General features: G+C 36.8%; 2 protein-coding genes, 1 long non-coding RNA gene and 2 other non-coding genes across 9 annotated transcripts; 2 read left to right on the top strand and 3 right to left on the bottom strand.

Annotated features, from left to right (window-relative positions):
- Nucleotides 1-67,742: 67,742 nt before the first annotated feature.
- LOC131424696 (uncharacterized) lies at nt 67,743-75,777 on the bottom strand. The gene is made up of 2 exons (XR_009228124.1): nt 75,172-75,777; nt 67,743-74,404 (listed from the first exon to the last, which is right to left on the bottom strand). It is a non-coding gene; the product is annotated as an uncharacterized LOC131424696 (long non-coding RNA).
- A 47-nt stretch (nt 75,778-75,824) lies between these two features.
- Hey2 (hes related family bHLH transcription factor with YRPW motif 2) lies at nt 75,825-86,618 on the top strand. The gene is made up of 5 exons (XM_046458678.2): nt 75,825-76,099; nt 77,888-77,966; nt 78,099-78,182; nt 80,631-80,712; nt 84,525-86,618. The coding sequence occupies exons 1-5, from the start codon at nt 76,017-76,019 to the stop codon at nt 85,208-85,210; spliced, it is 1,014 nt and encodes a 337-aa protein (XP_046314634.1). The 5' UTR covers nt 75,825-76,016; the 3' UTR covers nt 85,211-86,618.
- A 14,482-nt stretch (nt 86,619-101,100) lies between these two features.
- Trnae-cuc (transfer RNA glutamic acid (anticodon CUC)) lies at nt 101,101-101,172 on the bottom strand. Its single transcript has one exon. It is a non-coding gene; the product is annotated as a tRNA-Glu (tRNA).
- Nucleotides 101,173-111,300: 10,128 nt separating this feature from the next.
- On the top strand, nt 111,301-249,121 carry Ncoa7 (nuclear receptor coactivator 7). Of its 5 annotated transcripts, none has more exons than XM_058583720.1 (16): nt 111,301-111,320; nt 130,320-130,431; nt 174,684-174,904; nt 192,311-192,390; nt 196,235-196,342; nt 200,438-200,551; nt 201,061-201,186; nt 202,606-202,790; nt 206,929-207,965; nt 208,626-208,794; nt 234,663-234,810; nt 240,776-240,901; nt 242,413-242,565; nt 245,937-246,032; nt 246,406-246,479; nt 246,864-249,121. In XM_058583720.1, the coding sequence occupies exons 2-16, from the start codon at nt 130,382-130,384 to the stop codon at nt 246,997-246,999; spliced, it is 2,823 nt and encodes a 940-aa protein (XP_058439703.1). In that variant the 5' UTR covers nt 111,301-111,320; nt 130,320-130,381; the 3' UTR covers nt 247,000-249,121. The 5 variants fall into 5 exon arrangements, with proteins under 5 accessions (XP_058439703.1, XP_046314616.1, XP_046314615.1 ...); XM_046458660.2 differs by lacking the exon at nt 111,301-111,320 and adding an exon at nt 111,727-111,996; XM_046458659.2 differs by lacking the exon at nt 111,301-111,320 and adding an exon at nt 111,727-112,000.
- Nucleotides 149,565-149,637, bottom strand: Trnaa-agc (transfer RNA alanine (anticodon AGC)). The gene has a single exon. It is a non-coding gene; the product is annotated as a tRNA-Ala (tRNA).
- Nucleotides 249,122-266,824: the final 17,703 nt, after the last annotated feature.

The following is a 266,824-nucleotide window of genomic DNA, read 5'->3' as shown; positions in this document are numbered from 1 at the left end:
TGTGTGTGTGTACATATATATATATATATATATATATATATATATATATATACAGAAATACACATGCATACATATTTACATTTTGGAATTTGGAGGGAAGACTAGTGTGAGAATTCCATCTTTGAGTTAACTGAACTTTTCCTTCCTAGGGCAATGTGAACAGTAGGATCTGGTATTATAATAAAAGTATCTACAAATTTTTTATAATAAAACTGGATATTAAATCTATTTAATATAAATGTCATCAAAGCAAGAAGCAGTTATAAGAAAAAGAAATATACTATATTTACCTATTTAAAATAGAAAGTGCTGCCAGGCACTCTGGGGCATACTTGTAATCCCAGCGACTCGGAGGCTGAGGTAGGAGGATCACAAGTTCAAGGCTAATCTCAGCAAATTAGCAAGAGACTGTCATAAAATTAAAAAGCTAAAGATGAAGCTCAGTGGCAGAATGACTCTGGGTTCAAACCCCAGCACCAAAAATATCAAATAGACAATAAATATCAGCTACATAGAATCCATTTTATTATCTTTCAAAACTGTAAATTTATTTATTGCCACTACAAAATAGTAAGGAAAAATAAGCAAATAAAACAGAGAATAAAAATCATCTATAATTACTCTGTCTTGGCATAATCACTGTAAAAGCCTTGGGATATCTATTTTTCCATGCCTTGCCTATTATGTGTTCAGTATTCTTTTTTAATATAATTGAGATCCCTGCAGTTCACAATTTTCTCTTTATACTCAATGAAGTATAAACATCTTTATATGCTGATAAATGCCTATCTATAGTTCAAAATATCATGTCTTTTAATTACAAAGGTTAAACTATATTAATTATTCTGCAAAGCTTGGCTTTGCAGTAATCAATGGCTTGATCCTGTATGTGTCCTGAAGTGATGTACTGAGAGGTCCTATGTCACCTCTACAGTGTTCTTGCCTGAAGGGATTAATCTGATCTAATCATAAAGAAACAGATTATTCTGAAATGTAGGGCATTCTTCAGGACAACTGAGTAGGACTTTTCAAAGGATTTAAAGTCATCAAAGGACAAAGCAGACAGTGTTCAAAGACTGAGAACATAATAGTCAATGCAACCAATGAGACTTCATAAGAATTTGGACCAGAAAAAAAAATGAGCCACAAAAAATACTTTAGGGCAATTTGAGTGTGTTGGCAAATGATGTTATTGAACCAATTACTGTTTTCTAAGGTGTGGTAATGTTATAGTTAAAGCTTTGTCCCAGGGTTTCATGAACTGACTTCCAGACCACTCACGTATAATCGAATCAAGCCTTTATTGAAGCACACCGGTGGCGGCTGACCAGAACATAAAGCTGTTCCCCTGATCAGCCCCGAACAATTGCAAGGGCACTCCTTATAAGCCTGAAAACCGCAAAAGGGATGTTCGGGGGTCTAGCCAATGCAAGCAAGCCAGGTTACACAAGCGGGACAGTGCAGTCAAGCGGAGGGAAGCCTAACCAATCACAGTTAGCCCAGTCACCCCAGTTACAGAAACAGAGCCCCGTTACCTTAGTTACAGAAACAATACCCCATTAGGTAGTTCCGTGTTCTTAAAGGTTTCTATAGCAAAAGGAAAAGAACATCTTGCTCCAGTCATGACTCTTCTACTTGGCATGGTTGTTTTACAGGATGAAGTCATAAAACAAAATGGAGTCACATTTGCTCCTACTACCACAGTTGTGAAAGGCAATACTCTTATTCTTGGGAGAGGAAATAAGAGGTGAAATATCATGGCATGAGTAGTTCACGCTGGGAAGGAGTAACAAAAGGAAAGAAGGGACAGACACACCCACAAACAAAGGTCGGGGGCAAGTCATTAACAGATATTCATACACCAATTTCTCAACTTTTCCATGCATCCTAATGTTTAAAAGTTATCATAAATATTTGCATATGTGTGTGTGTATATATATATATACCCACTTCTATCCTACATTAATAATTGTGATTCTGTGATATGGATCTTCCATAATCTATTTATTTAATAAATTCCTAACTTTCTTTTTTTTTTTATTTTTTATTGTTGGCTGTTCAAAACATTACATAGTTCTTGATATATCATATTTCACACTTTGATTCAAGTGGGTTATGAACTCCCATTTTTACCCCATATACAGATTGCAGAATCACATCAGTTACACATCCATTGATTTACATATTGCCATACTAGTGTCTGTTGTGTCCTGCTGCCTTTCCTATCCTCTACTATCCCCCCTCCCCTCCCCTCCCCTCCCCTCCCCTCTTCTCTCTCTGCCCCCTCTACTGACATTCGTTTGTCCCCCTTATATTATTTTTCCCCTTCCCCTCACTTCCTCTTGTATGTACTTTTGTATAACTCTGAGGGTCTCCTTCCATTTCCATGCATTTTCCCTTCTCTCTCCCTTTCCCTCCCACCTCTCATCCCTGTTTAATGTTAATCTTCTTCTCATGCTCTTCAACCCTACTCTGTTCTTAGTTACTCTCCTTATATCAAAGAAGACATTTGGCATTTGTTTTTTAGGGATTGGCTAGCTTCACTTAGCATAATCTGCTCTAATGCCATCCATTTCCCTGTAAATTCTATGATTTTGTCATTTTTTAATGCAGAGTAATATTCCATTGTGTATAAATGCCACATTTTTTTTATCCATTCATCCATTGAAGGGCATCTAGGTTAGTTCCACAGTCTAGCTATTGTGAATTGTGCTGCTATGAACATCGATGTAGCAGTGTCCCTGTAGCATGCTCTTTTTAGGTCTTTAGGGAATAGACCGAGAAGGGGAATAGCTGGGTCAAATGGTGGCTCCATTCCCAGCTTTCCAAGAAATCTCCATACTGCTTTCCAAATTGGCTGCACCAATCTGCAGTCCCACCAGCAATGTACAAGTGTACACTTTTCCCCACATCCTCGCCAGCACTTGTTGTTGTTTGACTTCATAATGGCTGCCAATCTAACTGGAGTGAGATGGTATCTTAGGGTGGTTTTGATTTGCATTTCTCTGACTGCTAGAGATGGTGAGCATTTTTTCATGTACTTGTTGATTGATTGTATGTCCTCCTCTGAGAAGTGTCTGTTCAGGTCCTTGGCCCATTTGTTGATTGGGTTGTTTGTTCTCTTATTGTCTAATTTTTTGAGTTCTTTGTATACTCTGGATATTAGGGCTCTATCTGAAGTGTGAGGAGTAAAGATTTGTTCCCAGGATGTAGGCTCTCTATTTACCTCTCTTATTGTATCTTTTGCTGAGAAGAAACTTTTTAGTTTGAGTAAGTCCCATTTGTTGATTCTAGTTATTAACTTTTGTGCTATGGGTGTCCTATTGAGGAATTTGGAGCCCGACCCCACAGTATGTAGATCGTAGCCAACTTTTTCTTCTATCAGACGGCGTGTCTCTGATTTGATATCAAGCTCCTTGATCCATTTTGAATTCACTTTTGTGCATGGCGAGAGAAAGGGATTCAGTTTCATTTTGTTGCATATGGATTTCCAGTTTTCCCAGCACCATTTGCTGAAGATGCTATCCTTCCTCCATTGCATGCTTTTAGCCCCTTTATCAAATATAAGGTAGTTGTAGTTTTGTGGATTGGTTTCTGTGTCCTCTATTCTGTACCATTGGTCCACCCGCCTGTTTTGGTACCAGTACCATGCTGTTTTTGTTACTATTGCTCTGTAGTATAGTTTGAAGTCTGGTATCGCTATACCGCCTGATTCACACTTCCTGCTTAGCATTGTTTTTGCTATTCTGGGTCTTTTATTTTTCCATATGAATTTCATGATTGCTTTCTCTATTTCTACAAGAAATGCCGTTGGGATTTTGATTGGCATTGCATTAAACCTATAGAGAACTTTTGGTAATATCGCCATTTTGATGATGTTAGTTCTTCCTATCCATGAACAGGGTATATTTTTCCATCTTCTAAGATCTTCTTCTATTTCTCTCTTTAGGGTTCTGTAGTTTTCATTGTATAGGTCTTTCACCTCTTTTGTTAGGTTGATTCCCAAGTATTTTATTTTTTTTGAAGATATTGTGAATGGAGTGGTTGTCCTCATTTCCATTTCAGAGGATTTGTCGCTGATATACAGGAATGCCTTTGATTTATGCGTGTTGATTTTATATCCTGCCACTTTGCTGAATTCATTTATTAGCTCTAATAGTTTCTTTGTAGACCCTTTTGGGTCTGCTAGGTATAGAATCATATCATCTGCAAATAGTGATAATTTAAGTTCTTCTTTTCCTATTTTGATGCCTTTAATTTCTTTCGTCTGTCTAATTGCTCTGGCCAGTGTTTCGAGAACTATGTTGAACAGAAGTGGTGAGAGAGGGCATCCCTGTCTTGTTCCAGATTTTAGAGGGAATGCCTTCAATTTTTCTCCATTCGGAATGATGCTAGCCTGAGGCTTAGCATAGATTGCTTTTACAATATTGAGGTATGTTCCTGTTATCCCTAGTTTTTCTAGAGTTTTGAACATAAAGGGATGCTGTACTTTGTCGAATGCTTTTTCCGCATCTATCGAGATGATCATATGGTTCTTATTTTTAAGTCTATTGATGTGGTGAATAACATTTATTGATTTCCGTATATTGAACCAGCCTTGCATCCCAGGGATGAATCCTACTTGATCATCGTGCACAATTTTTTTGATATGTTTTTGTATCCGAGTGGCCAGAATTTTATTGAGGATTTTTGCATCTAGGTTCATTAGAGATATTGGTCTGTAGTTTTCTTTCTTTGAAGTGTCTTTGTCTGGTTTAGGTATCAGGGTGATGTTGGCCTCTTAGAATGAATTTGGAAGTTCTCCCTCCTTTTCTATTTCCTGAAGTAGCTTGAAAAGTATTGGTATTAGTTCCTCTTTAAAGGTTTTGTAAAACTCTGCTGTATACCCATCCGGTCCTGGGCTTTTCTTAGTTGGTAGTCTTTTGATGGTTTCTTCTATTTCCTCAATTGATATTGGTCTGTTTAGGTTGTCTATATCCTCCTGACTCAATCTGGGCAGATCATATGACTTAAGAAATTTATCTATGCCTTCACTATCTTCTAATTTATTGGAGTATAAGGATTCAAAATAATTTTTGATTATCTTCTGTATTTCTGAAGTGTCTGTTGTGATATTGCCTCTTTCATCCCGTATGTTAGTAATTTGAGTTCTCTCTCTTCTTCTCTTCGCTAGCATGGCTAAGGGTCTGTCGATTTTGTTTATTTTTTCAAAGAACCAACTTTTAGTTTTGTCAATTTTTTCAATTGTTTCTTTTGTTTCGATTTCATTAATTTCAGCTCTGATTTTAATTATTTCTTGCCTTCTACTTCTTTTGCTGTTGTTTTGCTCTTCTTTTTCTAGGATTTTGAGATGAAGTATGAGATCATTTATTTCTTGGTTTTTTCTTTTTTTAAGGAATGAACTCCAAGCAATGAATTTTCCTCTTAGAACTGCTTTCAATGTGTCCCATAGATTCCAATATGTTGTGTCTGTGTTTTCATTTATCTCTAAGAATTTTTTAATTTCCTCCTTGATGTCTTCTATAACCCATTGATCATTCAGTAACCTATTGTTCATTCTCCAAGTGATGTATGCTTTTTCCTTCCTTCTTTTATCGTTGATTTTCAGTTCCATTCCATTATGATCAGATAGGATGCATGGTATTATCTCTACTCCTTTATATTGTCTAAGAGTTTCCCTGTGACATAATATATGATCTATTTTTGAGAAGGATCCATGTGCTGCTGAGAAAAAAGTGTAACTGCTTGATGTTGGGTGGTATATTCTATATATGTCAATTAAGTCTAGGTTTTTAATTGTGTTATTGAGTTCTATAGTTTCCTTATTCAACTTTTGTTTGGAAGATCTGTCCAGTGGTGATAGAGGTGTGTTGAAGTCTCCCATGATTATTGTATGGTGGTCTATTAGACTCTTGAACTTGAGAAGAGTTTGTTTGATGAACATAGCTGCACCATTGTTTGGGGCATATATATTTATGATTGTTATGTCTTGTTGGTGTATGGTTCCCTTGAGCAGTATGTAGTGTCCCTCTTTATCCCTTTTGATTAACTTTGGCTTGAAATCTATTTTATTTGATATGAGTATGGATACTCCTGCTTGTTTCCGAAGTCCATATGAGTGATATGATTTTTCCCAACCTTTCACCTTCAGCCTATGTATGTCTTTTCCTATCAAATGCGTCTCCTGTAGGCAGCATATTGTTGGGTCTTGTTTTGTGATCCATTCTACTAGCCTGTGTCTCTTGATTGCTGAGTTTAAGCCATTAACATTTAGGGTTATTATTGAGATATGGGTTGTTCTTCCAGCCATATTTGTTTATTTCTGTTACTAAACATTGTTTGTTTTCCTCTTTGATTGTTTCCCCCCCACTTTACTGTCCTACCTCCCACTGTTGGTTTTCATTGTTATTTTCCATTTCCTCTTCCTGTAATGTTTTGCCAAGGATGTTTTGAAGAGATGGTTTTCTAGCTGCAAATTCTTTTAACTTTTGTTTATCGTGGAAGGTTTTAATTTCATCTTCCATCCTGAAGCTTAATTTCGCTGGAAACACAATTCTTGGTTGGAACCCATTTTCTTTCAGTGTTTGAAATATGTTATTCCAGGATCTTCTAGCTTTCAGAGTCTGTGTTGAAAGATCAGCTGTTATCCTGATTGGCTTACCCCTAAATGTGATCTGCTTCCTTTCTCTTGTAGCTTTTAAAATTCTCTCCTTATTCTGTATGTTGGGCATCTTCATTATAATGTGTCTAGGTGTGGGTCTCTTATGATTTTGCACATTCGGCGTCCTGTAGGCTTCTAGGATTTGGGGTTCTGTCTCATTCTTCAAGTCTGGGAAGTTTTCTGGTATTATTTCATTGAATAGATTGCTCATTCCTTTGGTTTGAAACTCTGTCCCTTCCTGTATCCCAATGACTCTTAAATTTGGTCTCTTGATGTTATCCCATATTTCTTGGATGTTCTGCTCATGGTTTCTTAACAGTCTTGCTGAGCTGTCTATGTTCTTTTCAAGTTGAAATACTTTATCTTCATTGTCTGATGTTCTATCTTCTAAGTGTTCTACTCTGCTGGTAGTATTCTCAATTGAGTTTTTAAGTTGGCTTATTGCTTCCTGCATTTCTAGGATTTCTGTTTGTTTGTTTTTTATAACCTCTATTTCCCTGTATAGTTGATCTTTTGCTTCTTGGATTTGTTTATGTAATTCATTGTTGAAGTGATCTCTCATTGTCTGATTTTGGTGTCTGATGTCTTCCTTGAGACTCCAGATCATCTGAAGCATGTATATCCTGAATTCTTTATCTGACATTCCATCTGCTGTAGCTATTACCTCTTCTAACGTTGAGTTGACCTGCAATGCTTGTGGTCCTTTCTTTCCTTGTCTCTTCATACTGTTCGCGTTCCTTTCTACTTGGTGAAACTGTTGTGTTTTTGAAAATTTTTCCCCCTATATATTTATATTGGTCTTGTATAGTTGCAAAGTCTCCCTCGCGGGCGCGGGCGGCGGCTCTGCCCCTCCTCCAATTGGGGCAATGTGCCTACCACGCCGGCAGGCCGCTGGGCCTGCTCTGCCGGTCGGTAGCAGGTCCGCCGACCTTGAAGGCGCGGGCGGCGGCTCTGTCCCTCTGCGGGCCGCTAGGCTTGTTCTGTCGGTGGTCACAGTTCTGTCTACTTTGCAGGCGCAGGCAGCGGCACTGCCCGTCTGCAGGCCTCTGGGGCTGTACTGCCAGTGGGTCGCAGGTCCGCCTACCTTGCAGGCGCGGGGGGGGGGGCGGCTCTACCCTTCCTCAGGCCACTGGGCCTGTTCTGTCTCTCAGTTGCAGGTCTGGCCTGTTCTGATGGTGGTCACAGTTCCGTCTACCTTGCAGGGGCAGGGGGGAGGGGGCGGCTCTGCCTCTCAGCAGGCCGCTGCTCCTCTTCTGCCGGTGGGACGCAGGCCCGCCTACCTTGCAGGAGTGATTGGAAGCTCTGCCCCTCCGCGGGCCACTGGGCCTTTTCTGTCAGTGGTCACAGTTCCACCTACCTGGGAGGCGCGGGGGGTGGGGGGCGGCTCTGCCCCTCAGCAGGCCGCTGGGCCTGCTCTGTGCGTGGTCACAGTTCCCTCTACCTTGCCGGCGCAGGGGGAGGGGGCGGCTCAGCCTCTCAGCAGGCCGCTGCTCCTCTTCTGCCGGTGGGTCGCAGGCCCGCCTACCTTGCAGGAGTGATTGGAAGCTCTGTCCCGCCGCGGGCCACTGGGCCTTTTCTGTCGGTGGTCACCGTTCCACCTACCTGGCAGGCGCGGGGGGGGGGGGGCGGCTCTGCCCCTCAGCAGGCCGCTGGGCCTGCTCTGTGCGTGGTCACAGTTCCCTCTACCTTGCCGGCACAGGGGGAGGGGGCGGCTCAGCCTCTCAGCAGGCCGCTGCTCCTCCAAATTCCTAACTTTCAACAATTTATTTATTCCAACTTTTAACTAACATGAACAAGTTCCAAAGGTAATTATTTTTTTTTAAATTGTTTTAGTTGTCAATAGACTTTACTTATATGTCGTGCTGAGAATCAAACCCAGTGCCTCACACGTGCTAGGCAAACGCTTTACCTCTGAGCCACAGCCCCAGTCCTCAAAGGTCATTCTTATAGTAATTATTAGCATATATTCTTATTTATTTAGGATAAATTCCTAAAAGCAATGGCTCCATTTGATGATTTTTCAATAAAAATCTTTAAACTGATAATTTTTAAGGTTTTTGGCATTACTAACCTGCAACACAATTATTTGATTCTATCTTGAATATTTTCTGTGGTCCTTAAATCCCAAGACCTAAAAATTCTTTTTAAAATTATTATAATTATCAAATTATAAGGCTTCTAATACTGGCATTTTATTTCAGTAGGTTATTTTTTTAAAACCAGTGCCTTCTGTTCCTGATAATACCCTGTAAACACTTTTTGCATTCTATATACCCTACTCAAAACTACTATAATTGTAACCTCACATCACCATACAGAAAGCTGTCAGTTGTCATTTCTGTCCTGACCCTCTGCTCTACTGATGTGTATGTTTATTATTGGCAGTGACACACCTTTGGTCATTGTCTCCAATAAATGTGGACCCTACCTAGCAGTGTACCGCAGTCCTGTGGCTCTTTGTGAGATACCATTTTGGGGGATAGAGTCTAAGTCCTGCCACAGAGATACCATAGCTTTACCAGTGTCTCCAAGGATTCCCTTCCCAACAATCACCATATGATACCCACGTCAAATAACACTTATTAAGGACCTCAAGCCAAACCTTACCCAAAGTCTCAAAGCTCTTCCTAGTAGGTTTGGTCTATTTAACAAGCCACATTTAGTTATTTAACACATTTGGATAAAGCTCTCTCAAAATCAATCTGTCTCTCTCTCTCTCTCTCCTTCTCCACACACTTAAGCATGTGGAGAATATTTTCCAGGACCTCACTCTGGCCTAGTGACCAAAAAGGAAAGGAAAGTTAAGAAAAATAGACATAGCCCTTTTATATGGTTTATTTTTTGCCACCAGAAGTAAAACAGTTGACCCAAGAATCCAAGCAGATTCTGTTTTAGCTGGATCCACTTCAAATAATAATAATAATCAAGAAAGCTTCCAATAACTAGAATAAAAGTCACCATTTATAGAAGTGTCGAGATAAACTCATGCCCCTTTCAAGCTTCTCACAAGTCGTAGGATCAATATTTTCTGTGACTGGTCCTAATGTGGTACCCAAGCCCACATCACGTTGACTAATAAGAGAGTACATCCAAAGAAAACAGATAATGAGTTCCATGGAAACCCTTAATCCTTTTCCAGAAGTCATTATTTTTCCTAAGAGCTCTGGGAGATCAGAGTTCCAATCCCTCTTTGCAGTGATTTTAGCTGTTCCTCTTGCACTGAAAACCCTCTGGCTCTGATTCCTCCATCCTTGCATGAGGTACAATATGCCACTTCCCAGACACAGAGCCAGAGTGGACTGTACCTTGGGGTACAGCAGCATATGAAGGAGCATGCAGGAAATGCAGATTCAGGTAAGTTGTACAGAAGACCTGGGTCATCTGCATTTACTGTAACCATAAACAAATCTCAGAACTTACCAGAGCCACAGACTGCACATTTATGTTCTGGATACATTGACTCAAACTCACAAAGCTTCTGTGTGAATTAGGTGGCGAACACTCTAAACCTCAGAAGTTATATCGCATTAATTATTTTGGCATAAATTAAATCAAAGGAGAGTGTTCAGTACATAGAAATGGTTTTCTGATCATAATTTAAGAAAAGTCTAGCTAACATAAGACCCAAGAAGGATATTCTAAGATTACCATTATGCCATAAGTAAAAAGAGAAATACTGAATACTGAACTTTTGTTTGAAATTTTTATCAATAAAAATAATATTAATAAAGTATGTACTATTATCAGTAGTCCCACAAAATCAAAAGCTATGCATGTCTTAGTTTTTAGGACCCTCAGAGGCATACTTATTTGATCTACTAGGTCAGTCAGTATTCAATGGGAGACTACCTTTTGCACCTTTCTGCCTGAGGTGCTGCAGGACCAGGATCAGGAGCCCACATAGCAGGGATGGCCTCCAGCTATTCCATTTAGAAACTGCCTGACATTAGGTGGTTACCTTACTACCCTAAGCGTGCTTCTCTATCTGCCCAAGGGAGATTTTAAAAAAAAAAAAATCTTTTATTTGTGTATCTAGTGACTGATTTTGAAGAACAGACAGCCTCGCTATAATTTGCAACAACTCTCAAGGACTACCCTAACTCCAAAACTCCCAGTATGAGTACCTAAAACTTTTCCTACAAAAATATTATAATTCAGTTTTTTCTCTGTAGAAGTCTACTTTCTTTACCCCTCAAGGTTGTTGTTTCCAAAAGCATGTCCAAACACTCTTATTGTACCTAAGTGTCAGAGTCTATTTTCTAGAAACTTAAGAGTATGACAACCCTCTTTCTTGAGTGTAAAATTGGAGGGCATGTCTCTGTCATGGAAGTTTGTGATGCTAAGCATGCCTTCCAGAGGCCAATAAAGCCAGGATAAATACCAAAAAGCCTTGATGGCTTCTTCCCATGTCATTAATTCTGGCTGCTTCTTCCAAATATGCAAACTATCTTTAAATGGGATTTTGATGTTTCTTCACCTCCAAGTATAGATTACATGCCTGACTCCAGCAATACATATTCTGACTCTTTCTTATTCAGCCTCAGTATACCATAGTCAAACCTATTTCAAACTGCCTCTATCCCTGACTAAAGTTTGGATGGAGAATTACATAACACAGACAATGAGAAAATTTCAAGGTTGACTTTATTTGGCTCAAACACTGAGCATGAGTTCATTTTTTCAAAAACAATGTCAAAAAACTGAGTGACATATAAAATTCTCTATCTAGAAATGGGGTCTTTGGGGCTGTGTTTATCCTAGGACATTATCTCCTCCCATTGTACTACTAGTTCATGTCTGATGTGTCTGGAATCTGGTCCTGTCAGTTGTCCAGGAAAACCATGTGTGTGTCTCAAAGCTGTTAATAATGTCCTCCTTCCTTCACTAATGGGTCTACGTTCCTAGGATTTCAAGTGTCTCCATCAATTAGAGAATAGTGGATAATGACAATCTGGACACCCTGTGCCAGAGCTTCCCTGGCCATCCAGATAAAGGTGAAGAAGGCCAAGAGTAAAAATAAGAGAGTGCTCTCTCCAACCGCTCACCTTGGCAGAAAAGACCACAAGATGCCCACATGTCACAAGCTGAGCTCACCACTTGTGGATTTCAGAAACAGCACAGAAAAAATGTTAGGAGATTGATCTTATTTTTTAAAGGGCTTAGGATGTACAGACTTATAAATAACCCCACTATGGGGTGACCCTCATTCTGAAGGGCTTTAAGAGCACTGGCTTATTTGTTCTGTGTTCTTGTCACATGGGAGGAGATTGTCCTGCTGAATTCACTTCATAGCTGAGTCGGATCCATCTAAGGAGCATTACTTTGAACAAAGTAGTGAGGGTTATAAATATCTTCTTGCTCATCTTTTCTCATACTTTAAACAAAGAAGTCCCATATTTCTAGTTTGATGGCCTTTGTCTTGTCCTCCTGTTCTAAATTTCTCTTTCTCTGTTTCACTCTCAGTCTCCCTCCCTTCCTCCCTCCAAATTTCTTAGAAGATCAAGGTTTTTGTTATTATTATTATTATTTCTAGTCAGGAACAAAAGAAACCTAATTGTACTTAAATGACTAAGGTATTAATTGTCATGTTGTGTACATATTACAACACTTTTCAGTTAAGATAAATAGTGTCTCATTATATGATATTATTCCCATTTTCTAGTGATATATTAGTCATGAAGGGAAAAAGTTGCTTGAGTATAGTTTTGAATAGGACTATTGTTACTGTTTCTATAATCATCTCAAAATCAACAAAGATGGTGTATGATAAGGTGAGCTGAGGAAATTTAAATAGATGAATTTTATCAGTGATAAGCTTAAACTATAATGTTCTCTTAAATGTAGAATGAACCTAACTTAAAATGAACATTCCTGCAAGTTTCAATTACATTTGATTTCTTGTTTGGCCAGAAATGAGTATAAAACTTTTGTTTAATTCCTTTCCAAATATTCTGTATATAATTCATAAAATATTGAAAATTTCAGAAATGTTATATGGTCCTAACTCCACTGAATGTGAAATGATTGTGTTTACAAGTTTTACATTTTGAATTCCTGTTAATATCTTCTAATTTTCTTTCAATATGTTAAAATAATAAACATTGCATTATTGATAGGATTTTGTACCTATAGCTATTTTAAATTAGAAAAAAAAACTAGAGGAAAAAATTTAAAATGATATTTATCTCCCCAATTATACCTATAATTACATTTATAATTTTAGGAAAATATTTTTTAAACTATAAGAAAATATTCTAAGAAACCAACTCAGGTGAATATTGGGGCATGTTAGGAACTTTTCTCAAATTACTGAAATGGGAGCAATTAATTTACAGATAATATTTGTTTCTTCATGTTTGTGTTTTAATGTATTTCTCTGTAAGTAGAGCTATAATAAAAATAGATGAAGAGAGTTTAAAATAGATCATGGAGGTGATTTTTAAACCACTATCTGTAGCTAGAATTCAGTCTTTGTTTAATTTTGCATCTAGGAGAGAAGTTACTATGGAGAGCTCAAGAGAAGCAATGAGATATATCAGGAAAAACAACAGCACAGGAGTCAGGGACTCAAGGACATGACAGAGGACCTTGCCATGAACACATAATGATAGACAGCTAAGCCATTTACCTGATCTGAGCCTCAGTTTCTTAACCTGTAAAATTTTGCTCTCTAATTCTACAATTCTTTATTCCTCTGACAAACCTTACCTAAAGCCTATGAAATATGAATTTGTTTTGTATGGTGACAAGGCCAAATATTACATATGTATATGTCACTTAGTTTCTCACATTAGTTACTTTAATCCTAAAAATAATTCTGTCCATATACAGATCCTTTTTAATGAGTAAACCAAGTCACAGAACAACTAAAAAACTTGTCCAGCACCAGTTCAAGAATTTGGGTCTCCAGCCTCCAACAGAATGAGCTCTCTCCTTGAGCACCCAGCACAAATAGAAGCACCTGGCCATATTACTGTCCTTTTCATTTTTTACTGTAAGACTATCTTGCATCAGTGGTTCATGTGTTTTAGGAAGTCTGTGACAGTTATTTGCACAGTACTTGAAAGCAGAGCTGACTTTCAGCCTTTCTTCCAAAACATCTAGTGACGGGGCTAATGATCCATCCATGAAATAAAGTTCTACAACCCTGAGGATACTCCTGGCATCAGGCCTGGGAATACTGTGAGGGAAAATGTCTACGGAGTTCTTAAACTCATGGAGAAAGGAGGAATAAAGACAATAAACTTTATAAATAGGCTCCTACCAAAGTGTTTTCAAAAGAAAAAATGAAGTTTTCAATCCTTGCTTTCTCACAGCCATTTTTGACTAACATCTCTTGGTTGTCAAGGATACAATAAAGTCATTAAGACTATTATCATGCTCATCTCCAGATTATATTCCCAAATGACCTTGGGAGCTAGTGTCCAATTCCTAGAGGTGTTGTGGTTGGTGAATAATAGATTTGCAAATGCTTGTAGAGATACTAAAATATTCTGGTCAGTTTTCATACTCTGAATATTACAAAAAAGACACACTTTTTCTGTGACAAAAGATTTCAATACATAAATTCTCTAGAAGCTAAATTCAAGTTTAGGATTTATCCCCCAGAACTTGACTAGTCCTTCCAACCTATTTCAACCAGATTCTTTTTATGCCCCTTTCTTCGACCCTAAGTGGGGAAACTGATCAAACGCATTCTGCACATTCCTTCAAGCCCACAGACTCAGCCTCCCAGCTGCAGTACTAACCTCACAAATGCACAGACCATCTCCAGTTTCCAAAAGTGCAGCAGCTTTCTCCACTAGAAGAATACCCCAAACACACCCACTGTCCTCAACTTGCCTGACTCTTGCAGCTGCATGATTATAATCACTGAAGCCACTGTCTAACTGGACAGTCTTGGATAAAAAGGATTCCTCTTTAATGTTAATAAAAAGAACTTCCTCTTGGTACTGTTCTACCTCCCTCTCATACATCACAATTTTATTTTTATTTTTATATTCAATGCTACTTTGCAGCAGTTGCTTGATTTTTCTGTCAAAATTCTGACAGTGATGAGGTGCCAGGCCATAGTTATGTTTTCAGTTGGAAAAAAAATTACTTTATGCAGTCTGTATGTGAAGGGTTTGGCATATGAAAATTGAGAAATGCTGCCAACGAGGCAAATGTTTAATCTTGGAGAAAGTCCTTCACACGAATGCAGTTGATTTGGGGGAAAGAAAACCACAAAAACAACAGAGTAATAACACTACAGTCTGGGTTTACACACACCAAAGAGAAGGAAATTCAGAGCTGACTTCGATATCCCATAATTCATCACAACAGGATGAAATATGCAGATGTTGTTTCCTTTATTAGACTGGGAAAAGAGTACAAATTTCCAAATCAGATTTACACAAATAAGTAAAATGTTTGGTTATTCTTTGACCTTTGATAGGTGTCTTCCATTTCTGGTTCTTGAAATACTTTGCAACAATTAGTCTCCCCATTTCATAGATGGGGAAAATAAGATCCAGTCCTTTAAAGTAACTCTTGCAAAAACACAGAAAATCTGAGCCACAAATTGAATTTCAACTGCTTTCTACAACCTGTTTTAAAAGTCATTTTCTTGATAGAATGATTTTCTCAGAAATGAATTTTCTTTTAAAAAAAACAATAAGTTCAATATATCTACTTTAAGATGACTATTTTAATGTGACTCTGAACCTCATATATTTAAGATGTTTTAAAATTTTATTTATAATAATGTGAAAATTATTCAATAGTATTTCTTTTCTTTTACCAACTTACCTTGTAGATCCAATGATACAATACATTTGCAAGGTCTAATTACATCTTATTAGCTGAGATTAACTTTTTTACCTCTTTTTTGTGAGATCTCAAAATCATAAAACATTTTGTTAAATCCCCAAATATAAGGAACATGCTTAAATTGTTGAAATAAAATTCACATCTATTTAAAGGAGGTTTTGTGTGTATATATTGGGACTTTCATCTGGTTTCTTTAAGTAATGTATTAGTTTCTACCTTGGAAAATCATGAGGGAGCTACCCCCGTCCTTCCCAAAGCCCTCTCTACTCCTTTTTCTATTCAATCTGTCATCATCAAAGTCTAAACTTTTTGAACCAACCTACAAAAAGTGGTAGCCAGAGAATTTATTCTGAAGTCAGAGTTTCCAGGAGTCAGCTCAAGCTTGGAGAAAGAGAATTTTGGTAGCAAAAACCTAGCCAAGATAATCATTCCAACCAAGGTCAAAAGGGGTAAAGCAAGGCCACTAGAGAGAAGAATGTGACATGATGTAAGGAGGCAAGAGGAAAAGAAGGCAAGAAACCTGAAAGGTCAGGAGGCTGATCGTTTATATGGAACTGGACAAGCCACTGAAGAAAGGGGATGGAGGGTGGAAATAACAAGAAGATACTGAAGCTGCCACTTTCAGTGAAGCCAGTTGGCCAAGTGTGAATAGGCTGAGATGCACAAAAGAGCACTCACCCTCGAACCCAACAGGTCCAAGCAAATAACACTAAAGGAGAGAAAGAAGTTTATACATTTTCAAGTGAATTTTTTTCTAAATTACTATTGATTCTTAATTTTGAATAAAGATAAAATAAATACATGTAAAAAGTAAGAAGAAACCCAAAAGAATTTACCACAAGCAGACACGTGCCAAAGGAATTGTGAAGAGAGTTCTTCAAGCAGAAAGAAAATGGTCCAGATGAACATCCAAGAAGAAATAGAAATCATTAAAAGTACAAAGATATGGGTTGAACCAAATGATTATTGACTCTATAAAGGTATTAAAATGATACATTAAGGCCCAAACTTCAAAAAATGTGGAGTGTAAAGAATAGGATAAAATTGATGGGCCAGGGTTGTAGTTCAGTGGCAGAGCACTTGCCTAGCACAGGTAAGGCACTGGGTTCCATCTTTGTCACCACATAAAAATAAATAAATAAAATCAAGGCTTTGTGTCCATCCAGAACTAAAAATATTTTTTAAACAAATTGAAGGAATACCTAGGGTGGCTAGAAAAGGAAGAACTCAGAAAGATGTCTGTGTTGAAACCAGAAAGCAATTAGCTTATATTGAATTATGACTCAAGAAACAAGACTTACTGAGGACTTTATCTGAAGATATCTTGGCTGTCATTATATTTCCTTTTTATCCTGAGTTGAGAATGCCCAGGTGAGCCAGTGTAGACTGTATCAGTACTTGACTTTCCTTTGCTACCTGTTGAGTAACTTCTTGTTCCCCACTATGTCCTGCAGCCAGGAACAGCAGAAGACATGCCTTCACTCCACAGAAGTATTCTGCTTTGACCTACTCCAGAGATGTGGTGGACGTTTAGGAGGTTAGTGGCAGTGATGAACTTAAAAATAGACAATAAGTAGCAATTTGCTCCTGTACCATTTCCTGATGGAAATTTGTACCTAGTGCACATCCTAAGCTGCTAAATTTGTACTTGCTAGAGTTTTCCAAAACTAAGCACTATATTAGGAATGCATAATCACTCTTACGTTTATTTATTTATTTATTTATATTTATTGGCTATATTGGGGATTGAAATCGGTGTGTTTTCCCACTAAGATACACCCCTTGCCCTTTGACAATGTCTCAGTAAGTTGCTGAGGCTGACCTTAAACTTGTGATCCTCCTGCCTTTGTCTCTTGAGCCTCTGTAGGTGTATGTGGGTGCCACTGGGACTGGTTTACTCTTACATTATAAGACACTAGAGAATAATCAAAACAAAGTGGGATAATGGTTATATCTGGAAAGTAGGAAAAGAACATAATTGGGGAGATGATCACAAAAGGCTTTTAAGGTACTAGGAATATATTTTTTCTTAATCTTGGTAAGTTCTTTTCAGTTCAAATCTTTGCATTGTTCCCATGATATATCAATTCTATTCTATTCACTTTGCTGCTCCATTTCCATCTGCTCCATCTCACCAACCCAAACTTAAGGTGTTTGGTATTCCCCTTCCCCTTTCTGGAATCTTGCTACTACCATGGTTCAAACAAGCAACATAACTTGCTAGAAATATTAGTCACTGTTTCTATCCTATCCACCTATGTTGTGTTTGCCACAAGAAAACCCAAATGATCCTTTCAAAGTCTAAACTGATTTTGTCACTGCTCTGCTCAAAACCTCCAAAGATTTCTACCCAACTCAGAAAAAAGTGAAAGTTTTTACCATGAGCTACGTGACTCCTAGTGACAAGGTCCTATTAGCCCTCTGCTCTTGCCTGCACGTTTCTCAGTTCCTTCTCCACTTATGTAGGCCTCCTCATTGCTTCCTGAACCCATTCAGCCTCAGAGACTCACAGTTTCACCCCAAGCTGTCCATACAGCTCACTGTTTACTTTATTCACCGTTCAGATTAATGACTTTTTATCAGAAAGGCCTTCCCTGACCTATTTAAATATTATTCCCCTAGACTTTTTTTTTTCCTTAGAATTTCACACATATATTTACTAGTTTACTTATTTTATTTTTCCACTAGGATGTGAGTTCCATGAAGCCAGAGACTATCAGTTTTTCATTGCTGAATAGCATCTGGCCATGTGTTGAAAGGTAATCCATTTTTTGTTTAGGTCCTAATCTCAACCAAATCTCCCAAGAAGTTCTAATTTTACTGGATTTTTTTCCCCCAACTCAGGCTCTTACAAATGGTCAATGGGAGCAGGATGATAGCAGGTTAAGCCACATGGGCAAAAACTATGGGTTCAAAAAAGTAAAGAAATGTAAAGACATTGACAAACTTTGAAAAAGGTAAATCTGGTTTATGCTACTAAAAATAATAATAATCAGAGTATAATGAAAAAATGCAATTATAGGGGAAAAAACAACTATGAACCATGTGTGAAGTATGTGACTGATTTAAATCCATACTTCTTGAGAAAGGGACTGGACTGTTATGGACTGAATATTTGTGTCCCCCTTCCCCAGATCCATATGTTGAAGCTCACCCCCCCATGTGATGGTATTTGGAGATGGGGGTCTTTAGAGAGTAATTACATTTAGATAAGGTCATGAGAGTGGTGCTCTCGTGATGAAATTAGTATCCCTATAAAAGGAGGAAGAGACCAGAGCTCTTTCTCCACCAAATGAGGTCACAGTGAGAGTCTTCAAGTCAGGAAGTGGGTTCCCACCAGGAACTAAATCTGCCAGCATTTGATCTCAGACTTGCTAGCTTCCTGAAGTGTGAGAAATAAATGTCTGTTGTTTAAGACACCATCTACGGTATTTTATTAAAGCAGATGAGCTATAACAACAACAAAAAAACACACCCTCAAGTACCTCTAGTTAATAAGTATGTTTAAGTGAATATGAAAATAGATAGTAATGTGGTGTTTGAGATTAAAATCACTATGAATTTTATGCATTTAATTGAAGTCATAGATTTAAAAAAAAAACAAAATGAATTTTAAGAAAGGGGAGGAGGGGCTGGGGATGTGGCTCAAGCGGTAGCGCGCTCGCCTGGCATGCGTGCGGCCCGGGTTCGATCCTCAGCACCACATACAAACAAAGATGTTGTGTCCGCCAAATACTAAAAAATAAATATTAAAAAATTCTCTCTCTCTCTACCTCTATCTCTCTCACTCTCTCTTTAAAAAAAAAAAAAAAAAAAAAAAGAAAGGGGAGGAATCAGCAGCCATGCTAGTCAAAATCAAAATTAATGCTACTTCAAAAAGTATATCTTCACATGTTTTTTTTTTACCCAGTAAAAAAAAGTCCATCCCTAAGTTTGAATTAGTTGACTTTTGCTAGCCCACATTCTAAAGATCTTATTTCTTAAGTTTTGTTGAAAATAAGCAATCAACTACAAAAAGAAACCATTAACTCAGATCAACAGATTATAGTAATTGAAAAAAAAAGTTGGGTAAAATACATAATACATAATATAGCCAGATTGCAAGAGCTAGCTAATATAATTGAATCATTTATCTTTCATTTAATGCTTTAAAAATTCAGATTTTCCAAGGAACATACAGTATTTTGTTATCACTTAGTAATTTTTTTCCTCGTAATTTTGGTTTAAGAATTGTTAACATTTACTGCATGAAATTTTCCATTTCAGAAAAGCCAGGGAAATATTTTTTACCTGTCTATTTAAATGAAAAAGATGATTTTGTAAAGTCAATAGTAAGGTAGTATATGCATATTGTTCAAAAAAAAACAGTTCCTGGTTGCTACTGGGTCCTAGTACAGATGTGTCTCTAATATGAGTCAGGAGGTTTCAATTTTATTCCTCACAATAAATAGTAACTTCAGCACTTTGTAAAGTCATTTCATGTTTGTATATCTCAGTTTTTTTCTCTTCTGTAAAAGGACAACATAAGTACAAAGGTGGAATAAGTATCTAGTACATAGCTACTAATGATATGTGCATTTTAAAAATATATAATTCCTTTGGTATATACCCAAAAGTGGGATAGTAGCTCATATGTTTATTCTATTTTTAGTTTTCTGAGGAATTTCCATATGTTTTCTATACTGGTTATATTAGTTTACATTTGCACTAATAGTATACATAGGTTCCCTTTTCTTCATACCATTGTCAACACTTATCTTTTATCATGGCTGTTCTAGCAGGTGTGATATAATATCTCATCATAGTTTTAATTTGTATTTCCCTAGTGGTGAGATACTGAGCATTTTTTCTTATATCATTTGGCCATTCATGTCTTATTTCAAAAAAATATCTATTCAGGTCCTCTGTACATTTTTAAATCAGGTTATTTATTTTCTTTTTATTAAATAATTTGAGTTCCTTATTTATTTTGGAAATTAGCACTATGGATGGCTGGATTAAAAAATGTGATACAAACATACACACATATACACAATAGAATACTAAATGGTCTTTTAAAAGATGGAAATTTTTGTCATCTACAAAAACATGCATGAACATTGAGGTCATTATGCTAAGTGAAATAAGCCAAGCACAAAAAAAGCAAATATTACATAATCTCACTTATACATGGAAATTACAATAATCTACTCATAGAAGCAGAGAGCAGAGCAGTGGTCATCAGTGGCTGGGGAATAAGGGCTTAGAATAGAAAAAAAAAGAAAGGCTGGTCAAAGGGTACAAAGTTTCAGTTAAATAGGAAGAATAAGTTTTAGGAATCTATTTCACAGCATAGTGACCATAGTTAATAATTATGTATTGCAAATTTCAAAAATACTAAAAGAGTAGATTTTCAACATTCTCATCACAGGCAAAAACAGTTGGTGAGGTGATAGGTATGTTAATTAACTTGATTTAATCTATCTATCTATCTATATCTATCTATATCTATATATATAACACATCACATTCTAACCCATAAATATATACAATTATTATTCATTAATTAAAAAAGAAACCCCTAACAAGTTAACAATAGAAAAACGCTTCTTCAGCCTGAAAAAAGGCATCTATGAAAAATTCAATTAACATCATACTAATGGTGAAAGACAACTGAAAACATATTTGTACATTAATATTCATAACAGCATTATTTGTAGTAGTCAAGAATGGAAATGGCACAAACGCCCATCAACTGATAAAAATTTTAACAAAATGCAGTATAGCCATACAATGAAATATTACTCAGTTATAAAAAAAAAGAATGAATTACTGACACATTACAACACAGATGAAGTTTGAAAACATTACACTAAGTGAAAGAAGCCAGACTCAAAAGGCCACATATTGTATGAGTCATCCTATATGAAATGTCCCGAATAGGCAAATTCATAGAAAGAGAAAGCAGATCAGCAATTGCCTAGGGCTGATAGAGGGAAACCAAGAGTGGCTGAGAGTAAGTCCAGAATTTCCTTTTGGGATAATTAAAATGTTCGGGAATTAACGGTGATAGTTGCGAAATCCTATAAATAAACCCAAATTCACTGAATTATACACTTTAAAAGGGTGAGTTTCATAATGTGTGAATTTGACATCAATTTTTAAAACCCTGAATCTGGGGAGCATCAAGTTATGCAACATGAACTATATCCTGGGGTGATCTCTGCTGTCTTTCAGGCACAAAATGAGGGGAAAGTGAAAAGGACAATGGAGGTACATTGCTAGGAAAATGAACAAAATCTATATTTTTTTTCAGGCAGAAAAATTTTTACTCACTCATGACAAGGTTAGTGACTATTTCCAGAACTTATGCAGAATAGGAAAAATAAAGTGCCTAGTGCTTAGATATCCCGTTTGTGGTTTAAAGACCAAGAAATGCAAGGTGTTTCCATTCCCAGCTCAAACTTTTTTTTTTTTTAGTTAAGCAAACAAAAGTCATGAGGTAGCTATGTTTAAAATCTTCATTCCTCCCCAACAAGGCCCTCTAGCCAAAGATGTACTGTGACATTTTCCCCTGTCCTTGTTAGCATGGTCTTTGGGTCAAGAAAAAAAGAATATGGTACCAAAAAAGCCTCTACTTTGATTTTTTTAAGTAAAATTCTGATAGTCATTAGAGAAAATATACACCATTTCAGGATAATAGTTATGTCCATAGAGAAAGTGAGGGAAGGAGAAGTTAGGGGGAGAGAGGAAAAAGCAAGGGGTGGCGGTAACACCACCATCTTTCACATTATAATTTTATGAGGACAGAGAAAGGGCTAAAGCAAAATATATTTGTTTAGTTTTAGTGGTAGATATGTGGGAATCTGAGTAATTTTCTGAGCTTTTCAATGCATTTGAAATATTTCAAAATTTAGAATTATTTTAAAATATTTGATACTGAAGTATATTTGTCATAATAATAATATTTTCTCAACATGAACACATTGATTTTTTAAAAATTTTCCTGTTGTAATTAATAATAGCTAAAGTAATACAATAAGCTGGGAAAAAGACCTTAAAAATACATTTGGTCAGTCATGAAGCATTTATTCAGAGGGTGCCATAGGTATTACATGCCATGTGCTAGGAAAAGTGCTCATGTTACAAAGATAAGTAAGACAGTCTCTGGCCTCAAAAAGTTCTTGTCCCCGTGGATGGTTCACACAGGTAAATGGGTAATCTTAACACAACTTAGTAAGTGCTATGAGAAATATAGGCACAGGAGTCACGGACTTGGAGAAAGTAATGAAAAAAAGTTAGTCACATGTACTCTCTGATTTTCCCTTATGAATGTAACACTAGATATATTACATCAAGCCCAGGTGTGAAGAAAAAGTGTTTTTTATCTAGCATAGTGACACAATTCATTTTGAAGGCCACAAAAATATAATTTTTCATGTTGCAGTTTTTTTTTTTTTTTTTTTTTTTTTTTAATTTTTTATTGTTGGCTGTTCAAAACATTACATAGTTCTTGATATATCATATTTCACAATTTGATTCAAGTGGGTTATGAGCTCCCATTTTTACCCCATATACAGATTGCAGAATCACATCAGTTACACATCCATTGATTTACATATTGCCATACTAGTGTCTGTTGTATTCTGCTGCCTTTCCTATCCTCTACTATCCCCCCTCCCCTCCCCTCCCCTCCCCTCCCCTCCCCTCTTCTCTCTCTGCTCCCTCTACTGACATTCGTTTGTCCCCCTTATATTATTTTTCCCCTTCCCCTCACTTCCTCTTGTATGTACTTTTGTATAACTCTGAGGGTCTCCTTCCATTTCCATGCATTTTCCCTTCTCTCTCCCTTTCCCTCCCACCTCTCATCCCTGTTTAATGTTAATCTTCTTCTCATGCTCTTCGACCCTACTCTGTTCTTAGTTACTCTCCTTATATCAAAGAAGACATTTGGCATTTGTTTTTTAGGGATTGGCTAGCTTCACTTAGCATAATCTGCTCTAATGCCATCCATTTCCCTGTAAATTCTATGATTTTGTCATTTTTTAATGCAGAGTAATACTCCATTGTGTATAAATGCCACATTTTTTTTATCCATTCATCCATTGAAGGGCATCTAGGTTGGTTCCACAGTCTAGCTATTGTGAATTGTGCTGCTATGAACATCGATGTAGCAGTGTCCCTGTAGCATGCTCTTTTTAGGTCTTTAGGGAATAGACCGAGAAGGGGAATAGCTGGGTCAAATGGTGGCTCCATTCCCAGCTTTCCAAGAAATCTCCATACTGCTTTCCAAATTGGCTGCACCAATTTGCAGTCCCACCAGCAATGTACAAGTGTACCCTTTTCCCCACATCCTCTCCAGCACTTGTTGTTGTTTGACTTCATAATGGCTGCCAATCTAACTGGAGTGAGATGGTATCTTAGGGTGGTTTTGATTTGCATTTCTCTGACTGCTAGAGATGGTGAGCATTTTTTCATGTACTTGTTGATTGATTGTATGTCCTCCTCTGAGAAGTGTCTGTTCAGGTCCTTGGCCCATTTGTTGATTGGGTTGTTTGTTCTCTTATTGTCTAATTTTTTGAGTTCTTTGTATACTCTGGATATTAGGGCTCTATCTGAAGTGTGAGGAGTAAAGATTTGTTCCCAGGATGTAGGCTCTCTATTTACCTCTCTTATTGTATCTTTTGCTGAGAAGAAACTTTTTAGTTTGAGTAAGTCCCATTTGTTGATTCTAGTTATTAACTTTTGTGCTATGGGTGTCCTATTGAGGAATTTGGAGCCCGACCCCACAGTATGTAGATCGTAGCCAACTTTTTCTTCTATCAGACGGCGTGTCTCTGATTTGATATCAAGCTCCTTGATCCATTTTGAATTCACTTTTGTGCATGGCGAGAGAAAGGGATTCAGTTTCATTTTGTTGCATATGGATTTCCAGTTTTCCCAGCACCATTTGTTGAAGATGCTATCCTTCCTCCATTGCATGCTTTTAGCCCCTTTATCAAATATAAGGTAGTTGTAGTTTTGTGGATTGGTTTCTGTGTCCTCTATTCTGTACCATTGGTCCACCCGCCTGTTTTGGTACCAGTACCATGCTGTTTTTGTTACTATTGCTCTGTAGTATAGTTTGAAGTCTGGTATCGCTGTACCGCCTGATTCACACTTCCTGCTTAGCATTGTTTTTGCTATTCTGGGTCTTTTGTTTTTCCATATGAATTTCATGATTGCTTTCTCTATTTCTACAAGAAATGCCGTTGGGATTTTGATTGGCATTGCATTAAACCTATAGAGAACTTTTGGTAATATCGCCATTTTGATGATGTTAGTTCTGCCTATCCATGAACAGGGTATATTTTTCCATCTTCTAAGATCTTCTTCTATTTCTCTCTTTAGGGTTCTGTAGTTTTCATTGTATAAGTCTTTCACCTCTTTTGTTAGGTTTATTCCCAAGTATTTTATTTTTTTTGAAGATATTGTGAATGGAGTGGTTGTCCTCATTTCCATTTCAGAGGATTTGTCGCTGATATACAGGAATGCCTTTGATTTATGCGTGTTGATTTTATATCCTGCCACTTTGCTGAATTCATTTATTAGCTCTAATAGTTTCTTTGTAGACCCTTTTGGGTCTGCTAGGTATAGAATCATGTCATCCGCAAATAGTGATAATTTAAGTTCTTCTTTTCCTATTTTGATGCCTTTAATTTCTTTCGTCTGTCTAATTGCTCTGGCCAGTGTTTCGAGAACTATGTTGAACAGAAGTGGTGAGAGAGGGCATCCCTGTCTTGTTCCAGATTTTAGAGGGAATGCCTTCAATTTTTCTCCATTGAGAATGATGCTAGCCTGAGGCTTAGCATAGATTGCTTTTACAATATTGAGGAATGTTCCTGTTATCCCTAGTTTTTCTAGAGTTTTGAACATAAAGGGATGCTGTACTTTGTCGAATGCTTTTTCTGCATCTATCGAGATGATCATATGATTCTTATTTTTAAGTCTATTGATGTGGTGAATAACATTTATTGATTTCCTTATATTGAACCAGCCTTGCATCCCAGGGATGAATCCTACTTGATCATGGTGCACAATTTTTTTGATAAGTTTTTGTATCCGAGTGGCCAGAATTTTATTGAGGATTTTTGCATCTAGGTTCATTAGAGATATTGGTCTGTAGTTTTCTTTCTTTGAAGTGTCTTTGTCTGGTTTAGGTATCAGGGTGATGTTGGCCTCGTAGAATGAATTTGGAAGTTCTCCATCTTTTTCTATTTCCCGAAGTAGCTTGAAAAGTATTGGTATTAGTTCCTCTTTAAAGGTTTTGTAAAACTCTGCTGTATACCCATCCGGTCCTGGGCTTTTCTTAGTTGGTAGTCTTTTTATGGTTTCTTCTATTTCCTCAATTGATATTGGTCTGTTTAGGTTGTCTATATCCTCCTGACTCAATCTGGGCAGATCATATGACTTAAGAAATTTATCTATGCCATGTTGCAGTTTTAAAAGCTTTAATTTTATATAGTTTTTTTAGGTTTTTGTTTCATTTTGTAGTACTGGGGATTGAACCCAGGGCCAAATACTCTACCACTGGGTTACATCTCCAACTATTATAAAGCTATTTCTGCATTTAGCCTACTCTGAAATTTCTTGGCACCAAAGAGATTTTGGGCTTAGTTTTTATTACATAATGGTAAGAATTTCTTCATTAAATGTCTCTAAGAGATAGGTGATATGACCCCCATTTTACAGATAAAAAGATTGAGTCTTCTGAGTAGTTCAAAATTTTGTTTAAGTGTACAAATTCAGTTAAACAGAGCCCTTAGCCATTTGCCCATGTTTGGTCGATGTCAAAGGGAAAAATAAAAGATCCCTAGAACTTTCTGTTGGAACATATTTTCATCATTATGTCTGAACTTCCATCCCATGTTTAAGAGTAAGAAAGCCCTTGAAATTACTTGACATATTACATTTTAGTAACACAGTGCTTGTGTGTTTAATCTTTAAGTCTGCAAAGTGTGCAAAGGAAAATCAATCTAATAGCATTCATTTTCCATGATCGAACAAGTGGATTTGGTTCTGGTCAATTAAAATGGTCTGCCCAGGACTCTCAACAGGATGGTGATTAATGTCGAGAAAGAGCCCTTATTGAGACCTACTGGCTTCTTTATAAAGAAAATTCACAAGGATCCCATTCCTTAGTGGTATTTGGACAAGGGAGATACAGTGCCATTGGCAATGACTGGGATGTTAGAAGAAACAAAAAGAAAAGGCATGTATTGTTTAATTGAGATCAGCTGCTGGATAGACACTTATCAGAACCCCCTTTGTTCCCAAGGCAGGGAGGACTTACTGTAGACTCACCAGACAAGAGCACTAGCAGGCTCGCACAGATGAAAAACACATGAGAAACTACTGGAACCCAGGAGGCCAGGATGATAGCCACCTCCCCATGAGAGTGCAGAAGAATGATCGTCCCAGAGGCCCTCCAACTTCCTGAGATGCCAGACTTCTGTGACAACAGGGGCCCGAAGCTTCGGGGTTGCCAAGAGACACAGAACCGTTGCCATTTAAATGAAGCCTGAAGAAAAGTGCCTTGCTGCTGTGATTTTATTGTTTTAAAGGTTTTTAGTCGAGGTCTGTGCTGAGCCGGAGCCTGTGTTTCTCAGTGACGCAGCCACCTGATAGAGGGCAGGTTCATGGGGACCATTCCCATCTCACCAAGTATGAGAACGAATTTGGCTGATTCTTCCCCCAGAGAGAACTTGGCAATTACACTGCAGGTTGTGTCTTCACACAAAGGCCCTTCCTTATATTCCAGTGACCTTTACTGGGACCCCTTGCTTCCACCTCGAAGTGCCCTCCTCCGACAATGTTACATAACATGGCTTTGTGAACTCCGGGACTTCCTCCATTCTTTATTATATGACTGAGGCTATGGGTCACAGTAGTGACAGTGACCGTCCCCCAAAGAGTCCAGGCCAAGGCCAAGGGGGCAGACAGCTCCCTGATAATTCCCTCTGCTAGAAACTGCACGTTGCAAAGGAATTCCAACCGGCTGTCCTGTTTCAAAGCATTCTGGCTTCTTTCTTTTCCCTTTTTAAAGAACATCAAGTAAGCACAAAGTTAATTTTGCTAGGCATTCATAAAGTAACACTTAAATGGTAGTTAATTTGAACAAAGAGCCTATTTATTCATAGGGACTACTATTTGAACTCTAAAAAGAATAAAACATTCTGAATGTATGAAAATGCATAAAGTAGTGCAGTTAAAACTTGAACTTTATACTCAGCTTACACTTTCTATTTAAAATGGCAAAACTGATCAGGGATAACTAAGAATTTTAGATTTTTAGTTTGTAGGGTAAGGCATGTTCAATAGTCTCAAAAGAAAATGGGGCCCCCACACTTTGGGTTTCTGACAAAAGCAGCTCTTCTGTGATTGCTTAGGTTTCCATGTGGTTGTGATATTTCCAGAATGAAGGACTAAGTCAATCCTGATGAAATGTTGAAAGATGCCACCAAGTCTAAAGTGTTTCAAAGCCAACACTTCAACTGCTAAAGCATTCCCTCTGTTTTAAAGGAGTGATTGTTTGATTGGCAATGGGGGTGGAGAGAAATCCTTCACCAATAATGCATACAGGCACATCATCTCCATGATTACATATGAAAGAGGATGGGATCTGGGGCAAACCTTCTGATTCATTCAGACACACAAATCATCTGAAGGAGGGGGTTACCCCATTTTCTCTTGAACTCTAGTAGGAAATTTCCCATGCCATAATTGTATTTGTTATAGTGCAATGATCAAAGTCAATAAATCCCTCCATCTATCCCCGTTCAGGGAAACCATATGGCATTACTAGGAGAATCACATGTAATGCTGGTTTGTCGTATACATGATTAAATACCCATGGGGGAAGGGAACACTGGGGAGAGCAAAAACATTTTAATAAAAAGAGACTAACTGCATGAACTCCAAGAGTCACATGGATATATCCTACTTCTGTAAGATTTGAAGTGGTGGAGTCATACACAAAACACAGCAAAATGATCATGAAAGGAAAAGAAGATGGACTCCTAAAAAAGAAAAAAAAAAGTGATTTCTCTCCATAACTGAGCATTAGAAGTCATTCAGGTCTTCATCAGAAGTTAGGTATTCTAGAAGGCAGACATGTCCACTCTAAAGCATACTGATTATCACAGCTCTTATAGTGCTCTCTTTGGTTGTAAGGACAATTTCACAATTTGGTTAAAAAAAAAACAAGGACCTAGAGTAATCCATTAAATAAAAATATGTAGCAATAAGAAGAAAAAAATAAACCTACTGAGTTTATGCCCAAGATATTTTTAAAAGTCACAGATCATGAGTACACTTGCATTATGAAGAAAAAAAGACAAAGAAAACTTTTAAAGAGGATGCATACTTATTAATGCTGTTTATGCATAAAAAACTTAAGAGATTTACGTAAAAAATGATTTCAGTAATATGCCACCAAAAGTAGAAATTGGAAGAAAGGACTTTTATCTTTAATTTATATCCTTTTATTTCTGTTTTGACTTTTTTCTTTTGAGATAAGCATGCAGACTTATGTAATTTTTAAAAGCTAACCTCTGAAATAGCATTTGCTGCTCAAAGCTTTCTCTTTCTTCTAATCAATCTTTATTGAAGTACGATTTGTATACAATAAGATTCACCATTTTTAGCAATAATTCAATGAGTCATGACATGTACATACAGTCACATAACCTCCATCATAATAATGACATAGAATATTTCCATCACCTCTAGAATTTATCTACCCTTTGCCACCAGTCCCCTACCCTATCTCCCAGACCCTGGAAACCACTGATCTACCCCCTGTCAGTAGTTTTGTTTTTTCTTGAATTTCATATGATAAAAAATGTAATTTTGCATTTGGTGTTTTCACTTCCATAATATTGTTAAGATTAATCTGTTGTTGCATGTATCCATCCTTTTGATTGCCAAGTAGGTAGTTCATTGTGTGGAAAAATCATAATTTATTAATCCATTTACCAGCTGATAGACATTTTGCTTCATTCTAGTTGTTGACTATTATAAATCAATCAGCTCTGAGTTTGAATACAAGTCTTTCTGTGCACCCATGTTTTAATTTTTCTTGGATAAATACCTAGGAGTAGAATTGCCGTTAAAATATTACATCTCCTTGATTTTTCTCTACTTTTTTCTTTCATTAATTTCTGCCCTAGTCTGTATTATTTCCTTCCTCTGCTTCCTTTGTGGTTAATTTGTCCTTTTTTTCCTAGTTTCTCAAGGTGGAAATAAAAATTAATGCTTTAGGGCTGGGGTTGTGGCTCTGTGGTAGAGCGCTGGTCTAGCATCTATGAGACACTACGTTTGATCCTCAGCACCAAATAAATGAATAAATAAACTTTTAAAAAGTAATGTTTTAAATTTCCACCTGAGAGCTGCTTTTTCTGCATCCCACGTGTTTTGATATGCTGTTCTTTCATTTTTCATTTCAGTTCAAAGTAACTTCTAATTTTCTTTTTAAGTTTTTCCTTTGGCCCATTTTTTTTCCCAGTATTTTGTTTAATTTCCAAATATTACAAGATTTTCCCACATAAAATATTCTCCTGTCATAGGCTTCTAATGTAAAGCTATTGTGGTTAAAAACATATTTTGTATGACTTTAATCTTTAAAACACTTATTGAGATTTATTTATGGCCCAGAATATGGTCTATTTTAGTGAATATTCCATATGTTCTTGAAAAAAATATTTATTCTGTTGTCATTCAGTGAATTGTTCTATAAATGTCAGTTAGGTCAATTGAGCTGATAGAGTTGTTTGGTCTTCTTTCTCTTACTGATGTTTCTGTCTACTTATTCTATCAAAAAAAGAGGACTCTTAAAATTTTCTACCTATAATTATTGTTTTGTCTGGTTCTTTCATCTCTATTAGGTTTCATTTCATCTACTTTGGAGCTCTTTTATTAAGTGCATTAATTTTTAGGCTTATTAATTTCCCATAATGAACTTACCACTTCATTATGAAATGTCTTTTTTGTTTCTCATATATTCCTTATTCTAAAATTTACTTGGATATTATTACAGCAACTCTAATTTTCTTTAGATGAAAGGATACATAGAACATTTTTTATATCATGTTACTTTTATCCTAGCATATTGTATTTTAGTGGGTTTCTTTACTTTTTTAAAAAAAATCTAACATAACAATCTCTAATTTTTAATTGGAACATTTAAACCAAAAGTGTACCATATTATAGTCTCTAGCCACACATGGCTGTTGAGCACTTAGAATATAACTAGTATAAATTACAATTTTCTTTAAATATAAAATATCCATAAAATTTTGAAGACTTAGCCTTGAATGAAAAAAGAGAAAATATTATGCTTTTATTCATTAAATATTGAAATGGTAACATTTTAGATATTTTGGATTAAAAGAAATAAATTAAAATTAAATTTTGCATTCTTTTACTCTTTATGTGACTACTAGAAAAAATAAAATATATATGTGGCTCATATTATATTTCTATTTAACATCCATAGTTTATATCATTTACATTTAATATCATTGTCATGTGGTTGGGTTTAAATCCACTATATTAATGTTTCTTGCCCCATCAGATATTTTTTATTTGCCTTGTTTTGGATTCATTGAAGATTATTTCATTTCATTTTATCTTTGGTACTGGTTTATTAACTATAACCAATTTTTAATTTTTTTTTAGTGGTTACTATAGGATTTGCAATAAAGATCTTTCATCCTTCACAATCTATTTCCAAATAATATGAATCACTTTATGCATACTGTAAGAACCTTACAATAATATACATCTATTATTCCCCCTTGTTCCCTGTACCTTCGTCGTCATAACTTTTACTTCATGTCATAAGCCCCGAAATAAACTGTTAAATACTTTTGCTTTAAATAGTTCATTGTCCATTTTGATATTCATATTATTTTACTCGTATCCAGTATTAATCCACTTTATAAATCTATCAGATTTAATCAAATATGCATTCAAAAGATGTTCAATAAAATGGTATTTATTAGAATTTAAATATGGCAACAATCTAAATTATGTATAACAGAGGAATTGTTAAATTCTTGTCATTCTTACAGTGGAATATTAAACTGCTCTTTAAAGGATATGTTCCAAAGACATTAGACATAGAAAATGCTCATAATCTAATGACAAGTGGAAAAAAAGCAGAAACATGGAGATTCTCTGCAGTGTCCTTGAATTATTTATATTTCAGAGACACAGAACGTCGGGGAAGAAGGGAGAGAGAGATGCAGGGATAATAGGAGATTAGGTAATTGTTCATTCCTCCCCCAACTCATGTGTTTACAAAATTTTCTAGTTCAGTATGTACTATTGCTTTCAGGAAATACCTTTTTTCATTGAAGATGCAGATTATATGTTCAAAAACACACCTGAATTTTAATTTCATTGTGGGATGTTTGGTACAATGTTTAATTTCTATGTTGTTGCATTTGCAGTTTCTGAGTTCTTACAAACCTATTTGCCTATTTATCCCTCCAGTCATATAAAATTTCATTATATTTTTAAGAGATTTAAATCAAATAAAAGGAGTCACTTTTTTTCATATAAGTACTGTTTTCCAGAGCTTTTTTTTGGCGGGGGGTGGGGGGGGATGGGGGTTACAACCAGATTTCTCTCTGTATCGTTTTTCTTGTGAGTAAAATATTTCTCTTAGCATTTCTTGTAATGAAGATCTGTTATTGAATTCTTTTAGCTTTTGTGTGTCAGGGAAAAAATTGAAAGCACTTTTACCTTTGTTTCAAATAATCTTTTCACAGGGTTGACAGTAAAATAATATTTTCCTGGTTGACAGATTTTTTAATCAATTTGAAGATGTCATTCTACTGTCTCTAGGTTTGTATTATTTCCTATAACAACTTGATTATCAAGCTTACCTATGTTCCTCTGTATTCAATAGGTATTTTCCCCCATTTACTACTTTGCATAATTTCTTTTTATTAGTGTTTTTAAGGAACTTTAATGTTATTATAATGTACCTTATTGTGATGTTCTGCTACTTGAGATTCACTAAGCTTCTTAAATTTATGGATTTATAGTGGTCACCAAATTTAGAAAAATTTCAGCAATTATCACCTTAAATATTTTTCTGGCATTTTTTTTTCTTTTTTAAAGTCCAATTATGCCTAGATTAGATGGTATTATCTTGTACTATGTCCCACAAATGACTGAAGTTTTGTTTACTTTTTTAAGTCATTTCTTTTTCTGCATGTGTTTTGGGTAGATTTTTTAGTTCATTAATTTTTTCTTCTGCAGTGTCTAATATGGTCTTATTTATTTCCATTGCACTTTTCATTTAATTGTATTTATGTTGTCCTTTATCCTTTTAATTATACAGAGAGTATAATCATTGTTTTATTATCTTTATCTGCTAAGTCTAGTGTCTGAGGCATTTCTAAGGTTTATATTTTTGTTTGTTTGTTTGTTTGGGGGGGGTTCATTTTTCTTCTCCTTTTGGGTCTCCTCCTATTTTTGAATTTCTGATCATTTTTTGTTTGTATAGCAGACCTAGCAAATATGATTATTTTGGCAGCTGGATTTTGTTGTTTATCATTTTTATATTGTGAAACCTTTCCTGGGGCAATTTAGTTATTATGAAATGATTTGATTCTATCAATGTTTGCCTTTGTAGGCATTAGAACAAGTGCAGAGCAGGTTTTAGTCTACAGCTAATTTGGCCCTTTCTAAGAGTCTCTCCACTCTGGCTGACAGGAACATGAACTATTCCTAGCCTGCCTAAGCTCCAGGTGTTGTTGGATTGTTATATCCAGATCTTACAGTGGTTCTTTTCCCAGCCTGGAATAGTTTTCTCATGTGCATGCTCAGAAAAGTAGTCAAACTCTTGAGGGAATCTTCCTGTAAGTCTCTGGAATTCTTTCATATCTGCATCTCCTTTTCAGTAATTTTGCTCTGCAAATGCTAGCCATTGGACCTCTCTGACGTGTAAACTCTGTCTTCTTAATTCAGCAAAACATCCAGTCACCCTTCAGGTTTACTTCCCTAGAATTCAGCCTAGAAACTCCCAAGCAGTAAACTGGAAATCATTCCCCCTTTCCCACATTGTGCCTTTCTTTCAGGGATCACTCTCCTGAGCTTCCTGTTGATAGTCTGAAATCTTTGGCTTCAAATATTTTATCTGGTTTTCTGGTTGTTTGAGATAGAGCGTACATCTAGTCTGTTATTCTGTAATGCCCCCAAATTTATAATTTGTAAAATATAAGTATATAAAATGCAGATATTACCAAATCTATTACTTTTTATGGGAATTTAGAATCTTATGTTGCTTCCTAGTCATTTTTATAGAATTAGTTATCATTTTTCATAGTTCCTCAAGATAACAATTAATATATATAAATTTCTTAGAAATTATATCTTTCTTTCATCCCATAACTCACTATATTCCTGGAAAAAAGCCAGTATCTATAGACTATAATCCTGAAAAAGAGTCAATAACTACAGACAAATGGTATAACTCTCTATTTCCACAATTCTTCAAAGTGCTAATTATTTTCTGCTTGCCTTGTCAGATCAACCCTCTGTATTTCTGGGGTTTTGTTTTGTTTCTTTCCTGTCTTCCAGTTAGGTTTAACAAATATAAGGTCTTGGCAGGACCAGTTGGTGATCCCATTCCCACATATTCTTTCCCAGTCAAGGGAAATCACTGCATCCATCCAGTTATGGGCGGAACTCCTCAAAGCAGGTTCTGATGACACCACCCCCTCTCCATTTTGTTCTTCAGATCTAGGGATGAAAATGCCTTGGATTTCCATCACTGCTATTTCCTGGCTGTAGTACCATGTTGTCCTTTTGGTTTTTGTTGTATCCTACCCACATCTCTGCAAACAGTCACTTTATTAAACTGTTCAGTTAATCCTCTAATGGGTCCATCTTTTTGTCTAGGGAACTCTACCATCCCAGGTCACACTACAAATGAGACACCTCTGAAATTATAAACTCAGCATCCCACATCTGACCACATCTTCCTCTCCTTTCAGTTCTCTACTTCCATGACTCTTAATCTGCCTATTTTTTTCTCTAATCCCTCACTCAGTCCTTTCCTCTCCTCCTCCTCCCAGTCTTTCAGTCACTTTATGGTTTCATTTTCTTCCTAATTCAGCCTTGATTTAATGAATCCTTCATGTCACCTATTGTTATGTGACCAATTGTTAATGTTTCTTTCCACTTCAAGAGTTCTGACTTCTCTGCTTGGAGATCAAGATTTTAAAACATGCTGGGTTTCTTGATCTTTATAGTGAAGCACTGGATAATAGGCTGGTATGACAGCTATTGCCCTTCAGGGTCACTTGAGAGTCAAGAGAGGAATGAACTATTAACTTTAATGCCAGGACCACAGGACAGTCCTGAGGAAACTAGGCCTATGAACACCTGGTCTAAAGTGTCTCCCAGCTCTAGAGTGCTCTGACTGTATTATACATATTAACACAAGGAAATCCGCCTTGGTTTTTTCTAGAGTTATGACCTTGAACCTTACAATATATTCCTCTTAGAAACACAACAAACTATTTGAAAAAAATAAAAGAATAGGACATCAAAGATGTAGAGGTGGGGGCTATGAAGTATGGGGACGATGCAAGAAGAAAAGATTCTCACAAACGAAAGCTTTCCTTCCATATATCAGGCTCATCAGACAATTGACCACAAGGGAAGGCCCTGTTCTTTTTCTAACAATTCAGTGAAAAGAACCCAGAGAACAATCTACCCATCTGGGTGTAAATGGAAAATCTAGTGCCCTCCTGCCTTCCTGCCCCTTCACTTCCACATTCAGTTTTCAATTTCAAGCCACACAGAAGCTGACACTCTGCCTGTGTGCTGCCTCCTGCCCCACAACAGAAAGCCTTCTCTGACTGAATAGGCATGGTCGCCATGGTAGCTGGGGGTCATAAACTCCTGAGCTGTGGGCCTTGGCACAATTCCATGCATTATCTGCATCCTGGTGCAAATCAGTCCCTTTATCTAATTAGTAGCCTTACAAATAGCCACCTGCCCCAGAGCTTAACCATTAAAGATGCAATATTGGCTGAATAGCTTGAGACAAGGGGTGAGGATAACAGAAAACTGAAAGCTGATCTTGGTGAGGCCTGGTCTCTCCTGGCTACAGACACCTGCAAGCCCTGGCCCACCCACAGAGCAGGAGTTCAAAAGGAGGCAGAGAACAAATCACTTCTGTCTTCTTTTGGTGACTCACCTTGGGTGTCTCCTGATACACTGGCCTACCAGAAGCAGCTGGGCCTGCTGTCCTCTGCTGAAAAGACCTGCTTGAGTATTCCCGCTTAGGTGCCCAGCTGCTCCCTGCCTCAGAGCTTCCTACCTAAAAGCCAGAAAAAGAGAGTCTGTCTGCCCACCACCACCACCACTTTTCTCTTGCTCTCTCTCCTTCCTCTTCACTTCCCCCAACTGCCCGTGCTTGCTATAGTCCACATCCTGATCTTAATACTTCAGAAACATCTCCTGATACACTAGAAAGATTGGATTCTTCCTGACTTGTTTAAATACTAAAATTTTCTCTTGCTAATTACCAATACTCCAAACTCATAGTATCCATTTTGTTTGTCAAGTTCATCTCTTTTCCTTCCAGTCAACAACAAAAAACAGTGTTGGGTTTTTTTAATTCAATATTCACTACAAAGAAGCAAATATCTTTCTACATTCATTTCCAGAAAATGATGACTCTGAAGTTTTAAAGTGTTGAAGCCAATGCATTCTGGAAGTGTATAATGTGGTTATTTTGCCTTTACATCATAACCTGAATCGAAGAAATGACACCAAATGCTGGCAATGTAGAGGACACAGGAAGAACTCAATGCCATTGTTACAATTGATTTTATGATGTCATCTTTGACACCTTCTATTTGTTGTGAGAACAAAAGAGGACATTAGTACAGTATAATCTACCAATAACTTCCGGAATTAAAACACTGAAAACTCACCCAATTTTCTCCTTTATGCTGAGGAATATTTGCTCCATATGTATAGACTAAGTTCATGTCTCACAGTAATTTTATTGTCATGCAATGACTGAAACTCCTTGCTTCTCATTATTGTTCTATAGTTTATGGAAACACGTCCAAAAGAAATCAATTAAGTTGGGAAATGATAATCCTTACTGTGTTGATAATGCTCTAGCACAAAAACTATAGGAAAAAAGAGATAGAAAATCTTTGCTAAATGCATTACAATTCTCATTACACATATAAAGCACAATTTTTCATATCTCTGGCATGTCGCTGTCTTATACAAATTTTTTTAAAATGCCAAAAAAAGTAGAAAAAAAAGAGAAAATCTTTGCGAAGTTTTTTTCTTCTATTCCTTTGGTAGTACAAACTATGATTTATTTTGCTTACTTTTATATTAGTAATTCCAGTTTGAAATGCTTTTAAACATCAGGGCTGCTCCTAGCCCCTTAGATATGCTATTTCAGAGACTAGCAGATCTAACTGATACAGGTTTCTTGATATTCAGATAGGGCTTCTTTTCTTGGCATTTTTGTTGTTCTTATTTGTTAATTTATATATTTAAATAAAATATCTTTAAGATCTCTGAAAAGAAGTCAGTGTTTTGAATCTATGCAAGCAGAAATGAGCTGAGCCAACATTCTCTCCCTGCCCACTATAACTCCAGGCTATTCCAGGAGCAACCAGATCAAATAGCTGTGCTCTGAACCAAAGCCCAAAAGCCATTGTTCAGGTCTATTTTGAGAAAAGAAGGAACTACAAACAAAATACAAGAGCTATCTTTGTGAAATTTTCCACTTTTATTTTCCAACCCCCTTAAGCAAAAGTTGCCCACCATTGTGTTTGACCCAGATTGACATATCCCTCTGTGCATTTGTCTCTTGGGCCACTTCTAACAATTCTGGCATTAAATTATGATCATATTAAACAATATTTTCCAGCAACTTAAAGAGGTGGTATTTTTCTGGTATGTAATTACCTGCTCAGATTCTGATTTTTCTCAGGACCTAAAGCCTCCACAAGGACAGGGATAGTTCATTCTTAATTGCCACTCCTGATGAACAGATATGTATGGAAAGGGTAAAGTGTGCAATGACATCCTCATTATTAGGAACTGTGAATAATAGTTATATCCTATGGCTTTGAGAATTAAAAATAGGGTTTATACTCCCAGTAACCTCTTACTAATATATCCAACAATACTGTCAGTTAATGAGTGAAGATGGTATTTGGGCTTCATACAACAAGGAAAAGAATATGCTTGCTGATCCTGTGACTCTAAACATTTAGGAAAACAAAAATCTCCCCAACAAAAATTATGTAGAAAAGACTCCTGATTTGAAACGTGTTGAGTTATTCAGAGTAAGTTGGGCAAACCCAAACTGTGTCACTCAGAAACACCTAAAGTAATCTGTGATCTCTTACTTAGGTGGTCTGTGGGATATAACTTTTGACTTGAAGATACCTTTCCCAACATAACTAATTTATCATTATGGTTAATAACTAGAATTTTTTCCCTCCAGATTATCTTGTCCTCCTCTGCAAATCCCACAAAGGTCATAGTAGAGGGGTCAGGAATGCAAAGGAAATCTGCAATTTGGAACTGGCCCAAGCTAAACTGAATTTTTCTGCACATACATTAAGCTGTCAGCAAAGAGCACCATGAACCAGAGCTTGAGTAAAGGGAAACTTCACAACTCTCTGAAGTCACTGATTCTGAGAGTAGTTTCAGGGAGAGGGCAGAAACCAGGGATTCCTCACATTACTAAACAGTGTCCATCCAAACTCAGATAACACTTCCTGATAAGCAGAAACCTGCACTTATTCCCTTTTTTCATTCAGGATTGATTGTGAATTCCCTTGAGCAACTTGGCTTTGAGAACACCAGCTGGATCTATAGGGTCCTTCACCACACTGGCTCTGAGACTTGCAAGGTAGGGTCCTGCCCTCATCTCAAAAGAACAGATATCTAAGATCTAGGATTGCAAGATGATGAGAACCTGAGATGGACTCTTTTGCCCCAATTCTTCCTGAAGCATTGCCTAACACAGATAGCTTAGCTGTGGTACTATCCCTGGCAGAAGCATAGAAAGAGAGAGACAGGAGGATGGAGATGAAGATAGCTTACTGCTCAAGACTGGCCCATCTTCCCCATTCTGGAGTGTTTATAATTGAGGAAGCAGAAAGTCTCATCACCTCACTTTCATTTGTTCCCAAGTGCTTAACCATCTACCCTCATATGTTTATTAAGCTTTTAAAAATAAATTCCTCTGGTAACCACATTGACTCATTTATCAATGCTCTAAGAACATGAAACAAGACAGCATGATTGACACAGAAAATAAGGGATAGACAAAGGGCATCCAGAAGCAGCTTCAATTACTGAGGTTCTGTGTCTGCTTAGCTTAGTATGTGAATGTGAACTGAACTAGTTTCTCTAGGATCAATTTCCCCCTCTTCTAAATAAGAGATATGAGGCCAAAGTATTCTAAGATCACTTCTGCCCCTAGTAATAAAATTCCCATGAATAGTATATACAAGTCAAGTAGAAAACACAATAGATACTCAATAACAACAAAGGAGGGATTATGAGTGATGAATATCAGTAAGAACTAGTTGCTCCTTTTCAGTCATCCTGGAGGAATTTATGAAAAAAAAAAAAAAAAGGATGTGTCAGAATATCTGCTGAGGGCTGGAGCTCAGAGGTAAAGCACTTGCTTCACATGTGTGAGGCACTGGGTTCGATCCTTAGCACCACATAAAAACAAATAAAGATACTGTGTATTCATCTGCAACTAAATTTTTTTTTTTTTAAATTTTTTATTGTGGGTTGTTCAAAACATTACAAATTTCTTGACATATCATATTCCACACTTTGATTCTAGTGGGTTATGAACTCCCACCTTCACCCCATACACAGATTGCAGATTCACATCAGTTACACATCCATTGATTTACAAATTGCCATACTAGTGTCTGTTGTGCTCCGCTGCCTTTCCCATCATCCACCCTCCCCCCTCCCCACCTCTCCCCTCCCCTCCCCTCCTCTCTCTCTACCCCCTCCACTGTATAACCCTGAGGGTCTCCTTCCATTACCGTGCAATTTACCTTCTCTCTCCCTTTCCCTCCCACCTCTCATCCCTGTTAAATGTTAATCTTCTTCTCCTGTTCTTCGTCCCTACTCTGTTCTTAGTTACTTTCCTTATATCAAAGAAGACATTTGGCATTTGTTTTTTAGGGATTGGCTAGCTTCACTTAGCATAATCTGCTCTAATGCCATCCATTTCCCTGTAAATTCTATGATTTTGTCATTTTTTAATGCAGAGTAATACTCCATTGTGTATAAATGCCACATTTTTTTTATCCATTCGTCTATTGAAGGGCATCTAGGTTGGTTCCACAGTCTTGCTATTGTGAACTGTGCTGCTATGAACATCGATGTAGCAGTGTCCCTGTAGCATGCTCTTTTTAGGTCTTTAGGGAATAGACCAAGAAGGGGAATAGCTGGGTCAAATGGTGGCTCCATTCCCAGCTTTCCAAGAAATCTCCATACTGCTTTCCAAATTGGCTGCACCAATCTGCAGTCCCACCAGCAATGTACAAGTGTACCCTTTTCCCCACATCCTCGCCAGCACTTGTTGTTGTTTGACTTCCTAATGGCTGCCAATCTTACTGGAGTGAGATGGTATCTTAGGGTGGTTTTGATTTGCATTTCTCTGACAGCTAGAGATGTTGAGCATTTTTTCATGTACTTGTTGATTGACTGTATGTCCTCCTCTGTGAAGTGTCTGTTCAGGTCCTTGGCCCATTTGTTGATTGGGTTGTTTGTTCTCTTATTGTCTAATTTTTTGAGTTCTTTGTATACTCTGGATATTAGGGCTCTATCTGAAGTGTGAGGAGTAAAGATTTGTTCCCAGGATGTAGGCTCCCTATTTACCTCTCTTATTGTTTCTTTTGCTGAGAAAAAACTTCTTAGTTTGAGTAAGTCCCATTTGTTGATTCTAGTTATTAACTTTTGTGCTATGGGTGTCCTATTGAGGAATTTGGAGCCCGACCCCACCGACTGTAGATCGTAGCCAACTTTTTCTTCTATCAGACGGCGCGTCTCTGATTTGATATCAAGTTCCTTGATCCATTTTGAATTCACTTTTGTGCATGGCGAGAGAAAGGGATTCAGTTTCATTTTGTTGCATATGGATTTCCAGTTTTCCCAGCACCATTTGTTGAAGATGCTATCCTTCCTCCATTGCATGCTTTTAGCCCCTTTATCAAATATAAGATAGTTGTAGTTTTGTGGATTGGTTTCTGTGTCCTCTATTCTGTACCATTGGTCCACACGCCTGTTTTGGTACCAGTACCATGCTGTTTTTGTTACTATTGCTCTGTAGTATAGTTTGAAGTCTGGTATCGCTATACCGCCTGATTCACACTTCTTGCTTAGCATTGTTTTTGCTATTCTGGGTCTTTTATTTTTCCATATGAATTTCATGATTGCTTTCTCTATTTCTACAAGAAATGCCATTGGGATTTTGATTGGCATTGCATTAAACCTATAGAGAACTTTTGGTAATATCGCCATTTTGATGATGTTAGTTCTGCCTATCCATGAACAGGGTATATTTTTCCATCTTCTAAGATCTTCTTCTATTTCTCTCTTTAGGGTTCTGTAGTTTTCATTGTATAAGTCTTTCACCTCTTTTGTTAGGTTGATTCCCAAGTATTTTATTTTTTTTGAAGATATTTTGAATGGAGTGGTTGTCCTCATTTCCATTTCAGAGGATTTGTCGCTGATATACAGGAATGCCTTTGATTTATGCGTGTTGATTTTAAATCCTGCCACTTTGCTGAATTCATTTATTAGCTCTAATAGTTTCTTTGTAGAGCCTTTTGGGTCTGCTAGATATAGAATCATATCATCTGCAAATAGTGATAATTTAATTTCTTCTTTTCCTATTTTTATGCCTTTAATTTCTTTCGTCTGTCTAATTGCTCTGGCCAGTGTTTCGAGAACTATGTTGAAGAGAAGTGGAGAGAGAGGGCATCCCTGTCTTGTTCCAGATTTTAGAGGGAATGCCTTCAATTTTTCTCCATTCAGAATAATGCTAGCCTGAGGCTTAGCATAGATTGCTTTTACAATATTGAGGTATGTTCCTGTTATCCCTAGTTTTTCTAGAGTTTTGAACATAAAGGGATGCTGTACTTTGTCGAATGCTTTTTCCGCATCTATCGAGATGATCATATGGTTCTTATTTTTAAGTCTATTGATGTGGTGAATAACATTTATTGATTTCCGTATATTGAACCAGCCTTGCATCCCAGGGATGAATCCTACTTGATCATGGTGTACAATTTTTTTGATATGTTTTTGTATCCGATTCGCCAGAATTTTATTGAGGATTTTTGCATCTAGGTTCATTAGAGATATTGGTCTGTAGTTTTCTTTCTTTGAAGTGTCTTTGTCTGGTTTAGGTATCAGGGTGATGTTGGCCTCATAGAATGAATTTGGAAGTTCTCCCTCCTTTTCTATTTCCTGAAGTAGCTTGAAAAGTATTGGTATTAGTTCTTCTTTAAAGGTTTTGTAAAATTCTGCTGTATACCCATCGGGACCTGGGCTTTTCTTAGTTGGTAGTCTTTTGATGGTTTCTTCTATCTCCTCAATTGATATTGGTCTGTTTAGGTTTTCTATATCCTCCTGACTCAATCTGGGCAGATCATATGACTTAAGAAATTTATCTATGCCTTCACTATCTTCTAATTTATTGGAGTATAAGGATTCAAAATAGTTTTTGATTATCTTCTGTATTTCTGAAGTGTCTGTTGTGATATTGCCTTTTTCATCCCGTATGCTAGTAATTTGAGTTCTCTCTCTTCTTCTCTTCACTAGCATCGCTAAGGGTCTGTCGATTTTGTTTATTTTTTCAAAGAACCAACTTTTAGTTTTGTCAATTTTTTCAATTGTTTCTTTTGTTTCGATTTCATTAATTTCAGCTCTGATTTTAATTATTTCTTGCCTTCTACTTCTTTTGCTGTTGTTTTGCTCTTCTTTTTCAAGGATTTTGAGATGAAGTATGAGATCATTTATTTGTTGGTTTTTTCTTTTTTTAAGGAATGAACTCCAAGCAATGAATTTTCCTCTTAGAAAAGAGGAAAATTCGATCCTTAGCACCACATAAAAACAAATAAAGATACTGTGTATTCATCTGCAACTAAAATTTTTTTAAAAAAAGAATATCTGCTTGGGCTGGGGATGTGGCTCAAGCAGTAGCGCGCTTGCCTGGCATGCATGCGGCCCGGGTTTGATCCTCAGCACCACATACAAACAAAGATGTTGTGTCCGCCGAAAACTAAAAAAATAAATAAATATTAAAATTCTCTCTCTCTCTCTCTCTCTCTCTCTCTCTCTTTAAAAAAAAAAAAAAGAATATCTGCTGAGCTGAAGGGTGTGGGCTTCCTAGACATGAGTTTGTAGTCAAGAAAATAAAGCTAAAGAATGAAGTAGAAGCTTTAAAGAAAGTTGTCCTAGAAAAGAACAAATACAGGCAGCAAGGTGAAAAAGACAGAAGTAAGCTTATAGGAAGCAGAGAGCTAAAGAGCTTTGGAATTAAAACTGAAACATATCTGAGGAGAGAAGATGACAGAGCCCTTCAAAAGTTTGTAGCCAATGGTGAAGGTCAGTGGTGGTGGCCAGTAAGGGTGAGGATGGTAGCAATAATTTACTGTTACTAATTACTGCTATTTGTCAAGCACTTACTAAGTACTTGAACTCTTTAATTGGTAAATACCTTGTCTACTTTTCACAAGTCTCTCCAGAGAATATTGTCATGTTCATCATAAGAACTAAGCTTCAGGAAAAATGACTTCTCTGAGGGCAAACATATGTATTTCTGTGCCATTTTCAATGCATCACTATTGTTTATCCATGGACAAGAAAGCCCCTCAACTAGGGTCATGGGGAATCTAGAAGTTTTAAGAAAGAAAAAGTCATAAGTAACCATTGATAGATCAGATGGAACAATTTCTCCTTGAACAAAGGGATTGTGTCGTCTTCTTTTTTTCCCCCACATAGCTTTATTGAGGTAAAACTGAAGTACAATAAAGTGCACATACTTGAAGTATGAAATTTGACAGTTTTGACATGTATATAACCAATACAAGCAATATATAAAGCATTTCCATTACTTTTTTTTTAAATCCAAAATTATGCAGACTGTTTTCCTGCATGATTTATTACATTAGAAATCAATCACATGGACCTGTGGCTCAGCAGTAAAATGCCCACCTAGCATGTGCAAGGCTCTGGGTTTGATCCTCAGCACCACATTTAAAAAATAAATATAATAAAGGTATTGTGTCCAACTACAACTAAAAAAAAATTTAAAATAAATAAATAAAAATAAATCAATCACATGTATTGGCATACAATTGTAATATTACCTTAATGTTTTTTTTAGCATCTGTAGGGTTATTTTGATAGTTTCCTTTTCACTAACATTAATTTTTGTGTTCTTGCTTCTTGATTACACTTGTTTGTTTTTATAAAATTTTAGCTGTATTATTTCTTCTCTATTTCACATATTACTGCTTCTACTCTTATTTTTTCCTTCCTACTACATAATTTGAAAATAATCTGATTGCTATTCTAGCTTCTTTCTGATATAAATGTTCATCTGAGTACTGTTTCATCTCACAAACATTTTAAGCTTTCATTATCACTTAGTTTAAAGTACTTTTATTTACTTTTCTTGAGCTTTCTTCCTTGATCTTTGAGATATTTATAAGTTTGCCATTTAATTTTGAAACAGTGGACATGTGGGAGTAGGGGATCTATACATCTTAAGGTATTTGATTTTCCATTTCATTCTTTACATTTGTGAAATTTTCTGATATTATTTCATTGAAAAGATGGGCATGCCTTTGGTTTGTATCTCTGCATCTTTATCTATCCCAATAAATTTGGTCTTTTCATATTATCCCAAAGTTCTTGGAAGTTCTGTTGGTTTTTTTTAACATCTTCTCTCTGTGGTCAACTCTATTTTCAAGATCATCTATTTTCTCTTCATTGCCTGAGATTCTGTCTTCTAAGTACTTTAGTCTGTTGGTGATGCTTTCTATTGAATTTTTAATTTGGTTTTTTTGTTTCCTTCATTTTGAGGATTTCTGCTTGTTTTTTTTTTTTTTTTCAGAATCTCTGCCTCTTTATTAAGGTGATTTTTCACTTCCTGTATTTTCTCTCTGATTTCATTTCTTATACCACCCTTTACTTCACAGATCAGTTTAACTATGTACATTCTAAACTCCTTTTCTGACATTTCTTCCACCGTGGTGTGGATGGATTCTGTTACTGAAGTATCTTAGTTTGTTTGGGGTGATTTGTTCCCTCGCTTTCTCATGTAGTTTGTGTGTCTACCCATCTAATAGGATGGAGATGAGGCAAGAGAGTTTCTACCTTGTGGACTTACAGTGTCCCTGAAGGTCTCCAGTACCTCACTTGCTAAGAAGCTGCCTGTCTGCTTTCTTAGTTTCACTCTACAGAGCAGCCAGGAGTGCGACCTCCTGTATTCTGCCATCTTGAAGACTCTGGAAAGTCCAATACAAACTGGCAAAAAGAAGGATGTGTTGGCCCACATAATGGAAAACTTAAGGGTCATCTGGATTCAGACACTGCTGAATCTACTATCATCAGGATTCTCTTTTAATCAGTAACTGTGCCCACAAGAATCTAGAATATTTAACTGTCAGATTATGTCTTCTTTATCTACTTACTCCCTTCACTGAGCCCACAGCCTGGTACCCCGTGACAAACAGAGATGTGCCAGATTCCCCTTCACAGAAGGACGTGCTACCTTGCTACAGATTGTGTGGTCAACCTCGAACCTCCATTAACTCCATAGAGGCTGGCCTCAGCTGTAGACCATCTCGCCTGAGGTGATCTGTATTCACCAAGTGAGCAAGAATCAAGAGCAGTGGAAAATAACCGTGGAGGGCAATGGAGACCCGAAGCTGATCTGGGACACTATGATGAACAGTTCTGACTCCAGAGCTCCTACCAAGTGGGACAGGTCTCCTCTTTGGTGTGCTTTGCAATTTGACTTCTCCCTTAGTCCAATTCTGCTTTCACCCACTTCTTTTCAAAAGAGTTGATTCGTAATAAACACTTTGTACACCATATTCCACCTCAGTGACTGTGTACAGAGACCGCTGTGACATACCCATACGTCTGTAATTTGTTTGACAAATCAGTAGATGGATACAGTGGTGCAAATTGAGCATTGTTAAAGATTCCTTTCACCTCTTCCCCAAATGTGCCCACTGGCTGGTGACTTAAATTCTACAATTAGAGGTTTATTCTTTTATCTCAATATTCTAATCTTAGAAATAGTCTTAAGGGAAATGTTGAATTTATTGAACACATATGCTCCAGTGTAAAGAAAGTCCTGAAAGCACATTATGATAGAAGAATCCCAATATACTGATCAAAGAGCACTGAGAACAAAGTGCCTGGAATCAGTCCTGGTCTCATCACTGGCTAACTGTATGTCATGGATGAATCAGTTGACCTCTTTGTGCCTCAGTTTCTGCACCCATAAAATGGGAATGATGATTGTAACTACTTCAGAGGGTCTTATGAGTATTAAATGAGTTCAAAAATAAAAATGTTTGGATTAATGCTATGAAGTTGAGCTTTCAATAACTATTTCTATTACTAGACTCATGATTTTGCTCACTGGCCTATCCATGTTCAGATGCCAAATATTAAGATGGCCAATATGGTAAAAAATAAAACATGACTAAAATAGGATTATACAAGTACTACTAATAATATAGTCAGATTTATATAATATTTTTCCACCACAGTCACCAAATCCAAGCTGGGAAATGGTTCTTAGAATCTTATACCTGTACATCCATCACTTGAGTGAGCACATTAACTTATAATTACCTATCTTCCTGTCTATTTCCACCTATACACATCACTGTGAGATTTTCAGGAGTGAAATATTCTATTTTATTCATCCCTGGATCACTTTCCATCTATTATTCATTTATTTATTCATTAGACAAATATTAAGTGCACATCATGTACCAGGCCGTGTTTTGGCACTGGAATAAAACAGTAACCAAAGTTCCTCATCTGTTGGAGCTTATGTGCTAGTTATTTATATGGATAATAATAAAATATATAAATAGTCACTATATTGACCACTGGAAAGTACTATATTTTATTTTTAGACTGTGCTGAGGATTGAACCCAGGGCTTCATGCATGCTAGGCAAGCACTCTATCACAGCTACACCTTAGCCCCAGAAGTACTATAGAAAGAATTATTCCTGTGCTGGGTTCTGAGGAGGTTTTCAAAAAATGTTTTTTAAATTAATACATTTACGAAAAGGGCTAATAAAAGATACTGTATTGTTCTCCCTGTACAATTCAGAATGAAAGAGCTACATAGGGTGCAGAAGGATGAGTCAGGGGCTACTTATCTTTTGCAGCTCAATCATTCAGAAATTGAGCAAAGCAGAGCTGAGTTTGCAAAACAAAGAGGGGCAGGAGACCATGGAGCCATTTATGAGTAGACATTATTTTTTTATTTTCTTATTCATGGTGTAGCTCGCTCAGGAATTTTCACTCTTAGATTTGTTTCACCCCGTGATGATAGGAAGACCCCCTCACAGCAGTAATAGAGCTCAAATTTTGCAGCATGCCTTTCTATTAATCATGATTATTATTATCATTGACATGACAGGCAAACATGATATAAATCACCACAGTGCCTCTCTCATTCTCACTCACCAGCTCTTCTTTTCCTTCTGTATCGTAGTTTTGAGTATTGCTTTAAGACAAAATGAAAATGACATATGCACTTTCCACTGCAAGGATTCACAAACTGCCTCTCCTCTGTCACCTAATTTTTTTTTTTTTTTGTACCAAGGATTGAACTCAGGGGCACTCAACCACTGAGCCACATCCCCAGCCCTATTTTGTATTTTATTTAGAGATAAGGTCTCACTGAGTTGCTTAGCACCTCACTTTTGCTGAGGCTGGCTTTGAACTCACAATCCTTCTGCCTCAGCCTCCCAAGCTGCGTTGTTTTATTATTATTATTATTATTATTATTATTATTATTATTATTATTATTATTTTGAGACAGAGTCTGGCTAATTGCCCAGGAACCCGTGATCTTCCTGCGTCAGCCTCCTTAGTTGCTGGGATTACAAGCACATGCCACCTCACCTGGCCTCATATTAACATTCTGACATTGAAAACTTTCTTACTTCTACTTTAATGTTTTTCTAAGTCTGGCCTTAAAATCTGAAGACCATTTCAAAAATGTAGCACATTTGCTTCCATTCAGAAAACTTCACAGCTTTACATTACACTGTCTTATCCAAGGTAGTTTTTCTTTTTTATGCATGCACGCAGAGCAGATGAACTGAAGGTAAAATCATTCTAAGGACATTGTCACACGTGCAACACACTGTCCTCACCATGGAACCGGGCAGGCGAATTTGCTGTCATCTTATTCATTCTCAAAATTCTGTCCAATCACTTGAAATCCTTTCCCACCATAACTGCAACACAGCCCCATGCCATTACCTATCCATCCAACGTTTCTTTCCACCAATGCACATCTTTGCTCTCCCTGCTATGATTTTAGATTTTGAAAGGGAAAAAATTCATTTCTTAACTCTGTACTTTGTCATTTAAAATCTCTTCTCTCTTACCCTTGTTCTCACCTCTGACCCCCATACCTCCCAGAGTCATTTCATCACTAAGTTGTCCTGAGTCAGAGGAATGATTCATGGAACCATAAAACTCAGTGGAGGAGACCTTAAAGGTCAGCTAATTCAACTACCCAACTAAGTGGAAAAACCAGGTCTTATTTCCATTCTTCTTTGCCTCCCCAAGCTCAACCACAAACATGAAAACAGTGTCTCTAGCTGTTTTGGAACTTCCTGCTTTTAATATCTTTTTAACCAAAGTGGACTTCTCTTTCTCTGAGGTGGCTTAGGTAGAGTCTTGTCAAAAGTGGGTGCTGGATTACAGATATGGAGACTTCTGAGGAGAGAATTGATGATTCTAAATCTACCATCTTCTTCTCAATGTAGAGTTGGCCACTCCTTCAAGTGTTCAAAGGTAAGCATATTTATTTCATTCATTCCATTTATTCCATGGGAAACAAAGTCATGGTCTACTAAACAGTATTGTCAGAATAGAAAGTAGACTCAAAAAATAGTATATGGTAAAGGTGTTTCTCAAATATCTGTGGCAAATTTAGAATTAAATAAATGGGACAACTGGGTAGCCATTTAAAAAGTGATAAAATCAAATCTACACTTGGCACAATAAGAATAAATTCCAAATTAAATAGGCATCCCAATTTAAAAATATGAAGACTTGAAAGTTCTCAAAGGAAACATAAATGGGTTTCTTTTAACCTTTGTGGAGGCAAAGGCTTCCTAAGTATATTTCAAATCCAGACACAACAAAATATGGATGTTCATGTTACTTTACAAATAAAATAGCATGGAAAAAATCAAGATCAAGAAAGACAAGATCAAGAGACAACGAAAGAATTAGAAGAAAATATTTGCAACATATATTTTTTCTATATACATATCATAATCTAAGGCAAAAAATAATATGATGAAAATATAATCAACCTCTTTCATAATAAGATAAATATGTGTCTGTTAAGATTATGAGATAATATTTCTCATCTGTCAAATGGCAACAATTTAAAACAGTCACTCTCATTAGTTGCTGATGGGTATGCATGGGACCTTTATGGACAGGAATTTATATTGCCTTACAAAACTACATGTGTATTTACCTTTTGATCCAGCAATCCCACTTCAAGGATTTTATCCTGAAAATATATTTCAAGTAGTAGAAAACTACATCTTTACTTGACTATTAAAATTATTCACTGTGGTACTGGTACATGGTTTCCAGGATATACTGTTAAATGGAAAAAACAAAGTATATGTATAGTAAGCTATTTTTATATAAGAAGAGGAATTTAGAAAATATATGCAATGTCTACTCATTTTTGCATGGAGAAACATGCAGATAAAAACTGAAACTACTGAGGTTGGAATAAAAGGAATGTTGGGAAATGACAGCTCTTTTATAAAATCCTGGCTTGTGGTATCATGATAACATTCCATATAATCAAGGAAACAAGGATTTTGGTACCTCAAAAATGGAATACAAATGAAAAAAAGCAAAGAACAAAATTATTGCAGCTAACCCAAGAAAATTCTGAATAGGATATTTGGATCATGTACCTTTAGTCGAAAGATAAAAAGAATTGACTAATGATTGAAGTTTAATCAGTAAGGTTTTTCTCATAGGTAAATAGGTTAGTAATTCTGAAACTACTTCTTGTGTATTCTAGGATCAAGGGAATAAGTAAATATATTGTGGCCAATGGGAATTATGTGTTTCACTGTTACGGTTGAGATCTGGAATGTTCCCAAAATGCTCAGGTGTTGAAGGCTTGGTCCCCAATGCAGCAATGTTCAGAGATCAGGCTTTTAGAAAATGAATGGATCATGATAAATCTAACCTCATCAATGGATTTATCTATTGAGTTACTGGTGAATGGAAGACCAGGACATGGTGGAAACTACAGGAGGTGGGACCTAGTTGAAAGGATGGGATCCTGGGGGAAATGCCCTTGGGAACAGTATCTTACTCCCAGCCCATTTCCCTCTCTGTGTTCTCTTTTTTTCTCTCTCCGCTTTCAGACCACCATGAGGTAAACAAGCTTGGCTCCACCATGTCCGCTCCACCATGTCCTCTCCACCATGATGCTTTGCCTCACTACAAGCCCATAGCAATGAAGCCAGAGACTACAGACTGAAGCCTAGGAAACGGTGAGCTAAACAAAAGCTTTCTTCCTTTATGTTAATTTTTCTAAGTAATTTGTAAACAATGAAAAGCTGACTAACATACTCACTGATTAAAATGAGTGTTACAAATATGGAAAAGGAGATGATATTGAACTGTGAGGCTTTGAGTAGAAATTGGAGATATTAGCCTGAACTCCAGGTTATACACTGTATGTGTTCATGTAGAAGCATAGTTCTATTTCCCAAATCTCTGCTTAGAAGGCCTGGAAGGAATGATATCTATTCTCTGCTTAAAAAAAAACAATACTAGAGCAGGGCAGGGAAAGTACAAGTTAAGCTTGGAATGTCTTTTGATGCCAGAAGGTTAGAAAGTACTTAAGAATGATTGGGAAAAAAGCAAAGAACAAATTTTTCAAAGACAAAAAAGTCAATTTGTATCGCTTCCCAGTAGTCCCACTAGTCAAATCTTAGAAATTTGAGCATCAATATAAATAGTAACTGATTGTAATTCATTATATAAAATAAGAACTTGTGAGATGCATACATATACATATGCATACATATCTATAAGAGAAAACTCTTTCAAATAACATAAAGCCAACTAATAAATATAAAAAGAATGATATGTCAAAATGCATTCTACTGTCATATATAACTAATTAGAACAAATAAAAAAAGATTCCATAAAAAAAGAATGATAAGACTTGGAAAATCATCATTTACCTGCCATCATAAAATAACTGATTTAGTCAAGAATCATTAGAGTACACTAAACCAGCATTTACCGTTTTGATGAGCAACAGGATATCTACATAGTCTCAAAATTTTATCCCACAAAATATTTATTAATTACAGTCGAAAATAATAAGTCAGTGGAGAATCCTGGCACATTCCAGCTAACCAAATGGTCAGACATCATCAGTAATGGTACATGTTGTTCTCATGTACCTTATGAAATGATGCTCTGAGAAGGGCACATTACCACTCCTGTGGAATTTCTGCCCAAAGTGCATAACCTGAACCTAATTATGAGAAAACTTCAGACCAATTCAAACTGGGGAATATTCCACAGTACCATATGCCATACACTTTCCAATTGTCAGTGCCATAAAACAAACAAACAAACAAACAGAGAAAGGCTGAGGAATTGTTCCAATTTTGAATGCAATGTGTGATCTGGAAGGGTTCTGTTGTTGTTTATTTTTTATAAAGACTATTATAGGGACAAGTTGAAAATGTTTATATATTAAACAATAGTTATGTATCAGTGTAGTTGATACTTACATGTGGTTATGTAAAATAAGGTCCTTGATCTCTGGATATACATTGAAAATATTTAGGGGTAAGTGGCATCAGATCTTCAACTTTCCATTTTTATCCTTTTGGGAACCTTGGTGAAGAGTATATGGGAATTCTTTGAATTCTTCTTGCAACTTTAAGTCTGATATTAGCCAAAATAAAATCTTTAAAGAGAAAAAATACATTATCCTTATATACTTGATCCCCAATCACTAACTGGAAGTTACCACATTATCACCACTCTACTTCATTTTGTGTTTTCTTCTATAGGGTCTTGCTCCCACTTCTTCTGCTAATAAAATTGAGAGTTTGGGTGGAGTGTTCAGATTTTTGATTTTCCTAATTCACAGAAATAAAAAGCCAATATATTTCCACTTTACCCCCCCACACACACACACACACATGAAGCAGCTGTTATTGGTACATATGTTGCTTTGACTGTGTCATCCACCCAGAGTGATTGCAGGAATATTCTATGGAACATTTGGGTCAATTTAACCCTTTTCTAAAGTCACATAAAGTGAACTGGCCATTCTACACCAGGAACACTTAGAGAACCTATTCACAAAAAGCTAGAGGAGACCAAAATAAATAAAGTTGTACATTTTTAAGTCTCTATATACTTGAAGATGAGCTTGTGCCCACTATATTGAAGTTGTACAGATGTGTATGATTCATTCAATTAGAAAGCCTTATGGAAGAACCAGTACTCGCCAATATCTGTGGGTAAGTTCGGTATATTTGAAAGCTAAACAAGGAAATGTTCCTCTTCTGGAACAGTATTTTCAGTACAGAACACTGCAATATGTACTCTAATTAGAATTATATATTATGTAATATGGAAACAAAATGAAAAAAACAAAAATGAAAACCTTCCAATAGTTAGCATTAAATTACAGAAGAAAGAGACACAAAAGCCATAAAGCACACTAAGCCAACGGCCTCTGTTCAGACCCAAACCTTAAATCTCAACTGTGTTTTCCTGACTAGTCCTGGGACTTGGAGTCATCTCAGGTTAAAAATGAGGCACACAGGTGGAGACAAAACTGACCACAGCAATAGATCTCCTGGCCTTCTACCTCCACCCCTCCAGACTATCTCTACTTTATTTGTTTAAAATAAAGACTTGTCACATATTTCACTTGACAAAAATATATGCTAAAAAAGTTGACAACTGAACATGAATCTTAGCACAAGATCTCCTAGATCGTGTCTATCTGTCTGCCTGCCTGAAATGTATACATCTCTTAATACGTGGTGCTTAGGTATAAAGAGACTGCTAATAATGGCTGATTTAATAAAAAGATATTTATTACTGCAACATTCATAAGAATGAAGCATTAACACAACCTGAATGTCCAGCCATAGAATGACTGGATGAATGCTGCGCTGTGTCTTGCTCGGAGGTGTTCTTCAGGTTTTTATGTCCTAACATGGGAAACTTTTCAAGATACATTGTTAAGTGTACACTTGATTTTATTAGCATTACAATGATAATGAATGAACCTCAGTTTATAAACTCAGATAGATAAGCAATTTGTGTACCTTTTTTTTAAAAGGGGAAACTTATTTTCTGTTTAAATCTTATTTTTCTATGGTGATAGAAACTTAATTCTTAATGTTTCATTTAAGTTCCAGGAAGGTTTAAAAGGCCAATATGTGGACAAGAGGACAGTTCATCCTCGGTCATGTCATGTATCAGGGCTGGTGTCCTAAAATCCATTCTCACCCTGTCTAGTCACCCATTTTAGGATCACACAAGTCATTATACCACTAGCACTTCTTCTCCTGGGACCTTGTCAATATCCCTAACCAAGTATCTACCAGGAAAGCAGGCACAAACTCTCTGCCTTCAAACTCCCAAAGCCTCTTGAGTCTTGTCTCTCCACTATCAGGTTCACTTAAGTTGGGAAGATAGGGTAGGGAACCTCATTTTTCAGGAATGCACAAGGAAGCATACCTCACACAGTTGTGTGGTTTGAACGCTGCTCAAAGATGTTTACTTGGCTATGAGTAGGGCTGAAATTTATTAAATCAAGATCCTTGGCAGGGGTCTAAGACTGCTGAAAGAAGGAAAGATCTTTGTCTTTGCACAAAAGGGTTGTCAACCATCTAAGCCACTGACCCTGGGAAAGATTCACTTACCAGGGCACCTTATTGTAATTCTTCCACCAAAATCAGGTCTTCTACTGATTTTCAGAGAGAGGCAGTATAAGCTGCCAGAAGTCCTTCTTTCTCTCTGACTCTCGCTTCCTAAGAATTGAAATCGTTTTTATCCAATCTTGAAAGACCTAAGACTTATTCTGACTTATTACATATTCTTCCAAATCTCTTTTCATATCTTGGGTCTTTTTCTATTCTCACAAGGACTAGAAACTAAAAACTTTGACTTTGAAAAGTCATTTTTAAATTGCATTCAGTTAGGCCATCTTTTCTCTGCGGCAATGAATGCAGAATGTGCTAGTTGATGGAATAGGTAACAGGCCAGGACCACTAGGAAACAAAGAGGGAAAAAACACCTCAGTTAATACCTCAAAATGTCACACTGCCATTGCAGAGTATCCCTCTAGAAGGCCACAAACTTGTCCAAGATGTTAGCAGTTATTCCCCTCAAGAATGAAATTTGAAGATCTCTATTTTTTGCTATATAAATTTCTGCATTTGAATTGTTTTTTACAAAGAGTTGGTGTGCCTTGCAATTTGTTTTTGAAAAACAACATTTTTAAAAACTGGAACAAAAAAATGCTCCAGTATTCATTCATTCTTTCTTATTTTGGTACTCGGGATTGAACCCGGGGCACTTTGCCACTGAGCTACACCCTCAGTCCTCTTTTTATTTTTGACACAGGGTCTCACTAAGTTGCTTAGGGCCTTGCTTAGTTGCTGAGGCTGGTTTTGAACTTGCGATTCTCATACCTCAGCCTCCTGGGATTACAGGCCTGCACCACTACACCCAGCTCTGATATACTTTCAATGACAGCATTCAGAATGATAACTCATTTGATCTACTCTCATTACTATTTTATTATACACTTCTTTATTGTAGAGTTCAACTATTTTTAAGTTCTTGCTCATTGGTTATATGATGATATTAGCATGAGTCAAGAAAAGACAGGATTAACTGACTGATGGAATCAGTATGGATTAAAATACACATAATTTGCATAATTTAATATAACTTACCTCCCAAGTGGAGTCACAAAGGACTGTATAAGTGGAATGCCATTTCCCACTTCTTTTGAAGACGAAAAAAAGGTAACAAATCCAAAGGATCAGAGCTGGGAGAACTGGGTTAAAATCTCCAATTCTCTCCATTCCAGTTGAGTGTTCTTTCTCTTGCAGAACATTCTTATTGGGCTCTTCTCTGTTTTACTGAATATAGAATTGTGAGCAAAGGGTCATAGAAGTGAAAAAAACCTTAAGCTTCTAGTGTTTAATTTGCTTGGGCTTCTCTCAAAACAACAGGTTCATGTGGACACAGGATTTTTGTAGATTCACAAAAGTTGGTTTTTGTTTGTTTGTTTGTTTGTTTGTTTGTTTTTTAACTGTAATTAGTTAAGGCCATTGTCTCTTTCCACTTCAGCTTCTGCTCATACCAGATGAGAATGGCTAGGCATGTGCTTTTAAGGGATATGACTAAGGAGCAGTTGTTTAAGTAGTGGATGCATATGTTTCAATATAGTCTCTTTTTTTCTGGGTTCACAGTTATTTTTATGAAAGGTATTGCCAGGTACCCCAGTGTAAGAAGAGATACCAAAATACCCTATGCCCACTCACCAACTCTTTGGCCTCTTGACACAAAGGTGCAGGGCCAGTGGTTGATTCCCTACAACATGCTCAGCTCTGACAGCAGGTGGTAATGGAAGTTGAAATTGTTTGGAGGCAGAAGCTAATCTTAGAAAATTCTTCTAATCATCAAGTGTGTAGAATTTTAACAGAAGATTTGGGTCTCATCAAGATCTAATCAAAACAGATTTATTTTTCTCATCAGGAATATATTTGACAATGCAGTATGTACCATATAAAATCTCCATATTCCTCAAAATTTTATAGTAATTGTAAGAAATATAACATAGTAGAAATATTAGGTTTGAAGAGAATAAACCTGCATTTATACTAAAAGTAAAAAGGAGGTTTTAGCAATTTAACAAGAGGTTTTCCCAATTTTATAGCAATTGTAAAATTTCACGTGATAATACTAATAATGATAGGGTGCAAATTGTGTGAATTATCAATCATTTTTAAAATACAAAATTATCTGTTCTCTATGAAGAAAACAAAACTGATATTAAAAGGCAATATAATGATGTATGATTAGTTTAAAAACATATTTTTCTTGGTTTTTTTTTTTTTTGGTATTTGTGGCTTGGTGAGTTTTTATATTTTGTAAATAATTTTTTTTTGTACTTTAGTATTTTTTTAAATACAGCCTCTCAGTAAGTGTTCAGAAAGACTTTAAACCAAGATGCACTCATGGTGAGCATTATTTAAATTTTCTGCCTTTATTAGTTTTATTCACTGTAGTTTACTGATTTCTCATCCCATTTCCTACTTCTTTTCCCCTCAACTTTGAATGCAATATATCTAGTCAAGACCCCTAGTCAGAATCAACGGTTCTTTTTTCAGTTTCCATAGCAGCAGTACTTCTATCATAATGATCAGAATCTGCCCTGTTGTGGTTTGTACATGAGGTGTCCCCCTCAAAACTCCTGTGTTAATGAAAGAATAGTCAGAGGTGAAATGACTGTATTATGAGAGATGTAATCTAATCATTCCATCCTAGTTTGAAGGAACTAACTGGGTGGAAACCGTAGGCAGGTAAGACAAGACTGAAGGAGGTGGGTCACTGCCAGCATGCCCTGAAAGGGGTCACTTTTCCTTGACCCCTTGAGTGCTTGTGTGTGTATGCACGTATTCTCTTTCTCTCTCTCCCTTTCCCTTCCTCCCACCACACCTCTCCTTCCTGACAGCCATGAGCAAAGGACCTTTCCTCTGCCACAGCTTCTACCATGATGTTCTGCCTCACATGGGGTCCAGAGCAATTGAGTCAGCCCACCATAGACTAAATCCCTGGAATTATGAGCTCAAATAAACTTTTCCTCCTCTAAGTTGTTCTTGTCAGGTATTTTGGTCACAGTAATGAAAAACTAATACATATCCTCAATTAATTTATTCATCAAATATGTGTTAAGGATCAGTTATATGTTGGGTTCTGTGCTGGATTTCACAACCACCTTTAGACCAGGCCTTGCTCAGACATTTATATTTTAAAAGTCCCTCCAACCACATTTCTACTAATAGGCTAAAGGTCTGTAGCACCAAGAGCACATGCATACTCAGAGAGTGCTGTTCTCTTTCTGGGACAAAGAAATGCTTAGCTGTTCTGTCATTCTGTCCAAACAAATTAATAGAAATAATTTGTATAAATTTCAACTGATGTCACTTTGTTTCCATCGAAAAAGTAAAACATCTTACAGTTGCTTTGTTAGTTTGCTGTAGAGTTTTGGGGTGATTCAATGTACACTTCTAGAATCAGGGGTATTTTTTGTTTGCTGTGGTACCAGGGCACATAGGCATTTAGCTATGAGCCACATCCCCAGCTCTTTTTATTTATTTATTTATTTTTAAATTTGAGACAGGGTCTCTCTTAGTTGCTGAGAATCTCACTAAGTTGCTGAGGCTGGTCTTGAACTCATGATCTTCCTGCCTCAGCCTGTCAAATTGCTGTGATTATACACATGCACACTGTGTCCAGCAGAATCAAGATTTTTTATACTAGATTGTGAACTTATTTGGAAAAGATATTGCATTTCATTCATCATGGCAAATTGTATTTTCAAAAGATGACCACATTTCTAGTACTTTATAGAACTTGTCATTCCCTCAATAAGATGCACAGTCTACTTAACCTCCCCCTGAATTGTGCAGGGTGGAGGACTCATTCATAGCCAATAGAATGCAGCAGCAATGATATTCCATGACTTTTAAGGCACAGAAAGATCTTAAAAGTGATATAGGGATTTGGGGAGGAACACTTGTCTACCATGTGCAAGGCCCCAGGTTCAGTCCCCAGGATTAGAAAGAAAGAAAAGCTTTCTGCTACATAGAGGTGATAAAACTTCCATGTGTTTAGCCTGACACTTATTCTGAGTTGCCACGTAAACAGTCTAATTGACCAGAAGCCACCAAGAAGTCACTCAGAAAGACCATACTGTGGGGTCCCTGAAGCTACCTAAAGGAGTCCAACTTCTCAAGTCTCCTGCTGTCAGAGCACAATGGTGTGAGATACCTGAAGTCATATGCACTCACTGAAGCCCTTCCTGTATTCCTGTCCCACTGAATATGTGACCATAACAAAGTGTCTACTGTTATTTTAAGCAATCAATTTTGGGGTAGTTTGTTAGGCAACAATAGCGACTGGAAAACTCTTTTTTTAAATTGTCTTGATAGCACAGTATTTTGAACACATTGGAAGGCCAAGAAGAGCTCATCAAGTTGAATTGGAAAAAAAAATGAAAATTACTTCAGACTTCAGTGATGATTATAAATAATAAAATTACAGATGTATATGTTGAAAACATAGAAACTTAGGTTAAATGTATACTGTTCCTAAAGAAAATTCTCAATATTAAAGTTTGAGTCTCTAGGAGTTTAAATAAATCCCTCAGATGAGTCTATTTCCTTGCCTTTTGCTTTTGTCCCCTCACAACAAAGGACAGGAGAAAAGTCTCCGTATATACTCATTTGCAAACTCACATATCAGAAAGTCATTTGTAAGAATCACATAGCCAATAGAATGCTGAATTATCCATACCACTTAATTGAGGATGTTAATGAGCTGACTCAGATCAAGCAAGGTACTACTATAATTAATTCCAAAGGCCATCTGTTCCCTTTGTGAGTACTAGTACTATATCATACAGAATCCAGCAGGAAGAAGAATCTGTCATGTTAAGAATCTTAACATGTGCAAAAGGTAGATCTTTTAGAAATAAATGACAAGACTAGAAGAACAAACAGACTCAAGATTGGGGGGAAAAAAGAAAAAGGTTGTGAAGAAAGGAGACAGTCAAATTATTTGCTCTGTAAAGAGAATCAAACTGAAATTAACCTTTGACATTTGTTTGTCCCCAGTGTTGCTTTTCACTGGAGTGGAGGGAAGTAATTAAAATGCCATGTAGCTGCTTGCCTTGTCTGCATTTCTAATCATAATTCAAACTCTTATGAATCTGCCCTCTCAAAGAAATAGCTGATTATAGGAACAGAACAAAACCCCTTTGATCCCTCTTGTGATACAACTAGGTCATGAGAAGCAGAATTCCCAGTGTATTCTCAGTTTTGGATGGCTCTTCATGGAAAGTTTGACTTGGGAGGTTTTGAAAGGAACAATGATGGAAACCAAGGCAGAATACAAAGCAAAATACTTATTGGCATGAAAAAAAACACCAACTCTGCAGAGGTTAACTAAATGGACTTTTGTTATTGTGATTATTTATTCTTAACCTTCATTGTAATAGGGTTTTTTCCCTTACAAATAGTACCTAAGAAGGGTGATGATAAGTATCAGGTGTGTGTAAAGATAGATTAAATTGAGTGTGCCATGCAAAAGCCCATAATAATATCATGGATACTCTTGAAAATCAAAACATGATGTCATTTATGAATTTGTCATAAACATCTACAAATTTTTCTAGTGGTTTTGTTATCTAAAGCGCATAATGTATTCTTATCTTCTAGTCTGAAAAATGTAATGCTTTTGGAATTAGTTGTGCCTCTTTATAGAAGCTAAAACTTAATCAAAAAGTTACCAAAGAATCTAGTATTCTCTAACATTTATATGTAAAATAATATAAAAATATCTCCCCTTATGAAAATAGGCAATCAAGTACAAACTAGCTTAAACAGCAAACAGGACTTAATGGTTCCACATAACAGTAAAGTTCCAAGGTCAGACAGCTTCAATGCAGAGACCTTGCTCATGCAGTTTTCTTGGTTTTGCCCTTCATTTATTATCCTTAGACTTCCCTTGTGGTTCCAAAATGAGTCTCCTAAGAAGGTGGGGTTCATATGTTCTGACTCAGAGTTCTGCATCTGCTCACTGACTGAATCCCCCTGAACCCATGTGAACAAGGAACTGCTACACACACTTATGTAAGACTACAAGAAGCAGGAGGGGACTATTCTGATTGGTTGGTTAATGCCAGTTCAGCATCCTGGATTATAGTCAGTTCAATCCCACCCAAAGTAATGGATACCATACAATGGGGTGGGGGACTAGGGATATAGCTCAGTGGCAGGGTATTTGCCTCCAATACATGAAGTTCTGGGTTTGGTCCCAAGCACTGCAAGAAAACAAACAAAAATCAAACAAAAGAAAATGTGAGTTCTGTAAGAAAGGAGGGAAAAGGAATGATGGACACTAGGAAGAAAATGTCCACTCCAGGTGGATTTGTTCAATTATCACCACAGTTTGTATGCTTTATAGGCAAATAAACTATGAAATAGGACTTCAGACAGAAAGAATCATTCCATTCTAAAAAAAAAAAAAAACTAATGTAGAAATAATCTATGAGTTTATCAGAAACAAGTCAAGAATCAAACAAGCAGGAATTTCAAACAAGAAAAAATGGTAATGGTAGTGGTTCTGATTCAGCAAATAACTGAGCACTTGGATGAACCAGAAGCAGTGCTGGACACAAAAAGATCTTTTTGTTATTTTTATACACTAATTGTATCTTGCCAGAAAGAAAGAAAGAAAGAAAGAAAGAAAGAAAGAAAGAAAGAAAGAAAGCCAGCCAATCAAACAATAAAAAAATTAACTTGTTTTCCCACTATATTAAAGATAAATCAAAGACATAAATAATAAGAAATCCTAAAATGTAAAAAAATTATCAGTGCTGAAACATTGAATATCAAAGTATTCAATATCATTATAATGCAAATAAATAGATGAATATTATGATAGTCCAAAAAGCATCAATAAAGATTTAAATAAATAATAATATGTATGTAATTTCTCTTAGACTTTTAGAAATAATGACATTTTCTCAATCACTAGAAATGCAAGCACTGCAGGTTATAACTTCAGGTTAAAATAAAATGAAATAAAAAAATTTAGACATACACATAATATATATTAGCAACAGTGTCATATAATCCCATATACTATGCTTTTACTTTGGGGCTCAATTCTCTACTAAATCATTCTTCAGTGATAGGATCTCCCAAGTCTCCTCAGTCATTATTTAATATAGGCATCAGATTGAGCTCAATTTGGGATTGTTTTTTCAGTTATATAATACAGAGCAACTCAACCCCAGACCTCAGGGTGGCACTGAATATACAGCATGTAGAACTCATCATAACAATTATTGTCTTCAGAATGTAAGTAGCTCATATCATAGATTTCTAAGAAAGAATAACATGTATTTTATTTATAAGGATAAAAACTAGCAGAAGCATACACGGGGCCAGCCAGCCACACAGCTGACTCTGTATCAGCACTGAATACATGCTGGGCTCCCACTTTCCACTTTTTGTATTTCCATACTGCCCTCACACAGCAACACTCTTCTCAGATGATCATTTTGATTAAACACTTCACCTCCCACAAAGCAATGGTGTGCAAGATTTATATAATTAATGTTTGTCAGGGGCTATTAGAGCCTTGTTTGAAAGATGTCTTTGAAGAAGAAAAGATTGTTGATACTATGATGTCCTGGATTTTTTATCTTTATCAGACTCCTTCCATGAGGACAAGCTACATAAATGATAGATGGGACAACTTTTATTCAGCACAGTTACAGGTGCAAAACACTGCTGCAGGACTCAGGCAAGAATGTGTCCCTGGGCAACATCTGGGCAACACACTGTATAAACATGTATACTGTCAGTCATTAAGAATGCACCTATAGAACTTCAGAGACCACAGACAATGTTAATTCCATCTTGCTTACAGTGTACTTTGTGCTAGCAAAGTTCAAGGCACTTTGCAAGCACCATAATTTAGCAAAGTATGAAATGAAAGCTACACAGGAAAATTGAGGTATTATGAAAAATTAAGACATTATCTTTATTAAGCTATTAATCCAGGCAAAGTTGCCATTCAGTGGTACAAACTTTTCCTATAAACAGTCTACTTTTTGTTGTTGCAATTTGTGAAGAAAAGGAAAAGGAAATTGGCCTTTATTGAGTATATACAACCAACCATTTTCTGCTAGGAGTTTTGTATTTAACTTATTTATATTTAAACAACTCCGTGAGGTATATTTTTCAGTTGAGGAAATCAAGAGAGAAAAATTAATAACACTTCCATAACATAAGCTTCTAAATGACACCACCAAGAATTAAGCCCAGGTCCACATGATTACAAAGTTAATATTCATTCCATTATAAATACAAAGGAAAAGAATAAATAACACCAATATAATAGTTTTTTCTAGTATTTTATGCAAAGAAGCATAATTGACTTTTCCAGATGAGCTATTCTTGGAATAGCCATGAAGTTGTCTCATACTATAACAATCTTCATTTCTCTTTTCCAGTCCTGAATTGTAGAGAACACCATTCAATTCAGCATTTGTTTTTTCTTTCTTTTTTAAAATTAATCATTTTTTATTTATATATAACAACTGAATGCATTACAATTCTTGTTACACATATAGAATACAATTTTTCATATCTCTGGTTGTATACAAATGTATTCACACCAATTCATGTCTTCATACACATACTTTGGGCAATAATGTCCATCACATTCCACCATCAATTAATAACCCCATGCACCCTCTCTTCCCCTCCAACCCCTCTGCCCTAAATAGAGTTCCTCTATTCCTCCCATGCTCCCTCTCCCTACCCCACTATGAATCAGCCTCATTATATAAAAACAAACAACAACAAAAAAAAAAACATTTGGCATTAGGTTTTTTGGGATTGGCTAACTTCACTTAGCATTATCTTCTCTAACTCCACCCATTTACCTGCAAATGCCATGATTTTATTCTCTTTTATTGCTGAGTAATATTTCATTGTGTATATATGTCACATGTTTTTTATTCATTCATCTATTGAAGGGCAACTAGTTTGGTTCCAGAGTTTAGCTATTGTGAATTGTGCTGCAATAAACATTGATGTGGCTGTGTCCCTGTAGTATGCTTTTTTTTTAAAGTCCTTTGTGTATACACCAAGGAGAGGGATAGCTGGGTCAAATAGTGGTTCCATTCCCAATTTTCTAAGAAATCTCCATACTGCTTTCCATATTGGTTGCACCAATTTGAAGTCCTACCAGCAATATATGAGTGTACCTTTTCCCCCACATCCTCACCAACATTTATTGTTGTTTGTATTCTTAATAGCTGCCATTCTGACTGGAGTGAGATGAAATCTTGGAGTAGTTTTGTTTTGTGTTTCTCTAATTCCTAGCGATGATGAAGCAATCCTTAGCAGGAAGAGTGAAGCAGGTGGCATCACTATACCAGAGGTTGAACAATACTACAGAGCAATAGTAACAAAAACAGAATGATACTGGCACCAAAAAAGACTGGTAGACTAATGGTACAGATTAGAGGAAACAGAGACTAACCCACAAAATTACAATTATCTTATATTAGACAAAGTTGCCAAAAACATGCATTGGAGAAAAGATGGCCTCTTCAACAAATGGTGCTAGGAAAACTGGAAATCCATATGCAACAAAATGAAATTAAACCCCTATCTCTCACCATGCACAAAACCCAACTCAAAATGGATCAAGACCTAGGAATAAAACCAGAGACCCTGTGTCTAATAGAAGAAAAAGTAGGCTCTAATCTCCATCACATGGGATTAGGCTCCAACTTCCTTAATACGACTCCTTTGGTGCAAGAATTAAAATCAAGAGTCAATAAATGGGATGGACTCAAACTAAAAAGTTTCTTCTCAGAAAAAGAAACAATCTGTGAGGTGAATATAGAGTCTACATCTTGGGAGCAAATCTTTACCCCTCACACATCAGATAGAGCACTAATCTCTAGGATATATAAAGAACTCAAAAAGCTAAGCTCCAAAAAATCAAATAACCCAATCAAAAAATGGGCCAATGACCTGAAAAGACACTTCTCAGATGATATACAATCAATCAATAAATACATGAAAAAATGTTAAGCATTTGGTTTTTCACAGGAAAAATCTATTTTAAAATAGTACCTGTTTACATCTACCCACTGCCAATCCCCCCACACACACCACCTCCCCTTTCCACCATCATTGGGGCCACTAATGTCATTACCACAGTAGGAATTCCATAAAGAAATAAAACCAATGGATTTATGAATAAAACCAGCAAAAACAGGAAAAACAAAAAAACAGCAGAAATGCCTTACAACAGCTTGTATTGGTAACTAACACAAGAAGCTGGCCCTTAATTAAAAAATACATTGCCCCTGTGCAGACTAAAATATTCTGTAGAAGTCCAATGTGCCTTAAAACATAAGTAATGAAATTCACTTTTACCTTACTATTCATTAAAATACATCATTTAAAAAAAATTTAACAATTAAAATAGTGACATACTGACATAGTATAGAGGTATTAACAAAAAAATGGAATCCAGTAAAAAGTCTATAAATAGACCAAATTATGCTAGTAAATTTGGTATGTAATGAAGTAGGCATGGAAGTTAGTGAAAAAGTAATTGCTATTCATCAACAGTTTCTTCTGAGACCACTTAATGAAACCTGTGAAGGAGCAGCAGCTTCCTGAGGACGGGAATTCTCTACGAAAAAGCATGCTACCTAGTACATTGTAGGCATCTATTTAATGTTTTGTTAAATAAATATACTAAAATTTACTCCTACACACAAAATAGACCAAAAAATTCTAGATAAAGTTTTTTAAATGGAAAAAAATTAAAAACTGACGAAGAAAAATATTGCATATGCACATCAAAAAGTACATACATAAGATTTAAAAGAAAATGGCCAAATAAAACAAATATTTGCATATATTTGTAATATAACACAAACATTAAATGCTTTGATTTAAAATAAGCACTTTTAATTCAATAATAAAAATACAACTACTTCAAGGGAAAATTAAATATTTCAGTAGTGCAAAAACTACAAATAACCAGTAAGACTAATTTTTTTCTCTAATAATGCAAGTAATAAAAATTAAAATTAAAATAATGGATGCTGTTTCATTTATAAAGTTGGCAATTATCATACTGTCTACCATTCATGATGATTCAGAAGAATATTATCATGCATTGCTGGAAGGGATATAAATTGATCTATTGAAGGTAATTTGACAGGAAATATCAAAAGTTTTTAAACTGTGTAAATCATCTGGTCACCAAATTCCACTTCTAAACATTTAGACTAAAAATTATTTAAAGCATGCACTTTTTTAATCTACAAGATTATTTCAGCATAAAAAATCAAATAAACATTTAAATGCCCAGTAATAAGAAACAGTTAAGGAAATTTATAGTACAGTCATATCAAGAATTACCACTTCATCAGAAAAAAAAAAAATGATGTTACAGGAGAACATACAATAAAATGGAGGGATATCCAGGTTGTATATTTAGGCTTAAAAATCAAGTTAAAAAGAGTATTTGGCAAAATGATTTCATGGCTTATAAAATGGGGGGAAAAAAAAAAACTAAACTAAAAGCCAGAAGGAAAATTGTCAAGGTATTAAAGGTGACTGTCTTTGTCAGGTTTAAATAAAAAGATAGGTGCTCTTATTATTGCTAATGGAATTTACTTTTATTTTGCAATGAACGGGTATTGTTATAGTAAAATAAAAGTAATTTTAAAAGCATTTAAATTTGGGTTGGAGTTATGGCTCAGTGGTAGAGCACTTGCCTAGCATGTGTGAGGCACTTGGTTCAAACCTCAGCACCACATAAAAATAAATAAACAAAATGAAGGTATTCTGTCCATGTGCAACCAAAAAAAATTTTTAAAAAAACTTTTAATTTTAATTTAAAAAAATTAAGGAACTTGGTTACCTGCTTTCAGGAGCCAGGTTTGGTTAATCAGCTATCTCTGTGACTTTCCATGTTTCAAAAGTTACTAAGCACTTGACATACATTATTTGATCCGTTCTCTTACCTATTGTTAGCTATCAATAACTCCGTTGGATGAGGTCCCACTTCAGAAAAAGTGGCATGCTCAAGGTCATGCAGCTAGTGGCAGAACTGGGTATGACTGACCCTTTTGCTATTTATTCCAAAGTTTATGTTCACAATCATAAATTGGAGCCTGTTGTGAGAAGAAGGGCTTTTTGAGAATAAATCCAAAAAACAAATTTCCAGATAACACATACTTTTTAAGAATATGTTTTGATTTTCCAAACAGCACACTTATAAATAGCCTTTGTGTATCACTTCTACCTGTTTGCCCTGTTTTTTTCTGTGCCACATGTATTATTCCTAAAAGCCATGTCCAGTCTGGTAGAAGCAATGGCTCAGAACTAGATTCCTTGGATAGAATCTGACTTTGCTTCTTAAGATCCATAGAACTTTGGACCCTTAAATTTCACTGGGTCATATTCCCTACCAGTAAAATAAAGCTATGATTATACCTACCTCAAGGAGTTCCGGGGAGGATTAAATAAACTAATCCACATAGTGTTTTTTGGATTAAACAAATGCTAAACACATAACAACCATGGGTTTAATAGTATCTACTATTATCATTATTAACATATTCTCTGAATAGTAAATTCCCCAAGGGCAAGAATCACAGATTCCATTGCTTTTGAGTTTTCCAAAGAGCTCACTAAATGATTGATCAGTAGATTAGAGTCGGAAATATAGTAATTTCTAAGGAAAGATTTCAGTGCTGCAAATTAATCTCTCTGATTTGACAAGAATCCTACCTTGTTAACCTTTACTGACTAATAGGAGTTTTGTCTTTATCTATCTGCTCTGCAATGGACTACTGGAACAAGTCACACCTTCAAGTCTGTCTTGCACTTCTCTAGTAAGCATTAATGCTGCTTATTTATTGAATATTCAATATTTAAATGCAAGTAACTTTCATTTCAACAAAGCCTTGGGGGAGGGATGTGACCTTCTTTTTTTATCTAAAAAAAGTTAAATGACACAGGAGTGCTAAAATCCTTGAATGTTTATTTATGACCTTTCAAAGAAAGGTAATTGTAACCTCTTTTGTCTATTTCAGCAAGAGAGTAGCAGGACAACATCATGGCTCAATATTTCACTGAAGGTATTTACTCTGGATAAATCCAGACATAGCTCCCAGAGTTCCTGTACTATATGTTACTTTGAAGTCAATGAGCTGAAAATATCACTTTAGAAAGCTCTATTAATCATTGAGAGTATAAGTGTATTCTGATTTTAAAAACAACTTGACAATCTCACAAAAAGAATCCATAAATACTGATATGCAAGTCGTGGCATAATTACGTGAGTACTCCATAGAGCAGGAAGTGAACTTTTTTTTCATACAAATTGGGTCATATTAGACAAACCCAAAGAATCTAATTAAAAGCAATGAGCTTCCCAAGGGCTCAGTCCACAGTCCCACCTGACAGTATTTCTGTATTAGTCCACTTTCCATCGCTATAAAAAATACCTGACATAACTTACAACAGGAAAAGGTTTATTTGGCTCATAATTTTAAAGGTTTTATTCCGTGGTCTCTGTTGTTTTGGGTCTGAGGCTACGGAGTATTATCATGGCAGAACCACATGGTGGAGTTTGTGTCATAGTAACCAGTAAGCAAAAGATAGCAAAGGGTTTGGCTTCCAATATCCCCTTCAAGAGCATGATCCCAATGATCTAATTTTTTCCCCTAGGCCACACCTCTTATGGGTACCTCTACCTTCCAGTACACCAAAGGCTAGGGACCAACCAATCCTTTAACACCAGATCCTTAGGGGACATACAATACCCAAAGTATAGCATCTTCTAATGACGAAATATCTTGCATTGAGAAACAAAGAATATAAAAATCTCATTTCTCAAGACAATTATCCTGAAATTTTTCTTCTACTATAATGTTTTGATTTGAGTTATTGACATCCAGAACAAGAAAGAAACTTGACTAAAATAAATGAATGCATCTAATGAATTATGTTCTAAAGCCTCCTGTGAATCCCTTTTCTTTTTAATTTTTTTTTTTTTAGTTGTAGATGGACACAATACCCCTATCTATTTTATTCATTTTTATGTGGTGCTGAGGATGGAAACCACTGCCCCACACACATGAGGCAAGTGCTCTACCAATGAGCCACAACCCCAGGTCTTCCAGTGAATCTTAATTTTTCTTTAGGTGATTACCCAGATCCTCCACAATTTGCCTGCAGCCTGACTCATTTCCCAAGGCAACTCTCTTCCCTCCACTCACTTTCCTTCCATTTCCCTGATTCAAACTAAGCACCACCCATCTTTGCCTAATGATCATTTGCACTCTTCAGTCTGTGAGTGCAAATGATGATCCCTATGTCTTTGCAAATGCTGATCCTGCTCTAAAAAGGTCTATTTAAAGTTGTAGCTATTTTGTGCATCTTTCAAGGACCTGCTCAAATGCCACATTTCCTCTTTACCCCATGATAGCACTAAAGGATAAATAGGTATAGATGCTCACCTCCCATAGTGTTTAAGAGCACAATAGATATAATATCTAAGTAAAAATAGTGTGCTTGTTACATAAATGGAGCTTGAAAATACAAATCCATGGGCCACCCTCCTCCTTCCCACAAGATTACTGTCTCTAACCCTACACAAACATTTTAGAGCTGCCACTACTGAAATCTCCCTTTAAAAATGAATCTTTTCTTTCTTTGGGTCCATAACATGTACTTTTCTGCTTACTTTGGCCTTCAGTACATCCCATTTTATATACCAGTTGTTTGTTTAGACTCCCGTATTATTTTCCTTGCTATTTCCAGAGAGCAGGAATTGAATCCTGTTCATCATATCTCGCCCACACTACTTAGCAGGAAACATTGCTCAAAGTAGGTGGTCAGTATCTTAATGGCCTGGAAATGAGAATGAAAAAATTATGAGAAAAATCAAGCAATGACTAATGGAAGTTAGTCTTATTACTTTCAAGTATACACACTAACAGTTCTGTCAATGATCTCTGCTTATAACCTCTTTGGTTCATTTTTAGATCATTCCCACCCTGCCACATACTACACAGAGTTATATCTATTTAATCTCCACTATAATGTTCTCAAACTCCATTTTTAAATAAGAACAAAGTGTTTCATTGTTAAAATTAAAGTATGGACATTCTTCTCCAAAGTCACACTCCAAAAAACATGAATATATGGTTAACATCTAAATTTTTTTTCAAATATTTTTATCTCATCTAGAATCTCTACAAACAAGTATATAACTAATTATGCAATATGTCATGGTTTCATGCAAAGAGGACATGATTTTTCAAGTGTTCCATCTGAGCAGGAAGAATTACTCTTCCAACTCTCTGTCATAACAATTTTATTGCCATTATCCTAAGAGGTACAAAATACTAATGTGTGGCTTTAAGGGTATAGTTTTTAAAACTTCATAAAGAAACTTCTCTAAAATGTAGACAATAGAATAGACAAAAGATAAGGTATTATTTTATTTTACAGTTTTTTAAGTAAATTAAACTAAAATATAATGAATACAATTCTCAAAAATTAATACCACCCAAATATATTAAAATCAATAAATGCCATTTGCAAATGGTTTTAACTCCAAAATGCAGCAATTTTCCTGAGTTAAGTTATAGGCCTGGCCTTTTATATACCAAAAACCAAGTCATGTCAATTATAAAACCTTTAATTATTTTGTGCTTTTTAAAAAAAACCTATAGTTACTTCTATTTGTAGACAGAAGTATACATACATGCCTACGTCTGTAATTTCTTTGTACTCTATTTTATAATCACATTTTGTCTTTCAAATTTTCTTTAATGTTCCCATTGAGACTGTTATTCTAGGAAAATCCTGATAGCTAGGCTTAACAACAACAACAAAATCCTCCAGCACTGTGAGTGCTGATTCATAATTCAATAATCAGATTAAAAGTGCTATGGAAACAAATGTCTACTTTTCTTACATATTCAAGGCATATCGCGCTGTCCTTCTTTCTCCATGCTGCAGTTGAGCTTAGTTGCTCTCTGTTAAGGAGCATTACATTCTGTTTTCAAAGAGTGCACTGCAGTAGTGAATATTGAAATCCTTCAATAAACTGCTATTTTCTTTAAAGTATTTATTTCTTAGAAAAGACATGAGCTATGACTTTAGACCCAAATCTACCTCTAAAAAAAAATTTAGTTCAATATTCCCAACATATTATTATATTATTAAATCATTTTGAAAGCTAGCACAACAACAACAACAAAAAAAACAGCTGTGCTTTTAACCTTTTAATCAATATATATTAAGAATTAGTTAAATTCTTACCTGGTAGAATAAATTTAGCCCTGTCAAGTGGGGGAAGGGAGCTTGTTATTTTTCTATGATTCTTGGACAGTATATATTTCAATAAATTGACAAATCACAAAGGTCCAAAAATAGCCTGTATTTTTTTCCACAGTAAATCTAAAATTAGAAAGTTCTTACTTCTAATCTATTCTGGTTTTCTTTTTTTCCAGATAGTTGCCTAACAATTTTAAAATAAGAGGGTATAAAACTGCACATATCTAATAAAAATGTTCCAATAAATGTATTAAGAAAATATAGGGCTGGGATTGTGGCTTAGAGATAGAGCCCTCGCCTAGCACGTATGAGGCACTGGGTTTGATCCTCAGCATCACATAAAAATAAAATAAAGATATTGTGTCCACCTATAACTAAAAAATAAATATTTTTTTAAAAAGAAAATATAGATGTTCATTTGCATTCTATGGGCAAATATGTTTAGTCTTAAAACTTTCCATAGTACTTTATATTTCAAAAATATCAAGAGTCTCTCTGTAATGCCAGATTGAGAAATCTCTCATTGAAATTTCTTTTTCTGTTTGAAACTGAAAGCAGACACTTTCTTACTGAGAATTAACATTTTTTTTGGAACACTGTGAGACACTGGTCCTATTAATGTCGATTAATTAATTTTGACAGTTTAGTGGATGGTTTTTTCCAGCTATTAGGAGAAAAACTATTGTTTTCATTTATGCATCAAGTCAATTTTATTTTTCATGTTGTAATTAATAGAGATATTTTCAAGATAATTTTTGACAAAGAAAATAATTATCTTAAATAATTTTAAAAATCTGTGACCAAGACAATCATGTAGTTCTTTTAGTATTCAGTAACTAGATAAAGTTTTTCTTTTGTGAGAAACTATGTGCTTCTAATTATATGAATATAGAAATTAGAAAATTCACTATTTTTCTTCTGATTTGGCTTTCAGCAAGCTCAGGGCTGAACTAAGGCCCCATTCTCAATATATGCTTTCCTCTTCATATTTAAGTATATTCTCCTCATCTTTTCATGCCCTTTAATTCATGGTTATTTATATTTTATATCAATATATCTAAACTCTATAGTAAAAAGCAGAGGGTTCATTAATTTTAACAAAAATATTATTCCAAACCATTTATTATACCCACTATATGCCACTCATTATTCCAGAGGATGAGGATACCATTAGTTAAAAGATCATTTTCATGATAGAAGAGAATGTGTTTTTCTATATCCTTAAAAGGGGGGAAAATCTGCCAATCAAACAATTTCAAGAATATGGACATTTAAAGCTTTCCTTAAAAGAAAACCCTGCCAACATAAATTTAATCCTCATGAAGAGTTCAGTTAATACAGTGTGTTGATATCTTCTGGCTGCTATTTACTGGAATATGGAAAAATTTACTTGCTACACAACCTCCTTTTCAGGGTCCTACAATAAAACAGTCTTCATCCTTGAACATGTGCTAAGCACTAATAACAGCACTAATAACACCATGAAATAAAAGCTTTTAAATAAATTTTCCCTTAAAGCAGAGATCAATTTAAACATTGTAACTTCCAGGAAAAGAGTATTTGGGATCTTAGACATCCTTTCTCAGAATATTGGATATAACAAATAAATAGCTCCTAATGGGGAAGAAATAATGCAGGAGTGTAGCGACTTAGACATGAATATTGTTAAAACTGGTAAATCAGCTCCTTAGAGATGACCAACCTTGAAAATTTGGTGGGCCAAAATTTATCCTTGGTTTTGAGCTTTGTTTTGCTTTACTGGCTTGCAAATTTGTGTCCCACAGTGACCCTAGACTGGCCTGCCTCCTACCAGCCTGATGTTAGGAAAGGTATTGAAATTCACAAGGATCTTACCCTTGGCTTCCACTTCCCTGGCTCAGCATTCTCACTCATTTTAAGGCGTTGCCAGCTCAGCATAGCCATGTATTCAAGGAAGACCTCCCAGCCAGGCCGCCCACAGATACACTTGTGCTTATCACCTGCCCCAGCAATTGCAAATAGACTAGCACTTACCAGAGGAACCTATTTATCCTCCCTATGTAGGAGAGAGCCCTGTAAATTATTACATTTCAAAAGGTGTAAAATATTGGACTTCTCTGCTTGAACTATGTGCATTTAGGTTATAGAAAGCTCTCTAAATAACAGAATTGCCCTGACTTCACTTCTCTCAAAACTACCTTCAAACATTTTTAAAGTGATATGCCTTTGATGGCTTTCTGAGCCAAATGCTGGGATACATGGCATTTTATAAATAATTTTAAATAGTCTCAAGGATTCAGAAAAGCCTCAAATAACAAAGTGTGAACACGGATCTTAAAAAAATCAGAGGGCTTTAATGAAGAGAAAAGCAGATCAAAAATAATAAAAAGAGAACCCAATTCATTCCCAAAATGCCAGAAGAGAATTTTTAGAATTACAGTAAAGCAATCACTTCCTTAGTTTGTACAACAAAACACAAACTTTGTGGGACAAGATAAGACTTGGTCAAGATTGTCAAATGTATCAATATAGATGCGAAAACTAACTTCATAATAAATGAGTAGGGGGAAAGTCGTCCGAGAGGAATACCCAAACCATTGAATTGGATATCTTCTGATCAAATTTCACTGGACATACCATTCTCAGGCCACTAAGACAGTTGAATCACATAAGCACAAAACACGGGCAAAGGACCAATTTCGCGAAGGCGACAGTCTCCCTTCCTCCATTCCCTTTAGATCTGTCGTCCTGGCCTTTCATTCTCAAGAGCATTTTGTTTCTAGGACAGTCCTCCCCCCATCACTACCACCTTATCCATCAGTCTAATTATCTCGTTATTCAAATCTTTCAAAAAGAAAGAGAGTAACTGCAGGTTACTTTCTCTACTCGCGGGCATCTTTTTTTTTTCTAGTCTTAGTAAGCCTTCAACAAACTTTCCCTGAAAAGGATGTCACCGAAGGGCAATGAAGCTTAAAATCCCGCCATTCTCTCATTTTCTCTCTCTTTTCTTTCTGCCTACCCCACCCAAAACTCCTTACTCCGCCCCCCACCTCCAATCCGCGATTTTTTTTAAGCATGCTGGAGGCTGGGGTCTTTAAGAGAACTTCCTCTGTTTCTCCCTCTAACCCAAGACTAGAGGGACAGGAGAAGGACAAGGCACCTAAGGGGACAGGCAAATGAGTTATTTGAGGGGAATAAAAGATCTAATGGAAAAGTCGCCCTAATTCTGTATTAAGTATTTTAAAAATAAATGAGCGTACCCTTTCCATAGAGTTCAAAATGCTGTCTTTTGCTCTAAGCATTCTTCTTTACCAGATACAACGCCTACTATATACTGTTCTAAACATTTTAAAAATATGATCTTCTTTGCTTTTATTTACACACACACACACACACACACACACACACACACACACACTAAATCCGTGTGTGCTTTCGTCCCTGCTGTGTTTTTCTTTATGACACGGTACAGCGGGTAAGTCTTCAAAGACAAATATGGAAATACTTTAACCAGTTGCTACTTTATTGCAAGCAAACCATTTCCTTCTGCAATTTTTCGCAATCATTATAATTAAATACACTAGTGGGGGGGGGACGTAGGGGTTTTTTTTTTTTCCAATTATGATTTTAGGTTTTCCTTCAGGCGTTTGGAAGCGCCCGCTAATTTGCTCGCGTGGCAAACGTTAATTGAACTTGTAGGCATTCTGAAAAACGTGCAGCCCTCACCCAGAGTTGTGAAGGCTGAGCTCGCGAAGACCAGCAGCCAAGTGTTCACCTGTGGCTGGGGAGCAATAACCACTCGCGCGCTCAGTCTGGAGAGCTGGGGCCGGGATCCTGTGTGCACTGGGCTCACCCTCAAAAGGATTTCGGGGACCTGGAGCGGGGATGGCGTCGGGTTGCTGGCCTACTCTGTTCTGAGCAACCGCTCTCAAGCAGCCTGCGCTACCGCGGACAGAGGCCAGAAGTCCCACGCAGGCAGGGCGCACGCTTGAGGTTGATAGCCGAGATGGAGAGTGACGGCCACCCGGGGACTCGGGGCCAGGCACTGACCCGGGTCTAACCCTACCAGGCCCCACCCGCTCCACGCTGATTGTGTTATTAGCCCGGGGTTACGTTTCAGAAGGCAGAATGGGACGTTTCGGATTTCTGTTCACACGGTTATTGAAGGCACCGCTGTAGGGACCGCACAAAAGAAACCGAGGCAAGTGGGGAAGGAGTTTTATGTTTTAATCAGAGTTTAACACCCACATTGCGGGTCCTCTGCGTTGATCCGGCTCCTTCCCGCACTCCCTGAGAGCAATTCTTGCCCGGGTTTCAGTCTTTTCCTGTCCACATCTTTTCCTCTACTCCTTCCCGACCCTACAGGTCTTGTATTAGGAAAGAATGGACTGTTAAACAGATGCACTAGGCAGAGCCCCAGAAAAATATAAATCCGTAAGTGGCGCAGGCACGTGGTGAGTGCAAAATGACCTTTCTCAAACGCTTTTTTTTTTTTTTTTAACCACCAAGCTCAGAACTGTCCCGACGCTAAGCGTGGAGTCTCGGGCTGGACCCCAAACCACACTCCGCCCTCCATCTGGTACCTAAGCGCCACGGAGGGTGAACGGACCCCGGTGTCCCAGGTTCGGTCCCTCACTTCCTGCCCTCGCGGAGATACTTCGGCATAACCGGTTCAAAAATTCCACTAAACGCAGAAATAGTAGCTTAAAAACATAATTTGAAAGAAGAAGTGGAGTCCTAGACAACCCACGTTGCCCGTGCACTAAGAACTATTGGACATGAACTGGGAATTTAGAAAAGAAATTGAATTTCCAAGCACGAATCTTCACGTCTTGAATCTAATTAATTCGGCGGCTGCGATTGCACACGCCAGGGAGATTGAGGAAGAAATTATGCACTTATTTGGATTACCCAAGCCCAAGAAACTCGAATTGGAAATCCTAAAGTGTGTCCTGAAATCCCCTCTTCATTACTCGAGTCCTTCCTACCATCTGAGTAGACAAAACTCCAGCCCACGGCTGGAGGTCTGCTAAACAGTCCTTGTGGCCAAAGACAACATGGAAATAACAGACGGATAGCAAATCCGACTTCAGTCGGGCCCTCTCAAACCCTCCGACTGCCAGCTGTTAAGTACCTGGTCGGGGAAACTTGCGTCTTTATCTGTCCACAGCTCAGAGGCCGCGGAAGTAGCCTCAGGAGTTGTCAGAGAGAAAAGCAACATTGATTTAAGGTTTTCAAAAACCCCACAGGGCAAATGTGACCGCTGGGGTCAGCCAGTCAGCAGTTTTGGTCCAGACAAGGGACAGCCGAGCGGGGCGGTTCGGTTAAGTCACGGCGCCTCCCGACATCACACACGCTTGTTCACACTCAGCCACGCGCTTGGGGTTATTCTTTAAACACAGAACTAAGACTCCCTGGGCGAGACCGCCGGGAGCTGAGGAGGGCCGAAACCCCAGATCCAGAGCCCGCCCCTCGCCGGCTCGCCTCCGCCTCCGCCGCGCTGGCGTCTGAGACCGCGCGCTCACTAGCTGGAATTAAGCAGCCCGCGCTTACGCTCTCCGCGGCCTCTCCCAGCCCGCGCGCAGCTCAGGGTCCCAGGTGCGCGGCGGCCGCATTCCCACGCCTTTGCCAGAGCATTGAGGCGGGCATTGGCGAACGCAGCCACGCCCTCCTACCCCAGCCAATAGCGGGCCACGCCGGCCCCCGAGGAGGCGGTGCCCGGCAGGCGGAGGGGTGGGCAAGCCGGGGGTGGGAGAGGTGACCCCGCCCGCGCGGGGGGGCGTGGCCGGCGCCGGCTCTTGCTGCGGAGAAGGGTTGCGGCGTGGGAAAGAGCCGCGAGGAGCCGACCGCGCCGCCGCTGAAGCCTCGCCTGCAGAAGTCCCGGGAGGGAGAGAAGGAGGAGGTAGGCGGGGAGGGTGTTGCACCCCGCTCAGCGTCGGTGATTCCGGCAGGGCTGCGCCCGGAACGGTCTTTGCCGAGATGAAGCGCCCTTGCGAGGAGACGACCTCCGAGAGCGACATGGACGAGACCATCGACGTGGGGAGCGAGAACAATTACTCCGGGTGAGCGCGCGCTGGGCGCGAGCTGCCAGGGCCAAAGGGTGTCAGGGAGCTTTGGGCACGAGGGTTTCTTGGAAATCCCGAGGCTTCTGTCTGCAGCGTCCTGCTAGAGAGAATAAAGTTTTGCCGGAGAAACTTCAAGTGGTGGGCGCTCATTTAGCGTAAGTTGGGGTGGGGCGAGAGTTGTGGGTTTTCTCTCCAGGGGTGGGGCAGAAGACTGAGGACTCGACTGAACCGGAGAGTGCAGGCGTTGGCGAGGGAGGGTCCCAGGCTGTCAGCTTTGGGCGCGCGGATAGGCACGTCCGGGCAACTGGAGATGCCCCCGCCGCTGAAGCTGTATTTGGAGGCAGTTCCAAAATAGCTCAGGAGAAGAGAAGTAATTTAACTTTTTATTTTTAGAGAGGTTTAGGTTTTGGAGCAATTAAAACAATCTAGGATGTCAAGCCTAAGTAGCTTGAATTGTGCAGGTTAACCGTGAGTGATTGGTCTATCAGGCGAGTGAGTGACAGATGTAAGGTTCCAATCTGGCATTTCTTTGACTGATAGTTCTTAAGCCTGGAAAAGATCGGCATTCTGATCACAGAAGCCAGACCTCTACTTTCCTCTGACAGAGGGAGATTACCAAGGCATTTTAGAGCCAAGGCAGGTCAAATGATAATTGCTTCTAATTGCCATCCCCAGAAGCACCTTAATTATTTATCTGCAGCTGTCACTCAAAGAATGAAATTCTTCCTGCCTTTGGAAAACTGTTTTTTTTTTTTTTTCCCCACATTCTTATTCTAAACAAATCAGAGTCAGGAATCAGCAAAAGCAACCATACTTACATGAAACATTTACAAAGTGTCTTCTTATTAAAGTGTTGTGTCATCTTTAAAAATGAGGTCTGAAAAAACGGAAGATGTCACGTGAAAGGTGAAACCAGTAGAGAAGGAGTGAGAATGAAGGGGTTAGTTAATTCAGAAATAAGATCCAGAAGTGAGAAGGTGAGGTAATAGGAACCTGGTGTGTGCAGTATTTCTGAAATGAAAGAGAACAAATAACAGGACCTGGGGAATTTGAGCCATAAGGAAGCATAGTATTCATGAATTATGAAGAGAAAGAGATACAAACTAGAAAGGAGTGTAAAAGTTATGAGACCAAATAATAATTTTAATTTTTAACATAAAAATGGCTTTTCATTAGTAAACTCAAGGTGGATTGCAGCTTCTGGAGATTTAAGCTTAGTTTGAAAGCTGAGTGACACCTATGGTTTCGTTTTCAAAGTAAAACCTTTACCTAGTACTAAGCCTAACTTTAATTTCGCTGTCATTACATGTGTAATTTAGGTTATTCTTTGGGAATGTTAATGTGCAGAACATCAAATTTGTGGGGTTTTTTCCCCCCTGTGTAAGATACTCCTAATTGAAGTTTTGAAATAATAATAACTTCTCTACATTTTAAAGTTTGCATCTAGGGGCAACAGTTTGATGTGTGATAACTATTTGATAGTGCTGTTTCATATGATCCTTATTTTTGAAAGTGATATTACTTTGTTCAGTGTATCTGACAGGAGGGAGGACCAATAGAATTGGCATCTGGATTACCAATTAAATATCTTTCAAAGGCCATAATTCCTGCCTGAAAAGAGACAGAAGGGCCCAAAGCAAGGCTATTAGAAGGGAAGTAAAAACTAAGAATAAAATAACACAGGCATGAATTGTACACTTTGAATATTTAATGGGTGCCACAAGTACCCAGTAGAAACCATTGTTATGTTAATGCAGCACCTGACATACTCTTCCTATTTCATAGGCAAAGTACTAGTTCTGTGATTAGATCGAATTCTCCAACAACAACATCTCAAATTATGGCAAGAAAGAAAAGGAGAGGGGTATGTGATTTTTTTTTTCTTTTTATTTCATGTAATCCAGCCTAATATGTAACAGTTGTGTTTTTTCCATTATGAGTAATTTTATCATTTATGTATTCATAAACTTCTGTTGTTTTGCTTTCTTTGAGATAGATTATAGAGAAAAGGCGCCGGGATCGGATAAATAACAGTTTATCTGAGTTGAGACGACTGGTGCCAACTGCTTTTGAAAAACAAGTAAGCTACCCCCCTCACCCCCAAAGCCCAAAGAATCTGATTCTCTCATCTGGGAATGTGAGTTTCTTGTTAAAGCTCATTAAAATAATGGTGTATGTGCCCTGATCTGGCACAGAGCAGCTATTTCAATAAAATGCTTTGTTGTGGCAAAACTATTAAAAACATAATCCATCATGAAGTTGAAAAACATTTCCATTCTTTAGCTTATTTTCCCCTTTAGGGTAACAGTGTTCATGCTTTCTTCTGTTCTTTCTATGAACACCAGTAGTGGTTTTGTTTAAAACTGTGCTGTATGTAATATTCTTCAAAACATATATGTGAAATATCATTTTTTCTCAAACTACTAAAAAATCTTTTAAATTAAAAAAAAAATAAATAAAGCCCAGGAAGTAACTTTCTAGTTCTACTTCCTAAATAATACTACTAATACAATTTCTTTACCAAGCCTCTTGCTTTCATTTTTAATCGCTGGGTTAATAGAATGATGTTTGATTTGGGGCACATTTTGGAAAGTTGGCAAAAATCAAATTAGTCATAAATGCCTCTTTTCAGGGTTCAAATATTCTTTTACAAAAACCAATTTTACTCAGTTAGAAAAGCAGAAAGCCAAATGTTTAAATCTTTCTTTGTGGTTTAGAAAAGCGACGTTTCTCTGGCTGTAGTGGCTAATGGCACGGATTTCTAAGAGCATCTTTCAAAGGATGTGGCATATGTCCTTGTTGAAAATATTTTCAATTGAATTCCAAGTAGGGTACCAGAAAGCAGTTGTTTGTTTATTCCATTTTTTGTTTGTTTGTTTACTTCATGAATCCACAAACATTCTAAAGCAAGGCCAGCAAAGTCCTTGGAGACTTTCCAGAAACTACAGTTTTTAGTTATTGGTCACTTTCACAGAAACTCCTTGTACATCTTCATGGAAAAGTTGAACACTGACAGAAGTACAGGATATGATATGCTATTGATTATGGATCTTTAAGAGAAAGACACCCAATTTATATGCTGAGACTGTTTTTGTTTTAAATACAAAAATTATATGTTTGATTAGTAGCATTTTCAATGACAAGGGCTGCAAATTAAAATGTCAATAATGAATGTTTTTAAAATTTTGAATATTGAAATGTCTATAGTTATGAGGAACAGTCAGTTTGGTGTGCCCCTCCACTCCCTTGATTGGTTGGATTTTTTTTTTTCTCCTTAAAAGTTGACTTAAAACAAACCTTAAGAACAAACCTCAGTTGTTTGGCAGCTAGTTACCATAAACATAAGCTTTCCCATTAGCAGGGTTTGGCTACCAACCCTAGAGAGCTGGCCCTGTCACAATATGATTAGAAGAGTTTTTAAACTTTAGAGTTAAATAATTCTAACACTCTTGCCATGTCCTGGGTGCTGATAATTTTCACAAAACAAATAAAGCATAGAAACCTGGAATAAACTTTAGAATGCTTTAAAAGAGAGAGGGGGGGGGGGAGAGAGAGAGAAACACATTGGTTTAATTATTTAGCTCTTCCAGGAAATTAGAAGCCACCCACAGCCCCCTGAGACAGTTTGAGGTGGTATATTTGTATTTCAATTGATTTCCAGGGGTTGCCTTATTTTAAAAAGGGGAACATAAAAATACATTTGCAAGACAAGTTTTAGTAAGAACTATTTTAAAAGGTTTAAAAATCCTTAAACATTTATTATGCTTCTTAAATAAGTTGTAAATATTCCTTTTTGTTTGTGATCATGAAATTCACAGTGACACCTGCTGGTAACTATTAAGGGATTAAAAAAAACTAATTTTTTTTTTTTCTTGGTTCTGCTTACTGGTGGTCTTTATGAATCACCTTAAGGCTTTATCAGAATTTTCTGTTTTCTTTTTTTTGTTTTTTTTTTAATTTTGTAGTTGTAGATGGACAGAATGCCTTTATTTTATTTGTTTATTATTATGTGGTACTGAGGATCGAATCTAGTGCCTCATGTATGCTGGGCAAACACTCCTCCACTGAGCTATTTTCTATTTTTGACTCATCTACTTTTAACAATAATTTGCTAAAATCCTGTCCCCTTATATTCCAGAGTTGGTATTCAACTGATCTATATTCCATCATTATATGAATATTGAATGCTTTCTAATAAAATATAATATTAACCAAGTTAGAAATGAAACACAAAGTTTGACATTTTTGCAATTTTAATACATTTTTGGAGTGATCTTAGGAATATAATTATGATTAAAAATCATTTATTTGATGTCTTCTTTTGGTCTTTAAAAGTTAAAATGACAAGTGCCTATTATTAGGTGTTTCCCTGTAAAGTTTGGAAAGAACTCAGATTTCCCTATGAAGATAATATATTTAGAATTTTCTAGTGAGAGGGAAAATTGAAACTATAAAACTAAATCCATCTATAATGTTCCAAGTTAATTTCTGAAAGACTTAGGAGACTTTTTTTTTTTTTTTAATGAAGGGATCTGCAAAGTTAGAAAAAGCTGAAATATTGCAAATGACTGTGGATCATTTGAAGATGCTTCAGGCAACAGGGGGTAAAGGTAAGTTGGTGGCTTTGTTTTTTATTCCCTTTTTACCTTTCTCTTTTCATCTTTCCCCTCTAATATTGTAAGGAAGTCATAGTTGAACAGTTCTTTAACAAGCTGAGATAGGCGGCCCCAGATTAAAGCCATGGAAATCAATGCTAATGGCAGGATTGAACTCGTGGGAAAGAACTTCTGTAACAAAAGAAGCACTTGACCCTGGGCTTGTGTTTGCTTTCATAATACTGTGGGAGTAAAGCTTCATTCACAGCAGCCTGGTCAGAGATTTGTTTGGGATTTAAGAAGCGCATGCTGGAATCTGTACAGAAAGACAAAACAAACACACAAACATCCAAATATAAACAGGAGGTTAGAAGCAATCCTTCTTTCTTGTTCTTCTTCCTCTTCCTAATTCTTCCTTCTTCTTTTTACTTCATTAAATCAAGGCCAGAACTCAAAATCATGTAAGAATTGTAAAAGAAGTAACTAGAATTATTTTTATTATTGTTTTCAGAGTTAGTTGGTCTTGGCTTTAAACTAAACAAAACATTTGAAGTGCAGTTAGGAAATGTCTATATTAGAAATTATGAACCAAGTCGACTCATTCTTGAGCAGACAGGAGTCTCCTCTGGGCCCAGTTCCCTAGAGAGAGATTCTCTGTACTAGACAGTACCTTAGGAAGGAATTTTCAAGGGATCAGAGAAGGATCAGTAGTATCTCAGGCTAAAAATAGTAAAAGCTACAATATCATTCAGATTTCATTATCCCCTTCCCCAAATATCACTTGATGGATGACAGCTTTGATTTTGCTTGTTTGTAGCTTTTTCATTCTTTGGAAGCCTTTGTTATTCATCTCATCCAAGAGTGTTATTCAATATATTTAACCACTGAATAGAGAGAGGGTACTATAAGGAGTTAAGTGTTAAACTAAATACTGGAGGCCTCCTGTGCTCAGCATTAGCCTTCTACTAATAGCTATTATTTCTCAATCAGGGCAGAGCAAGTCATTGGAGGGAAATGACTTTTTACCAGTCGGAGAACTAGTAGATTATCTACCCTGCCTTTAACCATCTTTTACCTGTGTGAAGTACAGAGTGATTAAGTGATTAAGTTCACACATTATGGCTTATCCAGGTTATACCTTCCCAAGAAGCCATCCCAAATGAAAATAGAGTAATGTTGGATACAAACGTTACTTGTAATATAAAGAAGAGAAGTGAGTTAAATCATAGAAAGCTAGTGATCCAGCCTAGCTTGGCCACTGCCTTGCCTTTGACTTCCACAGAAGTAATCTGCTGCTCTTTGAGGCTTCCGTTAGCAAGATGAACTCCAAAGACCTCTCCAGCATCATGGATGTTTCCACACCTAAGGTCTCAGAATGTTGAGACTGATTGAGCTAGTGATGGTACAGAAGAAGTGTGTGATTGCTCTCCTTCCCTTGGCATTGAAATGTTATCAGGGTTTCAAATATTTGGCATGAGTTGTACTTCTAAAGAGTAATATTGTTCTTTGGCTTCATAATAAAAACTGAGTTCCATCTTGGTTGCTATTCTTGGCTACCTGAACAGTCCTAAAATTCATCCTGGAATAGTTTATGAGCAGATATTTCCAAGTAGGCATCATGCAAATCTCCTGACTGCTGGGTCATTAGAAAGGTCATAGAACAGGAGAATATGTGGGTCTTAAAGAAGGGGGACTGGCAGTTTGGTCTTGCATAATTAAAGACTCCCAGCTATCTCAGAATGTCAGGGTAAAGAGCATAGACTCTAACTTGGTTGTCTCTTCCTAACTCCTGGCTTGACCGTTTGTTAGCTCTGTGACCTGGGATAAATTACTAACCCTTGCTTAATCTCAATTTCATCATCTGTAAAATGAAGATGGTTGTCCATGTTACAGGGTTGTTGTGAGTAAATGCACTTCAAGACTTAAAGTCCATAGAATCATGCTGGCACAGAGCATGGTTATGGACACGTGTGCTATGTTGGCCCGAGATCCATTCACAAGAGACAGCTACTCATCATCGTTTCTCTCTTGCATTCAACAACAGGATAGGAATTAAATAGTTTGTATTTTGTAGGATGCAACAAAAGACTCAGCCATATACAGCAATTTAGCTGGCAAACCACAAACGTCACTTACTTCGTGACCACAAATAAAATTTCTCAGAAGCTCCTGGAGTTTCAAATCTGTTAGTTCATTCTTTATAGACCATCTTGATAATGTGGTAGTTCTAGAGAAGATTTGGTAGAGTCACTTAAATTTCTAAATCTTTTTGGGTTTCTAGACTCTAATCATTACCTTCCTCCTCCTCCTCATGGAAATCAAAAGACTGCAAAGCCCTGCAGAGAACCCTCAGAACTGAAATGTGAAATCTTTTCATGGACACATTAGGAGCTTCTCCTCTAACCCCAGAGGCTTTGTTGATTAGCTGTGCCAAGGTCTTGGGATGATAGCTAGTTTTGCTGCCCATCTTCCACATTCCATGATATTCTCTTGTATAAGCATTGTGCTATTGTTTCTGTTTTAATGGTGAATACATTTGCCCCAAACATCTTTTTTAAGACTTCCAGGTTTCTATTGGAATTCTAGCTTTACAATTTTGACTCTATGTGACTACTCTTTTCCAAAATACTTAGGTTCTAATTTAAGTTAGTCTAATTTTTAGTAGATGATAAACAGGTAATACTTTGAGCTGAAAAGCATAAAAAGATAATATAGTAAATGCCTTAGATGAAATTGATCTTATTTCTCATTCATGTATACATACATCCAAAATGTGAGTACAGTAAACTTCTAATTAGAAAATTACTTAAGAAGAAATTGCAAATTAGAAAGAATCAGAAAAGGATATATTTGGACAGACTGGTGATCAAAGAAGGTGCCATTCCCCCCCCCCCAAAAGTATCTATTATCATGCCCTTAATTGGCACTATAACAATTAGAAATCACCATTTCCTATAATGAATTATCTCTGGATAAAAGAAGACTTATAAAAGGCCCAACTTTAGCTATTTTTATGGTAATAACCTACAGATGTGGGCTGTTGGGGCATATACACAGATACAATTAATACACATTTTTCCCTTGGGCAGATGCCACATAAAAGTCAAATAACCAACAAAGGAGATACATATTTGAACTTCAGAAAAACAAAGATTATACAATAGTAATCTCATTTTACTAGAACACCCTTGCATTATCTGACAGAAAAATCAGATCTTCAAATTAGCAACCAATTAAAAAAAAACCACCTCATTTTGTTTTCATTCAATTCATACAAAATAATGATGTATTCACTTTGTTGATTAAAAAAAGTGTGAGTCAAAAAGTACTTATGAATTAGTGAAATTGTAGCACATATCTACAGAAAGTCCTCAAACTGCTAATTTGCATTTTACAGATGTTTCAGATAAGCCCTGTAATTTCTAACACTTGGGACAGAGGAGAGAAGCCTTTTAGAAGCCTTTTCTATTTCCATGAAAAAGTTTACTGGGGAATGTCCTTATCTCACAATGCTAAAGAAGAGACACCTTTTTTCTTTTTTTTTCCTGGAAGATTTGAAACAGGGACATTATTAATCCCCCCCCCCCCTAATATTTACTTGCAAGAACAACTGTGACACATTACCAGTGCTGTCACACATGCAAGTTTGAAAGCATACTTTCTTCTACAGAAATTAAAACTATAAATAACTGGCAATATTTTCAGAAAAGATTATCTTTCTACTTAAATATCCTAAGGGCACAGTAGGACTCATGTAATCTCATTTTGCTCCTCGTTATCTTTCCATCTCCCCACCCCCACCCCACTCTCCTCAAACCGGTTTTTAGGCTACTTTGACGCCCATGCCCTTGCCATGGACTTCATGAGTATTGGATTCCGAGAGTGCCTGACAGAAGTGGCCAGATACCTAAGCTCTGTAGAAGGCCTGGACTCCTCAGATCCACTACGCGTGCGCCTCGTATCTCATCTCAGCACTTGCGCCTCCCAGCGGGAGGCAGCCGCAATGACATCCTCAATGGCCCATCACCATCACTCCCTTCATCCACATCACTGGGCAGCAGCCTTCCACCATCTTCCTGCGGCCTTGCTCCAACCCAACGGACTCCATGCCTCGGAGTCAACACCTTGTCGCCTCTCTACAACTTCAGAAGTGCCTCCTGCCCATGGCTCTGCCCTCCTCACGGCCACATTTGCCCATGCAGATTCTGCCCTTCGAATGCCATCAACTGGCAGCGTTGCCCCTTGTGTGCCACCTCTCTCCACCTCTCTCTTGTCCCTCTCAGCTACCGTCCATGCCGCAGCTGCAGCAGCCACTGCAGCTGCACACAGCTTCCCTCTGTCCTTCGCGGGAGCATTTCCCATGCTCCCCCCAAATGCAGCTGCAGCAGTGGCAGCAGCAACAGCAATCAGCCCACCCTTATCAGTGTCAGCCACATCCAGTCCCCAGCAGACAAGCAGCGGAACAAACAGTAAACCTTACCGACCCTGGGGGACAGAAGTTGGAGCTTTTTAAGTTATGCTTGAACTTCTTGCAATTGTAATTGAATGTTCTTCATTTCAGAGTCGGCTTAAAACCTCTGCACCATGAAGGTAGCCATACAGATACCTACAGATCCACAAAGGAACAATAAAGCTATTTGAGACACAAACCTCACTAGTGGAAATGTGGTATTATCTTTTTTTCTTTTTTTGTTTAAGGCAGCTTGGTAACCGAACCGACATCAGCAACTTTTGAAAACTCAACACTTGTTTCCATTAAAAGTTTCCTGAAAAATACATGGACTGTAACATTCAGTTACATGTGCATCTGCACAACCGAATTGGGGAAGAAAAATGTCATGACTGAATTCTCTGGAACCTAGATGGGGAAAAGAAATCCATCTTTCATAAGTGCCTGAGCTAAGGAAGGTTTTCTTCTGAACATGCAACATTGCACAAGAAGAGTGTAGGCATTAGGTTAAGAAAGGAAAGGAACAGAAGTCTTGCATTAGGCTGCAGACAATGCCAGAATATTCTGTTGAAACCAACAGTTTTTATTGGTCAAAAAGATTGCTGAAAATTATTTTCAAGTTGAAAGACCTAGTTTGATCTTAGTTTGCTTTCTTTGTACAGACTTGCCAAGCAGTAACATTTAGCATTGAATTGGTAGAAACAATTATTCCATCAGAACCCAGATTAACAAGCATTTCTGCTCTGCCTGCAAGCCCCCAGGCATTTTTTTAGATGGTTCAAAATACGGTGCTTCTTTATATAAACCTTACATTTATATAGTGCATCTAGAAGCAATTGCCTACTGTGTGCCTACCAGAGGCCAATTCATGCCAACTTGGAAACACTCCAATTTGAAAGACTTTGGATTAATTTATTCAGTTTCATTTGGACTATTTTTATATATTTATCCTCTTCATTTTCTCCACATAACATGTAACATCTGATCTTGTCACCTTTTGGGGAGGTGTATTTCTGGAGGTGATGAGAAAAGGAGAGAACATTGGGAAGAGAAAAACCACAGTTTTAAAATATTCTTGCTCAAGTTAGTGATCACATTTGATCCCAAATCAAGATGAATGTATGCAATGGGATGTACATAAATTATTTTTGCCCATGCCTAGACTAGTACTACATAATGCTGTTTTGTTTTTTAGATTTTTGCTTAATGGCAAAATAATCTCTTAATACATTGAAATTGAGCACGTGAGATTTTTATATTTGAAAGATAAAAACACAGCATGTATTATGCACTTCATTTCTCTGCTGTGTGGAGAAAGCAATAAACATTATGAAAATGTTAAACATTATGCAAAAATACTTTTAAATATTTGTTTTAAAATTACTGTACCTAGTCTTTTTCGCATTACTTTGTAACCTCTTTCTATGCAAAAGTCTACATTTCACTAATTAAATGAAGTTCTTTTTGACTATTTTTATGTGGATGATTTGATTTTCAGATGGAAAGTTGATGTGAATTTCAAGTGAGGCCTTCCTTTACATGGCTTTTCTATATATATTTCAAAATCATTTGGTATAATTCACAGCTCACTTGAAATAGCATTTATATGAGTTTATAAGTCAATTAAACATAGGCAGAGGAGACATTTGGAGGCAAGAAGTGTTTATTTTCCTTTGCCATTTAGTATTAACCATAATTCTTGGTAAAGTGCAAATTCAATACTTCCAAATGTGAGAATACCTCATATGGATAATGATCTAGAATGTGTAATGCATTTTGTAACTCAAAAATATTTGTAAAGTGTCTGTAAACATCACCTAACTGCATAATAGGCATATGCATGCATCCAGAACATTTATTTTGTTGATATGGATGTGTTGTGGGCATTGTCCCCTCTGGTGAAGAGATATAAAATAAGATCTTTATATCTAAAATAAGATATAAAGTTCCTGAAGCCATTGGACCAAAAAGATGAAAAGAAAGAAAAAAAAATTCTTCTTATGTATATCAATATGCTCAAAGTAAAAAGAAGGAGAGTTATTTTTCTGTCCATAAGTGGTTAAAAAGAGATAGTTGCAAATCATCTTATTCCTCCTGTCTATAACCCTGTAGTTCTGATGCCTTCAGATAGTTTTGATGAAAGTAGGTAGTTTGGGGCTATTTTTCTTTTTTGTGATACCTAGGGCCTCGTGCATGCTAGGCAAGCACTCTACCACTGAGCTACATTCCCAGCTCTGAAGTTTGTTTTTTAATCATGATGTATGAATAATAGTCATATTAAGTAATTTTTATTTTAAGATCTTAAAATCAGTTCTGTGCTTGGAGTAATGACAGCATTTAGAGAACAGTTTTTCCTTTTTTCAAACGCAAACTGCTTTAAAGATCAAGAACTTTTTAAAATTGGAAATAAATATTTTAAGATAAATCCCCTTTCTTACTCCTTCCCTCATTTATCCTGCTACATTATTTCCTCCCCAGTTATAAAATATGGTTTATTATTTTTCAGTTTAATGGATTAAATGTTTGCAAACCAACTTGCCTCATAGTTGATAAGTCAGTGTTCCTTAAAATAATCTGTCAGTAATTTCAGTAGCTTCAAATTAATTGGTCCATGATGAGTGTTTCATGTCATTAGCTTTTAAATCACATTTCATTATTTATATTAACCAGATCATTGAGTTTACCATCTTTCATTCAAGTGTGCTGTGAAGAGGTGTACTACTTTTAAGTATGGTAATTTTCATGTATGTAACCAAAATTAAAAAGGGATTATGCCCTATCAACTGGTTTCAGGGGAAAAAAAGAACTTTTATGGTTTGATTTATTGGTGACCTTTATTTGTGTAAAAGTGGATCTCAAAATTAACTCATAGAGATTTTAGTTAGATAAAAAGAAAAGGCAGCAGTTTGGGGAATTTGAGTTCTCCTTCCTTTAATAGCTTTATGTATGCCCAACTAGAACACAGTTCTGGATTTCACATCAGTAAGTCAGAAGGTATTTATTGAGTAACTGTTGTTTACCCAGCACTGCGCAGTATGTGTCAGGTTTTGAGTAGTGTGTAGTCAGTGTACCTTAAGATAATCTTTGAGCATATGAAAGTACAATCCTACATTTAACAGTGACAGGTAGGTATGTTGCTGCCCTAGATATTTGCAGGGACACTGAAAAGAAGGAGGCATGGTTGAGAGGGAAAACGGGGTTTCTGGGAACTGGTGGGGAGGGCTTTTTGTTTTTCTTGAGAACTTTTGCTAAAACAAATAAGATATTTCCTAGCATATTTGAAGAAATATGAGGGATTTAAAAAGTAATATTAACAACAAAAATCCAAGTATTAACTAAATCTATGGCTCTCATTTCCACGTGTGCAAAGGTATTAGCAATAATGAATGTTTTTTTATCTTATGTATTTGACTTGTTCTTTTTATTCATCATAAAGTTATCATAAAGTACAAGTAATCATCTTAGATGACATCATCACAGAGCAATATGATGTTAGAATTCCATATTCTTGTATGTTTAAGATGTTATCAGTTGCAAGATATCCTACTGGCCTAACTTCAAGTTTTAAGGAAAAAGAGCTGCAACATAACTTTATACATTGATCATAAAATAGTCTAATTAGCAGCATGTAAAAATGAAAAAGAATGCACCTTAGATTTGAAGCAATATATTAACATACTGATGATGAATGAATGCAATTTTAGAAATCCATGGCTAGAGGTATTCATGGATTAAAATTTGGCTAGTTTAGCTTACCTTTAAAATATGTCATTAGGACAGGGTCCTGGTGAAGTTAAAGAATCTACATGGACTTTGTATGCTTAGTAATCTAAGGGTAGTTTTGTTTGTTTGTTTGTTTTGTTTTAGTTTTTCAGGTTTTAGATGCCCAGTGGGACCACTTTTATTCTGAGTTTTACTGGAGTGGGGTTTGGCTTCCTTTTATAATTCTTTTAAGATCTAAGCAATGACTAGGGTGGTGAATATTTTAGCAACTACAACAAAGCATTGCAGCAAACATGACCTCATAAACTGTGAATATAGCTGATATTCTTTGGAAAGACAAGTCTTTGAACTTCGATGGCAGATATTAAAAAGAAGAAAAGCCCCTGAGCTTACACAATCTGGTGCGAGGGGCCAGAGCATATGGGAAGTGGTTGTGTAGGCACCAAGGTCCCCTCACTTCTTACTTCAAAGGAAAAGAAAAGAATAAGGCTGGTCAGATCCTCTGCTGTGGGAACCAGCACCCTCTGTAAGACATGGCTAAGAAAGAAAATCAGCTGTGGTACTACTGCCAAAATTATGTGGTGGTTTTCTATGTTAAGCCTCATGCTGAGTGTTTGAAATCTATTTCCTCATTTAAACTCATGACTTTCCTATAAAGTAGGTAATAATATACTTATTTGTATATTAGGAATTGGAAAACAAGACGTTAATTACCCATCCTATCTAGCAGGTGGAACTATGACTGAACTTAGGCCTGTTTGACTCTTCAGCCCATACTTTTGGCCTGTAGGCTGTGGCTTTTGACCCAAGGTTTTGGAACCCTAGGATTCCAACCTGTGTGCAATCCCTTTGGACTGATGGCAAGGGTGAATGTATCTGTAATATTAACATAAACACCAGCATCTCACCTCTTCAGTATGTGAAAGGATGGAAAAGTAAGAAATTCCACTTTATTCTATAATACAACACAAAAGGAAGATTCTTTGGGCAGTTCTCTAGTTTAAACTCCAAGCAGGTTATACCTATCTTATCTTCATCAGTGAATTTACCAGAGCTCTGTAAAGTCTACCAGATAATATTCTATAGTCTCACTCAATGTGGTTGACAAAGGTGAGGCAAAATGTTGAGGAACTAAGACAAAGCAGGAAGAAAAATGAGTTGGTGGGCTGCGGCGGGGGGGGGGGGGGGGGGTTAGTCCCTATTCTTCCATTGAACATAAAAGAATTTTTTGGTTGGGTTTTTTGTTGTTGTTCTTGTTTTTAATGATGGATTATTCTGAATTTTAAACATTTCAGGTCTATCATGTCATCAAACAACATTTTTTTATTTGATCTATACTGAGCTGCCCAGTAACCTCACTTTTAAGCAATTCTCATTATTAGGGTTTAAATTAACCTAAACTCTTTAGCCTATAATTAAAAATGTTTTCTATAGCCATTAAGAATATATATTATATTATATTATATTATATTATATTATATTATATTATATTATATTATATTATATTTATATTTTAATCTTAGTCCCAGAGACATTTTTACATGCTTCTCAGATATCAGCCTTCTATAAACTAAATTTTGGGTTTGTTTGACCTCCGTTGTCAGTCTGTCAGTTTGTGAGAGCAACGAGATTATTTCATATCAAATGATACTTGTGAGTAATAAAATATATTATGGGCTTTTTAAAGAATGTAAAGAGGTTGAATAAGTTGAGCAGGGGGATTCTTAAAATTTTTTCCATCATGTTTGCATGTAATGGCTTTGTGTTTTCCTTATTATGAAAACAAATTCATTTTTTTCTCATGGGAAAGAAAATGTATTTTGGAAAGAATGACTATTATTCTGAATGTTTCACTTGTATAAAGGTGATAAATTTATAATTACTCATACACTCCTATGAACAACCGAGTGTCTTGAGTTAACCCCTTTTTTCCTGATTATAAATTATCAAGCAGGATATTATTTACCATATAATAATCCTAGATCTTTCAGCACTTTTTAAAAACTCTTTTCCCTAATTACAGAGAACCTTAAGAGGTTTGTTTGTTTCTTTCTTTTTAACCAAGCAATGTGTCTCATGGGGTCTTTCTGTAGACTTTGTCCTGACCAGGTTGTTAAAGAAGGCCTTTATCCTGGCCAGTCTGTCCTGGCCAGCTACTTTTTTTTTTAAAGGTGATTATGGGATTAGAATCCAGGGCCTTGTGCATGCTAGGCAAGCGTTCTACCAACTGAGGTATATCCCTAGCCCCTGGCCAGCTACTTTTAGTAGACTTCTTTGAGAATCTGGCAGATGACAGAGATGTATTTACAGTCATGGTAGCAAAACATAGAAGCATGCAGACCATGTTTTACTCTCACCAAAATGTGTTTCTCTGTCACAACCACAAACCACCCCTAAATGGGAACTAAGTCAATTAATACTTTTGTCTGACAAGCAACCACTATTAGATTTATTTTATGATGTTGACATCTTTCTGCCAGTCAAAATATAAACAGAATAGTTCAAATGGTCAGGTTTGGTAATATTATCAGAACCTCAGTGCAGCATGGTAATAAAGTTCATGGGCATGATAGCCTACGGTGACACACATCCTTTACTGTTACTGAAAGAAGGATTGATGGGCCACACAGCCCAGCAAAAGATATCGTGAGTCCATCAGTGCTGAATCATTGAACAGAATAAAGCCTTGTGTGCTGCCCCAAGAAGACAGACTTGAAACACAATGTGCCATCTCTCCATGACTGTCATGGGAACAATTCTTAGCACTAAAACCATGACTTATCTGGCCCATGTTGACCAGTTCTCACCCCAGAGCTACTCCTTTGATGTGGCTCTCAAAACCACAAATATTCCCAAGAGGAATCAAAACAACACAGCACCAAAAATTCAGTATAAATGCTTTTAGCCACTCTCAAATGCCAATATTCAGTAGGAAGCCTTGTTGCTCTGGGTGTGGATAGTTTGAGAAGAAAGGTGGAAAAAAAAATCACAAATTGCCTTCAAGATATGACATGATGACACAAGTGGTGAAAGTTAATTTTTAACTGTTCTTTATAAATATATAGATGTGGAGTCGAAATTCTGTACATGTAATCTCTTCTGGTAAGACACATTATGGCAAAGATGTGGTGAATTCATGGCCATATTGAGGGAAATGCATGTTTAGTTACTTAAATCAAGTCTATTGAGCAGTTTTTTTTTAATATTGAGAGCTTATCAAAATTCTTGGCATTTGAATTCAACAGATTGATGTGAAAAAAAATGTGAAATCCATATTCTAATTCTAGTAAACTTGTCTCTATTCAGTATTTATGTCATTAAAAAAACACTTCTCAAAGAGTGTAGTAACTAGTAAAAAAATTAAAAGATCCTGAAATCAGACAGATCTGAAAACATCTGTAGATACATTAACTGTGTGACTTTGAACAAATTACTGAATGTGTGCATGTAGGCTTTGTTTTACTTTTTAGTAAAATGTATTTTTTAAATCATCTATCTCATAGGGATTTTCTGAGCATTAAGTGAGATAGGTTCATAAGACCTGGCACATAGTATACTACCAATAAGTAGGATTACAACTTATTCAAATTAAGTTTATTAAATGTCTTAAGATCCAAAGTAAGTCTCATTAGGTCTTACATACAACCTCTACTTCTCCACTCACAAATATTTATTTAAATACATACCAAGACAGTCATCCAACATCTATTCTCTTGACATGAAATATACATATTTTCCATGAAAAAAATTGAGATTCACAGAACTCCAGAGTTAACATAAACTACTAGTGCTTCATCTTGCAGATTCAAAAAACTGAAGTCCCCCAAATAGATAATCTTTCCCACAGTCACATGAACCAGTTCTCCTAAATTCCAACTTATGGTTCTTTCTGAGACAGTGTGAGCATAAAATAAACATCTTCTTTCTTATCTTTTATAGTTTATGTTTCCTGTTTTCAAAAGTAATGGTTGTTAGTCTGATTCAAATAAATGCTACCAGGATCATGTTTGTTAAAAAAAAATCTTTAATGAATATTGCTGATAGTGAAATTATACTGCTATTTTTAAATAATGTACTATCAAAAACTAATCACACACAGGTTAATGCAATGGTACTACTATCCATCACTTAGGGCAGAATTGATAGAAACTATTGGCTTCCCTGTGCTTCTATGTAGCTTTGGGCTGCTCTGCATCCTTCTTTCTGTGGCTGCCCAAGTGCTCTTGGTATAAAGACAAAATTCTCAACCTCATATTACAAAGCCATGAAAGATGGGTTCCTTGCGTCTTCCTCTCTCTGCTATCTCTGACTTGCTATCTAGCCCTCTTTCTATGACATTCCTCATAGAAATAGAAAAAGCAATCATGAAATTCATCTGGAAAAATAAGAGACCCAGAATAGCTAAAGCAATCCTTAGAGAAAGAGTGAAGCAGGTGGCATCACTATATCAGACCTTAAACTATACTACAGAGCAATAGTAACAAAAACAGCATAGTATTGGCACCAAAACAGACTGGTAGACCAATGGTACAGATTAGAGGACATAGAGGCTAACCCACAAAATTACAATTATCTTATATTAGACAAAGGTGCCAAAAACATGCATTGAAGAAAAGATGGCCTCTTCAACAAATGTTGCTGAGAAAACTGGAAATCCATATGCAACAAAATGAAATTAAATGCCTGTCTCTCACCATGCACAAACTCAACTCAAAATGGATCAAGGACCTAGGAATAAAACCAGAGACCCTGTGTCTAATAGAAGAAAAAGTAGGCTCTAATCTTCATCACATGGGATTAGGCCCAACTTCCTTAATAAGACTCCTTTGGCACAAGAAATAAAATCAAGAATCAATAAATGGGATGGACCCAAACTAAAAAGTTTCTTCTCAGCAAAAGAAACAATCTGTAAGTTGAATAGAGAGCCTACATCTTGGGAGCAAATCTTTACACCTCACACATCAGATAAAGCACTCTAATGTATATAAAGAACTCAAAAAGTTAAACACCAAAAAACAAATAACCTAATCAATAAATGGGCCAAGGACCTGAACAGACACTTCTCAGAAGATGATATACAATCAATCAACAAATATATGAAAAATTTTTCATCACTGCTAGCAATTAGAGAAACACAAATCAAAACCACTCTAAGACTTCATCTCACTCCAGTCAGAATGGCAGCTATTATGAAGACAAACAACAATAACTGTTGGCAAGGATGTGGTCGAAAAGGCACACTCATACACTGCTGGTGGGACTGCAAAATGGTGCAGCCAATGTGGAAAGCTGTATGGAGATTTCTTGGAAAATTGGGAATGGAATCATCATTTGACCCAGTTATCCCTCTCCTTGGTCTATACACAAAGGACTTAAAAACAGCATACTACAGGGACACAGCCACATCAATGTTTATAGCAGCACAATTCACAATAGTTAAACTCTGGAACCAACCTAGATGCCCTTCAGCAGATGAATGGATTAAAAATGTGGCATGTATATACAATGGAATATTACTCAGCAATAAAAGAGAATAAAATCATGGCATTTGCAGGTAAATGGATGGAGTTAGAGAAGATAATGCTAAGCAAAGTTAGCCAATCCCAAAAAACCAAATGTTGAATGTTTTCTTTGATATAAGGAGGCTGATTCATAGTGGAGTAGGGAGAGGGAGCATGGGAGGAATAGACGAACTCTAGTTAGGGCAGAGGAGTTGGAAGGGAAGAGAGGGGCCATGGGCTTAGAAATGATAGTGGAATGTGATAATCATTATTACCCAACATACATGTATGAAGACACGAATTGGTGTGAATGTACTTTGTATACAACCAGAGATATGAACAATTGTGCTCTATGTGTGTAATAAAAATTGTAATGCATTCCGCTGTCATATATAAATTTTAAAAAAGAGGGAGAATGAAAAAAAAAATGTCAGTTGCAGTTTGAATTTGTGATTCTATGATGACTGTCTCTACCACTACACTGAAAGCAAATGATAATGACAATGTTTTTGTTCACCATCGAGTCTCAGGACCTCTGTGCTCTTTGTCTGCTACAGGAAAGAAACTCAACAAATGTGTGTGAACATTGGCTAAATGAATAAATACATGAATGCATGACTTACTGAGAGAAAATTGAGGGAATGTCACATACTGGACTAACATACTCATTGCACTGAATTTATTTCAATGGCTTCCCCCAAACCTTAATTTGATAGCACAGTATATCCAAATAAAATAAAGCACAATTAATGAAATGAGAAGAAAAAAAACTAAAAGAAAAAAATCTGCTATTTCCTATGGACACAATAAACTCCAGATTGTAACCATAACCAACATATCCCAGGTTACTTAGATTAAGGAATCAGGACAAGACATATGAGACGAGGTTGCCACCTTGTGGTTTACTTTCACACTTGCCATTTTCAACCTCCCTGGAACTTTCTGCAGAAAAAGCCTCATTATAAACGATTGTTATATAGGGGAGTGGAACTTTGCTCAATTAAGTATTTCTTATATGATGTTATTCCAAAAAGTTAGCTCAAACATTATAATTTATTCCTTTTTATTTTTTATCTTAATTAAATATCAGTTGATCAGAAGATTAACATATATATAAGGTATAAATACTTAAATGAAAATGGACACATGTGCCTACCACCCAATTTAGCACTGCCAGTACTTTCAAATATCCCTCTGTGCTTTTTCTCAAATCTTTTCTCCATCTTCTCTATTCTTTAGGAATAACCACTGACCTGCTTCTATTTAGTGTATATCTACGTATATACCAATAAACAACATTTGCCATTTGGCATTCTAAAACTTCATATAAATAGGATCATACTTTATTTGACTTGCTTTTTAAGTTAAATATTATTTCCCTGAGATTCAGGAGGAATCCATACATTATTTTCTACTTTGCTGTATTTCATTGTATGACTGTATGCAATATATTTAGCCACACTACTCTTGATGGACATTTAGATTGTTTCCATTTGGGACCCTTTATGGATGGAGCTACTGTGAACAATATTGACCACACATCCTGGTGCACACATGTAGGTATTTCCTAAGGACTGAGCTGCGGGTATGGGAACATTTAACTTTATTAGATAATACCAAGTGTTCTCTAAATTTATTTTATTACACCAATTTATACTCCCACCCTTAGTGTATATGATTTTTAATCGTTCTACATTCTTGCCAACCCCTGATATTTTCAGATTCTTCCATTTTTGCCACTTTGAAGGGTATAAACAGAATCTCTTTTGTTATCTTCATCTGTATTTCCTTGGTCAGGAAAGATTGATCCTGTTTTCAAAGATTCTATCAATCACTCTTGTTTTTTTTTTTTTTGGACAAGTTCAAGTTCAAGCTTTTTGCCTCATTCTCTCATTTATTTACTCAGGAGTCATTTGACTCACTCCCATATGCCAAGTACAAACGTAGCCTGAAGGACATAAAGATGAATACAACATAGACAGAGCTCTCTGCTGATGAGCTCTTGCCTTTTCTGTCGTTTTATCACTTTGGGGGAATCATAATAATTATCAAGACAAAAAAATGTGACCACCAATTGTAGGATCATCACTTTGCAACACATGAGTATAAATATGAACTCTAGCCTCAGGAAGCATACAAAAGCACAACTTATACAAAACAGAAGCAGATTATATAAATACTATATAGTATACATATTATAAAAATTCAGAGAATATGATAATCAGGATAAAAGCTAATTGATCATTTAGGTCCATGGTTTAAAATAAAATTGGTTTCCTAATGTAGAAATATTTTTCTTTCTTTTTTTTTTTTTTGATACTGGGGATTGAACTCAAGGGCACTCCAGACTGAGCCACATCCCCAGCCCTATCTATTTTGTATTTTATTTATAGATAGGGTCTCACTGAGTTGCTTAGCACCTCACCAAATTGCTGAGGCTGGTTTTGAACTCGTGATCCTCCTGCCTCAGCCTCCCAACCCTCTAGGATTATAGGGGTACACCACCATGCCTGGCTAGAAATATTTTTCTATAGCCTTCTCATTATAGTAGGAAGACAAAAATAACAATTTAATTCAAAATAATAATTAACTAGAGATATGGAAATGATATTTTAAAATTAATTAAAAATATGCAAAAGGGATGGAAACATTTTTACAGATCATCATGTCTTCATCATGGATAAAGCATTTAATGGAATGTTCAGCAAATAAAGGAGTTCAATAAGTGTCAGACATCTTTCAGAATGACTAAGTTTAACTCTATTTTCACTTGCTCTTTTCTCGGTGAAAATACAGAGCTGTTATTCACATAAAATAGCATTATGTGGTACTCAAACTAAATACGATTGTTTTCAAAAACAGCCCTAATCTTATTTTTTTTTTTTTTGGTTTCTTATTTCATTATTAAAAGTCCATGAAAATTACCCACCCCTCAGTATTCTCAGTCATCCTTCAAATTTTTAGTATTTCTCAGCTCAAATCATCATCTAGTTTAGTAAGCCAATCCTGGGTGAATGATGATTTTATATTTAAAATAAAGTAATTGGACAAATCCAGGAAAGTACTTTTGCTATACAGCAAATATTTTAGTGCATATTAAATAATTCCTGGGTTTGTTGTTGTTGTTGTTTGTTTTTTGCTTTTAAAGAACCTCTTCATACCCGGAATATTTCTGCAAACAGTTCTTCAGAATTTCCCCCTTATTTGTAAACACAAAATTGAATGTAATATTCTAGACAATGAGAAAGATACTAACTAAAACCTAAAAACAAAAAATAAAAACAAACAACAACAAAAACCCTGGAAACCCCTAATTAAATATTTCCAAGGCAAGAAGCTTCTTTGACTCTGTCTTTTCCTGACTTTCCTCCTTCAGAATCTTCTCCTTTGTCCTCCTTCAGCCAAAGTCAACCCTGCAAACCTTGGCTCTTCTTTTTGCTGCACTCTATCTCTTGCCAAGTATTTTCACTCTTCAATCTCAAGTTCTCACCCCAGACCTGAATTTCCTCCAAATCCATCACCATTAATCACAAACATCAACCCATGTACGGGGCAGCTTCACTGGAATGACCTCAGTCCAAATCTAAATGCAACATGACTTCCTTCTTTGCCTCCCTCCCAAGCAGCTCCCTTTTGAAATTAGTAGATGATAATAAAAACCTTAATTATTTTCTCCTTTGATTCCCCTTCAACTCAAGTAGAGACAGACTTGTTCATTTTCGTGCACCTGAGCCCACAGTGGTGTCAAGCATGGAGTAAGAATTCCTTAAACAATTGCTAAATTGATAAATGAATGAACAATGAATAAATAAAAATACCTGTGAAGTGTACACCTCCACTGTACAGGTAAGAAGGGATCCAGAAGCTCAGAGAGGTTGGATCATTTACTCCAGATAACTCAGCTAATATTGGCATAGTGAGGACTAATTCACAGTCTCTGACTTTTCAGCAAGAATGTTTTCATTGCCTTCATGAGACTTTTTTTTCATCTCCATATTTGCTCTTCTTTAACATCTAGTTTGTGTATGTTTGTTGTCTCTTTCTTAACATTAGTCCAGACCCTTAGCTCTTTGAATTATGTATATAGCAATGAACTTCTAGACAGATTCCCTTACTCTCATCTGGCTTCCACCAGTCTTCTCTGTACCCATCAGCATTGTCTCACCACCTGTCTTTTCTCCTTCACCTTCTCCTTGGCCTCCTTATAATAACCCATTCTCTTCACAGCTGCCTCCTTTTAGAATCTCTCTTATCCTTTTATCATCTCTCTGAACTTCTGCTGCTTCCTTTGCTAGTGATTCTGCTTCTTGTCATTTTCCTATATCATACTGCCCTGGGTTTAATCCATGGTCTTCTGTTGGGTCTTCTCCCAAGATTCTCCTTGGGAGAGCTAGAATCTTCTTAAACTTCTAAGCTAATAGCTCAAAATCTATTTCTTCAACCTGAATTTAGAATCAAAGTCTACTCCTGTATTTCCAGCCACTTTGGCTATGCTGACTCTATAAGGGATCAAACTGCATTTACATTCTCTTCCCATTGTTTCCCACATCAGCCTCTCTGTTACCATTTATGGCCCTTAACTTCACTAACCACACAGACCACAAATCATGGAGTCATTAATGACTGTTCCCTATTCTTGACCCTGTAGGTAGGTCCTATCAGTCACCAAATCCTCTTGGATTCCCTTTGTGACATTTTAGCTTGCCTTCGAGTCTTCCATAATCTGGCTGCATCTGCCTATCTGACTCATCCTGCACTTTGTCCCAGCAAAGGTCCATTGGTATATATAGGCCACCTGATATAGCTGCCTTTATTGCAGATGCCAGGCCTTGGTCACAGTAATGGTTCATTTTAGTTATCCACTTGGTTAGATTAAGGATTGCCTGGAGAATTGTAAAGCATTATTTTCTGGTATGTCTGTGAGGGTATTTCCAGAGGAGATGGGTAGTGAGTGTGGATTTGATTGGGAAAAATCTTCCCTCAATGTGGACAGGCACCACCCAACTCCCCCCACCCCACCTCATTACTCTCCTCCTGCTGCCCTTGGACATCAGAACTCTAGGATCTTGGATGTTGGGACTCCAGGACTTATACCAGTGCCTCTGCACCCCATAGCCCACTGAGAGTCTCAACCTTCAGCCTCCAACTGAGAATTCCACCGTTGGCTTAACCTGGCTCTAGGACTGTCAGATTTGGACTGAGCCACATATAGGCAGCCCATGGTTTCCAGCTTACAGACAACCTGTTGTGGAACTTCTCAGTCTCCATAATCACATGAGCCAATTCCCATAATAAATCCCTGAACGATCCTTCCTTCCTTCCTTCCTTCCTTCCTTCCTTCCTTCCTTCCTTCCTTCCTTCCTTCTCTCTTTCTCTCTTTCTTTCTCCTATTGGTTCTATCTATCTCTCTGGAGAATCCTGACTAATATAGTCTTCCTGGATTCCCTAGATGAAATGCCCATTTTTTTTCCTTCTATTCCATTCCAGATACTAATAGCCTTTATGTCCAACTTGGGAATGAGTTTTCAAGTTCTGTTCTCATCTAGTGTCCACTTATTTGTCTCCCCCGCAACCTGCTCTCCCTCTGCCTTTCCCTCTCCCTCTCTCCAACCGCTTGAAGTACCTGACACATAGCATAGCACATAGCAAATAATCGATAGATGATGCCTATCACCTTTGTTAATGACAATGATACCAAGTACATTTCTGCCTTAATTCCCCCCAGAGAAGTGAAAGTTCCTAAAGCACCAAGGTCACATCTTTTCTGGCTATGCACTTCCCGGACTATTAACAAATACTCAGCTTGGGTAAAAGGAAAGCAAAACATAATCAAGCTCTCAGTCTATGTTTATACCGTTGTGAAATTTCAGATTTAAAAACAAAATGGAAACAAAACAAAACATTCGCAAGAGCTCAAAAACAAAAGATTAGAATAATTCTGAAATTTTAGGATTAAAAAAATGCCTATATAGCACCATTTTTCCTTCTATAATACTCCAACATTTCCATATTTTCTTTTGGGGAACTCTCAGAGTTCCCCTTTGTCCTGAAAGTAAGAATTCCCAATCACAGATGCCTTTTGGGGGGAGGTCTGGGAGTTATATGATTTACATACTTGACACCTGCATGTAAGAAATTTGCCATATTCATGTGAATTTCTTGTACAAAAAATAAAACTTAGATAAAATAAAAAAAGTAAATATATAATTAAAAGAAAAGAAGCCAGATATTACCCAACCACATATCTCAAACAGATATTCTTGGATTTATAAAGGAGAACAATGTAGGAATCACTCCACTTCACACAAATAATACATAATCTGAATATATACTAAAATAGAAATTAAATCTAAGCATGATGCAAAATAGGATATAATTCTTCCTACAGGTATTCAATCATACTCAAGATTAAATAAAAGATTAAATAACAAGGATTAAATATACAAATTATTTTTAAAGGCTGGAAACTGCGATTTTGGAATATGTTGAACAAATTTATGAGTAATACATTCCAAATCTTTATGTTCAATCAATTGTAAATAATATCTATAATTATATAACGTCTTTAAAATTTTAGTGTAACATTTTTTAAGAAATTGAATTTTAAAAATTGTGTCTCCAAAAACACAACACTAAGTATTAAAAATAAATAATCAGTAAATATCAAATCAAAAGCAGATAAAAAGTCCTTTCTGGTTTTAAAGTTGAGGAGAAAGCAAAAAGCACTACTTCCCTGACCGGGAATCGAACCCGGGCCGCGGCGGTGAGAGCGCCGAATCCTAACCACTAGACCACCAGGGAGCTTGATCAGTGGCTTCTTTCACTTTAGTTGTTTCCTATCACAACTGTGTTTGTGGCTCTCACCAGTAGAGGGCAGATTGTGGGCCCTAAGCCATGCTTACTTGGTTTTTGCTGAGTCTCAGACCTCAACACCGAGGCCAATTTTCAAAGCTAGGGCGGAGCTCTGATATAATTCTTAAGGAAAAATACTTGGACCCATAAATCCAATCTTCTTCTGATTACTATGTGGGAAAAGACGTCCTGAAACTCTCATTCTGATCACATCTAAATCTTTCTGTATGCCCAGATAAGTGTCAAGCTGCTGTGCAGATGTTGTAATTTGCTTTATTTCCTTTATCCAAATCCAACCTCGGCCTCTCACTGTCTCTCTCTCTCTTGCCTTTTTCTGTCACAGGGCTCTTGAGTACTAATCTAACCACAGACTGCAACTGACAGTGCACACACACAGAAGCTCGTGCTCTGTAAATGCTGAGTGAGGAAGGGCCGAGTGTGTGTGTGTGTGTGTGTGTGTATGTGTGTAATTACTTATAAACGAGAGCTATCACGTGATATATGTGATCTATTGCTGAATAACTAGTAATCACGTGGAATATATTACTAAATAAAATGTGTGGTGTGTCACATATGTATCACGTGAGCGGTGGGTGGCATGCCCAGCAGAACCAGTGTGTCCTCACGTTTTTCAGACAGTTAGGACCCGGGCAATGGCTTCACTTCACACTAGACACTAGACACGGCCGCGAACTGATGCAATTAGCAAAGGAGTTCAAGAAAGCCCAACTTCAGGTCAAAAACTAGGAAACAGGAGCAGACGACCATAGGTTATAACTCAGGTTGGAAAGTGGCAGCAGCTACAGTTGAGGAAATGTAACCCTCGAGATCCCGCTGTGCTGCAAGATGGAAGGAGGCTTGAGTGAGACATCAATCTGTAATGAATTTGCTCACATCAACATCGGCGCCACTGAGGGTTACAGCCATCATCCATCACCACAGAATTAGGTGAGCTGTGCTGAAATACTGTTTGTTGTTTTCTGCATCTCAGAGGTGGAGTTTAAACAACTGATATGATTTACCTAGAATTAAGAGATCTCTGAACTTCCTTACATCTTAGGCGGCCACCCCTTTTGAGCACCCAGGGATTTTAGGAGCTCAAGACCAGCAGGTGGAGCTCTTCTCTGTCTGGGGTAACCAAACCTAAGCATTAGAGTATCTGGTTTTGAACAAAACGAGAAAGCAGATACCACCTTCAGATTTGTAGCTTAAAATTTAATAGGTTTAATCACAATATTGTCACAAGGTACAAAAGGGTACAATGGTACAGTGAAAACCACCCTCCTGCTCCTTTCCCTCAATCACTCATTTTTGCTTCCCAGAGTAAACGCTGTTAGTAATTTCTTATGTATGCTCCCAGAAAGTCTATACATATACAAATATCTAGTTATTTCTTCCTCTTTCTATTTTGAGGTAAAGAAAACCTACAGAAAAATTGTAATGTAGGACAATGAGCATGCACCTCCCCTTTCTCTGGATCTTCGGTGTCTAATTAATGAATCTAGCAGCATATGGCTATTGTGCATTGAAATGTGGCTAGTACTAATTTAGGTGTTCTTTTAGCATTGAATACATATTGGATTTTAAGCCTTAATAGGCAAATAAAGTGTAAAATATCTCAAAACATTTTTGCATTGATTAAATTTTAAAATGGTAATAATTGCATTTATTAAAATAATTCTACTTTCATTTTTTTAAAAAATGTAGCTACTAGAATATGTTAATTATACATGTAACTTGCATTATATTTTTATTTCGCAGTACTGATCTAGAGTCACAATTGTTAATATTTTGCCATGTTTGCTTTCTCTCATTCTATTTTTTTTTCCATGAGCCATTTGAGGTTAGTTGCAGATATTGTTTCACTTCTAAATACATTGCCATACATCTCCAATGAAGAAGCAATACAATTATCACACTCTGGAGGTTTAAGTTTAATATAATATTGTTATTTATTATATGGCCAATAATCCAAATTTCCAATTATCCTAGTCGCATATTTTATAGTTCTTTTTTTCTTTTTATCCAGGATTCAATGAATGATTATGTCTTGCATTTAGTTGTTAGGACGCTAGTTTCCTTTCTGTAATCTGGAACAGTTCCTCCCAATCGTCTTTCTTTTACAACATTGACCCTTTTGAATAGTGGAGGGTAGTTGTTTAAGAACATCTCTCGACTTAGTTAAATATTTATTTTGGTAGAAAAACTGTCGTAAGTGATATATCCTTCTCAGTACATCGTATCAGAATACACATAAATCATATCTCATTATCTGTAATGGTGTATAGTCAAATAATGCTCCCCTCACCCCCCAGAAATGTCCCCAGAACATGTCACCTAAAATGACAAAAGGAACTTTGCTGATGTAAATAATTCAGGAAACATGAGATGGATGAAATTATCCTAGACTACTTGGATGGGACCGAAATCATCACAAGGGTCTTTGTAAGTGAAAGAGGCACAAGAGTCAGTTTCAAAGTGATGGGATATACAAAAGATTCAACTAGCCATTGCTAACTTGGAAAGTGGAAGAAGGGGATCATTCAGGTAGTTTTGAGAAGCTGAAAAGAGAGGAGACAGATTCTCCTCTAGAGTCTCCAGAAAGAAAACAGCCCTACCAAATCTCCATTGAGAACTGTAATATAATAAATTTGTTGCTGTCGAAACTATTTTGTAGAAGTTTTTTCTTTTAATAGTGGGGATTGAACCCAGGGGTGCTTTACTACTAAGCCACATCTCTACTCCTTTTTATTTTTTGAGACAGGGGTCTCACTGAGTTGCTCAGGGGCTCATTGAATTACTGAGGCTGGCCTTGAGCTTTTGACCCTCCTGCCTCTGCCTCCTGGGTCACTGGAATTTCAGCTTACCATCAGGCCTGGAATGTGGTATTTTTTATAGCACTAGCAGGAAACTAATATGGTAAGTTTGATTATTTGGTTAAGGTATCTGCCATACATGAATTTCCAGAACATACAAAGATCTCCAACAAAAACAAACAACAACAACAAAAAAACGAATAACCCAATCAATAAATGGACAAAGAAACTAAACAGGCACTTTTCAAAAGAAAAAAATACAGTCAACAAATATATTTTAAAAAATCTTCATCATCTCTAGCAATCAGAGAAATGCAAATTACACCTACACTGAGAATTTACCTCACTCCAACCAGAATGGCAAGTATTAGGAATACAAATAATGATAAATGTTCGCAAGGATATAGGGAAAGGGGCACACTCATATATTATTGGTGGGACTGCAAATGAGTACAACCACTCTGGAAAGCAATATGGAGACTCCTCAAGAAAGTAGGAGTAGAACCACCATTTGACCCTGTTGTCCCACTACCTGGTATATATCCAAAGGAATATATCCAAAGGTATATATCCAACACATGAATAGATAAAGTAATTGTGAGATATTATATATATAATATATATATATATATTATATATAATATTCCATTATATATAATGGAATATTATTCAGCCATAAAGAAGAACAACTTTATGACATTTGCCAGTAAATGGATGGATCTGGAGACTATCATGGTAAGTAAAAGAAGCCAATCCCCAAAACTAAAGGTTGAATGTTCTGATATGTAGATGCTAACCCACAACAAGGAGGGGGATAAAAGCAGATTAGACAAAGGGGAATGAAGAAAAGGGAGGCAGGATAGAAATAGAAAAGACAGTGAAATGAATCTGACATAACTTTTGTATGTACATATATGAATACACCACAGTGAATCTCAACTTTATGTACATCTAAAAGACTGGGATCCTAATTAAAATAAGATATATTCCATGCTTGTATAAATATATCAAAATAGATATCTACCATTATGTAAAACTAATAAGAATAAATTTTAGGGGCTGGGGTTGTATTTCAGTGGTGGAATGCTTATCTAGCATGTGTGAGGCCCTGGGTTCGCATCTCAGCACCACATATAAATAAAAATAAAGTTCTATCAACAACTAAAAAAAGTTTTACAATAATAAATTTTTTAAGAATAAATTTTTAAAAATAAAATGTCTGCCATACTTCTCCACCATAAAGGTGCCTTTTACACTTGAAATTAAAACTATTGGAAAATCAACTATCACTTCAAGTAACATTTTTGAGACTGTAGTATGGTTCTGTTCTTCAGTTTTCACCTAATGATTTTCACCTCCACTGATGATCATTGTGTGAATCAATGATTGCTGTAACGTTTGCAAATGATGATATTTTTAATTTTGTCATTCTTCTGTAAAGAACTTTCCACTTTTAATTTACTTTTATGCATCTGTTTGAAGTCATACATTCTTTCTCTGTTTTATTAGTTCTTTTTCAAGGTATAATAATCTATTGCTGGCATTATTCATTTAATGCTCAAATTGCCTCAAATTTTGCCAGATGACAGTCCCTCCAAACTAGTTCCTGTATTCTTTTGGTGTCTCCCTCTAAGTTTTTGAGCACCTCTTAACTTTCTGGCACAATATGGTTCAGATATCCTCTGTACTTTATAACTTAGGGAGAATTAACATGTTCATGCAGATATCTATTCTTTTTAATTTCCATTTTATTTTACACAAGTAAAAGCATAATCTACCTACTCTAACCTTTTTCACAATATCTTTTGAAAGATACCCATTATTTTCATGGTATTTCCACATTATTTTTGATGGCTGCCTGGTATTCTGTGGTGTAGATTTTGAAGCAGATCCATATCATTGGGCGCATAGATTGTTTCCAATCTTTTGCTGTCACCAAACTACAACAACAAATAAACTTGGATCAACATAATTAAGCACTTAGTTTTTATTAATTTTCCCATAAGTGATTCACCTTTATAGAGTGCCAATTTCTGATTTGAAAATGTTGTTATATACTAGAAGAAAACTGATATTTAGTTCAAATTCAGTTATCATTTATTACAAGTTTATTTTTCAATTTGATGTCCATCTGACTCAGCTATTCTTTTGCTCATTAATTTGTTCATCCATTCGACAATGTTTATTGATTCTAATAAATGCCAGGCAATGGGTAAGGGTCCCCAAATTCACCAAGGTGAACAAAACAGGATCCTGACTTTAGAGTTTAATCTGGTGGGACTCAAGTCACCAAGCAATTACAGCATAGAAAAAAAAATACATCACTTACACTTTAGTAAACTTACTTAATAGGTTAAAATACGACTTTCAGCATGCATGAATACCAATAGAACTATGAAATGGTACAGCAAACCTGGAAAATAGTAGGACCGTTTCTTATTAAAAAAAAAAAATTCTCTTACCATATGATCCAGCAAATAAACTCTTGGGCTCTTGTCCCAGTGAAATGAAAACTTATATTTGCACAAAACCTGCACATGAATGTTCATAGCAATTGCTTTATTCATAATGCCCCAAACTGGAAACAACAGAAAGGTCCTTTAATGGGTGAATTATTAAACAAAGAACAGTACATCATACCATGGATGCTTACCAATAAAAGGAAGCAACTATTGATACACATAAAAATTTGGATGGATATCAAAGGAATCATGTTGAGTTTTTTAATAAAAAAAAGCCAATCCATGCAGTTATGTACTGTGCGATTCCATTTATATAGCATTCTTGAAATCATAGAGACAGAAACAGATGGTTGCCAGGAATTAGGGATGTGATGAAGAGGAGGTTTGATATGACTGTAAAGGGGTGGTTCATGGGAGTCTTGCAGTGATAGAACAGTCCTGTATCTTATTGTGTTGGTACAAGATTCAATATGCACAATAAAATTGCACATGATACAAACACACATGCACACACACACACACACACAAAGAATTTATGTAAAACTGGTGAAATCTAAACAAGCTCTGTGGATTGTACCATTGTCAAATTTCTAGTTTTGATACTGTAATGCAGTTATGTAAGATATTACCATGGGCAGGCGCAGGCAGGTGGGGGGACCTCAGGTGAAATGTGCAACTTCTGTGTGTGTGTGTGTGTGTTTGCTGTTGCTGTTTTCTGGTACTGGGGATGGAACCTTAAAGACACTTTACCACTGAGCTACTTCCCTATCACTTTTTTCCTTTTTATTTGTATTTATTTATTTAATTTTGAGACAGAATCTTCCTAATTTGCCATCCTTCTGCCTCAGTAATGGTAGTCACTGGGATTACAGGCATGTGCCAACACACCCAACCCTCCCCTACCTTTTCTGCATAATTTTGTGAATCTAGAATTATTTCCTTTAAAAATTTTACTTTTTAGAATATTCACCATAAATTCCTCTCACTCAGTAAATCCAAATAACCATCATTTTTGTCATATTAAATTTAGGGGGAAAAAAAGAGAAGATAAATAAATAAATTTAGGGATTCATTTCAGAATTATAAACTATGTCTTAGCACCAATGACTTGGTGCCGGCTTATCTGAATGTTTTTCAGTGTGTAAAAAAAACATATGATGAATTCTCAAGCTATCAAGCAGATTATTTTTAGCAGAAATAAGACAGTAGAAATCTGTTCAAAAGCAGATATTTTAAACAATAGCTGTGAATAAAAGAAAAACTAAATTTATTAGGCTTATGGTAAAAAGTTAGCCCTAAATTCAATGATAGCAATCCACTTGTATATGTATCAAAATTTTTTTCAATACAAAATTCTTTCTCGGATTCCTTTCAAGTGATAAAATGATTTCCATCTCCTCTTCAGACTTATAAGACATTGAGAAAAGTATTGAACAGTGGTCCATCCACAGAAGGATCCTTCTACATTCTTCTCAAACCCCAAGATGGTATTTTAATGAATCAATGAACCAGAGATCCCAGTTTGTGAAACTGAGCCACTGCCTTCAACACTATAACATCATGAACTCTTTTCTACCTCCTCAGAGGTGGGTGGCCACTCACATGCCCACACAGATGTCATCAGTGTTTGTGGCCTAATGTCTCAACCAGCCCCAGTCAAGCATATGAAAGGAGGTGTTTCTCTCTGTTCTAGAAAAAGCGGAGATGTCCAATAGCCTAAACTCTTTACCCAATGCACAAATCTCCACTCCTTTATAGGGAAAACTTAAGAAGTTTCAATACTTCCAGTGGTTGCAAGTTCACTACTTATCCAGGGAACCTTTTGTTTGGCAAAATGTCGGAGAGGTATTTGTCAATATTCTTGGAATTCCAGTTCTGTGAGAGGTTACCAGTGATGTGTTTGAAAACAACAAAGGAGCTGGGCATGGTGGTGCATGCCTGAAACCCCAGCAGCTCAGGAGGCTGAAGCAGGAAGATTACAGGTTTGAAGCCAGCTTCAGCAACTTACTGAGGCTGCAAGCTACCTAGTGAGACCCTGTTTCAAAATAAAAAAATAAAAAAGACTGGGGATGTGGCTCAGTGGTTAAGTGCCCCTATATTCAATCCTGATACCAAAACAAACAAACAAACAAAGGTCAGGGCAGATGAAGTGACTTCTTTCATTTTTTTTTCCCTTTAAGAACTAAAAATATCTCTGCTTCTCTGTATCTATCCTAAAGTCTCATCAAACAAGTGTTGTTTATCACAGAAAAAGTAAGATGACTGTTCAATCTAAATTGTCTTACAATGGTTTCTGTCTTTTATCAAATAAAGAAAGGTCAGTTTTAAATTTAAAAGAGGCCCTCTTATCCATGAAACTAACATAGCATTACATTTCTTTATTAGCTCAGCTTTTACCAAGCATATTTCATTAGCCAGGTACAGAGGTGCTAGAGATATACTTTTAAAAACCTTTATCATAATATCATATATTGTTATAGCAATAACTAACTTTTATTGATGCCACATTCTAGACTTTAGTCTAAGCACCTTTCATGAATTATCTTATTTAGTCCTTGTATATACCCTATGAATTCAGTATTCTTATATCTCCCTTTTAAGGAAAAGGCAACTGAGATTAAGTAATTCACCCAAGGTCAGCACTCCATGGAGGTGTAGTCTGAAAACTTAAGATTACTATGTTCTTAAGAAACAGATTGTCTAATGAGGTTCAATTTGAAGTGAACTATTTAGTGAACTATCATTTCCCATTATTTTATGCATATCTTATCTACCAACTAAAATTTGACCTTCTATTCTAAAATTTTCTGTAATAATCAAAATGTAACATTCTGTACTGTCCAAATGGGTAGTCATGAGTTTTGTGTGGCTCTTTAGAACCTGAAATATGACTAGTGGGCTGATGATTCAAAATTTAAATTGTATATAATTTAAATGTAAATGACCCCTCATGTCTAGTGGGTACAATATTGAATAACACAGATGTAGATGATATGGAAACAGTCATATCTTGTCTAATTTCTCTATAAAGACAAGGCTTAGATAAGTCAGCAAATGCTCAGTTAATAGAATGAGTGAAGAATCCTTTAGGAGAAAGATTTTCCCCAAGCTGGGGAGCAGAAATTTTTATTATCAGGACCTTCACTGTAATAGAATGTTATAATTAGCATTGACACAGCATGTAATCATAGAGGAGCTCATGAAGATAGTGAAGATAGTAACATTACTTGTAGTGCTTTTGAAAGGCTGACAAATGTTTTATAAGTGACAATCACTACTTTTAATATAGTTATATATCTTTGTTGGGTTAAAAACACACACACACACAAAACAGGATTACCGCTTGCATCTTGACAAAACATGAGGTCCATAGAGAGAAATAGAAGGGTGCTGCTCTTGGTGATGAAAGAATGGAAAACAGTAAAAAGAAATTGTAACTCAATGGACATTTTCTGCAGAGACATCTGGAACTTATAATTTTCTTTAAAAAAAAAAGAGTAACTGCCAAATTTTTCTTCCAAGTGACTTCATCCTGTACTTATACATTGCTATATATGCATACATTCTGAATTAGGACACAAAAACATGAGTATCATTTGACAATAATTCAGGGCTTTAGATCAGCCAAAGATTCTTAGGAAGTAGCCTAGTCATGGGCCAGTCTTTCCTGACCCAGCGCAGTGCAGCTCTCACACTGCTCCACACCCAACCTCCAATTTGCTTAAAAGAACTCAGCTAAAATAATATCAAAACTATTGTATCACAATTTGAACTTGATCTGCAACATGGTGGGTGGCAGGGGGTTGTTTGGTCCCATTTTAATTACACTTAGATTTCAAAATCATAAAAGTATTCATCAAAGAATTGTGGAAGCAGCTCCAACTTTTTGGAGATATCATGCCACGTTTTTGTGTATTTACTTATTTTCTGATACATTAAATTAGCTTTGATGTTTTAGAAACCTAATTTTCTCTCCTTGATAAACACTAAATTATTTACAAAAATAAAACCCACAATGCCTTTAAAAAGAGAAAGCAAAATTTCATTCTTCACACTCAGACCAGAAAGATGCAAACCCTATGTCCACATTTATACATGCTCACTGCAGAACTGGGTTATGATTCCATATTTGCAAGACGGTGTAACATCACCACCTGCCACTGAAATCCCAAAGCCCACGACTATTAAATGCTTTGCTCCGCCTTCCGGAGAGGCTATTACCGCCTAAGCAGCATCAACAAGGCAAGGAGGAGGCCCATATCTACTTTGTGTAGATGGCCTCTAACACACCAACTTATCAGAACAGCTGCAGGATCTTCAGGGAGGGTCCGCCCCCCTTCCCCCAATGCCCAGGCCTAAGGGTGAACTTCACCGCCAGATCTCCCTAGTCATTTTGCAGTGCTAGTCATGGGACTGTGGAGGGAACAACATCTAATGCGGATGCGAAACCCCATGGGCATAGGCCCTGCTGCTGATGTAAACCTTCTCACAAAGATTCTCTAGGGTCTCTGCCAAGAGCTGGCTGGACAGCCCAATTGCTACATTCCTATTGCCGTAATGATTGCAATTTGGCAGCATCCAGGATGTTGTACTGGGGACGGGAGGGGGAGGAGATGGTGGGCCCCTTTGCTAAGCGCAACGCCGGAAAAGACAGAAGGATGAATTTATTGTGGCCAGTCGTCCCTGAACTGGAAGGAAAAGTCAAGGGGCTTTAAGGCTCGAGGAGACGCTCTAACTCCAGCTTGCTCTCAAAGCTTTACATCCCACGAAGAGTGGGACCCAAGGCCGGCCAGCTGTAGAGGCTGCCGCCAGGGGCGAGGTAAGCAAACCCCCCCAGGTTCCGCGGTCAGCTGCCTGGCCAACAACGCGCTTTCGCTCAGGAGGCGTCACAAAAGGCCAAGGCCTGCTGGAGGCCGCGCGCGCAGTTCTCCGGGGCGGAGTCGCCAGGTCTGGGCTGTGGCAGTCAGGCTGCAGCAGCCGGGGGTGACCCGGCTACCTAGCCTTCAGCTCTGAGGTCGCGGTCGCAAGGAGGATGCTGCAGCTACAGCCTGACCCTCCAATCCTGGCCACCGAACTCCCCGGCCCCCGCCGCAGCGGAGGGGCGCCAAGCGTGCCGCGGGCCGGGCGGAGCTAAAGGCTGGCGTCTGCACCGCGTTGCGCCACCCGCAGCTCCCCGCCTTCGGCCGGGCCCGCAAGCTTGTCGCGGCGGATGTCCTGACGGTGGGCGCAGCTGCAGGGGCGGCGAAGCGCCGCGCGTGGGCGAGGCCTCGCTGCTGCTCGCACCAGCTCCGAAATCGGAGCACCGCGGGCGCGCGCTCTGGGCGCTCCTTCCTTCGGCCTTTGCTCCTCCTCTGCTCCGGGTCCTCCCCTGACCCCTCCTTCCACCCTCCCCAGAGGATGCGCTCCCCCGCGCCCAGCCGCAGAGGCCACCGCTCCCAGAAATGCGTGCGCCCGAGCCCCTTCTCCCGGACCCGAGGAGCCGGCGCCCCCGCCCTGTAGGTAGGTGGGTGAGGCGGGGCCCAGCTTTCGCGGCCACCCGCAGCTTATGCAGCTACCGGGGAGAAGCCAGGGCAGGGGCCAGGACCCGCCAAACTTGCCTCCCGCTAGGGCTCGGCGGAGCACTGGGAGGTGTGCTAATGGCGCTCGGCGCAGCCCCCTGTTAACCTGAAACACTCTTTTTCAGCTCGGGAGGCCGATTGGGGGCGAAGGAGAGTTTAACCCTTCCCGCCCACCCCCTGGGGACCGGTGGAGTGTGGGCTGGGCGGAGGTGGGGAGGACAGGTTGGCATGTGGTTTATCTGGGGAGAAGACCGTTGGATTTTCAGCAGTTCAGGTAGAAATATGTCATTTTTTTTTCAATTGGGTTGGCAGATGCGTTCTTCCTGTCTTTTTTCACCAAACGTGCAGAAGAGCAAAGCGTTATTTTAGCGGCTTATGAAAGTGGCTGTGGATTTTTGTGTATTTCACAGTTGGCCGGATGGTATATGAAATTGATGGCGCAAACCCTTATCGTCAACATTTTAGGGCCAGCTTAGAGGTCTTTCTAAAAGTCAGATTATTCAAGAGATGGATGAGGCAGAGATATTCCGGGTTTATCCTTAGATAAAGCCTCCTGCTTACAGGAAGGATGGGTTTAAGAGTAGCAAGTTTGATACAGGTGTCGGGAGTTGAGGTTCTGCTGGAAGGATGCGCCAGCTCAGCCAGCAGAGGCAGCCTTGTGCGGAGCCCAACTTGCAACTATGTGTTATGGTTAGCATTTCTGAAAAACTGGTTATGAAGTCTTATTTCCTCGCTAGGTGTAGAGTTCATATAGTAGAATTTTTAGTAAGATTCTTTGTTCACAGGCTGTCGTTTTTTATTACATGTAAAACAACAAGGTTTAGAGTTTAAGTGATCATTGTAAACTCAATTATATATCCACGTTTTTAAATTTAGCTATTTACAAAACTTAATCATTATAAATAGAAAAAGGACAAAAATCTTCGTGTTTTTTTTCCAACCCTGCGTCTGATGAGTAGTAGATGCTCATTAGTTATTTGCTGAGTGTACTGTTTTGAACTTCATCAGAAACCCACAATGTAGTTTTTCTGTGGTCAGGAAAATTTAACTGGATTTTGTATAAATAGGCAGAATTGGTTATTTCAACATTTATATTTGAATCCTGGCATTTTTAGGACCACGTGCTGTTGTTCTATGTTTTATTAACTGAGGCAATTCTCCCTCTTATTTCATGTCTGGGGCTGTAAACTTTCCAGCCTCATTAGTGATCAAACTTGTGATTTGGTTAATAAGTGATATATTAACTTCATTTTAGAGGTGGGGTGTGGTTTAAAGGTAAAAACCAAACATTTAGATGTGTCTGTGATTCCCAAGTGATTCAAAATATGTGATTTAGATACAATTTACCCCCCACCCCCTAGTGGTTGGGGTTTGAACAAGTCCTCAGGCATGCTAGACAAGTGCTCTACCACTGAGCTACACTTCCAGCTCTAGATACAAATTTCTAGATTCTTTTCTCATTATGGAAGCATATCAGTCTTGAGGATTGCCAACCAGGGAATTGAGGAGTTTGAGAGATCCAATGCCTTCCTCCTTTCAAAGGCTGTTATTTGGGGGCAAAAAGAAAAAAAAAATCAAGGATTACTGCGTTACATTTCGTTTGCTTTGCTCTTGCCCTATGATATTTTGTGTTATGATTTTATTTTTGTTTTCATGTTGCATAAATATATGAGTCAGTAGAAACTTCTTTTTGGTCTCTACTTAACAAAATTATCTGGGTCTCATTTTCTTTTCTTCCTTTGTCATCTTAGTACATCATTACTCCTCTGGCTACATATTAAAATTTAAAAAAAAAAAAAAACTTATTTTCACCCAATATGGTAAACCATGTTTTCTTATTATTATATCTCAAACCAACTTGAGATAGGTGAAGGAAAAATACTTTTAGGTAAAAGGTGGAAAGACTTGGGAAACAAAGTGGAAGGGAACTTATGAAAAAACCTAATTTGTTATCATTTATTAAAACAAAGTAGATGCCCCCATGCAATAAAGATAATTACATTTTACACAATTTATAATCAAGTGTTTTGAGCAGTTAATTTACATTGTTCCTCCTTGCTCACTTTATACATTTCAGAAGAGCCCTCCTCTATGGTTACAATATACTCTTTACTTTGTTACTTATAAACATTTGTTCATTTGACATCTGGAAACTGAGCACTTAATGTGGTATAACTCTGGGCCTTGGAATCATAAATAATTGCAGAATGAAAGAGGCATTTCTTTTCTTTGTGTTTGTCCTGAATCCAAATGTGCAATGTTTCTGGGATTGGGTGACTCACTTCTTGGGTCCTGCCTCTAGAGACCCCTGTAGCCCTGACTCCACAAGCACCCAAGGAATGCAATCCTAGAACCTGATTTATTGTCTTACATCTTTCTGAGTCTTCCTCAAAGTTTTATTTTAGAAAACCTCTCCTTTCCTTGCTAAATGTCATTTGCTGTCCTTTTAAAATCAGCCTATAATTCGCTTTTTGTGTAAATTAAACAGAATCCACTCAATTCACAAATATTAGAATGACAAGGTTACAATTGCAGTAAAATATACAGGAATACATTTGTATAACTTTGAATTTCAAAGGAAGGAAATATAGATGGTTGAGGAATAATTTTTGTGTGCTTGTCTCCCCTCAACAGGAATAGAAAATGCCTTTGTTTCTGCACATGCCAGAGAATATGTATTGTCTATTTGTAAATTTGATCAGAAGCTTATTTAAGAAAAACGAAGTTTATAGAGGTTCAGCTTAACAAAGTTCATAATATCCACCAATTCCCTTCTAATCTTAATTGTTAGGCCAGGAGTCTAGTCAGATCTTCAGAAACTGTGAACGTGGTTACTGTGTTTTACATCCTTCAAACCTCTGCCCCCATCCTCTATCATGTCCACATTGAGGGATTTTTATCATAAAGACAAGTGAAAAGAGACCCACTGTTGTATCACTATATAAGTGGTTATGATCATGGTCCCTTCTACTGTTCTTGTATGAATACTCTTGCAAGAAATTCCATTTAGCTGTAGATGCCAAAGAAAAACTGTTCTTTCCTAAACAATTAATGTGTTGTCTTTGTTTTTTACATTTTGCAAAATGAGAATCATATAATTGATTGTTTTCATTTCTTACTTGGCAATTAGAAATAGTAAAATTTGGAACTCAATCCTAATAAAACCACCTGAAAACCTATAACCAAATAGCAATGTTCTAACTTTCCCCTTTGATCTTGAGTATATCTGTTTTACCTTGTCTCTTTTGATTCTGATTTTTATCTAATTATATTTTCACAAATTATTGAATTATATTAAGCTGACTCACATCCTTTGTGAACAAGGTACAATATAAAACATAAAACCAAATAAATGAAAACATTTGAGAGTTGATCCCTGGATGCACTGTGTTTTTAATCAACAAGCTTAATCAATAAGTTACTTTAAATATGTTTTCAATAAGTGTTATAAATTTAGTGTTTGAGTTATATATAGCCAAACAACATTACATGGTTTTGTAAAAATGAATTTCACTTATTTTTTTAGCTGTTAAGTTTATGTCCATTCAATTTAAGTCATCCGGTTTAAGTCAAATACATCTGAAGCCACCTGCCTTATACGTTATATGAAACTGGGAGATTCCATATGATTTTTAAAAAGTCATTTTTAGCCAAAGGGCTGGCCCAAACTAGCTCAAAACTCACCAAACCAAATTGGAATCTGACGTTTACATTGGTGATTCATAGGCATGTTGATAAATCAGATATTCTTCTCTGAGTTTCTTTTATTTACCATGAAATTTAAAAGATTGTGTTTCCTGGGCCAAGTGACCAGACTTTCTTTATTCTGTGTTTTTAAACAACTATTAGGCTGGTTGAATGTTTCTAGTTACCACTATGTGATTCCAGGTTAAGTTTGGTACATATGTTACATCAACAGGGAGGTTGTCTCTTATCAGCAGTCACTGGTGTAGTCTGAGTCATTGACATAAAAATAATCTGATTTCAGACGCGCAACTTCAAACATAGGAGGAAGTTTGAAGAGGGTTTTACATGAGACATCACATTCTGAAAACCTCCATATCTTTTTCTAAAATTTACTTTTTTGAAAAAATAGGTAATACCTTCATGTGGTTTGAAAGGTATAAATGAATATGCATCTGCTTCCCCTCTCCATGAGTAATGGTGATATCAGTTGAGAATATTGTAGTGACATTTTATGCATTTGTGGCAAATATAAATATAAAGCCTGCTAATTTGTCTCTTAACCATTTTTCTGATTGATTTCATTCCCATTACCCTTGTCGGGTGCCTCAGATGTTTTGACTGTGATTTGCATTCTTCTTTCCTATGTATTTCAGCTACTATTCTTTCTAAACTTCCCTGTTCAAACCTTCTAAAGAATCCCTATCATACATCATAGTGTTTTGGGCCCTGAAGTATTATCTTCTGTCCCCTGCCATTCCTGGGATTGTCCCACAGATCATTCTTTGCTGAGATCCCTTCCTGTACTTCTGGAATACTTTAAAATGTCTGATGAAAGTTCAAGGTCACCATGTACCATTATAATACCATTTGCCTTGCTTATGTAAAAACCCCAAGATAATCATGATTTTAGTATTGTAAGACCTATTGTCACTTCCTGCACATGCCTAGGGTCCCTCCATGCCAGTCCCTCTCCGTGGAGCACTCTGTCTACCACTTACTGTTAGCAAACCACACTCAGTTCTGGGGTCACCTCCAGGGTCCTTTGTGAGTTGAGATTTCTTAGCTCATGGAAACTTCCACTGTAATTTAGTATGGCAAGTTGACTTCTCTACTGAGAATAAGGATTTCTCATAAGTAGCAAAAGTGCCTTTCTAGTAAAAATTAACTGATTTTGTTAGCATGTAAGATTAGTTTAAAAAGAAAAAAAAAAAACTGAAGCTTTTATTTAACCATTCATTCCTCTTGTCTCCCTACCCTACCACCCCTACTTCAATCTAACACATATCCATATTATTTTTAGCAGCTCTGGCTTGCTTCACTACTTTTCTCTGAAATGTTGTGTTAATGTTCATTAAAGGAAGTTTTTGTATTTGTTAGGACCCTCGTTTGGGAGAGTGTCTTTTAGGCCTCAGTTTTGAGGTTTCCTCTGTCATTGATACCTAAAGGGGCTGAAGGCTTCAAATAGGATGTCACTAAAGATTAAGGATCTAACAGAAAAAATGTTATGCCTGAGAGACTGAAAGTATTAGACATCAACCCTAACAAATGACCTGAACCGTCCAGAGAGAATAGCCAATCCTAAAATGTGACTCCTAAGTATGTAAGTGAAATTCCAAATTCTAATCAAAATAATTAGAGATATTCTAGGTGCTTGGTTTTATTGCAAAGTGCCTGGTTTTATTGCAAAGTGCCTGGTATGAGGTAATTGCCACCCCCGCACACATTAGGGACTGAACCCAAGAACAACTCTACCACTGAGCTACATCTATCCCCAGCCTTTTTTGTTTTGAGACAGAGTCTCACTGAGCTTCTAAGGATAGCCTGGAACACTCGTGATTCTCCTGCTTCAGCCTCCCAAGTAGCAGGGATCACAGGCGTGCCTACACCCCCATGGTAATTTGCTTTTGATGACTGATTAACAGAGCATTAGACAGCAAGAATAGATTAGAGGAAAGGGACCAAGGGGAGGGAGGAGGGGAGAGAAAGGGGAAATACTGGGGAATGATATTGGCTAAATTATGTTGTCATAAATGTGTGTGAATATATAACATTATGTATAATTATAATGGAACAATAAAATTATGGGGAAAAACAATGGTGAGAAATCAAAATATAGCTGAATCTATAAACAACTGAAAGAAAAAAAAACCAAAAGTTTCAGAAAAGAATTGAAAAGCATTTGTTTAGCCCCATTCATGTGAAATTGTTGATTGGTGATTATCACTAACCAGATATACCTTGTTGAATAGGAATAATTCATGAGACCATTCTTTCGGTGTGAGATCCCTCTGAATCTTCCTTTATTCTTCTGTAATTTTGACCTCACAACATCAGGTTTACTTATTTGTTTTCCCATACATGTTGATAAGAGTAATAACAGTGGGAAATATTTTAGAATTGGATAAGGATGGCCTCTGCTGTATGATATAAGTCACAGTCCAGACTATTCATCCATCTGTTGGAGAGGGCCTGGTCAGTTCTGTGGTCTCAGGTACATCTAGGTGATCCTTTTCACTAGCTTCTAGTGATTCCTCCAAGATAATACCTATCTGCTGAATTCCACTGAAACAAATATACAATGTTTTGATTTTGTTGTTGTTCTCTTTTGGTACTGGGGTTTGAACCCAGGGGTCTCCACCACTGAGTTATATCTGTAATTCTTTTTATTTTCTATTTTGAGACATGGGCTCACGAAATTGCTGAGGATGTCTTGCTAAATTGCTGAGGCTAGCCTCAGACTTGTGATCCTCCTCCCTTTGCCTCCTGAGTTGCTAAGATTACAGTTGTGAGCCTCACTGTGCCTTGGCTGTCTTTGGTATTTTCAATCACAAAATACTTCCAGATAATTTCAGTTTAATATGCCATAGCTTTTATATATATATAAAATAAAATAAAAATAAAATATAATAAATATATAATATATATTATATAATATATAATATATATTATATAATATATAATAATATAAAATAAATAGAAACAAAAAATTCACAAAACAGGAATTAATGATAGATGAGACATAAAAAATATTGTCTTCATTGCATCAAAGAAATGCAGATTATTATAATTAGATTTTAAAAGTCAGCAACGTGCTGGCAAGGGTGAGTGCATAAGGTGTCTAATGATGCTTTCTTAGCTAACACCTGAGAGCCATGCAGGTTGGATATGGGCTAAATGACAAATAGCCTCAGCTATTGGTGTCTGCTAGCTGCTTCTGACTCTAGGCTTTGGTATCTCAGGCCTTAATAAAATTATTCATGTAGGTGGTGTTATATACTGTTTGGTTTTGATCATCCTGGTGAAACCCATAAAGTTGTTTGTGGATCAGGATGTTTACAAGGCTGTATTGGGCCTTTTGTTTTGATAATACTGCATAACAAACTGCAAACCTCAGTGGCTTTGATTCACAAATACTTATCTCACACTCATGGACCTGCAGGTTGACTGCAGTTTGGCTGCTCTTGGCAGGGCTGGACATGGCAGGGCTGAGCTGGACTTCAAAGCTGAGGCTGAGGTTCAGGTCTGTTTCATATGACTTTTTCCTGGGACTGAAGTGGAAGAAGGAAAATCAGCTACCTGGAGCATACTCTTCTGATAGCAGAAACTTACTAAGTCTCTTCATGTCTTGTGTTTGAATAAATAACACTATTAATCCACATACTCTCTTGATCCAAACGAATCACATACTGAACTGAATGGTGATGTATACCTGCTTTCTGCACTAGTTTAAAGCACCAAAAGTTGCATAGCAAAGAGTATGGATATCTAATTCTAATTCTGTTACTGTGAGGGAAAGGAATACATTGAGAACAACAATCCAGACTACTGAAGAGCCATTTTTCTTTAGAATTCTACAAGAACTTTTACGTCAACCAACTTGTCAAAGAAAATGTACATAAACCATAGACTTGGTTTCTTAACCCAGTCTCCTGAAAAATTATAGCTGAATATTATATGCTTAATTTTTTTTCCAGGAAAAGTCCAGAGTGCTTCACAAAACTGATTCACTTTCACATTGGTCACATTTCCTGCCCCATAGATACTTGTTAGGCCTTCTTCCTGAGCCCACATTAGTGCATCTACCACATTCTGTATTGACCGAAGCACATTATTTGCCTTTCCATTGTCACCCAAAACAGATGAGACAGAATCTGGTAGAATTGATGTTTTCTTGAGTATGCTCTGATAGAGAACATTTTCATTCAGGATAAAACTGTTTGCAATTCACAGAGGTGATAGTTGTATAGCATTACTGACATACAACCATGAATTGTAGTTTTGGGGTATGTCCCACTCCTAAGACTTTCCCAAATAATATTGGCCTGTGTTACCTGGCCCCTTCTTCATCTCCCATTGCACTTCCTCTGTGCATTGTACATTTAACATAAAAATTCCAGACCCCTTTTTCTTGATTATTTTATGTAGCTCATTGCCCTTGTCAAAAATAGGAGTTTTTTTTGTTTGTTTGTTTTGTTTTTTTTATTGCTGGGTGCAGTGGCACATGCCTGTAATCCTAGAAGCTTAGGAGGCTAAGGCAAGAGGACTGCAAGTTAGAGGCCAACCTCAGCAACTTAGCAAGGCCCTAAACAACTTAGCAAGATGCTGTCTTGAAATAAAAGATAAAAAGGGATGAGTATGTTGCTCAGTGGTAAAATCCCCAGAACCTAAAAAGGGGGCAGGAGCTTCTTGAGAGCATATTGAGTCCTTTTTGTGTTCATAGGTTTTAGATCCTATTTATCTAAATACTAGTAGAGTGGCAGGTATAAAATAGGTTTTTCAATGCTTTCTGTATTGAAAACAACTCATAAATATTACACGGCACTACTTAGGAGTAACTGAATTCTTTATTGACACTTAAGTCCTCCATATGAATAAATATGCTGAAAGCAAATTACAAGGAGTGATCATTTTTTATTTTTTATTTTACATTTTTACATGTTTGAGCATATTGTCACTGTATTTTGCAAACACATCCAATCTCATATCTCATCCACAACTGAGACAGATGTGATCTTTTCCTAGGTGAAATGGCATTTCACCTGGTAAAGTGAACCCTTTGTGTCTTATGATAAAGTCTCAGAAGACACATTTAATCCTCAAAAACTACTATTTACAGGCCATATGTGTTTTTTGGAAAGACATTTCCTTTATTTTAAAACACCTTTTATCCATTATTTCATTGATTTTGTTTTCATTAACTCTTTAATTTAGATCCATCCACTAGACAACCCCACCAAACAAGGATAACAGCAGCCATAGTAATAATTGTGGTGGCTGCAGTACTCACTTATTTTTCTCCTGGAAGGAGCTGAAGGAGTTGGGCATGGTACAAGACCAGGACTCTGGCAGGGCTGGAGGCCTTTGCCGTGAGTACAGGTATAGGCACAGTGATTCACATGGAGGCCTGTGCTCTGCAGGACTTTGGGGAATAAAACTGAGATCTGCAGCAATAGAGAAAAAAGAAGATTTTATTCCTTGATAAGGCTAAAAAAATGTCTATGGAAAAGTCCAACAAGCTAGAGAACCTATGATATTAGGAATGAGTCTGTCTGGTGATATTAAAATGAATTCCAGAAGTAATTGAAAACAGACTTTTCTTCCCACATCACCTCTTTCTTTCTTGATGCTTGGAGCTCCTTACGTTTAGATTTATCTTAGAGTCACAATAGTAGAAGGTGCCTCCAAAAACCCCATTGTGAATGATACGGGCACCAGATTTTCCCCAACTTGTGAGGGGCAATCATATATAAGCAGCAAGTACCCAGATTTTTTTTTGTTGTTGTTGTTGGGAGATGAGATCAACAGAATAGACTATCATATTTTTGTTGCCTTTACATCTAATTTGATGCAGATGTCTCCCTTTAAAATACCTTTTTATGCAGGCAAAAAGCTGTTCAGAACTGACTTTTATATGTTACAAGTATTAATGAAAGAATGAGCTTTAATACATTCAATATCTTTGGTAGAATTTTTACAGAACCACAAGTTTTAGTTCTAGAAAGGAGCTACAATTCTAGTGTTTGCCCAAAAAACAACTTTTGTAATTTAAAATCAATAAAGAAATTTTAAAAAATTAGAATCCTAAATTCTGGTTCTCTGTATTTGTCAATTCTGTTTTCTGTAGGAGAAATAATTAGATTGGCAGAAGATTAACATTTTGAGATAACAGAAACAAAAAAAGAATTACCAACTGCTAACAGAAATATTTCTGGCATATCCAAACACACTTCTGAAAACTTAAGAGATAATTCACTTAATTCGGGGAATCGAGAGGATGTACTTAACTCTTTAAATTCTAAGCAAACAAATATTGATTGAAGGCACTGACAAGGTCATTGCCATACATTTAGTATGTATATCTAACCTGAACACAAGTCGGTATTTACATCCTGAAGGACAAGTGGCTTGAAAGCTGGTGGTTAAATCCAGAAAGAACCATAATTTGATGTGAAAATCCTATATGGTGATATTATTAGTGGTTCCTTTTTTGGTATTAGACAAGAACTGATAATTCTGGTATAACTCTTATGGGTTGGACTCAGGTTTGACCTTGAAAATAATCTTTCTCAACATGAGACTCCTTTATCTGAAAAACATAAGAATACTAACTCCTTTATATAGCCATAAATATTAAATAACACTGGCATTTAACAAAAATTTGGTGTACCTTGTCAATGTTCAAAAAATGTTATTTTTAAAAAATTTGGGGTAAATTTGAATCCAGCTCTTGAATGTTATGATTCACTGAAATGCATCAGTCAATAGTTATATTTTACTATTTCCTAGGGCACCAGACTTTAAAGACACATTTTAAAACACATTTAATCTCTATAACAGCTCTTTTATAGATAAGGGTTTGAGAAATTAGTTAACTTGTCCAAGCCTACATTTTTTTTTTCTTTTCTTTCTTTTTGTTCTGGGATTGAATGCAGGGCACTTTTCCACTGAGCTACATCACAATTCTTTTTAACTGAGTCAGTGTCCAAGTTGCTGAGGTTGCCCTCAAACTTGTGATCCTCCTGCCTCAGCCTCCTGAGTTATTGGGATTATAGACAAGTGCCATTGTGTCTAGCTAAGCTACATATCTTGTAGGTGGTAGAGTCTGGATTCTAACCAGGCTTGTGTCTCTCCCAATTTCCCTAGTACCCACCCCTCCCATCATGACTGCTTTTCATCTTCCTGTGCTTCTTGTATGTAGCAAAATAGTTTCTAATCATTCTTCTCCTGTATCTAAACTTGTCCTACATAAGTTGCAAGCACCTGAGTATTTCGTTATGTCTTTTATGAACTCATGCCTGTGAATGTATTTCTTGAAATTATTGCTATACATTTATTTTTTGGCATTACATGCATTTTTAAAACCTGAGAATTTACATATTGAAATAGCTGTTCCTTTGGGCATCATACTTATTTCATAAAATCAAGTGTGTAAGTAGGTTATATTATCTGTGAATTTCATTTCAATATTAAAAAGAGCATATAATACAGTATTTATCTCTTTAGATGAGGGTGTTGGTTTTGATAAGGCTGAATATTGCATTTTATAGCAATCCCATAAAGTGGCCACTCAGTTTGTGTTAAATCACTTTTGGTGATTAGGAAGCCATTCACTCTGCAGGCTGCTCTTGGCATCTGTTTGTAAGACAGTTCTTCCTTATGCTGAGCCATGATCTCCCTCCCTCCATAGCTAATGTTTCATCCTGAGTGTAACCCTTGAAGATCTATCAAGCCTAAATCTTATACTGAATAACAGTCTTTCCGATATTTAAAAACAGTTATTTAATCAAAATTATTCTCTCTAGGCTAAACATGACCAACTCCCTTGACTAGTATTTTTTAAAATTAATTTTATGCCATTTAACAATCCTAGTTGCTCTTATTACCCTGTTTTCTTCTGTAAGTGTGAGACTCAAAACTAAATCCAGTAATCCTGATATATTCTAATCCTCAAATATGTGGGACAGACTGACTATCTAATCTTTTTATTTTGATTGCATTAGTGCCTTTGTGGGGGTACTAATGGGCATATGGATCTTACTGTCATCTAAAACCACAAATCACATTTGCTGGTGCTGACACTTAACCCTACCTCTCTCATCCCTTACCACTTCACCAATAGAACAAAAGACTCATATGGGGGTAAATTCTGCCTTATAATAACTGACTCCCTTGTATGAATAGCTGAGGTCTTTCTGAATGCAGTTATCCAGGATGTCCTTTATCCCTCCAAAAGGCTGATGAGAAGGCCACTGTATTTTCATTCTAGTCAGTGCTAAATTTACTGGCAAGGACAGGGCCTAAGAAAAAAATATTACCTTTTGCTGTTAACATCTCCTTTTCAGGTTGAAGGTTGAGGTCAGCTTCCAGACCTGAGTCAGTCAGCACATACCTTGTAGCTCAGTTCTTCAGTGATTTTCTTGATCTGATCATGGGAAAAACCCAATCACACATCCAATCCACATTTTTCCATCTTATCCATAAGCATCAATTTCAAGAGAAATTGATTAAATGCCTTTTACACACAGTTCCACTGTGTTTGCCTCATTTCCCTGATTTCCTGGAATAGTTGCTATATCAAAGAGGGAAATGAGGCCAGTGTATTTGACTAAGCCATCACCCCCTCAACCTCCTCTCCTCCTCCAGCCCTGTGCTCCTGCCATACCAGACCAGTCAGAATTCCCTGAGCACCACAGGTTCCCTTCAGTGGTGTGCACATCCTTATTCTGCTGCATTCAGTGGGACATTCCTGTGCCTCCTTCCTAGCCCAGGACTGACATCACCTAGGAAGGTTTCCCTGACTCTCCTTCCCTTCCAGTTAAGTCAGGTGCTTCCCCTCTGTGCTCTGTGCTTCTATCTACCCACACCAGAGCAATCACTGCTTCTCATTTTACCAGCTGATGATGCAGCTGCCTGTTCTTCCTGAGTTTCATATCTGAAGAAAGCTGCCTTCCTCTTTGGATCTGCATCAGAGTTCTTGGTTGATGGTGGAAGGTTTCAGTATGGGATCCACCTTGTTCTGCCAAATGTTTTCTTTCTGGGTAACCATTCTGGGTCTCAGAGTTCACGGGTTGCTATTTAATGATCAGTTCTGGAGCTCACCTGAGGATCAATGTGATGTCCCCCATTGTGTAGTTTGTACAGTCCCTTTTCTAACATTGTGTTGAAATTTAAAATGCATTTTCCAGTTTTTAGGTTTGGGGCATTTCTCACATCTTTGACAATTTCTGCTTTCTACATTGTAGAAATGTCATTTGTATGTCCTCTTCTTAGAGCTTGTAGAATGATCGGTCTAGCCCAGAGATGGGTCTTCATTTAGAATAGCTAGGAGCTTTGATGGATTTTCTTCACTCAGCTAAGAAAGCACTGACAATCCCATTTGCTTAATTCTTTTCAGGTAAAATTTAAGTTCCCTGGGCAGAGAAAAAATGGACCAAGGGTCGAGTTCTCCATTCATTTTGCCATCCAAAGACAATTTATACCACTTTCCCAAGTGGCAGATTGGTAGCCCTTCTCAATCATCACTTTGCTTAAGTCCTAACTTCTTGGCTCTTTCTCACCTTTACTTTGCTTTTTTGTTACTGCTTTGCTTTTGTGATACACATTTTCTTATTTGGGGGCATTGCCTCTTGGTTGTTCCCTTGTGGGTTTGTGGCACACATTTGTACCTGGTTCTGTCTTCCTCAGTTTCTTGTTAAAGAAAGTATTCAAATTTCTGACCTTGGTTAACACTGAAATTTGAATATTCTTCTTTTGTTTAGGTGAGTATGTGGCTTTGAGAGAGACTGAATACCCATCATGTATGGGTATAAGTGTAAGTATTTTCTAAGGGGAAATATCTGCGTAGAAAGTACATTTTGGTCTGTTCCTTCAGTGGAAAAACTCTGTGTGACCAGGCCAGCATGCATGTTCCTATTATTATTTCACTTGTGTATTAGGAAACATGTTGTTGGAAAAACAGTTGATGGGTATCATAGATTAGTTCTGCCTGGTTATGCCTGAGTGTTCAACAAACTGCAGTGTGTTAGATGTGAATCCAAAAAGCCATGCTATGCTTGCTGTGCTGTGCAGTTCACATAGATATAGTTAGGGAAGTCTCTGTTCTATAATTCTCTTTAAGCAGTGCCATGTTCTCAAATTGGACACACTTTACTAGTAATACAAAAAAAAATACTTTGTCTTTAACAAATTTCTTATGAGGTGAATATTTCTGTGTGCCATTGTTTTTGAATAATGAACTCAATTTGGGTTTAAATGGGCTGTCCTGACTTAAGAGTGCAAAAAGAAAAATTTAGGCTGAAGATCCATCTTGTGTTCTCTCGTAAAATTCTTTGTGATCTGCAATACACCATAAATGCAGGAGACTCTTGTAAGTCAGTGTTTGGATGAGTCTAGAGTGTATTGATGTGTGGAAAAATCAACATTAAGTGAATGAAGGGCTTTTAAGAAGCCTATTATAACCACTTATAATGGAAAATGTAGTTCCCATTAGAGTTTGATTTAAGGAGCTTTGGTTCTTCACTGAAGCATGAAAGCTGCTGTGTGATGCTCTGTGCAAATCATTTTTGTAGCATCTACTGCCTACCTCTTTCTGGTTAATCTGCTCCTGTGTTTAAAATAGAAAGGACTGAATCTGCCTTGTTTAAGGAATTAATTCACAGAAACTTAAAAGAAACCATAGATTATCATATTTTTATTTATCTAATAGAATATTGAAAAATAAAATGAAAGCTTTACTTGGTCTAAGCAGACACAGCAGCACCAGTTGTTGATCTTAGGATCATGTAATCTGTTTCTCTTCTGCTTAGTTTTGTCAGTGTTTTTCTACTGGAATCAAATATTAGTTTCTGGCTCAGCTTGCAATATAAAAATGTACCAATTAGATTGTTATGACTTCATTTTTATTCATGAGGAAAAACTCAATAAACAGATCATTATGTGTTTTTGGCATGTAGGAGAGGAATTTCAAAATAAGCCACCTGGCCCCAGGCATGGTTGGGAGCCCTGGATTCTATTCCTTCAGGAATCTGAAAGAAGCTGGCATGAGTCTATATTCCCCATCCTCAAGTAATTATTAATTTGAGAGGAATCCTTCCATTTTTTTTAGATTTTTATGAACCTTTATTTTATTCATTTATTTATATGTGGTACTTAGAATTGAACCTAGTGCCTCACAAATGCCAGGCAAGCACTCTGCCACTGAGTCACAACCCCAGCCCAAATCCTTCCATTTTTATTGATCTGCTGTATAGTTGACCTTATCTCCAATTCTGAATTAATTTAGCTCTTATACGGATTTTCTATCTACTTTGGTGCCTGGTTTTTAGGGAAGTACAAGGAAACAGTGAGACTTGGTGGTGATGTTTGACTTGAAGGGAGCTATGGTTTGGAGCTGAGGAGGCTAGGTGAAGTGACCTTGTCACACAGTGTGTGACAAAGTGTAAGACACAGTGTGTGTGTCTCATGGGAATTGACAAGTAACATGTGAAGTAAGTTCCTGATGAAGAGAGAGAAGAGCACATCAGTGGAATTAGGCCTTCTGATAGATCTGGTAGGAAAAGGAGGAGAACATGACTACCTCAAGTTTGGGGAAAGAGTAAGATAAAGGTTAAGAATTGAGGAAGAGCCCAGTGGGTTCACCCCACAGTGAGAGACTCTTGTCCAGAGTCAGACACTCAGCCACCATCTTTCCTTTTTCTTCTTTCTTTCGTCATCCAAATTCTTGGATGAGTTTTAATTACCTCAACTAATTGTAGCATGGCTACCACATCCACTGCCCCACAGATTGGAGGTCTTCAAGGACCCCCTCCCACAAAGGCCAGCTCCATTTGTTTTAACCTGCAGAGTCTGTGTTGAGGCACTAGATGTTGTAGATTCCACACCACTTTTTCTAGTTCATCTACAGTTCCTTTCTGGCCCCAAAGGTTACTGAAAAACACTGAAATGTACACGAATTTAGATTAAAATCCCTGTTCCACTGAAGCTAGTGTTGTTGAATTAGGGAAATTAAGGCATCTCTCAGCTTTAGCTTAATGGAAATAAAGATATCTGAATCATCATGTGGTTAGAAGAATTAATAGAAATAACATGGAGAGTATATTGAAATAAATGACATGGTAAACAGGCATCAGGGGCCATTCCCTTTCCCTACCTGGTGACCACTCTCTCTTTCTTGCCTTTTGACTCCCGTTCTGTTGATTCCATTCCCTCCTGCTGGAACTCCTTCTCTCTCTTCTTTACCTATTGAAATATCCTAACCACCTTGAAAGGTTGATTTTGTCACCTTAATCAAAGTTGAGCTTTGCATGTTCTAGATTCCCAGTTTTATTCATTGGCAAGCTCCAACTTACTACCCTACATTTTAGTTATTTGTCCATGTCTTTTTTTTTTCCACTGGGTGATAAGCTCCTTGACAGCAGAGCCATGTCAGGGACATAGCGATGGACAGTAAGAGCTGGGACTGTCTCCCATGGTTCCATAGGATCTTGTGCATAACTGTCAAGCTCCCAGGATGATCTCATCTTTGTTTTTTTTCCTTTTTTCCTAACTACAACCATATGCTGGTAAATTTTATTTTTTTTTCTCTTGCTCTCACTGCCCTCCTGTGCTTTTGATGTCATCAAATGTCTGGTGAATCATCTTGGGATGGCCATCCATAGGCACCTCAAAGGCAACATGCCAAAAATCGATTTCTCACCTTCTTCTGACCCTGATGCCACACACAGTCTGCCCTCTTCTTGTGTATTGTATTTTATCTCTCCTCTCATAGTCCACCTGGTCCCTGAAGCAGAGAGGTAGAGGGCCTTCTGGAAGTCTTTCCTTTCCTATCTTGTCTGTATGGAATGGGTCACCAAATTCCAACTCATTTGTCCCCTAAGAATTTCATGAATCCATTTCCCCTCTTTCTGGATTAGCTACTGCTGCCTATGTTTGGGTCTTGCTCTCTTCACTAGTTTTACTGTGATTTCTTTCTAATCCATCTACTTCACCTTCTTAATCCTTCAAGTCCATCCTCTAGCTCTGTATGTCATTATGCCACATTCCCTCATGAAAACCCCATTGTATGTCATGAACTGGCTCTGATCAGTTTGGTAATGGCTACTAGAAGTGCTTCTGTGGGGTTCAGCATGATCTCTCAGTAAGAGCCAGTGGGTGCAGTGAAGAAGCAGGTAGCACATGATATAGAGTTAGGGTTAAAGTCCTCTCTGACCTTGATCCTTCCGTGCCTTTACCTTCAGCTCCCACTGTAACTCCACTTCACAGTGGACCCTGGAGTAGCAGGGAACTATTGTGTTCTTATTCAAGACAGAGCTGCTTCCTCTGATCCTTACCTGGGAAGCCACACTTACAACCTTAGTGTGTGTGTGACCAGGGCACAGAGTGGACCCTACATGAAGCTCAAGTATTCTTGTTTTAAATATTTGTGTTTTTAATTGTCAAAATGTGTATATTTATAATGTACCACATGATATTTTGAAATATGTACCTTGTGGCTAAAATGGAGCTAATTAAGTGTTTGTCCTATAGCTCTTGCCTACTTCGCAACCTCATTGTCTTGAAATCCTGTCTCCCTCATCAGACTGTGATTTCTTGTAGAGGACATATCTTGTCTCATTTGCCCTTGAACACTGGGACTTACCATAGTACTTTTCATGTGATATGTATTGTGGATTAAATGGTGTATTATATTGAAATGAATAAACAAATTTGAAGTTTTAAGTATAACTTTGCTTTTTTAAATTTAAATTTGATTAGTGAACATATTTTTGCTTCAAGGCAAAAGGAGAGATTTTAGGAGTGTTAATGCTCTGCAGGAAATTTCATTTGGGGAAGCTGGTAATAAGTAGACATTGGAAATTTTTGAGCAGGGGAATAGCATGATGAAAGTGGTATTTAAGGAAGATTGATCTGGAGACAACCTTTCATTATAGGTTTAAACCACTGCTGGCAAGCAGAGGTGAGGGTGTAAGGCAGTGGGGAGAGGCAGGCATATAAAGCTATTCTGAAGAATAGCTTCTTAAGTCTTTGAACTTTCATTTCCACATTTGTTCAAATGGGATGTACTTGCTGGCATGTTACTGAAACTAAAATAGAATGCTGAAGTTATTTTATTTTTAAAGAAAAAACATTCTTGTAAACACCTAAGTGAGCCATTTTGCATAATTATCTATGAGACATATTCGTTATTAATTACTTGTAAATAGTGATTATGAATTCAATATTAAAAAAATTGCATCTGCACCACTAGACTACAATCTTTTATATTAGTGAAGGTTTTCATTTTAGACATTTTGAAATAAATTCTTAACTACGAGAAAAATAGTTTGGTTTTCCATAAGCATTTTGCTATGTGGCTTAACATCTCTGTTCTAATTATAGGGGTGTGTGTGTGTGTGTGTGTGTGTGCTTTTTCCCCCAAGGGGCATTTTCATTTTACATTTGGCTCATGTGACTCTGTTCCTGGTTAAAGTTTATCCTTCATTTGTTTTGGCCATGTAGCTCTCCTGTGCTTTATTCTTCACATTGGCCATTATAAACTTTTAAATTTATAGTTGCTTTGTTATTTTTTATTACAGGGCTATGACTTATTGATTAAAGCGAAGGATTTTCCAAATATTTTGCACTTTCATTGTGTATTATGGATACCAAGGAAGAGAAGAAGGAACGGAAACAAAGCTACTTTGCTCGGTAAGCATTCTTTTGCAAAATTGTATCAGTGCTTTAAAAACAAAATATTCGTGTTCTGAGACTGATTATAAACACAGCAAGTAACCAGTGGAAATTAAAATACTTACTTTGTCCTTTTTAAATTAATAGTAGAGGAATAATATTTGGTTCTTCTTTTTCTGTCTTCGGTAATTCTTTCAGGCTAATGGTGCTCAGGGACTGCAGCTGACCTGCAGATTGCTCTGAACCCCGTGTTTAGAAACACACCTTGAATTTCAGTCCATCATATGCTCAGTTCTTGCTATTCTGTAGCTTAATTGGTTGAGCTATAACTAAAAATTATGTCATATTGAAAGCTTACCACCTTGTGGGGAGGTCAGGACTAAAAAAGTATTTTTGTAGGTAAGTTGAATGGCTGAAATGATATCATTAGTGACAGGGTAATTTTTAAGGATTGAGCTTGACCAGCATACAAACATTTCTTGTTATCCAAATAATAGTTATCTAGTGTATGACAGGCTATGATTTATAGATTTAAACATCTATATGCAGCCACTCAATAATCAGAATAAAATGAACAAAATATTAAAACATTTAGAAATCATTTTAGTAGTCAGAATGCAAAAGTTTTTTGTTGATATATTTATCTAGAAATTAAGCTGGATTTTAGATTGTTAATAGGAAAATGAGGAAAACAATTTAAAGATTCGCTATGTATAAGTGTTTTATTTATTATTTTATTTATACTCGAAATAAACCTATGACATAGATTACTTTATCTTCATTTTATCAGTGAGTTAACTAAGATTCAGAAAGTAAGCATTCTTCTATACATTTCATATAGCCTAAGAATCAGTATTCAAACAGAGGGCTGTCTCCAATGGGTGTGCCCCAATGAAAAATAAGAAATCATAAATAAGAAGTGTAGGAATCCAAAAGTCAAACTACTTATTATAGCAAAATGTTTTTCATTATCTGGACTACAGAAAGTAACAAGATTGGAGAAAGAAGAAGTCAGGCATGTGATAGATGAGACATTAGGAGAATGGGATATTTAGAATAAAAAGAACTATATAACTTTTTATGTTGAGATAATTTAATTTCACATGTAATTGTAAGAACTATTAGAGAGATATCCTATATCCTTCATTCAGTTTCCCCAGTGAAAAGATCTTGCAATATAATGTGATAATGTGATATAATATCACAACTAGAAATTTGATATTAATACGGTCTACCAACTCTATTCAGATTTCACCAGGTTTACAGGCATTCATTGTGTGTCTTTGTACATATTTAGTTCTATGCAGTTTGTCGGGGGAGGGAATGGTTATAGGGATTGAACTCATGGGTACTCCACCACTGAGCCACATCCCTAACCCTATTTTGTATTTTATTTAGAGACAGGATCTCAGTGAGTTGCTTAGTGCTTCACTTTTCTAAGGCTGGCTTTGAACTAACTTTCTATCCTCTTGCTTCAGCCTCCAGAGCTGCTGGGATTACAGGCATGCGCCACCATGCCCAGTTATGCAGTTTTATCACAGGTGTAGACTTGTGTTTTACCATAACATCAAGACACAGAGCAGTTCCAAAAACAGTATCCCATGTACTACCCTTTTGTAGCCATATTCACCTCCCTCCCTCTACCTGACACCCCCTACGACTGCCAGTTTGTTCTCAATCTCTGTAACTTGATAAATCAGGTTACATATTCCATATTGCATGAATGGACTCATATCATAAATAACCTTTGGTATTAGGCTTTCTCAATCTGTAGTTTCCTTGAGATCCATCCAAGCCGCTGGATGTATCAAGAGTTTGTTCCTTTGTATTGCTAAGTAGTGTTCCATGGTAAGGATGTATTACAGCTTTTTCATCATTCTTCCATTGAAGAACACTGGGTCATTTCCAGCTTTGTAACAAACAAAGCTGCTTAGGATGAGTGTGTAAGTTTTTGTGTGAATATAACATTTTCATTTCCCAGGAATAAATGCCCAAAGGTATAATTGCTGGATCAAATGATAAGTATATGTTTGATTTTGTAAGAAACCGCCATACTCTTTTCCAGAATGGTTGGACCATTTGACATTCCCTTCAGCAATGTATGAGTTATCTAGTTTCTCTGTTACCAGTATTTGGTAGTAAGACTATTTTAATTTTAGTCATTCTGATGATGTAGTAATATCTTATTATGGTTTTAGTTGTATTTCTGTAATGGCTAATAAAGTTAAATATATATTATCAAGTGTTTATTAGCCATCTGTATATCTTCTTCAGTAGAAATTTCTTTTCAAGTCCTTTGTAGTTGAAGTTTTTACTGCTAAATTTGAGAGTTCTTTATAATAGTCTAGATATTAGCCCTTTGTCAGCTATGTGGTCTGCAAATATTTCTCCTGGTCTGAAGTTTGTTTTTTCACCTTATTAATTGAGTCTTTTGCAGAACAAAAAGTTTAAATTTGATATGGTTCAATTTATTAATTCCCCCATTTATGATTGTTTTTGGTGTCATATATATTTCTTTGCCTAGCTCCAGGTTCTAAAGATTTTTCCCTAAAAGTTTTTTTTTTAATTTTTAAAAAATATTTATTTTTTAGTTGTACTTGGACACAATACCTTTATTTTATTTATTGATTTTTATCTGGTGCTGAGGATTGAACCCAAGACCTGGCACATGCTAGGTGAGCGCTCTGCCGCTGAGCCACAACCCCAGCCCCCTAAAAGTTTTATAATATTTTGTTTCATATCTAAGTCTATAATCCATCTTGAGATAATTTTTGGGTGAATTTAGGTCAAACTTATTTTCTTCTTATTCTTCTCTCTCTCTCTCTTTTTTTTCCTATAGATGCCCTTCATAGTGATTTTTAAAAACTGTTGTGCTTTCTCGGTTTGAATTGAAAATAATTTTAAAGCTTCCCATAGTAAGGGTTATTGGTGGTTCACTAATAACCTGCTCTATGTTAAGTTTTTCTTGTCCCTAAAATGTACAATAAGGGAAGAACCTAAATTGAGAATACAAACCAAAACTCTTCTGGAAAAACAGCAGAGTTTATTTATTTATTTATTTATTTTCAGCTCAGGAAAGTCAAATTTATTTGTCAGACTTACTGTGACCTCTTTTGACAAATATTCTAACAATAAAAAAAATAAAAAATGCTTAAGTGTGACCTTGGGAGTATAGGAACATATCAACAAGGACAAAAATTAGTGCTGAGAGTCAACACAATTTGTCCCAATGAAATAAAAGAATGAGAGCTAAGGAGAGAGAAAAGGAGAGAGACCAACAAACCCTGGGCTCAATCCCTTAACAAAGAGGAGGACCAGAGATGGATGGTTTAGCTGTGGAATGGAAGCCAGAAATGGTCAAACTAGTAAAAGCAAAAACAAAGAAAGAAAAACATCATCAAAGAAGAAGCAAAGTTATAAATCTTTTCCAATGCCTTCTGATGAAACTGGAATTATCATAGAATCAATAGGGGAATTATCAATGGAATTTACTTGAGAGCCAGTTTCTTACAACATAGGGCATATTTTTCTAGAGCAGTGTACCTGAGGGCAGTCCAAGCAAGTTCCCTGGAGTGAAATGTAAAGTCAGGCCAAGGGTAATTGATGCAATCAGTTTTCTCTAAACTAAATTGCACCACCTTACACAAATCTCTCCTGGTGTTCAGAGGAAATCCAAATGAAGATTTGTCCTCATGCTCTGCATGTTACCACAATTATGTATCTGGAATCCTAAAATTGCTTTTAAACTCTTTTCTTTCTTCCCCCTTCCCTATTTTCCTCCTATTTTAGTCAGTTTTTCATCATTGTGATAAATACCTGAGAAAACTAACTTAGAGGAGGAAAAGTGTCTTTTAACTTGTGATTTCAATGGTCTCAGTCCATGTTCAAAGGGCTGCATTGCTCTGGGGCCAAGGTGAGGCAGACCATCCTGGAAGAAGGGGATAGCAGAGGAAAGATGCTCATGGTAACTGAGAAGCAGAAAGACAGACACAGGAAGGGGCCAGGGACAGAAAACAGTCCCCAAAGCTATACCCCCAGTGACCTAGTCCTCCAGCCATATCCTACCTGCTTATAGTTTTCACCACCTTCCAGTAGTCTATTCGGATCGTTAGTCCATCAAACAGATTAACTTACAGATGAGGTTAGAGCCTTCATGCTCCTATCACCCACCAAACCCCACATTGCTGCTTTGGGGACCAAGTCTTCAGTATCATCTTTGCGGGGACTTCCAGATCCAAACTATAATAACTCCGGAGTGGCTAAATAGTCAACATTTTCTTTGTGTACTATCTTTTATGTGATTTCATCAACATTGTATGACTGTTATTTGATAAATAATTTCTTACCATACCGCCTTCATTGATGTTCCCCCCAATTCAATTTAATATTGAAGTGAGGTGAAGTTTTAAAAGACCTTATTTTGATAATTTCAGATTGGAATTAGTGATTCAAGAGTCTCCTAACCCTCCTTTCTTACAGCACATTTTGAAATATGCCTGTGTAATTCTATATAGAAAGGCAAATTAATATTGTCAGTAGGTAGGTTTATTCTGGGTGAGTTCTGCTGAGTGTTCAGAAGTCCCTGACCTTGGCCCATCTAATTTTTATCAGTTTCAGTGTAGTTTTTTAGTAGTTGTTCATTCCAAATGAAAAAATTCAAGTGATCTTTTTTCTATGCTTTTTGCAAAGAATTTGTATGAGCAGTATATTATATATGTGTATTTTAATCCTTTGATCCCTGAAAAATCTTGAAAACCAAGTGAAAAACTAAATTATTAAAGCAAATTATACTTCAGAGGGCTAATAATTACACTGTCCTCTGGGGTTATCCCCATTTCTTATGTCTCCTGCTTCCTCTTCTCTCACCTGTGGTTAGAATGTAAGTATCTTCGAAAGTGCCAAACAGGGCTCCCTCATTCCACATTCATTTCTCATTATTTAACTTCTGTGATTTTCGTGTAGGTCCCTCTATGTTGAGGGATTGAGCCCAGGGCCTCACACATGCTAGGCACACACACAACTACCAAGCTACAACCCCAACCCTCTCTGTGTGTTTGAAATTTTTTGAAAATATATTTTTCAGGATCAGGGGTTAATTGAGGACATCAAAAATACATTTGTAGATAACCCAAAGCAGCATTTTGTGGGAGGTTTTACTTTTCACTTTTGATAAGCTCTGGGAGAGCCTGTGTGTAGAGGTGGTGTGATAGACTCCTCAGCAAATCTTGTGCTGTTTATGTAGGTCCCAGACTTGCTGGCTCCCCACCCATCTTGTCCCAGGGTTATCAGGAAAAGCAGAACTGCCTCTCCTGCCTAGTCTCTTCTCTGACCTACCCTCTTCAGAGCCTGCGTGGTGTGATCCCCCACTACCTTTGTCATCAGCCTCAGTGATTAAGGATGTGGAGTGTGGAACTCATCTGAGTTCCCATCCCCATTCCTCTGATTCCTCCCACTCCCATAACTAGCCTCTGCCATGGCAATTCTGCAACCTGGACTCCCACCTACTAGCAGAACACTTAATATTTGGAAATCACTCCAGTGTATCCCCTTGTGCAAGTCTTTTAAACTTCCTTTACTCTACAGTCCCTCAATTGTCAAATATGACTAATAATAATCCACCCCTAAGGTGGCTTTGAGGAAGGAAGCATCCCAACCAGAACAGGGAAGACTCCCAAATGAGGCACAATAAGGAGGACCAGAGATGGACAGCTGGTTTTTTATCCTTTCTTCCAGGAGGAGCATCTGGAGACTTATACTTGAGCTCACTTTTTATTAAGCATGCATAGGAAACAATGTAGCTTTCTCATTCAAACCAAATGAAACCAAGATGGTGGTCAGTGTAGATATGATTACCTAGCAAAGCAACTATTCAGTCATTCCTTTAACAACAGTTCATCCTTGACCATACTTCTATGTCTACCTGTACTTTTATCTTCACCTAATCTACATCTTAACACCACACTCACTTCCTATGAGCTGCTCCTGTTATTAAGATTAGGGAGGAAGGAGCAATTACAAGGATCCAAATTGGAATCATACCATTTCCCAAAGATACTTTGTTAAGGCAGACTTAGATTCTGGGATACTGTGAAGGGGAAATATATTGTCCAAAAGGGTTTGAGAAATCTAAGGTACCCTTTTATTTAACTGTTGGACTGAAAGCCCATGAGGCAAAAATGTCAACAATGTGCTTACTTCATGCCAGGGCATTTTATACATATTCATTGAGCCTCATCATGGTGTTGCTTGATACACTATCATGTCTTAGGCATGCCAGAGATAGGGATCAGGTAGGCCCTCAGAGTAGTCCTGCAGAGACTGAGGTGTCCAGAGCTCTGGGATGGTTGCCTGTAGCTGTGATCAGCATCTTATTCCAGGATTCAAAATCAACATTATGTATGCATGTCTTATTGTGTTAAAGACTTACAAAAACTGATCTAAATTATCTTCATACAAAACATTTGATAAGTGAAAATTTCCATCCCCAAATATAATTTGACCACTGTGGAAGTTGAGACTCAAAAGGATTGATAACTTTACTTAGATGACACAGCTGGTAGGCAGCAAAGCAGGATTAGAGCCAGCTCTGTCCTTCCCCATCCAGAGTTGTTGGTCCACAATACTGCCAAAGGCCCTGTGGCATATTGTGGCAGAACAAGTCCTGTAGAACACAGGTTGCCTGACCTGCTGCTGCTCATGGTATGGGTCACCTAGATTGCCATGGGGAGTCCTGACAGCTCAACAACTCATTTACATCACTGTGAAATTATTTGGAGAAATGCATCCTGGGTTCCAAAGCTCTAACAAATAGGTAACCTTTTCAAAAGCAACTTGTTTCTAATTGAAGTCATCCCACGCTACATGTCAACTTTATCTGTCCACAATATTGTTACCAACGTAATATTAACCAACCAAGACAGTCAGAAACATTCAGTCTGGATATTGCACCTGTGTAAGTCCGGGTTTGCATTTCAGTCATGTACTTTTCTAAGATTGGGTCTTATTCTAAGGGAGTAGTTGCCCATGATAGAAACAAATGGAGATAGTAGATGGGAACACTCCATCTGCCTTCTTGGTGGAATATGGAACCCAAGATCCAGGAAAATGCATTTCTGGACGGGTCTTTCTGGCTGTGCAGCTGCACTGGGTGAGACATCTGGGTGTGCTCTCTTCTCGGCCCCACAGAGGCAGTCTTTGAACCTTAGAGAAGAGCCATCTCTTTGTGGTGTGCCTGTGCCAAGAATGAATACAACACATGGTGGAACCATGTGAACTCTTGCCCTTTCTTTAGTTAACAATCTGTAGATTGTTTTTTTTTTTTTTTTTTTTTCTGTTGGCCAAGGGCTGTTCAGGATCTGCCACCCTTAGTTGGTCTGAAATTTGAGGAGAAACTAATTACCAGTTGTTCAATTCAGATATTTAGCCATATCACAGGTTTTAATTGTGTCAATATATGAAAAGCAAACAGAACAATTTTAAGTACTTGGTTGATGTTAACTCTGTACCTTCTTAATATTTGCTCATTTTTTTCTAATAGTTTCACCATGCTTACTGATTCCAATTAGAGGGGATCATGATAGCATTTGTTGGTATTTCACAAAGTGTTTTCACAAACTAATTCTCACTTCATCCTCACAGTGATTTTATGAGTAGGTATAAATGTGGGTGATGAATCTGTTTTTTAGCAGGTTAAATAACTTGTCCTAAATCATTTAGCATTTAAATAGAGTTTGAGTCCTGCACCCTTTTCTGCTATGTCTATATCTCTGATTGGTTTATTTTGGGGGGGGGGCAGGGATTGAACCCAGGGTGCTTAACCACTAAACCACATCCCCTGCCCTTTAAATTTGTTTATCTTTTATTTTGAGACAGGGTCTTGCTGAGTTGCAACGGCCTCGCTAGCTTGCTGAAGCTGGCTTTGAATTTGTGATTCTTCCACCTCAGCCTCCCGATCTGCTGGGGTTACAGGGCACCATGCCCCACCTGATAGTTTTTTCTTTACTCCGTGTTGCCTGAGTTTACCTTGCATGTAGTATTAATTTTCACTTTGTCCAAAAGGTGGATTAGAACATACTATTAGCATCATAATATACAAAATAGGAAAAATAGTTGTCTTTATGGGAAACTATTTTTTCATCTCAGTTTCAAAGAACCAGTCTAGATACCTGTTGTGCAGTGTGCCTGTAGTGATCCACAGCCCTGATCTAGAATACTCTCTAGCATGGTCTCACAGCTCCTTTTTGTTTTTGTTTTGCGATCATATTCAATCTCCTCCCAGTGGCCACCTGGCAGGTGGGGGACTGACTCTGTAATGGTTCAGTGCTTTTTCTGTGTGCCTGTTAAATCGTGGTTGGGGTATAACAACTGTCAAATATTTGGTGACCAAATGAAAGAGAATATTTACAACACTGTCGTCAATGTAGAATATAAAGATATTGTGAGTCTTACACTACAGAATTTTCAGTCCTCAGTAATTTATTAATCTTATAATAATTAAGGGTTTTTCAAATCATTTTCTGTGAAAAAGCAGCTAGTGCCTTGACATTATTGCTAATTTACAATTAAACTCTTGCATAAGCTTCAATGTTGTGTTAGACTTATGTTTCTTGTTTTCTTGATTGAATTCAGATCAGAAGGCTCTTAAGGGAACATTTACATATGCTTATCATTCACTACTGGGAAAAACATTCATGGTCAATTTTGATCTGCTAATGTTTCCAGGAAATCATTAACTTTTTTCTAGAGATTAAAAGAAGGGCTTGTAAACACTTAGCCATTAATAGTTAGACTTTTTGCTTCCTTTTTAAGGAGTAGGCTGAGTTACTTGATTTAATTCTATGTGGACTACTGCTTTTTAAGTTGTAAGTTACAACCCACTGGGTGATCATGAAATCAATATAGCAGATTGAACCAGCATTTTTAATTGATGATAATAATTGTATGTATTTGTGGGCTACTTTATGATAGTTCAATACATGTATATAATGTGCAATGATCAGATCAGGGTAATTGGCATATGCCATCACATCAAACATTTATTATTCATGCAAAATCTTCTCTACTAGCTATTTTGAAATATGCAATTTATTGTTGTGAACCATAGCTCTTCTACTGTGCTATGGAACACTAGAAGTTACTCCTCCTGTCTAGTTGTAGCCCTGTACCTGTTAACCATCCTTTCTGTATCCCACTTTTCCCAGCCTCTGGTACCCTCTATTGTACTTTCTTCTTCAACAGGATCAACTTTTTAAACTTGTACATAAAGTGAGAATATGTGGAATTTGTTTCTCTGTACTCAACTTTTTTTCACTTAACATAATAATTGTGCAGACTCATCCACTTCACTACAAATGACAAGATTTCATTATATTCATTTTTTTAGTTGTCAATGGACCTTTATTTATTTATTTATCTATCTATCTATCTATTTATTTATTTATTTATATGCAGTGCTGAGAATAGAACTCAGTGTCTCACAGATGCTAAGCAAGCGCGCTATCACTGAGCCACAACCTGAGCCCCCATTATTTTCATTTTTATGTCCATCAGTAGACACCTTGGCTGATTCTTTGCCTTAGCTATTGTGAATAGTGCTGCATTAAGCTTGAGAGTGGAGGGATCTCTAATATTTTTTTATGGATATATGTAAGTAGTGGGATAGCTGGATCATGTGAGGGTTCTCCACCTAGATTTTTGAGATCCCTCCATATTGTTTTCCACAGTGGCTATATTAATTCATATTCCCACCAATGGCATATGAGACTTCCCCTTTCTCTACATCCTCACTGGGACTTGATATTTTTTGTCTTTTTGATAATAGTAATTCAGACTGGGGTGAAATGATGTTTCATTGTGTTTTTTAATAGGCATTTCTCAGATGACTAATGATGTTGGACATGTTTTCATATACTTGTTGACCATTTGTACATCATCTTTTGAGAAATGTTTACTTATCATTTTCATGTTTTTAATCATATTAATGAAATGGGACATATTTGTCTGATTTAGTGAGACAGAAGTAGAAAATATCAGTGTGTTCTATGCAGTCAGAATAAATAATGATTCTTGAAAATTTCATTGTAAATATTGATAAGTGTGCACACATTGGATTATATTTTTAAATGCTTTTTTAAAATGAGTACCATGATCAAAAACTGACTCACATTTTACAAGACTCTTTGGTAGTTACTGTACTGGGAGTGAGATTATTATTCATGATTGAAAACTGAATTTTCTTGAAAAATATTCATCTAATACCCAGCAACCAATTATTCAAAAGGTGGGCATACAAAAGAGTACTTGTTCTATAAATATGCTTTCCCACTGCACAGTAGCATGGTTTCCTATTAAACTAATTTAAAAGGATTAATGACTAGTATGTTTCTGTTTAACCTGAAATCCCAGACTGGATGTCCCAAATGCTGGAACAAGACCAAATAAAGTGACCTATCAAAACCCTGACATGGAACCATGTTGCCATGAACCCAGGGCAAAGTTTGCTTTTGGGCCTTCTGTAGGTTTCTTCTCTGTCGAACTACTTATGAGCTGCAGGGCTTGGCTACAGTTTTTCTTTTTTTTTTTTTTTTTCCTTTTTGTCTCTCTCTAAAATGGGCATAATAGTACTTACTTATAAGATAGCTTAGAGGATTGAATGAACTAAAATTTATAGTCTTCAGAAAAATGCTTTTAAAAATAAGTACTAATGAGCATGGCAGTATACACCTGTATTTCCAGCTGCTCACAGAGACAGAAGGATTCCAAGTTCAAGGCTGGCCTGGGCAACATAGTGAGACCTTATTTCTTATAAAAAGAGTAAATAAATAAGGGGTTCACAATGTTTTTTAGTGATAAAGAGTATGCTCCAGGCCCTGGGTTTGATCCCCAGCACCACAAAACAAATTAAAAAAAAAAAAAACACAACCTAATGGATTTTAAGATAAAATTATGTTTTCTAAGTGAGGAGTATATAAATAAATATATAGATACACATTATGTGTGAATTTCAGGGAGTTTATATATCCCCTGAAACTTTTCCAGAGTCATGGTCTAGTTTATGCCCCTTAGTGAAAGACAAAAGAACAAAAAGTTATAGATTCCAAGTAAAGAAAAATGATTTAAGCTGCTTACCCCCAACATACTTCTTTTTAACTGCTTCTGAAAGTTGAGTAGGAATTCAGCTGAACCGCCCTTGAATTTGGAGTTAAATGTGGCACTGTAGGTTTGAGATAACTTTTGTCAGAGTGCTGTGGACAGAGTGTTTGTGCCATCCACACCCCCCCCCCCCAATTCATGTATCAAAACCTTAAATCCCCAGTATGAAGGTATTTGGAGGCAGATTCTTTGAGAGGTAATTAGTCACAGGGGTGAGCCCTCATGATAGGATTAGTATCTTTATAAAGAGACAGAGAAATGATTTCTCTCACTCTGCCATGGCATGACACAGCAAGGAAGTATCCATCTGTAAACCAGGAAGAGGCCCTCTGCAAGAACCAAATTAGTCAGCACTTATACCCTGGACTTCCTAGCCTCTGGAACTGTGACAAATACTGTTTGTTGTTCAGGCCACCCAACCTGTGGAATTTTTGTTTTTAAGCGGCACAAACTGAACCAAGACATAAATGCACTGAGACCTTTCATTGTGCTGGTGGAATGACTCTCCAGCAACAGAAAACTGAGCTCTAGACTGGGAAATGCTTCCTGCTCCCATCTCTGAAGCTTCACAGCTCCCACTAGCAATTCAGCTGTTGATTTTCGTAGAGATTTTCCTCTTATTCCCCAAAACTTGCATCTGAAAATTCTACCAAGCAACCTTCACCTCCTCTATCCTAATTGCACATCCATCCCCACAATTCGCCAGGCTAGTATTCCTGGGCAAAGCTCAGATATGTCATTTCTGTGCCTGCCCCAACTTCTTCTTTTTTTTTCTTCTGGCATTTGAGGTTTGGCACAATCTGACTCATTCCTTCCCTTCTGTCTTTGTCTTACTTTGATTTTTCTTTGTCTTGTATTTTGTCCCCTCAAGCTTTGCCTTTTACAAAGATCTTTTACAAAGATCTCCCCTTTCAGTTCTCTCCTTATATACAATAATGTGAGCATCACTCTGTCAAACTTATCTGTATGGCACTGTAACCTTGAGGCTTTTCCAGTTTCATTTATCCTCCATCCCATAACTAGATGTACCCTCCCCTGCCAACAAACATAGAGGACATTGCTGGTCTTTCTTATGCCTTCTCTTGGAACCCTCAACACAATCAGTCTTGGATTACACGCAGGAATACACACATTTTCTGCCTTATCTGTTTGTCACTGTTGTTGGCTATTTTTTATTTTTATTTTCCTTTTGGAGTCTAGCCCTATTCCCTGAACCTGCCAGTCACCAGTCATTTGCTATGAATGATAGTTAACATTTATTGAATATTTACAATGTAACAGAGACTGATTTGCATTCTCATGTAGTCTTCTAATTACTCCCATGAAGTAGTTCCTGTTATCATTGTAATTACTGATAAAGATGCCAGGCCTCATAGATGTTGTGTAACTTGCCCAAGGTCACATAACTATGTTGTGGCAGATCCGAGCCTCAACCCAGGTATAGCTCACCTCCCTGCTCACACTCTTAATCATAACCTGTATTCTTCATTAAGGTATATTGAATTGAATTTTATAGAACCTTATGAGTTCTCAGGACAAGAATAAGTGGAAATTACTGATCTAAATAATAAAGTGATTATTGTAATAATTAAATGTATTGAAGTACTAAACTGGTATCTTCTGTTTAAGTACAAAGGTATTCGGAGGAACCTTGGAACAAACTAGGGAATCTGTGGTCTACCCAGGAAACTTTACACATGCCTGTATACCAACCAAAAAAAGGTCAACAGTCTCCTGATCTTACAGTTTTTGAAATGTGACAAGAATTCCCCTAGTATTTATTTTGTCTCTAGATTCAGGGTCAAATGTTGAAATCCCCCAGCTTGGGCACTTCTGTTGTAAAAGTATCTGGTGCTTTAGCCACGCAAGATTGAATCACACATTTTTACTTCTCTTTTCCTTTGCTTACTATTCCATGTATAATCTGCATTAACAAAACAGGGTTCCATTTTCTTTCCTGCTCTTGTGTTTTGTGATATATTATATCAGGGAACATGCAGAAGCCTTCCCTACTTGTTTGAATTTTTTGCTTCTCACACATAAATAAAAATAGTATTGAAATGGACAGTTGGGCCAGGTTTAAGGAGACCTACCAAGATCCAAGTTGGTCTGTGGTTTGCAAACATGATTCAGCACCAAACAAAGCTAAGTCAGACTTCTCAACAAAGTAGAGTCTGCATCTGAGTGTTCTAGGAGCTAGAAGGGAGGGCAGGTGAGCTTGATTGAGTGATCTCTTGGGTCTCTTCCCAGAGCAAGATAGGATCTAGCAGCTCCAGAAGCAGAAGGTAGCAGAGAACAAGAAGAAGGTTCTAGGAGTAACTGTGCTCCTAGAACCATTCACCTGATTTCATTTGAGGAAAAGTCAAAGATAGCATCAAGTGGGGATATCATGGACTGAAGTGAGAAATGTAAGCTTCATTGCTATGTAGGAGACAAGAATTGTTTAGGTGTGGAGAATGGTGAGCATGACATAAGTTTACACGTAGAAGAAAAAGAAAATGAGAATATGGATTATGTCAGTAAAACTAACAGTGTTTTTAGTAGTGTATTTATGGAATATCTGATAAATGAGGTGGCCAAAATGTGATCATTTGAACTTATAAAGTAGTTAAGTTAAAAGCCAATTACTCATGATTTAAATATTTTTTTCCCTAAGCTAAAGAATGAAAACAAGCTCTAACTGTATTTCTAAATCACTATATGGCTTTTGAAAATACAATTTGCACATACATTTTCAAGAACACATCTGTTACAGAAAGCATAATAGAATCAAAATTGATTGTTCCCCTTTTGTAGGTGGGGTGATTTAAATTCACTCACTGTTGTGGCTGATTTGAGCTAAGTCATTAATCATTCCATTAATTTTTCATATTTATGTGAGAATTTTATGTTGATAATAACAACCAGGGTGTGTACTTTACAATTTAGAGCTCGAAAGAGATTTGTTTTAGAAATTGTATAATATATAACATGAGACAGATGCATTTTTATATTTCAGACTAATTTTGTTAGCACAGCAGAGAGCTGAATAGTAATTTGGTTATTTCATTTTCAGAAGGTAATTGAAGCAGATGCTGGTGAGGTCATTGGAGTCGGAGCAATCTCTGTTTCCATGGTTCCATTTTGTTTCTTTTTAAGGGAAGGGTATTTACTTTTATAGTGCTAAATCAACTTTTTAACTAGCTAATGATAAAAACTTAAATTTTTAATCCAAAATTTCCAGCATATAGAATTGGGACATTTTTGTTTTTTAAGAGTAGAAATATTTTAAGTGTAATAACGTGAGTTACACACACATATACATACAAATATGCAAATATTAATATCGGTTTTCTTTTATAAGAATATTTAAGGATTTTTAAATATAAAAATTACTTGTAAACTCATACATATTATATTATCTTCAAGTGCAGTTCATAAGGAATGCCATTGTCTTAATGGGTCACTGGAAATGTAAAATGATAAAATTAATTGGGCTATGAACCTATATATGCAATCTTTACCTTCCTCATCCTGTTATTTTTTTTTAAGACACAGGAGAATTTTTCTTTAAGTTTGAATAAATGACTATTTTGGATACTACTAATTACTTAAGACTCTTCCCAATTCTTTGACTGAAACAAGTGAAAAAGTCTCATGAATAGAAAGGAGACCAAGAGAGTAGAGGAAGAAGATCAAGAGGGAGGGAGGAGGGAAGAGTATGGGGAAGTACTGAGGAATGAAATCTGCCAATTACTTTATGTCCGTGTATGAATATACCACAAATGCATCCTGCTTATCTGTATAATTATAATGCATTAATTGAAATAATAATAGAGAGATCAAATAGAATAGAGCTAATGGATGGGGAAGAGAGAAGGGAAGGAAAAAGGAAGTTACTGAGGGAAGGAGATTGATCAGATTATGTGCACGTACAAATATGATAGAAATGAATCCTACTATTATGTATAATTATAATGCACCAATAAAAAAATTTTAAAGATAGTTTATTGGAGTCATACAATATTTATCTTTGGATTTGAAAGATGGTGGTGTTTGTTTTATGGGAAGAAAGGTATGCATTGCTTGCATCTCAGAGAGACCTTGTGTGCCTGCACCTGTTATACCCAGAGGGTAAAGTGAACAAAACAAATGTGGTCCTTGCTGGAGAGTACATTTCACAGAGACATTAAACAAAGAAAAACAAATGTAGAGCTATTCAAATAGCAGTGTTTGCTATGAGGGAAAAATAACAGGATGTTATAAATGCAAACTGCAAGAGCAGTAGCTACATCACAGGAGTGATGTTCAAGGCAGACCTCTGGAGAACAATGATATTTAAATGCCATACAATGCCCATACCCAGGTCATCAAATGTCATCTGAGGTCATTAATGTTATTTAATGACCCTGGGTATGAGCAGGAGTTCACTAGATAACCTAAGTGTTTAGAATTGCTGGAGAAAGGACGCAACTATTCTTAGTAGGGGAAACAGATGCAAAGACCTTAAGGTGAACAAAAGCTTAGCAGGTTCCTGGATCTGCAAGGCCACCAGTATGTCTTAAACAGAACACTTCTAAGGGAGAAATGCACAAGAAGGGTAATGAGGCAGTCTAGGGCAGCTCATTCAGGACCTTGTTGGCCATGTTTTAGAATTGAGATTGAGTGACTAGATGGATGGAGGTGCCATTAACTGAATGGTAAAACTAGAAAAATAACAGTTTTGAGAGAATCTCAAGGATTAAAGTCTGGATGTATGTGGGGAGCCACTCTGAATGATTTGTGAATTCCATCCTGAAGCAAGAGACTTTGACCAGTCACTACATTTCATAGTGACCTGGACGGAGGCAAAGTTGAAGGCGTGTTTTCAGATGTAGGAGTGTCACCATGGAATTGAGCTACACTCACCTATTCTTTTGTAATGCTACCTCTTTGCCCTGTTTGGGATAGAATGTTCCATGGAAACGCTCTTTGTGTGTCCCCTTCTCTTGCTCTGCCTTTGGGTGTGGCCTTCCTAGATGTCAACCTAATTAATGAAAGCAGACATCAGGAAGCTGGACTTAACCCCCTGAAACCTGACCCCTTGCCTCATTTGAATGGCTTCTTCTCAATTAAATGGTTCAGCGGTGCTCGCTCTCTCTCTTTCTGTGGACCCTTAATGTCAAAGGAGCCATCACAGGACCCCAAAGAAAAAGGTATCTCTGTCTCTTGTGTGATTATTTTGTGCAGCCCAGATCACATGGGTGTTTTAGTTGTGAGGAACACGACAGATGTGTTAAATTTGAGAGCTTGTAGGACATTGCAGTGGAACCATAAATGTACAGTTGGATATGTGAATCTGGAGTGAAAAACAGAGTGGGTCTAGGCTGAGATGGAAATTTAAGAATTTGAACTCAACCATGGGAGATAATATGATCTTATAGGGAAAGAGTGTGCAGTGAAAAGAGAATAGAACTAAGGAATGAGGCACAGAATTGGGAAACTACAGAATTCAGTGGTCTAGTATAGAAAGGGAAAATAAGATGAAATCCTCAAGAGGACACATCATAGCAGTCAAAGGAAAAGAGCATTTCAAGAAGGAAAGAACAGAGAATGATCAAGAGTTTTGAAAGTAGCTGACAGTCAAACTAAGATGAGGACTGAGGGCTTCCTCATGTGCCTGAGGCCCTGGGCTTAATACTCAGAACCTCAAAAAAAAAAAAAAAAAAAAAGAGGATGTGAAAATATTTGTTATGATTAAGATTAACTACTTGGAAGTTGGGTGTGGTGACATATACCTGTAATTTCAGTGACTCAGTAGGCTGAGGTAGGAAGATCACAAGTTCAAAGTCAGCCTCAGCAACTTAGAGAGGCCCTAAACAACTTGATGAGACCCTGACTCAAAATATAAAAAAAAATAAAAAATGGCTGGGGATGTGACTCAGTGGTTAAGCATCCCTGTGTTCAACCCCCCAGTACAAAAAAAAAAAAAAAAAAAAAAAGATTGACCACTTGGAGGTCACTAATGATTGATTGAATAAAAGCAATTTTAGTGAACTCATGGTAGAAGCCATTTTGATGTGAGTGAAATGGGAAATAAGGGAGTGGAGCCCAACCTTCTAGGCAATTCTCTTGGAACTTGGCTGGAAAGAGAAGCCCAAAATATAGACTGTAGCAGGAGGGAGATGATGGTGGTCAAAGAAGGGCGTGTTTAAAGATGGAGGGGAAGAAGGAGATATTAGAGCATGCTTCTTGGTTAATGAGGATGATCATCAGAGAAGGATCCCTCAGGAGGTCAGCTTGAAGACAGACTCTTATGTAATGTCACAAGGACATCAGCAAAACTGGGAAGCAGGAGAGGAGCCACACTGGATTGCTTACAGCCTGGTCATCTCAGGCCTATAACATTTTACAAAGTTTTGCCTGTGTATACTAGTGGTACTGTGGGTTTTCTTTTGCTGTTTGCTCATTCTGTGCCAGGAGCTTTATAAACTGAGTCCTCAGAACAACCCCATGAGACAGTTGGAATTACTTTCCTTGTTTCTACAGGCAAAGAAACAGACTTAGAGAGGTTTAGTTCCTCCCTACGTTACACAACTAGCTAGCAAGTAATGGAGCTGAGATTTCTTCCTGCTGTGTCCAACTCCAAAGTCTTTATTTTTATCTACTTCCATAGTCCCTTCCAAATATAATGGAACAATAATTATAATATTTCTGTTCCATAATAAAAATTTCAATTATAGTATCGTAAATGAAAATGTTTTAGAAAATTTAGGATTTAAATTTACAATTTCAATTCTAAAATTTTAATTTTTCTTCCATAAACATTTTTATAGCAATTAATAAAATCATTATAATATGACCTCTTTGTAATGTATGTCCAAAGGTATTTAGAGAATTCCTAAGTGTTTCAGTTTACTGAGTAGAACTTTCATCAATCATTATAAGGAACAGATGTATAATTAATGCTAGGATTTAGAGTACCCTGATGATTAACATTTTTTCTTACTGATAGGAATTTTTAAAATACATTATGAGTGACTGGATTTTAACATATTAGTGTTTTATTATCATTATGCTATTATAAGTGAGCATCAATCATTTGTGTCTGTTTTAAATGTAAGATGTTAATCTCAATGCTGTAGGCAGTGACATCTGTGTAAGAACATGACTTAGGATATGTTTGTGGAGAGTAACTTGATGGATGTGTTGTGACACCCTCTTCTGTGAACAGAAAGCAAGTCACTAGCAAATATGTTCCTTTACCATCATGTAAACAACACACAGTGAAGTGGTTAGGTCTACATAGCTCTGATAACAACCTGTACATTTCTATTCATGCATACAGAATTCTGAGCATCCCACCATTTTCCTATAGCGCACTTCTTCACAATGGTTTAGTTTTGTAGACACATTCTAAGAGGAACTTTAGTTTTGTAGGTCCAGATTATAGAAGCACCAGGTAATGTGATAACTAGATAATGCTCTGGGGGACTGGAAGAAGTGATTGAGAGACTTGAAAGAAAAGACAGCATTTTCCAAGTGTCAGATTTATATTAATTTCATCTTATTTTTGTTTTTATCTCAATACAGGCTCTATGCCTAACTTCAGAATTATAAAATCTTTCAGTTGAAATATAGAAGTCATCTGAACTACCCTGCAGAAGCTGAAATTTCCACAGCACCTGACAGTAGGCCTTTTCTAACCTGAACTTGAACTTTTCTGGCTCTAAGGATGAACCAAGTACTTCTGAAGCCTCTGATTTCTTGGAAAAATTATCATAGGAAGAAGTTGTTTTCAATTTTTTAGTTAAAAGTTATGGCTTTTCAACTTATTCTACCTATTCCTAGTTACTTGGAATCCACATATAAGGCAAATACCTCTTTCACATATTACCATCACATTTGTTTAAGATGATGTCAGATTCTCCATGAACCTTCTCTCTCTCTCTCTCTCTCTCTCTCTCTCTCTCTCTCTCTCTCCCTTTTTAAATATTTATTTTTCAGTTTTTCGGTGGACACAATATCTTTATTTTATTTTTATGTGGTGCTGAGGATTGAACCCAGTGCCTCTTGCATGCTAGGCAAGCGCTCTACCACTGAGCCACAACCCCAGCCCCTGAACCTTCTCTTTTACAGGCTGAATAGCTCAGGTTTTGGAATCTCTTCATCTAAGATAGAGTTTTAAGATTCTTCAACATCTTGGAATGACCTGATCCATGTGTTTATAGAAAGATTACTTATTATCCTTTATTTTGGTTAACAGGAACAAAACTAAAATTTTAAATTATTTATTGACTAACAGTTATGCCTACTCTGAGGGAAAAAGGAATTTGTAAGCCTGATTTTTAATATTGAAATATTTTTTGTCCTTCCTGGTTTGGGTTAGATATAAAACCTGAACACTGTGCCTTCTCTGTTCTTATCCAAGCTGCTGATAGAAGGCTGAGTTGGAAGGCTTATGCTTTGTGGCATATTAGTACCACTGATACAGTAAATGATTATATTTTAGTATTTCAACTTACTATAAATGGATTTGCTCAAAGTTCTCTTAAACCAAATTCTCTAACCCAGCTGTTTCCACCTTTTCTCAAGAAGATTAAGACAGACATTTTCAAGGCCCTTGCTGAGATCTTAATAGACTGTTTCTGTAATTTCCCAATCAGTATGCCAAATCTTGCAGCACTATCTAAAAGAGAATTGTTAGTTTATATTTACTCATTTTTAGTACCTATGGTGGCTTCTAGCAGCCAATAATTCATCTTCAAATGTTAACAAATGTATTAACTATTATCTGTCAGTTTATTTTTCTGGGTGTTGATATCAGGTTGCTCAATGTTGAGTGTGTGTGTGTGTGTGTGTGTGTGTGTGTGTATGCACGCACGTGTATGCGCGCGTCTTCTTTTGATGACCAGGTTCTCTACACCCCATTTCCAATCTTATTTCTCTGTGATTCTTCAGAGCAGACATAATGGTTCTACAACACAGAAGGTTGCATCATGTAGAGCTAGAGGCTTCCTCTTGGATTTCATTTTTTTAGCCAAGGATACTGTGTCCTTTTTAGTTTTTTTTTTTTTTCTTATTTTCTTTGATAGAGCTGGAAAGTAGCATTGTAATAGCAAAATTAGACCTATTTCTCTCTTAAATAAGTTAATTTCACTCAATCTGCCAAAGGCAGTGTACATGTTGCTTCTTGATTCTTCTTCCTTCTACCCCTAAAATTTCCTGGTTATTTTTCCTTTGCATTGTTTACAATATCTGCTCGTTCTGAGCCCTAGCATTCCATTTTCTTTCTTGCAGGGTTCTGTCCTTTGCTTCTTGCTTCTCTTTGTATTCAATCCTGTGCCTTATACTCATCAATTTAAAACTCGAATTCATGGGGCCACATTTCTTTCTTGAGATGCCTTTAGTTTTGCCTTTTAATAGGCTCATAATTTGTTTTGGAAAACCATATCATCCCTCTTGTAAATAATTTCCCTGTAGTCTCTGACAATGAGCTCATACTCATCTATCCTCAAACTCAGCAAACATCTGTGGGAATGCATGGTCTGGTGCAAACACAGGATGCTCATAAAGTAGCATCAATGAGATGAACACTGCAACTAAGGTGACTGCCAGGTGCGAAGGGTGTAGCGTAGAAGAAGAGATTGTGCAGAGGATCCTGAGCATCATAAAAGAAGCAACACTAGACTGTGATTAGATGTGAGTAACAATTTGCCATAAAGGAAAGAGACTTCCAAATAGAGGGGAGATTCTGTACAGATAACCTGGATGCATGGAAGTGCATAAAATTTGGTGTAATTGGGACACAGAGATGTTTCATATTTCCTGAGAGAAGCATATCATTTGGGTCAGTTTACTACCTACTATACACCTCCAGACCTATCTATTGAATTACAGTCAAAATATTCTGCTAGAAGATAAGAGGAAAACATCATGGAAGATCCAGATCCACAATATTCAAACCCAGAACTTCAAAGACACTAGGGAATCATTCCCAGTTTCCTCTGCTGGGGATCCATATCGACCATGTGTCTGACACGTTCCTCTGTAATGATGGTTTTGACCATTCTTAGAAAGTTCTCTGCCACTTTGCTATGTTGTATGTTAAACCTACCTAACCTCAGTCCCCACAACAACAAACAAACCTAACTTACCCTCTCAGGTCAAATTTAGATTGCTTTCATTTCCCCTGATACGGAATCCCAAAATATATTTATTCTCTCTCTCTCTCTCTCTCTCTCTCTCTCTCTCTCTCTCTCTCTCTCTCAAGTTATTTTAGACATCCAGAGAACAAGCTCTGAATTTATTTATTCCTTGCAAGTAAGAGAACATAATACTGATTCCTTGGTTATGCTACTAAGGATTGAAGTTTGCAGCCTGGATGGGGAGAATGAGTCCAGAAGACCCACAGACCATTGGCTTAACAGTTTGTTATTGGTCATTTAAGAGCCTTCAATTAGGGTCCATGAGGGCTTAGCATACAAGGACACTTGAAGATCACAGTTTTAGTAGCTTTGACTGGTAGGCCACTTTGAAATTCCCCTCCAATTAGAGTGAAGCTCATCCCCAAGTTCACCTCTTGGGGAAACACTGCCACAGGTGGGAAGTTCTTTGACAGGACTCATGATGGACAGCTACAGTCTCTTAACCTCCCTGGTTTTAAACAGCCTTAGCTGGTCCACATTTCAGGTCTGTGGGGCATCATCACTTTGTTGTATCACAGTATAACATGGCCTCTGGGCCTTCTTTCTCCTCTGCCATGTATTTTGTCTACCAAAATTCTGTAACTGGTTTCAGTGTTTCTCTGGAACTTCAAATCACTTTCTTCCTTGTATCTTATGTAAATTATTTTCTCTAATTTCGAGGCATTGTGCCTAACAAAAGAGATGTTTTTATTTTCCAAATTAAATTTATGCTCCAATTGATGTTACTGTAGACCGCACCTGATAGCCCTAGAAATGCCATGATTTGTTAATTTGAGGTCATAAATTTAAGTTTTTCCACATAGTTTAACCTCATCAAGGACAAAATGACAAATTAAGGAAAAAGTGGAAACCAAGCAAGGCAAATGTGCTTATAATGAAGATCACACATGTACATGTTAAGACACTTATCCAGGTAGGCAGAGAGTTGAAACTCTTAGAAGACATAAGAGGCTGGTCTTTTGTTTCAGGGTGGAGACAAGAGGTGCTCTGGGGGTTTCAGCCTCTCCGCCTACCCTAAGTGGCACTGCCAACAGCACTTCCCCCAAGCGAACACACAGTCCTAATAAGAGATGCGGCTTTAATTCATGTGTTAAAGCACCTTCTGTAACTCGGTGCTGTCCCCATGTTCTTCTTATAGACAAATTATGGAGAGGCTACTATCTTAAAAAAAGCCCTCTTCCATCTGTCTCCTCCTTCCTTTTGGTTGGTTCCACAGTGTTGCTTTTTTTCTGAGAAATAATAATGGATGTTGGGCTAGGGTTGTAGCTCAATAGTAGAGTGCTTGCCTTACACATGTGAAGCACTGGGTTCGAGCCTTGGCACCACATAAAAATAAAATAAAGGTATTATGTCCATCTACAACAACAAAAAAAATTAAAATAATAACAGATATTTTAAAAAGCATTGTCATGCTAAGCTGTAAAGCTTTTTGCTGTTATTTAAAAAGAATAATAATGTGAGCATAAAAATTTGGTCTGAGTACTAAGGAATGATTAAGAATCCTGAAAAGCAAAACGTTCTTTAACAGTAGAAGAAATGCAAGTGACTTAAAAAAAACACACACAAATATTTGGTTTTAACCATGAAAAATTCTCATGAAGGCTTATATGTGTGTCTGAAATCATCACATTGAAAACTAAAGTGACTTAAAAACATAAATAATGAGTAAGTACCTGTGGACATAACACAGTTTATCCTTTACAGTGTAAGGAAAGTCTAAGAGTTGGGACTGTGGTTCAGTTGTAGGGTGCCTAGCATGTGCAAGGCCCTGGGTTTGAACCCCAAGGACTAAAAAAAAAAAAGAAGAAGAAGAAAGAAAAACAACCTCAGAATTTTCATAAAGAATGACGGAAGATTTTCATTCTGTGAATGATCAATTTCTACATGACTTATATTTATTTATTTACTTGGTTGTTTATTTTTAATAGACTTTTTTTATTGTTGCTTGTATTTTTGATAATTGCCATTGCGACTGGAGTAAGATGAAATCCTACTTTTGATTTGCATTTTGGGGCAGGAAAGTACCTTAGAAATTACCCAGGTTAACTTCTTGGTAGAGTCCTGCAAGGTAGCTATTTAACCCAGATCACCATACTCAGCTGTTGCAAGTTACAGGCAAAGATTTTCTGTTAGCAGTGTGTATTTTCATCATGCTCTACTTTCCAGGGACCAAGTACAGCCCAAGCGTCTCTGTCTCTTAGAAGACATAACTGGAAGGCTAAAGGAAGTAGACAACTTACTCCAGAATTCTAAAAATCCCTCTAAGTCCCCAGTAATGTGGCCTTCATAAGTTCACGATTAAGTCTTTTTTTAAAAGGTCTTTATTTGTTCTAATTAATTATACATGACAGTAGAATGTATTTTGACACATCACACATAAATGGAGTATAACTTCTCATTCTTCTGGTTGTACATGATGTAGAATTACACTGGACATGTAATGTTATATGCACATAGGGTCATAATGTCCAGTTCATTCTACTATCTGCCCTATCCCAAAACCACTTCCTCTGTCTTCACTCCCCTCTGTCTAATGCAGAGTTCCACTATTCTTCCGTAGCCCATTCCCCTCTCATTGTGAATTAACATCCACATATCAGAAAAAAACATTCTGCCTTGGTTCTTTGGAAGTGGCTTCTTTCAATTAGCATAATATTCTGTAGCTCCATCCATTTACCAGCAAATGCCATAATTTCATTTTTCTTAAGGCTAAGTAATATTCCATTGTGTATGTATATATGTGTGTGTGTGTGTGTGTGTGTGTGTGTGTATATATATATATATATATATATATATATATATATATATATATATATCACATTTCTTTATCCATTTATCTGTTGAGGACATCTAGGTTGGTTCCATAGTTTAACTATTGTGAATTGAACTGCTATAAACATTGATGTCACTGTAGGATGCTGATTTTAAGTCCTTTGGGTATAAACTGAAGGCAGGGATAGCTGGGTCAGATGGTGGTTCCATTCCACGTTTTCTGAAGAATCCTCATACTGTTTTCCATAGTGGTTGCACCAATTTTCAACCCTACCAGCAAAGTATGAATGGACCTTTTCCTTCACATCCTTGCCAACATTTATTGTTGGTTGTATTTTTGATAATTGCCATTGTGACTGGAGTAAGATGAATCCTACTTTTGATTTGCATTTCTCTAATTGTTAGAGATGTTGAACATTTTTTTCATATATTTGTTGATTGATTGTATTTCTTCTTCTGTGAAGTGTCTGTTCAGTTCCTTTGCCTATTTATTGATTGGGTTATTTGTTTTTTGGTGTTGAGTTTTTTGAGTTCTTTATATATCCTGGAGATTAATGCTGAGGTACATGTGGTAAAGATTTTATCCTGTTCTGTAGGCTCTCTCTTCACATTATTGTTTCCTTTGCTGAGAAGAAGATTTTTAGTTTGAATTCATCCCATTTATTGATTCTTGATTTTACTTCTTGCACCTTAGGAGTCTTGTTAAGGAAGTAGTTCCTAAGCCAGTGTGGGAAAAATTTGGGCCTACTTTTTCTTCTATTAGGTGCAATGTCTCTGTTCTATTGCCTAAGTCTTTGATCCACTTTGAGTCAAGTTTCGTGCAGGGTGAGAGATAAGGGTTTAATTTCATTTTGCTACATATGAATTTCCAGTTTTTCCAGCACCATTTTTTGAAGAGGCTATCTTTTCTCCAATGTGTGTTTTTGGGTATTTCGTCTAGTATGAGATAACTGTGTTTATGTGGGTTTATCTCTGTGTCTTCTATTCTGTACCATCAGTCTATATGTCTCTTTTGGTGCCAATACCATGCTGTTTTTGTTATTATGGCTCTGTAGGATAATATCAGGTTTAGTATTATGAAACCTCTTGTTTCACTCTTGCTAAAAATTACTTTGGCTATTCTAGGTTTCTTATTTTTCCAAATGAATTTCATGATTGCTTTTTCTAATTTTATGAAGATGTCATTGGGACTTTAATAGGAATTGTATTAACTCTGTATAGTGCTTTTGGTAGTATGACCATTTTGGTAATGTTAATTCTGTCTATCCAAGAGCATGGGACATCTTTCCATCTTCTAAGTTCTTTATCAATTTCTTTCTTTAATGTTCTGTAGTTTTCATTATAGAAGTCTTTCACTTCTTTTGTTAGATTGAGTCCCAAATATTTTTATTTATTTACTTATTTATTTTTAAGGCTATTGTGAATGGGGTAGTTTTCCTAATTTCTCTTTCAGTGGATTCATCACAGATGTATGGTAATGCATTTGATTTACAAGTGTTGGCTTTGCTGCATTCATTTATGAGTTCTAGAAGTTTTCTGGTGGAATTTTTTGGCTCTTCTAAATATAGAATCATGTCATTGGTGAATAGTGATAGTTTGAGTTCATCTTTTCCTATTTCTATCCCTTAATTTCTTCTAATTGCTCTAGCTAGAGTTTCAAGAATGATGTTGAATAGAAGTGGTGAAAGAGGGCATCTTGTGGCTCAGTGGTAGAGCACTCACCTAGCAGGTACAAGGCCCTGAGTTCTATCCTCAACACCACATAAAAATAAATAAAGTAAAGATATTGTGTCCAAACACAACTAAAAAAATAAATATTAAAAAAGAGGGCATTCTTGTCTTCTTCCAGTTTTTAGAGGGAATACTTTCAAATTTCCTTCATTTAGAATGATCTTGACCTTGGGTTTAAAAGTTCATCTAATTGAGCTCATTCGTTATAAGAATAGAAAGTCAACAAATGAATGACCTAACATTATATTTCAAAGCCCTAGAAAAAGAAGGACAAGTCAACACTAAAAGTAGTAGAAGACAAGAAATAATTAAAATCAGAGCTGAAATAATGAAAGTGAAACAAAAGAAACAACTCAAAAACTTGGACAAAACAAAAAGTTGGTTCTTTGAAAAAATTAAGTAGAATTGATAAATGCTTAGCCACACTAATGAAAAGAAAGAGAGAGAAAACTCAAATTATTAAAATTCATGATGAATTCATGAATTCATGAATTCACTACTGAAATACAGAAGATAGTCAGAAACTGTGTTGAAAACTTATACTCCAATAAAATAGAAAATCTTAATGTCATTTATGAATTTCTAGAGACATATGACCTACCCAAAATGAATCAGAAGGACTTACACAATGTAAACAGGTCCATTTCAAACAATGAAATAGAAGACATCATCAAAAGCCAACCAATCAAGAAAAACCCAGGATCAGATGGATTCTATAAGACATTTTCCTCAAATTATTCCATGTAATACAATAAGAGGCAACTCTTCCAATCTCATTCTATAAGACTTAGTATCACCCTGATACCAAAACTAGACAAAGACACCTCAAGACAAGAAAACTTCAGACCAATATCCTTGATGAACATAAATGCAAAAATTCTGGCAAATTGCATACCAAAACACAAGTGTGGTTCATCCCAGGGATGCAAAGTTGGTTCAACATATGGAAATCAATAAACATAATTCATCACACCAGTAGACTTAGAGATAAGAATCTTATGATTATCTCAGTAGATGCAGAAAAAGCATTTGACGAAATATAGCACTCCTTTATGTTCAAAACACTAGGAAAACTAAGGATAGTAGGAACATACCTCAACATTGTAAAAGCTATATAAGCTAAACCCAAGGCCAAAAATCAAGTGTTAAGATACATCAGACATCTATTTTGTTGTCACCTGATAATGACCACCAACTTCCCAGCTACCAGCCATCCCCAACTCCTGGACCCACATTTGGGGGTCATTCATATGGAACAACTTACCTCTTATGTAAATTTCCTTAATAGGACCCTCTTCCCCCTTTCTAGGGAATAAAACAGTAGATAAAAGTAGCTTAAGAAGAAAGGAAGACATTTGAGGATTACTGGTTCACATTAAGTTAAAAGTCTGGGGTTAGCCAGGCCAGTGGCACACACCTGAAATCCCAGAATTTGGAGGCTGAAATAGGAGGACTGCAAGTTCAAATCCAGCCTCAGCAACTTAGCAACTTAGTGAGAACCTGTCTTAAGGGTATGCTGTCCATCTACAACTACAAAAAAAAAAAAAAAAAAGTTTGAGAATGTGGCTCATTGGTAAAAAGTGTCCCTGGGTTTAATCCCTGGTACAAAAACAGAAAAAAGTCTGGGATTAGATTTATCTTTTGGAGTGCTTAGATTAGGGGTCTCAAATAATGGCATCATGACTCAGCTTGTCAGTATCTAATTCCTTTCATTCTTTTGGCTTATTTTCTCAGACTTTATTTGATAAATGCTACCAACTCAGAATCTTCTTGTGCAATAGCAGACAATGGAATTATGCTTGCCAGTAGGACACACAAGTTCTGAGATGTGTTTTAATTGATCTGGCTTAGATCATGTGCCAGTTCTTGGAGTGAGCACAGCAGCTGGGGCTCCATGCTTTGATTGGACAGAACTCTGTCAAGTTTTTAATTCCTGGGGCTACGGTGGAACCCTATCGAGATCTGGTATTAGTGAAGTGTATATTTATTGAAAATTGGGCCATAGTGCCATAACAAGGAGAAATAGTTTGCAGGGAGGTCAGTGAAAATCTACTACCATTTCCTATAGTGTCTCAGGCAATGTACTAGGCACTGAAGTTAAAAAGTATATTGATACACATTAAGTCTTGCTGGATTTTTAGACACTGGAATTCTAAGGTACTTTCCATCTGAGATCCTATTATTTAGATAATGCTTCTCGGAAAATAGGTGGAAGAGATAATTTACTAGTTGAGGTAATTATTTTATCATTTAAAATTATTTAACTATTTTAAAATTTTAAATATTATGACAGTTTTATGAACGATTTAGAAAACTTAATTCAGTGTTTAGTCCCCCCAATCCTCCCTAAAACAATATCTAAATATAGACTTAATATATTTATACAAAGTACCTTTTGTATGTATAGTAGTTATACTAGGGATATAATAATTGATAAATGCTGAATTTTGGCTTATGCCCATGTCATCATGAAATTGTAATGCATACATGAATTAAATATAGAGCCCTTCTTTTTAAGGGATCAGGATGATTGGAAATTTTTTTGGGGGGGTCTAATCTGAACAAACAGCAAAGAAACATTCCTTCATTTGACTTTTATTTGTAGGATATTTGATGTATTACCTGCAAAGAGTTTTAGTAATAGTTTAAGACAGCCAGGCATGATGTTGCACACCTATAATTCCAGCAACTCAGAAAGCTGAAGCAGAGGCTTGCAAGTTTGAGGCTAATCTCAGCAATTTAGCCAGACTCTGTCTCAAAATAAAATGAAAAGGTCTGGGGATGTAGCTCAGTGGCCGAGGGCCTCTGGGTTCATCCAAAACCAATCAAACAAAAACTTAAAAACATATTCCCAGTTGATGGAATATTATCATTACATTATTTTGTTTTCTTTGGAAATCTTTAGTCTCACCCAAAATAAGTCCAAAGGAGTGTTTTCATGGCTTAATCCATGCAAAATTTAGAAATCCACGTGAATTCAGGATGACTGTTATTCCCATATTATAGATGTTTGAGATTTAGAATGTGTTATTAAAATTAAAAGGAATTTCCAAGAGCAAATCTATCAGAAATTCCCTTGCCTTTTATCAACAGCTATCAAAGTAGATTAAAAAGACTGCCACAGGTGTGGTCAGTGGTACAGCACTTGTGTCGTACATGCAAGGCCTTCGTTCAATTCCAGGCACCCCCCCCCCCAAATAAATAAATAAAGCAAAATAAAATCCAAGTTCTCTGGTAAAGACTGCTGCTGAAGAGGGTGGTTGATTCATGGTATGTAATGAAGTCGGTTTCACTTGTGTGCACAATGTGACACGTTATATATAATGCAGACTTCATGATAGGAAATACCAATTCTTTTTATTTGGGGGAAATAAAGCAAGTGTTCAGGTGTAGAATATCGTTCATTCCCAGGGTAGTTGTTCTGTCCCCTTCAAAAGCACCTTGTATTCATTCTTTATGTTAATGATCTGATATCAGGTGGATTTTGTTCCTCTCATGGTAAGGTTGTAGGGCAACTTCACTTGAGATGTCGGTTCCTTTTAATCTAAGTGGCAAAGGTTCTATCAACTCATGAAATTTGACATAAATAACATAATTAGCATGCTTTATCTTTCCAGTGCTGAAGGTTATTTATTTTCTCATTCATTTATTGATTTGTTCATGCCCCACCTTTAAGATACCCTAGAAAAACAGCACATATACAACCCATGTGATGCACAACTAGCTTTGTTTTGTTCCAGTCCCAGCATCACCACATGCAAAGAAGTAAGTATAACAGAGAAAATAATTCAAATATTTAATTCCCCTCCCAGATAACATCCAAGGGTAGGAATAATGCATTATAGTCAATAAGACATTTAAAAGTCCTCTTTTCCCATGTCTCTGACCTTTTACATGGTTCTCAACTGCTTCCCCAAACTCTTTCCTTCTTAAAATGTAACCAGCAACTCTCCCCAAATCCAGTCAGTACATCTCATGTCCCCTTTTCTCCTTTTGGGTCTTCTTCTATTTCTTCTGATCTTCTATGTCCTTTTGCATTTCTGTCCTCCTCCTAATTCATTTCTCACATCCACACAGAAGCCAGAACCAGGAAAAGGGGGAAAAAACCTAAGCCACAGTTAACCTTAAGAGCAGCACATGGAATGGGGCCAAGGTCATCCCTATTATTATTTCCTCTTTGTTCTCCTTAAAAATAAGTTTATAAAATACTATTTAAAAATTGAAGGTCCAGACCAGAGAACATAGACATTGGCATGGAAAAACAGGATACTACATTGCACGCTATTCGCTGTCTGGCTGACTCCAAACAACTTCATGATCCCTGTTACAAAGGGATTCCTTTCATATTTCTCTCTATTCCTGAGTGGAACACACAGCAGCCCCTCCAATGACAAAATCTTTCCTACCCCTGGACTCTAAAATTATATAGGACTTCACATGGCAACATAGAAAAATGTCGTGGTCTTGAGCAACACCCATAGAAGCAATTTATGGAAGTGATTTATTGCAGCAATGCCACGTGAAATGAGAGGGCACGATGCCAGTGTATGACTCAGTGAAAGCTCTGCTGCAGCGGGTCAGCACCATATGTCTGAGACTGCAGCCTTCTCGTGATCTGAATTGATCCGAGAATACAAGTTCATGCTGCATGGAGCAGAGACTATAAACAGTACCATAGGGCCCAGAGCCAGGAGGCACGAGTGGATGATGAGTAGCACTGGCGAAAGGAAAGGAAGAAACTGGATGTGACAAGGTGGCACACACGTTTCTGAAGGAGAAAAACTGCTGCCACCTCCTGTTTTACAGGTTGGGACTGTAGGTCAGTGCTATTCCATCTTCTAATTCCTCAAGGTGAACCTGACATCCAGATTTTTATGTAGAATATTTCCACTTTCATGCTCATCATTCAGTCATTTGGATCTTTAAAAAGTGCTCCTGGGCTAAGGGAACATGCCTGCAGGTATTCAGTCATGTATCTCTGATCAGAGAAAAGAGTTGACTCAATGTTTTTCTGGATCAGTCTCAATTTCCATCTTCTCTTCTGTGTTCCAGATTGGTTCTTTGACAAAATTTACTGTTGAATGTTTTCTGATTCTTAGACACCAGCTGTGTGTCCAACAATTCATTTCAATTTTAAGAGCACAATCCCACAAGACTGCCTTTTTCTCTTCAGGTGCCAGTCAAAAGCCCCCAATCCCCAGTCTACAGGTACTTTTGTCCATCTCATCTCCAAATTTGGGGGTTAATTCTCATGATCCCTAACTGAGGTTCTACATTTCCTAGAAGGATTTGTAGTACTCAGGAAAATAACTTACACGGAACCAGTTTGTTATAAAAGACACAACTCAGGGACAGCCCAGTAGAAGAGATTCTTAGACTAAGGTATGGGTCATGCACCAAGGTATGGGAGGTGCACCAAGCTTCCATGCCTTTTCAGGTATACCACCCTTCCAGCACCATAATATGTTCATCACCTCAGAAGCTCTGGAACTCGAGCCTGTAAGAGTTTTAAGGGAGGTTGCATTATGTAGGCATCATCAATTAAATCATTGATGATTGATGGTTTGATTCAATCTTCATCCCCTCTCTTCTCCAGAGGGAGTGGTGTGCGGGGTGGGTGCTAAAAATTCCAACACTGGTCTTTCTGGTGACCACTCTCCATCCTAAAGGTCTCAAGGCACCTTCCCCTCACAGCCTTGAGTCATCCATTAGAATACAAAGATACTTATCACTTAGGATTCCAGGTGTTTTCAGAGACCATGTGCCTAATAAAAGAAAAAGTAGGCCCAAATCTCCATCATGTAGGATTAGACCCGGGTTCCTTCAAAAAACTCCTATAGCATGAGAATTAAAATCAAGAATTACCAAATGGGATGGATTCAAACTAAAAAGCTTCTTCTCAGCAAAAGAAACATCAGTGAAGTGAATAGAGAGCCTACTGAGTGGCTTGGGGCCTCGCTAAGTTGCTGAGGGTGGCTTTGAAATTGCAATCCTTCTATCTTAGATGCCCAGAGCCACTGTGCCTGGCCAGAAAGTTTTTCAGAGTAGGTTTTACCAGTCATTCACTCCATGAATCCTGCTTCTGATCAGTATCACTCCCCATGGTAACAACTAGTGTGTGTGTGTGTGTGTGTGTGTGTGTGTACATATACATATAATTTTTTTCCAATTGAGATATATGTATTAATTGGAAAAAAACACCTCCAAGACATTAAATGGACATTGTGAATACAAACCAACTAAATGTAGGATATCTGCCAAACTGAGTTTAAAATTTTTATACCTGATATTAGATTATTCTTTCTGAAAGTATCTAAAAGTCAGGATGAGTTATGAGGCCATTTCTAGTTTATAACTTTGAAAGCATATTATTATAAAAAGGTAAGCATACACGTCTAAGGTTGTGAAAAAAAATAATAAATTAAAAATTTAAAAGTCGGGGGAAGGCAAGAAGTTGAGCTAGAGCACATTCTAATTTTATGCCACCCCCAGTAGTTTTCTGTCAGCAGGTCATATCTACTGATCATAAACTTTATGTTTCACTTACTAGGCTTTTAGCAGAATACTAATTTGTATACTAAAGTGATTGTTTTTCAGATTGTATCTTTTTGGTCTCTATTTCCTCCATGTTTCCACAGTTTAAGCAGTTAATAGGAAGGAAGGCTAAAATTAGAGACCAGAATCCCTGACATCATTGTATTTCTGCATGAGAATTTTCAAGGGAGCTGTGCTTTAATTGCATGGATTGACTAAAGAGAATATAGGAAAACAAACTTTCTCTGAAAGAATTATGTCACTGAAACACATTGCTGTTGAAATGGACCATACATCTTTCTCCATACCACTGTTGTGGGGGACAGATTTTATCATCAGATAGAGCACTAATCTCTAGGGGATATGAAGAACTCAAAAAGCTAAGCACCAAAAAAAAAAAAAAAAAAAAAAAAAAAAAAAAACCCAAATAACCCAATCAATAAATGGGCCAAGAAACTGAACAGACACTTCTCAGAAGGTAATACACAATCAATCAACAAATATATGAAAAAATGTTCAACATCTCTAGCAATGCAAATCAAAACTACTCTAAGATTTCATCTCACTCCAGTCATAATGGCAGCTATTATGAAGACAAACAACAATAAGTGTTGGCAAGGATGTGGGGGAAAAGGCATACTCATACATTGCTAGTGGGACTGCAAAATGGTGCAGCCAATATGGAAAGCAGTATGGAGATTCCTTGGAAAACTGGGAATGAAACCACCTTTTGACCCAGCTATCCCACTCTTTGGTCTATGCCCAAAGGACTTAAAAACAGCATACTACAGGGACACACCACATCAATGTTTATTTCAGCACAATTCACAATAGCTAAACTGTAGAACCAACCTGGATGCCCTTTAGTAGATGAATGGATAAAGAAAATGTGGTATATATACACAATGGAATATTACTCAGAAAAAAAGGGAATAAAATCATAGCATTTGCAGGTAAATGGATAGAGTTGGAGAATATATGCTAAGTGAACTTAGCCAATCCCCAAAACCAAATACTGAATGTTTTCTCAGATATAAGGAGACTGATTCATAGTGGGGTTGGGAGGGGGAGCGTGGGAAGGTTCAAGGAACTCTAGATAGGGCAGAGGGGTGGGAGGGGAAGAGAGGGGGCAAGAGGGTAAAAAAGATGGTGGAATGAGATGGACATCATTACCTTAAGTACATATGTGAAGACACAAATTGGTGTGAATATACTTTGTACACAACCAGAGATATGAAAAATTGTGCTCTATATGTGCAAGATGAATTGTAATGCATTCTGCTGTCATATATAACAAATTAGAACAACAACAACAAAAACTTTGCTGCAGGTGGAAAAGGGCCTGGAGAAAAACCTGGGGCATCAGCAAAGTCTCTTCTTTGGATGCTGAAAATGATCACAGAGGCCATTCCTGAGCTGAAAACTTCCATCAAGAAAGGAGAAGACTTTGTCAGGAACATGAAATGAAGCATTGATCCATGAGCAGTTTCCTTATTTCCTTAAATAAGTTTCCTCCTTATTTCCTTATCAAGGCATTAAGTCACTGAAAGCCATTTCAGATCCATCTGTATTTTCTCTTGGTTTGAAGATGATATTATATCAACACTATCATTCCTTCCAAATGGTGGCTGGGTTATAGGGGCAATAATAAAAGCAGACTTTGGTTTTTTTAGAAAGAAAGGAAACAAGGAAGGAAGAAAAAAATTGCCGTTTTAGTATAATGTGTGTTATTGAAATACATCCCACTGCTTTGTATAAAACTTGTTAAATGGTCAGAGCAAGAGATTCTAAGTAAAAAAACATTTCTATAAAATGATACCCTCCCCCACAAAAATAGATTTTTTTGGGGGGGGGGGGATACCAGGGATTGAATCCAGGGGTGCCAAATCCCCAACCTTTTTAATATTTTATTTAGAGACAGGATCTCTCTAAGTTGCTAAGTCTGGTGTTGAACTCTTGTTCCTCCTGCCCAGACTCCCAAGTCACTGGGATCACAGGCCTGTGCTACCATGCCCAACTTTTATTTCTGTACATATTAAGGAACTCTAATAGAAGAAAAAAATTGGAATTGTTTTTGGCTCTGTTAGTAATCATAACAGTGAATAACTGATTTCAGTGCAGATTAAAGTGATTAGATGTGGAAATGAGATAGAACCCTTTAAAACACTGGTAAATTTTTCTGCTACCATCCCCACCTTCAAAAGGCTATTTGGAGACACTCAACATAAAATGAAAGCAAGCAGAGAACTCCTTAAAGGAGTGTACACAACGTGTTGCACAGACGTGGTAATGATTTGGATATGGAAACTGGGACAGGGATAGGATACTCATTTTACAGTTGTTTATAACTCAAATGTTCAGTTATCCAGTATGATAGCCTGAGTAATAACCACTGAAGATGCTTCAGTCCTAATCCTCAGGACCTGAGAATGTTCCTGTTTTTAGCAAAAAAAAAAAAAAAAAAAGAACTTTTAGATGTAACTAAGTTATGGATCCTGAGACAGGGAGATTATCTTGGACCACCTGGGTGGGTCTTTACCCAATCATAAGTGTCCAAGTAAGAGGGAGGCAGAGGGAGATTTGATTACTGGGAAATGAGGGTGTCATTGAGGACAGAGGCTGTGCTGCTGACTTTGAAGATTTAAGAGAGAGCTACAGGGAATGCAGTTCTAGAAGAAAGGCAAGGGAAAATACTCCAGAGGAAATAGGCCCTGCCTTGACTTCAGCCAGGTGTAGATGATTTCAGACTTCTGACCTCCAAGACATTAAAAGAGTAAAAATGTGTTGTTTTAAGTCATCAGTTACATCAGCCATAGGGAATTAATACAGCCAGTTAGTTTAACAATATTAAGTTAAATATGCCACATGCATAATGCCATTATAAAGCAAAAAAGAAATCAGCTACTTCTCTTGGCATTTCTACTTGCAGATTTTTATTTAACTTCTGCATTACTGCGTTTGTCACCTTATTCTTGGTTGATAAGCAGCAAAATTCCTAATGTTTAAGTATTATATTTATAGGACTTTGCTCATTACTCTTACTATAACACAATTATTTTACTACCTTGACTAAATTCCCTGATCTGGTTCCCATCCTCATTTTTTAGCTAAGTAGTGATTCAACTTAATGATTTTTCAACTTCAAGATGGTTTTATTGCAGAATTAAATCTAGTTTGACTTAAATATTTTTGACTTTTGGTAAGTTTTTCAGGATATAACTCTGTCTTAGGTAAAGGAGTTACCATTGTCTGTATAAATATTGTCTATACTAGTGATTTCCTTAGAATGTTTTCAGGCCCCTGACCCAGGCTGACTTAGAAGAGAGAACTGCGCTCACATGGGGTAACCTATATATGCAACAAAAGCATGTCTTGTTTTGTAAATACAAGGCAAACATTCTGAACAGTGTGCACCATTCTGTAGCATTGTCATTGTAATCCTGGTACTGGGGAGTACTTGTCAGGTTTCTGAATGTTCCATAACCCACCCCAACACTCCTTGGAATGAGAATTTGCCACTGTTTCTTGCTTAGGTTACTGAAGACCCCTAAGATCTGCTGAGCCCCGCTGTTCTAGTAGCATAAGGAAGTCCTAGAAAAGAGAAATTGGGTTTTTGTGGCTTGCCTTTGATTGGCATTGCATTCATTGCTTTTTGTTAGAATGTGGTTTGTTCCTTGAGGCCAAGCATACATTTAGGTGTATGTGCACTACATAAGAATATATCAATAGTTATTGAACTCAAAGCAAAAGGATCTCTTTTCTAACTGTAGTGGTTCTTTGAAACCAGAATTATTTTCATTTCAATGGTGAATTTCACAGGGAGAAGGTGGACATCTTATCATAATTAGACATAACGAAAAATAAAGGGACACATCTCAAAGTGGATGTGTACTTTATACTAGGATCAGGTACATCTGTGGATTTGTGTGTGTGTGTGTGTGTGTGTGTGCTAGGGATCGAACCCAGGATACTTAACCACTGAGTCACATCCCCAGCCCTTTTTGTATGTTTTATTTAGAGACAAGGTTTCACTAAGTTGCTTAGGGCCTCACTATGTTGCTGAGGCTAGCTTTGAATTCCTGATCCTCCTGCCTCAGCTTCCAGAGCTGCTACCACGCCCAGCAAATCTATGGATTTTTCCAGTGATTCCTAAATTTTAAAATTTTCTTTGATGATAAGTCCATGAGAATTTCTGTCAAGTGAGGTTTTTCTCTTCTTTTTCTTCTTTTTTTTCTTTTTTTTAAACTATTTTTCTCCCTCTACCTTTAAGTTTGATTTTCTTTAGCATATATCACAATTAAAGATTTGCAGTTGAAATTGAAAACTAGTCCTCCATTTTTGAAGTCACATGGTGAAATGAAATATAAGGAATAAAATTTTTCTGGAATTAATAAATAACTTTGTACTGGTGACTAAGTTCATAGTGGAGTGAAGTAAAGTATTTATGTATAGTGAGGAAAAGAATGTGAACATATATGAACATTTGGGATTTGTCAAATAGCTTCTTTGTTGATATATGTACGTGTGTGTGTGTATATACATATATATGTGTGTGTGTGTGTGTGTATATATATATATATATATATATATATATATATATATGAAATTTTCATGTGTTCTCTCTTTTACTTGGATCCACAGAAGTCCCCAAGTAAGAATAATGCCACTCACAACAAATAAGCAACTTGTGGAGCTCTTATTGTGACCCTAACAGAAGTTGTAAAGTAAACCCTTTGTGTACAGTTTGTTTTAATCATCAAAAAAAAATTTTGAGGCTATTATTTTTATTTCAAGATGAGGGAACCTGAGGCTTAAATTTGGTAACTTGCCCAGGATGTGCACCCAAGGAATAAGAGAAGATTAAAACACAATGTGGGGCTGGGGTTGTGACTCAGCGGTAGATCGCTCACCTAGCATGTGTGAGGTCCTGGGTTCAATCCTCAGCACCACATAAAAATAAATAAATAAAATAAAGGTATTTTGTCCAACCACAACTAAAAAATATTTTAAAAAAGAAAAAAAAACACAAACATGTCTACCCGGATGCTGAATTCATTCCATTGTAGCACTGTTTCCCCAATCTCTGAAAGTAGTAAATTCCGGGTTGGACAACCAGGAAAAAACAACCTAGATCCTGAAGGTCAGAACAGTATAGTGACAGGGTTGCAGCCAGAATAGCCAAGAGCAAGCACCAGAGGAAGGGCACAGAGGGAGTTCAATCAGCTCTGTCTGATTAAAAACAGGGAACAGGGTGGTGCTGCCATCCAGAAATTGAGTGCAATAGCTGGACTCAGGGGAAAGAATAAATCACCAACTGAGATTTTAACAAAACATTGCCATAGCTGCTGACATTTATTTTTTTTCTTTGTTGGCCTTATAATTACAAAAGTAAAATATGCTTGCTGTATCAAAACATTCAGTAACACCAAATTATATAAATGTAAAGGTTCTCTTCCTTTACCCATTGACCAAAAATTTTCCTGTGCACCTACCCAACCTATAAAAATATATATACCTCTACAACTATATAGTTATTGGTTTGAGGACATTTTGCTATATTTTTAATTTTTTACCTTCCCCCAAATAAAGTGATATTATAATAGCATTCTGCAACTCTTTTTGTGTAATGATGGCATATCTGCATCTTTTATGTTAGTACTCTATTTCCCTATAGTAGCAATTTTATACGAAGACATTATGTGTTAAAGAGGTCTATAAGGTCCTCATGGTTGATCAATTTTTACATGTTCTACTTTCTATAGCTATCAGACCCAAATTGCAGGGCAGTGGGTTTTTTTGTTGGGTTGGCTTTTTAGGTGGTTAGCATTGTTTTTGTTTTTTGATAGTCCTTATGTGTGGATGGTGTTTCATCTTGACCTCTGTACTTTCCCAGGTCAGGGGCTCTCTGGTGGAAGGAAAATGCAATCAGATATGAGACACAGAGGAGAACAGGGATGTGTATGACTCCTGGAAAGGTTTAGCTTGGATTTTTAAAAATATTTTTTAAAACGTCAAAACAACTTTTACATGTTTCCTAATCTTCTCAGCCAAATATAAACTTCTAGAGCCAGGCCGGACCTTGAAAATCATTTCATCCTCTTGCTTTTGTTTACTTAGAAGCCCCAGAGAGCTAATCATATTTCCAAAGAAGGTCACAGAGCTGATTTCTAAGAGGGCCAAGGCCAGAACCCAGATCTGGGTTTCAGACTTCCTGGAAGTGTGCTTTCTGTTGAAGTCCACAAGATTGTTAGGCCATTCTGCCCCACATGGTTCATAGAATTTTCAAGGTCCAGTGGATTTTATTTTAAAGTCAAAATAGACATGTATGCCATAAACAGTTCTAAAAGAGGTAGTCCCCGGGGGTCTCCTTGGCAACTGGTTCTGACTTCTTCTGCCCTGTGACATTGGGAAATAGCCCTAGTTTCTCTCAGCCTTCCTTTTCTTATCAGTGGCACAAAGATAAAACTGCCTACCTCAAAGGATTTCTGTGAGAGGGAGAACATTTATAACTGCATGCCAGGGTTCCTGTTTCCTTAGTCAGCTATAGTTGTTGTTAGAAGAAAGCTTTCAAGCTTTTTATAATTATCTTTTTGAAAATATTAACTCAGTTTTTTTACAAAAGTGTTAAATTAGTTTTACATTAAAAAAAGAAAATTCTTTAGCTGATGCGGTGGCACATTTCAGTAATCCCAGCAGCTCAGGAAGTTGAGGCAGGAGAATTGTGAGTACAAAGCCAGCCTTAGCAACAACGAGACCCTAAGCAACTCAGTGAGACCCTGTCTCAAAATTTAATAAAATGTAAAAAGGGCTGTGGATATGGCTCAGTGGTTAAGCACCCTTGAGTTCAATCCCCATTACCAAAATTATTATTATCATTATCGATATTATTATTTTTGAATACCTGTTAGTATTCAAGTAACATAAAATTTTTAAAGTACAAAAGAGAACACAGTAAACAATAATCTTCTTAATCTGTTCCCCCCATCCCTGGTCCCAGCTAATAACTTCTTTTTTCTGGAAACTCACATTACCAGTTTTTTTTGTGTGTGTGTAGCCTTAAAAACATATCATATACATGTATTAATTGTTAAATTGTTTTCATCTGCACCTTTTCCTCCGTCTCTTGCTAAAAGGGCTATCATCGCTCTAAATCAGGGTTGCCCAGTGGCGACAGGAGTGTTCTTTGTGTATGTTGTCCAGTAGAATAGTACTAGCACAAATCCACTGAGCTCTTGAAATGTGTTTCTTACAACTGAATTTTAGATTTTTATTTTACTTTAATTTAACAGCCATAGATGACTGGCTAATGGTTATCCATGGACCATGCAGTACTATGGCATGGTTTTCAGAAACACATGGTCTTTAAATTATAAAATTAAGGAAAGGGACATACCACTAATTTAATATTAAAGGATTCTATATTTCAATACATTTTAAATTATATGTGGCTAGTATATTTTCTTTTTAATCAAGAATCTGAATAAGGAGATGGGAGTTTATTTTTGAGAACATGCTGGTAATCAGAGAAAGCTGTGAAAAGGCATGTTTATAGGAGAGCAGATCTCAACCAAATCAGAACATGGACTCCATTTATTCATTCAAGAAGCATTAATTAAGTGACTGTGTGCCTTGTGTAGGCCCTGGGAGCACAGCATTAAGAGCAAATTCCTGTCCTCATAAAGCTTTCACTGTAAGCACTCACAAGAGCCTCATCACCTGGTGCCTTCTGTATTGCTTTCTAACAATGAGCACCGCACCCTAGGGAAGGGACCATCGCAAAGCTGCAGAGAGGATCTTGCTCAATGCCTGACCTTTGATTGCTGCCAGGGTCCCAAACTCATTTCCTTTAGTAAAGGAAAAAGTTTCAGAAGAAAAACAGTTTTCATTCAGCTACAATGATTTCTTCAGCATTATCACCTCCTTTACCTCTAAGTCGGTTTGCTAACTGTGGGCCGGGACACTAGTTGGGAGAAAATGAGGTCTGGTTGTATTAGAGGATACTAAGTGCCTTCACTATTTTAATGTAAAAAAGCTGGCAGATTCAAGAATAATAATAATGAAAAAAAGATCTTCAATATTCCATTATGGGAAGGCACATATAGAAAGTTCAGAATCATGGCTTCATTCTTCTGCACTTGGGGAAGGTCTGAGTGGTAACATTTCCCTTCTCTTCTGGCTTTCATTTATCTCCCTCAAACCATGATTATTTCTTAGATTCTGCACTGCACTTAAGTTTTATCCATTTTATTTTCCTACATTTTGAAAAATTTCTAGTGGGAACAGGTGTTACTTTTGTAATAATGAGTAATAAATAATATTGTAAAAAGTAGACAGGCAGGGAGGGAATGAAAGACTGACATGATCAGTGGGAGCAGAGATCAAGAAGAGAAGATGAATTTGATGAGGAGAGATTTAGGAGCTAGAACTGACAGGGCTTGGGTACAATAGTGGGAGGGGGTTGAGTTTAAAACACTTGTTTTATGTAATTGTGATTTATTTTAAAGAAAGACAAGTGCAAATAATAAAGGTTTGGGTGATTCTGTTTTTTTAGTTTTTTAACGTGTGCTTACCACAATCAAATCTTAAATGTCCATTAATAGTTTTTTCAATCATTTATCTGTAAGATGATTTGCCAAGTATTGTTTTTAGTTCACAATATAAATAAGTGTATATCCGATGTCATTTTAAAGGCTTACATGAAATAAGTGGAGTTTATTTTTCTGCAAGACCATTTTTCCTCCAGTTTACCTTAGTGATGACCAATTAGTGATTTACCCATTTAGTGATACAAATCCCTATTGTGAGGATTAATTACCACAGTAGATATTGGCTTGAAGAAACAAAAGAGAAGGGCTAGAGAACAAGCACTCTAAAGAGGAATGTTTGGAGATCATCAGCCATACCACATTTCTAGGTTGGCAGTTATTTATCCTTAGAAAAGTTGTCAAAAATACATTTCTATGCTGAGAATGAGGGATTTTACAGGTTTCCATAAATCCATCTGATTTCTAGTTGAGTTGTAAGATCAGAATTTTCTAGTTATATTGACAGCCTCCATAAAAATAAATTCTCCCGCAGTACTCTAGACAATAGACGTAGATGATAATAGAATTTCTCATATATTAAATCATGTTCTCTTTTCTGTTAAACAAGTTTGGAATTGCTGTTTTTCTGGTCTTTTTTTTTTTTCCTGAAGAAACAACTCTGTTTGGCTTTATGTGTTGACAATAATGTTCCATGTGGAAAAGGGAGAAAAATGAATAAAACAATGTATCCCATTTTGTTATTTCTCTGTGTGAAAATTAGTCTCTAATGAGATGTCCCCAAACAGTGCTCTGTTCATCGAAACACATGCCCTAGATCTGAGTGACTCTAATTATCATGAAGGCAGTGAAATGAGGACATTTCAATGAACCTAAAGTGGAAAAACTCAGAAGATTAAAAGGCAGCATATCTCAGGCTGCATAAAACTAATTTTCAACATCTATTTTCTCTCCTGGAAAAATCATTTTTGAATGGTGCAAAAAGGTCATTTCAAGCATTTTTTTTTTCAGCGAATGCATTGGAAAATAATATCAGCCCATCCGTAGCCATCATTTTGGAGAGAGACCAGCTCTCTGCAGAGACAAACCTCTCTGTATAAAAAAAATTATGTCTGTATATTAACTAGGCTAATGCACTTCAATTGAGTCTCATATAGTAATCCTGATCAGGATAAAAATTGTTTTATTAGAGGCATTATCAGACCAAACTTTTATGAAGATCTACCTACTCTTTTTCCAGAAAAAAGAGTTTAAAATCAGATGATACAAAATGAAACCATATTTACTGAAACGGTCCCTCTTTATGAGTCTCTAATTTGTTTGGTTTGTGATTTTATTTAACAAGCAAATATAAAAAGATAGCTAATAACAAGCAAACATAAAAAATGTATTTATCTGTGACTTTTTTCCAACTGTCTTATCTCTTGAGCCATGTACTGATTTATTAGTCAGTGAAAAATATAAGAACTCCTTCTCAGTGTTCATTGTGTAACAGCCTACTTGAAATATCTTATTGGAATAGGGGGCCTTTGTCCCCAAAGCAGTGTGTGTCATGTACCTTACCATGCTTTGTTTTCATGTTAATATGTAATTGGGTTAGGGGATATTTTACTATTTGGGGTCTTATTTGTTTTCCATCATATGTTGAGATATATTATCTCAGCTAATCGTAATTTTAAAAAACTCTGCTGATACATAAGGAAATAATTGTCGTTTCTTTTAAAATATTTTTTTTAGTTGTTGATGGACCTTTATTTTATTCATTTATTTATATGTGGTGCTGAGAATTGAACCCAGTGCCTCACACATGTGAGGCAAGTGCTCTACCACTGAGCCCCAGCCCCAGCCCAATTGTCGTTTTTAATATGAGAAGACTGAGGCTAGAGGAGTTTGGTTTCTAGACTGAGTGTAGAGCTCTCTAATGGGTCCAGGCCTTAAGGAGAGACCTTTCTTGACTGTTGGAGGTATTTGTCTAGTGTCACAGAGCAAAGCAGCAGAAGACCAAATATTACCTCTGTATTATCCTTCAGTTATGTCGGTTTTCTACCCATACTTTCCTCATCCATTGTCCAGATGCATAAAAAGACAAAGGATTGAAATAAGAGAAAGCAAATTGTGCCTAGATAATTTCTATCTACATGAAGAAATGTCCTCATTTAAAAAAAGAAAAAAAAGTTGCGTGTAAGCAGAGTGCCCCAGGTATGAGAGTCTAAGACCCTTGTTCTAGAACAAAGAGTTTACACTTTGCTAAAGCATAGACGTTCTCAAAAAGGACCAGAAGCATAGAAGCGACACATGAAATAATTACAGAGTAATGCACCAACTGGAAATTATTTTTGAGTTATTGGATTTCAGTGAATTGTGACAAACTTTCTCTCATATGTCTTGGACTCAGAGGTAAAAAATTGAAAGCATCAAATATGTTTACTAAGGTATCAGCTATTAGTAGTAATTATCAGCTATTATTAGTAATCACAATGATAATTATATATTGTCATTATGGCATTTTCTATCTCAGGAAATTCTGTTCTTTCTTTAATACTCCTGTAATAACATGTGTAAAGGGAAAGAATTATTTAGATCTGAACCATTTCACATCTTGCCAAAACTTAATAGTGAACACGTGAGCCAATTATAAAGGACTTGTTTTACTTATGTGCTTGCCCAATAGTCCAAAGGTATCACGGAACACCAGAAGTGCCTTTTAAAAAATATAACACACCAAATATGGCATTATAGTAAGGGTACTATATATCTTGTTTAAAAAAAGATTACTCAACATTTAGTAGCCTATAGAGAATCTCATTTTTCCTAAGGCCTAGGAGATTACTGATACTCTTTTTAAAAATATTTTTATTAGTGGTTGTTGGAACTTTTTATTTTATTTGTGTATTTACATGTGTTGCTGAGAATCAAACCCAGTGCCTCACACATGCTAGGTATACGCTCTGCTACTGAGCTACAACCCCAGCCCTGACACTTTTATCATATATTGTGGATATAATTGAGGAAGGTCTATAGGCCTCCACATAAGACGACATAAATGATGAGAAAATTTTGAAACCAAGAAAATGTAATTAAGAATATTACAGGCTGGGGATGTGGCTCAAGTGGTAACACGCTCACCTGGCATCACGGGGCGCTGGGTTCGATCCTCAGCACCATATAAAAAATAAAGATGTTGTATCCACCGAAAACTAAAAAATAAATATTAAAAAATTCTCTCTCTCTCTTTAAAAAAAAGAATATTATAAGGAATGTGTTTTCTGCATTAGTTAATTAGTTTTCAAAGCTTGACAACATGAAATTAATAGGATTCCTTCTAGCAAATCATGTCTCCATTGTTTTCCCCTTATTTCCCCCTTATTCTTAGATTGAAAAAGAAAAAGCAAGCCAAACAAAATGCGGAGACAGCCTCAGCTGTAGCCACAAGGACACATCCAGGGAAAGAAGATGCTAATGCAGTCATTTTGGAACCAGACAAGTGCAACATTGCTGTAGAAGAAGAGTATGTTACTGATGAGAAGAAAAAAAGAAAAAATAACCAGTTAAAAGAAATCAGACGTACAGAACTGAAGAGATATTATAGTATTGGTAAGTATTGGTAGCTCTACTGCAGTATTTTCATTTTAAAAATCTATAATTGTTTTTAGAAGACTAATTTATAAGTGAATCATCATAACAATAATATCCATTTATGAGCAGCTACCACATGCCTCAGGCTCTTCTTTATATATGTAACATCTTATATAAATGAATAGTAATGAAATAATGTTATGTTTCATTCAACTTTGCATTCCTAGCATCTAGCATAGTGCCTAATACATATCATATGCTAAGAAACATTTATCTAATGAGTGGTTATTCTCCCTGTAGGAGAAATGTTTATTATTTTTCTTAATGTGTATAGGCATATCCATGAAAGAAGCACCTGCAATTTTTGACATCAGTTAAACAAGAGAATAGGGAGGACATATGACTTAATATTTGTCAATTGAAAAAAAATGCCTGGGCATTTTAGTTAAAGGGAAGCTTAGAAAAAGTCCACAGTGTTATATAGTTTCTCAGAATAGCTGTTACATTTGAAACTGCATAAGCAATGACGGCATATTTATCTTTACTCAAATCATTCAGCTTCCTCTATTGTTTTGTCATATGTAAGCATGGAATAGTTTCCAAAGAGAATGCAAAGAAAGGGTACCCAGAGTCAGAACTTGTTATGGCATACAGGTTACAGCATGCTCAAATTAGTAGGCAAAGGGGAAGAAAACTGTAGGAGGCATCTGAGAACACATTACAAATGCAGCATATAAGACATGTCTTATAGAAGAGTAAGGGAGCTTGTTCCAGAGGGCCATCCACTTGGTCCCCATTAATACCAGAATAACAGTATCTATGCTTCATGTGACTTTCTTACTGTGCTACTCAAAGATAAAATGTACTGCCATCAAGGTAGTAATAAGTGCTGCATTGCTGTCTTTGTTCTGATAGGGATAGATGAAAAATTTGCAGCTAAGAGCATGTGGTTTGCAGCATTACAGTGGGCCAAGATGATTATGTGAAATAAAACTCAGCTAAATGGGTGCTTTTAATCTCAACCTGTGAATATACTATATAAACTGTCAACATATTGAAGGAGACTCCTATAGAATTAATAAACTTCCTCTTAAAATTAAATTGATATTATCCCTTATATCCAACAAGAGGAAAAGAATGAATAAAAATTGCCTTCTACATCTTGTTTTGCCCATGATTTCTTGCTGTGTTAGAATAGTTTTTTAATGTGGTATACTGTTATAATATCACTGAGACTTAAACAATACCTTTGTCTTTACCTGACTAACTCTACCTGACTGACAGAATCATGGCTCAGTCACCTGTGCGTCTGGGAAGCCCTCTCTGTCCCTGTCCAGCTTAGATTTCCACTTTTTCCCCATGGATTTGTCTGATTCTGTGTTTGCAGGCTAGAGTGACTCGGGCCTTGTAGTATCTGCAGGTGCTCTTTAAATGTGCATTGAGTAGAAGAATAAGTTCATAGAAGAGCAATACCTGTTTTTATTTGTTTATGTTTTATGAACATTCTGAAAGATATAGGTAACAATGTAGTCATCAGCCAAAATGGTGTGATTTTATTTGGCAGCAATTAATAAGGAGATGCCATTAGAGCATGTCCTCTTCTCTCAGGAATGACAAGAACAACTGGTTTGGAGGTTTGGGACTTTTCCTCATGAGTGTAGAGTGCTTAGATCAAACCTCTGTCTGGGCCACTGAATTCCAGGGCTTCTTGGCCCTTTCCATATCTGCCTGCAGATGACAAACTCAGGTCTTAGCAGGTTTGCTTGACCTCACAGCATCTGACCCAGGCTTATGGCTTAGATTCCTATCTCAGGATATCATTCTGTACCACTAGGTGGAGCATCAGACCTCAAGTTAAAGGTCACTCTGGTTCCAATTGACTGCAGCTTTTGGTGGCTGTAGTCTAGGGAGGAGAAGAGACATGAAAATGGGAAGATCGGTTGCCTGCCAAGGATGTAGACTTCACTTTGTCATTAGTGGAGAGCTGGAGGACTCTATTCTCTCTGATGAATCTGAGCTGAGAAGGCAGATGGAAGGGGGGCAGAGACTGGGCCCACTGAGGACAGGTTTTTCTTAGGGAAATAGCAGTGTGTGCTGTGCAGTTAAGTGAGCGAGAGTCAAGAACTAACAAATTAGGAAACTCAAGGAGGAGGAAGGAGGATGATGAATTTGTGTTTGAAGCTGTTTTTGAGGTACCAAGTGGATTTGTCTAGAGGGGTCTAGATTGCAGTTGAAAGACCTATAAATTGCAGGTGTTAGGTGAATTCATATCTGTAAATAAAGTGCTCCACGGAACACACAGAGAGTCAAAACAAGAAGTTCATGGACAACAAATGATAATGTGTATATTTAAAAAGAGTAGGATACATAACAAAACATTGATAGTAGTTTTCTCTGAGTACAGAAGTTCCAAGGGAGTTTGTTTTCTTTTTGCATATTAAATATTTTATAATTATTTTAAATGTTAATAATCATAAAATACAGAGAACTGAATAATATAATAGAGTAAAAGCAAGGGCTTTGCAAAAAGAACATTAGAGAAAGTTCTGTGAGTGAGATATAAGAGGGTGATTACTTTTTGTAGGTATCCAGTCTACCTCTATGATATTACCTGCCTGATCTAAAGAAGTCTGTCTTGACAAAAGTTATGTTTTAACTTGTTGAATTAGATTTATCTGTGCCTCACTTAAGCCTTAGGCCATAACTCATTGCTCTCTCTTGACACTAGAACAAAGAAGTTAAGATACTGATAAAGAATGGTGTGGAAAGATAGAGTCACTGGAATCGCCTCATTATAACAACATGATGCTGATGCTATAAATGTTTTGTTTCAGTTTTGAGAGCGGACTAGGGAAAAGGAAGTGAAGTAATTACACTGAGGCAGATGACATCAGATCGATCTAGATCCAGAACCTTTCTTTCATGGTGCTTGACACACAGTAGGCATCAAAAAAAAAAAAAAAAAAAAGCTTCTGGAACAAGTGAACTCAGCACTTCCATGCTTTCATTTGTATTTGTTCATGTATAGGACTCCTTTTTTCATTTATTCAACAATTCTTAAAGAATAAGAATTGTTCAATAACAACTTATCATAATAAATTTTTCAAAAGTAGCTATTAAGTTGAATGTGATACAAGTATATTAGAATATTCCTAAATGTATCAAAAGATAAACTCAACTGTTACAACAACAAAACATATGGAAGTAGCATGAAAATTATATGCCAAGAAACTTTTATATTAAACAAATGCTTATTCCTGAATCTTAGAATAGTATACTTCTGTGCTTCTAAGAACATGGAATAGGGATAGAATGTTACAAATGCATATGATATTTCACTGTAGGTAAGTTCTTCATCTGAAACATAGTTATGAAGATGTAAGATTCCAAAGAGATGGAGGAATTTTATAAATGAGGGAAGCAAGCTCTATTGGAATAAAATATATTATGATTATGTAATATATTAATATAAAAAGGATAATGCCAAGAATCCTGGAGAGTATAGTAGGAATTTTAGGAGAATTGTACTTGGGAAGACATTATATCAAACACAAAGGACAGTTTTGTGATTAACACGGTCAAATATTTGTTTAAGGAGAAGTTTGCAGGATGCATAATGAATTTAACTTGTTGATAACTAATCTGTATTGTCTGTATTAATCATCTCAAATCTGCGATAACTAATCTGTATTGTCTGTATTAATCATCTCAAATCTGCTTTTCTTCCTGAATTCAAAAGAACCTTGACAAGAAAAACAGAGACAGTAAAAAAACAAATGGAATCTTCTGTTTTCTCTTCTATAGATTTTTGGTGTCCATGACAAAATGAACGTAAACAACTACTAAGTTATCTTCCACAGTGGCAACCTTGACACATTTCCATACACAAACTACTTTTTCTAAGGATTTCTAAAATCCATACATGTGAAAAGTTTACATCCATCATTTGCCTTTTGTTTCATATATCAAGTTAAGAAAGCCAAGATTATGTTATTTTGATAAATTAATTTCTAAACACAAATAGGTCAAGCCATAAATATAGAATGATATTGCTCTTCTATTCAGAAGTAATGATTATTCTGGGACTTCAGAGCTCAAAGAATCAAAGAATGCAGGATTAAAAAGAACTGTCATGTGAAAAGAACCTAATGAGGGGGCTGAGTGTGGCTCCGTGGTAGAATTGTGCTTGCCATCCGGAGGTCCTGGGTTCAGTCTCCAGGACCAAAACCAAAAATAAAACAAAAACACCAATCCTAACTAATATTTTTCTATTCAAGCAGGATGGGTTTAAGGGATTTGGGTTTAAAATAAGTTGAAATTATTTGGATGGAAAAAATCAGCCCTGTGCTTCGTGGGACCATCAAGGAAATCATATTAAAGTTTTTGTGACATTTAATTAAAGTTTTGTGTGAGACAAGGAGAATGCTTTCAGGAGCTGAAATTTATGCCTGAGTATAGGAATTAAAAGAGCTCACCATATTTAGGGTAGAATTAAAACTCAGTGCTTGGGTACACAGTAGCAAATATTTATAGATCATAGATAAGTAGTAAAAAATAAATAAAAAATAAGTCTTGAAAAAGTTACTTATAGAGGAGTAAAGGAGGAGTTAGGCAGAGAACACAAGGGCCATGACATCTAGTTCAAAGCTGTAAGTGAAAGTTGTTTTTCAGGCTTAAAGACAAGACATTCTTAGACAAATGAAACCCCAGGAAATGTACCTGTTGTGTCATAGATTTCCCGAAACAAATTTACTGGGAGGGAGAGAGATTATCTGTGACATGTCAAAATCTAGGCCTTAAAGATGAAAACGTCATGAATTAGTGATTAGCTTTGCATTTAATTAAATGTACAATTAAAAAACACGAATAAAATTAAATACATAAAATTTCACATACATAACCATTGTAATATGCTCATGTGCATGAATGTAAAAAGGCATCATAATTCTTAAAACCCAAGATCTAACACCTCCCATTTATGTGGCAATTTACTTTTTTTTTTAACAATTCTCAGATTGATAATTAGAAAATTTTAAGAAATAAGAGTGGAAAGAAAGCAAAAAGTAAGAATCTTGAATACGAGGAAATTGAGTTTTCCATATCCCATTACCACATGGCATACTCTCCTGCTCCACAGTCTTTATAAATATGTTGTAACCAATTTCTTCATTCCATATTCCAAGCAGTTAATGAGCAGACCCAGGGAGAAAAGTAAAGTTTCTATTCCGTGATACTTATAAGTTACTGAAGTCTTCAGCAGGGGATTCTGGACCTCTCTTGGGCTTCAGTGGCCTATTGTTGCTTTTTCTTCTTGCAGGTACTGTTTTCAACATCATCACTCTTGGTGTTTCCATCTATCTGTTTGCAAAAACTGCCCTATGTTAAAAAGTTCAAAATATCATGCTGGGTCTGGGGCTCAGTGGCAGAGCGCTTGCCTAGCATGTTTGAGGCACTGGGTTCGTTCCATCCTTAGCACCACATAAAAAGCTAAACAAATAAAGGCATACTGTCCATCTACAACTATGAAAAAAATAAATTTTAAAAAAAGCTCAAAATATCAACAGTGTGGTATCCTTGTTCTATAGAAAAATTGTTCTGAAGGGAAAAAGGGATTTAGAGGCTAAAGTTACATTTTTATACAAACAAGGGGGTATGGATGCCTACAAGGAAGTAGCTGTGAAATAAGCATCCCTGAGCAAACCTAGCTGTGATCATGCTGACTTTGGCTCAAGGAAACTCCTTTGCAGTCCCTACCCCTGTCGTTTCACAGTCCCAGAACTCCCATTAACACAGTATATTGTAACCTGTTCTTGTCATTGTTGAAACAGGAGTGTGATGACTGAATGTCTTAAAAGCCCTGCTCCACTCTGAATGGTCTTGAGCTGGGATTAGTCCCATTATAAGCAAAATGGTCTGCATCATGCAAGTGTCATTCCCTGATTCCTGTATTGTGCTTACCATAACTTGTATTATGAAAAATTTCACTGCAACAGAATACCCCAAAATGTTGGACAACAGCTTATGACCAGTGATTTTTAAGTGTTGTAAAATCAAATTAGAAATGATCAGAGCAGAGTACATGGAAAAATAAAACACCTGACTCTGTCTTAGTCTGTTTGGCTGCTATAGCAAAATATCATAGACTGGGTGGCTTATAAACCACAGATAGATCTCATATTCTGGAGGCTAGAAATTTCAAGATTAAGGCACTGGCAAATTCAGAGCCTGGTGTGAGCCCATTTCCTCATAGTCTGCCATTTTAGTCTTGTTGTCACCTCACATGGGGAAGTGGCAAGAGGTCTCTCTTGGGGTTCTCTGATAAGGACACTAATCTCATTTATGAGAGTTCTGTCTGAACTAATCACCTCACAAACTTTCCATCTCCTATTACCATGTCCTTGACCAGGAGGATTTGAACATGTGAATTTGGGGAACATAAATATTCGAACTACAAAGATATTGATGATGGGAGAATAATGTGGCTGAATCTTTTTGGAGGGCAGTTTGGTCATTTTTATCAAGAGTGGTACTTTTTGCATATCCGTTGACCCTACAATTTTGCCTGCAGAAGTTCACCTAAGGAAACAATTTTTTTTGTTTCCTTATTGTTGAGCATATTAGAAGATTTAACTACAATGACCATCATTACATTTTTTAAAAAAAAGTAGCAGGATAATAAAAATGACAAATGACAGAGTAGATTACAATGTGTCATCTTAAAATGATGTAGGAAAATACTTAATGACATGTAAGTTCTTCACAAAACATTATTATAATAGAAAAGTAGATTGGCCATATTTATAGATCATCATTACAATTTTATTTTAAAAACTTACCTACCTACATTTACAATGGAGTCTGGAGAGCTGCTGGAAGTATATTTACCAGAAAATAAACACTGGTTCTCTGAACGGAGGTATTTTCTTCTTTTTGTTCATCTGTATTTAAAAATGATTGCTATGGTCTGAATTTGTATACCACCCCCAATTCGTCTACTGAAATCATCATCCCCAAGGTAATGATATTAGGTGGTGAGGTTTTTGGGGAGGTCATTATATCCTGAAAGTGAAACCCTTATGAATAAGACCTCATTGTCCCTTCCACCATGCCAGGACACAGTGAGCATGTGCCATCTCTGAACCAGGAGAGGATTTTTACCAGACTCTAAATTTGTCAGCACCTTGATCTTGGACTTTCCAGTCTCCAAAACTATGAGAAATAAATATTTGTTGTTTATGATATTTTATATTTTATAAAATACCATTTTCTGATATGCTTATAGCAGCCCAAATGAACTAAGACCATGATTCTGCATAGTTTTGATTTAGGTAGAATTGGCTTTTTATATTTTCTTCTAAAGTATAAATTTACAAATTGAGTCCTTGTTTCATTTATAAAAAAGAAATGAGCTTTTGAAAGGTGCGAAAGAGTAGGAAAGTGGGGAGAAGCAACCTCATGGGGAAGAGCAGAAAGAACCTATTTTGGAGGAGTATTCCCTATGGACGAGATGCCTTATTTCATTATTTAACTTACGACTCACCGTGGTCTACTACAGGAAGTAATAGCCTGTTTTTACAAGTGCTGAGAAGCTGAGTTGTTTGCCAAAGTCCATGATGGGTCAGCATGGAGCAGGGATTCATACCTACTCTCTTCTGCATGAAAATCCCAGATCAACTCTGGGAGTAAAATAAGGTCAAAATTAAATAAAACTTTAGTGTCTCCTCAATTTTCCCAGGAACACTGTTATTTCTTAATACAGAAGAATAAAGTAATTATAGAGTTTATTTTACCCCTGAGCTATAATTTGAATGAATAGACTGAAACTTCAGGGGATTAACTACCACCCTTACTACTGCTGGGATTGATTATTAGACCTGGGCACATATGTAGTTACACTCCAAATGCCCACTGATTTTTATGGGTGATATAAACCGAATGCTGACCAAACAATCAAAAGTCACCTGTGTCTTCCTTTACTCAGTTCACAGTCACCTGGATTAGTCATTCATTCCACATGTACGTGAGGCCTACTCCGTGCAGGTCCTATTAAATTCTAAGGTGAAGCATTTCCTGAAGTAGACAACTTCCCTGCCCTTGAGGCACATGCATTATAGAGTTTTGGTTATGACATACTCATGTTAGTAAAATATTAACAATATTAAATAATATCAAATACTACTAACAAATTTTTAAAACATATTTCTTGTGACATGCTTGGAGGAAGGGAAGTGTCACATACTCCCTGACATCTGTCAGAGGATAAAATAAAGAATTATTTCTTCCTTGACACATTTTTTTCCCACTGTAACAGTTTGTGACTTAGATTTTCCAGAAGGTACTCTTAAGATGCTAAACAACAGCATTGAACATTTTAATTGTGCTTTTTACATTCAAGCCAGTAATTAAGAAGTGTGTGTCACCAGTAAAGACCAAATTATTTCTTTAAGCAAGTAAGTTTTCTTCAAAGTTATTTGTAACTTTATTTTTTATTTTTAAATCTTTTAAAGGAATCAGAATCTCATTCTGTTGCCCAGGCTGACCCCAATCTCCTAGGCTCAAGTGATCCCCCTGCCTCAGTTTTCTGAGTAGCTGGGACTCTTTATTAAATCCTGAATCTATCTGCATGGATTCGAGAGTGATAGAAATTTTCGCAAATCTCAGCCAATGTTTACCTAATCCCATTTAATAATAATCTTTAATGTTCTTTGAGTCCTTGCTTCTCTCAGTGCAAATTCCTTTTCCTGAATTGGCTCATCTATTTCTTATAGTAACCCTTTGTGGGAGTCCAATACCATCCCCATTTTATACACTAGGAAATTGTCTTCAATGAAGTAAAGTCACTTACACAAGTTTGCATGGTGATTAAGGGTCAGGCTTCAATGCTTTTGCTATTTGCTCAATAACGAGCCAGCCCACTAACCTGAAGTTACAGGGTTTTATAGGAAAAGCCAATTTTTTTCTCACTGATTTATAATGGTTCTTTTGTTTTACCTTAATTCTTGTTTTTTAGTCATGTTGCTGCAATGTTTTTCTTGTTGTGGCTTTTGCATCAGTAGAATGTTCCTACCATCATTTCTCTTTTAAACATAATTTTGGATAGTCATATGTATATATGCTTCTAGATAAACCTGGTTGTCAATTTGGCAAGTGTACCTTCACCAAAACAATTTTATTTTTTTAAATGACATTTAATATAAACATTGATTTGAAGAGAAAATGAAATTTTATAAGATGAGATTTCCTGTATAAGAGCATTATGTCTCTGCCTTTACCCAAGCTTCCACTTATATACCTCAATAAAGCTTTTTATTTTTATTTTTATTTTTGGTACTGGGATTGAACCCAGGGGAACTCAACTACTAAAGCACATCCCCAGCCCAATATTTTTGTTGTTGTTATTTTGAGACAGGGTCTCACCAAGTTGCTTAGGGCCTAGCAAGTTTCTGAGACTGGCTTTGAACTTGCAATCCTCCTGTCTCAGCCTTTGGTGCTGCTGGGATTACAGGTGTGCACCACTGTAACCAGCAGGCTTTTTAATTTTATACATATACATGATGTGTGTGTGTGTGTGTGTGTGTATAGAGAGAAAGTTAATTGTATTTATCCCTTGATATCTTATAGTTGAATACCACTATGCATGAGACTTCCATCACATTAAAAAGAATCATATCTGACCTCTTTAATGAGCAAGTTTTATGAATTTTTGACATTTTTATAATAATATTGGTTCTTCTGGTAGACAATTCATCTACTAATAATAAAGTTTTTATTTCTTTCTTTTCAGTATTTAAAACTCTTTTATCTGTTGCTTTAAATGGATATTTCAGGGCAAAGCCAAGTATAAACTATGAAAGTACAAATTCTTATCTTGATACTGGTTAGTGTTTTACTTTTTTTTTTTTTTTTGGCAGTGCTAGGGATAGAACTCAGGGCCATGTGCATGCTAGGCGGGCATTCTCCTACTGAGTCACACCCATGGCTTGTTATTTTATTATTATTTTATTAATATTTGTTTTTGGTTTCTGATATAAGAACTTTAGGAGGGCTTTATTTCTTAAGAGACCGTTTACAAACACTCAGGTCCCTGAAATGTTTTTCTCCAAATTATAGCCAATGTTCACCCAACCTCATTTAATAATTAATAATTTAATAATCAACAGTTCCAGTTGTTGCCTCACAATGTTGTGAAAAGTGCCCTTCCTATGAGGGGCGGGGATTGCCTCTTTCTCTTTGGGGTTTCCAAGCTGTCTCCATGGTGTTTATGGTGTCTCTGAATTTATCTCCATTACGGATTTTGCTTTATGACTTTAAATACTTCTGACTTGGCCTCACATGATGTTAGGCTAGCCTCTATATTGAATTTGGTGGGATTGTAGATACCATGTCCGGAAAGCCTTAAGAGCTTCACAGGAATGCTCTTAGGCCCTTGTCTTCCACAGCACAACCCGAGAGCAAAAGAAGTGAGGTGGAGCTTGCCAGTGCTTGGGGAGAGTTCTCCCCCTGCACCCGTGGAATCTCTTCTATAGAGCTGGAGGGCAAGGGCCTCACAGAAACTTTTTTGTTTAGGCAGAACTTAGTAATCAGACAGCTACTGCAGACCTGGAGGTGATGTCATAGAGTTATTCAGTTTTCATTCCTGTGAAGAAATTGCTTTTTTTTTTTTTTTTTTTGGTATTGGAGATTGAACTTGGGCTCTCGACCGCTGAGCCACATCCCCAGATCTATTTTGTATTTTATTTAGAGACAGGGTCTCACTGAGTTGTTTAATGCCTCACCTTTGTTGAGGCTGGTTTTGAACTCATCATCCTCCTGCCTCTGCCTCCCAAGCCACTGGGATTACAGGCATGGGCCACTGTGCCCAGCTAGGAAATTGCTTTTGATATCTTCTCTTTAGGGTTTCATTACTTTCTGAGAAGGATATTGCTAACGACTATCAAGGAATAACTAAAAATTCACCATCGTGTTAAGGAAGTTCATTCTATTTTTCGTTTTCTAGTACTTGGAGTTTTTTTATTGTTGTTTTCATTCTGCTCATTTAAAAATATGATGTGGTGGTTTAATTTTATCAAATGCTTTTTTGGCATGTATCAAAGTGATCAAATAAGGTTTTTCTCCTTTAAGAAATTTACAATAATCTATATCAATAGTCTATTACTGCTGCATTTTTGGAATAAAACCTTTTTGCTGATATGTCATAATTCTTTCAACACACAATTCTGTTCAAATAGATATTTACAATGAGGGGATTGTTATTAATGATAATAATGTTTATGAAGCACTTACTCTCCACCAGGCTCTGAGATTTTCACTGTGTTCATCTTCTAATTTTCTCAACAATATAAGATAGCTCTATATTTTACAGATGAAGAAATTGAGGCACAAAGACTCCAAATAACTTGCTTAACATCACACAACTACAGAAATGCATTCACACATTGAACTCAGCTCATTTGGACCCCTAAGCCAAAGAGTAATCAGAAAGATGTTTGGTGGCACAAAGGAGATGGCATATGAGCTGATTTTCTGGTTAATGTCACCAAACTGTCATAGCTGAAAGCATAAATTTCCAGTATAGGTAGAGGCCTGTCATTGGAAACAGATTCTCCTGTTCATAAATGAACAGGATAGACACAGACAATTTTGCCTAATTTTCCCTTATTTGGATGCCATGGAAACCATCTTCCCTCTTTAGACAACGAGGTGTGGAGGGCCCTGTGTTGTGAGCCTCCTGAACCCTGGTCAGATGGTTCTGTGATAGAGAAAGATGGTAGGGAGAGATGGATTATTCAAAGAGAAAAGGGGACACACAAATACACACACATACTAAGTAAGTATAAGATCAGAACAGAACAATTCCTAATAAATTGGAAGACCTGATAATTTTCCAAAGTTCTTTTTTTGATTGTTCATATAATTAATAAAAACAGAAAAAAAATTTAAAAGCTACATACTTTTTTGTCTACCCTTCCTTCCTATGTCTCTGTAGAAATTATGGAATCGAGAACCAAGAAAGAAATTCACAGCTATCTTTTTTGCTTGTGTTTTCAAATACAATAATAATTAATGTCCACTATCCTGACTTCACCTGGTTCCTAGTGGCTGTGACACAGATGCTTAGGTTGGATGTACATTGTATTTACTCATTGCCTGTTTTTCTCAAAACCAGAACCTCTACCCAGTACCACATCCTTTAATGCTCCCCACCTTTCCCTCTAGTGTATGCATTGGCCACATCTGAAAAACTATGAATCCTCAAAAATCCCCTTTATGAATTTCAACTTCCTTTCTTGTGTTTTTCCATAATCTGTTCTCCATCTGTGTAGGCAGAAAAACAGCCCCCAAGATATCTATATCCTGTTACCCAAAATCTGTTAGATTATATGACAATGGTAAATTAAGGTTATAGGTGGAATTAAGGTTAATCAACTGGTCTTAAGTAGATCTGCCTGGATTAATGAGGTTGCCTTGGAGTCATCACAAGTGATCTTAATACTGATAGGAGGAGGCAGAGGAGAGTTAACTAGAGAAATGTCAGCATAAGTATAACTCAGCCAGTGCTGCCGGCTTTGCAGATGGAGAAAAGGATCTTGATTAAAATAGTAATAATATTTTTTTTAAAAAAATCACTTACAGAAGTTAGAGAACACAAGAAAGCTCATCCTCCCCTAGAAGCTCCAGAAGGAAAACAGTGTCTAACCTGTGAAACTGTAAGACAGTACCTCTGATTTTATTTTTAATTTTGAACCACTAAGTTTGTGGTATTTTGTTACAGCAGCAATAGGAAACTCATTCATCTTGCCGTTCTAACTCCTCCAGCCTCTCACTAACCCTCCTCGGCCACTGGTTGAGTCTCAGCTGCCCTCCTCTTTGCATCCATCAAAAAATCTCCTGGTGACATTTCAGCAGTTTATCTACTTACTTCTCATATGGCCTGTCACCTGGTGAGACCCCACCCTGGGGAGGAACCCTTATTGTATTCGTTCTCCATGTTCAAATGATCACATCCTTATTCTTGCCATAATAGCTCTCCCAACTTCTAATTCCTTTTGCTCCCCAATCCTGTCTTTACCCCATTACATTTTAGCAGATGACCTTACCCCTGCTGTCGTCCCTCTCAGGGGTTTCCTCCACTTTCAGCAGATCTGTGTGACCTCCAGTTATCTGTTCCCAGATTTCCACCTCTCAGCCTCTGTGCAGCATTTGACAGTGTAGAGAACACCTCCCTTCCCTTCCTCCCTTCACCCATGGCCTATGTGATACTGTACTCACTCTCCCATCCCAAAAATTGCTTTTCTCTTTTATTAGTTTCACTTTTTAAAATATATATTTTACTTTAGTTGTAGATGGACACAATAACTTTCTTTTATTTATGTGTATGTGGTGCTGAGGATCGAACCCAGTTCCTCACATGTGCTAGGCCAGTGCTCTACTGCTGAGCCACAACCTAGCCCCAGTTTCACTTCTTTTTATTCACCAAATCTAAGCTTTCTTTAGATGCTATTCTCAAGCCTCAGACCTTCTCCAAAAAATGTATTCTCTTTGTAGTCATAGTATCATCCGAGACTTCACAGGTCACCACTGCAAATGATCCCTCCTGAACCTGTCTCTGTGCCCCTGCCCCAGAGGCACTTCTGGATCTCCTTCCTTTAGCCCCACTACCCAGAGAGAAAAAGTTTCCTTTCAGTAAACTTTTATCTGACATCTTCTCAAATGCAGGAGCCAACAGCCTCATGTTCTGGACATTCCGGGCTCTCTTACAGGGTGGGAAGGGAAGTGGCAGGACACCAAGGCCCACATGGTTTGAGGTCAAGGCAGAGAGCCTGTTCCTACTCCCCACTCCAGTTCCCACCTCTAGGATGTATGCAGAAAAAGACAGGCTAGGCTGAAGGGCCTGTGTTTTGTTCCTCGAGGGTTTTCGTCAATTTTGTCACAAGTACTTCCTTATTAGAAATACTGAGGGCAAAACCAGCTTTGAGGACTTCATTTCACAGGTGGGGCAGGTGAGAGGTTTAGTTGCTTTACTCAGAATAATCCCTAAGGAGCATCTGGCCAGCTTTCCCCTCAGGCAGTAGATACTTTGACATCATTTGATTCAGAATTCCTGAAAGCAAGGGAAAGTGTCAGAATTTAGTAAGTATAAAGGGCTATGAGGAAGCTGAGGCTAGAAGTGCAGGTGTCAGGGTCACTGGGGGACAATTGTGTCCATGTCTTCGGTCCTCACCTAACTAAAACACTGGAGTTGAAGCCCCATCTTGAAGCACAGCAAAGCAGTCGTTCCTGTGACGGTTCATGCCTCATCCTTGGTAAGACACACAGGGTTGCCTTCATCGAGACACATAGTTGGATATCTTTATAACTCACTGCAAAAAAAAAAGCAATATAAACCTTACCTTGTGTTATAATAACATGTAGAAAATTAAATTTAATCTTTAGATTTGCCAATTACTCCTGTTTTTTTCTTTTGAGCCAACTGTAAAACATAGTGTTTGGTTTGTGGCTTTGACAGGTGCATATGATTTGTCCAGTGTGACATTATTTCAGTGACAAGTATTAACCTGCAATCAAACATGTCAGGCTCATTGACTGTATTGGAAAGTTCATTCAACCATGTATGTCAAGGCTCAAGACATTCAAAAATGGGTGTATCACAGTCTATACACCTCAAGGATTTCAGAATCTTAGACTCAATAGGGACATTTGTTTGTTTGTTTTGTTATTTGTAATGTTGTGTTTTTGAAATTCTTCTCTTCCTATCCACCTGTGCCAGTGGAAGGTAATTAATTTTTGTACTATTTCGAGTGCACATATTTAAGTTCATCCTGAAAAGTTCAACTAGCACACATTTTTTAAAATATTCTTTAGTTGTCAATTGGCCTTTATTTCATTTATTTATATGTGGTGCTGAGAATCGAACCCAGTGCCTCACACATGCTAGGCAAGGGCTCTACCACTGAGCCAAACCCCAACCCCCTAGCACACATTTTTATTTTGCAGCTGGGCATAGGTAAATGCTCCTGAATTGGTAGCTTGTGAGAGTGCTCCCCACTGGGACCAGAGATAGCTATATGCAGCTTATGGAAAGGCATGGACCAGGAGCTGCCGCAGATAAGAAGGAAGCCTAGCTTGGGATCTAGAAATAGGAAGCACCTACCAAAGAATATAAAAAGCTTGTTCTGACGGCAGGAGGACGTCAGGTGACAGCTGTTTATGATGTTGTGAGAAGGACAGAGTGTGCCACAGAGAAAATGGGGATATGATGTGAAAAGGAATGAATTGGTGAACTGCGAAAGGAAGCTTTGGAAGAATTCATCTTGGAATCTTAGCCTGGGGTATCCACCTTCTGATTCTGTAGAAGGAGATAAAGGAAGAGTGTTGTTAACATTATATTGTTTACCTGTCAGGAACAAGGCAACCCAGTTTTTTACATTTTCATAAGATTTATAAAATATTGTAATTGGGTTTTTTGAAGTGAGGCTGTGTAGAATCTTCTTTTCTAGAGATATAGAAGCCACAATCCTGAGTCCCATCTTCCTGAAGCAATTTAGATATGGCCACTTAAAAGAAGGGAGTTTTTTTTTTTTTTAAATTAGTCTAGAGGAATTATCAGGGTCTCTGGTTCTCTGAATGGATCTGATTTGAATGTATAAATGACTCGAACAGGATTCTTATGGCAGCATCTTTATTTTTTTTTCTCTTGGCTTATAATTTTAAACAGTATAAAGGAGATAGTTAAAAGCCAGGTAAATCCTATGTGAATGAACTGTTCTCCAGATTCTTTGTTACCTTCAGTTCTCACCCAGTAGCCCTATATTTATTATATAGATGAAATGGTATTTTGTGTGTGTGTGTGTTTGTGGGACCTCAGATGTAGTGGCTGAGTTAATTCCACTTCTCATCACGGCTCAGGGCTGGGCTCCTTTTTACTTCTTTATTCATTTCCCCTTTATCCTCATTTCCCCTCCCTACTCCATGTCATTCTGTTATGATCAGTGTGACAGGCTTTTATTTTTACATATCCTTGGAAAATGTTTGTGGTTGTTTTACATCCATCTGTTTTAGATGTACATAAATAATACTGTTTTATACCCACCATTCTGTTTCTCTTGATGTAAACTTGCTGCTATGTGTACGCCTGGCTTGTTGTTTCTAATTATTGACTGGAATCCCAGATCATAGCTATAAATTTTACTTACACTGCCCCCAGCCCTGCAGTTTCCCACTGCCTCAGAAGACATTGGGATGAAACAGATCATTATGGCACGTATAAAATGAATTGCTCGTGGAAAGGATGTGTATCTGTTGGGATAGGCTACTCGAAGGCAGACTGTGTATGCTTAATTTGCTGGAATGACTGAAACAATTTACATTCTTAGTAGCAGTTCATGTTTCTGCCAGCATAAGAATATCCAGCTTTCTGATTTTTTTCAGCCTAATAAGTAGAAAATGATACCTGGTTTTAATTTGCATTCTGCTCATATGCAAGTTGGAGCATCTTTTCTTGGTTAATTCAGTTTTACCTTCTTGCTGTCCTTAAATTTTTTATCCATGGCAATATCTGTATGTTTTATGATATCTGGATTAATGTACTGAGATGTATTTAACCGTAACAATTAATTTAAGTCATATGCAGTTGCTAGTGGTTAACCATTTTTAAAAACAGCAAAATCTATGATCCAACTTAATGTTGTTAGATGTGTAGGTCTTTCTAAATTTTTATCTTTATAAATATTTTTAATAACCATATACTTGACATACACTGTGCTTTTTCTTTTGACTCTGTCTTTAGGATGATTTTTAAAAATTATTTATTTATTTTTTGTTCTGGGAATTGAACCACCCAAGGCACTTTGCCACTGAGCTACATTCCCAGCCCTTTTTATGTTTCATTCTGAGACAGGATCTTGCTGAGTTACTGAGGCTGGCCTCAAACTTACAACCTTACTCAGTCTCACAAGTTACTGAGATTGTAGGCATGTGTCACAATGCCCAGCCGTTGGGATATATTAAGGAAGGACTATGGGTTGAGAGAAGAAACATTTTTATAACTGTGGCTACATATTGCCAAATCACTTTCTAAAAGGACTGAACTGATTTATGCACTATTTATATAGTGATTATACTGGTTTTGCTCTAAGTTCGACATTGTTATTCATTACTATTTAGACTATTATTATTGTAAAGCATGACCTTCTTGTTTATATTTGTATTATTTAAACATATTTAATATTAATCATTTATTCAGGAGTTCCAGTGATGAATAATATGCTTCTGGAGTGTGGTCTTTTTTGCCCTTAGTCCATTTTTCTATTAGTATCATTTTTGGGGTTTTATTCAATTTAACAGTAGATTTTCATACAATGTAGATTTAGTCCATCTTCAATCCTGACAATGAAATTTTTCATTTACATATAATTTGTTCTTTAGATGACAATCAAAATAAAACACATGATAAAAAAGAGAAGAAGATGGTGGTTCAGAAGCCCCACGGCACCATGGAATACACTGTAAGTATAAACAGGGGAATATGAATGTTTCTTTTTTTTTAATTCTAATTTATTGTATATGACAGCAGAATGCATTATAATTCATATTACACATATGGAGCACAATTTTTCATATCTCTGGTTGTATGGAAAATGTATTCACACCATTCATGTCTTCATACATGTACTTAGAGTAATGATGCCCATCTCATTCAACCATCTTTCCTACCCTCTTGCCCCCTCCCTTCCTCTCCCACCCCTTTGCCCTATCTAGAGTTCATCTAACCTTCCCGTGCTCCCCCTCCCAACTCCACTATGAATCAGCCTCCTTATATCAAAGAAAACATTTGGCATTTGGTTTTTTGGAATTGGCTAACTTCTCTTAGCATTATCTTCTCTAACTCTATTCATTTACCTGCAAATGCCATGATTTTATTCTCTTTTTGCTGAGTAATATTTCATTGTGTATATATACTACATTTTTTTTTATCCATTCATCTACTGAAGGGCATCTAGGTTGGTTCCACAGTTTAGCTATTGTGAATTGTGCTTCAGTATACATTGATGTGACTGTGACCCTGCAGTATGGTATTTTTAAGTCCTTTGCGTATAATCCAAGAACTGAGATAACTGGGTCAAAAGGTGGTTCCATTCCCAGTTTTTCAAGGAATATCCATAGTGCTTTCAATATTGGCTGCACCATTTTGCAGTCCTACCAGCAATGTATGAGTGTACCTTTTTCCCCACATCCTCGCCAACACTTAGTTATTTGTCTTCATAATAGTTGCCATTCTGACTGGAGTGAGATGAAATCTTAGAGTAGTTTTGATTTGCATTTCTCTCATTGTTAGAGAGGTTGAACATTTTTTCATATATTTGTTGATTGATTGTATATCACCTTCTGAGAAGTGTCTATGAATGTTTCTTAATACTATTAGATTTACATGTTTCTCTCTGAAGATTTCTATCTTGCCCCTTAGCTATATTCTTCTTGTATACCCGTAAAATAATGAAGCTTCTTAGGACCTATTTTAGTTCATTTCTTTTCCCTCCATATTTTCTCCTTGAGAAAATTTATGTAAACCAATGATTTGGGGGTAGATGGTGGCCAGTATTGCTTAGGCTGATCTGGCTGCTAGTCAGGTGTCCCCTTCCCTCCCCATTCCAAGTTACCTACCTGAAAGTGGGTTAATGAAGACAACATTTCCCAATAGAAGAAGACTACTTTCACCCTTAAAGGCATACTTGTAGCTGTGTCCTCTGCTAGAACCGCCAAACTGATGACTTGAATTATCTGTAAATATGACAATGCCTACCAAGTGTAGGTCTCTATTCTAGGCACCCTTTATGAGAGCCAAAGCATATATGCAGTTGCCCACTCAAAATACTCACTTATTCTTCCATGCTTGGTCCTTTTTCCAGAAGCAATGGCTCTATGGTGCATATATTTGTACAAGCCAGACCCTTATCCTTGATATTTTGTTCCCCTAACTCTCTCTATTTATTCCTCCCTCCTGTGGCCATCCAGCAATCTAGGCCAGATCCCTTCATTTAATTCTCTCATAGAATCACATTCTTTACATAAATTATGCCACTTTAACATTATTTCTAACTGTGATTGTTATTTTAATGTCTATTTCATGCTTTAATTCTTATATCTATGAAGTGAGACTAGACCCCTTTTTGTATGATATTCTTGGCACCTTGCAGGGTGTAGGCTCCCATATTGTTGAATCAATAGGTGAATGATGTGAGGCATGTATCCGTTACCACAGCCCCACACTTAGTGTGATGTACTCAGCTCTCACTGCACCATGAGCTCCTGGAAACCAGGAGCTGAATCTTATTAATCCAAGGCTTGGTGTGAAGGGGTTACTCAGTGATAGGTCTATTTTAATTCATTATGAACTAGCACTGTTGAACATTATTACATTATTTGTCATTGAGAACATTAATTCTAAATCCATAGTCCTTAAGACCTGTGTGTATCCAACAATTGATTCACAAGCCTATCCAAAGAACTAAGAAGTACTATTTATTAGGAGTTGCTCTATGTAGTGTATACTAAACAATAAAATAAAAGTAAAAGTCAACCTCCAAATTAGTTAACAAATATAAACAAATGATCAAATTAGTAATGCAGATATGCATTATGTATGTTATGGAGATTAATTTTAGCAAGTTATTTTTATCCTTGTCATTGGAAATAAAAGATGACTTTATGCTAGCATTTACTGAATTGTTTATATTGATACCGAGAAGTGGATGTTCAAGCATTTTGGTTTAGTTTTAAGCATCCCTATCAGTGTCTTTGTGGTCTAATTCTATATGCACATTTAATCTTTATGTGATAGTTGCAGATAACTAAAGATTTTCTCTTTCCTTGAACCCTCTGCATACAGGATCTTTTACAGGTTTTACTCATAAAAATATGAAACAATTGTATTGATCACTTATCATGAAGCTGGTGCTATAAAGCAGATATTATGATTATCTCTATTTGATGGATTGAGAAGCAGACACAGAGTGGTCCAAAAGTTGTACAACCAGCAAATTACTGATCTAAAACTCAAATCCAGCCATCTGATTCTAGAGTCAGCATTTGCAATCTGTATCTTGTACCTGCTCTAAACCTTGAAAACCTCTGTGCTGAGTATATTAGATCAATATCCAATATTGGGAAAATATTTTTAAAACTATTTTTACTTTAGTTTTAGTAGAGATTATTATGCCCAGGGTTAATGTAGGGCATGTTGCTTAGATTTTCAGTTTTTCACACCAAAAATTAAAAACTTATTGAAAAGATTTGACACAGTTTTCAGCGTGATTTATAACTATTACCTTTTATTAGTCTGAGACGGTCCGTTGTGTTGGTCGTTTTGATTCTGAGGGCAATGGAGTTTAATTTGAATTTTGCATCTTTACCTTCTTGCCAGTCCATACTCTCCTTAGACACCTCAAATTTGCCCATAATTTAAAACCCACCTGATAGATTCAGTGTTGCTTAGAGATTGCCACCCATCTTAACCCTGGGCTATCAATGGGAACTATTCAGTGACAGTCATAAAATTCACCTCCCACAAATTCATCTTGTGACTCTGGATGGGGAGGCCATTCCTGGAGACTGACATGACTGCAGAAAACCAATTTTTTTTTTGAGTGGTGCATTTTTTACTATGTTGTTTCTTGTCTTTTCACTACTCTCTCTTACTATTCCTCCTCTGTTATGAAAGGCATGAAAAGTGTACACCTGGAACATAGGTCACAAGTTTCATAGACTGAAAGACTAACACTAATTTCGTTGACCATGGAAAATTGTCCTTTTAATGATAGTGAAAAACTCTTGGTATCTTTTCAGTGTTTCTTGCCATCTTTAGTACTCATTTATCAATAGAGTGCCGTCTGTGTGTCTCAGGCACTGTGCTGAACATGGGGTCAACAGCCATTAGCAAGTTACTGGTAGTACAATGGAGAGACAAGTAAATGGACAGAAAACCACAAGAGAAAGTAGCCCCACTTCCGCTATGGGTGGATATTACATATGTGTTTTTTTTTTTCTTTTCTCCTTACATAAGTTGAATTTCCTACATATTAGATCTCATTATGCCAATGTAAAATTAGACGTCTATTAGTAGACAGTGAAATCTGGAGGAAAGAGAGTTCAGAAATGAATTGTACTTAAGATTGCTTTTGCATGGTTTTAGTAAGAATTGAGAATATAGTCACTGTTTATCTAGTACCTCTGGATAGAACTTTTGCTTGTTTATTTACTCATATCATGAACAGATTTAATACTGTTTATCACAGGATTTTTTTTTTTTTTTTTTGGTTTATATATTGAATCTTGTTTGTTTGGTTATTTTAGGCTGGAAGCCAGGACACCTTAAACTCCATAGCACTGAAGTTTAACATCACTCCCAATAAATTAGTGGAACTGAATAAACTTTTCACACATACTATTGTTCCAGGCCAGGTAATTACTTTCCTGTTGAGTATCACTTCAGAAATTTTGCATTTATCTTTTATTGCAATATTTAATGCTTTACTGTTAGTGTCAGTCTATTATTATCAATGATAATGTACATTTCAATCTTTCATCTTCCTTAGATACAAGAATTCTGAAAACATCCTAATACTTATGAACTGTTCAGAAGCTAATACTTTGAAAATGATCGGCACACTTATCACTATCATTAATTAAGTTCATCAGGAGAAGTTCTAAATTCATGTAACTTTTTTCCCTCTTAAATATTAGATAGCTATCCTTAATTCAGAATTTCAATTTAGTGAATTTCAATTTATTCACCTTCTTTGAGGTACATTGTAGCTGTTGTTTTATTTTCAGTAAGACAACATTTTTTGTCATCTTTTTCTCAATTTGATACCATAACAAGAATGGTCAATGCAACTAAAGACAAAGACATTAGGCAGGATCATCAAAAATAAACCACACCAATTTTTCCCCAAGTTTTAGTAGTTTATTCATTAAACTGATTGAAATTGTAAATGCATGATCTTGTCACTTTAGGTTAATGCAGTAAATTTTTTATGGTGCCTTCTACATGATAAGATATCCTGGTATTTGTACTCTAAAATTACAGTCAGCCAGTAGATTCAAATGACTTAGTCATTGAAAGCACTTAACTAAGGTCAAGTATCCAGTCTCATTCATAAGAACCCACATTTGGGTTCCAATGCTGACTTTTTAGAGCATCTTGTATATCTTTACATCAGAGTGACATTTAATTCTTTCAAGGTAAATAATATTACTTATAAGTTAAACATCATTCAGGCAGTGTCCTTCAAGGACAGCACATGAAACCAGCAGACTACAATTTGGCTAGTTAGTGTTTGAGGTATTTATATTCTTATGAAAAGGAGAAATTAGTATACTGCCAGTACCAGTAATTGGAGGATGGGGAATCTATCTGCATTAAAACTTTTAAGAAAGTTATAAATTTTCATCTTGAGGAAAATAGATACTAATCTCTTCATTCTTGGGTTTATTTTGTAATCTGTGGTATTGCTACATAATGTATAGCTGACCCATAGCAGAGAATCTAGGCATGTATTTACCAGTCCAAGACCAAAGATTATAGCTCCCAGAACTTAGTAAAGTAATTTAGGGTGATTCTTTATACTATATCCATAAACAAAATAATCGATTCATACTAAATGAAGTTCCAGTAGCAAAATAATTGATTGGTACTAAATGAAGCTCCAGTAGCCAATAGGAATTCAAGGACTGTTTTAATCTGCCTATAACTGGTAAAAATATCAGAAATAGGATCCCCAAAGCTTTGTTTCCATTTGGCCTTATATTGGCAAGTCACTTCCCTTTTTGGATCTCAGTCTCCTAATCTCTGAAGTTAGGTATTGGACCACTAATCTCAGATACCATTTTTTAAAATTATTTATTTTTTTTAGTTGTAGTTGGACACAATAACTCTAATTAGTTTTTATTTTTATGTTGTGCTGAGGATCGAACCCAGTGCCTCATACATTCTAGGTGAGCACTCTACCACTGAGCTACAACCCCAGCCCTTCAAAACCCTTTTTAGTCTTTACTGTAGTGGCCAGTCCTTATAGAACTAAACAGTTATGTGCTATTAGTTGTCCTGAGTCTTATCTCATAACTTTTTTTTTTCCTGACAAAGATAAGGAATTGAGGAAAAGTTAGAAAGATTGAGGAACTTTAACACTGTAGATGGACTTTTGCTTTCAAGGATTTTAAAATATTCTATCTTGGTGCCTGGAGGGGTAGGCACCTCTCACCTCAGTAGATCTTATAAATCAAAACCAGTTTTATCTGTTCTGGTTACAGAAAATTTGAGACTTTCCCTTCTAAACACTAATTTGATGATCACCTTGAGATAGGAAGAAACTAGTCTAACTAGGTCAGTGACCATGACCTCAAAGGAGGTTACCTGGAACTAAAATCTTACTCTAGAATTTTTGTGGCTTTCATGACAAAAAAAACAGATGAGACAAACTTAAAAACAAAATCTGAGACATAAAATATTTTGCAAAATATTCTTAAGTTTATTCTGATACTTATATCAAATTTGAGGACATGTATAAAGAATGTACTTTACCAAGTAGTTTATCTTGAGAACACTCAAAATTTACCCTATGGATATCATTTTAAGATGTTTTTACATTCACAGGACACCTTGGCTGCACATACTTAAAATTTTTTTCCAGGTTAAAATGGCAGCTTTACTTTATGGTAATGGACTTTAGGACCTCGAGTCCCCATAGGCCTATGTGTTGGAGCAAACAGTTATTTTCTGGAGGCAGTAGGAAAACCTCACCTCTGTCTGTGATCCAGGCCCACTTTCATGTTGAGATAGCATGTGCTCTGGGTAAGCTTCCCAGCTTTCACACGACACCTCTATATACAGTGCTGTTAGCTGTTCAGGCTGGGCCTTATCCCATTGAGAATGTGTCAGACAACAGAATCTCAATATATGTTACCTGATACTTTTCAAGCATTCAGGTGCAAAATAATAAACATTTTAGTATTAATAGAGAATTGCTTAAGAAAAATCCCATCCATTCATCCTCTAGTTTTGCTATAAAAGATAAATAAGAAATTGTATACTAAGATCACATATGTTTAGTTCTTTGTCAACCACTTTCAAGAACTCTGAACTTTGTCATTTGACATTGACCTCTATATGGAAGGTGTTATAAAGAACAGCCCTCTGGTACTGGTCATTGTGTTTCCTGTTAGTGGATGAGTAGAGTATTAAGTACAAATAGTTCAATGTAGAATATTCTTTTATTAATGAGACTGAATGGGAGAATACTTGTACTTCTAAAAAACTGTTTTTGGGTTTTTTTTTTTATCTTATGGAAATTGAATTCTGCTAATTCCTGATGCCTTCCTCTGCATTGATTGTATAGAAATTCACAAGCTGGTTTTATTGCCCACATATCAATGAATGTTCAGTAATTCTGAAGCATACATTTTCATAGTAATCAATCTTCATCTTACATCACCTTGATTTAAATATTCTGACCTTTATATTAATGTGTTTTTTGTTCTGGCCTCAAATTATTCTGGATTGAAGTGAGATTTGAATAACTAAAGTTAAAATGATTGGAAGAATGGGAGTCACTAAATAACAGTATTGATCTGAGATCAATTGTTACAAGATTAGCTCTGAACTCTGTTTTATAACATTGAAGGTCACCATTTTAAGATTATATTTGATATATGCTGAAAAGATGACAGGATTATAGTAGCATTTCATAAACTAAACTATTTTACAGGAGATGGGTATTTCATACTACTTGTTGTGATATTTTAATTTTTATATAACCCAGGCACCAATGGAAGAGAAAGTGTTGAGATTATGGATTAGTTTGTACAGTTTATCATATAAGGACCTCACCACTTTACCACTCAGTCCTGCTTGGAGTCATCTAGCCTGGACTTGTTCCATTTCTACCTGTCACGGGTGTTCTTTTTAGAAACATGCCATGCTTCTCTCTCCTCTATTCCCTTATACTACAGGTTGAACAGCCCTAATCCAAATACCAAAATCCAGAATGCTTCAAAGTCAGAAACTGTTCGAGTACATTTGAAACATTTTGGATTTCAGATTAGGGATTCCTAACAGGTAAAGTCTATACAAATATTCCAAAATATGGGGGAAAAAAAACAACCTGAATCAGAAACACTTGTGACCCCAAGCATTTCAAGTGAAGGATGCCCAACCTATATTAGTTCCCTTCCTGGAAGGCTTTCCCCTCCCTTCCATCTAATCCCTGCTTGTTGGAGACCTCACTTGCTTCACATGGCTTGCTTGGAAAACCTTACTCCACCCTTTTTTATCTCCTGCAGTACCTACTATATGCCTTTGGCACCGTACATATTCTTATTGCTAAGTATCATATATGGATCTGTCTAGAAGACCCCATGTTATTTATGAGATCCATGAAAGCTACCCAGGTATTTGTCATGTACTGAGCATACTCCTATGCAGAGTGATGTCTCTAAATACTAGCTAGAGGTTTACAAGTTTTTGGTGTTTACTCAGTTCTTTTTTCTCATTCTCAGGTCCTTTTTGTGCCAGATGCCAACTTCCCTTCTAGTACTTTAAGGCTATCATCATCTAGTCCTGGTGCTACTGTCTCTCCTTCATCATCAGATGCAGAATATGATAAACTGCCTGTATGTATATGTCATACATTGAAGTTCATTTTTATCAGAAAGAATTTTTTGTGAGTCGTAGAATCCAATGTTATTTTTCACAAGATTATATTAGCTCAGAGAATGCATCTTCTCCAAGACAGATCAGTTCACATATAAGGTCTCAAAGGTAAAAGTGCATGCCTTATGTGAAAGTATAAAGTTAAACTCCCAACAAGGTAGACAGATTATTTATACTCCTTCTTTTTCTAGGGAATTTAAATCAGGAATCTATAAATTCTTCCATTCAGGTTATTTTTTAAGACACTTAATGAGCCAGTTTAGGGGTTCATATATTTTTAAAAATCTTCATTTTATTCAGATACCTATTGATATATTTGTGATATTTTTGAAAGACAATGAACATTTGCCTTTTTATGTTCAAGTTAAACAGAAACAGTTTACTTATAGGGGAACTTATGTGCTGTTTTATACATGTAATTTGTTTTAAAATGCTTTTATTTGATTTTGAAAATTTTTGCATTCATTAGGATGCTGACTTAGCAAGAAAGGCCTTAAAACCCATTGAAAGAGTCTTATCGTCTACTTCTGAAGAAGATGAGCCAGGAGTGGTGAAATTTCTAAAAATGAATTGTCGATACTTCACTGATGGAAAGGTATATGCCAGTGTTATTTATTTCTTTTTCTTGGAATCTATGGAAAATCAAACAAGGTTACAAATTACTGGAAAGAAGGGGAAATTAAAATATTTTATGCAAAGTTTAAGGTTAAGATTTGACAAATATATGTTTTCCTCTGTTGGGTGCCTGGCATTTTATTGAGGGAAATATGATCATTGAGTTAAAATGTGATTCCATGTGACCTTGAACTGATTTATCTTTCAGTTCTTGACCTATAAATTGCCAGGGAGACAGTATACTATATGTTTAACAGCAAACAGGGGCATCAGACTCACTGAATTTAAATTTCACTTCCACAATCCAGTAGCTCTGAGACCACAGGCAAGGTATTTAAAATTTCTAAGCTCCCATTTTTTTTTATCTATAAAATAGGAACAATAATAAAATTTAACCAACAGAATGTTGCACAATTAAAAGAGAGAATCCCTGTACAGAACTTATTACCTAATCTCAAAAATGAGAAGCTTTCAGCTTGTGTTTCTGCTGGAAATGCTAATGTTAAAAATACTGTCTGCTATGTCATGCTTTTGGTTTTTGGTTGTTGGTCTTTAACTAGCCTCTGAAGAAGGGGCTATGTTAATATCCTGTGCTCATAGGAGAGAACTTATATCAGGTTTCAAATAGTCAGAAAATATGTTATTAGTGTGCATTTGTAACTTTTACAAGTAAGAATGAATAAGGCCCAAAGTGTAAAAATTTTCATAAAGATAATTACTAGATACATTAAGAATATCAAAAAATTATTTACCTACAGGGAGTTACTTGTATCCCCTGTTCCTGGATACTGTCTCGCTAGCCAGTATGGTCTACTATAATGATATATGGCCAAGTGTCAGACTTAAGCTATTGCTTTTGGCTTTTAATTTCCATAACGCACACAGCTATTTTTATATTCCTATTTATGTTGAATTTTGCTGGATGTGGGCTTTCTAAACATTTTAGAGAAAAATATTGGTATTGTTTTTTGGCACCATGATCCTGATTCTCCTGCTGTAACACTGGACATACAGTAAAGACTTGCTGAGTGGATTGTAATACTCCATGTTCATGATCAGGAAAGCCCTTGGGACAACCCCTCTCATTTTTCAGACATGGAACTCTAGAATCTGAGACATGCATGTCTGAACGAGAATCACACCACATTTGTTCTGATGCAACTCTTCTAAAACCAGGCTCGGTTCATTGCCACAGTGAGGCAAGTCTGTTTTCTCTGCCTCCCCACCCAGCACCCAACATTGCATTTCTTTAGCCTGTTTGTCTAGAGGGGATGTGATTGTCACATGGGAAACTGTGGTCCACAGAGTCAATGGAGTGGCAGTGTGAGTTAATTAAAGTATCTGGAATGGTTGTGGGAAACATTTCTGCCCAAAGTAATTCTGTCTTTTTCTCCTACAGGGTGTGGTTGGAGGTGTCATGATTGTCACTCCTAACAACATCATGTTTGACCCTCATAAGTCTGATCCCCTGGTCATTGAAAATGGGTGTGAGGAGTACGGCCTCATCTGCCCCATGGAAGAAGTGGTTTCTATTGCCCTCTATAATGACATTTCCCACATGAAGATCAAAGATGCCTTGCCATCGTAAGAGCCATTTTTTTCCTTTCCAGAAAAAAAAAAAAAGGGAAGTGTTGAAAGAATTATGTACAATTCAGAAGGGAGTGCATTTGCAGAAGTGAGAGGGTTCAAAGAAGCAAGGGGTTGTGCCGAGGTGACTTCAAAGCTAGAAAATGTGTACACTACATAGAATAAAGAGAACTGGAAGTGATTAAGGTAATTATATAAGAAAATTGAACATAGAAGGGCTACAGGAGAAAAGCAAAAAGTCAACAATTGCTAATACCAGTAAAAATTATATTTGCTTGGCTTTTTCTGAAAAGCAATGCATGTTCTTAATAAATTTATTGAAGAAGAAATGAAATTGCTCTGAAAGAATTTTAGTTTGATTACCAGTAAGATAATAATGTTTTCTTCTGGGTTGGATTGCTAAGAGCTATGTTCATCATCAGTTAAGTTCTCAGACAGCTAGTCTTCCTAGCTCTTTTCTGCCCTGGATCCTGCATGAAGAAGGGTTTGAGTGGACAGGTTGAAGCCACCTGCACTGTGGCTAGACGGTCTTAGGTGGTGTGAAGAAAGAGGGATACTCTTGCTTTTTCTATGAAATGTAGATGAATATTATTTTAGTCCTGATTACTTTTGCCTTATAACACTGAGTTTATTATTTTTTAAAAATTAGAAAGAGGGGAAGCTCCCCATGAAGAAAGAAGACGGGTTAAGAAAGCCCAAAGAATTGATTACAGTAATAATCTGATTTCAACAGTCCTGTCTCCAATGTGTCTGTTTCTCTATAAATGTCAGCAATAAAAGTCTTTAGAAGGTAGAGGCCCTCAGCAGCAGGTCCTAACAGTACAAAGGGAATTAGTCCCTGAGATTCATAGGCAAAGAAGGGAGGTAACTAGGGAACTAACCTAGACATAAGGTCCCTAGGCGTTTATACCAGCTGTTTCCCTGAGACTCCTACAGTTCTTATCATCTGACCTTTTCAGCCCCTTTAAGCCTAAACCACTGAAGACTCTCTAAGAATGTGAACACTGAGGGAGTTTCTAAATTCTCTGGCCAGAAATATTCATTGAGGAATTTAGGAGGTGTAGCAGGTAAGGCAAACTGCATGATAAGTAAGCCTAGAACCACATTGGATTCCCCTGGCTCTGCTACTTATGGCTCTTCGACGTGCTCACATTAATCAGTCTCATGACTCAGTTTCCTCATCTGTAAATTGAAGCCAATAGTATTCTTCACTTATAGAACTAAATGCATTGAAATACCCAAACTCTTAGTAAATTACCTTGATAAGTGTGGAGTGTTATTACTGGAACTCGTAGTTTATATCTGAAACTCTGCTTATTCTTCCATGGGAATCTTGTTATCTATGCATAAGTATTGAGGCTTTCAGTGTGCCTTATTGTGCCAAGGATATGAAGACAAGTGGGTCAGGGCCCTAGAGGAGCCTGCATTCTACTGATGTCACAGACACATGGACAAGAATTAATGATTAAATGGCACTACATACAACTGTGCATGCAGCATTCCACAAGAAACCATGTGAGTGAATGTCCAGCTGCCTTGGAATCTTAGATGAGGAGGAAAGGAAGTGAAGGAGCTGGTTTTGGAAAGAAGGAGTGTATATTGGGCTCTTGGCAATAAGAGGAGATAAGAAAGAGGTAAAAATATAGTTTAGTTTGGAAGTTGATGGCCATCAAAAGAAACATTTCTTGCCAGATGAGGGCTCCTAATAGAGTAATACTATTGTTCTTCGGCCAAGGATATTAAATTCTGCTTAGTAATACAAAGGAAAGGTATATTTTTACAGAAAGATTTTCTTACTGTGAGATTATGCTTAATGATCTAGAATATAGAGATAATGCTGAGAGTGGGGGAAGAAAGGAAAGTCAGGAATTGGCTCCTAATTTGTTAAAGTTATATCAGGGTTGTCCATTAATTTCTGCCACAGATGCAGGTATATACAGAAGGTGTTTAGTCTAATGAGCAACATCTGCACAAATTAACAAAACAGAATATGTGCGTGCAATCAATATAAATGAGCTTTTTATTATCTTCAGAATTGCATCAATTATTTAAAAATTCAAAATTGCTTAAAATGTCATTTTTCCTACAAGTTTAACTGTAAAATGAGTACAAACTGTCTAGCTGCAGCATGTGATTTTGAGTGTATAAAGTCTTCCTAGTCTCACTTTCAGGTTTTATATTAATATTTTTGAGGTGTGGGGGGGCATTTTATAACTCCAGCTGCCACAGAGATGAGGAAGAGAACAACTGAAGGGATCATCGATCATCATTAGATGCCTGGCTGAGTCTAGAAAAACATTAATTAACAACTGAGCCAGTTGACACCATTGTACACTGTGCCCCAGCAGTGCTTGGCAGCTGCAGTGCAGAAAAAGCAGATGGTTAAATTAGTCCCAAGTAGGGAATTGGCAGTTTGGATTAGGTAGAAGAACAAGCAGAGGGGGTGGACAAGGTAATTTAGGAGGCTAATCAGAGTGCATTTGAATGTGCTGTCATGTGCCACAGGGAAGGAAGAGGTGGGAAAGGGGCTTGAATGTTTATGGAAGAAAAATTTGCTTATTAGTCAAGTCTGTGAAGAGCTGGGTTTCTTTCTTGTAGCACTTCTTACAATCTTTAATATGCCAAATTAAATTTTGAGTTCCAACATGGAGATCATGCTATGCACTAACTTATTTGATTCTAGAACTGAAGCGTCTTTAATATCTCCTGGGATGGTAGTGTTGATCAGGACATTTTGTGTCACTTCCTGTAGCACAGAGACTCTGTTGCAATCATATTTTAGAATGTGACACTTAGGGGTTCGATGAATGCTTATTGAGTTAAAATAAATAATGAAATAAGGATACTTTCTAAGGCATTTATCACAGCTTAACAAATACATATGCCTTTATTTTGTATTAGAAAAAGCCTGGACATTCCCTGCCAGCGATTTATAAAATAACTTTGGGGAAACAATCTTCATGTAATTTGAGAACTGCCTGGTACTTTGTTGCTTTATTGTCATGATTCTTTACCTCAGAGCCAGAATAATAAAGTGTTACTTGAAAATGATCTGGCCTTTTAGGAAAATAAGATGATTTCTGAAATTGAGAACGTTACTTTTATAAAGGGTTTTTATATCTCTGTTTGAACCCAGCAGCAGCACTACTGATACTGGTAAGTTGAAATGTGGGGCTACTCAAGACATTTTTAGTCATAATTTTAAAAGTGTATGTTTCCTGCCACTTATATTGAACTTAGGAGACCACATTTAAAAAAATTTTATGTGTAATTCAAATCTAGGTTGTAAAGCATCTGTTATTAAGGAAATTAATAACATCAGCCACGCATCTAATGATAATAAGATCCCAGGACTATACATAACAGCTGATCAATCAGTTACCCCATTGCCATAACGTAAAGTGTTATTATTATAAAAGAGATGTTTAAGAAACTTGAAGTGTTATAAATAAGAGCTTTTATGAAACTTACTTTTTGGAATATTCTTAAACTATAAAATGGATCTACTGCCATATTCACAGTTATACTATATATTATTTTTCACAGTAACAATGGAAGTTTCTTTTTGTATCTCCTTTGGGAGTAATAGGTTGGGGTTTTTTGTTTCTTACTGGAAGCATCTGGTTATGAAACCTAAAGTTGTAGTTGAAGGTCAGTCACTTAAATAAGCAGCTTTCAGAAATAAATAGGCACCTTTCAGAATTCATGTAGTTGTTTTCTACATTATTGTATAAAAAGGCCAAGCTTTGAATGGAATTATCATTATTGGTACCAAAATATTTCCTCTCCTTCATCTTTTCCTTCATGAAAATCAGAAATGTTATTGTTTCATTTTTTAAAATCATATGCATAACATCTACATGTTCACATATAACTTCCAAAACCATTCATGTGCTTCTAGTACAGTATGAAAATCACTTGATTCATTCTTTTGTCATTTTCTTTAGTTGACTTACATTTCATTTTGAAATCAGTCTCTCGATTTCCTTTTCCTATTCTGAAATCATTTTAATGTAAGTTTAATTTATGGTATGTTTGTGTTTTTATTTTTTGTTGAATTTTTTCCTTTCCTCCATTTTGTTTTTCGGTTTTATTTTTAACATTCCATGTGCACCCGCCATTTTTCCCCCAACAGTGACCTACCTCAGGATCTTTGTCCTCTGTACAGGCCTGGAGAATGGGAAGACCTGGCTTCAGAAAAGGATATCAACCCCTTCAGTAAGTTCAAGTCCGTCAATAGGGAAAAAAGACAGCAAAACGGAGAAAGAACGATGACTTCAGATTTCAAATCAACAGGACCTCTGGAGAAGTCAACAGAACTCACACATACAAAGCCCTCAGGTAGCTCGGTGTCAGGGAAATTAAAGAAACTGGAACCCACTAAGGCGACAACCCTGAGTCAATCTCCTGTAGTTACTAAGCTCAGCAAGGAACCTTCTGACATGCGCACTGCATTTGAATCTACAGCCAAAGAAAATTCCCTTTTAGGGGAAGATGATGACTTTGTTGACTTGGAAGAACTTTCATCTCAAACCGAGAGTGGAATGGACAAAAGAGACCCATCGAAGGAATGCCTTTCGGTTGACCCCGAGAAACGAAAGAAGGCTAAGTCACAAATAATCACTTCTGCTATGGACATGCAGGGACAGTCAGCCCTGAACTTTTCAAAAGTAGAGAGTGATGCTGAGCTAAAGGGAGCCCTAGACTTAGAAGCCTGTGAGAAACAAGATGTAATGCCAGAAATGGACAAGCAGTCGGGTTCCCCAGAAAGCCAGGTGGAACACACACTGAACATTCATGAAGATCTAGATAAAGTTAAACTCATTGAGTACTACCTAAATAAGAATAAAGAAGGGTCGCAGTTATCTGAAAATTTGCAGAAGAAGGAATTAAGTGACCACAAAAGTACTGAGCCAGTGGGAATAGACATCACCCTTAGTAGTTCTCTTCCCCAGACTGGTGACCCCACAACTGAGAGCAATAAAGAGCCAGATAAAACATGGGTAAAGGAGAGAGAGCCCCTTCCACTGAAACTAGACACCAATACTGAAGAAAATATGGTAAAAGAATCCTTGGACTCTACTCTGGACAATATCTGTCAAGGTGCACAAATGGATAATAAATCTGAAATTCAATTATGGCTTTTAAAGAGAATTCAGGTACCTATTGAAGGTAAGCTGTTTTTCCTAATATTTTTATGTTCTGTTGCATAATTTGCCTTTCTAAAACTTGCCCCTGTAATAGCAAATGTATACAATTATTTGAGAGTAGTGTTTTCTCAATCGAGTACTTCCTTACTATTAGCATCAATGATTAGGGAAAAAAATCACAAAATATGGTATGTTTTGGAACTTGAACTATAAGAGATTTCTATTTCAAAAGCAGTTTATTTTGTAAAATATCTTTCAAGTTGTTTTCCTTTTTATGTTAGATTTGTGAATCTAAAAGGGTTTAAAATGATTTTGAAGAGATTTCAATTCTAAACTGAATTGCACTGTGGCAAAATCGGGTCCTGATATCATTTATTAATACATACCCTTGTGGATTGTCACAATTCTACATTATCTGCTGTTAAGTTGGTTTTTATGCTTATTTCCGGTATGTAGCACATGTTTGTTATATACCAATTTGAAACATGTAAAGTTTTTTCCTCTGTGCTTAAGGAGGTCTGGAAAATTTATTAGATCTAATATGAAGTAGCCAAATGGTGTTCATGCCATATGCTATGACTTTCCATCACTAAGAGGGATTGTATGCTATTCTTTGTATGTTGAAGTTTACTGTCACCAATTTTGTCAGTATTGAGGGAGGTTTTATTCATCTGTGATTCAGATATTCTTCCTTCAAAAGAAGAAAAGAGCAAGACCCCACCCATGTTTTTGTGTATCAAAGTGGGAAAACCAATGAGAAAATCCTTTGCCACTCACACTGCCGCCATGGTCCAGCAGTACGGCAAACGAAGAAAGCAGCCAGAGTACTGGTTTGCTGTTCCGCGGGAAAGGTAAGTATGAGTGAGATGAGAAAATTTGCTGGTTAGATTCTAATTGCATTTGGATATTCCTTATCTTACTTTTTATTCTTCAATAAGAACCTTGTCTTAAGGATTGTGGAGTTTCTAGAAGGATATTGGATGGCTTTCTGCTAAAGGGTGGTTTGACATAGCTAACATGATGTCATCATAGGTGCTGTGCACATTAACTTCCCATGCAGTTGATTTTTAAATGAAGGAAGATATAGATCGTCTCCAGTGCCAGGGTTTGGAAGTGCTCTTCTGTGAAAATAAAAGAACACCATGGAGCAGATCCAAACCTGTCTAAGTGCAGTAAAGAGGCAGGATTTATTATAATTTTTCAAGTGCTTTAATGGTAGGGAAGTAAATAAATATTCTTTGGCCTTATGGAGGGTGCATCTGTGACTCAGCACTAGAAACTCAGTACATGAAACGTGGCACACACGTAGATCAAGGGGCTGTACCTTCAGAGGGATTGGTATTTTTATTTTTTAACATTTATTTTTAAATTGGTACACAATAATTGTTTGTTGTGGGTATTGTTTAAGGGATAGAGCTGGTATTTCACATTTATCATTTCTTGGGATTGGGAACATTCAAATTCCTCTCTTCTAGCAGCATATGTCTGTGAACTGTCATCACTCTACTCTGCTATAGGACACTAGAACTTATTGCTCCTACCTAACTATAATTTTGTTCCCATTTGCAAACCTTTCTCTATCCCCCGCCTCACACCCTGACCAGCCTCCAGCAACCACAGTTCTACTCTTCTAGAACATCTACCATTTTAGCTTCCACATATATGAGAACATTTGATACTTATCTTTTTGTGCCTGACTTATCACTTAACATAATGCCCTCCAGGCTCATTTGCACAGCTGCAAATGACAAGATTTAATTCTCTTTATAGCTAACTAATATTGCATGGTGTGTGTGTGTGTGTGTGTGTGTGTGTGTGTGTGTGTAACACAATTTCTTTACACTGATTCATTGATGGGCATTCAGGTTGACTCTGCATCTTGGTCACTGTGAATAGTGCTCCAGTGAACATGGAGTGCTGAGAGATTTGTATTTTTAAATTACCAAAGATACTTTCTTGATTTTGTGACAGTCTAAGATAGCAGAAATGGTGTCCTAGAAATTCTTCAACAGTATATCACTGAGGATATGCTTATGATTTAAAAAAAAAAAGAGAAAGAAAGAAACTCTTTTCTTCAGAAAAACATGTTTTCCTTTTGTTATGTGTTAGAGTAAAACTGTCTTTACAAAGGACTTGCAGTCACTTTTGACTATGAGTCCCACATATCTTTGCTTTTCTTGACTAGTCATCAGACATCTTCATCTGGGCAGATCTTTCAACTAACACATCTGCCAAGAAAAAAAAAATCACTCAGCCAGCTCCCTTAGCATGAATTTCCATAAAGCAAAATTAATTCCAAGTGAGGGCACATCTTCTGGATGACTATTACGCAGGATGATAATTCTTATAAGGGGAGTTGGCTCATTTTGAATAAATTAATAGTTCAGTGCAAAAAATGGATTTTTATTAATGAATTTTCAAATAGGTTTTTTCTTATAAATAAATCCACATTAATATGGACATTAAGCATAATTTATTTTGCATTAATGTAATATAGTCTTCTACTTGTGTCTGCAGCCTCCACTGTATCTTGTTGAGCTTTTAAACTAGTAATACTACTGAAAACTGTTTCAACACAAACAATGTGAATTTCTCAAGCCCTCTTAACATTAGAGTACTAAATTTAGAATTTCAAAATTAAACAGTATCTTTGAGATTTAGGCCAATTTTTGATTTTATAGGTGAGAAAAACATCACCAAAACTTTCAGCTACGTTGTGGTTTGTGGGGACTTTCATTCTTTATCAGAAAAAAATCATCTCTATATAATTTTTTTCTCTGGGAAAATGCATTGTTCATAGTATTCGAAAATTTTTTCCATTGTATTTTCTTTAACAGGACTGTGTGTACCAAGAACTCTTATAGAATAATTATAGCAATCCTACACATGTGATTGTTGGGCTGTCACTTTTTAACCCAGAAGAAATTCTAAGTACTAAAAAGTGCTTCTCTTTGACCTCTTATACAAGTGACTTCTGTGAATTTTTTAAAGTAGGTCACTACCTGCATTCTGTTATACTGTAATTTATAGTGTCTGTGACTTACATTTCTTTTGAATTTGATTTTATACTTAAAAGAATAGTTTTCTTTCTTGAGTGAATTATTAATAAAACTTTTTTTGGAATCCTTATGCTGCCTCCATTATATTTTTTAATGATAATAGGTTTTTTGTGGGGTTTTGGGGAGTTTTTTTGGTTTCCATGTAGATTTTAGGAAATTTTGTTGTAATTGTTTCCTTTTGTATTTCCTTATCTTTTTGCTTTAAAGGAACCCACATTTTAGGTTAAAAGGGTACAGATGGAGCAGTCCTATAGTAAATTCCCACTTACACTTCCAAATGCACAGTAGGAAATAAATTCGTTTTTTTATTCCAATTTCTGAAATTCTTCAGAATTTAAATCTCAACAGAAGTCCTTAAGGAGGAGCTAGAAAGAGGCATGCAATATTTTTCTCAAACAGATGGTAATTTCTGGATTTCTTTTCTACATCAAACTGAATATTTCATCTTGCTTTCTATTTAATACACGGGTGCATCTGTTGGAATTTCAGCAGCAGAGTGAATTCACCCTAACAGTAGCTCCCTTCCTAGGTTACAGCGTCTTCTCACAGACCTTATAGATGTGGCAACTTGTTCTCAAGAGGCTGGTCTTCTTAGCTCATACAATACACAAAAGCTTCCTGTCACAGGAAAATAATATTTTGATGTTGACAAAACTCAAAAAATCTTTGTTTTACTCTTCTTTTCTGTTGTTCCTGATACCTTTCTAAAAATGTTTGCTTTCTTATTCTTTGTTATTTTTTACTAAAAAATTAACTCTACCTAATTTCTCCTTTCTTTACAATGTACAGAATCAGGATACTTCTCTTGAATCAGCTGAGGATAATAGTGGTGTGCTTGGGATGTTTATAAAATTTCCAGAATTTGACATATATACCTGGATGATCCTGGATTTTTCTGTTTTCTCTCTCATTTAGCCCTGAGGGCAGTAGATAATTCCTTCCTATTTTAGTAGTCTAGTTCAGATTCAGAAGCCCTTTTACAAAATGTTCAAAATTAGAAGTATTTCAGATTTTAGTTTTTTTCAATTTTGGAATATTTGCATAGGCTTTACCAGATGAGAATTCCTATTCCAAAAATCTGAAATCTGCACATTTGAAATCTGGAACTTTCAAGTGCCAACATGAATGACATTCAAAAAATTTCACATTTCTAATTTTTGGATTAGAGATGCTTAGCCTATATGCTTGTATAGGATTTTTAGTTGTTGTAGTGTTAGTGGGGTTGGGGGTAGCTTATGAATTATAGGATAATTAGCAATATCCATTGCCTTTACCCACTAGTTACCAGTAGCTTCTGGCAGTTGTGACAAGCAAAAATGTCTCCAGACTTTGCCAAATATCCTCTGGATGACAAAATTGCTTTACACTGAATAGCTCCATAATATAGGAATTTGATTTTGTACTTAAAACTTTATTATACTTGATTATACTCATAGAATTTGCTCATCCACATATACTGTTTCATTTATTAATTCCTAATATTTTAAAACACTTTTTGCAAGGAATTTATCTATAAAAATGAAACATTCCTATGGGAGCATTGGTGTTATTTGGAAGTAATCCTCAATGGATAGAATACTGTAAGCAGTAAGGTTGTATTAACAAGAATTTATTTTTGCACTTTCACTTTGTGTAAGCCTCTGCTAGAAACTATCTAAGATATAAGAAGACAATATCCTCTGGTCTGAAAAAGTTATGGAGTCATGGGCTGCCCCATTACCTAATGGTCCCCAGAATCAGGCAGACATGAATGGGAATCACTAGGAAATGAATGAAATGCTTTATCCCTGCAAAACATAATTTCTTACTTTGAAAAATTGGTCATTTTGAGGACTAAGCAATTAGGTCGTATTTGAACAAATAATTGTTGAGTGCAGACTTCCTGACAAGCACTGGGCTAGTTCTAGATAAATAAGCCTGAGACCTTACCTGAATACCTTATGAAAAGCTATTGAAAATTGTTCCAGGAGATTCAAGATGTCAGATTAGGGGGCACTTGCAGGAGTACTTTTTTTCTCAGCAAAGTGAGTGAAAGAGGGAATTCACTGAAATTCAGTATCAGACAGTCTCTTTAGAGACTCAGAAATGCAGGTGCATTGAGCAAAGAACAAGAAGCCAAGTCAACAGCATACCCCATGGGTTCACCACAAAGGGGAATGATAATACAAACAGAGAGAAACACAACAGACAAATGTGGCACAGAAGAACCCTTTAGATCAGAAAAGCAGCCTGAACTTAGTAGATTCAAAAACTGTTGTTTGAAAAGTGCTATTTCTCTACTGGCAAACAGAGAAGTGAGGTGGGAGCTGCTGCAGGAGCCAAGAGATTGTAGCAAATATTGCCATACTTTCTCAGAAAGTGCCTGCCCTGTGGCCTAGGGTGTACCTAGCAGACCTCAGGTGGAGCTGAAGAGGGTCAGGAAACTAACAGGTGAGTATGAATACACTCAGGGACAAAGCCTGGGAAGGCAGTGTTCAGCAGAGTATGTAAGACTTGTGAAAGGTTGGTTCTTCTGCTCTGTAAGAAGAACTCTTGGGAAGTTCCTGAGATCTAGACTCCTAGCAGAGATCAGCATCTGCCTGGTCCTATGGGTATATTGATCTAATCTCTCCAGAGCAGGCACTAGCCAACAAAGTCACTAATGCTTGATTCTACTCAAGCCCCAGCCACCAGAACTCCCCTCATAGAATTCTGCAGCAGCCCCATCCTGGGAGTTCATCCATCTTTATAACACACACACACACACATACATATAAATTGGTTGGTGGCTCTTTCTCTCTCTGTGCATTTTTTCTCATTTTTATGTTGGTTATTTTTCCTGGTACTTTGAATGTTAGGGGTTTTGTTTATTTTTAGGTTTTGTTTTTGTTTGCTTATTTCTCATTTCTCTTTCTCTGCCCACTAACATCCACATTTTCATGTTCTCTCTTTCTTCTTTTACTTGTCTTTTTTTTATTCTAATTTTCCTCCTCCTCCTTTATAGTCACCACTTACTACATCTCTTCTGCAATTTCTCTGTTCACATTTTCAACATTCTAAACTTTCTTTTATTTCTCTGTCACATTTCCTTTTCCGTTAAGGAACTGTCTGACTCCACGTCATGTACAACCACAAGAGTGGGATTCTAATTAGTATAAATTATATTCCAAGTATGTATAATATGCCAAAATATACTCTACTGACATTTATACCTAAAAAAAATTAAAAAAGAAAATAACTATCAACCAAGATTGTTACATCCAGCAAAGCTATGCTTCAGAATGGAAGTAAATTAAAACCTTCCAAGATAGGCAGAAACTAAAAGATTTCATAACTATTAAGCCAGCCCTACAGAAAGTACTTAAAGAAATACTTCATACAGAAAAAATAAAAAACAAACCACAAAGCTCACAATTGGACAGTTCTCATTTGAAGAGTAGCTAAGCAAATGAGAAATAGGACAGAATTAAACATTATAAATTAATTAAAATGCCAGGAAATAACAAACATCTCTATATAATAAAATTGAATGTAAATGGTCTCAAATAGAGTTAATAGACATCTATAAAATGTTTCTTCCAACAACAGCCAGACACACTTCCTTTTTAGCTGCTCTTGGAAACTTTTCCAAAAAATATAATTTAGGTCACAAAGCAATTCTTAGAAAATACAAAAAAATAAAAAAGGAAAGAAAGAAAGAAAAAGAAAAAAAATAATTCCTTGCATCTTAGCTGATCGTAATTGAATGAAATTAGAAGTCAACACTAAAAAACCCTACAGAAGTTATATGAACACCTGGATATTGAATAGTACACTTCTGAAAGATGTATGAAATCAGGATAGAATGTAAAAAAAAAAAAAATAGAATCAAGAATAGTGATAAAACCAGCCAGAAACTTTGGGATACAACGAAGGCTGTTTTAAGAGGGAAAAATCTATAGCTATGAGTTCCTACATAAGAAAATCAGAAAAACACCAAACAAATGGCCTAATGATGTATCTCAAATCCTCTGAAAAACATGAACCAACTTCAAAACCAATAGAAGGAAGGAAAAATTAAGATCAGAGACACATCAAATTATCACTGTTTGTACATGATATGATCCTATACTCTAGCCAAGGATGTGAAAGATATCTAACAATGAAAATTATAGAACTGAAGAAAGAAATTGAAGAAAACCCAAGAAGATGAAAAGACCTCCCATGCTAATGGATAGGCAGAATTAATATTACTAAATAATCATATTACCAAAAGCATTATGGAGATTCAGTGCAATCCTCATCAAAATACCAATGGCATTCTTTTTTAATATTTATTTTTTAGTTGTAGTTGGACACAATATCTTTATTTATTTATTTATTTTATGTGGTGTTGGGGATTGAGCCCAGGGCCTCGCCAGTGCTAGGCGAGCACTCTACCACTGAGCCACAACCCCAGCCAACCAATGACATTCTTAACAGAGCTAGAAAAAGAAGTTCTAAAATTCACTTAGAATAATAAAAACCTGGAATAGCCAAACCAATTCTAAGCCAAAAAGCCATGCAGGAGATATCACAATGTCTGACTTCAAATTACATTACAGAACTACAGCAACAAAACCAAATGGTTGCTGTTATAAACACATACGGAATAGAAGACATGAACCAGGGTCTAGTTTCATTCTTCTACATATGGCTAACCAGTTTTCCTATATAGCAAAATGTATAAAAAATGTACACATTTTGTGTAAATATATAACCAATAATAAATGCTAGAGAGGATGTGGAGAGAATGTTTTTCACTGTTGGTGGGATTGTAAATTAGTACAACCTCTATAGAACTCAGTGTGGAGGTTTTTTAAAAGACTAGGAATGGAACCATGATATGACCCAGCTATACCACTCTTTGGTATTTATCCTAAAGAATTAAAGTCATTGTACTACAGTGGCACATACATACCCATGTTTAGAGTAGTACAATTCATAATAGCGAAATTATGAAACAAGCCTAGGTATCTGTCAACAGAAAATGTATATATATGCTATGGAGTTTTATTCTGCCATAATGGGGAATGATTTGTCATTTGCAGGAAAATGGAAGGAACTTGAAACCATTATGTTAAGCAAACATTGTAAGTTTTCTCTCATATGTGGAAGCTAAAGAGGAAAAAGGTATATGGGGAGAAATCTTATGAAAAGTGAGGGGAGATCAATAGAATACAGAAAAGGGATCAGGGGGAGGGAAGAGGAGAGGGAAAAGGAAAAAACTGGGGAATGATATTGGACAAATTATATTATTATGTTGTGTGCATGTACAAGTATATAACAACAACCCCACCATGTACAACTATAATTCACCAATAAAAATATAGAAAAGAAGAAAGTAGCTTCTAACACTTTCTGGATACTTAATATCTGATTGTATTTCTTAGGTTTGGATTCTGTTTTACATTTAAAAAATAATGTGATTATCTCCTTTTCTCTTTTCTTTCTTAATAATAAGAGGTTATTTCCTTTGTAGAAAGGACCGATGATTCCTGTTCAAATTAAAACTATTCTCCCTTTTATCCAATTATTTATGGCTTCTTAATCTCCAAAATGCTTTATAATAAATTGATTTTTTATAAACCAGCTTTTAAAATAAGTAAGATGGAAGCAGTATTAAACACCAGGAATTAGATAGAATTGCCAAGTGATGCATAAATGTTTAATCCAAACTGAATTAGTTAAGTGTGATTTGTATAATAAGTAAAATAATAAAAGAGAAAGAGGAGAAGAAATAGGGAGAGCCATGAACATATTTTTTCCACTTAATAATTATGCTAAATGATTTTGGCGACACTTGAATATATAGGTAAGCTGAATGTAGATGGGTAGAGAACCTGTTTTACATTCAGTTATTTTTCTATATAGTATGTTGTGTGCATTTTATTCATAATATATAATTATGTATATGTAAACAGTATAATTGACACCATCTTTGTAATTTCTGATTGATTTAATCATTTATCTACTTTAGATGTTAGGGTGATTTGAATTTTTTGCCATTAAAAACAGTGTTACAAAAAAAAAAAAAAAAACAGTGTTACATTAAACATCTTAGTAATATCCTTCAGGTAGTCCTACCAAGTCAAAGGACATGTTACATGCTTACAATGCATATAACACGTGAAAGTAGTAACAATTCATACCACACTGAAGTGTCCTCCCCATGAGTTGAAAAACCTAAGTATTATGATCCTTTATCAACACCAGTTTGGTGATTAAAAAAAGAAAACATGTAGCTTTAAAATCTTAAAGTCGATTTGGAACTTTTTTATAAATTTTGTTTAATGTAAGGTAACACATTGAACTGAGAGTTTTATCTTCTGTGACTCCTTTAATATTAGAAAATGTACTTTACCTTGATATGCAAGTTTATAATACATTTATTAAAAAATATTCTGACATGCTGTTTCTCTATTTAACATCTAATATCAAAAAACCCTTGAATTTATACAAAATATATAGTTATGCTTTATGCCTGTACACACATTTAATAAACTCACCATGTATGAGTTGATTCTGTTTTAAAAAGCATGATATTTTCTTACATAATGTTGAACATAATTGAAATTCCTAACTATAGTTGGGATTTTTAGACTCTCAAAATAAAAATGAGTGATGTACGCAGGAGTGCACAGGTATGTCATTCTAAATGGTGCTATCCATGTTGTATGTATATATTTCAGATTTCAATTTTTGACCAGTAGTAGTACTACTTCTTGTAGAATGTCATCTCTCCAGAATTCCCTATGGTTGCCTAGCTCAAAGAATAGAACATTCAAAGCCTTATTTTTAGGAAAAAGTGATTGATATATATTTAACTTTATTTATTCATTTTTATGTGGTGCTGTTGAGGATCAAACCCAGTGCCTCACATGTGCTATGCAAGTGCTCTACCACTGAGCTACAGCCCCAGCCCAAAGTGCCTATTCTTTAGGTCAGCACTTTCCTAAAGATATTCAATGGAAAGCTTGTCCCATGGACAATTTATAGGTGTTTATAATGAAGTATGTTCCATTGTTTAGTTTTTAGCTCTATCTAGAGTTGAGCTTTATACTCATAATAGCCACTACTTGTGCCTCTTGTTTTATCCATGGTATATGGAATCATGAGCCATTCATTCCCTGAAGCCAGAATGAAGACATAAGGGTCAGTCACCACCATATCCAGCTTATTCTATTCACTTAACATCTCTTGGATCTATTGCTTCTACTTGGATCTCTTGCTTCTATTTTGATCCTTCTGTGGACAGATGGCCATGTTTCTACTTTGAGAAATGTAAATTTGAATTCTTGGATGGCATTCTTGAGATGCCTCCCTTCCTGCCCCATCCCACCTCACCTAAATTCATATATTAGTTTAAACTTGTCCTCTATAAAACTTGCCCTGTGTGGTTTAGGTGCCCTTCACTATCTTCTCACCTCTATCCCAGCACTTACTAAACTCTTCTACAAATATGGATTCTCTGTGGCTTTTTCCTATTAGACTATAAGCTTCCTGAGGACAAGGACCAAGTCTTTGACACTGTGTCTTAGAAAAAGCATAGTGTCTAGTATGTCGTTTTATTTCTTAATGTTAATTGGATGGGTACATGGATAAATGGGTCTATAGTTTAATAGATTCAAAGTTACTAGTTGTTCCTTATAATTAAAAGATATATACTTTTATAATATTTTGAAAATACAAAAAAGAAAAATTTTGTTCCACGAAGTGAAATCCAATTCATTTTAATTGTGTAACTTTTTGATCTTTTTTCTAAGTATTGATTAATGTAATAATGTTATATGACAATTCATATACACTATTATGTAAACTACTTTTACTTAAGAGTGTCTTTCTTTCCTATTAAATATTCCAGGTGAATGCCTTAGTAAGCATGTATAACTTTTATCATGAGAAGCAAAAAATTTAAAAAAAGAAATTTGATTTTTGTATTAAGTTCATTTTAAAATAGGAAGATGTCCAAATCCTAAGAATCCCATTGGAAACTGAGAAATATGCCTTTAACAGCACTATTCTTAGAGAACAAAGCATGAATTAAAAGAATTACTAGCTGACCTAGTTTTCTAGCATGAAATCTTGTAACTATAGTTAATGTGGAATTTTCTGATCAAAAGTCACCTTACTTTTAGTGGGATCAGGGCTAAACTGGAATCTTTAATCACTGTCTGTTCTAAGACGACCTCAGGGTTGAACATTCTTTAATGAACTTTCTGGAACAACTTAGATTATACCCAGCCAAACCAGGTATATTTCAGAGTATGAATACAAATCCTGTGATTTTTAAATACCACATATCATTCTGTATTACTGTAATCTATCTCCTTCTCCTTCTCCTTCTCCTTCCTGGTGATTGAACCCAGGCTCCATACATTCCACATTGAGCTATACTCCCACCCTAGATTGTAATCCTTTTTTCTTTTCTCCACATTTTTTTTAATTGGGGCATTATAGTTGTACATAAGAATGGAATTTGTTGTTCTATACTAGTACCATGCGCACAATATAACAATATTATTTGGCCATTATCCCTTCCCAGTACTCCCCTCACCAACTCTCTGGTTCCTTTCATCTGTTCTACTGATCTCCCTTTGCTTTTCATGCAGTCACACACCCACACCACCAACAACAACTTTCTTTTCTCTTTTACACTCTAGCTTGCACATATGAGAGAAAACATAATGGCCCTTGACCTTCTCAGTTTGGCTTATTTCCCTTAACATGTTTTTGAGTTCCATCCATTTTCCTGCAAATAACATAATTTCATTCTTCACTGAATAAAACTCTGTTGTGTATATATACCACATTTTCTTTATATCTATTCACTTGCTGATGGACATCTGTACTGGTTCCATAGTTTGACTATTGTGAATTGTGCTGCTATAAACATGGGTATGCACATATCACGATAGTATGCTGATCTTAATTATTTAGGATAAATTACTTAAGAGTGGTATAGCTGGGTCATATCATGGTTCCATTCCTAGTCTTTTGAAAAACCTCCACACTGAATTCTATAGTGGTTGCACTAATTTACAATCCCACCAACAGTATAAAAATTTTCTTTTTTTTTCCCATGTCCTCTCCAGCATTTATTATTGTTTCTATTCTCAATGACTGCCATTCTGACTGGTATGCGATGAAATCTCAATGTAGTTTTAATTTGTATTTCCCTAATTGCTAATGATGTTGAACATTTTTTCATATATTTGTTGGCCATTTGTATTTATTCTTTTGAAAAATGTCTGTTTAATTCATTTGCCTGTTTATTAATTGGGTTATTTGTTTTTTGGTGTAAAATTTTATGAGTTTTTTACATATTCTGGATATTAATCCTCTTCACTTTCCTAATTGTTTCCTTTGTTGTGCAGAAGCATTTTAATTTGATGCCATGATGGCATGTTTTTCTGAGCTTTAGGGATCCTATGAAGAGAGTTATCACCTAGACCCACATGTTGGAGTGTTGACCTTACGTTTATCAATTTCTTTCTTCAATGTTCTATAGTTTTCATTATAGAGGGCTTTCACATCCTTGGTTAGATTTATTCCAGTTTTTTTTAAATGTTATTATGAATGGAATTGTTTTCTGATTCCTTTCTCAGCATATTCATTGTTGGTATTTAGAAAAGCTATTGATATCTGTATGTTGATTTTGTAACCTACTACTTTGCTAAATTTATTTATTAGCTCTAGCAGTATTTTGGTGGAGTTTTTAAAAATATTCTAAGATCATACCACCTGTAAACAGTTATAAGTTGACTTCTTTCTTTCCTATTTTTAATCCTCTATATATGGTAATTTTACTGTGATGTTTAAGCTGAGAATGTTGCTAATAAAGAGAAATTTCTGCAGGGCATGGTGGCACGTGACTGTAATCCCAGCAGCTCAGCAGGCCTAGGCAAGTGGATAGTGAATTCAGACAATCTCAGCAATTTAAGGAGGCCCTAGGCAATTTAGCAAGACCCTATCATTAAATAAAATATTTTTAAAAGGGTTGGAGTATAGCTCAGGGGTTAAGAACCCCTGGGTTCAATCTCTGGTACCAAAAAAAGAAAGAAAGAAAAATTACCAAATTATTTCCAAATCAATCTGACATGAATTGCCCTTCTTCTCCCCATTTAATAGGAATTTTGGAAACCTACTGAACAGATGTCACCCGATTTTTAATCACTGACATGAATATTTTCTCTTCTGTTTTGAAAAGTACCTTAAAGGTTTTGAAGTGATTGCTTACTCTTTAGTCCTTTCCCCAATATTGTACCTTTTATTTCACCAACTCAGAGTTCTAGAAATTTATTACCTTCCACAAATATCTTATCAAGCAGCTGCCTTTCAGTAGCTTCAGAAACCAGCCTTGGCCAATGTCTTGAGTTAATCATTGGCTCTACATCAGACCTGTGGTCCTGGAAACATAACCTCCTTTCTAAGGAAGCTCTTCACAGTGGTGGCTGTGCTTTTTGGTGGAGGAGCGAGTGCCAGCACTCTGAGGAGTAATTTTAGTCCTCTTTTCACTGCACGCTAATTAATCTCTGCCTATCAGTGCTGCACACAGTATTTCGGAGTAAGTATGCAGAAACAGGAATTGCAGCAATCCCCTTATCCACGGTTTTGCTTTCCATGAGTTCAGTTATCTGTAACTGCAATCTCAAAATACACAGTAGTGCAATAGATATTTTGAGAGAGACCACATTCACACAACTTTTGTTCTGGTATATAAGTTTTACATTTTACTTATTGTGCCTAATTTATGAATTAAACTATATCATAGATATGTGTGTATGGAAAAAAAAGATATGTGTGTATGTAGTTTGGGTACTATTTGGGGTTTTATGACATCTGTTGGGGTCTTGCAGCTAAGTGGGAGGAGGGTTTCTCTATTATAAATCTAAATGCCTGCAGGGACCAGACAGAGGAATGGAGGTGAGGGAGGCTGGGGAACAGGGTTATTTGCAGAGCCCTGCTCTAGGAACACCTGCTGTGAACCTCTGCAGCTGTGTGTGTGGGCATATGGTCCTGGTGGTGTTTGCCCTCTGTATCTTTTTCCAATAAGATAAAAAGTGTATTATGTGTGTAAGGTCTCCCAATTTTTGAGTATTGACTATTGTTTAATTTTTAAAAAGTAAGAAGATCAAAATGAATGCTATCACTGCTGAGTCTAAGCTATGGGATGCCATCCTAAGACCTCCAGCATTGATGTTAACATAAACTTTTAGTTTTTACTTATTTTTAAGTGATTGTTTTTTGGGTTTGGTTTTTTTTTTGTGTGTGTGTGTGTGTGTGTGTGTGTGTGTGCGTGTGTGTGTGTTTTGTTTGTTTGAGCTTTCCTGCTGTCTTTGGGAAACCAGAAAAAAAGAAGGTTTTTTTTTTTCCAGCTTTATTGAGGTAGATTGACAAAAACTATACATCTTTAAGGGCTATAACATGGTGATTTCATATTTATGGACATTGTGGAATATATATGACAATCAATAACATGTCTGTCACCTGACATGGTAACTATTTTTTTTCATTCTTTTTTTTTAATGTTGTCTATTCTGATAAGAAGACTTTCTAACAAATTTCAAGTACAATAGTCCCCCCTTTATCTGCATGTTTACTTTTTAAGGTTTGTTACATGTGATGAACTGTAGTTCTAAGATATTAAATGGAAAATTCAAAAAATAAACAATTCATACATTTTAAATTGCACACAGTTCTGAATAATGTGATGAAATCTGGTGCTACTTTGTGCCATCCTGTAGAGGGATGTGAACCGTACCTTTGTCCACTGTATCCATACACTACCCCGCTATGGTCACATAGTAGTTACCTGGGATATCAGATTGACTATTGCAGTATCTCAGTGCTTGCATTCAAGAAACCCCTATGTAGTAGTTTACCACAAAGTCACAATGCCTATGTCATCACATCATCTTATGATGTAGGCATGATTTCATCTCACATCAGCCCAAGAATAAAGGTGAGTACAATAACTATGTTGAGACAGGAAGAGAGGAAGAGAAAGAAAACATTTCACACAATATTTATTACAACATATTGTTATAATTATTTTATTTTATTATTATTGTGGTTCATCATTTACTATGCTTAACTTATAGATTAAACTTTATCATAGTTAATTTGCATAGGGGGAAATGTAGTATATATAAGGTATGGTACTCTTCAGTTTTAGTCATCTCCTGGGGTCTTAGAACATAACCACTGGGGATAAGAGGACATTACTGTATATAATACAATATTATCAACTGCAGTCACATTGTGAAATATGCATGAAAAATTGATAGGTTGTAAATAAAATGCCAAAACATTTGATGCTGTAAATAAAATTTTCTTTCGATAGATACCCTGAGACCCTTTAAAAACGAACACAATACCAGGGCATTACTAAGCACTGGTTTAATTTGGAGTTGTAGAATATTGACACTGGAAGAGACCTTGAAAGTACCATTTCATGGAAGGTCCTTCAGCCAGGCCATTGAGACTGGATTTTGAAAGGTGGTGCTTTTCCAGCTCTGACCTCTATGCATTTCTGAGGCTCTATTGGGTTTCTGAGGTTGTATTCAGAAATGGAACCTCCGGAGGTTTTAGACTAAAGTATATCTGAATAATTTATAATCAACAAAGCAAGTGGCCTGTGGGGCTACATGCATATGTACTTCAGTACTTTCTAGGCCACATTCTTCATTTCAGTTTTTCCTATTCTCTGGGTTACATCACAGTCTGAAGTATGTTTTTAATGTAATAGCAATTAAGTTATTTAATGGTTCCTGCTTATCATGTGTGTGTGTGCACTTGTGTGTGGTGTTGGGGGTTGAGTCCTGGGTCTTATGCATTCTGAGCACTTGCTTTGCCATTGAGCTATACCCTCAGCACATCTGTTTATAATATTTGAGTCAAGTGTCTAGTTTCTAGGTTATATTTTGTTGTATGCAGTCCTGTTTTCTTTTCCCGCAAGTCAAGTAGCCTTTGATAGGAAAATAATGCTCCAGTGACCTCTGAATCATTTTGGTCATTTCTTGATTTACATGGTAGCATTTCAGTTCACCACATAGAAGGGAGTTTCTAAAAATATGTCTGAAAGTAGAACAAACTTCCTTGCACTGTTAGTGCTCTTGTTACCACTAGGAGAAGAAAGGCTTTCTTATTTTCCTTTTAAGAAGCTGAGAGATTAACAAACCCTCCCAAAGCCTCCAGCTCATGACAGGTGGAACCAGTTTGGGAACTCAGGCCTTTTTCTTTACTCACAGCTATGGTTTTTTTTTTTTTTTTTTTTTTTTTTTAAGTGGGAGAACTGGGCATGGTGCCACACGCCTGTTTTCCCAGCTACTTGTAAGTTTGAATTGGAAGGATCACTTGATACCAGGACCTGGAAAAAAATGAGACTCCATCTAAAAATAATAATAATAGTAATAATAATAGGAGAGTGAAGGGAAGCAAAGGGAATCCTACCATAACTACTAATGAATCTTGTTCAATGAAATAAGATGGTAATCATACCTAAAGTCCACACACCTAAGGTATGAATGGTAGTAGAATAATGTTTCATCCCCATCAGGTTTTCTGTCTCCCAGCCCTGCAACTGTGTCAGGGACAGGTGCTCATAAAGTGGTAAAAGTAGGGCAGTCAGGCTGACCATCAAGGAAATGGCAAAGCATACTGCTCAAGACCATGAACCGCCCTGAGGTTTATCATTTATTGTCCAGCCCTGTTGTGCTGTGTGACCTTGGGCCAGTTAATCTGTGTGTAACAATCTGTCTCTTTATTCACTAAATAGGAATAATAGTCATGGTGGCTACCTCCTGGGGTCACAGTGAGAATAAATGAGCTCATCCAAACACAAAAGGAAATTTTGTTGCTGCTGCTGCTATTACTTCTCCTTCAGTCTGCAATGCTTTGTTGCCTCTGAGGTCAAGCACTGCTTTCCAAGAGCTTGTATCATTCACCCTCTTTTAATTTCTTCTTCAGAGAGGACAACATTATCTGCTAAATAGGGATTTGTATCATAAATGTGGTATCTCCTTTGGGGTGAATAAAGCCCTGAAAGAGCCTTGTTGAAGGTGAAGCCTTTCCCCCCTTTTTATTCTTTTTTCTTATTAGTTCCTTTTAGATATATATAATAATAGGGTTCATTTTGACATAATTATACAAGCATGGAATATAATTTGCTCTAATTCACTCCCCAGCACTTCCCCTTTCCCTTCCCTCCTCCCTTCCCCTGTTCCCTTCTCTATTCTACTGATCTTTCTGCTAGTCATTTATAGTTTTGTTTTTGTTTTTAAGTTAGTGCCTTGTAGATTGCATGCAGTCGAGATTCACTGTGATCCATTCATATATGTACATAGGAATGTTAGGGTCAGATTCATCCCATTGCTCTTCCTTTGTCCTGTCCTTTCTCCGCCCCCTTCAATCCCCTTCCTCTACTTGAAGAGGAAGACGTTTTTAAAGTTTATGAAGAAATGTGATTAAGCCCAAGTCTTAACAGAAAGCCTAAACAATGCCTGAGTGCCAGAGTGAATACCATTGCTAGATGGGCTCTTTGGTGCCCAGAGTGTACATGGTGGGTGTCTTTCTAAGCTCACCACCACACTTGAAGTCTAGCTCTGAGCATCTCTTACCTGGATCACTGTTGTGACCACAGCACGAAGCCTTTGTTTCTGGTCAGTCCTGTCTCCTCCTGGCCTTCCCTTCTTGACACCCCACAGTCCTAGAAAACTCCAGATCTAGTCATGCATCTTCCCTACTATCTGTGTGCAGGTATGGCCCATGGAGACATCTAGGCTTCAGCTGCTGACACAAATTCTTCCCTTTGCAAAGGTCCCTGTATCCCCACGCCGTTTTTACTTAATAGTTGTCTTTAAATTACTTAAATCATCACAAATTTTAAAAAATATTTTTACTTAACCTCTTCTTGAGCAGTCATATCTGCTTATTGTGTTTATTATAAATGGCCTTTATAGAAGCTCATAACTATTAAAATGTGTTCTTCTATGTACCTTCTGAAGAGACTGGGGCCACCCGTGCCACACTTTGGAAGGTAGTGGCCTCAGGATATGGTCTAAACATTTTATCTTATGCCTAAGACTCTCTGTGACTCAATGACCCACCAGCTCCATCTTCTATCTTATCTCCTGCCATTCCATAAAGGGTGAGTCTCGCACCTTCCTTCTTTCCTCCGTGATTCCACCCCTGCCAGTTGAGTTCTTACTCCCCCCAAATGCCTCAGCTGGGACACTGGCTGGCTTGCCTCATTGTCTTGATCCTATATTAGGATATTTTGTTTCCCTCCCACCACCAGGCCCTCCAAGGTAGGACCTAGATCTCTTGCCTCTCAACAGTCCTGACTCATTATGGAGGCCTCTGTTAGACCTGACTGCACTGTCCTTTCTCTCTGCCTTGTATAATTTGTCTTTATTACAGTAACCCTGCTCCTTAAAAGACACATCTTTGTACATGTCCTTCCAGAGGGTGCCATCTCCCCTTCCTCCAGCAATAGACGTTTCAGCCTCTCCCAACACCTAGTTCTCCCCCGGCCCCTGGGAAGCTGTCCCTGACCCCAACCTGAGATGCTACTCCAGATGGCTAATTTTTTCATTGCTCTAAGAAAGAAAAAGAGAGAGAGTGAGATGGAGAGAGGGGAAGGAAAGAGAAAGGAAGAACAGCATGAGCACAGAGCCAGAGTAGATGCTAGAGCAAAGATGCTGGAGCATGTGGCTGGGGCAGAGTGCATTTTGGAGAATGGCATGAAACAAAGCTTCCAGGAAACCCCCGTGGAGTTTGAATTCATCCTAAAATCCATGGAGAGACAATAAGCTCACTTCCACCTCTTTGTTCTTTCTTGGCCTCCTTCCAGAACAACTTCGGCTTCCTCTTTTCCTAGGACCCAGTCCTTGACCTAGTTTTCTGCCTATAGGTCCCACACCCACCGCTTCAGGACCAGTTAGCACCAGGGCAGCTGTAATTAGTGATGATGGTGTTGGGTCAGCCAGAGGCCCTGGACAGTGTCCTGGGGCAGCTGATTCATGGGAAACCACAGAGTGAGTCACTGAGGGAGTATCAAAAAAGCCATCAATAGCCATTTTCTGAGGTCAAGAAGATGATATCTGAGATAGTGTTGATTTGCATAGTTGGTGACTTGGAAAAAATCAGTTTCACTGGTGGTGAGAAAAGGAACAAGATTTTTAAAACTGTCTCGTTCCAGAAAGTTTGGCCCATAGAAACAGAGCCAAACTGTTTGAACCAGGTTTAATTTAACAAGGGCATATGCTAAAAGGTTAATAAAATCAAAGTAGGAAAATTCAGAAATGAAAAGGAGTTGGAAAATATGCTAACCCGCTTTTTTTCTGAAGGGAGAGTGAAGCATGGGAAGGGACTTTAGGAAGAAAGAAACTTCCAGAAACATTTTTTTAAGGACGGGGAATGCAAGTGAGCTTCTGGATCAAGATGAAGGAAATAGAGGGATAGAAAGGATGGGAGGGCAGGGATGGAAATGATGGAGGAAATGCCCCACGAGTGGGACTGTCAGAAGTGTCAGAGAAGAGGCTTCTGGGCTGGGAATGCAGGGTGCTTGCCTGACAGGTGCAAGGCCCTGGGTTCAATCCCCAGCACCCAGAAAAACAACGAAAAGGAAGTACTTCTTCTGAAGAAATAGACCACTATGGGAGATGGCAGGGGACACATTCTAATAGTTCAGTAGACCGTCCTCAGCTCAGAAAGGAGGCAGGGAGGAGAAGAAGGGAGGGCATGAGAGGGTGAAGAGGAGTCTCGAGTAGCAACTGCATGGAGTAGAAAAGGAAGAGAACCACAGTGAAGGGTGGGAATTCACTTAGGGAGGGCTTTTCCTCACCCAGGTTGGGTGCCTCTGATTAGTAGCGGATCCATTACACATGAAGGAGCCAAACCAGCAATGTTCATCAACCCCAAAGAGGATTTAGATCAGTGAGTGTGGCTGTTTCTATAGGAGGTCGCTTGGAAGGGCGGGCACAGAGGAAGTAGGTTATCAGGGGCACTAGTAAGAGCAAGGGGAAAAGATTGGGCTGGAAGTGTAAATCCAGGAGGACCTAAATGGGAAGTGGAGGAGGAGGAGAGGGCAAAGGGAGAGCAAGGCAAGTACTGTCAGCAGGAAGGCATGGGCAAGGCAGAAGGCAAAGGGACAAGGAGGGGAATTTTGGGACTTGAGGTCTGTAAACAGACCTCTGTAAAAAGGGGTCAAGGTTTAGTTTGGAAACTATTAGGAAACTCCCGTTAGTCAAAAAGAACCATTCCAAGAATTAGACTAAGTAAACTTAAGGTACTGTAATCCAGTTTAAAAAACTAAATAAAGATGAAGTCATATCCTGTCCTTCCCCAATTAGATAGTGTAAATAGCATAAACAAAGGACATTAAGCAGAAGTAGAGCTAGAATTAGGGATATTTTTTCCTTCCATTTTGTCTCCAAGGGCGGTTGAACTTAAGTAAGCAAATTGATTCTAAATGGATTTGAATTTTCTCTTGTAGAGCAGATCACTTCAATTCTTCATTTCTTCTCCTTTTCCCTCATGGGCATAATAGCATGAGGGCCCTTTTTGCATAAGACAGTGAGGACCTATTATGCTGAGAACTAACATTGAATGAAATTTGGGTGCACTAGTGCCCAGAATATCTGAGGGAAAAGACTGAAGGTTTCCCATCAGGGTGCCCCACTGAAGAATGAGCATTTGAGGTTTCCTGTCTCATTTTACCTGAGACTTCCCACGCAAGAAGCAACTATTGGCTGCAGAGACAGAGCCCATTGCCTGACAGAGGAAGGAGGCCATTCAGGGCTGCTGACCCACTTCCACAAGAAAGGAGCTAAGTATTGACTGGTGGTCCTTGGGCCTGAAAGCTAGTCCTGTGAGCTTACTGGTAAAAGGGGCAGGGGCAGGAATGGGGCCTGGGAAGCATGTGCCCTTAGAACCACCCAGAATCTACTTTGGCTTCACTGATAAAACCAAAAGCCAAAGAAGAAACTGACCAATGACCCCTGGCTATAAACAGATTTAAAAATGCACCTTACCTCCTTGGAGTTCAGCATTTATTAAATAGGCAGCCATCTTAGACTGACTGGAGCGTATCTAGGGATGAGGTATTTGGACGCTTTGTCAATCACACAACCTTATCTTTATGTCATACACAGTAATTCTTGCCTCATAGAGTTACTGGGCAATGTAAGGTCCTTGAGGCAGAGAATCACAGCTTTTCTTTATAGGTAGCCTTATATTCATCAGCTCTGGCTGCACCATAAGGCTGTTTCTCTATTTTATACTAACATTTTTATGACTGAGTCTTTATTGTATGGTATTTTGAGAATTGTCTTTTACCATCTCTAGAGACCTTCCTCCTGTGGAAATTGCAAGAAGCCCAGTGATCAACCAATATAAAGGCCTGCCCCTGACTGCTCTTGACCTTGACCCACCATTGGCTGCTTCAGAATAGACCACTCTGGGAAAAAACAAAACAGAGTTTTGATTCATCATTCATTGAAAACCCAGCATTCCTGAAAGAAAAGGCTTGGGATGAGCCCCTTCCCCTGGTTCCCCCAGATTGTTGTCCCAGGCTGAGCTATTTTTTCTAGGAAGAATGGCACTAGCAGGCAAGAATGCTATATGCCAAAATTGACCACACCACCCACCCCTACTTGTTACACACAAAATACCTATGCAGCCTTTCCTTTCATAGCATGCCCAAGTGGCAGGGGCTTGGTCTAAATTTCAGAATTAGAAGTACACTATGCCCAAATCTGTCTGCTCCCAAAGTAATCCTAGCAAGAATGGAGTACCTCCTTCCCTCTTGGAGAGTTTCCCCTTAAGAATGTTAGGGTAGAGAAGGGGGTGTTATCCTTAGCTATGGGCTTACCTCTGTTAGCCCACCTTAATTCATCTGAGAAACTCAAATAATACTGAATTTCAAAAGAGAAAACATTGAGCATTATGCTTTTCCTTGTGAAGTTCTTTGAACCTTATACACATCTTCCCTCTCTCTGAGCTTTCCAATGGTTTATAGGAATGAGATGTCTTGATCAAGCAGGGAATGTCCCATTGTAGCCTAACCCTGGAGTAGTAAATTCTACATATCTTGTATTGGTATAAATAAATGAGACAGTTGAAATATTCACCCTGAGCAATTTAATGTCTTTGTCACCTGAAATGGAACTGATTGGCAATTGCTGACATAGGTTCTCTCCTTAAAATCTTTATAGACTTGCATTTTTACAACATTTTCTTCTTACATCTAGGAAGGAATACTATCTTAACTGCAAATCTGTGACTCATCTCTCATTCACTTGTTCTCTTGCACAAGAATACATGACAGCACAAGCTCTAAGCCTTTTCAGAATGTTTGCTTCTTCACTCGGTGTTCAATGATAACATCACAATGAGGATTCAATGTTAGTGGATGAATACGAAGTCCTGCATGTAAAGTGGGTCCAGGAAGTAATAAAGATGTCTTGTGTCATAACTAGGAAATGAACTGGAAAGTGGTTCAGAAGTCAATGTGAAATAAGTAGAGGCTCCATAATGTGGTAGAAAGAACCCTGATTGCCACCTCAAGAGGTTTAGGCCTGGTTGTGATACTGATAGTTGACTTCAGATCCCTCATTCCTTATGTCTAAGGGAAGATAGTTGAATTAAGTGATAACCAATAACCCCACAGGCTCTAATATTTAAAAAAAAATAAATAAGCTTCACCAAGACAAAGGAACTGACAGTTGGGTGTACAGGAAGTGTCAGGACATTGATGTCCATCCAGAGTCATCCAGGAACACACCAGTAGTTTAACAAGTCAGATTGATTCAATATGACAAAACACATTGTAGGGATCTATGGGATCACCCAGTAAAAATGTGTTAGAGGGCTGAGGGTATTATTCAGTGGTAGAGTGCTTGCCTAGCATATGTGGGGTCCTGGGTTTCATCCTCAGCATTGTAAAAATAAAAGGGTAGTGCTGGAAAGGATTTACAGAATTTGGGATTGAATTAGGTGATTTGAGGGGAGTATTTAAGGAAGCAGGGATAATTCCATGATTGGGTATCTTATAAAATTTTATCTTTAAATGAGGAAGACTATTACTGGCAGCCAAGCCAAGGGAACCTGTCTGGATCCCAGCTGGCTGGATTTGGCCACCTGCCTGCAATAAGAAATTAGCAAATTATGGAGAAAAGGAATCTTACTCAGTTTGATCAAACTGTGAAGAAGCAGCTAGATTGCTTCTCCACAGGTCCTTCAGAAACCATTACGATTTATAGAAACAAAAGCCTTGTGATATACATATATAGATTTAGCCAGGCTGTGCTAGTCAGAGAACCTGTCACCCCAACACGGGCCAGTGGTAGGTTTTTTTTTTTTTTTTTTTTTTTTCATTCTCATCAGAAGGAAGTTTGGGAGTTTCAAGACTAGCAAGACTAATGCTGTAATTGGTAAAGAAGCACAGTCATTTATAGTACTCAGATTAAGGGGTGTTTGCTTGTTCTGTGGCTGCACAGTGTCTTGTTTTTCTCTGTATTCAGAAATGATTACAGAGCGGTCTTGTTTTTGTCTCCATTCGTCACTGTCATAGGGTGGCCTCACCTGATACTAAAGTTCTACGAAGTGGTTTTTGTCCAACAGGAAAACACCAGGGACCTCACTTCCAGCAACCTGAAGGCCTAGCAGATAGTAATAGTAATGGGCTAGATCCCAGGTGGGAAAGGCAGCTTTTCTCTTTCTCACAAGTAAGCTAGCAACAAGTAATTTGTGATTTTTATATTTGAATATTTTGTTATGTGAACAGATACAAAATAAATGTCTCCTTTTCCAAAAGTTAGAGCGAAGTATACTTAATTCTCAACTCTACTCCAGAATATATTTAAGATGGACTCAACTTGTTAAGTATTGAGAAAACTAGAAGAATTAGAATTTTACACTTCTCAAGCCTTTCTGCACTAGTGATTTATTTCATGTTTTCTCAGTTAATTTCTCATCAGAAATTGGGAAGAAAACTATTAATAAGGTGATCCCTATAAAGGAAAACATGGTATTATAAAATTATATGATTTATATTATTACGTAATTAAAATTGACTCAGATTGTTTGTTTGACAAAGCAATCCTATTTCTGGAAAGATATCTAATAGCTTTATCTGTACTTGTATGAAATGAGGTGCATACAAAGTTAATTCATCATAGCATATTTATTGTAGCACAATCTTGGAAACAACCCAACTATTCAACTATAGAGAAAGGCTACATAAAGTACATTAAATTCACTTGGCAAAATACTATATAAGTATAAAAAGAAAGAATGAGGAAGCTGTCAGTATATTGATGTGGAGAGATAACTAGCATGTGATGTCAACTGAAAAAATAAGATAGAAAATACTAAAAACAAAGTGAAGACAAAAATTTATTCATATCTACATATATAACACTACAAATACACATAATAAGTGAATAAAGTAGTCACCTTTATTTGTGATGTAGACAGGAATGTGAGAAGGAAGCTTCTCATTGAATGCCTTGTTAAATATATATTAAAATTGAATCATATATATACTGCCTATTGCAAAAATTAAAATAATTTAAAGATATATATGATAGAGAATATGTCTTTTTCCTACCACATTCCAACTTCTAGCAGTTAACATTTTAAGTAATTGGTTCATGTGATTGTGGGGTTGACAAGGTGGAAATTTTGAGGCCAGGCCTGGAGGCTGGATCCCCTGGGAATAGCTGATGCTACAGTCTCATGTCTAAAGAAAATCTAGAGGAAAAATTCTAGTAATCTGCTTTATTATAGTCTAGTGATTAAATGTTACTTATATCTCTAAATTTATCTTCATAGCAACATGGAGGCTAGTATTTGACCAAAAATTGGATACCATTATCTAGCCAAAGTGAATCATAACAATCATATGCCTGCTCAATCATAACATGTATCAATATCCATATTTATTTTTATTAGAAATGTGAGCATAACACTGATAACACATCTAGTCTTGGGGAATAACTTTCCATGTTTAGATGGAGAACTCTGAAAGGAAATACCCCTTTAAAATATGTGAAAATTTGTAATTCCAAACCATGGAAAAAAAGACATAATTCCTCTAAAAACAGAAGCAACTGCTTAGGAAACACTTTGGGTAGTGGTTAATGTCTACTTTACATAAAGCTTTCATAAATTGAAAAGAAAAATATTGACACCACAAATCACAAGGAGTCAATTCACAAAAGAATGACTCCAATTAGGAAGAAAACACTAAGAATTGTTTAACCTCAAAAGAAATCCAAAGTGAGTTGATCAAACTTAAATAAGTGAACTCCTTTAAATGAAAAGGTCCAGCAAGGTTTTTATGAAACTTAGATACAAGCTACCGCTCTCACATTGAGTAAACAAGTCTTTTATTCAAAATTGATTTGGCAATATCAGTAGCGAGCTATAAAATCATGCCCTTTGGCCAACAGTAATCCCTTTTCTGGGAACTAATCTTGAGGAAATGATTCAAAAGATGGTAAAAGGTATAGCCTGCAGATATTCATTGAAACACATTCATTCAATCAAATAAATCTACAAGCTAAATATCCTAACAACAGAAATGCAGGCTAAATGTGGTTTATTGATTTCATGAAATGTAGCTGTTAAAGAGGAAGACAGCAATGAGGTAAAATGAATATGATATAATGTTACATATAGCAGTTACACCTTGTCTCTGGTTACAATAAGAATTGTGTGTTAGCTGTGTTTACTTGTGGACAAGAACAGAGAGGAACATGGAAACCTAAAACCAGTTTTATCTCTTGGGATATGAGATTTGGGGGTGACACTTGTTTTTACTTTAGTCCTATTAGTAGTATGATAATACTTTGACATGATTATAAGCTCCTTAAAATTAATCCTAAAGTAGCATTATCCCAAACAATACCCTCAAGTTGGAATTATTTTGTGATCACAGACTTGAAGAATTCTGTGATGCTGTTGTCCTCTCCCCTGCTGTGATAGACATAGGTACCCAGGCACTGAAACCGAAAACCCCCAGTCTCTGCTCAGAAACAGCCATCTGTCTGTTGATTAAGCCTGGAGAGATGCTTTAGAACTCCATATTCTAAACATGTAAGAGACCAGAGAAAGCAGAAGCAAAGTACATTTCTATGCTAATATAACTGGGTCTCTAATTCTGAAATGATAACTAGTGTCATTCCCAACACTTTCTAGTTATAAGAGATGTTTTTTTAAAATTATAATAGTACATGAAGGCCCACAGGAATATTGTTTATCTTTGTTCCCAACTAAGGTTTTAGATCAACATTTTTTCTCAATGAATACAAGTATCCAATGAAATGAAAACTCAATGAGGAAGAAATATTTGGTGTAAATATCATGTTTTTCTTTTTTTTCAGTTTTATATCCCATCTCTTGATCTTTCCCATAGATGAAAAAGACAGGTTTAATAGTTCTCAGTGCTTGTGGACTTTTGCTTTCATTTCTTGGTTCTTATTTTCCAAGTTTAGAAGCCACTTGTAGAGATAATCTCAACAGCAGGAAATTTCCCAATTAGCAAAACAGAATTGCCTAGCAGATAAATGATAGTTTTATGTACCCAAGTCCCTACTAGTACCTGCTAGAAAAGCAGACCTGGTGTTAACCTGTATCACAAACATGTTTTACAGGGTGGATCATTTGTACACATTCTTTGTTCAGTGGTCTCCTGATGTCTATGGGAAAGATGCCAAAGAGCAAGGCTTTGTGGTGGTGGAAAAGGAAGAACTGAATATGATCGACAACTTCTTCAGTGAGCCAACAACCAAGAGCTGGGAGGTGAGCATGTGGGAAGGGACTAGGCTATCGTGGTCCCTAAAATGCAGGACACAGTCAAAATGGCCTTCCATTGGGATTCTAATAACTGGCTAGCAAGAAGGTAGAGCTCCTGCAATCTGGAGAAGTAAGCAATAGTTAGGCCTTTTCCAAGCTCCCATCACCCTCGCCAATGCTTGTGACAGTGGAAAAGAAAAGATAGCTAGAAAGAAGGAACTGGATTAGTCCGGCTACTTATCTCTACTTTCTTTCCATGTTGAAGACAAAAGTCCAAAATTACTATGAGGAAAATACTGGCCAGGATTCCCCTGCCCAATGCAGATGCAAGTTCTACCCACTGGCATTACCTGGAATCAATCAGTCTTCTTCCACCTTTATGGGTGGAGAAGGAAAATCCTGGCTTCCCTAGAAGCTATCAGGTATTGATTCTCAGCACGTCCAAGGTAAAAGTCATTCTTCTCTAAAACTTGTTTCCTCTCATGTATTTCCATTTTAGTTAGCAATGCCAGAGTCTGAAGTCTAAATATACCACATTCATCTCCTTCATCATCATACCTAGTCTAGTCACCTCTAGTTGGAATCTTGTTGATTCTTACCTTAAGTGGTGTGGGACCTCTTTTCCCCTCCATCACCACTCCCTAGGCAGGTTCCCCTGACTCTAGTCTGGATTTCTGCACCTTCATTTGAACTTGGAACAGCACTGCAGTCCCAATCTGCCCATCAGTCCATCCCCCTATACTAAAGATCTTAAAACAAGCTTTATCTCTCCATTCTATAAAGCAAGGCCTGCTTATTGGAGGAAAATTAGAACTTTAGGAAAATATACTGTCGAAAATTTTAAAATAATATCTAACAACATTAGGCACTTTTATATGTTTCCTTTGATTTTTTTTTTCCTATTTTGCTCTCACCATTTTTCTAGATGTGGCAAGGAATGAGTCATGTTTTTGTTTTTGTTGTTGTTGTTTTTGCAAGATGAATTGTGCTTTATATACTGCTAAGGGTCTGGATTTTCTCACCTGACATTGTAAGAATTGTAGTAGTAAAGACTTTTAAGAGCTTCAATTTTAAGGGTTACATAGTATTTTGGGACTCTGTTATAGTTTATTTAACAATTCCCCACTTGAAAACTTATATTGGTTCAAACTTCATAAGGATATGATGATCTGCAATCCTTTTTATTCCTTAGTTGCCTAGAATTAGAAGGTATAAAGGCACTAATTTTTTAACACTCCTGATTTTTAATATAATACTTGCTTAATTGCCAACAAAGTAAGAGATAAACTCCTCACTGTGCTTTTGCTATTATTGCTATTATTCTTTCTGAAAATTTTTGCTACTTTGGAAATGATATAATTTAATATTTATTTTCTTGATTACTAAAGATAGAATGAATTTGAATGTATATTAGCCATTTGGTTTTTTTCTTCTTTGTGATGTCCTCTTATTCTCCCATTTTCCTAAAGGAGTCTTAACAGTTCCATCTTTTTGAACTCTTTATGATTAAGAATTTAAATTCGGGCTGGAACTATAACTCAGTGGCAAAGTACCTGAAGGACTGCAATAGAAAACAAAACCCCTTTAGGATGTTATTATACTTGTTATCAAGCATGAATGTTTATCCTTATAGTGATATGAAATAATAATAAATAAATAAATATATTATTTATTTATTATTATTTCATATCACAATATATATGTGTGTGTGTGTATATATATATATAATTTAAAAATTAACTGTAGATTGAGGTGAAGAATTTAAATGTATGGTAAATGATATTCTTTTTTTTTAAATGATACTCTTAATAGCCATTTTCCCAGCAGTATTTAATGATTTCTGTTGTTTTCTCCATCATATTGAAAGGTCTTTTTTTGTTCTGAAAGGTCTTTTATATATATATATATATATATATATATATATATATATATATATATATGTGTGTGTGTGTGTGTGTGTGTGTGTGTGTATGTGTGTGTGTGTATGTGTGTGCACATTTTTATATGCCTGCTACCTATTTAACTTCTTATTTAAACACAAAGCACAGCCAGGCACAGTGATACATGCCTGTAATCCCAGCGGCTTGGGAGGCCAATGCAGGAGGATAGCAAGTTCAATGCCAGACTCAGCAATTTAGCAAGGCCCTAAGCAATTTAGGGAGACCCTGTCTCAAAATAAAAAGGGCGGGGTGGGGCTGGGGCTGTAGCTCAGTGGCAGAGTACCTGCCTAGCAGGCACTGGGTTCGATCCTCAGCACCACAAAAAAATGAACAAATAAAATAAAGGCATGCTGTCTGTCTACAACTACCAAAAAAATTAAAACAAAAAGGGTTGGTGATGTGACTCAGTGGTTTAGCACCCCTGTGTTCAATCCCTGGTACCCAAAAAATAAATAAATATACAAGCATGCTCCTATATTGCCATGCTTAAAGCTTTCAGTAATTAATTCCCCATTGCATAGAGCAATTGTTACCCACCTGGCAGATCCTTAGAATAACACCTGGGGATTTTTTTTTTTTTTTTTTAATTAAATCCTAGACCCTTCCTAGATGGTTTCGAAGAATAGCTTAGTTTTAGAAATGCTAACCTATAGGATCAGTGCTAAGCCCTTCATGGCTTCAGGGTTCTTCGTTTTTTTCTGCTCTTACTCTTTCACCAGACCTCATCCACCTCCTTTATCTCTGCTTCCCTTGCTCTCTAGTCTCCAGCCACAGTGAACCCAGAAACCATCTCTGTATTTTCCCTGTACCCTCCACCTGGCACATCTCCCCGTACCCTACTGTCTACTCACAAACCAAAGTACCATCTCCTTTGTGAACTAAGGCATCTCAGAACACCCAAGTGACCCCCACTTCCTTTGAGTTTCTATAGCTTTTAGCATACGTATCATGTGGATTTATTTATTCATTAATTTACACTTGTCTCTCAACTATCTCCTCATTCACAAGAGCCTATGGACTGCAGTGTGTCCCTATGCCTGGCAAAGCACCTTTTATGGTGAACGCCACACAGAAAGCACTTCACAAATGTCAGCTGTCATAAAGTGCCAGGGACTGAAGAAAGTGCTGTCATGTTGACAACGAATCTGAGTGATTCTGCCCCAGTTTGTGTTTCAACTCCTACCTCGAGGGTCAGTTCTGGCTGACCTGGGCCTGGGTATTGACCTGCCAAACTCCATTTTATAACCGGCCCCGGGATGGCCGTGCAATGGCACCCTGATCCCCATAGTAGTCCACAAGACTGAAAGGCCACTGAGATCTGGCAGGGTTGATACCACCGGTTATCAGTGACCAGTTCTGATCCCTCACCTGTTGAAGTTTGAACATTAGAGAAGCACTCCGAAGCAAGCATATAAAGCAGGATTTATTTTAAAAAGGGTGTCATAGACTTCTCCTGGGAGGGAGAAGGGGGCTATAGCTTGTATCCTGGTATCCCAAGAAGTGAGGTGTTCTGCCTTTTAATACTTTAGGCTTCCTTTGTTCTCCTGCCCTCTTCCCCTTATCTTTCTCCTTCCTGCATGTGTGACTAGGCCCAGGAAATGCTTAGTGGGATGGCCAAAAGTTGGGAACCAGGTGGACTGAAGGGGAAAGGGCAGGATGGAGCACATTAGTTAACAACTTTATAGCTCTGTGTAGGGGGGGGACAATTCCTGGGACAGGCTACCTTGCAACAGGTTGGAGCAGGAGCGGGTTATCTTGATAAGGTAGAGGAAGGAAGGGCTCTGAAGGCATTTCAATCCCTCAGGGGGCAGTTTCCAACTTCCCGGACTCCCCCAAATTGGCCTCCTCTGACCTGATTTGATTTACCTATACTGACTGCCTATCTAATTCTGGCTTCAGTGTCACTGAAAATTGATCCAAGGGTGCTTTACATTTCTTTCCAAGTCCTTGCTATCTGATTTTTAGAGGAGGACTCATTATGGTTTTTGTTTATGAAGACTAATTCTTAAATATAGAAAGATAAATATTACTTTGCCAGTAGTTTTATAAATCTGAATTTAATTTGACCTCTTTCACAGCCTCATATAAACCAGATGTCCTCCCGTTCTTTTAAATCCCTCATACCCCATGAACATGACTTGGGATTAAAATTGTTCTAACTGTAATAAACCGACCTCATTTGAAGGCTCCCTTTTGGCCTTCCTTTGAGATTAAAACTGATGCCCGGGAACAGATGTACCATTTAAAATCAGAGGTTGAACCTAAAAGAAGGGGCAGAAAGAAAACTCTGAAAAGTCAGGGTGAGAAAAGCAAAGTTAGCCAGAGGACAATTAAGCAAAAAAGGACAAGATGAAGGAAGAAAAAAAAAAACCACTCTCAAACAATAGGGTTTTATTGCACTGTTAGGAAACCACCATTTCAAAGGTGAAAGTGTCATTTTACAGTCTCACACGCTCTGCCTGGCAGGAAGTCTGTTCTCTGTAAATCCTAATTTGGGCGTGTTCCTGTAGAAATGTTGAACCTCCTCCTAAGGGAAACAGAAACTTAATCAGGAAGCTAGATACTAAAAAACAGTTGTAGCTCAGCGTGCCTGCCAGTGTCTGGTGTGGAAGCAGAGAGCAAAAACCTGTTCCTCCTTAGACGGGCTACACTTCTCAACGGTCACAATGAGAGACCCACGATTGCCCTTGGACATTCAGATTTTCTATTGTGCCAAACCTGACCAGGAGCCTTTTGTGAAGGTAGGTTGGAGTGTGTCCTTGAGGGATAATAAGGTGCTGAATTCTCACTGATCTGCCACTCCAGTATGTTTTCACATTCGTTCTAAGGAGAGAGGATTATGCTAGCATTTCAACCAGAGCTGGTCAATTTATTTGTTGTGAATATGGATATACTGTGGTTGCCTCTTTCACTGTGAATCAGAAATCCATATTTGAGGGTTTTTTTTTTTCATTCTACAGCCTTATTTTGTAGCTATGATAAGTATAAGTTTCACCAAAAACATGCTGCTTTATTTAATACATTTAAAATGCTGGTTGTGCTTCTTTGGAAGTGTTCTCTCTACCTAGATTCTCTTCCAGAAGATGGTAAAATTTATAAGCTAATTTCCCTACCAGAAATCTGGCCCAGATGGCTGTGGGTACTTTGTATATGTCACTGTGTGGTTTGGAAATTGAGTAATGCATTATCTAACAACTTTCACTAGATGACATTTAAATGCTTTTTCTCTATAATACAAAAGTCATTAATGCTTGTAATTAGGCATTTGGATGAATTAGCTGTCTGATATAATTTAATTTTAAAAGAATTTAGTGTTTTATCCAGAATTTAAAAGGGACAAAAAAAATGTATTTTAAAGCAAGAAGGACTGTAGTATTTTATAAAGATGACTATAATTATACAATAAGTGTTGTATACAATATAATGTTTTTCAGTTTAGAAGGGAAAAATACTTTGGCCATTTCTGAACTGTATGTAATATTTGTAACCTGGTTGTAATTTAGAGCAAAGCTTCATGCTTCTCCTGTTGCTGTTCCTGGTAGCTGTTATTTCTATCTCGCTTGGTTGCTATGTGCACAACCTTGAGAGAAAACACCAAGAACCTTGATTAAAAACTGTCCTTATTGTTCCAAACTCCCTATTTATAGAAGACTTACTCACTGAGTGATCTCTGATTATTTCCTTGGCAATTTAAATTTAGATGCAGGCTAAAGAAGAATAATTTCGACCATTTTCAAGGGTGTAAATTGCTCGTGGAGTTATAAACAGCTCTCACGCAAGGAATGAGCAATCGGCAGCAATAGCAAAACTGGAAAATGGGTGATTTTAATTCATACATATGAAGTGCCTCAGCTGAACTAAGTTCTGCATTTGATCTAGAATCAAAAAATTAACCATTTCCCCAAATGCCTGTTTAACTTATGTCCTGCCACCCAAACTCTCCCTTTTCAGTCAGTCAGGTATCCAAGATAGCTTTGTTCTCAGTTGAGGAAAAGTCATCTTTGTCTTGGGTTGTTTTTTCCTTGCCTCAGATCATTACCGTTGAGGAGGCGAAGCGCAGGAAGAGCACGTGCAGCTACTATGAGGACGAAGAGGAGGAGGGGCTACCAATCCTGCAGCCTCAAAGTGCGCTGCTGGAGAACATGCACATAGAGCAGGTGGGTCTTCCCTGGGGACTTGGGATGAGGGTCTGCTAGGCCTTCAAAGATACTCCCCATCTCTGGCTGCATTTGCTCTTTTCACTCCTGCTGAGGGATGAGCCAGGGCTGAAGGGAGGAACGTGAAGTCCTAACCAAGGCCAGCCTGAGCTTCTCTGCTTCTGAAAAATTATAACAGTCTTTTCCACTGCCTTTCTGGGAGTATAAGCAACTGATCAGACATGAATACCCTTCTCTCATATCTAAAGGAAAAGTTACTTCTTATCTTACAAAGAAATATAAGTGTCCTACTAAGGTCCTAAAAGGATCCAAATTTATCCCAGCGATTATTGCAGAGTTCTAATGGCTATTATTTATAGGGCTCAATAAAATTAATATAGCAAGTATACTTTCTTGCTTTTATGAAAACACCTAACCCTAGAAAGAATTTTTCTTTTTCTGTCATTTTCTTTGCGATTTTGTTTTCTGAAAATCTGGTAATTGTATTTTATGAGATGTTATTATGTTCTTATATCTGAACTTTGGTAGGAAATCACTTGTAATTCTTTTGTCAGTTAGCTTAGAAACCTGAATTTCACAGAACTTAAAGAGTCATCAAGTTCAATTCCTCAGTTTACAAATGAGCCAGTGAAGGCCCAGGAAAATCAAGAGAATTTACCAAGGAGCTAAATATAGGTAGGGTTCATGATGACAGTGTCTGGAACTGATTTGAAACATTCTAAAGACAGCACGTCATCACTTCCTTTCGTGATATTTTCGAAGACATATACATCATTGGTATTTATGGCAGCTAAGTTTAAGCTAAATATTGATGTGGGTGAAAGGTGCAGGTACAAGGTGGACAGATAACCTCTGACATCTAACATAAGGCACCTGTGTTTTGTTGCTATCAGATCTGTGGGAAGCCATAATTGCCACGAGCTGTTCTGAGTCTGTGAAAGTTTAGAAAGAACCATTGGAAAAGTATGAACTATTTGTTAAAAGTCAGATTGTGATATAGAAAAAGAGTATGTGTCTAGTTCATACTTCCTTACCTGCCTTGATCAGTGTCTTCGAAAGTTTGTCCCATACCACATGACAAAGTTTCAGTCAATGACGAATTGCAGGTGTGACATGGTACCCTAAGATTATATCACCTAGTGAATGGCAGGCATCTTAGTTTGTGTAAGTACACTTGATGATACTCACATCACCACAAAATTGCCTAACAACACATTTCTCAGAACATATACCTATTATTAAACAGCATACCTCAGTAGCATAGGAACCTACAGTCAGGCACCAAGGGGAGAAGCATCCTCTGAGCAGCCTCCCTGCCAAAGTAAATGCTTTAAAGCAATGATTTTTTTCCATTCTCTTTCTTGGTTTATGGTAGCAAATATTTACTACCATAGACCAAGCAATGCATAAGTAAATATAAAACTTTGAGTTTGAACCACAGGCATACGGGTTTGCAAGTCATTTGCTGATTTGTGGTTGAATTGTCTGTTTGCATCTTCTTGTACTGGCAGCTGGCCCGACGCCTTCCAGCAAGGGTGCAAGGGTATCCGTGGAGACTGGCCTACAGTACCATAGAGCATGGAACCAGCTTGAAAACTCTCTATCGGAAATCAGCATCACTAGATAGTCCAGTCCTATTGGTCATCAAAGATATGGATAATCAGGTGAGTCCTGCTTCTCTCAGAGAGAACACTTTTTAGTGTCAATTTTCAAATCTACTCAACAGAAGAGAGATGAGTACAACGAGTTCTCCTCACCCACATTTCACAGTTAGCCTGATTTTGCCATGTGTGCTGCTTCTCTTTCTTTTATCTTTGTTTTTTCTTTCCCGAGGTATTTTGAAGTAAATTCCAATCATGATGTCATTGCACCCCTATGTACTTCATAATCATTTCTAAAAAGAAAATGGAACATATCTCTAAGTATAGTCACATTCTAAGGAATTTTTTTTTCCTATGCTGACCATGGAGTAGGAAAATATAATGGTATTCAATAACCTAAAGCTGAAAAGTTGAGAAAAGTCAGGTCTGGATTTGGGGACAATTTCAGAAATAAGTTCCAGTGCCACACCAGAGTTTTTTTTCAAGTGACTGAAGTAGCACCCACAAAACTTGCCTGCTGTGGCTGTGATGGGAGCTTGTCAAAGCCTCAGTGTGTCATGCCCAGGGGCCCAACTGTTAAAGAAGCATCAGGGAATCCTCTGTGCCATTCCTAATTGCATTGTCACCAGTTACAGCTGACCTTTCTAGGAGGCCCTGGTTAAATCTAAGTATTACCCCCCAACATCCACTCTTCAGTGTGCTCTTCCCTCAAATCAACTTGGAGTATGAGGCTTCCTTCATTTACTACCCGGTCAGTCTATTATGTCTTAAAAGAAAGACAAGTCGAGCCTGATCTTCATTTATTTCAGTTTGATCTGTGTGGTATTCAGGTGTTTTGCCACTTGTGACACAGCCTACTTCCTGCCCCATAATCCCCAGTGCAGATTGTTGGAAGCTTACTCTAGGCACACATGGCCAAAAAAGACAGGACTCCCTCTTCTCCCAGCCGTGGTGTATCCCCTCTATGTGTAGGTTCCCAGCACTTCTTATTCCCTACCTGAGATCTGTGTATCAGAGACTTAAATCCAGGCAAGTGTGGCCTAAAGGCAGGGAGAAGGCTCTCTTCCTCCATCCAGCCACTGCTCACAGGGCTGTTCGATGGCATGGCAGGCTGAATTTAGAGATTTCTGGTCCTGTTGTTTCGGCTCATAGGGCAGAAGTTGCACCATAGGCGAGGCAAGCCAAGACCACAGCCTACTGTCTCTGCCCAGCACCTTGCTCATAAAGCAGGATTATTCCTCTGAGAAAAGCAGGCTATTGTCTAGACTGAGCTCCAGAGCAGTCACTTGGAGATTTTTCACAGGGGAAGAGTCAGGCTATAAAATAGAGCTCTGAAGTTATCTCCAAGAAACTTATTTAAATAAGTATAGGGAAGTTCAAGTCCCACCCTAGAAAACAATGAAAAATTTGGTGGTAAACAATGAAAAGGAAGCTGGTAGTCCTGTGAAGGCAACAACCTGAACTAGACAGTCTGGTTTACTAGAGAGAACCTGGGATAAAAGACAGCTAAGGAGAATCTTCTTAGAATCAGGATAAACTCCATAGACTGGCCGAAGAAACTGCCCCTGCAAAGACACCTAAATGTAACAGAATTGGACTGTGGAGTAATTTATAGCACAAATCATTGTTGAAAACATGAAAACAATCGTCAGACAAATAACATGGCACCTGATTTATACTAACCTAATTTTACTGAGGTGTGGAAATGTCACTTCTTTGGTTCTCTGTTACACCTCTCCACTTACTGTAGTGCTGTTTGTTATACATTGATATAGTAGATCCAAACCCAAAAATAAATTGCTATGATTACTAATTTACATTTTATAGTTGAGAAAAAAAGAATAAATATACATTTATAGGTTTTGTTATATTAACCTTCATTTTATCATTTTTGATTGTCTTCATATATTTCTGTAGATGAGTTTATTCTGTTATTGCTAAAAATATTACATTTTTATATGACGTGACGTAGATCCAATAATACCATTATATACTTGTTTGATGGAGTTTCTTCCTAAATAAATGAACAGGAAAAAAGACAATAGACATTTCCTATATAGCCACAGTGCTATAGATCTAAAAAAAAAAAAAAAAAATCACAGTAATTTCCTAGTATTATCCAGTGGATAATAATATCCAAGTCCTTAAATGAATTTGCATGTTGGCTAAAAAAAAATTATAGTTAAGAAAGAATATAATTATTTAGAATCCTGCAGAGGTCAGAGAGTAAGGATATCTTTTTCTGTTGATTTGTCAGAAAGGAACCCATTTTCCACTTATGGCTATTGCCCATCTTATCATATTTTAGCACCATGTCTTTAAAAAGAGATACCTCGTGTTATTTTTTTTAGTACTGTTACTGAAAGATCTCTGAAGAAAGTGAAACAGAATTTTAATGTTTTTTTTTCTTTGTTTTTAACAGAAAAATGTAGTAATAGGAAGTATGAATAACATTGGTTAGAAAGTTTCTAGACTTTTGTTCTACCCAATATTTAGTATTTCAAGTGTAATTGGTAAAGAAGAGAGCATACTGTGGTTATGATCACATTAAAATAATTTTTTTAAATTTTTAAAGAAATTTTTCAGATAACCTTCATTTAAAGCAATGTTTCTACAAAGGGATTTGAAGCAGAAGGTATACATGAATCACCTAGAGACATTTTTTAAATAGATATGCTCACCACTGCCAGCCCCCATCCCTGCAAGTACTGAGGCTATGGCCATACATATTCTGAAAATGCTGTTCCTCATGTAACTTACCTATCCTTCCAGCCTCCCAGTATGAAAAAGCAGAAGAATCATTGATTTAAACACATCTAGTTCACCTTTAAAGCCCATAGAATTATGAAGTTACTTTTTCATTAAAAGTTATCTCAAATTAAGATATATTGATCATCATGTTTAGGTGGTAGTTTTATTAAGCATATCAATAAGCATATTAATTACTTGTTCTTACAAATCAAGGGGAAGAAAATTTATTTCTGCTGGGGAATGTCTGGCCATAATTCTACTTATAAAACACATGAGAGATGTGACCATTTTCTCCCAAGCAGGCATTTCTGTGTGCAAGACACATCATCATCTTGTTTAATGTTCCCAATATGTTGTAAAGGAAATTTGTCTCTGTAGTAGACTTTGGCAGTCTTTTAAGATTGAAGCAACTTGTGGGCCTTGGACAAACAAGTTCTCTGACTTCTCTGATGGCTCTTCCATACACCAGGAAGCCTGGCCACTTGGGTTCCAATCAAAAATGGGGACATTTGGTGGATTCTTTTGTTTGGTGGTCTTTTTTACTCAAGAGCTCCAATTTAGTAAAATCTTTGCTGGAAGAGGTATAATTACATCTTAAAACAAGATCATATAAAAATATATTTCAGAAAGCCTTTCTATGGGAGGCTTAGGTTTTAAAGTACACATTTGTTTTCTTTTGACAGATTTTTGGAGCATATGCAACTCATCCCTTCAAGTTCAGTGACCACTATTATGGCACAGGCGAAACTTTTCTCTACACATTTAGCCCTAATTTCAAGGTACCTGATGGGGGAAATGTTTGATTCCTTAGTAGTGGGAGTGGCAAGGACTGTCTTATGAACTTAAGAACTCACTTCAGCCTGGGTCAGCACTTCATGATTGTAGCACACAAACTGCTTAGGGTCCCTGGCCTTGGGAGTGTGGGAACCAGGGAGGGGATGCAGATTATACCAGCATGTAACTGAAAGGTCCTTCCTACTTTGTTACACTTTGGAGGTCTCCTTCTGTATGGGCCAGGTCTGATCATCAGGAGCCTTCTCCATCAAAGGGAGGTGGGTGGCTCCCTTCCACATAATAGTTCTATTTAAGATTCTGTGTTTGCTATTTCTCCTGAATAAAATGTCTATTCTCTATTTTGTTTTCTACCCCAAGGTCTTTAAGTGGAGTGGAGAAAACTCATATTTTATCAATGGAGACATAAGTTCTTTAGAACTTGGTGGTGGAGGGTAAGGTTTTCTTTGTCATTGTTTTACCACTTGACCTGTGAGAGTCTGTTTTGACCCAGTTAACCAAAACCTCAGTGTCAGCAGATTTTTTGCTAGTTCATGTGCTTTAATTAATTAGGATAGTGGACTAACACATGACACTATCCTAATTAATCAAAGATAAAAATCATTTGTTCATGTACCTAGTTGAGAAATGACTACCCCATGTCTTTTAGGAAAGACAGGTCATTTAAACAAAATGAAGGAATGAGGGCCTTTATTTTGCAAGCAATTTAGAGTTTTTACTGTCTGTGGCATAAAGGAAAGAAGAGGCAAGGGAGAACAGAAAATATGCCATGTAAGATCTAAGTGTATTTCCCTTTTTTTCCTTTAACTTGTTTTCAGGGGAAGATTTGGTTTATGGCTAGATGCTGATTTATACCATGGACGAAGCAACTCATGCAGCACCTTCAATAATGACATTCTTTCCAAAAAGGAAGACTTCATTGTGCAGGACCTAGAAGTGTGGACATTTGAGTGAAATTTGGACTGCCTTAAAATATAACATTAAAAAGACTGGGTTGGATCAGCCCTCCTAAAGCTGGCTGGAAAATGAAGCCCCAGCCCAGGCTGCCTCATCCCACAATGCTTTCTTTCTGCCATCATCTCAGAGCATGGTCAACTTTGCAAAAAGATCCTGAAAGGTACGTGTGGAGGGCAGACACTGAAGAAAGAAATTTGAAGTCCAGATTGTTCAAAGACTTTGTTCTTCCACTTCTTTCAAATCCATACAGTGAGGAATTGGAGTGTTTATATGAGTTGAATGCAATTTTTATTTTTGGTAACTGTGAAAAAAAAGATACTGTGGAAATATATCCATGCCTTGTGTATTTATCAGCATAAATTTTCATTGCAAAATGTACAGCTATTGTTTGTCATGGAAAAGGTTAGTCTCATTTAGAAAAATTGAAAGGACACAGCACTTAAAGGGAATATATATGATTTTTTTTAAAAAAACAGTTTTATTTATTATTTCTAGTGTATTGTCTAAAATATGTTGGCAGGTTTTTTTTTCTTTTAATATGTCAAATCTTGAAATAAATAAATGTATACATTTGTGCTATGTTTTGGGAACAAGTCTGTTTGATTTATATAATTTTATATTGATTTTTTTTTGCCCTGATTGTTTAGGGTGATAGGTCTTAAGCAGTATATATATTTCTAAATTTTTAAAAGCCCATTACCAATGTTTATTGATTTGACTATAGAAATAGTCAGGTTTTTTGTTTTTTGTTTTTTGTTTTGTTTTGTTTTGTTTTTTTGGTACCAGGGATTGAACTCAGGGGCACTTAACCACTGAGCGACATCCCCAACCCCCTTTTTTTTTTTTTTTCAAGACAGGGTCTTGCCAAGTTGCTGAGGTTGGCTTTGAACTAGCTATCCCCATGCCTCAGCCTCCTGAGTCACAGGGATTACAGGCATGTGCCACCCTAGGCCAGCTTTCTATTTGATGATTACAAAGGTACATTTTAAATTACCCGAACATATTCATGTAAAGCAGAATATACCATCTCTTGACATTTATAGAAATGGAAACCTTTATGAACCCAGACTTAAAACAAAACTTGCTTCTGAAAAAAATTATGTTTCTTATAAAACCATATGTGTTGATAACAAAAACTTTATTTTCATAGTGTTCTTTTGCACAATTTCTCCCCCAAACGTTTACATTAATGAGCAGGCCTCTATTTTAAAAGGGAGTGTTTTAATTTCTGCTTTTTAAAAAATCAGATGAAAAAAATGTCAAATTGGACCAATTGTCTTGGGTTTTAGACTCTTATTTGAGAAAAAATGCAAAGAAATGCATTTATACCAAAATTGGAATAAAAAAGAAAACCTATTTTTTAATGTGAACTCATTTTCACATCAAAGAACCTCTTTTATTAAAAATAATAATAAAGCCTTATAAAAAACTTATTAATTGCTAGACTTTTATGAAAACCAAAGACTACTAATGGAAAAAAATTAAATAATAGCCAAAGCTGAGAAGAGGTATGTCACAAATTATTTCCACAGTGATGTTTGAAAGGAAAAATTTATAACAAGCAGTATTTACATATTTGCATTAAAAAAAAAGCAGTTCTTAGAATATTTCTCTTATTTTAGTTCCCCATTTTAGGCTATTTGTAAGAGAACAAACTGTCCAATGGCCTCTTATCAGATCAACAATTATTGTGCTATGTTCTCATTCCATGCAAATTTAAAGGAATACTATAAAATTTTAAATCCATAGCCCAGGCATACTTTTTATCCAGTTTTCATACTGAGAATTCTTGATAAACATATTGGCGGTTTAATCTTAATCTGCTTATTAAAAATAAGTTGGTGTGAGATATTAGGAATGTCTCATGATGATCATGTTTACCATGTATGCCATTTGCAACCATATGCTATTAATAAACAAAATGCTCATTTTGCATATAGTTCACTCTTACCTAGTTTAGTCCATGATACTATACTTGTGAGAGCATATCCAAATGTTGTGTTCTCTATTTAAAACAGTATTGTCCAATCAGAAATGTGTGGCCCTTCATTTATGGATATTGACTATATGTAATGCAGTGCTATCCCAATATTTTCAATAAAGGAATTTATGCATTCAGTGTGATTTTCTTTCCTGAGGTTTCATTTACCTAGTATTTATTGGGTAAAGTCCTACCTCCAAGATATTGCAAGTATGCTTCCAGACAAGTGTAGTAAAGCAAGTCACAAGAATTTTTTTATTTCCCGGTGTATATAAGATTTATGATTTCAGAATTGTGTAGACTTTTAAGTGTGCAGTAGCAATATGTTTAAAACAATGTATATACTTAATTAAAAGTTCTTTATTGCTGAAAATACCAATGATTAACTGAGCTGTCTGGAAAATGGCACTGACAGACTTTGCTTGATGGAGGGTTGCCACAAACCTTCACTTTGTAAAAAGTGCAGTATCTGCAAAGTTGATGCATTGTACACAACTTGATGAAGCATGACTGTACTCAAGTTTTTCATATTGTGAGAGGTGATGAAATATCCAAGACTAAATAAGGTTCAGAGCTTATGTTTTCATTGCTGCCCTGGAAACTCCCTCTTAATTTCTGGTAGCCACCCTCCTTGTTCTCCCATCAGTTCATGGAAACTGCTCTTATTATAGGTACTAAAGACAATTCTGGGCTTCCTCTATCAAGTTTCTTCTCAGTTCTTAATCCTTTCAGCTATTCTGTGAATAATGACCTTCTTTTAACATCTGACTCAACCTGATTCCTAATTTCTATGAGAGTCACCTTACCCTCTGATAAATTTTCTGCCATCTAGCTCCTAAAGATGAAGACCCCAAGCAACTTGTTCATAAATCAATATCTAAGAACTGGGGTGGGAGGAGGCAACCAAAGGTTTCTTTAGAATCTGTTGGAAATTATTTAAATGCATCCCGATGTTACACACCACCAGGGACACCTGAACTTGTGACTACCACCCTTGATTTAAGTTCTCTTTCCTTGGTTCCTTTTAAAGTTTTAGAGACAAATGAAACAAGACTAACGAGAACTACACTCCTTCTGAGGAAGGCATTAGAATTTCTTAAAGCAAAAAAGAGTGCTAAGATTTTGATGTTCTTCTTAGGGTGTCTAATCTATTTTTACTGATTTAATCAGGCAGAGAAAGGTAAAGAGGTCAGAAGTCAAAGGAAGTTCCAGAAGCTTTAAAATAAGGGCAACCACACTTGCCCCTATGGAAGTTTAAGAAGTGTCTCTGACCACTTCTATCTGCCCAATCATGACAAGTTCTGCCTCATTCAGGGGAAACCTTAACCTCGGGGCATCACATCTCTGCTCTCACCTCCTTGCCTATACACTTTATCCAAAGTGACCCACTAACAGAAGGTGTGTTAGCTTAGAAAATTAGGCTTCACCAGTCACTCCAAACTCAAATGTCCTTATTCTCTTCTATCTCAAAATTTCTAGTGGTACATAGGGACTCCACAATCTGGTCCATCAATACATTAAAATGGGGTTTCTTGATAGAATATCTTTGGGACTTTTGTCTTTCTTTTGGATTAGCACTGCCCAGTAGAACATCCAATGACAGAAATGTTCCACAGATTTTCACTATAGACATTTTATTATAGACACTAGGTACCATACTTACGTTGAACACTTGAAATGTGCCTTGTGTGGCTGAAGGGCTGAGTTTTCTATTTTTTTAAATTTAAATTTATTTAAATTTAAATAGCTGCCTATGTATTGAACAACACAGCCTTTTTTTTTTTTTTTTGATCAAACCCCAAGGCTTAGTACATGTTAGGCAAGTACTCTACTATTGAGCCCCAACTCTTAGCACAGCTCTAGATCAGCTGTTATTGCCAGTTCTTATTTCATGAGACAACAAATCCCTCACCAAAAGAGAACTTTAGTTCCAAACACTTGGATTTAGTTCCATTACAGATCTTCATGTAGCTTGGTCCCACCTAAGGTATTAATATGTCTCTTACTATTTAGGAGCTCCATTTGTAAAGAAATCAGGGAGCTGAGTACTCTGGGAGTCTTTCCATATTGCAAGATTGAATCTTCATAAGACCTTTGGTCCCCATCTCTAATCTCTAGAAAATTTATCCTAGTGCCAGACCTTGTTTCATGTAAAGTCTTCCTGGTGTGGCCATCACACATGTTCTGTGCCTATTTAGGACATTCCACTGCTCAAGGCACTCACCACAATGCATGCATGATGGAGCACAAGAAAGAAAAACAGTGCTTACAGTATTTTTCAGTTGATCTCAAAGTGATGGAACTACTGAGAATGCCTCTCACAGGGCCATTTAGTGACCAATTGTCCTTACCAAGTGTGCCAGCTGGTATGCCGACTGGCCACATGTACACTTAGAGAACTTGTGTGTACATGTAGAAAGGTTTTTATATCAACCTGTTAGAATGAAGGGTAATCTAGAACCATAGAAGAGAGACTATTAGATAGCCTCAGTTGTGTCTTATTTACCCATTGACCAGGGCCCACATTTGATCGAGCCCTTCTCACTTCTAGGGTTACAAAAGGCAACCCTGCTCTAGTTTAACATAATCCAGAGGAAAACAAGAAACGCCTTCAAGATACACATTCACTTTCAACAAGCTTTGATGATATAATTGTCGGCTTCCCATTTTCCAACAAATACCTGTGATAACCAACTTAGAAAAAAATTTATTTTGGCTCACAGTTTTGGAGGTTTCCACTCATGATTAAGTGACCCTGTAGCTTTGGCAACTATGGTGAGGCAGTATACCAGAGAAGAGAATGTGTAGCACAGGAATCCCATTCACCTCAAGGCCCAGAACAAAAGAGAAAGAGGGAGAGTCCATAGTTTCAAAGTCCCCTACAAGGGCCTACATTCAATGATGTACAACTTTCTGTTAGGGCCCACGTCTTAATGTTTCTACCACCTCTCAGTAGCACCAAGTTGAGAACTAAGCCTTTAATACGTGGGCCTTTGGGGAGCCTTTCTAGATTCAAACTATAGCTGATGATAAGGCAGTTCTAATTGTGACTTTTCAGAAAAAAAAAAAAAAAAAAAAAACCTTAAATATTTATTTATTTATTGAAGTACCAGGGGGTGATCCCAGGGATGCTGGACTAGTAAGCCACAATCCAGCCATTTTTAATTTTATATTGAGTCAGGGTTTACGTTGCTTAGGGCCTCACTAAATTGATGAGGCTGGCTTTGAACTTGTAATCCTCCTGCCTCACCCTCCTGATTTGCTGGGATTATAGGCATGCACTACTATGCCTGGTTCATTCTGTAGACATTGGAATTCACCCAATCAGTTTGGGCTTCAATCTCCATGGTAGTGCTTGGCACCTAACTCTTCCATGTCTGATGGATCTCAACTGAGATAAACCCTTTCATCTTTGAAAACTAAATTTTAAAAAATAATAACATTTCTACAAAGATATGTTATATTGACCTTGAGAGCTATTAAAAGGTCTCATTATTACTCCATACCTAACAAGGCCCAGTATTATTCCTTATAGCATCTTGTTCTCTATTAGATTCTATAAAGGATTAGAAAAGTAAATAGGTTTGACCTGGAAGTATGCCAGAGAATTGTGGATATATGACATGGGTCTCTTTTGGCAGATCCTATAGTTAGATCATACAGATAAAGCTAAAAAAATTCTAAAGACTTCAAGAGGCAGCAAAGCATAGCAGTTAAGGTATGGATTCTCTATATAGCCAGATGTCCTAGGTTTGAATGTGAGCTCTAGATCTTACTAGCTAGTAGCTAGCTTACTAGCTTTGTTATTTAACCTCCCTGTGCTTCATTTTCCTTATCTGTAATATAATAATAATAAGCACTCCATGATTGTATGATGATTAAAGCACTTAAATAGTATAATGTCACCACTACTAGGTTTTAAATTTACAAATTATTCAATTACTCTTTCTAATGGAGGGATCACCTAATGATATGACAATTACAAAGGAGACTTCATCTTCTAAGATAGCAACTTATTTAATGCTGAAAACTATTTTCAGATATATTGCAATTGCTCTCGTTTGCTCTTTAGATATTTTAACTAAGGCTTTGTCTCATCTTTTTTTCTTATAAAAATAACACATGTTCACGGAAATATTTTCAAATAGCATAGAAGAGAATTCAGTAAAAGGCAAATGTTTCCCTCCCTATGTTCTCAGAGGTAATAATCACAAAAGTCTTTATGTTCCTTTCTTGAGAATTTCTGTGCATAAATAAGCTGATATATATGTTCTTCATATAAACAGAAGCATACTACACACACTGTTCTCCAGTTTGCCTTTTTAATTTAATAAAATACTGTCAACATTTTTTATCAGTATATGTAGACTTCATTCTTCATTGCATTAGTCTATCATGGTTTAAATAGTCCTTCATTAATGGACTTTTTTGTTGTTATTGGCTATTACAATATTTCTTAGTGAATATCCTCATCCAGAGCTTTGTCCATTAATATGCTATATATTTGTAGGATAATTGTGATCACTGAGTCAAAGAATGTATGCACTTTTTATTTTAAAAGATATTGTCAATTGTTCCTCCTCAAAAAAACTATAGCCCAGAGCTATGAGCAAGGTAAGCAGTTATCTCACTGTATGAGTAAGGTAAGCAGTTATCTCACAGCCTCAACAATACTAATTATGTCAATCTTTTTATTCTTTGCTCAAATGGTAACTTGTTTTAATTTTCATTCTTTAGTCATGAATTAGGTTGAACCTATTCCCGTACGTACTACATATGAATATGCCTTTTTAAAAAATTGACTATCAATGTCCTTAATCCAATTTTCTACTGAGCTGTTCATCATCATTTTACTGATTTATAACTGCTCTTCTTATGGTCACAGGTAGCCCTTTGTCATTTATATTGCAAAGATTTTTCTCAACTTATATTTTTAAAATACATGGTTTTTTTTCACACATGAAGAGGTTTTTTTTAAAAAAAAAAAAAAAATATATATATATATATATATATATATATATATTATTACCATTTCTTCATAGTCAGATTTATCAACCACTTCCTTTATAACTTCTGGGCTATAATTTTTTAGATCAAGTTAAATTTATTTAGCATTATTTTTATTTCTCACTTAAATACCTTCCAAATTAATAATGCATTAACAGCATCTTCCACCTTATCTAAACAGTGTTTTCTCTTGCTAAGATTATGCTGAATTACTTTCCCCTCATACTTCAGAATATCTCAAAATAGCCTCCTCAAAATCAGTTTCACTTTGCATGGGTCTCTAGTCATCCCTTCAAGATACGTCAACATATTCAAGAAATGTCTTAAGGCAAGAACTGAATGTTTACCCTAAGTTAACATCCTCTTATAGCAAGCTAGGGGTAGGCAAAGCAGATGGGTAGAACCCTGCCTGGTCTTGAGACCCTGTCACAATGCCTTGCTGAGGAACAATTTACATATTAATAATGAAGATGAAGAGGAGCAGGAGAAGGACAGGCAACATTTACTTAGCATTAACTTTGCTTCTTCCCTTTTTAATGCATTATCCTATTAGATCCTCAGAAGGAAAATGGGAAAATTGTGATCTCCGTTCAGAGAAGAAGAAACTGATTCTTCAGGAGTTAGGAAACTTGCCTGAAAACACAGAACTAGGAGGGTTTGAGCCCAGTTATCTTTAGTTATGACTAACCCCAGAGCTGCCCTCTTAACCACAATAGTGTGCTAGCATTACCCACTCTTTACAACATCTCCTCTGCCTCATACCCACAGTCTGCTTCACTACTACCTCAAGCATCATGATCCCCAACCTTCCACTCTAGAAAAAAGGCACCAGAATGGCCAGGAGCTCCTCTGTGGTTAACCATGTCTTACTCATCCTCATATCCCCAAAGCCTGGCTGGGTGTATGGCCTCTAAGAGGCATTCAATAAATGCTTATCATGTTGAACAGAACTGATGTGCATTACTGAAGGGAATGAGTCCCAGAGCAGTTAAAGGATGTGTCCAATGTTCCAAGCTAAGTGGAGAGCTGGGATAAAATACAGATTTGGTATTTTCAGATCTCTTCTCCTGGCCCCTACACTATGCTATAGCATAGGTTGATAAGCATCAGTCTTGAATTATCTGATTCAAGAAGGAATTATCTTCTCTCTAGTTTCTGGAATTCTTCTCTTTGATTTTAGGGAGTATGGTCGAAGAATTCTGGGAAAGGCATTTCTGGGGAATGACTGCCCATGGGAGAAGAATTCCTTCATTTTCAGGTCTCTTAGTTGTTAGCATTCTAAAAAATGTAGACTGAGAAATAGTTCTAGGGCCTGGGGATTTTAGGGCATTGGCAATGAATCACATTCTGAGTTTCTAAAAGTGATACCTGTAAGAATAGTGTTCAACCAGAAGACTGCTTGAACAAAGATCAAACTATCAACTGATTTTGCACTTTGATGATGGGGTTCCAAGAAGAGTGCAAGAATATGTGATTAACTGGATTCTCCAGGCCTAACACATTGTGGTGATGTAGAGCAGAAGATTTATTAGGGGAAAAAAATCAAGAAGAATATTTTATAAATAACTTTATTTATGAAACAGGTAATGGAGGCAAAGTAGTACAGTGTATGGTACTGTGCAAGCACAGAATAATCGTTAGCTAGATTCTGACACCTCCACTTATTAGCACAAGCTCCTTAAACTCTCTACCTCAGTTTCTTTATCTATAAAAGAAAAGCAATAATACTTACCTCATATAGATGTCATGAAAATTAATTAAATTAAATGGATTAATGCATGTAAAGTCATGTACCACATAACAACATTTCAGTTAATGATGGACCACATATATGATGACTGTCCTATAAGATTATATCTCCTAGTGTTGTAGTAGTCATCTTGGTTTGTGTAAGTGCATGCTATGATATTCTTACAACCCAAATTGCTAACTGCCTGTTTCAGAAAGTATATCTGGTATTAAGCAACCCATATCTGTACTGCATACATTTCTCCTTTTTTCCCATACCATTTCTAAGATTAATTCATGTTGTTATTGAAGATATATTTCACTTATGTGTGAATATGTGAACTGCTGCTCTGTTTAGCCATTCTCCTATCTGTAGACAGAGGTGCTTGCAGTTTTTTTTTTTTTTTTTTTTTTGGAGTATGTGAATGTTTGACTTTATAAAAGAGCACCACAATATTTTGCAAAGTGATTGCATCATTTGCATGCCTATCAGAGTTTAACATCCAAATTTTGATACTGTTAGACTTAGTTTCTATCAATCTCAAGGGTGTGTGATGTTATTTCACTGGTTTTAATGATTATTAAATCTGATTATTAATGAAGGTGAGCATTATTTAATATGTTTCTTAGTCATCCTTGATTTCTCTTTTTTCTTGTCTCTTCGTGTTTACTGCATATTTTTTAAAGCCTGTCTTCTTGGAACAGGCCATATGACATCCTTTCTATTTCTGCTTTAAGGATAAAAGATATTAGTCTGTTAACTTTATTTTATTCTGATAATGAGAATAAATAGTTAATATGATACTATCAAGGAGTCTCAGGCCCTATAAGGTTATTTTTCTCTAGTCTCAAACTGATAATATGTAGGGAAAGGAATGAAAAGGAGAATATTAAAAAAAATTTTTTTTATACTTGTAGATGGGAAAAATGTCTTTGTTTAGTTTTTTATGCAGTACTAAGGATCGATGCAGTACCCAGTGCCTAACACATACTAGGCAAGTGCTCTAGCACTGAGCTACAGCTCAGCCCCAAAGTGGGGATTTTTGTCAGTGTATTTTGCTTTTCAGATTTGGGCATGTATTTGTACAGTTAATTAGGTTACATGATTTTTTTTATAAAGCAGCATCAAGCACTTTAATTGAAGTTATAGTAAATATGTATTGAGCACTTATAGGCTAGGTACTTGTCTAAGAAAATAACATATTATTTCAATAATTATAATAACTTGTGATGATCATAAGGTAGGCACTAATAATATTTTCCAAATGAGGAAATGGAAGCACTGAAAAATTAAATTACTTGTTTAAAGATGAAATCACTGTTAAGTGTTAGAAATGGGCTTCGAGTTGAGGAAGTCTGCCTCCCCAGCCCATGCTGTTAACCCATCAGCATAATCACAGGAAATAACAAGTCACTTGGGAGCACTGAAATAAGATGCAGTTAATGATGGACCACACATATGATGACTGTCCTATAAGATTATATCTTATAGGTAGATGCCCAGAAACAATTTAGGGACTGGATATGCCTTTGGGGTATGCTGGGTAGGGAAGGAAGTGAATATGGGAGGGGAGCTGAAAGAGTTGAATGAAAGATTAAGAACTGAAATTGCTAACAGATACTGGCAGAGGTGTGAGGAATCACTGAAGTTCAAGTTTTGGGAGAAACTAGGTGAATATTACATTAGGTTCTTGCCATGAGAGTTGTGTCAGACAGGATTGGAAGCAAAGGGCATTGGAACCCAGGTGTTTGAGAAGCTGTGTCATGGGCGCAGAAGTTATCTCAACTTATGGCAGGCAGGGTATATGCAGCATTCATGAGCCAGGGGCTGAAGTTCTATATGAATCTGTAGGAGAGATTTAGAAGCTGGTAGATGTGGTGATTGTGCTTCCCATTGTATCATGAAACTTAAAAAGAGGGCAGTGTGTTGGGGGTTATACATGTAGGAATGGAATCTCCTGGAACTGGCAGATGCTAGGAGAATGCCAACCCTGCTTCCAAATCTCTCAGCCTATTGGGAGGTGGGGAAATCCAGCAGCTTTTTGCTTGTCAAACCTCAAGGGACATGATGTCTTAGAGGAAAAGCAGCTTTCAGCTAAGGCAAGAAGATGAAGATATGACTCTATGAGGAAGTTGAGGATGTATAGGAGAGTATTTAAAATGAAACTGTGGTTTTTACAATGGAAATGTTTTAGTTCTTGTACCAGTTCAGCTTTGTTTTGTTTTTGTTTTTGTTATTGTTTTTCTGCTCAATTTGAGATAGAAATCACGAAGCAACAAGCAATTCCATCCAAACGAGGCTATATTGGAGCTTATACTCCAGCAAAGGGAGAGAGTACATGGATAAGAGTTCCTGGCTCCTAGAGGAAGAACAAGATAAAGCTTGTATAGTTAGACAAGCAGCCCACACAGGGGTACTGGTGGCAATTGTGCACCACCCAGGATTTCTCATACATCTTATCTGATGTTTGCACTGGAGACCAGACTTTGTGTTCAGGTCAGAAATCTGACATGCGCGTTGAGTCCATTTGAGCTCTGCTTGTGAAGGTACTCACTAACACCACCCTGGCCATGCTGCACAAGCAGAGGCTGCAGAAAAGTCCCTTTAAAGGGCTAACCTGCGAAAATCTGCTTCTTGTTAAAATTGGAAAACATGGTTGATAAATCTGACTTTTCTTATTCTAAGAAAAAGTTTCAAAGGAGGTCAGTAGCGGAAAACAGGCGAAAAGAAGCATAGGACAATTTGGATATGGATAAAGATACCATGTTTACTTTGAGGGTAACCTGTGAGAACCAGGATGAGTCAGGCAGATGATTGTATTGGCTTTGAGATTTTGAGGAAATACATACATACAGGTATGAGATTGACAAGAAATTTGACATTAACTTCAAGATGTTGGAAGTGGGCTGATTCACATAATAGCCATTTCCTGTTGCTCTTGGATGGAAAGTGCCTTCAGTGCTAATAAAAAGGGCTTTAAGACCCCTCTAACATCAACCAAGTGAATTATCCTGATTGGCTGATTTCTAAAGCAGGGGTAACAATATCCTCCAAATAGTTATGAGAATCAAATTAATTTCAGTGTATGAAAGTACCTAGGAAAATTATAAAATGTCAAAGGTGAATTACAATTATTAATGATATTAGTTACATCAAATTTTGTTTATGCTGAATTTGTTTTTTATCAGGAACACCAAGGTCAAGTATAACCTTGTTCTTGATTTTTTTTAAAGGAATTACTTTTAATGTTTTCTTTGAGGACATGCCTTTTTATAAAACATTGTGCAAAAAAAACCCCAGAAGTATCTGCATTATATTCTGGAGACAAGTAAACAAAACAATTTATCAGGGAAATAGCAGGGATGGGAAAATTGTTATAAGGAGAAGGGATGTTTTCTTTCGTTGTTCTCTCCATTACAACTGATTTATTCAGCTTTCACTTATGAACAACAGATCAGGACTTCCTTAATGTCCTTTCACAAAGCTCAAGGAGCCACAAGTTGGAACTTTGGACCACCTGATAATATTTATTCAAAGAGAGCTCTAAGTAAGGCAATTTAATAATTAAAAACTGGAGATTGCTATCTCTCCTCCACCCCCCAGAATCTTTGCTTCCCTTCCTTTGCTGAAATATTTCACACTAATTCTGACAAATGTGGCCAATATACATATCAGACAACAGCATAGCCTGAGTATTTTCCTTTTTCATTGTATTTCTTAAGCAGGGAGCAACATGTTCATACTTGTTTTTCTTTATCTTTGGAAAAATTCAATATTCTTGAGACACTGGTGAAATAGCATAAAATTATCCCTCTTTATTAAATAAAATCCAGGAAGGTTTTAGTATTCATGTTCAGGTAATTTCTATCTGGAGTATGGAAAAGGGAATGCCTTTTGTTGAGATTATATTTTATCAGATTAAGACAAACCCACCAACACACTCTATATCCTCAGTATAAAATGGACATAAACACAAAACTGTGTCAGACATATGGTTGTAGTAGCTCAATGGTCTACATCTGCCAAATACCAAGAGATTTGCTTGAAAATGCCTTTTATCTTTCAACCTTAGGGTTGAGCAGTTCAAAGGTTTCTGGAATGAGATTATTTATAAAGCAAAGCATTATTAAAGGAAATGAAGTTTATAATGGAATTCTGAATTTAAAAAAATCTATTAGGATGTTTTCCTTATGACAAAAGTAATATATTTTCAGTGATGAAGATATAAAATATAAAATATATAAAACATGGGCCATAATTTATCTGTTCAGAGATCACAGTGCTAATATATCCTTTCAGGTATTTTCTTACAAATCCTTATGTATATTTAACAAATGTGGAATCACACTAAATATGCTACCTTGTAAGCTGTTTAACATAAGCATGTATCTTAGCTCAGTGATTAAGAACCAAGGCTTCTGTAAGACTGCTTGGGTTTGAGTTCCAGTTGTGAATGACTAATGGGAATGACATCAGGTAAGTTACATAAATCACTCTGCTGATGGGAATGGAAACTTGGAACAGAGAGTGACAGGATTCTAGAGCTGCAATGATTGAGTTGTGGAGATTAGGTTGCCATCAGCCAAGGTTGGATCTTTGTGAATAGAAGATTTATAGTAAGGATAAGCAGTTCCATCTATTGGACATCTAAATGGAAATACCTAGTATGCAGTTGGATGCTTTTTGATGTAGAGAAAGATATGAGTAGTGCCCCGAAGTGTAGAAGTCACGGGCATACAGATATTTGGAGATTTGAGACTGGAAAAAATCAAGGAAGTAAATGTAGACAGAAAAGATCAAGGAATAAGCCCTAAGGCTCTCCAACATTGAGAGCTTAGAGGGGAAGTGCAAAGAAAAGGGAAAACAAGCTTAAGAGGAAGGAAAAAAAAAAAACCACACAAGAGAATTCAGTGACCTCAAATTTAAGAAGGTACATTAAGGAGAGAGGGGGGAATAAAATATGTAAAAACCTGCTGACAGGTCAGGAAAGGACTGAGAATTGACCATTGAATTTGGTAACATGGTCATTTACCATCTCCATGAGTAGTTTGGATGGAATAAAAGTTTGAAAGAAGATTGGATTGAAGAGAGACTGGAGGAAAAAAATTGGAGAAGCCGGTAGCACACTGAGTAGCACACGCCTGTAATCCCAGCGATTAGGGAGACTGAGGCAGGAGGATTGCAAGTTCAAAGCCAGCTTCAGCTTATTAGCAAGGCCCTAAGCAACTTAGTGAGACCCTGTTTCAAAATAAAAAATAAAAAGGGCTGTGGAGGTGGCTCGGTGGTTAAACACCCTGAGTTCAATTTCCTGTAACAACAACAAACAGAAGAGGGGCTGGGGTTGTGGCTCAGCAGTAGAGCATTCACCTAGCATGTGCAAGGTGCTGGGTTCAATCCTCAGCACCACATAAAAATAAATAAATGAAATAAAGGTATTGCGTTGAACTACAAATTATATATATATATATTTAAAACAACAACAACAACAACAAAAAAAAACCAGAAGAAGTTGGAAAGAGGTAGCAGGGACACTTTCAAGATTTTCTGCAAAGAGCAACAAATACTTGAGATAGGTGCTGGTGGGGAAAGTAAGCTCAAAAATAAAAATGAAAAACTTTCATTTTTTTTTTTTAAGGTGGGGGAAATGACATCAGATTTGCAGGTGAATGGTAATGATACAGTAAGGAGAACAAAATTGATGGCATAGGACATATCAAGGGAATTTCAGAAGTTGTACTATTGAGTGGGCAGGAGGAGACAGGACTTAGCGTGTGAGTGGAAGATTTAGTTTAATGTCAGCACAGACTGTTTATGTTTGGTAATAGTCAGGGAGGCCAAGTATATGAGTCATCATTTTGGAGGGAGTCTGTTCTCTTTTGATTGCTTCAGTTTTCTCATTATGTCCCTTATCCTTGTTCCTGTCAGCTACACAGGAAGCATCTGAGTCCCAGGATGCTCCTCATTTCCAGCTCATAAAGCTCTGTACTTCCCCAAAACTTATCTTCTCCCATCCTCACTCCTGAAATTCCTCCATGATGTCATCAGGAATGTAGAATGCATCATTTCAGTTGTGTATGTGAGTTTATTTACTCATGCAATGACAATAAAGATGTTGTTATGTAAAGGAATTTCTGCCAGTTTGAGAGTGAAGAAAAATGGCATTTTATTGTTATCTAAGTTAGACATCTTTGGTTTGTAATGACTGAATGCATTTTCCATATATTTATTGACTATACTTTTAATGAATTACTTTCATATCAGCTTCTTATTTCCTTTGTTGGTGTTTTCAACTCATTCTAATTGTTTTGTGAAAAACTCTTCCTATATTAGAATTATCAATCCTATTTTTCATGAGTGCTGCAAATATATTTTTAGATGTTTATGGACCTTTATTTTATTCATTTATTTATATGTGGTGCTGAGAATTGAACCCAGTGCCTCACATGCTAGGCAAGTGCTCTACCACTGAGCCACAACCCCAGCCCAACTGCAAATATTTTTACCCAAACTGTCATTTGTCTTCCAATGCAGTTTTTAGCATTTATAGGTACTTTTACAAAATGTTATTTTATACCAATCAGTAATTTATTTTATGGAATAAATTTTTAGCAATTAGCTCTTTTTTTCCTCCCCCAAGACAAAATAAATATTACCCACATTTCTTTAAAAATCCATCACATGAGGCAGGAGAGTCACAAGTTCTAGGCGAGCATCAGCAACTTGGCAGGATACTTAGCAATTTAATGAGACCCTGCCTCAAAATCAAAAATAAAAAAGACTGGGATGTAGCTCAGTGGTAAAATGTCCCTGGGTTCACTCCCCAATGTAAAGAAAAAAAAAATCCTAACAGTTCCTTGGTGTCATCTTTTTATATTTAAATACTTAATGTTATTAGAAATGCATTTGGATGCCTGGAATAAGGGGGAGATCTAATTTTTTTTTTTTTGCCTGTAATGGTAGCCAGATATTACAACTCTTTTTTTTCTTTTTAATAGTAATAAATCCCTTTTACTAGAGGGGTCCACTGTCCCCTTCTTAGGGTATCACAACCAGTAGATTCTTTCTGATAGAAGAGCTCTTGAGAAAAGATTTGGTTGTCAGTTGGGTCAGGCCCCCAATCCTCTTCAGTTCATGGCAGTTTCCACAAATGGCTTTACCTCAGAAGACTGACATTAGTTCATATCTGAAGCAGCAATAACTAAATTAAAAATAAAAAGAACTATTCATTTGGTGTCCAACGGGAGAAATGAAAATCCAGAAAAAGAAAAGTTTAGCTTAAAAGAACAATACCAGCAGCTATTTAGCTATGTTATCAGTGATGCCATTGAGAAAATTTTCATTTCCTAAATGTGTAAAATCCATCCACCCATTCATTCATGCCTACTGTGTACCAGATGCTGGACTGATGTTATAATAAAGAAGGCCATGTAGCCACCTGCAGTGAATTTGCATTCTAATGGAAATAAATACAGGGAACATTTAGGAAGCATCTGTCCCTGGTATAAGATGTAAATAGAATGTAACAATGAAATAACTTAAGAGTGCATGAATGGATGATTGAAGGCATTGGAATATAAAGATTGGAAACTGAAGCAAGTGTGTAAGAATCTAAAATGTGATAAAGATGGAATCAGAAAATTGGTGGGGAAAGGTTGGTGAGTTCCTTTACATTCCTCAGGGTACAAGGGATAGAGACATTTGAGTAAGTGAATTTGAATAATAAGTATTTGAGTTGGCAACAGTCATTCTGCTCAGCTGTCAACATCTCTGCCTCTCCTGCTCCTTACTATTATAGCTCATGGTCTCTGATATCTTTGTGGATCTTCTTCTTCTCCCTCCTTCCCCCGCCCCTTTCTCTCTTGCTTTCCTGTGAATAATCTGTTCATACTTGCTGCCTCAAATTTCTTATCCAAAGAAGAAAACTAGGAACCAGGTTGCTGACTGCTCAAGACTATGACTCTTGCTGTGTTTTCTTTCTTTTCTTTCTTTCTTTCTTTCTTTCTTTCTTTCTTTCTTTCTTTCTTTCTTTCGTCTGGGAACTGAATACAGTGGCTCACAGTTGCTGCTACTACTGCTGAATTACAATCCCTTAAATTTCTTTACTACCATTCTCTCTTAAGCTGATTGACTCAGGCTTTCTCTCTAAGCCCAACCCTAAAACTACTTTTTATCATCCTTCCCAAAGTCCTCCACTCTTCCTAACCTTACTCTTTCTTAGCCTATTAACAATCTTTGGTATAGTTGATCACTCCCTCCTACTTGAAACTTTTCTTGCTTTGCCTCCAGGGTACCATTTTTTTCTTGATCCTCCTATTTCATGAGACACTTTTTCTTGTTCACATTTGACCATTTCTTATTTCTTTGATTTCAAATGCTTGAGTGCTCCCAGTTAGTTGTTGGAATTTTCCTCTTTTCTACTTCCACTTATTCCATTGATGATCTCTTCTAATTTCATGAATGTAAATACTATATGCTAAAGATTCTAAAATTTATATCTTCAGTCTGGACTTATCTCTTGAACTTCAGGCTCACACACCCAACCACTAATGACATTGCCACTTAGATGTCATAGGTATCTGAAGGACTCAATTATTGCTCAAAATATTTGTTTCCTTTTTCAGTGCTGGAATTCTACTTACCTTATTCTGTTGATGTTGGGGATGGTCATGCAACTTGTAGTAGTCTGCAAGTGAATGTAACCTGAGCCATTTCTGAGAACTGTCTTATTCAATTTTCTGTTACCACAGCAAAAAACATGAGGATGGGTATTTTATAAAGAAAAGAAGTTTATTTAGCTCACAATTTCGGAGGTCCAGGAACATGACACCAGCATCTACTCAGCTCTGGGGAGGCCCTCATGATAGACAGCATCACAATGATGGGAACATGTGTGAAAGTGATCACATGAGGAGACAGGAAGTGAAAGAGACTTAGGGACTCGGCTTGCTTTTTGTAGAACAACCCATTCTCAGGAACTAACAGCAGCCCTTTGAGAACTACATTAATCTCTTCTGGTTTTGGATGCCTTACAATGACCTACTGCTAGGTTCCACCTCTCAAAGATCCCACCACCTCTCAATGTTGTTAACACTGATGAATAAGCCTCCACCAAAATGAATCTGTGGTAGATACCCTCAAACTGAATCCAAAGTAGAGCAAAACCTTAATTATCAACAAGTGACTCTATTGTGCTCTTTCTTCACTCTGTCCCAACACCAGGACTTTCCAGAAAGAAGCTGCTTCTTCAGCCTGGATTATGAGATGAAGTCTGCAAAGCCACAGTTGACCTGCAATGGACACAAATATGGGCAAGAAATAAACCTTCTTGCTTGAAGGCATTAAGACTTTTAGAGTTACTTGCTGCAACCAACTTAGCCTAAATACAGCAGCTCAACTGATACAGGATCTCAAATTAATACACCCAGAACTGAATGACAAATCTCCAATCCACCCTTCAAACCTGCTAGCCACAGATTCCCCAATTCTGATCAAAGGCAGTTTCAGATTTCTGATTTTCAGAATAAGTACTTGGGACTTTCTCTTGATTATTCGCTGAATCTCACACTCCACATAAAGGAAATGAGGATAGACCAACGAACAAAATAGACCCAAAAGATAATACCTGTTGTAGAGATTACATTCAATGGGAATGAAGCAGATAATAATGACTATGTAATGAATATGCATGCTACGTTAAATAGGTAGTATTCCAATACTTATAATACATATTACTATATATACATGCAATAGAAAAAATAGAACATGGTAAAGAGGAAGCCAGTACTGGGGGTGAATGTGAGGGGGTAACTTAAGCTGAGAGTTGACTTTATTGAAGAAGTACCATTTCTGAAGAGATTTGAACTGCAGAACTCTTTATATAGAATGACCCTGTCCAAATATGTACACTAAGAAACAACCAAACTCTAATATGGCAGCATAGAGACATGTCCCTACATGAACCCAGAACCTGCATCTCCCACCTCCAAATGTCTGCCTGCTTTAGAATTCCCAGGACTTCCAACAGAATTTACTGTTTGTTTCTGCCAACCATTTTTGATAGGCTTTTGACCTTCATTTCTTAGAGCATTTACTTTTTAAAAAGTAATTCCAATTATGAATCTGGATCTCCTATAACTTCAAGTTATTTTTCCTAAGAATCTGAAAATCATTCCTTCAAAATGTAATCATCAGGAGGATACAACTTTGTCTCCAAGTCTCAGTGTGAGGATGGAGCCTAACTTTGATAATTGCTAGCTAGTGAAAACAGCTAGCCTCATCACATTTATGGTGAACAATGTAATGATTCACTTCTCTGACTCTACTTGAGCCCATATCTTTTGTTGTCCAACCCATTCTTCCTATAAGAGACAGTCACTTCTGCACAAATTAGAGCAGAGCTATCTCTATGGAATAAAAATCTTTTGTATAACTTTCACTAGTGTCCAGGTGTGTTTATCTTTGGCAGATTTGAAAAAAGAAGAACAATCCACATGATTAGTAGCAGAGTTTCCCAAGTAGAGGGACAGCCAGTATGGGGTGAAAACACAAAAGCATTTAGCCTGTACGAGTAAAAAGGAGTCCAGTGTGGCAAGAGCAGAGGAAGTAATAGAAATATGGTGTGGTAGCTAATGTCAGAGGGTAAATGGAAAGGCAGATGGAATAGCATGTAGGCATTTATAAACTACTTGAAGGTAAGTATTTTAGCTTTTACACTCACTGGAATGGGGAGACCACTAGAGGATAGAATAGAATATAGGAACTTATAAACTCCTTAAAAGTAAGTACTTTAGCTTTTACGCTCACTGGGGTGGGGAAACCAGTGGAGGATGTGGAGTAGAGGAGGGACATGATTTTGCTTGCATTTTGCAAGGATCGTTCTGCTATGTTGAGACCAGATGCACTGGTATTGGAAGACAGGAATGGAAGTAGAAAGTTCAATTAAGAGGTTACTGATATGAATCGTGTGAGATATGATGGTGGCTCAGTCAAGGGTGACAGCAGTGATAACATCAGATTCTGGATATACTTTAGTTCCTGATGGATTAGATAAGAGAAGTTAAAGGAAGTGTCAGGTATGATTTCAAAGTTTTTGTCTGGAGTAGCTG

Source organism: Marmota monax, unplaced genomic scaffold (genome assembly GCF_021218885.2).
Source record: "Marmota monax isolate L192 unplaced genomic scaffold, Marmota_monax_Labrador192_F-V1.1 WCK01_AAM20220418_F8-fsc00198, whole genome shotgun sequence".
Classification (NCBI taxonomy): domain Eukaryota; kingdom Metazoa; phylum Chordata; class Mammalia; order Rodentia; family Sciuridae; genus Marmota; species Marmota monax.
The sequence above is the reverse complement of the archived record's forward strand: the minus strand, read 5'-3'. Positions and strand labels throughout refer to the sequence as shown.

What these genes read in the sequence shown, in the direction of transcription:
- Hey2 (XM_046458678.2), top strand. Translation starts at nt 76,017, where the DNA reads ATGAAGCGCCCTTGCGAGGAGACGACCTCCGAGAGCGACATGGACGAG. An exon ending in CAAGAAAGAAAAGGAGAGGG is followed by an intron (nt 77,967 to 78,098) that starts GTATGTGATTTT and finishes TCTTTGAGATAG; the next exon opens with ATTATAGAGAAAAGGCGCCG. An exon ending in CAACTGCTTTTGAAAAACAA is followed by an intron (nt 78,183 to 80,630) that starts GTAAGCTACCCC and finishes TTTTTAATGAAG; the next exon opens with GGATCTGCAAAGTTAGAAAA.
- Ncoa7 (XM_058583720.1), top strand. Translation starts at nt 130,382, where the DNA reads ATGGATACCAAGGAAGAGAAGAAGGAACGGAAACAAAGCTACTTTGCT. An exon ending in TTTGCTGTTCCGCGGGAAAG is followed by an intron (nt 208,795 to 234,662) that starts GTAAGTATGAGT and finishes CATGTTTTACAG; the next exon opens with GGTGGATCATTTGTACACAT. An exon ending in AGAACATGCACATAGAGCAG is followed by an intron (nt 240,902 to 242,412) that starts GTGGGTCTTCCC and finishes TTGTACTGGCAG; the next exon opens with CTGGCCCGACGCCTTCCAGC.